The following is a 220898-nucleotide window of genomic DNA, read 5'->3' on the forward strand; positions in this document are numbered from 1 at the left end:
GGTGATTAAAAATTTTGCAACGCTTTGAAATACTGATAGCACGAACAAAGAGTTCGTTTCGGTAGAGGTATTCATAAAATTACCTAATTAATCCATTTCCGTTTGCCCGTCTGCCCATTAGTACATCATAACTTAAAAACCTTATGAGATATCAAGCTGAAATTTATAGCATGCTCAAGATGTAAAAAATGATTTTGAGTTCGTAAATGAGTATTATAGATCAATAGGTTCTTGGGTCCGTGGGGCTCATTTTTAAACCATTAGAGATAGAACAAAAGTATAAATGTAAAAAATGTATTAAGAATATATTAAAAGCATAAATAACTTTTGTTTCAAACATTTTTCATAAACGTTATTGTTTACTCGTTAGAATGCAAATTAGGACAAAACTTTGGTATCCATTTTCTCTAAAGCTACAAATATAGGAAGTTACTTCACAGTTATCGACAGTACTTTGGATTTTTTACAAAATTTGAAATTTTAAATAATTTATTTCCTAGCACCAAATTAGTGATGGTAGGGAACACAACTATTTTATATACATATATTGCTCCCTTTTATAAAAATGCCACTAGCGACTGAGAAAAAAAAATGTGGAAACGGGGAGGTATATAATATATGTGTGTATATATTATGCATATGCGTATTTTATGAGTAAAACACAAAAAAAATGTATAAGGAACGTAACAGAGGCAAGGCAGGTGTTGACTGTTGCGATACATTTTTGTTTATACAATGTCACCACCAGAGAGCCAAATACTAATTTTGTAGAAAATTCAAATAAAGTTTGTTGTTTGTTACATCTACATAGTTTAATTAAAGTTAATTTTTTTATATTATCGCCCATATACCAATTCGTTTTCGTGATTATAAGCTATTGCAAACTCCTGGATTTTGAAAAGTCTGATGTTTACAGCGCATATTATTCCTTGCTCGCGTATAGCTTGTGAAATGATATTTTTATTGATATGAAACTCAAATATTTTTGGGTATAACATACGAGAAAGAACAAATCAGAGAAAGGCAAGCAGATAGAAGAACCCTAAATTTTAACATTCTACGACTTACAGCTTTTGAATTATAATAACGGCAGCTAGGGGATTTTGGTGGCCGAATGACATCCACTAGAACGAGTAAGCCTTTTCGATGTATTTTGCCCTACAAAATCCGAATCTTAAATTGATTTTTTCGGTAAATTGTTTAAGAAATTTTAGTACGATTCAAACGTTTATAACGCTATAAAAACAGTGGGGATGTGTTTGAACATATTAACTGAACGAGTTAATAAGGGGGCATTTATTAATTACGTAAGCATTTGGGAGGAGTAGGTTAAAAAAATCTCTTCGTGTGCTTATGTGGGGGGAGGGGCAGGTTAAACCCACTCTTACGTAAGATTTTATGAGTTGAAATTTAATGTTGGATGTAATGTGTGTACATCGCGAACTATAGACTCTGTGTTAAAAAATAAAAATGTTTAAAATTACGTCAAACTGTGAGTTTTAGTGTAACTAATCCTTTTCTAACAACGTTTTATTATTGGGCAAAACGAGATTGAATATTAAGTAAGAAGGGGGAGGGGGCTAGAGAAATCTTATGTATGCTTGTGTAGGGGGAGTGAGGGTGTAAAAAATCATCAAAATTATGCTTACGTAATTAATGAATGATCCCTAACTAGACTTATCAGAAATGTTCTCAAACAAGAATTTTAGAAAATATTGATTTAAGACTGAGGTATTGCAAATTTGAATTTTGCAAGGCCCGTTCTCTTCAAGCCCCAGGCCCCACCAAACTTAATCCAGGGCTGGTTTTTAAGGTTTTAAGGTGCGTATTATTTGCATGGGCTAGTTAAAACATAAATATAAATAATGAATTTGTAATGTGGTGATTAAAATAATTATTGTTTACTTTTGGTCACTTTTTGCTGTGATTACACATTTTGGCATGTATTATTTTTTCTGCACTCGCAGACTATGCAGCTTCACGTATAAGATAAAACTGATGTTGAACATACAGTAATATACCCACAATAAATGTAGGTTTTGGAACTTTCAAAAGCGGATCAAATTAATAACCAATGTAAATATTCTGTGAGGGCTTGTTCCCATATATAACTTTGATATGAAAGTATCAAAACAAAAACTGTGTTTGAAATTTTACTCGGCAATCGATATAATATAATTATATATAAATAACAGGTGTTATTTATATATGTTGATACGGAAACATATATTACATTACCTAACAGTTACAATTCAAACGGTTCATTTCAGAGATTTTGTTAATGATAGACTTTCCAGGAAAAGTTACTTAACTTATCCGAACTTCGCTAGGCATTACAGCCAGTAAATACAAAAAGAAAAAAAAATATTGACAAAATAAATATACAATTTAATTTCTCTAACGAAATACCTATGTCTCTTATTCATAAATCATTATTTTAATCTTGACACTAAAATCGGTTAAAAACAAATGAATTTAAATTATAGATACCTACATAATAATAATACGCTAACATAGATAGAGCTGGTTAAGTTAACTAGGTACATGTTAGAAATTAAAGAAACATATTTATTACATTAAAAATAAATCGAATTTATACTTATCGATAAAGTAGATTATAAACAAATTTATTCATACTCAAACATTAAAACAGGTTTTTTTTTACGTATAAACAATCCTACATGTGCAATTATTATTAGACTTTCCTACACCAACCATATGTTCCATAAGTCCAAATTCCTTTCCTATGGTGGATAAGATGGATTCTGTTTCCACAATCAATTTTCTCTCTACTTGTACAAATTTTAGATTTTGACTTTGTTTTCAAGATATGACTGTTTTTTTAAATGATAGGTTAGGTTAGGTTAGGTTAGAGTGGCTTTCCAGGGGGGGGGCACACTTAGACCATAGGGTCCGTTGTGAGCTGTTTAAGAACAGCAGGAGAGCTTTAACGTCGACGGACTTTAGGTCTGAGAGGTCGTCAAAAAGACCCTGGCTCAAGAAAATCCATCTCCTCATGAATAGAGCTAGGCAGTGACAGAGAAGATGAGATATTGTCTCCCCCTCCTCACCACTGTGACAGCTCCTGCAGTAGTCGTGATACACTGCCACGTCCAAGCGTTCAGCATGCCTGCCGCCCAACCAGTGTCCTGTAATAGCCGCAACAACTTTGCGAACAGAGGCCCTTGGAAGTGATATAAGATCTTTGGAACGCCTGTGATTGAACTCAGACCATATCCATCTTGTAGTACCACAAGCACGTTCCTCCCTCCACCTAAGATTGGCCCTTTTTAAGATATCCTCTTTGAGGAGCAACTTACAGTTCGCAAATGGAACTCCCGGATATTTATTGATGCTTGTGTCCGACAGCATTGTGCCATTTCTGGCAAGCTCGTCGCAATTTCCTGGAATGTCCTTTTTTTAAATGATGCTTGCATAATATTTTTAAAAAATTTCACGGTCGTAAAACATAGAAAAACAGTACCTACGCGTTTTTTTTAGGTTCCTGTTAAACAATTTTAATAAAATAAAATATGTCAAAGAGTTTTGGTAAATATTTGCAATCAAAATTTTACTGAACAGAAAACAAAAAGTACGTTGGTCGAATAACGAACGTGTTTTAACTGACTATAGTATAGCTAAGGTAGGATTAATGCATAAGTGGTGACATCTCATTAATAACTATAGTACAATTTGTATAGCGATACTTAACGTTACTAAACGGTATAAAAATATACGTCAATGTATCTTACATTGCCAAGAAACCAGCTGTGAAAAACAACTACCTATGAGTAACTTGGATAATTTTTTTTATTTAATTGGGATCACTTATTATTATATACCAAAACTAGGGCTACTTTAACTTAGTGTTATTCTAGTTTTTCATTTTAATTGGAGCAACAGATATTTTGGATACAAGTGAAGCAGCAATACAGGACAAATAGTACTTCAATTTTTTTATTTATTTTGGTGTGTAAGTAGCCCCAACTGTGAGATTTAGTTAGTAAGAAATTGTAGTTTTTTTATTTATTTATTATTATTATTATTATTATTTTTTTTTTTTGGAAAATGACAAACATCTTAGTTATAATTTTTTATGTTACTTTGTGAGCGTATCCTTAAAAACAGACAGTTTTATGTAATAATACTACTACAATAGAGTTTCAGTAATCCGAAGACTGCTTGTAATTCTGGTTTTTAGTCCGGATTATCTAGACTCTACTGTATATTCCATGACTAATATCTTTTTTTACGAATATTATCTACTTTCATGTAGAATTTTGTTGAATTTTCATTAAAGCTATGAGTTTCTTGTATTTAAGGTATTTCCTGCATGAAAGCACTTGTCGATAGATTTGACCTATTTTTTTCTCAGGCTCAAAATAATATTAGCTGCGAGATCCCGGAGTTGCAGAATTTTTGGTCGTTTAGATCACGAGATAATCAGCTGTCCTCCCAGCTATTTTTTTATGATATTAAAAAACTCTCTCAACAGAATTGAAAAAAAGAAGGAGAGTTGAAAGTAATGTTTTTAGAATACAAAAAATTAGTACCACGTCGTTTTGTTTTCGAGCTATTAATTTTAACGTAGATTGTCAAAATTGAAAACTTAGGCATAAATTAGGCGATCAAAATTTCTGAAACTTTGGGATTTAACAATAAGCCCTACTCTTAGCCTGTGAAAAAAAAATTCGCTAAAATCTGTCGAAAAGTGGATTTTACCATAGTTTTAGCATAGGAACTGCAAATACCATATTTTCGTTTATAAGTAACAGTGACAACCCTTAAAAGATGTCGGAATGCAAATGTGGAGTCCATTCGGTTTAACTACTTTGGCAATAATGATTTGATCGTGAGTACCTACTACATATAGGAAAGTTAAAATTTCAATCAACAACAATAGGGTAGTATCGTTAGTCAAAAATAAATCATGAAATTTGAAAAAAGTTAAAATTTATGTAAAAATATACTTAAATATTTTGATTTCGAGTCATAAAAGCACATTTTTCTTTTAAAATATTAAAATTAAAAATCGTAATTTTTAAACTGTATATCACGTGACCTAAAACGCGGGTAAGCCCTGCCGTGATGTCATAGCGGTATGAGTCACAGACCATCAGTTAGTTCAGTGTAGACTGCTGGGTATAATATATACATAGAAAATAAGTATTTATATTTATTATAATGTCTATGAATATATCTGTCAAACTTATTTGTGTTATTTCGTATAGTGATACCCATATTACGTCATCAAATTGGATGCCCGTGTTTTTGACAGTTTAAAAAAGGTTAAATTTTTGGCAAGAAAGCGTGTGTGTTTTTCCGAAATAAATTTTGGTGGCTTTTTATTAGCAAAGTCAACATTTTGAAGTACTTTTTCAAATATAGTAGAATACCCTATTAAACACTAGTTAAAGGCAACACTAAAACTCATTCATATATTAATCCAGAAAATAATTATTTCTTGGATTAAAGGAAATGGTTGAGTATTTAAAAATAATTTTACACAAAAACTAATCAATAACAAATTAATTAACTAGATAAGTAATAATGGTAAGTTGTTATATAACAGCTATACAAAATGAACCGATAGCATCCTCTATCATCATCCATCATAAACATTTACAGCTCCAGCAAGAACAACAACAACAACAACAACAACAACAAAACTATTTTTCCAGAAGTTGTCAGTTAATTTCTTGATTATTCTCTCTGACTATGCCTATAAAACTTTTTTTGTAACTTGTTTTTAAAACAGCAACTTTAAAAAAACTTATACAATTATTACATTTTTAGACTAAAACCTTTAATGTAATTACAACAAATAAATAAAATAAAAATAATATACTCCGTTATTTTTATTTTATTTTTTTGAATTCAAGTTAAAGAGTAGCTACACACATACATAGTCTATCTATATTACTAAAAAATATGGTATCAAGTACTCTTAAGACTTCTATATACAATATCAACGAAAAATGTCTAAAATTACTTGAATTTTAAACTGTCAAAAACGCGGGCATCCAATTTGATGACGTAATATGGGTATCACTATACGAAATAACACAAATAATTTTGACAGATATATTCATAGACATCTGATTATAATATAAATATAAATACTTATCTATGTATATAATATACCCAACTGTCTACACTGAACTAATGAACTAATGAACTGATGGTCTATGACTCATACCGCTATGACATCACAGCAGGGCTTACCCGCGTTTTAGGTCACGTGATATACAGTTTAAAAATTGCGATTTTTAATTTTAGTATTTTAAAAGAAAAACGTGCTTTTATGACCCAAAATCAGAATATTTAAGTATATTTTTACATAAATTTTAACTTTTTTCAAATTTCATGATTTATTTTTGACTAACGATAATACCCTATTGCCAGAAGAACTGTTAAAACATTTTACACAAATTATTTGAAGCACTACCGTGAAAGTTTTCACACTACTTTTTTGGGTGAATACAAAATCAGAGACTCTAGCTTAAAGATAATGGAACCAACGTTAATTTAATTTTTCAAAATAAGCCTTTAAGACATCGACATTTAATTACGGCCGTTTCACTGAATAATTTATAAACAAATATTAACGTTGCTTTCTAGATCCCTTCTTAACCCTCTTCACTTACACTCCCAAAAAGCTGACACCGTTACTTCGGTTATCGATTGTTAGATTTTATTTATAGGTGGTGAAGGTAGGCAAATATACTTATATGTATGATTAATACAGGCGGTCTCTTTAAATTAATAGTAGCCGTTAATTGATGTAGTTCTTGGAGTTATCTGGAATGCTTACCAAAATTGTCGTAGATATGTTCAGGAATTTCACACTAAAATGTGACCCAACATTTTCATACTTATAAATCAATTTGATATTAAGCTACATACCAAGGCATTCAAAATTCGTGAACTTTAGTTAATGAAACTGTCGGCGCCATGAATTGTCAAAACAACTCAACAATCGAGTACTTTGTTATAATTGATTTAATGGTAAAATCGATTTAATAAAATGTAATTTTAGTAAAACTTCACGTGGGGGAATTGTACAGTGGGGTGAAATGCTGTAAGTAATTTCCTTTCTGTTTTCGTCTATTACGACAATTTTCACCACGGAAAACTTCGTTCTCTTTTGGGTTATGGCCACAAGGATGAGATACTGGTTACTTGTACTGAAATCTTAAAATAAGTAATTCACTCATCAATTTCTATAATACCCAAATAATAAGAGAAACCTTTCAACAAATCACTGCCGAGATATCTATGAGTGTATTTAAACAATTTTGTAAATGAACAATTACATGAGTAGAACACGAAGGTGGATTAAGTATATTTGGACCACTTCAAGTAGTGGTAACTAGTTTGAAACATTTATAACAAAATAATTAATACAGAAGATGTATTTTTCAAATATTACGTTTCAATAAGTACCTTCGCGTTCAATGCATGTAATTGTTCTTTTACAAACCATTTCCGTTCTTGGACCATTTCCCATATTATCTGTTCTAAATGATCTACATTTCAAAAAAAGATCAATAACATTCCTATCGAACTATTTCAATTTGTGTCAACCTGTACATTCGATGTTAAAAGTGAATAGCTGAATGTAAATATTTTCAAAAGCAGAGATTTTTATAAAGAATAATTTTTTTTGAAAACCTTATAGTAAAAAAGTTTTTCATATGTAGAAAACTTAAGTAGAGATCCTCTATATTGTAGACTACAATAATAGTCCTAGAATTTTTGTTGTAATGCTGGAAATCAAGGATAATATTAACATCAAATATGGATTATTTTTAGAATTATGAGTAAAATTTTGGTGTTTATGGAAGATACATCGAATGACACCTTAATGTACCTAAAATGATACCCACTAATCCTAAGTAATCATTACAGTTCACTCAGAGAGAATATTATTATAAAAAATATGTGATTGATTCATTGAAAACTATACACGTTTCTTTTATAGATATCCACTGCTTTGAGAATCCAACTTTGAGTGGTCAACTTAACTACTTAAGTTGTAAACCACCCTGTACATGGTGGTTCCATTGTACTCTACAATATATATGGTGGTTCGCAAAAAAAACCTTAAATATGTATTTGTTAAGTATCACATATACATGTGAAAGAAAAATACAAGCGAAAGGGAGCTATTTGGATGTATGTACACGTTCATTTTATATCTCTTTTTTTTTTCTTTTTTTTTTTAAATATATTTTTCACTGATAATACATACACACAGAACTTAAAACCATCCTTGTCTTTCGTTGTTTTGTACGGTTACTGACCTTCCTCAACATCGTCTGTGGTACACTAACTATATATACACATATTTATATATATATGCTTATATGAGTACTTATATATATGTATATAATTTCACCTGTCATTATTTTAAAAATCTATCATGAATCATTTGAAACATTAACAAAAATTATGTGTACGTATTTGTGCATACTTCATCTATATACTCTATGTAATGAGGAAGTTGTACATAATAACATGAAGGCTACGTATTGGGGCAAAATTCTTAAATAATGAATTTTACAAAAGGACGCTTGACCCTGCGGCCTTGTTTTTGAATCGACATATACATTATTAAATTAGGTTGACAAACTCTAGGCTTTGGTTTTTTAATATATTTTAATCTATATAAAAACAAGTGAAAACAAACAATTGACTGAGTTAATTGTTGAATTACCATTTATAGACAGTGTTGATTATAATGTCACATTACATATACCTACATGTCACACATACATAACTGATATTCCCATATAATATATGCTACACAATTTGCGCTGACGGGTGAACACCGATATTTACAAAAAAAGGTCAAACAAAAATTGTTTATTTTTTATAAGAAATAAAAATTTATATCTCTAACGGTTTACAAGATGGGTCCTACGGACCGAAGAGCCAATTGACCTGAGCACGCTGTATAAATTTCAGCTTGACATCATTTTTTGTTTTTGAGTTATCGTGTTGACAGTAAAAGAAAATGGACTAGTTAGGTGATTTTTACACACCTATATCAAAATTTTGTTCGTAGCATCAATATTCTTAAGCGGTAAGGACTGAACTTAATATACTATGTATATTTCATATATACATGGTATAATAAAGCTTGAGCAGATCCTGGTCAATGAGAAAAATTTATAAGACTTAAACTGGAATGTATATGTACTTTATATTCTCATATATCTTTCAACCAGACGAAACTTTATGACACACATCGTATGAAGAACTGGATCTTCTGTTAATTTCTGCTAAATCAACTGGCCACGAGATCATCGCTAATAGACTCATAAGACACTTCATAAACTATCAATGTTATCAATAACAACTTGCTCGATTACAATTGAGTCATTTAAATTTAAGCTTCTCTAATAGGTTCCACTCAACGAAGCCGCGGTACAATTACCCGTGAGGGCGAATTAGGACAAAATTTTGGCGAAATGGGCGCAAATTAGGATAAAACAAATGGTGGTAAAGACCACCATAATTGTTTGCTTTTCTAAGCTTTTAGAATAAAGCAAGCACTGACAATAAACATTTTCTACCCAGGGTATTTCCAAAAATTAACTCAGTCAATGGTTTTTTTTTCACTTGTAATTTTTTTTTTTTTTTAATTTTTTGTACAATTAGCAAGAAACGAGAAAATTACACAGAAACCGGGACTCGAGCCTGGATACTCTAAATAATCGGTCTAGGACGTAACCAACCCCATCACTCCTGTTCTATGTAAGTGACACCAATTATATGTAATGTCTTCGTGTCTTTATTCTATTTGTATGTTTTTGTATACAGAAAATGCAAACTTTTTGAAACAAAGTTCACCTGCCCGTCTATTCAAATAAGTACAAATATTTGGCCATGGCTAAAGCTAATTAAATGGCTAAATTCGGTCCCTTTTAAGATCATATTGCCAAACTCTGAGACCACCGACCCAATTTAAGAAATCTGAATAAACTCCACTTACTTCCTTTTAGAATCTTCACTAAAATCTAATGAGAATTACTATCTGCAAAAATATTTATGTAAGATACTTTCGAAAATGAAATCCATCAATTTATTGTATAAACACTCAAATACTTGAAAAATGGTACTAATTAACATAAAATAATAGAAATAAACAACATTTTAAGTACTGTTAGGGACTTTCAAAAAAATATCATGAGTTTAAATAAAACTGAACGCTAATCGCAGATAATTAATGTTCATTGCAAAAAACACAAATGATTTTTGTAATAGTGTATGTATGTATGTATCCATGCTAATTTGAAACTATAATCATAAAAATTGTTCATATTAAAATCATAGTACTTAAATATAGTATATTATTGCACTTTAAATCGGGTCATGGTACAACTCAAATCGTTTTAGTTGTTGCATGGCTGCAAAACTGCATTCACTAAATAAATATTTAAAAAAAACTTGTCCTAATCTTTTTTAACTACAAGAGACGAACTTACCAATAAACCGGTCCGTACATTCATCATTCTTTTTTAATAGTTTTTCTTTTATACAATTTATTATATATCGTTCTTTGTTTATTAGTACAGCACATTTGGGCGCATCCGTTCGGAAAAAATGTAGTGTTTGATTTCTTTGCATATAGTCACGTATGAAAGAGCGTCCTTGATAGGGATCATAAGTTTGTCAGACATAAATCTAGTCCCATGATCTTTAAACGAATTTTCATTTAAACGGATGTTAAGATAGTACGAGCACCTAACTTTTATACCATGTATATATGAAATATACATAGTATATTAAGTTTCGTCCCAAGTTTGTAACGCTTAAAAATATTGATGCTACGAACAAAATTTTGGTATAGATGTTCATAGAATCACCTAATTAATCCATTTCCGGTTGTCCGTCCGTCTGTGGACACGATAACTCAAAAACGAAAAAAGATATCGATCTGAAATTTTTACAGCGTACTCAGGACGTAAAAAGTCAGGTCAAGTTCGTAAATGAGCATCATAGGTCAATTGGGTCTTGGGTCCGTAGGACCCATCTTGTAAACCGTTAGAGATAGAACAAAAGTTTAAATGTAAAAAATGTTGCTTATAAAAAAATAAAAAACTTTTGTTTGAAACATTTTTTTGTAAACATCACTGTTTACCCACGAGAGCGTTAATTAGGTGCAAATTTTATAGTATGTATTAATATAGGAATATCAAAGTGAATATTTTTTGTTATTTACGTGACGTCAAAAAAACAAACGATTGCGCATCAACACTTGCGCATTATATGAGAATATCAGTTTAATATGTCAGATATGTATGTATGTGAAATGTGACAGAGTTATCAACACTGCCTATACATGGTATTTCAACAATTAACTCAGTCAATTGTTTGTTTTCACTTGTTAGATTTAGGGCTGAAGTTATTCTTATTTTCAACTTTGATTATGATTTTTGTTATAACTTCATGAAGGAAAACGAAAAACAGAAATACAATTTTTCGATATCTGCCTTGGTTTTCGAAATATCGAAAGTTAAATAATTAAACAAATTTTTCAACTATCGATATTTTGAAAATTACTTCAGATATCGAAAAAATTTATTCTTACTTTTCACCTTATATTGTTAAAATCATAATTCATCATCAAAATTAAAAAATTTATTTTTTAAAGTCGTATCCCCACCACCGTGCTCCTGGCACGACGGGTTTTTTTTTTCAATATTTTATTAAGGTTTTAGCTTTAATTTAAATAGTTTTTTTTTTTTAATTTCTACCGACTAATTTCGGAGAAATCTATGAAAATATATCATCCATCTACCGTTTTACCAGAAAACCAATGTTAAATATGCCTACTTATGAGGTCATTTATTTATTTAAATGATTTGGCAACCCCCCCCTTAAATTTTCAGAATTTATTTAGACTTGTCCAACTTCATATTTTAAAAAATCAAGCATTTTATATGAAATTTCCTTGGTGCTCGTACATCCTTAAAGGTCATGTTTCTGAACTAAATTAAGTTATTTTAGATTTCCTTAGTTATTTTACAAGAAGATGTGTATTATAATTTTTTGATATTTCAAATATTATTATGGAAAGAAATCTAATCCGAATTATTATCACGGGGAGTGAGCCCGTCCCGTATCTGCTACACTATATATATTTTTTGTTTGTTTTTGAATTCCGCGAGCTGAATTTATCTCGTTTTTGTAATACCAGCTCTGACATCTGCAGTCCAAAAATTGTAAGTAGTTTGATGTAAGTACAGATATCTAACACAGTTAGATACAGGCAGTGATATTATTGACTAACACTGACATATACACTTTAACGGCGGGATTTATAAAATGTTGATGCAAATTAATTAAATATATTTTATTGAACATTTTTACATATTTCATTTATATAAAACTAAACACGGAAATTTTAAATTATTTTTAATGTTTCCTTTGTCATGAAACTATTTTATAAATCTTTAATATGATGATTTACAAATTTTTCTCAAAAATATGTAACAGTTTTAAATTTTTTATTTACGAAATGTTAAAATTTTTGTACGATGAATATTTTTAGAGAATTATTTTATAAAATTTTTGATGAATTTATTACATAAAAATTGAAATAATTTTAAATCTTTTGTTGGAAAAAACTAAATAATAATGAACCCATTTTGGAAGTTAGTAGTTTTGATTGGAGTGTTTACAGCATTTACTGCTTTTGGCGCACTCTAATACCAAGCCAGTTTACTATATGCTGTCGCCTTGAATTCAATCGTTCAACAGTATAGTTCAGTATCAGACAGTTTCTCAAAATGGCAGATATCAGTAAAGATGAGCTTCGTAAAGAAATTACCGGTAAGTACTGTTTTTTCATTAATACTTTATTGTAGAATATTGAAATATAGAAAATTGATATTATTTTTACATTCTGTGCAATTTTTCTATATAGTTTTTTCACGGTTAATAATGGAAATATGGCATTTTACTCTTGTAATTTGTGTCTATACATTGTCTTATTCGTATACAAACAATGGCTAAATGACGCCATGTACATATATGAACGATTATGTTCGATGAAATTTTTTTAAATATCTCTGTAAATACGCATACATTTTGAAAATGCCAAAGACAAATATTGTTCAAAATTTTTTTATCTATTTTTCTAGTTATTTATCTCCCTAATTTTTTGCGTTGTTTTCAATTTATTTTAATTTTTTAATAAGTAATGAATGCCATGTTTATGAAAGAATACTTATGTCACTACATATTGATATTTTTTAATATGTTTTTCTTTGATATAAAGCATCGACATTAAAAAATTTGTTATAAGAAAATCAAGTTAATTAATCATAGAAAATAATTTTTATAGTGGCTACTTCGAAATATTCTGTTTTATGTACAAACTTTCATGTATTTTATGATGGTCTTTAAGTACATTGTATGTAGCGTCCATTTTTGTTACCAAGCCAAGCCATATTAATACGTATATCTTGATTAATTCTCCTATTGTATATTTAATGAAAATCAAAATATTTATATTTTCCTAAATGAAACTTAATTTTATTTCGATATATTTAACCAAAGTAATTTTTTGGGATTTTTTTTTTTAATATAAATTTTTTAATTTTCCTTTAGCTATCCTTAAGGATGCGGACTTAACTGCAACATCGTCAAAAAAAGTTCGTCAAGAACTTGAAGAAAAATTAGACTGTGATTTAATATCACGAAAAAAGGAAATTGATGACTTAGTTATGGAGTACGTTCATTCTAAAGATAAGAAAAATAAGAAAAAGCCACAACAGGATAGTGAAGAAGAAGAAGAGGAGGAAGAAGATGAAGAGGAAGAAGAAGAGTCAGAAGAAGAAAAAAAACCAGCTAAGCGTGGTGCTGCCGCAAGTAAAAAAACTCCCGCCAAAAAAGCAAAGAAAGCATCTTCTGATGACTCTGCCAGTGAAGGATCAGAAGCTGAGTCTGATGAAGAATATTCACCTAAAAAAGCCAAGCCACCAAAGGGCCGTAAACTTCCCCCCAAAAAGAAGAAGGGGTCAGATAGTGATTCTGATGAAGATTGGGGTAAATCAGCTAAAAAAAGCGGCGGTGGCGGCAAGAAGGTCAGTTCAAATTACTTTTAAAACAAACGTTCAATTCTAAATTTTTTTTCTTTCCTCTGTACTTTAGGCTGGTGGTGCCAAACGCGGGGGTGGTGGTGGATACACAAAAGCTCACAATCTATCACCTGAACTTGCTTCATTAATGGGACAAGATGTAATGGCCCGCCATGAAGTAGTTAAGAAAATTTGGCAAATAATCAAAGAACGTGATTTATATGATCCTAAAAACAAACAGTTTGCCATTTGCGATGATGATTTATTCAAAGTTATGGGTGTTAAGCGATTCCGAACATTCGGAATGATGAAATATTTGAAAACCCATTTCGTTGATTAAATTTTTCATTACTTTGTAAAAAGTTATTACTTTTTACTAATTACAAAAATTTCACTATTTTATCAGAAAATAACTGTCATTCAATTTGTATTTTATAAGACTTTAATTTAAAAAAAAAATTACAAAAAAAATTTACATTAATCATTATTTGTCATTTGTCGTAGTAATTCTCAACGTATTTGGTATAGTAGTGATACATAGTAAATTATCCCGTTCTCAAAAAGAAATTTTTGACCTTGTACAACCAACACAAAACATTTTTAATAATCTATAGTTTGAATTTTTTTGAAATTTTCATTTAGTTAATAAGTTAAATGTTTATCTATAATTATAAAAAAATAACTAAACAGTGACTAAGTTTTCATTTTAAATAAAAAAACTCTTTATTTGTACCGAAAAAAAAATAAAAATTATAAAAATGTCCGTTTTTTCGATTCTATTCTATGTAATTCCAAACCTATTTCTGTTTTGCAAGGTAAAATTTTCACTATGCAATTTATAATGGGTGTGTACATGTTGTGTGTTTTCGCATGAAAACACGAAGTTTTTCAAAAATGTTTGTCTCACAAATCTGTTCAAAATATATATATATCTAAACAAGAAAAAAAAAAAATGACGAATTTCTCACAATTAATTAATGTGCTTTAATTTCGAAATTCATTTTTCAAGACAGATTGAATTTATTTAAGAATAAATTTTGAATTGTTCTTTATAGTAGTTTTAAAACAATCTCTTTAAGAATTCACTACTGTACATAATGTTCAGTGTAAAAATATACGTTTTTTTTTTTAAAAATATATTTTGATTTTGTGTACCCCTTCGTTCATTATTCATGCAGGATGTATTGTGAAACAGAGGAATTGTGTTAATTATTTAGCCCAACACAAAAAGGGTAGTAGGTAGTTGATGTTTATAACGGTTAAACTACTTTACAAAATTTATAATACCTGCTACGTTAGTCGTTAACTAAAGTGCAAAGTTTAAGTACCTTCCGTTGACCTGTTGAATACCTAGTGTTTATTTGGAATCGAATAAGCTCTGAAGATATTGTGTAAACTTTGAGATAAATTCATTGTTCTGGTCATTTCTCAAAATAAACCAAGTTGTAAAATATTCCAAAATTTAATGGAACAGTTTTAAAATCTTAAGAACCAATGTAACCTAAGCTTCATTTCTATGTTATTCAATACCATTGTAATTAGTATGTAACGTACCTACCTAACATTTATTGTATCATTTTATTTGAGAACTATCATGAATGTTAGATAGTCTTAGAAAAAGAAACCTGTAATTTTTACATATAACAAGTGAAAAAAAACGATTGACTGAGTTAATTGTTTAAATACCATGTGTAGATTGTGTTGATTACTCTGTCACATATAATACATACTATACAATTTGCGCCCTCACGGGTAAACAGTGATATTTACGAATAAATAATTCAAACAAAAGTAGTTTATTTTTTTATAAGGAACATTATTTATGTTTCTTATAAAAATGTTCATAGCATCAACATTTTTAAGCGTTACAAACTTGGGACTAAACTTATTATACTATATAAATATTATCGAAGATAATAAATGAGAAGTCTAGGATATATCGAAATAAATTTCGATTTTTGCCCCAATTACCTAGATCAGTTTTTTGTATTTTTAAAATACGTATTTTCGACTACCAAGTAGTCATCATCAGTAAGAATTAGCTAGTGAATGTTACTCTTTGCTAATTTGGTGGCGGACTGCACCGAATTAGCAAAGAGTAGCTCCGCTCTTTGACTATACACAAATAATATTTACCAGGTACATCTTGAATTTCATGTTGACAAAAACTATAACTTAATTTTTGAAAGGCCTACCAAGTTGACAAAATAATAAAAATCAATTTGTGAATAAGTAAAAAAAAAAAATTTTATTTAATGAAACATACATGATGACAACTATAAATTATTCATATTCAAAATGAAATCATTTAATTTTAATAAATTGGCAAATTTTCATTCATCGACTGGACGTGTTAGTTCAATAACATGTTGATCATTAGTTTTCCTCCCACGCAACCCAAAAATATAATTTTGTAATGTCGGTACATTCGTATACGCATCTTCCATAGATTGGGTAGATTGATCCTTTGGTACATTTGCTTGGACGGACATTGGAGCGCGATAGTTTGATTTATATGTTTGGACTGATTTCGTAAGGCTATTTTTCAAATTTGACTGAAAAGAATAATCAACAATGAGTACTTATTTGTCGTACAATTATTATAATTTAATTTCTGCGAGTATTTATGTAAGAAGTAAAAGTGGGATGAGATGATGCAATGTTTTCTGAAGATTTTTTATGGCCGAGTGCGAATCTGTAATCTTTTTTTCGATAAAGTAATAAAAATAAAAGTTATTAATAATAATTTAATTGTTAAAATTGGTGAATTTTAATTTTTTGGGGTGCGGAATTAAGAGGAACCGACTCCCAGGCTAGATGTGATCGAAGAGCCGGTAATTCACAAATTAAACTATATAGTTACGGCTACCACAAAAAAACGTGAGACGCGAGCAAATTAGTTAATCAGAATCAAATTTTTTATCTTCCATCCTTTTTTTCCAACATCCTGTATCTCGAAAAATATTCGGCTTTAAGTGTATTGTCGAGAAGAAGTCATTATTTTAACATTGCATGTACTCTTTTGTAATGTCTGAATACAGTAATTACAAACTTTATACCCATACAAACAAAATTTTTCAGAGTCGACTTACAAATAAAATCGCTTGACGCTTCAAATCCCAGACATTCCATTTGTAATCGGGAACAATTGCTCCTTCTGGATATGGATGTGTTTCGGTTTGAATTCCGATACCATACTTTATTACAACGGGTATTGATTTGACATAAATTCTAAAAATTAATAAAATGGCAATTAGTTGCGATTTTTTGTAAATCATTTTCACTATATACATACTTACTTTCCAACAGTCCGTAACGACCATAATTGATCATACAATTGTAGCAAGAATATTAATTCTAAGTTATTTCTGGCTAATTCTAAGCATTTTTCATAAATACTAAAAATTTTCTAGAATAAATTTATATTTAAAGAAATCGGAAATAAAGTGATAGGATAAAGTCAGCACAAACTTTTATGTTTAAGTATACAGTAGCACGCATCATGAAAATATAGAAACAGTTTATCAAGTGAATGGTATATTTAACAAGACTAAAAATTTTCAAACTGATTTGTCTTTAGAGAAACACGGACACTAATTTGAAATTAGTTGACTCCTTTAGGTAAGTACACACGTTTTTGTTACTGACTCTATCCTGAAATATTATTCAAGTCGTACATGTCAGGATGATGTTGAAATATGATTGACCTTTCAACAGAGCTACATGCAAAATACATATTTTTCCATACAATAACGCCATTAGTTGGATTTCCTGGAAACAATCCTCCTTTTAATTCCACAAGCTGTACTGGACAAAATCCTAAAAACTGAAATAAATATCAATTTTAAATTATTGGAAATTTTGCCAATACATTGTTAAATTAACTAAAAAAAAAAAATGCAAGGCAATATTTTGATGGATGAAATTAACACCATTTTTTGATGGATTTTTATTTTTAACCTCCGAACTAAAAAAAAGTGTGCTATAAGTTTGACCGCTATGTGTGTGTGTGTGTGTGTCTGTCTGTGTCATCGTAGCGCCTAAACGGATGAACCAATTTTAATTTTTTTGGTTTCATTTGAAAATTAATTTAGCGGAGAGTGTTCTTAGCTATGTTTCAAGTGCGAGTTTAGAGTTCCGTATTCGGGAAAAAAAAATTGGCGACGATCTTCAAAATGCTTTAAGGAAAAAATTAATTTAATGGAAAGTGTTCTTATATATGTTTCAGGTATGAGTTTAGGGTTCCGTATCCGAAAAATTTGCCGGAGGTTTTTTAAATTTTGTAAATTTCAATTGTTAAAAAGAGAAAAGTTTCTTTTTCATAAGTAAATATGCTAAAAAATTGTGTAGGTACGAAAAACATGATTTCTGCAGCTGAAAAAACTTTTGATTTGTGAAAAATGTTTTAAAAACAATATAATTGTAGGTAATTTTTTGAAGGGTAACTTGTATAATTTTTTCTTATAAAGTTTTTTTAATGAAATTTACACCTAGATTTAGAGGAGAGTTGTCTTATTTGGCATTTGATTGCTACTTAACTTTAATGACATTTTTAAACCGATAATATGTATATCTACACTAATGCACTCTTACCTGAATGGGTAATTTGCGGAAGTTATCAAGATTTGTAGGCATAATTATTTCACATGATTCATGAAGTTTTGGGACTTGAAGCATGTTGTCTATGGGCTGAAGCCGTTGAGCATCTGTGATAATTTTACGACCATTCAATATTTGTTGACCAATGACGTTATCATAACTTGCATCTCTGGTTAATGAATGTAATTTTTCTGCAATGGTCTTAACATTATGTAATACAATTACTTCGTCTTGAAGTAGAAACCATGTCTCCGCTATTTTCATAAATATTGGCTGTAAAAAATTAAAAGAAATGCATTCGAATAGAGTAACAATACCACTATAAAACCAATAACTAAGATACCACCCACAAACCAAAAATTTCTTATCACTTAAAGCCACAAGTGATAGATTTCCGTAGCTTATACAGTGGCGGATTTACCAGCAGGCTGAGTAGGCTGGAGCCTAGGGCGGCAAATTTAGTTCATAAATTTTTTATTTCGATTGACAAAATTTAGAAAAAATTATAATACACACACAAAATACGAATTTCAAAAATTATAGAGGAATTCAAATATTCAACAAAAATCGAAATATAGTCCTACGCTTTTGATTATAATGTAATGATCATGAATTTTTAGAATATCGCAATAGCGATTCCATATTATAGTCGAAATTTAGTTATTTTTACATATTTTCTTCACTGATAATTACTATAATTTTTTCTCCGTGTACCTAATAATTATGAGATCTCCTTACACAATTCAATCTTGATACAATATCGATGGTCTAATCATGATTGCTGCAGCAAGTTTGCAAATTGTCAAATTCTATTCCAGAAAGTTATTTCTTTATGCGTAAAAAATACTGACTAATTTTTATTAAATAAAAAACTAGTTCGATATCTTATAGAGATTCAGAATAAGTATAGTCTTTTTGTTTAAATAAATCGAATAACTGATATTTGAACGATTGCAACATGACAATAAAAAAATTCCCTCTACTAAATATGAAGTTAGACAATTTGCGGATTAGAAAATGGATACATTTTATCAGTTAATTATTTTATTTGTAGTAAGAAAAAGTTTGGAAAATCCAAATGATCATGCCTTAAGCGCTTATGTCGTACACGAATTATTTAAATTGAATGTTTACATTTGTTAACTTTTTCACAAAGCCAACTTTTTTAGAAAATACAAATAATTTTTATGAGCTCAGCGATTATTTTTCTTTTTGATAAGTTGCTTTTTAAATAATATACATGTACATCGTATTTGTTAGACACGGTTTAATGTGAGAAAACATCGGATTTAGATTTTTAGGCAAGAGTCGAGCATACCTACGCGCTTCGCGCCTAAGGCATTGTGAACTAAGATATCAAAATTTAGAGGCGGCAAAAATTGAATAGCCTACGGGCGGCAAATCTCTAAATCCGCCACTGAGCTTATAATAGCTGATAAAGTCTCACTTAACAAAATATCCATCTATTCCGTTACTTTATAGGTAGAATGTTGCATTCGATTTCTGCCTTAACTAATCGTCTAACAAAGAAATGTTCCGGATAAAATATCTTGTATACAAATCGACGATAAAAAAAATTTGAAGCTGTTATAGTTTTAAGCTCTCCACCGGTATTAGGTTTTGGTACGAAATACAGTTAGTAGGTATATTGTTTATCATACTTACGAATACTTCTGATGTGGGAATTGCTGTACGAAATTTGACAACTGCATGTAATTTTTCTAACTTCTTTTGTAGATTATTTATTAATTGTATGGCATGCTGTTGAACTTCTTCTGTTTCTAATTTAAGCCGCCTGTAGTGATACAAATGATAGTGATCAATGAATTCGACATAAATTATCTTGAAGTTTATTTCCATGATACACTCTTTTAAGCTTCGTAGAAGTAAAATTTGTTACCTTATATAGACTTCATACTGTCGGTACAAAATGAGGCAGCTTTTAACAAGTTCGATGTAACTGTTTCTAGAAGAACCCTGGTATGAAACTTCATTCCCATCAGAATCTTGAATTTTTGTTTTCATCACGTTTTTATGTCCACTTTCTAAAATTAAATATACAAAGAAAAATTGCTTGAATTGTAATTAAAACCACCACAAAAGTTTATATCCTTATCATTAACGTTCGATTCGAGCTCCAAATAATTTTGAATTAAAAAAAAATACATTGCAAAAAAGAGCCTATTATTCTCATTTTACATGTTTTGGAACGAATTTTCCTCAACAAATTGATATCTACACGCTTCTAAACTAATTTTTACATATCAAATTAAAATATACTTAAATTGTGACATCCACAATTGAGCGACCGTGCAAAAATTTGTCTATCTTTAAAATTAAAATGTTTTCTTTTAGCTCGATTACAATAGCTTTTTCTATTATAATTTTTTACAAAAATGAGAAATAAATTTGGATTTAAACTTTGTTCCACAAATACTCATACGAAGATTTTGAGCTGTGTTCCATAAAAAATCATATTGTTCTTTAGAGTTGCAACCTTAAATGCTTCATTTTCGACAGTACCTGTCTTCTTACCTCCTGTATGAATATCACTATCCGTGTCAGCATCTGCGTAGTCCAGTACTGTCGTCAAAAAAAATACATGTTCCATAATCTGTTTCAATTTTAAACTTAAAATATCCATGACGTATTCAATTGATTCTGTTAAATGTTTTGGTACTATAAAAATGAACTGATATTGATTTGATATGAAAAGATATAATTATATAATTTTTTTAAGAGAATTCCATACAACACGATTTTGCGTATTATTTGAACCCGGCATTATTCTCTTGGAAATACCGAAAATACCTATAAAAAGTACTTCTTATATATACAGCACTTTGGGAAGCTTATTGGCTAATTAACTGACTCATAGCAAATGCATAACACATTATCCCCTCACCCTGAAAATGAACGAATTCTCAGCTCTACTCATCTTAGAAAGATGCGGTTATATTAACAAGATAATTCGATAAAATTGTATATTTACATCGCACCACATGGTTTAGTCCCCCTCCCCCGAAAATGGGCCAACCCCTCGTCAATACTACCATTTTTACTTAAAAACATGCTAGAAATTTTTTTCATTCGACGTGAAATCCCTTGAAACTTATGGCAAAAATCGGAAGGCAACATTTCGCCACGGAGAAGAGCTCCTCTTGAGAGCAAAGTGAGTATTAATTTTATACAACTTAATTCTAATAACTTCTTTTAAATTGAAAGCTAAAGTCAATAAGCAAAACAACGAAGCTTTGATAGTTTCTGATTAGTATATCAAAAACCTAAGAGGGCACAAAGCAGGCCGGTAGCATGAACGGGCATGTACGAGCGACGACATGTGACCAAAGTGCATAAAAAGAGTAAAACTTTGAAGAAATTTCAATGGATATCTGCGCGGTGACTTACCCCAAATATTTCAAAAACCCAAAGCATTAAGACATCTTTTACAATTTTTTATATACATATCAAAGACTACTTGATTCCATGAGTTGGAGACCCTTTAAACTTTTTTTTGTAGAAAACTGCGTAAAATCAAAATAGATTCCTAATCTCGATTACAGGACTTTATCAAGTCCTGTAATCGAGATTCTCATTTGTGCTTTTATACATATTCTAGTTTAGATACATTTATTTCTAGTCCTTTTTATATTAACCGACTTTAGGAAACAAGGTAATTTCCAGGAACCGTGTTGTAGGAGAAAGTTGTCTTTAATCGTAAACAAATACCATCATCAATTTCTTCTCCACCAGTTCCGCAATCACGATTAAATAATCGAATACCAGCCACTATATATGTTAATTCTTCTAAATTTTTTATTTTATCCTTTATTGACAATTTTGCAAAGTAGCGTAGCTCTGATTTTGGGAATACTGAATGTAATGCTAGAAACACTTCTTTTTGTACCTATTAAAAAAAATTAATATGTTCGCAAACAATTCTTTGCCATGATACAGAATGGAAACAAATCTTTGATAAGTATACAGGGGGTTCTCATATTGATAGCAGAAAATCATACCAGTAAATTAAGCTTATCAAGACAAATGGAAAAGGTCTTTACCAAATTTCGATTTGAGGCTTAATTCGGGAGATGTGACTATGGGAAAAATAGAAGGATTTATGCATTCACAGAACAATCAAACTCATTAAACGTAATAGGTGTCACTTTAGAATATAAAGAGGACTATCATAAAACATTAATGTAATTGTAAATTGATCTGCTTGGGTAGGCAATACTAAAAAACTATTTCGTTATAAATAAAGACAACAACAAAATATTACATATTTATTAAATTATTTTCCAATACAGAGACCCTTAGATGTAGGAGGTATCAAACTATACACACGGTGGGGATTAAATTGTGTATTAATATTAGTACAATACACTGCAGATAAGTAATAAAAGTAAAAAATAAAAGTAATAAGTAATAAAAGCTAATAAGAATTTGGTCAAAATCTATCTATTCAACAAAAATTTCGAGAAGGGAGATTTTAAAAAATATTCCGAATATATCTATATATAGTTATACACTTTATCTTACCGCTTGAATCATAGGATTACCAAGTCCTGCTTTTAATGTAATATAACAAATAATTTTATTGTATAGATTTGTGAGTTTCACATCATCTGTATCATACAATGCAAATTTTAAGTCTTCCTCGAGGGGTCCCAAATGATGTTCTTGTCTATCGCGAGTTTGACGTATAATTATTTTACGTCCATTAAATGTTGTGTTAAAATATAATTGAATTTTTAAACATATAATTGACAAACATTTCAAATCACTTAATTTTTCACCACAATATTGAACAAAACGTGTCACTTCAACACGTGACATACTTCGTTCTGGGGCAAGACCCCATTTTGGATCTAAAGATGCCAATTTTACCTAAAATATAATTTTAACTTTTTAATAGTTTAAGCGGTGTAAGAGATAAAATATACCGATTGTAAGCTATATCGTTAGCCATATAAAATATATGAAGTAAGAAGAGTTTTTATGGACGTTCTTATGTATAAAACAAAGAGAGAATGTGTACTGTGTGTTATGGTTATGTGTTACTGTGTGTGAATGGTATTGTATGTGTACAACTTCAAGTGATGAGTCTGACCGGCTGGGTTCATGTATACACATATACAATCCCTCTTTCTGGAAAACGTCTCATACCTGGACATTCTTATAGGAAAACGAAATTTGAAGTCTATTTGGGATGGGACTTGTTCATCAACTTGATTTTTTTTTCAAAAATTATATGAAAAATTAAATTTTTTGTTTAATTTATTTTTCGGAAAAAGTATCTTAATTTTATAAATAAATAAAACAATTAAATGTTAAATTTATTTTTCGGAAAAAGCCAGTATCTTAATTATATAAATAAATAATTTTCCTCTTGGCTAAGTTTCTCAAAAATTCATACATCTAAGAAATGTGTTTCAAAAGTGCATCGAACTAAGTGCATGATAATACCTAATATGTGTGTCCTGTTCATATTTATACACTTACAAAATAAGTAACAAAATTTTCCGATAAATGAACATTTTTGACTCCATGCCCATATTCACGAATTATTTCAAGTATGATATTTTTTGTTACATTATCGACTTCTTTAATTTTTGTGAAAAAGTTGTCCACTTCTTGCTTGTCATCTTCATTAATTGTGAGTGTAATTTGTGTCGACGTAGACATTTTATTTTGTATAATCGATAAAATTAGTAAAAGTGTTTATATATAAATGTCAAAATACAAAAATCAATTGTTTTGTTTGGTAAAATTTATTGACAATAATATTATAACAGGTTGCAGGCGTTATGCGGTTACATGCACAGATTATAATTTTTTTAAATTAAAAACTATAATCTGTGGTTCCATGATAATCGTGTATAATTTCTTTTATGAGTCCTCTAGATCGGCTTACATATGCATACCTACATAAAAGCCGAGTACCTAATCGTTTTAAGCAAGACCTTTTTTTCCTTTGCAAAGTTTATTCCTGTACATACTGTTGGTTTTATTACAAAAACCCATCGGCTAAAGAATAGTAGCAACAGACAAGTTCCACTGTAGTCTCAAACCAATTTAGCCCTAACGTCACCATTTAAATGTGGCTTTTTATACCATGCATAGATGAAATACGTCATGGTATACTAAGTTTAGTCCCAATTTTGTAACGCTTAAAAATATTGATGCTACGAGCAAAATTTTGGTATAGGTGATCATAAAATCTATTCCCAGTTGCCTGCTTGAATGTCTGTCCGTTCGTCCGACAACACAATAACTCAAAAACGACAAAAAATGTCAAGCTGAAATTTTTATAGCGCACTCAAAACGTAAAAGTGTGGTTTAGTTCGTAAATGAGCAGCATAGGTCAAGGTCTTGGGTCTGTAGGACCCATCTTGTAAACAGTTAGAAGTAGAACACAAGTTTAAATATAAAAAATGTTCCATATAAAATAATGAACAACTTTTGTTTCAAAATTTTTTTCATAAACATCACATGTTTACCCGTGAAGGTAATGTGTGTGTGATATGTATGCATATCTTGTTATCTAAGAATGGATATCTTTCTTAACTTATATACATAACGTAAAAAAACAAATGATTGCGTAATCAACATTGTCTATACATGGTATTTCAACAATTAACTTAGTCCATTGTTAGTTTTCATTTTTTTATTCATTTGTTATTTATGTCTCCAGTTTTTTTTATGATCCTGGAAAAATTTTGATATTATTTTGTAGCCAAAAAGGCAAGCCCAAGCATATTTAGTTGTTGTGTTTTTACATTTTCAATTACCATTAGAAAGGAATGCAATTCCATTTAACTATCCAAGCCTCATCTCAAAATCAAATTATCAGTTCGTGAGGACTCTTTGTAGGATTTTTAAGAATATAATTAAAAGGCAAATAAAAATTAATAACAAATAAAAAAAGTTTATTAAAAATAAAGAACAAAATATAAACTTTTAATTATCTTAAAATCTGGTCATAACTTATTTACACTGTGTTTCTAAACTAAGTAAATTCGAAAAAAATTCAGGATTTTGGCGACTTGTACGTAATTTCTTTGATATTTCACGCAAATAAAGTCAACAGGCAGTAACTAATTGTCGGCTCGATCTAAGTATAATCCTGCGGCCAGACACAAAGGCGAATTTGGTCGCTTCATTAAATATAAATGAGTTTAGTACTCGTTATATACTTATATGAATAACGTATACTTTTTAATAGTTAGAATGAAATGTGAGTGTGTTAATGGAAAAGCCAAATTTACAGAAAGGCCACGGACATGTACGTTTTTAGACAGCTCATTTTATGCGTTAATATTTTAAAAAGGTAAATTACTATATCTACGATAGGAAGACGGATTTTTTCAAATTCAACCTTTTGATGTTCTCAAATAAATCTTGAAACAATTTATTAAAATATTGCGTTAGTTTTATACGTATTTAAATGCATATATACAGGATGTTCTATTCTTGACTGCAGAACTATTGACTCCTGAAAAAGTTGAGAAAAAAAAAAAAACACATCCTCTGTTTTAGTAGTGTTTTATTGGATGAATTTGATTTTGAGGAATGTATTTTTTTACTAATCTATCATAATAAGAGTAGGATAATTATCTCGTAAATTAGGCCTCAGATCCAAATTTGGTAAAGAACATTTTCTTCTTTTTTTCTCAGCGTTTTCAGGAGGTAATAGTTCTACAGTCAATAATAGAACACCTTGTATATGTATATGGTTCAAAAATTAGATTAAGAACACGCAAACCATCATGAAATCACCCAATTTCCCTGAATTTTTATTGCATTTATTTAGAAACGACAACTCTAAAATCGTAAATCTAAAATTATAAAAGTCAAACGTAAAGATGCGGCCAGCCTGAACAGTGAATATCACACAACAACGAACAATAGAGGAAACATAAGAAAAATGAATACAATCCATTCATTCATACAGTGTGTAGCATTTAAGATGAAGACACCCTCATATTTTCGTTATTTATACGAATATCGATTTGAAATTTTGCACAATTATGGGTCCTATTTTTTAAGATTCTTAACCGAAATCGGCAATTTAAACTCAGCCTACTATAAATTGACAAATAGGGCCAATTCTTAATATTTTGCTTAGCGTTAGAGATGGTTAGAGATATCGAAAAAAAATTATGAGAAAAAGTTGCTTAGAATATTTTTACCCACCACCCTGTATGACAAAATTTTAAATCAATATTCCCATAAAACAAAATTATGAGGGTGTCTTCATCTTAAATGCGACACACTGTATAATACGTCTGTTTGATACCTGCCTACATTCGTCGTTGTGTGATGTTCACTATTGAGTCTGCCCGTAGCTTAATATACAGAATGTGTTCTAAAATTAATTCAACGTGTTGACAGAATGGGAATGCTGAACTTCAATTGTTTAACATTCATGGTACCTTAAGCTTGTCAGCGTGCTGGATTGCATTTTAGAACACACACTTATAATACTATTTACAAAAGTGTACCCACTCAATCGAATTTGTACCAATTCTACACAATATTTGACGTGATTCTATAAGAAAAACTAATCAAATTTGCATGTTAAGTTACATGGTAGAGTGGAAATATTTTCCCCGCGAAAATAACTAATTTCTAATGAAAAGAAGCACTGGAATGGTTGGAAAATATTATGAAAATAAGAAAATTATTTGAAACAGAAATTAAACATGAGTCGAGATACACGGATGAAATAGGGAAAGAGGGAAAAATGGTTTTTCGCTTTTTCTGGTCAAAATCATAACAAGCGAGTACTTGACCAATTTGACCGTCATTTATATCAACAGAATACTGAAAGTAACTGATTTTAAAAGAAATCAGAAAACTTATCTACTGTGTAATAGCCTATCTCACCTCTAAATATATAAAAATGCAAACGTCATTTATCAGTTTTTGTTTGAGTCTTGTATTCTTTATCATTTGTACAGACGGCAATCAAATTCAATTTACATAAATAAGGATTATCTGAGTAGGATAAAAATGTGTTTTAAAGGAATCCCAAATGACGTGATTAGAGTCTCGATATCGATCTACTTTTCGACCAATCTATTAAATTTCATCCTAATTGTACCTATCTAAATTTTAAATTTCTTATTGGACGTTCAAATTCATTTAGTTTTAGCGATGGTCACACTTCTGGCAAACCAGCAAATTGTGTAACCAGGCTAGGATACTAGTCGACTTTGCCAGCACTGTTGTCGATAATATTTAATTTCCGTTCAATAAACGAATTTTCTTCAATGTTACGGCTTTTTTTACATGTGAAAAATGAAATGAAAAACTCTCTAACATGAGACTTAACATATATCGTAGGAAATAAAATTTTTTCAAGTAATGTTGTGTGAAAAAATAATAATTTAAATAAAATTATTAACATATTTTTTTATTTAGTTCCACAGTTAATGTTTCAAAAAATTCACCATGTTTGTCAACTACTTCAGTTTCTAAACCGCAGAATTGCCAACTAAATAAAAAACAACAAACAAACCATAATAATTCAATTTAAAATTATAATTATTTCAAAATATTTATAAACAAAGTAATTATTTTGGGTAGACACTTACCTATTGCCAAACATATCTCTCACTTGAATTTTATCTAAAAATAATTTTGGGCTAATTGTAACATTGTGCGGTGATTGGAATGCTAAACTTTGATACGATAAATTTGCAATCATCTTTGTTATATTTGTATTCAATGAATTATATTCCGCTGCTGATAAACCATGCATGTTATGGCCAACGGGTATTATATCCAAAAGTCTAAAAAAATTTCTTAATATTATCAAAGATTTAATAGAATTTAACTAATTTATAATTAGACTGAATTTATTTTGAAATGAATTTTATTAAAATTTTCCTCAAATATATAAATATACTAAATCAAAGTATTAATTATTTTACAACAAATTTAAAACCACTCGAAAGTTTGGGTTTTTGAGTTTTTTGGACCAAGATATTCGCTTTTCAAACAAAATTGACACTTTTGAATTTAAAATCCTTATCATTTGAAATAATCATCCCACTGAAATTTTTCTGATATCATTCGAAAACAGAAACTGCCTTCTTGTAAGCCTTTGCATATTTTAGGTGTTTTATCACCTGGCCCTCATTTTATAAGAATGAAATTATCTAAAGTCTTACCATGTTTATTAAAAAACTTGTACTTTCTAGTTGTGGAATCTATTACTCAAGGAGGGTTGAAAGCGAACATTTCTCATCATTTCCACCCTCCGTGCAAAGCGTAAAAACTAGAAAATACAAGTTTTCAAACGAGCTATAAGTAGTTGTTCCAAATTCGATGATTTTTCGCAGAGATAAGTTTGAAATTTTGGTAAAATTGTGTGTTAAAAAAATTTTTCTTTAATACTTTGGCTCAGTATATTTTAATCCAAAAAGAGTAGTAATGAGGTATTGTTTCAAAATAAATTCCTTGCTCCTCTGAAGTACTGTATTCTTGTTTCCAAAGAAATAATCAATTGCAATGTACTTGTACGCTAGGTTATACACGAAATTCACTAAAATTTAGTCCTTGTATTCTCAAACTAGGTGGTTGTGTATATAAATAGATTGCTCTGAGAACAAACTGGTACAATCGTGGTAAGTACACATCTGAATTCGCAGCACTAACTGCCACTACTAGACTATCAAACTAATCCGCCAATTTTTTTGTAAGAGATAGAATAACACTTTAAATTAGAAAGTTGATCCTCATAAAAAACTAACCATTTTTGTTTAAACTTCTTTTTCGAAAATCGTTAGCTTTCGGAGGAAATGCGACTTAAAAATATGTCACTATTGCATTTAATCGAAAGAAAATACGCTTAAAGTTTATAATAGTAGGTCAAAGTAATGGGCAGAGGAGAATGTCCTATATTGCCCTTGACAACTTTTGACTAAAGCATTTTTCCATAATTAGAGTGTTTTCCTTCGATTAAGTGCAATAATGACATATTTTTAAATTGCATTTCCTCCGAAATGTTTTTCGAAAAAATGTTTAAAACAAAAATTTTTAGTGTTTACGAGAATCAACTTTGTAATTTAAAGTTTTATTTTATCTCTTACCTTTTAAGACCTTAATTAGCTATTAAAGAAACTCGGAGAACTAGGCCCAATCTGATGTCAGAACATGATGTCCTCCATCAAACTCTGCAACTTTTATTTAAGTAATTTTTTAATTGGTTAACTACAAAACGATATATCTAAGTGTATATAGATTAAAATATGTATATGACCCACCCTGTATATCCAAGCTAAAATTTTCAAACTTTGCCAACTGAATATGATAACAATGATTAAGCTATTATCCACATATCCATTATTAATATACACTTTAATGTTTTGATAATGTACTTCAACTACCGAGAAATTTTGACCTCGAAAATTAGGCAATTTAATTACTTACTCGCATTTAATTTGGAAATTAGTTGTTTGATTATTATCATATTTAATTTGCAATTGTAATATACCACGTGTTTGTTGTGTTTTCTGTGACACACGGATCACAGCTTGTAATTGTGTACCACAAAATGGTTTATGATTTTGTGTCACTAAATACATTGGTCCATAGCCTTTAACATCTTCACCCAAATAACCAAAATCACTACGATAATTACTATCTAAAACTAATGTTCTATTATTATTGTTGAATAAATTCACTGGAAAACATCGACCATATGTAAATCCAACTAAACCAGTTGCGCATGGATATGCAATAAATTTACATCCATTTTCTGGATTATATGCTTTTGTTAGCAAACTTTCTAAATAATATTGCCATGCACGTATGTGACTGCATGCGAGATCACGGTTTAATGGTTCTGTAACAAAACATACTTATTAGTTTAGAAAATAAAAAGAAAACTTACTTTACTAGAAAAATTTTCTGAAAAATTCGTTAAAAAGATGACACAGTCTTGAAATCTATCTCTTTCTATCTATGCTATATCGAGTGTAAAAAAGTGTATGCAAAAAGGACATCATACATGACTCGTACGAGTTTCTGACATAATTCCGTGCACATAATCTGCACTGAAAATAAATCTGAATCGACAATCGCCATTGCTCGAGTATTGCTTGCTAAATATGTCACTGCACGAGTGCAGAAAATTAAACTAATATATATAAAAATTTTATTTGTAGTGTAAAGCTTATTCAACAACATCCCGCAAAAATTTTGATCTAACTGTATTTAAAGTTCTTGATTGTTAATTATTAAGAGAGCGCGCAAAAGCCGAAAAATAACGACTTTCTGTTCTATACATGCAAGAAAGATAGGATTTTCACTAATCGACTCGAAATAAAATTAAGTTAACAGAAAAGTTCGAAAAATTTCATTTAACGGATTTAATATATACACACATGTCGTAAGAAATAATCAAGCTATGATATTCTATGTTAGTTCATCATTTGAATGTGTGCAGAAAATTCGGCCGTTTCACTTGATCGCGATCGCTCTCTGGCCACAGAAAAGTATGCAGAGTGTTAATTTACATTATTACTAAAGATCCCCTATATAGGTCTAGTGTTAGTTTTAAAATTGTGACATAATCTTTGAATAAAATAATGTTCAGATTATTATTCTCTTACCAAACTGTGCCACAACAACAGATCCACGCCCATCATTACATCCGGACTGTTCTCGGCCACCATTTGGAAAGAAGTCAACATGACCTATAGGCTCCAACAAACCAAAACCATCAGTCCAAATTGGACTACCATCGGTGTGAATTACATCCACAAATCTTGCATCAGTAATGTCCAATTTTTTCGATTGGTCTCGAAGTAAATGATGCTTAAATAATGGACTTGCTGGATCCAAAGCTATTTCAAAGATATAATTTAGTTAATCATCGAACACGGAAATATCACACAACATAATGATGTGACTATGATATCAGCAAAACTGAGAACCAATTTCAGAGAATTATCGTAAATAAACTTACCTGTAATACGTCCAATTAAACTCCCTTTCAATTTTAAAACTTCAGACGCTACTCCTGCAATATGAGCACCTAACGAAAATCCTAACAAATGTATGCGGTTAGGATCAGCACCCAATTTTAACATACTTAATAGAAGTACACCAACTTGTCGTCCAACAACTTCTGTATTTGCTGCAGCTGTCCGATAATTTGGTCCTTTTGCACCGTTTGCCCAATCTACCAATACTACGTTATAATCATCCTATGAAAATAAATTTTTCATTCAAACTTAAGCAAGTCTTCCATAATTGCTTTCATTTATCTTACAATTTTTAAATATGCTTTTACAGCTGTTAAAGCGCCAACTTCATCCCATGTACTCATGTAGCCGTGAATTAAAAATTTAATTGTCCTATTTGGATTGAATTTGGATTCGATCACAGTTGAAATATTTTCATAGTCTAATAATTCTGGAGTAGAAAAGTTTATATCACGTCGAAATAAATAAAATTTTGTATTTAATGTTAATGGACTTTCTGGTGCTTTCATTATTGGTAAATGTTTTCGTGGTAAATCAAAGCATCCAACCGTTTCTGTAAAGAAAAAAACGCACATAACTATTTTTAATTTGCCAATTTGATAAAAGATCCCAAAATATTTTGTATTTTATGAAATTATAGTAGCAATTTCTCAAAGCTAATATCAGTTTTTCAAACCAAATTTTACTTGGAGTCTACTAATCGATCGACTTTTTTGTTATACCATGTATATATGAAATATATCAAGGTATACTAATAAGTTAAGCCCCAAGTTTGTAACGCTTAAAAAAATTGATGCTACTAACAAAATATTGGTATAGGTGTTCATAAAATCACCTGATTATCCATTTTCGTCTGGCTGTCTGTCTGTCTGTCGTCTGTCCGTCTGTCATCACGATAACTCAGAAACGAAAAGAGATATCAAGCTTAAATTTCTATAGCGTGCTCAGGACATAAAAGGTGAGGTCCAGTTCGTAATTGGGCAACATAGTAGTTTTGTTAGAAAAATTTTTTCGTAAATATCACTGTTTACCCGTGAGAGTGCAAATTAGTCGCAGAATGAAACAGCCTGATAAACTCCAATTTGAATAATTGCGTGCATCTCTTTTTTATCAAATCCGTTTTTCAAAATGGTCCGGTTTATCAAATTGATTAATCCATTACGGGTCGATTAAGATTTTTGGATCTTTATTTGATCTGGATATTTACTAGATACTTAATGAATTATTATAGGCAGTTGACAGTTACAGAAATGGTAAAAACATTGCGCCTATGGTATACATTTTAAAACTCTTTTAAAATAATTATATTTTAATTGTTAATTAATGGAGTAGTTAAACTTTTAGTTTTAACATACAAAGAACGGCCTTGAAGAGATGCATTTAATAGAAAACCAACATTTAAGTATGAAAGACATGCACATTACCATAATTTTATACCAACGTTATAATTGTATGTTAAAAATGGACTAAATGACCTTCTAACTTGTATATTTTGAAATATTATCGACAAATTTTGAAATCAGTGCTAATTTACAAGTGTTTATAACGAAATTGATAATATTCAGGACATGGTCAAAGATAATATAAAAAACACTTTTAATAGGCGAGGAGCCAGCAATCCTGAAAGCTCCGTGATCACGGATTTTAATATTTTTATTAAAAAATAAAAGTAATTGTTCAGACGAACAAGATTGCTTGGTCAGCGTGGATTTAATTAGCCGGAAATATTTAAAAAAAAACATTTATTATTAAATTTCCGGAAATTTTTTCCGTCATCACGGATTTTGATCAATCTTATAGAATTTTGTGCGAAATATTATAGTCAACAAGAAAAAACCCGGCCGACCAAAGATTTTTAGCCGGAAAGGTCCCGCATACTTATTTGAATGGTATGATAAGGGGTAAAATTTATCCATTATCACGGAAACCTTTTTTTTTTTTTTTTAATTGAAGCGTTTCAATGTTACATTTATTAATTTCTTGGTATGCGGGCTTACAAACGGCCGGAAGTATCGCGCATACCAAATTTTAACGTGTAAATGAGGATTATACTATTGAAGATTTTACTTACTTAAGGACAACTCTTTTAAGATCTTTTTTTTATCTCTGATTTCTTCCTTGGCTGATTTATTTTTTATATTTAATCAAGCAAATTATGCACGATGGATATTGATGTATCACAAAAATTTAATCGATATGAGAGATAACAATAGTCCACTCTTTCAACACTTTTTACGAGGCGCTTTTGGAGTAAAACGAACAAATAAGAATATGGCAAGAGCTCCTGTTGATCTCACTTTAGAGCAAACCATCAATGCTGATGCTGCAAATACTCTAACCGGAATATCGCATTTTACAAACTCAATCTCGGCCAGACAGCGATGGGCTCTAAGTCACAGTATCAGAACAAAAATAATTACTCAATTATTAGAATCTATACATTACACACAACCAGATGACATCACTCATGAATTAGAAGCAAATAGAATCGTGAAAGATCGCAAGGCATTTAATGATTTTTCTGATGCTGTAGGGAAATCTATGAATCCCTTTAGCCCACAAATAGATCCAGAAAGTTGATTTAATATTGCAACTGGGAAAGCTGTTTCTGATCAAACAAGTGAGTTTTTATTAAACGTCCAAGAAAAAGGTAGAGAACAAAAACGTACATTTATTGAAGAATGTGCAGTTGATGAGAGTAGATTTGAAAGAACCATAAAAAAAAATAAAATATTGAATTTTGCAAGCGAATCGTTGAAAAAATCGCATAATTCAAACGATGGCAAACGTACCACAATTAGAATGGAGCGCGATATTTTCGGTCGATTATTGGGAATATCGCTTCGAAAAAAAATTGATATGGAGACATGTTTCAAATATCCATTATCACCATTTCCACCGGCATTAACGTACCCTACAGGAGAATTATTTAAAACCAATAAATCAGCATTAGCTAAAAAAATAATATCTTCAACAGAAACTTCAGTTCCAAGGGACATAGACATCGAATTAATCGACGGTTTTCATTTGTTACACAATTTAGGACCAGCTGTGCCTCAGGCTTTCGGCAAGATCGCAGAATTTATTTTGAAAAAAATATGTAACACCACTGCTCCAGAAGTTCACTTAATTTTTGATAGATATCTATCACCATCCATCAAAGATTCAGAAAGATCAACTCGTAAAGAAGACGAGATACCATTTGCTATTACCGGGTCGTTACAAAGCAGACCTACAGATTTTAATAAAAGTTTGAATAATCCAAAATTCAAAGACGCCATCGTTACCTTTTTACATAATCATTGGACGGATAATACATGTAGCTCAATTATTAAGGACAAAAAAGTTTTTTTAACAGTAGAAGACAAGTGTTTTGTATATACTCACAGTGATGGGGTGATAACTAGAATACTAGATGAAAATTACATGTGTCACCATGAAGAAGCTGATACGAGAATATTTTTCCACTTAAACAAATGTTTGCCTCAACAAAAAATACTTATAAAATCATTAGATACCGACGTGTTAATTATTTGTCTTGGAAACATACATAAATTCAAAGAGCAAGAGATATGGATTACAACCAAAATTAATAACGAAATCAATTATGTTAACTGTACACAACTCGCAGAGAAGCTAGGTCCATCGGTCTGTCGAGCTTTACCGGGTTTCCACGCTTTTACAGGTTGTGTTTATACGGCAGCTTTTGTCCGTAAAGGAAAAATTAAAGCCTACAACCTACTGTTAGAAAATGAAGAATATCAGAACATGTTCGAGCATTTGACGAATCCGGAAGACATAAATAATAAAGAAAAGACAGATTTAGTACAGCGATTCACAAATGAAATATATAACTTAAAAAATAATGATGTAAACGGTGCAAGATTTGAGTTATTTTTAAGATTTTTCGCCAGTACAAACGACAAAGAAGCATTTTACAAAGGTATGATAAATTTTAATTCAAGTAATATTCCACCATGTTGGAAATCTTTAATGCAAAAAATATTACGCACCATTTTTGTCAAGGCAATGTGGCAAAATGCTACTGAACCTACTTGTATATTATACGATCCAACAGAATGTGGGTGGCAAGTTAATGAATCTGGTAAACTTGAACCATTGTGGTACGTTGGCCCATCAGCACCGTTAAAAGTTGAAGAAATATTAAGTTGCCAACAGAATGAGGAAGAAAGTGATGAATCAGAAGAAGAAAGAAATGATAACTTCGATGATAACGATGTAGATGATTATTGATCAATAAACTAGTATAAAATATATTCTTCGTCCGAACCTTCATTTATTATATGATCAAGTTGAATAAAAATCCTCCTCATTTTTCTCTTATTTGAGTTAATTAATAGAATAAATAGTTAAAAATTTAAGGAAGAAATCAGAGATAAAAAAAAGATCTTAAAAGAGTTGTCCTTAAGTAAGTAAAATCTTCAATAGTATAATCCTCATTTACACGTTAAAATTTGGTATGCGCGATACTTCCGGCCGTTTGTAAGCCCGCATACCAAGAAATTAATAAATGTAACATTGAAACGCTTCAATTAAAAAAAAAAAAAAAAGGTTTCCGTGATAATGGATAAATTTTACCCCTTATCATACCATTCAAATAAGTATGCGGGACCTTTCCGGCTAAAAATCTTTGGTCGGCCGGGTTTTTTCTTGTTGACTATAATATTTCGCACAAAATTCTATAAGATTGATCAAAATCCGTGATGACGGAAAAAATTTCCGGAAATTTAATAATAAATGTTTTTTTTTAAATATTTCCGGCTAATTAAATCCACGCTGACCAAGCAAATCTTGTTCGTCTGAACAATTACTTTTATTTTTTAATAAAAATATTAAAATCCGTGATCACGGAGCTTTCAGGATTGCTGGCTCCTGGACTATAAGTGATGCATGAGTTTATAGAGTAATTGAATGAAGTCATTGAATGAAAGTTTGTTTTATTATTATATGTTTAATGTGGGTGGTTTTATTAAAATAGGAAGTTGCAGGATATTTAATTCTAATAATATACTTTCTTCTAATTCATAGATTTAATCTATATCAAGCAATTTGTGTGATTGTTAAGCATAAAATTAGAGCGATGTTACATTTAACAAATATTAATAAATTTATTTTAATTATAATTTTTGAAAGTTAACCTCCTCTATATTGAAACAAATTTTAATTGGTTGCAGAACGAAAGGACGAAATTTACCAACTTTACTTTATAAAAAATAATTCGCATTTATTAGTAGAGTATAGATAAAATCAGAAAACTTTTCGTTCGCCTGCCCTCTTTTAACCACTCAAAATTGATATTGTTTACCAGGTCCGTAACTATGGCGTGGCAAAGGAAAAAACAAAACGTATGTTTTATACGTACAACAAAAAGTTAGAGAAGAATCATGTAAAAGGCGCTCATTAATTTACATAAAGTCATAAAGTTAAAAAATTCAATTTTTTTGATAACACAAGCAAATTTGCTCCGATTTTATTGTAATTTTTTTTGAAATCCATTAATTTTGGGTTATTTTTATCAGCTGTGAATGAATCTCGAGACCAAGACTACACATTCAGGAAACCTATTAGAGCTAAGTTAATTTTGATAACAAGTTTGAAAAGTATGATCCAAATTTAGTAGGATAACATACTTGTTTTATCAAAATTGAATAAAATTTGGATAGAGCAAAATTAAATTTTTTGGATTCTGATGACGTCATGAAGTAAAAAAATTCGACTTTTTGATAATACAGGCAAACTTGATCCAATCTAAATTTTTTTTGAAACTCAGTAATTTTGAGTCATTCTTTTCAGCTGGGATGCCAGTTTTTCGCTAATTATCACTTACGGGCTCAATTACGTAACCAGGATTACACATTCAGGAAACCTATTAGAGCTAAGTTAATTTTGATCACAAATTTGAAAAGTATGGCCCAAATGTAGTAGAATTACATACTTGGTTTATCAAAATTGGATAAAATTTCGATGTGATAGAGCAAAATTAAATTTTTTGGATTCTGGTGAAGTCATAAAGTTAAAAAATCCGATTTTATTGATAACGCAGGCAAACTTGATGCAATCTAAATGGAATATTTTTTGAAACCCAGTAATTTTGGGTCATTCTTCTCAGCTGTGATGCCAGTTTTTCGGTAGTTATCACTGATATTCTGAATTGTGGACCAGGATTCCACATTCTAGAAACCCATTAGAGCTAGGTTAGTGTCGGTCACAAATTTTAAAAGTATGACCCAAATTGAATAGGTTTACATACTTGGTTTATCAAAATTGAATAAAATTTGGATGTGATACAGCAAAAATAAATTTTTTGGATTCTGGTGACGTCATAAAGTTAAAAAATTCGGGTTATATTTATCAACTGTGATATCTGTTTTTCCCTAGTTTTCATTTATGTGCTTAATCCCGGGACCTAGACTCCATTTTCTTGAAACCAATTAGAGCAAGGTTAATTTTTTTTTCTGTAGAGTCGGAAGGGCCACATTGGATTAACCGTAATATTTTCCTGTAAATATACAAATGTAAGATACAAATATTATGCTAATTCTACTATGCCTGACCTCTCCCTTATTTTTACAGAATTGTTAGTAAAATGTTCCTCTAATTAGTTATAGATAGGTATTAGAAATCATTTTAACAAGTATAAAAATAAACTTGCCTGTTAAGCGAAAATTTCAAATCAATAAATAATTTGGAACGAGATATAGATATATAGAAATATAATTATTTTGTGTATAGACGTTATATGTGTGTTTCACACCACATTTTTTTTTGTTATATAATGTAAATATGAAGTAATAAATTTTATAATCTACTAATATGGTAATGAAAAAGAAAATACATTAAACAGCATTTGTTGAAGTCGGGGAATTATTCACCGATGTCAATGATCGAACATTTCTTTACTCAATTCAAATAAGCATCCAAGTTTACATCGAACATAGTTATATCGAACAAAACCATTTATACAGAGAGCTATATACAAAGGAATGGTCAAAACTATAATTATTTTAAAATTAAAATTTGATCATTAAAATCCCCTTTTTCAACGCGTTAAAGTTTTTTCACTTTTCAAAAAATCAATAACGCGCAATTTTTTTTTATTTTTAGATTATTTAACATATAGAATATTGATCGAACTGCGGAAGTTAAAAAAAATAAATTTAATATAATAAAAATTATATTTATTATTATAATTGCATGCTAATTTATAAATAAAATAACGTTTTGTAAAACTATAAAGTAATAACTATTCAATGATTCAATGAGTCCTACTATTAAAGTTCATAAGTAGTTACATGAAGTAGTAGGCACTTGAAAATATTGAAAGTTAGTGTTTATTTTATAGATTTATATAAATTAAATAATTTTTTTAATTACAGAGTATCCTGATTTCATCAATTTTTTGGTTTAAATAATTGAAATTTTTTCCATTGTATATATGCACTGTTGATATTGAAGGTCAACTTGTGCTTTTGACAGCCATGGACATGGATAAATAAAGGATCGCCGTTATGCAAAGTTTTTGGAGACATTATCAAATAACAAAATAAGAAAAACTTTTTCATATGTTTATTTTATAAAATGACGGTCATTTAACTAAAGGATGGAAACTGTTGTTTTTGGCATATTTTAAGAACGAAAATTGTTAGAAGAATAGAAATAATCAATTATCAATTTTTTGCATTTGTATACGATTCTCAAAAGTAAAGAACCCACCTTTATTAGCAAATTGCCGAAGGAAATGGAGCAATTGCTTTTGAAAAAACTTTTGTATCTAAAAGAGTTTTGGTATTTGAAAGGTTTTGATTTTTTATCTAATCGTTTAGTTTTCGAAATAAATATTCTTGGAAAACTCTAAAAAAGCAATATTCGATTTTAAGAAACATGTGTTATTTTTTTCTATCTCTGAGGGAATTCGCTTAGCTAACGCAGCTCTTACGATACAAATTTTTTTTAAATTGAATACTACGGTCATATAATCAATATTAACCATTTAGAATGAAAAAACAGATTTTGGCGTATTTTTACTAACTCTTCTCTGTATCAGCATTGATAATTTATCCCTACAGATCGACATTTAACCTAGGATACACTGACAAATTTTGTGTAGTATCAATTTGTCTATACGTCTACATTTAATCTAGAAGAGTTAGTTACAATTTTGGTTTTTCATGATAGATGCATAATATTGGTAATCCGACCGTAGTTTTCAATTAAAACCAACTTTTCATAGTTAAGATTTTCGATCTTGTAAAAAATCAAGGTACTTCACTCCTGAGCAAATTTTACATTTTTCAACAAACTTCGTATCCGAAAGCAAAAAATTTTTGATATTGTACCGACTTTATTAGGATATAATGTACACCGATATATCCGATTTTGACGGTAGTCTTAATTCAGAATATTCTAAAACATTAATTACTTAAAAAAATGATATAAGCTCCAAACTGCATTTCAGGTATCTATATATATATATATATATATATATATATATATATATATATATATATATACTAAAATTAATTGCATAAAAAAGTCAAAAAAATAATTATATAATATATCAATCAATATAGGTAGGTAATATTTAAATAATACAATCGTGCAGATTTATTGCATGAATAAATTTTATAATAAAAATAATAAATTAATTAATTGAAATGTAATTATTATTACGCATTCTATATTCTAAATTAATTTTTATATAATCATTTTTTTTATACTTATTATTTTAGTAGATATGATAATATAAAGAGTTTTTTAATAAATGAATTGTTATATTTATAACAATTATATACGCATGATTAATAAATAACTTTATAAAATTTTGCCAAAGGTACAATTTAAATATCTAATCAAAATATGACTAATATGTGAACTAATCAAAATAGATCTCAATAGATTCTTAGAGAGATTCTGAAACATCAATGGATTCCTCTTTTTAAACACCGAACTGAAAAGGAAGTGTTATAAGTTTGACTGCTATGTGTGTGTGTGTCTTTCTGTCTTTCTGTGGCATCGAAGCTCCTAAACGGATGAACCGATTTGTATTTTTTTTGTTTCTTTTGAAAGGTGATTCAATGGAGAGTGTTCTTAGCTACCAAGTGCGAGTTTAGGGTTCCTTACCCCAAACAACTGCGATGATTTTCAAAATGGGTTCAGGCTTTAAGGGAAAAACTAATTTAATAGAGAGTTAAAAAATTTGTCGGCGGTTTTTAAAATTTTGTAAATTTTACTTGCCAATTGCCGTTTTAGAAAATAGAAAACGTTAGTTAGAACACATTTTTAGTTTAAAGTTTTAGATCTTTAATTCAAAATTTGATAGTTTTACGGATTTTAGGAGCAAAAGTTCATAGTTTGAGAAAGTTGTTTTCGTTTGTAAGATTAAGGAAAAAATTTCCAAATTAACATTGATTTTCGTAGTAGTTTCAAAAACATTAAAGAAAACGGAGGCGTTGCCACCTTGGAAACCACATGAAATTTGCTTATACGGTCTAAATTTATAGTATAATTACGAAGTAGTATAGTATAATTAAAATTTACGAAGGATTTTTCCTTCGTTGTTGTACTCATGACAGTCGTTATTGTTGGCTAAAACATCTAACAATTGATCGCTATCGCCTATATATCAGTTAATAAGGTCCAAAATAAAGTTAACAAAGCTCAAACTCAAGTTTAAATTTATTGTTTAGTGTTCAAAATAGTATGACGATGCTGTTTTAGTTTAACTGGAAAAGTATGTACATGTAAGAAAAGTATATTTGTTCATGCGTTGGTCGTATATTGGTCGCTGTAACCGATATGTCGTAATAACCGATATTGTTATAGCTGATACATTCATATATGTGTTTGTATAGGAATTCAGTTGGGACTTTTCAACTTCGTCGTTATAACTGATTCACCCTATATACAGGCTTTTGTTTGAAATAATACTAAATAAATAAACATTGACGTTTTTATAAACAAACTGAAATTGATCTAATATAGCTCGACCTACATTTAACCGGTCTTTTATTTTTTTATATGAATTATGATTAAAAACGCACAAATTCTAGAATATCAGTCAAATAATAAGCAATCGTTTTTGCAAGTGGTTTATTTACAATCGTTTTACCGCCAAAATGCAAAAAAAAATTATTGACTTCAGGCATCCAAAAATATCTATTTTTCGTTTTAGACGAACCTAAATTGTTTCTGTATTTTTTATCACGATCAAGTGATTACGATTTTTTTTAAGGCAGAAACTCCATGCGAGAGGTCGTTTAATTGTTATAAACAACTTATTCCTTTCAATAAAAAAAAAAAAAAATTGTAAAACTTAAAAAACCAGTAAAAAGTTAATCTAACTTAAAAATCTCAAAAATTCGGATTTAAAATTTTTTTTCCTCGATAACTAAGGACTATTAAAAACCCAAGAGTTGATTAAATCTAATCTTTCTTTTTCCAAAAATCGATTGTTGAATTTTATTTTAAATTTCCAAAATTGGCCAACAAATGAAAAAACCATTTCTAAGGTAGGGTCAATGAATCGCAAGGCGTGATCCTACTTACATTTAAAAACAGGAATTAGTTAAGTGAAAATAAAAACAAATATCTTTAAAATTTCACCTCTCAAAGATCTTATGTAGGTACCTACACTTTTTATATTTACAGGAAATAAATAATTTAAAAACAAGGCCTGATTTCGAAAACATCCGCAATAATGAACAATTTTATTAAAAAAATGCGTATTAATTAAGACTTACCATAACATATTTCCTTACGACCCGGTTGCAATATATGTTTATTAATCATTCGCATCATGCGATTTCGCTTCAAACTCTCACGAATCCCGCGAAGCATTGTTGTACGAAATTCATCCTGTGTTAAAGTTCGTACCGTAGTCGTTGTTTGTGGCTGATCTTTTACCGATAATCTACGAGATCGTATTAAATTTTCACTATTACTGAGGTTCGATTGTAAATTCAAACATGCCGTAAACAGGCATAAATTAAACATTCGATTAAATATCATTGTTAGAAAAAAAAACTGTATATATTTCTTAAAATTTTTTAATTTTGGTATTAAAATCACATTTTTTATTAAATCACTTTATTTTATTAATTCAAGTTTAAATCGTATTATGGAATGTGAAAGAAATTCTCTTGTAATTAAATTAATAAAAAACAAATTCCACTTTCTTCCACTTTTACAATTAATCGTTGTTCAGGCTCAGACAACAACAAAAATGTTTTGCATAGTACTCAACACGGACGGTTAGCTAGCTTAGACCGCTTCTTTGTATAAATTTAATAAAGTAAATAATGTTAATCTCATTCATTTGACTGCTAAATTAATATTTTAACTTAGAGGTGTACTGGTATGGTTAATGTTTGTAGTATTCGCTTGGTGTAGTATGGATTATTTGGTGTGTGTTGTTTTATTAAACTTTCACTGGTAAAATGGTATTATAATACGGTAATATACGGTACACGAAAATGAAGAAATCTATTATTATTGATACTTTTTTAGCATTCAGTAACGTGATTAAAACAAATTACAATCAATAAAAAATATTCGCCTTCTAAACCGATGATTGAGTTTTCGATATGCATTATTTTTAGTAATCATCTAGTTTATACTCTATACATATAAAATGCTTTGTTCTGAATGACTGATTGGCGGATCAACACACAGTCTAAACCGATGATCGTAGAGACCTGAAACTTGGAGGAAACGTTAACACTAAGGGGGTGTAAAACGGGGACAAAAGTCGAAAGGAGAAAGCAAGGGAGGTGAAGGCTATAACGCGGTGGTCTTTACTTTTAAGCACAACAATGCGGGTGGGTATCAAGCAAGTATCTAATATAAAAGCAATTAAAACCCCTACAAAAACATTTCTCAATACATAAAACCGGATATCAATAATATCCTCTTATTACTTACATCAATTATATCTTCAATGTTAAATATCAAATATCCATTTGGCTTATTTAGCTAAAAAACAATAGCTTGTATTTCATCGAATAAAATTTGAAACTTTCGAATTATGGAGTACTTTAAAATGGGTATGGGAATAGTCTATGTTGAATTGCAACCACGGAGTTGAGTAAAGAAACATGGCGATAAATAAACAGGGAAGGCTAGGAGCTGCAAAAGACCGTGTGAACATTATAGCTTCAACACTAAATACGATTATATAATTTTAAACTTAACATGGCGAAAATCAGAACAGCAGTGGAAGATATAACAGAGCTAAATTTAATACAACATGAGTCAACCAGGACTTGTTTCAAAAAATCAGTTCAAGCGAATTCAGTAACATGAAAGGAACTGAGTCTGGAGTTACAGGCAATTACTGTCAGCTTCATAGATATACAGTATATACAGGATGATTATTAAATAGTATGCCATCTTAATGTTTCGAAAACGAAATAGAAAATCAAAAACGAAAAATTCATATCTGCTCATTTTTAGGGAGATTGAAAAAAATATCCTATTTAGTTTGTTTTTACAGGGACACATATGGCCAAACAGGGGTCAAATTTGTTTGTTTTTTTTAAAGCACTCTGTACATATTTTTTTAGTAAATTCTTATCCTTCATTGCAAAAAAAGTAACTTTTATTTAAAAAATAATCAACTTTTGCTTAAATTCTATTACATAAGTAGCTTAAAGCACGCTGTTTTAATATCTACTTCAACGCTCGGCTTATGAATGTCAACGCTATGGACGATATAAAATAAATAATTTCAATCGTACCCAGTCTACCCTATTTGATTTATGAATATTGAATTGTTCCAAGTCGAGCAATAACAATAATATTTTATACGCTCGCGACAGGAAATATGATAAAACTTAGCGTTTTTCCTTGTAAAGTTTTTCAAAAATTTATGTGAAGGTTAAGGATTATACACTCAAAATAGTGTGCATAATATCGTTTCAGACCTTCAATATTAATCTTACAATACTAGCCCTTGATAAAGTCACACTCATCGCTTAATCGATTAATATTTGTTTTTTTCTATTATTTAAAAATGAATAAATAAAATCTTTAAAATTATAAACAAAACTTAGTTAATTGTTAAAATAATTATTTGTCATTTTAACTATAAAAATGTCTTTTTGTTGTAGTAATACAAGTATTGTGTAAATTTTATATTTAATTTTATTAAGTAAATTTACCTACAAATTTGTTATTACATCGATCACGTAATCAAGCGATCACGTACAAAACGAATTTTAAAGAAATTTCCAAAATTAATTTTCATTCTTTGTGAGTGAAATAAATTATTTATATATCCTCCAAATATGTAATAAAAATTTTAATATTTTCATTAAAAATGACAAAAATATTACTCCAAAATAAAATACAGTAGAATCTCGATAAGTTAAAGTCCAAGGGAAACACAAAATATTTTAAGTTATAGAGGTTTTAAGTTATCAAGTGTCTATGTTAGGTAAAGGTTAATATAGAGGTATGTACATGTTTCTATGTACCCTAGTTAATATAGAGGTATGTACATGTTTCTATGTAGTTACTGAGGGCCTATACAGAGATTATTTATTTAAGTTATAGAGGTTGCGTCTTTTAAGTTATAGAGGTTTTGGGCTCTGATGGGAAGGGAACATAGTATTTTTTGAAGTAACAGAGGTTTTTATGTTACCGAGGTTTAAGTTATCGAGATTCTACTGTACTTTATAGTAGGTAAATAATATATTCTAAATATTTAGTCGCGGAAATGAAGCACTTAAATGCGAAAATTGGAACTTTAAGACGGATTGGAATACGGTTTTCTGTTTTCCATTCGTTAGATCGTCAAGAAATTTGCGACCTAAATTGATTTATAAGAAATAAAAAACAAATAATATGCATTTTAAATTAACCGTAAATACACTCAATTCACAATTCGGTTAATAGTGATGAAAATGATTGCAAACACGAATATCGCGACAGACTTTGTTTCCGAGGTACCTAGTGCTCAGGGTGAACGGTATCCTCATTCGCGAAAGTTATAAATTCGTTATATAATCAGTCCAAACTCGTTATCGGGGGATTTGAGGGTCACTGTACACGAATATTGCAACAATTTTATATTTGAACTATCTCTAACAGTTTATAAGATGGGTCCGTAGGAGCTATAAAACGGTCAGTTGACCCATGTTGCTCATTTACGAACTCGTCCTCAATTTTTACGTCCTGAGCACGCTATAAAAATTTCAGCTTGATATCTCTTTTTGTTTTTGAGTTATAATGTTGACGGGCGGACAGGCAACCGCAAATTGGCTAATAAGGTGATTTTTTAAACACCTACCTATACCAAAATTTTTATTCGTAGCACCAATATTTATGCGTTACAAACTAGAGACTAAACTAATTAGTATACCTTGATATATTTCATATACACGTGGTATAATACACTAATAATCAGTAGATAATTTGCTTGCACTAGAGTTGAAAATAAAAAAAGTTTATTAATCATAATTAAAGTTAAGGTAGTTGTCGTGGTACAATGTGCAACGTTTCCACGAGTACAGGCTTGCTTAAATATTATGGATCACTTAGCTACAAGTTATTATACTTTTAAAGCGCGCATATTCCATAATATATAATATATTGCGGAATATGCGCGCTGTAAAAGTATAAGAACTTGTAGCTAAGTGATCCATAATATTTAAGCAAGCCTGTACTCGTGGAAACGTTGCACATACAATATTCATGTGTACGTATACAACACCAATCCTAACACTCTTCTGCCTGACTCGCTACTATGTATACTTGCTTATAAATTGTTGAACTTGAACCATTTTTTAAAAATAACTAGACGGTCAAAAAAATTTTTTATTTTATTTTTTTTTAGAATCGAAACAAATCAATTAATAGACTGTTAGTTTTTGGAAAATATCTGACATTTAGTTTATTTGTTTATAAATTAATAACTATTAAAAGTATAAAGAGTGTATACCACACATGTTAAATATCGAACTTTTAATTAAATTTATCTCGGATTCTAGACGGTCAATCAGATTCAATTTTAAGGGTAATTGTATAATCATGTCTTTAGTAAGTACACAAAAATTTAGAATTTTCTGACGCTACTCAAATATCGCGACAACAACCTTAATCAAGTACTTACCTATGTAAAAAAAAATGATCACTTTAATGGGACACTTTGTATTGAAAAAATTAAATTTTATGAATTAAATGGTTATTATAACAAAACATTTTTTTTATTAAAAGTTTATTATTATAGAAATTAATTGATAGAAATTTCTATTAAATTCGATGTACCTATCTCCTAAATATTAGATAACCAAAATGTTGAATAAAGAATTGTTAAATTGGACAAGCTATGTACCTAAATACCACACAAATCCGTTATATAATAAATATATACATTATAGTAGTCTATTCATTGTAATTTATTTAATTAAAAAAATATCAGATTAATTCTTTTAATTAATTTCTTTCTTTATGTTTTTAGTAGGTAAATCTGACATACAAAATTATGGGTTATTTTTTTTGTGACATAATACATAAATAATATCTTCGTCTTTATTATTTTTTTATTGATAAATTAAGAAATCCTATGCTTGCCAAATTTGGTTGAAATGTAGGAAAGTGACATTCATGAACGAATCGTATATTTTCCTCTGTAATAATTTTCTGGATAGATCAAATCTATCGAAGTTATTCGCAATTAGCTTTAACATAAACTTTTATTAAACTAGTTTGTTTGTTTGAATCAATAATTTCTTTTATTCTACAGAGTTGAAATTTGACAATGAATTTTTATGGTAGACATCACTTGATTCTTTCCATTTTCCTCGCTTCCACCATATTTGATGTATTCAATTAAAAAAACTTTCTCTTTTTCCAACGGAATTTTCGACATGTTGCTTCATTTCCGATGATAATGCATTTTTAATGGTAAGTAGAGAGAGTTTTGTTTTTACATAAAAAGGTATCATTAAACCTTTAAAAATATTACCCTAAGATTCCAGAAAAGAAAAAAACAATGTTTTTGAGGATATGTATAGTAAATCATCGGGTTTTTTTTAATGCGTTTTTTTCAGTTTCACTTTTTTCATAATTTTTCATAAATTTGGCACTAATATTTTTAAGCGTTACAAACTTGGGACTAAACTTAGTATACTTTGCATATTACATACATGCATGATATAATATGTGTCATCTGGTTATTAAATGTAGGTCGACCTTGATCTTATACCGTCTCCTGTAGGTACTCATAGTCAAAAGCGTTGGAATTGAAGTCCGTGTAGTTAAATATACAGCCCGTATAAATTATCTACGCAGCTGGTATGAGGAACTAAACTGCAAATAAAAACATCACAAAACTGCACAATAAATTTTAAAAATCAAATAATGGTGTTCTAATTATTGGCGAGAGAAAAACAAAACCCAAAGTAATTTGTTATTTATATATATTGAATTTTTATAATCAGAAGTTACTATTGTTGAATAATGAATTATTATATTATTTACATAAAAATTAAATACAAGGCAGTATCAAATTAAAAACTAAAAATATATATATAAATGTTTTTATAATATTGGATTATATATGAATAATATATATAATTAATATATTTAACAGAAAATTTATCTCATTTATAAATGCCTTCTTAAATGAATTTTAAAAACTGAATAAAAAAAATGTTTTTGCAATAATTATAATTTCTTAAAGAAGTTTTCTTCGGTGACTAAAACTTCATTATAAATATTTACAACTTTTTAAATAAAATAAGATATTGTACAACAATTTAGGCAGAGTTTTTTTTAAATAAATTTTTATTTTTAAAATATTATACTTTTAAAAACTTCTCTTAAATATTTATACAATAATTAAATAATATTCATGTAATTTGCAATTATTGGCACAGTTAAATATTTTAATAAATATATAATCTGGGAGTTGACAATTAAAATTATAAAATTATTGAATATAAATGCAAACCAATAAAATGATTTAATTAAATTATTATTAAAAATGAAATGATTTATTTTCAAAATGCTTGACGTCATTGTGTAGGAAATTGATATTGGACTAATGTAATGTAAAATAAAACGTTGGCTACAAATATTTTAAAAGGAAATCAAAGATGTATTTTTATAGATCATAAGGGTTGAACTTTTACCACTTTTTATTCACATACGAGATAAGACAGATACTTGAAAAATTATCCAAAAAATTAAAAAATAGTGCAAATATAATTTAATTTCTCTTTATTTCCAGTTAACTGCTTAATTTTTTTAGCCACAATTATTATTTTTTTGATAAATCTTTTTATGACATTAGATAAAAAAAAATTCTAAACAAAAATAAATTAACAAAAAATATTTGGATTAATAGTTTCAAAAACTGCGGATATCATGATGCCGATAATATAATATTGAGAACTGAAGTTTACAAAATTTTAATAGCCCCCGACAAATGTGGATTTTTATTTGTAACTTTCTCCAACCTGAACCGATTTTCTTTATACATAGCTAAGAACACTCTCCATTAACTTCACAGATACTCACATAGCAGTGATAAACTTATAACATCCCTTTTTTTCGTCGGGGATAAAAATAATAATTAATGTAAACTTTTTTTTTACCCAACGACGAAACACATACCCAAAATACAGCAATTTTTTTGGTTAAATAATAATAAATTCAAATAAAAAAGAATGTTTTAATATTCCAGAATAAATTTCATAAATTATTTAAAATTATATTACAAAAAAAAATTTTTTTTAACATTTATTAAAGATTTTGTCAACTCCTTAATTGGGATATCTTATTTTAAAGTTAGTGTAAATTTGATTGAGTAAGTATTTAATACCTACTTTACGATTTTTGTTCATAGTTTCATCAAATATTTAGCTTATTTTTTGTTACAACAATCTTCTAATCGCACTACAGATGTAAAAATAACACTCATACGTGAAATGTTTCAAAATCGAATTTACTCCAGCTCTAAAATAATTATTTTTAAAGTCTTTTATTCTTTTTCAACATATTTAAATGACTTTTTTTGCATTTCAACGTCGTTTTATCTTATCGATGCAATTTTTTAAGATATTTTATTGTCTCGATCATTTATAAAAAATAATGGAAAAATGGAGCTTTAATGTACAAAGAATGACCTAATAATAACTATTTCTTAAGAGAATTTTTGACTAGGAATGTTTATTTTATCAAAATGCGTTTCATATTTCATTTTGCTTACTGTCAAAATTTGGCCTTGGTAGCCTTTAGAATTATTAGGCCATTATGTACAAAAATTTAAAACATTCCTTGAATAATATGGTTGTTGCGACACTATAGAAAAACAAAACATCATTTTTATACTTACCCAAAATGTTTATGGCATTATTGTGATAATTTCATCCATAAAAAATTACGAAAAAATAAGCAAGCATTATCGCATTTTCTATTTTTTGTTTAATAATATATTATTTAATCATTGCATCATATTTTTAATGAATAACAATAAATTTTATATACTCTTCGAATTTCGAAAGAAAATCTAAATGTTTTTTTATTTTATTATTATTTTTTTTTAAATCAAAATTTTATATGTGAGATCAAAATTAATGCAAAGAAAATAGTTACATAAAAGGTGGCGTTTCAAAATTAGTGATGTGTTTATTTGTTTTTAAAAAAGGAATTTCTGAATTACGTTTTACATCGAAACTGAAATTCCTAAACGAATCTAAAATATCTAAAACGAGTTTATAAAAAAAATTCCCCAAATCTTCAATATAAAATTTGTATCATTTTGAGTTTTTCGGACGTGTATATTTTAACAATTTTATAGAATTTTTTGGGAAACTTTAACTAAAATCTACTTTTCTCAATAAGTACAAAAATAAATTAAATATGTAAAAAACGATTAAAAAAAATTGGAAAATTAAAATTTTCCAGCATGGTTTGATTTTTTTCCACAAATAAAGACTAGATTTAGAAGGTAAAATATTATTTTTTTTCTTGTTTGGTTAAATGAAGTCCTTTTCCATCTTTGTGTTCTTTCCTGAAATTCTTGTTTGTACAATTCCTGTACATACAAGCCATAAAAACTGAAAACAAGTCAATATATGGTCAAAATAGCTGCCTCACTTAATTTGGTTAATATTGATAGAAAATATTATCTCAAAAAAATGTATGCACGTATTTCAAAAATTATCGCGGTTTGGTCGATCGCTTAGCCTTACGTCACACGTGTTATATACATTATCCAAGATAAAAGCATTTAAGATGATTATTTGGTATTGACAAGAAGTAGTGAGCCGATTCTATTTTTCATTCCATGTATTATTTGTCCAAATTCATATTACAGAATGAATAAGCAAAGTAAATAAAATTATCCCCCATGTTCATCGTGAGCTGCCGTTCGAAGCAGGTATAATCCGCGTTCTTATGAAAGAAAATATAAATTTGAAAATTTAAGTAAAGGATAATCAACTTCAAATTCCTTAAAACAAAACAAATCTGATAATTTTTACAAAGGAATCTGTTTAATTTTAATTTCCTTCTGAATATTGTATTTTAGCTATACATATTTTCATAGTTAATCGACTCACAGATCCCATATTGTATACACATTGTCATTTTCGTTTCAGAGAGCTTATACACCGTCCGCATTTCCATCTAGAACTTCATGTAACAACCAATAATATGCCATTATTTTTTTTTTAACTACCAAAAATCATAACCTTTTTAAATAATAATATAATAATTTACTATAAAATATATGGATTATAATTGTTTTAAAAATTAGCATTGTGATGTGTGGCTAAACTGAACAAATTCGAGTAACTAAAATCAAATTCGGAAAAACCTATAACTTTTGTTTATTTGTTTTTTTTTATTTTGCCTTATTTTAAGTATTATTAAAAATATGTGTGGTGTGTATTCATTTATTTTTCTCAAAAATTTATTTATTTAATTTTTTTTAAATATACGATGTTTTACTTTTTAAAATTTTCATTATTGTAGTTTGGTTGACCTCTTAATAATTAACACGAACATGGAATGCTTTTTCTAAAATTTTGTACATAAGTTCATAATTTTTGAGGATACACAGTAAATATTAAAAAACTGCTGCCATCTAATGGAAATTATTATTATTAGTTTATGTTTACACGTTTTCATGACTTTAATAAAGGTAAAAACCCATTGGGGGTTTTAACAGCAACAGTAGTATGTTAGCGCCGCGCTCATTATTATATTATTAATATGAGTTTTCATTATTATATTATTAATATGAGTTTTCAAACAATTATTTCATAATTTATATAAAAATATTGCGTATATTTTTTAATAAATAACATTATTATATAAAAATATAGGCAATATCATTATGAACTCATCGTGTAAAAACTCATATTAATAATATAATGAAAAGATTTAGAACTGATAAATATTTCCACACACGGCCCTAAATTTTTACTTATGCACGCAACGAATACTTTGCTTTTTAATTAAACCAAAATTTCAAAAAAGATTATAACTTTCTTTAAAAATGCTTAGGTACAAAAAAATTTCACGAAATATAACGTAAAATTTTTACATGAACTTTGACGTTAAATAAAATTTAAGTTACCAAAATACACCAAAAATGTTATTGTTGTTTCTTTTCTTATGGCGATTCTTTACCGAGATACAAATACAATAAAAAAAGAAAAAAAGGCAAAAACTATATTATTACAAGTCAATCATACAAGTTAAAAAATTAATATAAAAGCATTACAAAATGGCGCAGCAAAATGGGATGGAAAGCGAATGAACTTTTTTAAGTACAAAACCACACACACTTCCGAGACATACAATTAACAAACTGTAAATAGAAAGTCTAGTAAAATTGCAAAAGGAATAATAGAAGGTGAGCCATTTAGTGCCTTTAAGATTCAAATTGATTTAAGGGATGAACAAAATGTTAGCATAGATTTTTGAAAATAATTTGACAAATTTAAGAATCGCACAAATAGTTTTCCAATTTAACATAAGCATAAACACATCTACTGCAAATAACCACGATATCCGAATCAAGACTCCGGGCAAGATTCATAGACTTTGCTTGAAAAATTACTATAAGCAAAAGTATTATAAGCAAACTAATGTTGATAAGAATAAATAAAGAACAAGGTGCAACTTAAAACGTATTGAATTGACAGCTGAATAAGATGATTATAATATTCGTTTGAATATTACTCTATTTAATCTATGTTTAACCACTCCTTTTTCGATATTCATTCCTATTCCCTTCACATCAGTAAAATTTTTGTTTTTTGATACCGCAAAGAATTATTATGAATACTGCTCTTATTTCCATGTCCGCCGTAACTTAAAAATACTATTCAGTATTCATAATCCATTCCACATAAAGGTAATGTAAGCTACTGTGCAACTCAAGTGTCTTTGCTTTTCATGAAGCTAAATAATAATGGTTGTGCAACTTGAATAGTGAGGTAATAAATATGATGATGAATTTTAATATACTAAGTTGGCACTACATTTTTGTTAACTAAAATCTATATTTACAAAATGGTAATGAACATGGAAAAGTTAAAAGTATCATTAAATTAAATTTGTTCATCCCTTAGATTTTTGGGGAGTAATAATAGTGTAGAGCAAATACCTTCAAAGTAAAAAAGAAATTGCACAAAATAAAATTTCTTTAAATGAGGGCCTAGGGCCTAATTTGTGATATTTCCTCATTTTTAGGTAAATTAACGAATATTTCTCCAATTTGAAGGTCGGTATACAAAGATAGCGTATAATATTCGTTGAGATTTTTCTAATTTTTTTGTTGATAAGCTGTTAAAAACAGAAGACATATGTAGTTTTTAAACTTTATTACTTAATCTAAACTTTTTTGTTATCATTTCAGCCCTGTTAAAAGCTAAAATTACTATCTTCATTCTATAAAATTAAAAGCAAGGTATCCTATTTCTAATGCCTGTTTTATAATCCAATAAAAATTTGATTGTCAGATCTTTTATTAAATTTGAGGAAGTTCACAAGATATAGTGGCATTTGCTTTACAAAGAGTTTTTACATTTTTTTTTACAAAGAGTTTCAAATTCAAGGGACCTTTGAGTTTGCCACTCATATATATATGTATCTACCATGAAACATTCTTATAATTTTTTTTTTTAATTTACGTTTTCGGGTATTCATTTCCCATTTTCTAAAATTCACATGACAAAATTTTATATTTTTCCTATAAAATGTAAACCAAAAAATTATCCTCTATGTAATTACTTCTTCATCAAAGCATTTTTTTTAAATTCAGATGTTTTCACTTATCATTTGAGAACTTAATGGAAACGACAGTTTTATGAGTATTTTTTATTCCTAATATATAATTGGAGAAAGAGGAAAAAGATTCGCATAAAAAACAATGGCTTAATAAAGAAAAATGATTGATAAATAAATTGTGTGAAATAAGCAAATATCTAAGATCTAAAGAATAAAAATCAGTCTGAGAATATATATTTAATTAATAAATGGCTCCATAGATTATCATACGACATGGGAAAATATCATCGACCATTTTCTAAAAAATACAAAAATATCTACTTTCCTTTAAAGGCTTTTTGGTATGGTATGCCGCGAAGGTAACACACGTTAGTATAAAATAGAAAACTTTTCTAAAGACTCATGACAATGACGCCATTTTTAGCCATACTGTTTTAAAACTATTTTTTACTTTAAATTAAACGCTATATTTGTTATGTCAAACAAAGAACATTGATGTAAAACAGTTATAAGAAAATTTTAGAGTACAGTTAATTATTTCTCTTTACCTTAAAACTAACTTTAGCTACTTAAATGAGTTGTGATATCGTATACATATTGTGTTCCATGTTTGACAAAATGAAAATGCGTGTAATTTGAAAGAAAAGTATTTTCTCTCATACTGGTGACTTCGAAATTGCTTTATATTAAATGTTTAAACAAAAATTCTGGTCAAATATGCTTCGCTATTGTTTGCTACATATGTAATTACTAATTTGAACCATCTTGACTTTTTTTACCCGATCTTCTGCACCATTATTTTTAAAGTTCTCTTACTAGCATTATTAGGAAAGCGAAGAGTCTGATAAAATCTGTTTAAGCACATAATAAAAGGCAAATTTAGAATCATCGTATGGATGCAAAATAAGGCAAAAATTCGAACATATTGTCTTGACTCTAAACTAAAGGAGACCCCTTGATACAGTTAACGAAAACTACTTTGTAATAAAAAAAAATGTGAGCCTTAGAAATATCGGGAAATGGACAAAGGTTTACTGTAGTAGACACTCTGTACTCAAAATCTCTCTCAGAAACAAAAAAAAAAAAAAAAAGAAAAAAAGAGAAATAAAAATTAATTAGCACCTCTTGCGTATACAAGACCGAAAAACGCACACACATTTACACATTCACTCGCATAACTTCAAACATAACCTGTTCTTGTTCATTTGATCAATCGACCAAGATTAATATTTTATATACAACCATCTGGATGTTGGCTTTGTCCTTTACGTCCCATTTTACCTTTACCCTGTTCGCTATTCATTTTTGGCATATCGACACTACTTCGCCGTGGATTACCCAGCGTTACTAGTGCACTTGCTACCGCCAAACCAGCAGATTGTCCAATTGGTGTATATAGCTCCCCACCAGTAGGTAAACGTACTAGTAAGGATAGCACAGCGGCACGATTTCCAGCGCACGGTTCTAACGCTATAGGTGATGGAGAATCTTTTTTATTACGTTTTGTGTTTAAGTTACTGTTGTTACGTGTTGATTGAATAATATTTTGTTGATCAGTCCCAGTAGTTGTTTGATACAGTGTGTTATCGTGTGGTTCGATTTCTACAAGAACCTGTGAGAATGGTCGGGAAGCCATTTGCTCCATTTCAACAATAATACGTTGACGACGTCGATACATATCATATTTTTGTTTAATTTTCCACATTATGGCTGCTACTAAAAGTAATGCCAAGAAACATCTAGAAAGAAAAACAAAATTGATCAATGTAGGTTGATTAGATGACAACTGATAATTTTAACTCAACGATTAAAACCGTATGAATTGCATCCACTTTTTGTCGTCTGAATTTCACTTATGTTCTTAATACTGGCTATGTAAGTATGTTAGTTAGTTACTATCTTTATTTAACCAAGCCGTGGCCACGTTGTGGAAAAAACATAAGAGAAGGCTGGCATGATCTGTAGTTATATAACAGTAGTCATGATACTGGTTCCTATTAACTTCTCATTTATCACAATTGATAAGAAAAAAAATTATAATAAAGCAGATAATTTGAATTCTTGGATAACAATTAAAAAAGAACTACATTCGTTTGTCATGCAAGCCAGTTTAGTAAAAAGCAAATAATCAAACTTATTGCATACCTTTATGAGTGAAAATTTCCCGTAATAATAGGGTTAATTTGCTAAAAGATGCTATTTTTAGTATTCGAGTACTGTGAGCAAATAAAATTATTATAAATTTGCTGCCGCAACAGAGTTTGAACAAGCAATTTAATGATGATTTAACTGCCAATTTATAGGTAAGAAGGCAATAACCAGTTATGTACGTAAAGGTTTTAGGCAGTTTGATCTTTCAAATTACAGGTAAATGTTGTCAAAATTTTTATAAAAAAAAATGGAAAATTTTTCTAGATTCCTATGTGTATTTAACTCCCTTTCTTCGATTCCAAGAATAATGCTTAGAGATTATAGAAATTAAATAAATAAACTTAATGAGTCTAATAAATAGAGTTAATTGATAAAATCCCATTATTATTATTAGGAAATATGTAGTAAAAATTAAAAATTATACTTACGATGAAAACGTGATAAAAAATTGTTGTAAATTTAATTTTGGATATTGCGAGAATGAGATTGTAATCCATAATGGCGGTTGGAAATCATATACATATACATAAAAAACAGTTTGTGTGACATTATCTTCTAAACCAAAATTAAAATCAGATTTTGAGAATTTTGTTCGAAAATTTGTGCAGTTATGTGCTGATAATACAGCCTTTTCAACATTATTCGCTGATTTCACCGTTATATTCATTTTAGCTAATACAGAACATGTTATGGTAAAATCGGCATCAATATCTGGTTTTATCGGTGAATTACGAAAATTAATTTGTGTATAATGGCGATCCTCTTTTTTAGATAGATTAAATGTAAATTGATAATCAATTGTTAATTCATCTGAAACAGATAATTGTAAATTAGAAATTTCTAATTGTGAAGAATTTATTTTTAAAATTCTCAGAAAACCAAACTGAAATTTTATAAGTTAACTAAACTTAATTTTAAATTTATAAGGCGTTCTCTAAAGACTAGATGTATAAAATTCACACCGCTTCGCGCATTTTTTACGTATCAAAGTTACTACGCGTAAAATTAGAAAAAAAATCATATAACGGGGATAGAAAGCGGTATAATTTTTGAAGATACATAATAATTTAAAATGCAGGTTGCTTCAGTGTAGTATTTCAGTGAATTTTTTTCTTGCTGATCTACTTACAATAACACGATCCTTTGTTTACTGATGGATCTCCCGTATAATGATTAGGTGCATCACATTTTTCACAATGATCACCAGTAAGACCTTTAGTTGTACAATAACATTTACCCGTCTCATGATTACATTTCGTAGCTTGTCCATTACATTGACATGGTTGACATCGTCCACCATTTACAGGATTACCCCAATAACCATCACGACATTTTTCACAATGTGCTCCAATTGAGTCATTACGGCATGGCATTATGCATCGTTCAAATGTATCACATGTTGAATGGCCATTACATTGACATTTTGGACAATTTGTAAAATGCCATCGTTCAGAAGGACATGTACTTGATGGCAATGAATGGTCATGTAAATTGGGACCTTGATATCCACCTGCCATGCAAGTACCTAGCCCTGTGCGGGATCCATCATCGCACCATCCACACGCTGGATCATCTCTACATTGCGCGCACGATGTATAATACGCACACTGGGAGACTGCACCACCTGGATTTCCACTACGGCAACGAGTATTAACTGTCGTCCATTCACGGCATTGTCCGTAAGGGAATGATATTATGTACGCATTTTTATCAACACAACGCCCTTCATTTTGACACCAAATACATTCTTCCTGCGTACAATTTGTACATGATGTTAAATCCGAGCAAACCGTTGGACACGAAATCGGTTCTGGTTGTTGAACGTGATGTTGTTGTTCAGAAATATTACGCGATGCACTACAATGTGATTCATAATCCCAATGACATGGATGGTTTGCTGAACATGCTGTACAAGTGTGAAGAGTTCGGCAAATCGGATTTGGATCTGCCGGGCAGAGTGATAAATTCGTAATCGGGGCTGAAACACCGGTTGTATTACGACAACGTTCTTTTGAACAATAACTTCCGCACCATTTACATCCCCAAGTGGTTTGGACACAGCTAAAACAATCTGGTAAGGCAGAACAGCGTTCAGTATTTAAGAAAATTGTATGAGCAATTGATGTACGATTCTCTTCTGGACATCGCATGTAATCTTCACGATCTTTTGATAACAATGCTGGAGGAACTTCAGCAATTGAAAAACACTTTGCACCACGTCGTTCCCATACACATTTTACGCCAGGCTTGTTATTTAAACAATCAGATTGCGTTTTAAAATAGGAGCAATTTCCCGGAGTATATTTTAGAATATCTGATAGCATTTGCCCATCAAAACCACCATAAATGTACATAGAACCTTCAAAAGTTACAGCGGAATGTCCAAATCGAGCTAAATCCGCTTGTATTTCAACTGGTGTTGATAACATTGTCCACGAATCACATAAAACATCGTATGCCAAAAACTCACTACTGTAACATTTTGCCCCATAACTTTGAGACGTATCGTTATGAGTATATCCGCCAAAAACCATCATTAAACCACGATTTATGAACAATGCAGTGTGTAAATATCGGGCCGAAGGTGCATTCGTTAGCATTGTCCATACTTTCGAGTGTGGCTCATATGAGTATAATTTCGGATTTAATACTTGAGTCGATTCACTTTCCGAGACAATTCCACCATAAACATAAATTTTCTGGCTAAATGGATCATATGCACTGCTATGGCCATAACCACCTTTAACAGGAAACCCTTTTGTTTCGACAATTGTCCACTCTCTGGTACCAAAATAGTATTCTTGTACCGTATTCAAGTACCCAAATTGTGGTGAATGTCCAAAAATAACAATCATCCGATCTGATTTCTTGTTACCACTCGTAAACACGGTTGCAGTATGACCCGAAGATTTTAGAGGGCCACATAACGAGTAGGAGGAATTACATGGTAAAGCTTTTACTGTAATATTTTCCCATATTTTGGCACTGACATCAAATGCCCATAATTCTTTAGTAGCACCACGATTCCCCCAAACACCGCCGTATACAAAAACTTTATCACCATATAAGACACTTGAATGTCCATAACGATGTCCAGGGCCAACACCTTCGACTTGTGGAGTTTCCCAAACATTACCATTAAAATCGTATGTGAAAATAACAGCTGATGAAGGTGTACCAAAACTTTGTCCAGATACTACGTATAATGTATCACGCCATACAATAGCGCCAGCGCTTGCAAATCCTGGTGGTGTATAATCTACCGGCGTAATAGACACCCAGTAACCTTTTTCAACACGTTGACTACAATCAGCACCAGTCCAAACACCTTTACATTCGCAACGATGGTGTTCCCATGAACATTCACCATGCCCCTAAAATTCAAAAAGGGAATACATTATTTTAAATTTTAACTAAGCTAATTGTAAACGTGTATGAAGATGCCAACATTTAAAATATATATGGGGAGGAGATGTGATGTCCATACAAAAAAAATGACTAAACCTAACGAATGGGAAAAAGAAGAAACGGAAAGATAGTTTACATCCAGCGTTTCAAATCACACATGTTCGCGATTGTTTTTCAGCAAGTATTTTTGTAGTTAATGCAGTTAAGTAAAGTTACATTAGTTAGAACTTGTTTTTCCTTGTATATATATATCAAATATATCAAATTTAGTCCCATATTTGTAATGCTTGAATTTGAAAATTTGAATATTGATGGTACTAAAAAAATTTTGGTATGAGTGTTCATAAAATAACCTAATTAATCCATTTTCGTTTATACAATCGTCCGCCTGCCTGTACGTCAACACGGTAACTCAAATCACAAAGAGATTCTGATCTGAAATTTTTATAGCGTACTCAGGGTGTTTAAGTTCATAAATGATCAACATAGCTCTATCTATCTCTTATATTATTCTCGGTTTACAAGAATAATTTAAGAGACCTACGGACCAGTGACCCTATTAGCCTATGTTGATCATTTATGAACTTAAACACCCTGAGTACGCTATACAAATTTCAGATCAGAATCTCTTTGTGATTTGAGTTACCGTGTTGACGTACAGGCAGGCGGACGATTGTATAAACGAAAATGGATTAATTAGGTCCGTAGGATCTATCTATCTCTTATATTATTCTTGTAAACCGAGAATAATATAAGAGATAGAACAAAAGTTTAAAGAGTGCTTAAAATTAACTTTAGAATATCTTCAAATTTTGATTAATTCTGTGAGTGATAAAAATGGTCTTTTGCCCGACAAAGTTGGAAAAATCTGGAACAAAGTATTTTATGCAGAATTTCCTCGGCAATTCGAGATAATAGTTTTGCTTCGATCAAACATCGGTTCCATTTGCTTTTTTTTAACAATTTAAAAAAAATGAACATTTTTATTCAGACTTTCGCTTATATAGATCGATTGTAGAGTACTCAAAATTAACCTTAGAATATAATTTTGATTAATTCTGTTAGTGATAAAAATGATCTTTTGAATTAAAATTACATTAATTTAAATTTTGAAAACAAAATTTGAATGATACTATACTTTGGTCTAAGCGCCGTTTAAATTATAAGTATTGTCAATATAAGTTCTGAAATTGATATTTACCTTTTACGGCTTATAATACAAAAAAAAATTAGTTATTACAAAAATTCATCGAGAAGTTATTGTTGAGGAAAAATTTCTCTGCAAACAAAATTAAAATATAGCTTAATTTTTGCAGCATCAATAGTAAAAGGTAAAAAAACAAATTCCTCGTGCAATTTGGATTGGTTCATGAGCAAAAGCGAATCTTATAAAGATTTCGAGTATAGATTTTGAGAACATTAGAATTATGAATGAGTAAATCTAAATATCTCGTTATTTTATAAATTGTTATAGGATCGAAATGGGAAGAAGTAATAATAGTTAAACTCGTGAGCTAAATAGAAGTTTTAGTCTTTGAATATAAGTGAATTAATTTTTTATTTTTTTATTTACTTTAATAAGGAGAAGTCTTAGAACAAAATAAAACGGTAAACAGAATTGCTAGGCGGGTAGGGCCACGATACACATCTAGTTCAATAACAAGAAATTATTAATGGCAATTGATGCTACACAGTTATAATATAAACATAATACATATGTTCTCATATTTTTATATATGTGTACTACTAGTGTGTCATATTCAAAAAGAACCGGATATCGATGACACCCAACCAAACAATATGGTAGTGTAGCAAAACAGAAGCAGCAGCTGGTTTATTAAATACATATTCACACATATTCTCTCTATCTTTTGATATTTATGATGTTATTAAACATAAAAAATAAAAATAAAGCATCTGTCTTCGCGTCTCATTTGTTACATTATGATATAATATTTATCATAGCTGAGCGGTATACCAATATTAGATTACTAGCGTAAATGACACAGAAGTTGGAATTGATGGGACATTATCCGAGAATTTAATGGTCCAATTCCTTAACTTCTTATCCACAGGAAATCATCACCCTGTAGCGACTAGCTAGCTTAATAGTAACGAATTCAAAAATTATTTTGAGTTTTAAACAATTGAAAACAACGTGTTTTTCAAATGAAATAGTTATTGAAATGCCCTGTTATACCGCTTTCTTTTCTTAACACGTTCTATCTTTTCATATTAAATTCAAAATAATCGAAGAAATAAAACAGAAAAACAAGGACTGGTCTTACCAAGGAATTGACTGCTCGTCAGTTGATTTTTATGGAAGCCGGTGGAAAATGTTACTGAGTGTACTCAATAAACATACATACAGTGGGGCAGAATTATCCTACTTCCGAATACCACATTCTCTTTATTTAACATTTAAAAAAAATATAATAAAATTGGATTTCATATTTTAGACAATTCTCAGTATTTTTTGACTTTTGACATTTTTTACCTTACCACACCGATTTCGAGATTTAAGCTTTTGAAAAATAAAAATGCGGATATTCGCCAAAATATAATATCTAATGACATTCAAATTAAAATTTTAACCGAAACCACGAAATAATCTTTATTTGAATAAATAACGAGTTTTCTGAGAAAATTCACATTTTTTCAAATGCTTATATCACGAAAACGGTGAGGTAAGGTAAAAATGTTAGGGTTCAAAAAATGCTGAGAATTGTCCAAAATATAAAATCCAATACTTTTTTAAATGTTCAATAAAGAGAATGTGTTGTACAGAAGTAGGGTAATTCTGTCCCACTGTATGGGCATAAATTGAAAAGGCAACAGTTCGCATGTTTATTGAGTATACTCAGTATTTTCTACCGGCTCCCGCCTGTCGCACCGTATGGGCGTAAATAGAAAAAGCAAAAGTACACATGTATATTACTCTAATCATCTTAGGGTTTCACCTCGAAATCCAACGGAATAAGCTGAATTTTTGTAAAAACCTTTATTTTGATAGTACAAATGTTGTCTCAAAAGTCAAATATGGTCAGGTGTGAGCGTTCTTAGATATTCAAGGTCAAAGATCGCAAAAATCAGTTTTTTTTATAACATCTCGTTTCCTTTGTGTTCAATCGTATTTATATTTATTATAAAAGTTGTAGAAGATAAAATTCTCTACAAATTTTTCCTAATACTTTTTTTAGGACTTATCACTGTATCAATAATACCCTTTGTATGTATTCTGTCTGTTGCCTCTTCATAAAGTTTCATGAAAGTTTAAATCCGAATAAAAATTAAAATGCAGAGGAGATTAAATGCAACCCTATCTAGCTTCGCTCACTATATCTCGCTGTGGATATTTTACACCTTGATAATCGCTGTTTGATATATAATCCCATTTATTAAATTGACGATTTATTTATTATACTTACATCTTTTAAAAAGTAATAAATATTTTCTCGGAATCACTGCCCAGTTTTATTTTAATATTACATTTATGCTATTATCCTGATGATTATGATATTAGAAACATGCCGAGAAAGAAATAACAATAAATAAAAATATAATATACATTATATTATAATATGTATCATGTATAGAAAAACTAGAGGAATTTTTATTCAGTAATTCAATCAAGCGCATATTATGGTTATATACAATACAATAAGTTGCAAACTAAAGATTGAAACTTAATATCAAATAACCAATATTATTTTATTTATGTTTTGTGTTTAACTACTGTTCGTGAATAAATATTTAAGTTAAATATAAAAAAAAATTTATATTGATTTTAACTTGATTTTACAATAAAATATGTATATTTTAAGGAAAAACATTAGTTTAATATTAAATTCTAAATCTATTTATAGTTTCTACTTTAAACAAGGTTTCTAATTGTTTATGTTATTTATTAGAGTACCGTAGCTTTGATTAAATCCTAAAGGTACTAGAACAGATGATCCCAGCAAAAATAACTCATGAAGTTCATGACAGACCCGTGTGTAAGAATCATCCAAGAGAGAGTTCAAACTTTGGTTTATCATGTTAGGTCATAAAGTCAATAAAAACGGGAAACTCTTTTTCCGTGACAACACTTTATTATGTCAAAATGTGATATCCAGTAACTATTTTTCAGTAAGATAATTCTGCGAGGTACACAAATTAAATTTTCTAAAAGTCTGTGCGCATCGACCCTTACGAGGATTAACTGTTTAGCCGATTTACCGACATTGATTATTTAAAGTATGCTTTGAGACAACGCAAAGTTGAAAATGGGGGTTAATTCATGCTGTTGCCACAAGTAAAACTGCCAAAACGCGAAGCATTTGGAAGACAATTGGAAACGCATCTTCATTGCAAATATCGAGTGCTTCGATTGAATTTTTGACGTTCAGTCCGGCAAGGCGTTTTCATTCAAGTTTAACTTCGGTGATCCAGATGTCACGGAAATCATCGCGCAAAATTAAAGAGTATGGTTCAAAAATTTGAGTGCAATTAAATTACATTCACTCACGTCCTATTGATAAAAGCGACGAATATTCATGATCAACAGTCTCAAGATTTATATATTTATGTCACAAAAAATAAATATCAGCAAATATCGAAACAGATTGAATAGTTTACTAGTTTATGTGGAGAGATTCTCAATGGGGGTGAAGAATTATCTCCAAAAGCCCGCTCGGACCTGGGTGATAACAAAAATAGTCTAGTTAAAAATATTCCAACCAAGTCATGGTGATCGTCTTCAGTAAACTAATAAATTTTTAATTAATATAAGTATTTCATTCCTTTGTAAATTATAATAAACTCTTTTTTATACTTTTCTTATGATAAATATTTTTATTTTACTTATACTAGCTGAGATATTTCCAATTTCGATTTTTAAAATGTTGGTTTATGATACATAAAAAATCATTAAAATTTAAATATTTTAATTTATAACCCGCAAAGAGATCTTTTCTTTCAATAAAATTAAAATGGAATGAGGTAATTTTTATTTTTTCATTTATTTCAACTTTGTTGGGCTTTTCAGCTTACTCTGGAAACTTCTCAGAATCTGTTGTTGACAATAACAGGTGGTTTGACTTAAATGACATTTTATTAACATACAGATTCTGAGAAAATTATAATTTGGCAACAAAAATAGCTATTACTAGATTATAAATGAAATAATTTCGATAAAATTAAAACCTTTCTGACAAGCAGCACATTCTCAGAAAATTGCATGCGCAATTATTACTCAGTTGCAAGATCAAAGCTTAGCTTAGAGAATACTGTGATTATTTATTGATTTAATAAATTTCGGTGCATTTGTTGACTGGTCGAATAGTTTTTGAGATACGGACTAAAATCGATACAAATATTGTGATATCTCAGAAACTCTGCATCCAATCATTAAATTAACCAGATTTTTATACTTTTTGGATCAAAATTACCCCATTCACCGAATTTCATCAAATTCCAAAACAAAATTTTTTTTGCAATTTTCTCGATTTTTTCAAAGGGTACTTAATTAACCCTTAAAAAAATTGCAAAAAATCGATATATTTTTTTTATCTCCAATTTCGAAAAAACTCATTATATAAGGTAATTTTGACCCAAAAAGTACAAAAATCGGATGCATTTGTTGACTTTGCGAATAGTTTTTGAGACACGGACTAAAATCGATCCAAATATTGTGATATCTCAGAAACTCTGCATCCAATCATTAAATTAACCTGATTTGTATATAAATGACCTCCAAAATAAAATTGGTTTGTTTAGATAAAATCTTGGAGGTCTTCAATGTTATAATCGATCCACCTTGAATTTGTTCTGTATTTAATATTAATTTTAATTTATTATTATTATTCTTCTTATCAAAAGTATCAAGTATAATTTTATTACAAATATTTATTGGAATTAAATTGATGATCATAATAAATATTAAATATCACATTACAATAAATTACCACTGTACTCAATTTTTAATTACTTTTAATAGTTTTTACTTGATTCTTTCTTTAATTCTTATTGAGTTAAACCAAAAAAACCATTACTTATTAATAAATTAAATATTAAATGCTGCAGTCTTGTTCATTCACACTACAACACATTATCGCATTTAGTAATTATTTACATGTTAATATTATCAAGGAGATGGAACTGTATACACAGAGTGAACATTAATTTTGGAAGCTACTGATTATGTTCTACTACTATTACAATTGTGAAAGTTTGTGAGGATGTTTGTTACGTTTCTACGTAAAAACTATTGGATGGATTTTGATGAAACTCACAGTAGTGAGTTCCGATCCATCATTAAAGATCAATCTATTCTCCGCGACTATTATTTAAAACTGTTTTTTTCTAATGTCCATACTTTTCGAGCTATAGAACGTTTAATGTTTGACTATCAGGTGCAAGGTCTAAAATTAAGAAAAAATATCCCTATTGTTGATGTATTAAACAATCAAAAGATCATTTCCTTATCTGCAATAGTAACGAAATTTTTTTCTTTTATTTTATTATATTTCGTACACTTAAAAAATATTTAGTGCTTTGATTTGATCCTGGATTATTGAAAGAAAAGGAAAGGAGAATATTTATCATAAATTTACTGTCAAAAAAAAAACATAATACAAAAGAAAGTTAAAAATTGTATCAAATTTTCGAGTGCAAATAAATTAACTCCGAGGAGTCGGAAGATGTTGACAATTTTGACCACGAGAATGGACAGTGAATTAAGACCTTACAGTCTTCTTAGTATTCCTCCACAGAGGGTAAGGAAGATTAAGGGGGACCATCGGATATAATCGAATTTTCACCGCCTCTAAAACGCCCTGTAGCTCGAAAAGTATGGACGTTAGAAAAAAAGTTTCAAATATCATTAAATGAACCATAAATCGTAAGCGGTATGTTTTACAAAAATTTTATGGGAAACAAAAGATGCAAAATTTTATTCTCTACAATAATGGTCTCTATGACTTTTGCTTTTAAGCGTATAGTCTCCGATATATCGGCCAAAAACGTTTTTTCAAGGTTGCGCCTCAAGTGCCTCTGGAATCTGTCAGCATTTTGTGATTTTATATTTAGTGCAAAATTAGTGCATAATTTAGTGCAAAGTTGACAAAAAAACATGAATTATTACTGGCGTATAAGCAATAAAGGCCATTTACGCATTTCAATGCACGAACGACAATTTCAGTTCAGCCTCGTGAAAAAAAAACGGAAATAAAAATAACTAATAATAATAAACTAGTAATTAACTAAGTACAAAATCAAGTGAATAAATGTAACACATGGAGGATGAATTTAACACATGAATGAAAAAATTTTCTGGAAGTAATTGAATAAAATGATCTCCATGAAATCAATGTGTAAGGAATTTTTGAGAAATATTTTTAGGAGTTTTCGTGCAAATAGACATTTTATAAATTAAAATAATGTAGGTTTATGTAACCTAATTAATTATTATTTAGTAAAAAAATATTTAAGAGAGAAATTATTATCATTAAATATTTCAAATTTTAATTATAATATTTTTTTTTGTAAAATTACTTCAAGAATTTGTATTATTAATGGTATGAAGTATTTTTTATGAAGGCGGCTAAAAAATATTTAATGAAAATGAAGGATATTTTCATTTTTACGATTTAAAGAAAAATAAAATAATCAAGCTAAACAATAACTATATGATTGAGGATAATTTATTATCTTCTTTTATACAGGGCCGACTTTAGCTTCCAGTGGTCTACAGACGAAATAACGATTTAAACATTAATGTAGTGTTTCGATTGGCACAATGGAGTTTTATTTATACTGAGCGGATACTTGTATACCCTGTATATATGAAACAGATCAGGATTATATAAAAATTAGTTCCAAAATTGTAACGCTTTGAAATATTGATGATTCTAATAAAATTTTAGTATGGGTTTTGTTCATAAAATTACCTAGTTAATCTATTCCCGTCACCCGTCCGTACTCCATCATGATTAATCAAAAATGAAAAGACATATCGAGCTGAAAGTGACATCAATGTTGAGCATCGTCATAGAAATTACATATAAAAGTCTATTTTGCAGGAAAGAGGCGGGCAAGAATCTTTGAATGATTATAACTTCTTCGTTCTTTAATCAATTTCAATTTAACCTTCAAATTTTGTAATGGTATCAAATCAATTTTATATTTTTATGGTAGCCTAATAGAATTAGAATTTAATAATAGCCATTTTACTTCGGAAATTGTTGGGGGGGGGGGGCCACTGTTGCGTCATCCGTCAATTTGAATTTGAGAGTGAATTTATGTTTATTGAATAACTCGTTTATTTTTAATTTTACAAGAAAAATGGTAATTACCGAAGTTGCTTGAAATTAAACTTCTTAAAATTTGGTCATCATCAATTTTTTATTGGGATCGATATTTTTCTATTTTGACCCAAAAAGAAACGGGTGTAAACCCAAATATTCGACTATGTTGTTTATTATTAACTTTTTTCGTATAAACTAATCTGTTGAAATATTGATATTGCAATAACTTTGATGCTGATTTTTTTTTTTGTAAGGTTCATATTTTTGTTACGGTAAAGGGAAAGAGGGCTGTAAATGAAATAACCTTTAGAATAAAAAAAAATGAAAATGTATTTATGTATAACATTTTTGAAAAACTTTCAAAATTCAAATTATAAAAAAAAATTCACGGCCATCTCTTTTCGGGTCTAAATCGAAAAATATCGATCCTAGAAAAAAATTTTATAAGGATCAACATTCTAGGAAATTTAATTCCATAAAATTGAAAATAAATTTTTTCTTCAATAAACAAAAATTCAGCCTTAAATTCAAGATGGCGGATGACGCAACAGGATTGGATTCCCGAAATCTGAAATGTAGACTGCCGGTGAGCTCCCAACCCCAACGATTTCTGAAGATAAATTGCTATTATAAATTTTCCCTATGTCAGTCCTTCTATTGATCTAATACAACTTGCGTATGAATAATGTGGTAAATTCAATATCATTAATCTACCCAATTTCGGGACTCTTTAAAGGGCTTTAAGAGACATTCTGTATAATAGAAGCAAAATCATTTTCGAATTAAATATATAATTTTGTAACTTTTAAACCAAAAAATTTAATTAAATCCAAAACAATTCACCAAATTCAAACAAAAACACATATCATATGGCATTGTTGTTTTGTTATATACATTTTGCTAAATCAAATTTCCTGTATGAAAAGGGGTTGATGATATAATAATATCCTACAAATATGTGCACATAGTGTTCAGTATTTTAATCAGCTTACTAGCAACACAACATTCGATAACTTTTATGAAATGTTTCATGACATGCAATCATACGTACACAGTGTTTGTGTAATATGGTTTCACATAAATAAAATATGTCTGTTATTATTATTATTATTGGTGACCATCGCAACACTAAGTTCTTCATATAGATAGTGAAGTCAAAATATAGAAATTGGGAATGGGGGGGAGGGTAGTTGTTGCGCCATAAAATGAAATAGGAAACTCAGCGACTACTTTCATATTTTATTAGAGCTTTCCGTCTTTTATCTCGATCGAATGTTGTTAAATTTTATTTACTTTTGAAACTTAGGTCAAGGACAATTTCGCTAATCGTAATTACTCTTATTATGTATGTTACTCGTTGCAAATTTGGGAACAGTCTGTACACTGCTGGTTTACAGACTTTTCCAAGTATCTAACAAATTATTACATAGGCCAATCAGCTTCGGTCAGATTATTATTAGTGTTTGGCCAATGAGCGTAATCCTCTTATAGGCCAATGATATTCGATTATTTTATCGCTTAAATAAATATTAAAACAAGTGAAAAAAATTAATTGTTGCATACTCTGTATTGAAAGTGGCCTTTCAGCCTCAATTAAGAAAAATTATAAAAATTTTGAGAATTTTCGAAAGTGTTCTCGAATTTTTTTCGTTTTTCGGGAATGTTTCACAAGACCACTAGTTGAAGCTAGCTGAAAATTTTCGACTCCCTATCTTTTATATTTTTGGAGAAAATGAAGTTATGTCCTAATTTGCGCCCCCATGGATAAACAGTGACGTTTACGAAAAAATGTTTCAAACAAAAGTTGTTTATTATACCATGTATATATGAAATAGACATAGTATATTAAATTTTTATACCATGTTTATATGAAATATACATAGTATATTAAGTTTAGTCCCAAGTTTCTAACGGTTGAAAATAGTGATGCTACGAAAAAAATTTTGGTATAGGTGTTCATAGAATCATCTAATTAGTCATTTCCGGTTGTCTGTCTCTCTGTCTGTCGTCTGTCCGTCTGTCATCACGATTACTCAAAAACGAAAAAAGATATCAACCTGAAATTTTTATAGCTTGCTGAGGACGTAAAAAGTGAGGTCAAGTTCGTAAATGAGCAACATAGGTCAATCGGGTCTTGGGTCCGTAGGTCCCATCTTGTAAACCGTTAGAGATAGAAAAAAAGTTTAAAGGTAAAAATTAAACAACTTTTGTTTGAAACTTTTTTTCGTAAACATCACTGTTTATGCGTGAGAACGCAAATTATGCGCAAATTGTATAGTATGTGTTATGGCTATATCAGTTATATATGTGTGACATTATGTATGTGTAACGTGACAGAGTAATCAACACAGTCTATACATGGTATTTCAACAATTAACTTAGTCAATTGTTTGTTTTCACTTGATTTCTCTTATATTTTATAACGTCTCCATGAATCGTTATGAGCAAATACTATATATTATGTGTTGGATATATTACCCTCTTGTAATTTTAATCTATTTGCACACAATATATTGTTGACGAGGGTAATTTTTTTCAAATTAACTTTAAATTAAATTATAATTTTATTTTTAACGTAATGAAAAACTAATTCATTTCTAACTTCTAAGTAATTAACTATAACAGAATTGCTCTTCATACTTTTTATATATTCTTTGAACAGATACGAAGACTTGAATATTCGAGCTCTTAATAAATTCAGATCAGAAATCTAAAGCATTTACTTAATAGGTTGGCTGATAAGTCCCCGGTCTGACACATAGATGGCGTCGCTAGTATTAAATGCATATTATTTTTATATAGTACCAACCTTCAAATGATTCGTGTCAAAATTTGACGTCTGTAAGTCAATTAGTTTGTGAGATAGAGCGTCTTTTGTGAAGCAACTTTTGTTATTGTGAAAAAAAATGGAAAAAAAGGAATTTCGTGTTTTGATAAAATACTGTTTTCTGAAGGGAAAAAATACAGTGGAAGCAAAAACTTGGCTTGATAATGAGTTTCCGGACTCTGTATTTTTTCCCTTCAGAAAACAGTATTTTATCAAAACACGAAATTCCATTTTTTTCACAATAACAAAAGTTGCTTCACAAAAGACGCTCTATCTCACAAACTAATTGACTTACAGACGTCAAATTTTGACACGAATCATTTGAAGGTTGGTACTATATAAAAATAATATGCATTTAATACTAGCGACGCCATCTATGTGTCAGACCGGGGACTTATCAGCCAACCTGTTATGAATCAACATCCATCGCAATTAGCGGATCTATCATTGCTGTCTCTTACGCCTCTGGTTATGAAATAAATAATGGTAGCGAGGAAATTGTCTAGTAAGAAAGACTGTGAAAACGGGTTTTTGGCAGATACGACTGAAATTATATGGAAACTAGCGGCCCCGACGGACGTTGTCCCGTAAAAACGTAACTCCAATTCATGAATACCTATACTACGTTTAGCCTGTCCGCTAAACCCATCCCGCTAAACCCCAATTTAACTCCTATTTATTGGAGTGGAATGACCTTCGACCTTTGGCCTGACCTTTGATAGAAGAGCTCGCTGCGCTTGCATATGGCTCTAATAAATGCCTATTGACAATACCTGAATACTATTAAAAATACATAGTACACATAGTATACATAATGTGATATGATTTATATGCGCTCCCACCATTTAATGAAATTTCATTTTTTTGGTACGGAGCCCTCAAAAACAGTTGTACTGGACCAAATTGTAAATCTAAACCATTCTCGAATCTCCACGAACACACACAAAAAATTTCATCAAAATCGGTCCAGCCGTCTAGGAGGAGTTCAATTACATACACACGCACACAAGAAATATATATATTAAGATAATCAGAAAAATGCAAACAAAACGTTGGGGAAGTAAAAAAGTTCTCAACCTCCGGGAAGGACATGAACAAAATTAAAAGCTACCTCGAAATACGATTTTTAGGTTATACTTTGAAATAAAAGTTGTAGAGCATAAAATTTTAGGCCTAACACTATCAGACCAATTCTCCTTTAAAATGCACTCTTTCACCCCTAGAACGCTCAGAGTACTAAAATAAAAATTCAATAAAAAATATAAAAATTGGACTTTTAAATTATTTATTTTTTTTAATTTCTTACAAAAATTTCAAGTAACAATCGTAGAGAAAAATATTTTTTTTTCACCCTTTCTACAAAAAATGAAACTGACTAACTTACTGAATAAGGTATACTAACTCTGGCACACTTCTAGACATTAAAGAAACATGCGATTTGCATTCGACGCGAAATTGTTTGAAGTGCATTATAGACAGGAGTAACGAGCTTCTATATTAACTATAGTATACCGCGTTCTACGGTAGCTGTGAATAATCCTAACATTCCTTTGATATCATCTTTTTAACTTTGAATTATTTTAAACTGTTATACACATTTTTAATTTGTTAATTAAAATCTATCGATCGATTGCTAGTAAATGCTTCCTACAAGGTTATATTCTTACCAAATATGATGAAGAAAAAATCTTGATAATTTTTCATTCAACGCTACACGTTTTTCCTCTGATAAAATTCATTGCTTCAACGTTATATTCTTCGGAGAAGACAAATACATCGTTTTTTTATAATTAAAATCTTTGTATTTGTGCTGTAAGGAGATTTAATTTAGTATATCTCATTGGTACAGTTTATGAGCATTACCAAGTAGAACAAGTATTGCTCAATTAATTAAGCCTCAAACCAAAAGGTTAATTTTCGTCAGATTTATATCTCTAACGAAGGCTGTCCATGCGGAGCTGAATTCCCTTATCACTTGTTTTGTTTTACTTACTGTTTTACTACAATATGTAATACCTTTGCATTACTTATTCATCAATTAAATAATACTGTATCAGTTTTCACAATTTTGCATTTTTCGCCTTGAAATATATAAATTAGAATATTTCACTTTATTTCAAATAATTTATTAGTTTTTTAATTATTTCACAATTAAAACATTACAAATTAACAAATAAAATAATAGGCTAGCAGCCCAGTCACTTTTCGTAGCCAATAGATCCATTACCGCACTTTAATTTTTTTGTTTTTTTATGCCCTGAATTCATTTTGTGAAGGTGCATGGCTCCAAAGTAATGCCAAAAATTGTTAAAAACAAATAAGAAAATTGAATTTCTTGAGTGGAAAAATTATTTTTTCGAACTATTTGACTCATTTATCGATGCACAAAAGCTTCCTTCTGAATTTTTCGTTAAGGTCATCGTTTTCGAGTTATATACTGTTTAATGTTAAGAAAAAGTCAAAGGAAATTTTTTTTTAATTAATCCAGGGATAAGTCAACTTTGAATACCCGAATTGAAGAGGGATTCTTAACAGTCGAAAAAAAAAGGAGAATTAGGTGAAAGTAGTCGTTTTGAGGGGTGAATAAGATTTCCTGAATGTTTTAAATAACGTTTATTGTTTAAACAATGTTTTCAGAAATTTTCAAAATAGTAAAAGTACAGTTTAGCAAAGTTTGATTGTATTGCATGAAATTTCTCTTTTGCATTAATTTAAACCAGCATATGTCTTTAAAAAATATATTAAAAAATTTATTTCTTTCATTAATTTATAATTAATTTATGCTAAAAAATTTTCCGACCAACCACATGCTGTTAAGAAAATTTTATGCTCTTAAATGTTTGGCTCTGCACTAAATCTTTCTCCAACACATACAGGGTGGGTCATTTTAATCTATGCATTTCAGAGACTATATATAATAGGTTGCTATTAATAAATTTGACATCAGATTTGTCCTATTTCTTTCTTACCTTTTGTGTATTAATAAATGAGCAAAAAGTCTAATAAAATCATTTTCCTACCCAAAAATTCAATTTTATTATTTGTTTCTAAAATTGTTAATAACATTTTTTATCCTACTTTAGAGTCAAGTATATTTCAAAATTGAATTCAATCGGCTACGGAATGTGTAGTATGGCTCCTAGAGTAAAAAATTATATACCTATGCAAATTACCAACACGGCGACACTTATCAGAAATTTTTTAAAGTAAAATATTATAATTATTTAAAAGGTAAAACTTTTACATAATTATGTGTTCGTATAGTCACATTTACAAAAAGGTAGAGGCAAATCATTCGTCAAATCCTCAAATCGACAAATCATCGTACGTACTACAAAGCAAGATTCATGAATCGATTAGGAAGGTCAGAACTTCATAAAGTCCTTTTGTTTCATTAAAATTGACAAATCATAGTCATTTTTGTTTTGTAAATATTATTTATCGGCTGAAAAATAAAGTCAATAGTAATCAGTTAACTGTCATAAAAATTATCAAAATTTGTTTGAGAACAATTTATTTATTTATTTTTGTTTGTCCGTTTAGTGGAAAACCACCACAAAGCTGCAATCCTATGCCAGAGCAACTTTATAACACAGTATATTTAGCTAAATTGGCTTATTTTGGATATATCTCTGGCTATTAGTGTTGTACAGGAGATTTTCTTATCGAATGTCTCGCTTTCGACAAAATAAGAAAACAACACCTCATTATCATAAATATGTGAATAACTGTTAAATCCCAATTCTAAAGCCTCCTCCACATTCGCGCAAAGTACCACAAAATCGGGTTGTCGGATTTTGATGAAAAAAACGGTTTTTTGTACTCGAGTCAGGCGAGTATCATCTTCACATTCTCGTTATTACTTGTGTAGTTCCATAGCTATTGCACGTTATATACAACATTGCTGTTCAAATTTTTTGTTATATATTTTATCACAGAGAGCTACCGCAACAGCAGCTATTGCCACCTCGATGTCAGCCATAGTATTGAGATACTTGCAAAGTAAGACGAGAGGTGTGGCGGGGATTCTTCGGCTAACTTTGGCAATTCTACTCTTCGTGGATTCCCCGCAAAAGTGAAAACCAATTTTAATAGTTACTATACTTAGTTCCAACTTTTGCGAAGTAAGACGAGAATGTGGTGAGTATACTTCGGTATACTAACTTTGGCGAGTATACTCATCGAGGATACCCCGCGAGAGTGAAAACCAGTTTTAAAAGTACCATACTTAGTTCCAACTTTTTGTCACTACACTCTTCTATTGAACTTCTTTTGCGTAAACATAATCAAACGTTTAGAAAAATGAACCATTTTGTTGCTTGCCGTCGCCACCAACGACGCTACTGACAGTGTGTGGGTTTCAGCGCCAGGTGGCAGAAAGTGGAACTAAATTAAAATGACTAGGATAGGTAAGCAGTTAAAGGTTATCGATTCAAATCATTAGCCTAGCTGTTTGATTGTATGGATGAATATCGCTCAGGCCACAAATTGAACATCGCCGTTTAGTAAAAAGGATTTTTCAAAATCGTTAGCATTCGCAGGAAACGTGCTACTTAAAAAATATCATTATTGCATTTAACCGAAATATATATACATGTATATTGCCAAAATTTAAATTCTAAATAATATTATATTTGCAAACATTACTTTCGACCATTTTCTGAATTTTTTTAAGCTAATAAGTCATACTTTTTCAAATGCAGAAATATTAATTAGATATTTCTTTAATTATTTATCTTTTGGCAATGTCTTGTGTCATTTCTTAATATATTATTTAAAAAATCTTTTTTGTTTTAGCAGTAGATGAAATATCCAAAAAAAAAATTTGACCGTTTGTTATGGAATTATGAACAGATTTTCATTGGTTATATTACAAGAAGTCATGGTAAAACATCATTAATGACGATGACAATGACGTAATGAACATAAGTATTCAGTATTGTTAACATTCACAGTTCATATAAATAAAATAAGTATATTATTATATTATATATAGAAATATCCTACATTGGCCCACTTGTTTATTCTACTGTGCAACTAAAAACCATCACCCATCAACACACAGCCAGCCACCAACCAGTCATCAACATTTAAATGATGCAATTTTATTTAAATATAGCTTCTTTTTTAAATTGGTAGGTGTTAAATAAATTCTGTTTTGATTAGTTTCTTAATCAAATTTTATATGCAACATTGCATTACTGAAGACTGAAAATGTTTATAGGTTACTTTCTTGGTTTAAAAACATTGCAGCTAAAATGCCACAAATTAGACTAAAGTATTTATTTTAATTTTGTGATTTTCAAAATATATTTTTCTAAACCTACTAGTAACACAGAGAATAAGGACATTCACTTTGGAAAAATTTCTGGAAAGTTGTATTTTTGCATGAACCTTCTATTTGTGGCTTCCAACAAAATTCCAAAAGTCCACATCGATCCGAATGCCGCTACAAAAGTTATCCGAGGTCGAAGGCCACAAAATATAATTTTTCGTTAATTATCGAAAAAATAGTAGTTATCAAATTTGTATATTAGGAAATTTCCTACAAATAACATACAATTACTTGTTTTCGCGAGACTAACTTTTTGAAATATGAACCAGCTTCATTTCCATTTTTGCCCTTCAATAGGGCTTTTCATTTTAAAATCACGATTCACATTTGTTTCGTACTAAATGATTTATAACCAATGTAATAAAATGAATAACAAATATCTTCTATCTTAGTCCTACTTATTGCTGTCAGTACGAAAAAATAAACTCTGCACTTGCGCTTATGACATGATGAAAAGACCTATTAGAATAGAACGCGTAAAAATGCAGATACCGTTAAAAGGTATACTGCAAGTTACAACTTTTAAAATCCAATTTTCTTAAAAACCGTTAGTCTTACGAAAAAATTAATTTGATGTTTTTTGTAGGAAATTTGTTAATATACAAATTCGATGACCACTATTTTTCAATAACAGTGAACGTTAGTGAAATAATCACAAAAAATCGTATTTCGTGATATTTGACCCTGGATAACTTTTGAAACCGGCATACGGATCGATGAGGACTTTTGGTATTTTGTTTAGAACTACAAATAGAAGTTCATGCAAAAACCCAACTTTCCGGGAATTATTCCGAAGTTTGATCTTTATTTGTTTATTCCGTGGATTATAGGCGCATTTTTTTTTTATACTGAGCCTGGATCTAGCTAAGATCGAATCTACGTTACAGGTATAGTTAAGTCACTATTCTATCAGTTTCTTAATTCATTATCATTATGATTGAAGGCCACTAAAACCAGTTTCGACATCGACAAGAAAAATTTCATCATACAATATCCTGAGGAATTTATAGTCTGTGACATTTTGGCATGAAATAATTGATTAATCAAACTTTTTAGGTTTAAATTTCAACAAACTCTTATGCTCGCCTAGCTACAATTTTAGCGCTACCAATTTTGTTGAAAAATTCATAGTGTGAAATCGTTTAATAAATCATGCTTAAGGGAATATAGCTAGGGCATCGAGAGTAAGGTATGGAGCTTTAAAATTTTTGTTTGTCATAATGGTTTAGAAATCAAACCTTTTTTTTCTTATTTCACAAAGCTAAAAAGCATTTTTTGTGACAAATAAAAAACATCTGTTTAATATTTACCTCAGAACTATAGCAATCATTCGGGCATATTGGTAAGTGACAACCATTTCCCAACCAACCAGCATCACAATTACATACACCATCGACGCACACACCATTGCCCGAACAATTTACGTTTGATTTAATACTTGGGCATGCATTAATTTTATATGTCATGTTAAATCCAGTCATATTGTATGCATCATCACTAAAAAAATGTAACAGTGCTGCACCTGAAGTGGCCACAACTTCTGGTACACGTCTTATGTGATAATTTTCACGATACATAAGACCACTATACACCGCCAATAATGGTGAATTCACACTATCGCCATCAAACACATATAAATTATCCCATCCACATTCTGTGGCGAATTCTTCTAAATGTAATGTTATAGTTGAATTTGGAGCATCTATTAACCAACTACATTTTACTGCTATGGAATAATTTCCGATGCCATCGTGAATTGTACCGTATGGGCCAGCCAATCTATAAATAAAAAGAAAATGGTTAAAAATTATTTACTAAAAAATTTCAATGAAAAATCAAAATGTATAATATTTTCTTTAGGCTGTTCTATACACAATTTTTATTGGTATGAAACTTTATAATTTTTTTAAGAAACCTCTTAAATAATCATTTGTGGAAAAAATATTTATAAAGAAAAGCGGTTTTCCAGATAAGAATGGTTAAAGTTACCTCTTAAATTAGAGGTTAAGAAACCTCTTAAATAATCATTGGTGGAAAAAATATTTATAAAGAAAAGCGGTTTTCCAGATAAGAATGGTTAAAGTTACAATTGAATTTCAAGATTTCAAGCACTGCGATTATACCCTTTACTCTATCGATTTGAAATTTGGATATCAATGGACAACTAGCAATCCAATAAAGGCACCAATGTCAAAAAAGGCGCCAGAGCAGATTTCATATGGAAACCCGGTGAAACCCTTTCAGTTTCATTTGGTATTGATATTCCAGAGATTAATTAAATTAAATTGAAATGATAGAGAATAACCTTATTTCAGGAAGATGTATTTCTAAAAAACCTTTCATATTAACCATAAAATAAAATAATATAAATATGAAACCCTTCACCTTTTAAAGAGTACTGTTGACTCTTACCGGCGTTCTTTTTGGAGAGAGAACATTATTTTCGGAAGATCTTAGGGACTGGAACACAAAACTAAGGTTTTTTAAATTACTTTCAAAATCCGAATAATAGCTGATGTACAAAGGTAGATCCTATAGTCTTAGACCTCGATCGATTCCAAAAAGTGGCATGGCGCCTAGATTATATAATTAAAACCTTGGCTCATTCAAAAAATAAACATTAGCAATTATTTTCAAATCACAAAACCTATTTTATTGATAAAAAAAGCTACGATTTATTTTATACATTATTAGTGAAAGTTAATTTTTTCTTCATTAAACGAGATTTAATTTTTATTATTTTTTGTGTTAGAATAAGAGAAACTTTGAAAGTACTATTTAAGTATTTAAGTATTTACATTAACAAAAATTTATAATAATTTTTCTCTCAATATAATATTCAAGTGCATTGTATTTTGTACAATGTGTTATAAATAAAACTGGCATATAAAATTCTGACATAATAGAACTATTGTCATAATAATAAAAATAAATTAAAAACCCGAATGCGTTAAATGAAATCAGAAATGTAAAATTAAGTGCAGTAGTTTACATAATTTACACTTTAACAGTCGGGACCCATTATTGGGAAGATTTGAGCTGGTCTAGATTTTAATGAGCCCCGGCTGTTAAAGTCGCTATGCAAATTACTGGACTTCTATCTTTTCAGTTTTTATTTAACGCAGTCGGGTATTTTATTAAATAATTTATATTATCTTGCACTTTTTAGTGCCCCCTTTTAATTTCCTTTATTTAGATACCCTACTCGATAGGTTTTGTTAATTTTTTTGCTATTTTGCCTTTTTTCTAAGCCGCGAACGACGTATATACAAATAACATAATATATTGTTGTGAACAGATTAAGTAGTTGAAACATTGAAGACTTGATAAGTGTCATTTTATAAATCTTCTGATAAACTAGAAGATCACGTTAACGCGTTCGCGAACATATTAAAGGACTATGTAACCCTATCCCAAAAATCTTGCAAGTCAAAATTTGATCCACTTTCCGGTTTCCGATTGAGCTGAAATTTTGCATGCACATTTAGTTTGGATGACAATGCATGATAAGGCGTCTTGATTTTCCCATCGCTTCCACCATATTTGATATATATATACATTTTTTTAGTCCTAAATTAAAAATTTTAATAACAATACTTTTTAAGGGACAAGCTTTTATTGTACTAAAAAGTAGAAAATAATTTTATCTATGAGTCACTCATACCCGACTATTGTAAAAGCTTGAGGCGCTTAATATCAAGAATGAATCGAAAAATAATTAGGCATGTGGAGTAAATGAGGCGTTTCGATTCATTTTCGATATTTTAAATTGAGCGCCTCAAGCTTTTACAAATAGTCGGATATGATATAAAATTATTTTCTACTTTTTAGTACAATAAAAGCTTGCCCCTTAAAAAAGTATTTTTTTTTAATTATTTTATTCATTAAGTATAACATAATATTTAATATAATACGTGAAATCAATTGTTATTTATCATTTAAACCGGTAAAACTTTTGGTTTTATCACCGATTTTAACTTTGTTTAGAACCAAACTTGCCATAACTTTTGAAAGGAAATTTTTTTAGAGCATTCGCACTTGTGGAAATGAATATTCCATAAAATTTATATTGAAATTCAAAATTTTGAAAATAGCTACCATATACCTGCTATTAATACTTTATTAAAACAATGGGAAATATTGTGTAATAACAAACATTTTTTACTGTATATTATGTTATCAAATGTGTTTCAAGCCACCTTAAACTTGGCACACGCAGTACTTTTCAATTAGTTTTACACCGACTAGACTATATCACTAATAGCTTGAAAATTGGTTTACACAGTATTTTAAAAAAAACTCGGATTTATTGTAGTGTTGTTAAAAATTAAATCTTTATTAAACCAATTGGCAAATAAAAATTGTAGTTCCGGATTCAACTGCTTTAACAAACTAGTTACATATTCTAACTATTTAATAAAAAAAATTACAAATATAAATTACACAAAATATATACGTCTGAATTTTCAAGATATTTACTAAAATACAAATAAAAATTAATTTCCATACGTCAAGGTGAGAATGAAAGCATATCCTTTAAAACAGCTTTAAAAACTTACGATTCAACCGTCTGGCAGTTATAAAAAGCCTCGTGAAGACGAGATTGTTAACTTTCGGAAAGAAAGCTATTGTTATTCGATCGTTACGTAACCTACCAAACTGGAATAAAGAATAAGATTGGTTTTTAGAAATCTATTTAACATTATTAAATTCTAAATATATTAAATTCGAATAAATACCAAATTTGTAAATCAAAATCGCCCTATCCTTTAAGATGATTGAGGTGCCATGAAATTAGAGTCAAAAATTCACCTACACCAAGCTACATAAACATTTATCTTTAATAAATACGGAAAAAAGGTAGCTGGAAGTGTTTTTTTTTCTTTTTAAGAAAAAATATTTAAAATTTTTCATAAATGATAAGATCTAAAATAGCACAAATATCACCAAAGAGGCTCTAAACTTATTTTTATACCTATTACACGGCCCGGTGAACTTCGTTTCACCTACAATTTATTTAATTACTAGTTTGATACCCGCCCGCTTCACTGGGCTTATAAGTAACAACCATCGCTTTATAGCCTCCAGCTCACTTGACCTCACTTATCCCCCTTCCATAACACTTGAAGGTGTTTTTTTTATACAGCCAAAATATACGCACAGTTTTCAATTTTTTTAAGTGTAAAAAAGCCATAATTCATTGAGTATATTAGAAAAGATGGCCATGAATTTATTTAAATTCATTTATTATTTTAAATTTTTACAGAAATCTTTAAGTTATGGTTCAAAATGATGATCATAGATTGAGCAGTAAAATGTCACATAATTTCAAAAATTTATATAAATCTATCTATTTTATGTATACCTGCTCGTTGTGTGCAGAATAGAGCGCCAATGGTAGCAAATTTATAAACTTTATATTATAAAAAATAATTCTCATTCACTCAAAAATATAGGCATTATTATTACATAGGTAATACAATCATTGTGTAGAAACTCATTCATATTCATTCAGCTTATCTAACTAATTCTAGAGAATTACAGAATACAGCTTGTGCAAGTGTAATTTGCACTAGTGTTACCGGATTGTTAAATTAAACACTTTTATTCCCTAGTTTAAAACAGTAAAAATTAAATTCAAATAATACATTAAAAAAGTTTTTAAACAATATAATGACATTTTTGAATCACTCTGTAGTTTTTCATTTTACATTTTTATAATATTCCCAATAAGCCTTCAACAATTAACGAACCTTTTGTAAATAAATCATTTTCATATTAAAATTATTTTTTACACGTGTGTGTGGGAAAGTAAAAAACTGAAACAAATGTTTAACAAATAAATTTAATTAATTCTTTTAAAACAAAAACCCACCCGCGAGGTTATTCACATTTAAAAAAAAAATAAAATAAAATCCAGTCTTTTTCTACTGATTTGCGATAAAATAACGGTACACCTTGTAAAACCGGGTTTTCAGCCCACTATTTACCATATTTTTGCAATCAAGAATAATTTTAAATATAGATTTTGTTTAAAAATAAATCTATTTAGCACAATGACTCCTTGAGCAGCTATTATGAAGAGCACTAAATTTTCTATTTTTGAAGGAATTAATTCATAATTAAGCAATAAAGAAATAAAGGCGGAAAAAATTGGATCCAAACTTAAGCGCCATCAAACATCTTTAATAATAAAAATCTTGATTCTTAATCTTTTTCTTTGTATGTCCTTTCTCTCTTAGAAGGTGCAAATGTAATCCTTTACACCCTCTCTCCTAGGTGCCAATATCTGGCGCTTGATTAAGATTAACACTCCATTACACGCTCTGTATCTGACACACACATGGCTGAACGTTTTTCATGACAAGTTAACAGCACAGGGTCCTTTCCTATTCTATAAGAATAGAGGAAGATAAAATCAGAAACTCAATCGAGACCAACAGGGAAGCCTTTGGCAGTGTAAACATTTGAAATTTTACTAGAAATGTACCTAGGTAATTTCCTATGCTCTTTGACTCATAGAATCGATTTTTGATGGTTTCAGGCTCATTTACTCGAGCAGTCCATATTTTTGATAAATAAATTTGGTTATATTGATAAAACCAAAAAATTCAATCTAAACCAGTTTTAGGAGTTTATACATAACATTGAAGATTGAACATTCAAATTTTACTCAAGTTTTAGGTCATTGCCTATGCTTTTTAATCCATAGAATCGATTTTTGATGATTTTAGTCTCATCCAAGCACTTGGTCAGTTTTCCGTAACCATATCAGACTAGACTTTTGTTAAATTGATTTTTTTAAATACGTTTCTTTTTACAAAAAACCTTCGCTAAATATTTCATGATTAGTACTGCCTTTTTTTTCTTGATTTGCGACTATTAATTATTATGAATTTCTTTTCCAAGTTTATACTTAGAAGGCGCAATTTTTTACAGAATTTGTGCTCATTAAATATGAACGCGGGTCTTCTATTTTTTTAGTATTTTTTGAAACGCTACCAGATAGTTTATATTAACATAAAAAACTTTGGAAACTGTTACATATGGTATAAAGACTTCTTAACATATGAGATTTTCTTATACTTGATCATTATTTATGGGGCAAAAGGCATTTTTTCCAGAAAAAAATCAACAAACCTGACTTTTCCACCACAATGTTGACAAAAGGTACCTTGCCAACCATCATTGCAAATACATGTTTCATTTCGACAAATTCCATTATTACTGCAACTAGACGAGTCCACACATTTCTCTTTACCATTGTTGATGGCATTTACAACAAAACCACCATAAACAAATAAAACACATAAAACACACACAACTGTTGAAAAATTATTCACAAAATTATCACATTTTCTTCGATATTTCGATTTGAACAAAAATAAAAACATTTGTTGAGATTCTAACATAATTTCTGAACAATAACCATTTTTATATGTTCCGAACAAGGAGAAAAATTTACAGTATATTTTTAACACAAGAAAAGAAAATTTTTAATTTAACATATTGTGTTTTATAAATTTTTTTGTTGGTCTTTTTAGATTTTATTATTTTACATTAAGAAAAATTTTACGGTATCTACTATATGACGTCATTCATAACACAATTTATTTGAAAATACACATTTGGATTGAATTTTTTATTTATTTATATAAAACTCATTATTTTTTTGTTATCGAAATCAATGCTGCACAATAAAAATATTATTAATAACCGACTTTTAGTAATTTGCAATATCTCGTATTTGTAATCTGTCTGTGTGTATGTGCACTTTACATTTTGTAAATGCTGTCACAACAGAAAGTGTCACTTTGCAACTTAAAGTTATCAACCAGTAACACCAACTGCATCAACCATCAAGTAAATGAACTTTTGAAATTTATTTTTATCATGTATGTGCCGCTAAATTTGAAAAATTATTCTACCATAACGTAATTATTTTAATTTATTCATTTTTTTTATTAAATTGTATAATAAGTTCATAACAGGATTTAGCATTTTTTAATTAAATTGAGTTAAGTTTATTAAATTAAGTTCACAGAATTATTTATTGTTTGTTTATTGTGGCTTGGGAATTTCTTACCGTTTACTGAATATTCTTTACTCATGGGCATAGTCAAATAGGACTTACTTAAACGGGTAAAGAATTGTACTAAGTTCTAGTTTCTATGAATACAATAAAAAATATATATTTAGTATAGATTATTTAATTGTGTTAATTCTAAGAACTTTATCCTATTTCCTTAGAAAACCCTTAAAAGCGTAAAGAAAATTGTATAGAAAACAGTTCATATGTATTGTACATTAATTTTGATTATGTTTACTATAATGATTCGTGGTGGCATAAGCCGCAAAACCAACGAAATGGTAGAGTATCAAATTTGCGACTTACTGTATATTACTAGTGTTATGCATCTCTGTGTCAAAAAACCCACGGTCTAAGGCTAATGCAACAGGTCACACATTTCAAATAGTTGGGAATCTTTCAATCATAATTAAATTGATTAGTCGTATTTCCTTTGTAGTCAATATTTCAGTTACGCTTTAAATATCAGTAATCTTATTTACATAAATTTGTTAAATAGCTTCATTTAAATAATTACTCAATCTGTACGCGAATAAGTTATTTTCCAAATAAATTTTAAAAATATTATTCTGGCATTATAAAGATTACAGTAGAATAATAATTTATTTTGTAAACAATTATAAGGATAAAATGCACACATAAAAAATGTGTTTCTGAAGCTAATGATATTGGAAATTAAACGCAGAAGGGTATATTCAATTAATATTTTGTCAATCTATAAGTAAGATTTAATCTATCTTTTCAGATAGTTATGAGCGAACGAGAGAACTACCAGAAGTTAACTATTAAATAGCACTATTAATTGTTAAAATTATTTACTTGACTGGTGTAATAAATTGGGGACCATTCTTTCTAACCAAAACAAAAAGCGAAATTATTAATAATTAACTGACATTTATTTTTAATAAAATACAAAAATATAAAATTAATTACGCCTTATTTTTATGATAATAATCAACTTATGTTCCAACATCATAGCCCCATGGATCTTTTTTCTGTTCCATTAATGCTAAGGAACTTTCACCTAGTTTTGTTAAAACTTCCCCTAAAACAGGTTTGTTAAATACTTTATACAGTTGTTTAGTTTCATCGGCAAGTAAATCAGCCAATTGGATACATTCTTTATATTCGCCCATTTCATGCATTACTGTGTGTAGAAGTAAAACAATCTGAAATATGAAAAAAAATTGGTGGTGAATAATTAAAATTAATAACTAATACGATTATAAATATTCTGTAAATATCTAATCAACGTCGTTTTCTGGATGTGGAAAAAATTATCGAAAATAAATATTTTGAATTAGATAATAATAAACAAATTACAACGCCAAAAAAGGAACAATTATTTGCAAATGTCTTTATAAATATTTTCAGTTTGCTTGTTTGCCCTACTTCCATTCCAAGACATAATTTTTGCAAATAGTTAGCTGGACAAAGTACTTTTAATTCTGAATAAATATCTCATTCCTACAGGTTTTAAATCATTAAATATTAAAAAAATTATACAATATTTAATGCCAGTTTTTATTTGTATATTTCCCCTTCTTTCAAGCCAAAAAGAAAGTGAACATGATTCAGATCTATCTATATCTACTCAACGACAGGCGACACTATTAATCTGACAATAACTATAAATTATTGTTACCCACTAAAATGCCTAAAAATCATCACACAAAATTTTAAATTTTTAATCAGTTTCCGAATAAAGTCTCCGGTTGCACAGTTACTAAATATAATAAATAAATAATATAAGATATGAAAAATTCATTAACTACACCAAGATCATAATTCATTAGGCATTGTTTAGTAATTATGGTACTCGTCACAAGGTAAACAAAATACCCGATGTTGGATTTTGACGATTCATAAAATAAATTAACACTGAGGTTGAATTCTGATAGCACAAAAACAAAATACTGGACCGATTAATGTTTATTTCAGAAATAACTTACTTTTGGAATGCACGTAACTCGCAAATCATTCAAAACCACGGCTCTAGCTTCATCCGTGTCATATGTATCAACTAACCATCCACCGTCAGGGAACAGAAGAATATTATATAATAAAGTTTTAGTATTCTTTGTACGGTGAGCCATTGTTAATTTCCAACGATCTAATTCTGCGTTATATTGTGAAACCCGATGTTCATGTGCAACACGTTCGGTGAAACCTGCATTTTCTGCCAATGGCGCTGGTGGTTTTGGACGCCCATGATGAAAATGATGAAACCAATCCGAAAAAGTTTCATTACCATCTAAATAGGCCTTGTAACAGAGATACTCCTTTAAGATACTTTGAACATTTTTTGGCACATCGTTCTCGTTATAATTTGATAAAATTAAATTCACAGTATCACCAGGATTTTTATTGAACGCTTGTCGGGCTGCATCTAATTTTCCACTTGCTAGGAAATATCTGATAATTGCATTTGTTTGATACACAGCTTCTAAACGTTGGGTATCGTAGAATATTAACCAATCTAATGCTGATATTTTTGCAAGATCACTCTCCGTAAGGTCATTCTGGAATATGAAAGAAATTATTGGTTGCGAGCTTTAGTTTGACAAGAAGAGGTGCTGAGATTAACTGTAAAGATGCCCTTTTACAACGGATTCTATTGACTTTCTCAATACTCTCACCTAATCTCACCGATTGTTACAAGGGATCAGACGATACAGTTAAGTGATTTGACTATATGCATTATACAGTCATGTAATTTAAAAACATATGTTCAAAACTTATTTAAAACAAAAAGCATAAATAAATATGGTATTATTAAATTGGTTAAACCTATTAGTTGAGCTATGGTTACGATCGAGTTAAAATTTGGAAGAATAGGAAACAAGAACTGTCTGTGCAGTTTATCATTCCCACAAAAGAAATAAAGAAAGTAACTAACTTACAGTTAATTCAGACATCGTAGCAACAATATCTTTACGACGTATATTTTCAACAACTTGTTTAGTAATTGCTTCAACATGTAGACCAGCATCTTCCGCGTTTGATAACATGGCACGGCGTTCATCATTTTCAGTGATTGGTTCCAAAAATTTTGAATACATTGTGATTTGATTCGGTTGAGGTAGTGTAGCGGTATAAAATGCGATTAAGTCTTTTCGATCTGTATCGATTAAGCATTGCACGTATCTGGAAGGTAAAGTAATTATTTATCAGTAATTTAATCATGAAGAATCCCAAGATCTAAAACCATTAAATTCAATAATTTTGGAATTGTCTAAAATATAAAAATGAGCTATTCATGAAGTTTTGTTTTAAATATGCTTTAAAAAAACAAAAAAATTTATTTATAACTTTAATGTTAAAATGATTTTTGATTGACAGGTCGAATATAATGTAATATGTCTGATAAAACTTCAGGGTTCAAGCGATATTAGAATTTAACTTAATCATGATATATTTTTTATGGCTAAGCAATCAATTATTGAAATTTTCTAACAAAGGTGTTGCATAAGCATATAGCAAAGTTGCAGCTTTTTGAAGTAAAAAGCTTCATATGCTATCCCAATTTGTAGGGTTAGCTTTGAATAAAAAAAAAGAGGTAACAAACTAAGCGAAGATACAAATTAAAAAATTTAGCACTTCTAACTTACAGAGATGATTGAACATTAAAAATTTATTATAGAGATTATTACAAAAATTGAAAGCCAAGAGCTAAATTATAAAAATAATTGTTTCGAATATATCCTTTTATTAATTAATCATAATCCCATAAATATTTCTCTATCCCATAAAAATCTCATAAAATTTTGCTACACCCAAGGGTGCAAGTTTTTCTCTCTGCATTTACTTAAGAGCTTTGGTAAATCAACTTCTTACATCTTACTCAATCTGCCCACAAAGTACCAAATCAATTTTTTGGTGTTGAAAATTAACATGGAATGACTTACTGTTCTAATACACCATCACCAGCAATTTCATTACCAGTGATACCAAATTCACGAAATACTAGGACAATATGCGCTAATAAACGTAGAAACTGAGGAGAATTTGAAAGTAATTTTTTCTGAGGTGACGTTATTGTACTTAGTTGATCTTCAGAAATCGTAACCCAATGTTTCATTAATTTTAATAACTCAATTGGTTGATCCATAATAATGAATCGTAAAATATGATAATACTTTTCCGTTTCTGAATGTGTATTAATTTGATCCGTTAATTTATTAAAAATTTCATCTAATGAGAATCGATTTTTCCAATATTCGGCGGGCATTTCTTGATATGATTTTAAAATTGTATCACGTATTTCAGATTCTACGCGAATATCAATCATTACACGTAAATATGCCCATAATATATCTTCCCAGTTACGACATACAAGTAATACAGGACGTAAGTTTCCACATAATATACCAAGCGTACCACGCCAATATTTATCCAGGCGTTCATCCTCACAGATCTTCCATGCCATATATTTCCATAAATCACGATGCATATTTCCTTCGCATGGTTCTTTTAGTTCTCGATTTTCTGTTTTACTGTAATTTGGATCATGAAATAAACGCCAACCTGAAAAATAAATATTTTATTTTTAAATTAAAATTCGTAAAAAGAAGTTTAGACTCACTGTCAGATTTTTTCTGATCGTTTTAATTTCACCCAAAAGCATTTTTTAGTCTTATAATAGAAAAGTTACATGTTAGTTTATTTTATTTTTTTCGAACGTTTATTGAAATTACTAAGAAAAATTAAAATTTTTTCTTTTTAAATTGATTTTTCATGTAATTTTACAATGGAAAATGGTTTTTCTAAAATACAAATTCAAACGGCAGTGACGCCAACACATCGCTTTCGTAACGACAACGCACGCAGAAATGATAAAATAACATGAATAATGATAAATGATTTGTCTCTCAACTGGCCTTCACCATATTTTAACGCAATTTTCCATACAAACAAGACAAAAAATGTGAATTTATCGTGATTTCGATTATCTCATTGCTTCAACGAATGTAAATACGTCACTACCGTTTTTTTTTTTTTTTCATTCAAAAATATAACTATTTTTATTAATAATTAATAAAAAAAAATTAAATATACTTTGGATGAATTATTATTTCATTTATATATGAATTTGTGGCCACAAAAAATTAATGCAACTTCTGTATTATACACAAAATCTCTCAATAGAGTCTTTTGATAAAAGAATTCAACAACTAAATCCTGAAAAAAAGCTATGCGAAATACTCTGGCAATATTAAATTTTCTAGGCCTTTCGCGAGCCAAACTAAATGATTAGTTTTCAAAATTGACAAAATATTTAACTCACCTTCAAGAATAGCTGCCCTCCAAGCATGTCCACAATGAACGCATAAAGCTTGAGCTTCATTTAATCGCCCGCAACGAATTTCATAAAAAATTTCCTTACATAATCGTGCTTCATCATCTAAATCTAAATCGTGTAATGATGCTTTTTCCCTAAGCGGGGCATCAGGATCTAATTTTGTTACAAGTGCGCGCGTTGAAGGGAATACAGTCAAATCCGCATCATCTAATTGATGTAAAGTATTTTCCCATCCAACTGTTTTATCAGTAAAATGTTCCATTCTGGGTATATCTGCAGTTTGGTCAGCCGCTTTTCTTTCCAACCAATCCACAACTAATTGACATTCTCGTAACAATGAATCAGTTTTATATAAATTTTCCACGCACTGTTTCTCAGTTATGGTATTTGGTGGAATTGGTTCAATTTCCGGATTTTTATCGGATGTTAAACGATCTTGATATATACAATAAATTAATCGCCATAAATTTCGTTCATTTTCTAACCACAAATTATCCTAAAATATACATTTTTACTTAAAAGTTGGTATTGAAGTCTGAATAAGACAAATAATCAGCTAAGCGTACATAAAATTTAACGACGCGGTAAATAATTTATAGGTATGAAGAATTGTAAGAAGAAAAAAGTGACTTTTCGGTTTTCCCTAAATATTTATACGTTTAAAATTTAGAACCTATTGTAGGATTAAAATTGGCCAAATTATGGGAAAAATTTAATGCGTTTGCAATATCAGTTATTTTCATCATTGATATCTTTCTAATACCCGACAGGCATTTCTTGTTATGATTCTCAAATTGTATCACGTATTTCGGATTCTACACGAATATCAATCATTAAACGAAAATATGCCAATAATATATCTTCCCAATTACGGTATAGAAGTAATTCGGGACATTATTAGACGGGATGGTACCTCGGGAATTTATTATGTATTTTTCCAGCTAAATTATAAGTGATTGGCATGATTTTTTGACTGATAAGAGCATGAAGGTTATAAAGAAGGAGAACGATCGCAATAGAAAATATTGCCCCCCAATATTTTGAAAAAATAAGTGAGGCGCTGGGATCGCTAAGTTGTATCATTAAATGCGGGCTGTTGTGCGCTAATATACTACTTACCAACGACAGCGCGGCTGGTGGCTGAAAATGAACTATAAATTCTACAAATTTTCAGGGACAGGTGCGCTAATGCTTTAGTACACAGCGATCGTTCTCCTTCTTTATAACCTTCATGGATAAGAGTAAATAACTTGTTAACTGTTAATTGTATATTAAAATATTGAAGAATAAATAACAAGATGCCTGTGCTCAACTGTCACCTAATATATGAATGAATCAAGATGAAATCAAGTACGATTGAACGATTGGTTTCTTCCATTCACGTATCAACCATTATTCAATTAACGTATTATCTATTGTACTATTTACATCTTAACAATGTAAAAATATTTTAATGAATATATTAATTATGATGTTAATCCATCGTCATATATATATACCAAATTTTTAAAGATATAACATGTATTATTTTAAGAATCCATAATCAAATTTATCGCTTGGTTAACAGTAATCTAATATTCATTCTATTCGTTATGTGCGTAGTCATGGCAGGGACAATAAAATCGATGCCAGCGCTTCCAGTGAAAAATTTTGGCGATAAAGGAGGCAGCTATGACTAATTTGCAATTCTTTACATGTTACTGATATAGAAAATGTCAAATTAAAATTATTGACAAACAGTAATTAATTAAACTTAATGCATTAAAAACTGTGAAAATAAGAAATGAAATTGCATCAAATATTATTTTTCAAATGTAAATGATCATCATTATTTATTTAAATTTGTAATACAATAATATTAAATTTTCAATGTAAGTCACTTTGAGAACAGTTCTTAAAATTTACTTTCATACTGAAATGACTGGTCCTAGATGTATAAGATTATTAGTCAATTTAAAGTTTTAAACCAAGAATAAATCTTGGGTAAAACTTTTTGCACCATGAAGCATGCTTTATAAAACAAATATTACAAATTTTAACTTACGTATGCAGCACTTTTACGAGTTTCACCCAAACTTTTCGATTGTATATCGATGATTAAGTCCAAATTATCTGAGCACGATTGTATATAGTCGGCGATTGTTTGAAATATTTGTGTTGCACTTTCATGCATTTGTGTAATCTCAAAAAAGTCTGTAAATAATTTATCCAAAATTTCTGCACTTTTTTGTGTTGTTTTCAAAATATTCCCATTTAATAAAGATTCGCTAAATGTTAAGTTTGGATCTCTAATCAATTTACTATGACCCATAATTTCACGAAATTCGTGTGGAGCAGCTGTAACGGATGCATCAAAATTTGGATGATTTAATGTTAAGTTTGTATTTGATTCTTCCAAATCGGTTGGACGCAATAACGATTGTCTGGATGATTTGGCAACATATTTCGATGTTCGTAACATACTTTTGCCTGGTGTAGATAACACATTTTCTAATATTTTTATTGAGTTATTTAAATCAGTCATTTTTTGTACTGTGTAAGCGAGAGTGTATGCGGTAACCTCGAAATTAAATTAAGTAATTTTCATTAAAATTTCACAATTATCTTAGGAGCAAATGTTACGCAATTTAAAATTATTTCAATTTCAATCAAATTTCCGAAACAAATTGTTTTATTTCATACAAAAAATATCTTTATAAACTTAATATATCTTAAAATATCTTTATATTTAAACAAATTTAAAATTAATTGACATCTAATCACGTTTCTCATTAGTAGCGATATCTACCGATATAATTGTGAACTATTTTTTAAATAATAATCATTTCTTATCAGCAGTCTGTAGGATAAGTTCAAAAGTTGTAATAGATACTGAAATAGGTATTTTACAAGTGCATGCCTCATTTATATTCTAATGTTTCATAATTTTAGAGTACAGTATTCGCAATTACAAAATATTGAGTTGGTCTCTACTCCCTCTACCTTCCATAATCTCTATTCTCTACTGAATTAAATTTGAAATGGACAAGAGGGTGTAAACATTATCTTAGAAAATCTATTCAAATAACATGAAAAGAGTATGTCTACTAATAGACCTTTACACTTCAATTACGATTCATTATCGTTTCGGACAGAGAGTAATAAGTTGGACAAACATACACAAGATTTTGGTTATTCATTTAACACAGTTTTTTGACATACTGTCCGAAACAAAAAGTAATCACTGTTTAAAATGAAAAGGTCTTTGAATAGACCTTTTCATCGATTTGCTTTTGTTTCGGACAGTTGCCGAAAAATTATTCAACCTAAGAACGTTAAATATATTTTATCTTTTTCAAGCAGTGCTGTTTGACAAGGGTTGATGGAAAACAGTCCGAAACAAAAAAAGAATCATTTTATAAATGAAAAGGTCTATATATTACTAAGTTCTGTTGTTTTTTGTTTGTTTATACTATGGATGTCATTGCAGTGTCAATTCATGGAGCCGCGAATAATTAGTGAAATTTTTTCCTCTCCAATTTTGGCAAGCATATAGACCCACTAAATATGAAAACCTTGTAAATTTTGTTTTGGTTATACAGTGCAACCTTAATATAACGAACCTCAATATAACGATTTCCTCGATTTAACGAATTTTTCGTAATCCCCTTGAATTGTCCATAAGAGTCAATATAAAATATACCTCTACATTACGAATATTCTTTGCGTACAACCTCTATATAACGAATTTATTATCTACCTAATTGTTTTTAAATACATAGCAAATACATATACATATGTAGTAATTTGATAAAAATGTGTTATCATTTATTAGTATAAGTACGTAATACATATTGAGGTGAATAAAACTATTCTTTTACCTCTTTATAACGAATTTTAGACCAATCTAACCTCAACATAACGAACCTCAGTTCAACGAATTACTTGATATAACGAATATTTACTGGTTCCCTTCAGATTCGTTATATCGAGGTTGCACTGTATTTTCAATATAGTTGGATTGTGTTTTTAATTGTTAATAACAAAACTATAAGAGCGCTTGATTAAATTTAAATTAAATTTATAATTATTCAAGTTTTTGTTTATTATTATTATATTGCGCCGCCAAATTTTTTTGCTATATCTTACCCCTCCTTATCCAGACATAAACCAATTATCTATAGTTAGCTGGGAATATATTCTCCATCCATGATATCTACTGGTATCAAACGTTTATGTTAATAAAGTTGTGTAGAATAAGAGTTTCAAAATTTAGTTTCTTAATTTCTTCCATAATTCTTGTTTTGAAAGTGGGGCATATTACGTGTCTTAATACAAGTTGGATGTATTCCTGTGAAATTATTCCCTACCCAAAAATATGTTCTATATTTATAATTAATTTTAATTTTATTTTTTAATATATTTTTTGCGAAAAAATGTATTTCTAATCGGGAATTTTAAATCCAATGGCATACGTACTGAATGAAACTCAAGTATAGGCAGCTGGCAGAAATGTATGATTTGAGCCTCATGGACAATATCGCATTGCTTGTATTTTTATATAAATAAATACGAATTTATTACATATTCTTGACTTAATTAATTTATCACCAACACAGAAATTTAAATACGATGCATTATGGTGTATATTACTATGCGTGAGATAAGGAAAATTATAAAGAATGTCGCTATTGCAATTCGAAATTATTCAAATTTTTTAATAAATTTCAACGACCTTGCAAATTTTTAAAATGCAAATACGAAATATTCTACCACTAACCGTTTAATGGGACACTAATTGACTTTTTATGACCAATTTCTTACCTTTCAAAGGATGTAATTTATTTTTCAAAACTTTATACGTGGAGTGATAGCACTTTTCAATGATTTTGAAAAATTAAAAAGGTAATAAACAACTTTCCTATCGCGCACTAGCCAATTAACGAGATAAAATGACTTTTGTGGCAAATTTCTGAACGTTAAAATGGTATAATTTATTTTTTAGAATTCCATATAATATATGAGATGCCAATAGCCCATGCCCGGTGTACTATAGTAGTCGCATTAAATAATACGTAAAAGAGGCAATCTTCCAAAATCTCCAAGAAAGTTTCGATTTATTGATTCTTTTTAAAAAAAATTTATTTTTTTATATTAATTAAAATCAAAAACCTTTCAATGTCTCGACTGATATATATCAACGCCCAGTCTAAATCACTAATAATAGAAGTTTGAATTAAGAAAGGATTTTTTGAAATTCATCCCCTAAAGGAGTGAAATGGGGGATCTACAACCGAAATATTATTTTAAATAAAAAATTATGATAGATATATTTCGATATAAATTCGAAAATGAAAACTTTGTACAAATTTTTTTCGCGCATATAATCAAACAATTAATACTGTGTATTAAGTCTAAATAATTAGCGTATTAGCCATTATACTTAATTTAACTTTATAATTTAAAATATTGAACACGATGTAATCCGATGTTATATGCTTCGCAATATTAAATACATTCGTCTTTCTGTTTATAAAATAGAAACACATTTCTCTCGGCTTTCACATTGTGTTGAACGTTGAATTATGTTCAGCTCGTAGTAACAGATACAATATCTTTTTGTTTGTAGTAAATTATATATTGACGTATTCCTAGTGTCAGCACATGTTTTAAAATTATTGTTTACAAGTGTTTTCACATCAATACAAAAAATTGTTAAATTTTTTTTAATTTTTAATTTAAATTACAAAAAAAAAAATGAGTGAAAAATTTTATGTTGGTGGAATTGAAGGGTAAGAAACTTGTTTGATTGTTGATATTTAAAAAAAATATAAATAAATAAATAACAAATAATTTAGTTCACCGTATTGCATTACTTGTTTTTGCCTTATATTATGTCATGCCGGTTTTTTAATTAAGTAATTAATTTGAATATTTAAATTTTAAAACCATTTCTACTTTAAAACTATTTTATTTTAGAGGGTATATTGTTTATAGAGACGTGTGAATTTTTGTCTAACAATCTAACCTCTAATTGAATAATCACTACCATGATTTATAGATATAATCATAGACGTAGAATATATATGCGACTGTTGATTAGATAGAAAACCGTCGGGTTAGGAGGGTTTTATTATTATTTATATAGGGTTTATTCACACATAAATTAAAAATTATGGGATCGATTTAATAACAATCCTTTAAATCTTGTATTTGTTCATAATGAAGTTTCTATTAAATTTTTTGCTATTAAAAAGTAAATTTTGTTTTAAATATTCTAAATAAAATTGTATTATTTTCTATTCTAAAGGTTTGAGGCAGAAAAAGCTTTATTGAAATTATACAAATAATTTAATACCTCCGTTAAGCCCCTCCCCTTCCAACTTCAATTTTTCGACACTTTCCTTTATAATTGTTTGAGAATCGTTAGAGAGTGTTTGAGAGTTAATAATTTCCCCGGAAAAACGATTTTTATTTTAAGGTGAAGTTGTCCGCAATTTTGTTTATTTCCAGAAAAAATAGACTTTGTTTTTTCTCTCCTCTGGGCAGAAAGTGTTAATTTTCGTCCCGCTGTGCTAAACGAAGCCGCCACTTTCCGCCTCCGTCGAGCAAAAAAGTATACACACCACGGGAGCAAGTAAAGAATGTCTCAGGTCTCATGTTTGTCACCTTTTGCTTCGCCTCGGGCGGCAATGAACATCCGAAACATTCTTTACTTTTGCTCATTAGGGCCTAGTTGTGTAATATACTATTAATTAAAAAAAATAATATTCTAAATTTACTTATTTCTTAAAAACTTCGTTTTTTTGGAAATCATTGGTGAATCGTTTAGAGAGTTAATATTTTTTTTTTTTTTTGTGTGTAAAATTTGTTAGAAGTTGGTACAAGTGTTTTTCAAATAAAATGAAATCCCCGGTACGTTTCGGACATATCATACGTATGTACATACTGCATGCATAGTCCCCGCTGAAACTGGTCAAAACAGGTTCAGGGATGTTCTGGGCAGGATTTAAGCGGGTGGGATTTTAGTGAGCGACACTGTGAAAAATGGCACCTCATTACTGTAATTTTACATAAAACGAATTAAGTTGCGATAATCAATTTTGAAATTAATAAAATTTTTGTATCATCACAAAATATAATATGAATTTTGCCATTGTCAAAATGGATGTTACCATTAAAAATTCGATTTGAAAAATAACATTGAAAATTGTAAAATAACATTCTGAGTAAAAAAATAGGATTATATAAACAAAAATATTAATTAACATTGAATAGATAGCAGACACACTTTACTCGATTTTCTATTGTTTATTTAAATTATACAAATTTTTGCTTACATCATTTTAAGTACGCATAAATAACATAACAATACTCCAGGAGAATTGTTATTTCAGGAGAGAAATATGTACCAAGAAAAGTTTTATATTGAAAAGCTATTTTAAGATGTAGGAGTTAATCGTTAATCATGAAATTTTGACGACAAAATTATGCGACAGTTTAAATTATAGGACAAAAAGTCATTTTTGATAAAAACCCTTGCTTGTCGACAAAGAGATATTTCCTTACATTAAACTTTGATCAGGCTACAAGGTTAACTAAAAATTTTGAGACTACTAAGTTTCAAATTAGTAGTTGAGGTACTTAGCGCTTGTACTACGGTAACAGATTTCTTCTGGAAATATTTTCTGTAAAATAATTAATTACTGATCCATCATGATCTGTCTGATCAAAGTTTGATGAATAGCAATATTATTCATCAAAACGGGGATTTTTATACATATTTATTCATTTGGAGTAAAATTAAAAAACGTTAATATAGCCTCTTGGAAAGAACACTCCGCTCCAAAAGGCTAGAACATAAGTTTCCATTTTGCCCAAAACTATACAAGATAAAAGGTTTACAATTTGTAGGTTGCCTTAAATATTTAGTCTATTAATTCTAATTTCATGCCAAACCTGTCGGATAATATAAAGGGGCCCGATAGAAAATTTTTTCGAAATTTCGAATGGGCGGCCAGAAGATCACCATTTTATTTGACATAAATGTTTTAAATAAACATAAACTTATCTAATTTATAAAACAATACAAGGTCTGATATTCGATACTGTTTATAGGATATTTAAACAGTTAACTCACTTAATTGTTTGTTTTCACTTGTTTTAATACGTATTTTTGTTTTTGTGTAATACTAGATTTTTTTAGAATTATTCCCCTGGAATAAAACTTAAAATAAAAATTTTCAATGTACGATAAAACTTTTATCTATTTATAATTATACTTACCTATCTTGTCAAAATTGTTTTTTAAAATAAGTAATCCTTTGATATTGGTTTATTTTATTTAAATCTTACCTTTGCATTAAGGTAGTACGAGCGCCAAGGCAATTTTAGTCTTGTGGGTTGAAATTATTTACCTTATTTTCAACCTTGACGATGACCTTTCGTTTAACTTCATGAATGTAGACGAAAAATAAGAATTAAAATTTTCGTTGTCTTCCTTGGTTTTTGAAATTTCGAAAGCAAAATAATTATACAAAATTTTCAATTAACGATATTTAGAAAATTAATCCAAATATCGAAAAATTTTATTCGAACTTTTCGTCTTATATTGCCAAGTTATACCATAATTCACCATCAAAATTGAAAAAAAATATATTTTTTGATTTCTGTCCCCATTACGTTGCTCATACATCCTTAATCAGTTGGGCCGGGCACAACGGATTATTCTTGTTTTCAATAATTTTTTAAGGTTTTAACTTTTATTTAAATAGCTCCTTTTTTTTTATATATTCCACCGACTAGTTTTGGAGAAATTTATGAAAACAATCAATGTTAAATATGTCTACTTTTGAAGTCATTTATTTATTTAAATAATAGGGAAACTTCCCTTAAAATTTTCGGAATTGATTTAGACTTAGTCCAACTACATATAAAAAAAATTAAGCCTTTTATCCAAAATTGCCCTGGCGCTCGCACATCGTTAAATATGGTAGATATGATTCTTAGAATATAGAAAACTTTTTGAAGAAAGAAATTTTTATGATTTGCATTTGTAAAGTATGTATTTATTACTCTTGTAAGGTTGATTTTTTTACTAACTATACTTTAACTCTAAAGGAATTTTTTTAAGTTTTTAATAAATCATTATTCATAAATTTTATTAATAATATCCGGTAATTTATGTCTTCAATTTATTCCATCAATAAGAACTACATAGAAGATTCAGTGCAACAATTTCAAGCGCACTTTGATATATGAATCGCATTATTTAAAAAAATGCATAACATAAATCATAATACAGTGTGTTTTAGTAACATTTTACTACTAATAGGTTTTCGATTATTTTTACATACTGATGCATGTATGTTCATCAAATATAGCCAAAAATTTGTACAAACATACAAACATGTACATAAATAATTTATAATTTTTTTTTTATTAAAAACAAACAACTTAAGCTCAATAGATTTTTTTTTTTAATTTACACAGTTATAAGATATATTACACTATATGAACATGAATTTATAATTTATTTAGTAATTTTGTATTACATTATGATTAGTATTACAGAAACGAAACACTAAAAGCGGTTTAAATTCGAAAAATTAGAACAGTAAATCGTATTTGAATGCAGTTTTCGGTATTCGATTTGTTGGAGCTTGAAGAAATTTTGTGAGCTAAATTGATTTATAATAAATTAAAAATACGCAATTTGCATGAATACTATGAATTTTATAATTGCATTTTAAATTTATAATTTCAAAAAAAGTGTTTCTCGAAAATTGCCCCTTTTGACTCGCTTATTATTACCTGATAGGTTGTGTATGAAATTAGATTAAACAGACTCAATATTTGAAACTACGTCCAAATTTTAAACCTTCTACTTTGCACAATTTTGGAGAAAATGGAAAGCACCTTTGTGGGAAAACTATGATTTTTACGAAAAAATGTTTCAAACAAAAGTTTTTTATTTTTTTTATGAGAAACATGTTTTGTATTTAAAGTTTTTGTTTTGTTTTTTATTTTTTAAAAGGTGGGTCCTACAGACCTATGATCCAATTAACCTATGTTGCTCGTTTACGAACTCAAAGTTAAGTTTTACTGAATATACTGTACAAATTTCAGCTCGATATGTCTTTTCGTTTTTATCGTGTTGACGGAGACCTATATTTATGAACACCTAATTTTATTTTACATTACAAAAATTTATTTTTTTTCATTAACATTTTTAAGCGATACAAAATAAATTTGATATACTCTGATATATATCATATATACAAAATACATTAAAATGTCTTTGTCTTTTTTATTAAGTTGTTAAAAAAAAAAAAAAAAACCTTAAAAATTTTTAAAAATAATGTACGATTTATGCTAGCAATTAATTTTAAATTGTTAAGTATTTCTACAATTTTTTTCTAACAGTAAAAAATGTGTGAACGCCATAAAACCTCCATATAAGTATAATGGTACGTATGGTATAAGTATAACAAGATATAGATGCTTAAGGTTTAAGTAAGACAGGATAGTATTTTATAATGTATTATCATAGACATAAAAGGGCTTTAAAGGTTTTATTTATTTTTTGTTTTGTTTTTTTTTTTTTTTTAATTTTTTTTTAATTGAAAAAATCAATAAATCTAAACCAGCTGAAATCTTTCCAATAATGTGTCCCGACTGTTAAAGTCGCTATATAAACTGATGGACTTGTTTTTATACCCTGTTATATATAGTTTGTCGCATTTAAGATGAAGATACTCTCATATTTTCGATATTTCGGAATATCGATTTGAAATTTTGTTTTAAACTCAGCCTACTAAAAATTGACAAATAGCGACGATTCTTAATATTTAGTTTAGCATCAGAGATGGTTAAAGATATCGAAAAAAAAATTATTAGAAAAAGTTGCTTAGAATATTTTTTTATACCCACATACCGATTTTCATGATAAAATTCGCATTTTTAATTTTTCATTATTTTGATCCACACTCCTAATTATTACAAGTTTATTGAAATATTTGAATACATAACACTATTAAATTATCATTTTTTCCGGTTTCTACATTCCATATCACACTAGTTAAAAATGTGTTAAGGAAAGTAAAAACTGCACAAATTGATAACTTAATAGTGTTATGTATTCAAATATTTCAAAAAACTTGTAATAATTATAAGTGTGATCTAAAATAATGAACAAATTAAAAATGCGAATTTTTCATGAAAATCGGTATGTGGGTATAAAAAAATATTCTAAGCAACTTTTTTTTCTAATAATTTTGCTATACCTTGTGTTGGGACTAGGGACCCTTATTTTACCACATAGTCCGTATATAGAGGTAAAAAATGTATCTTGATTGAAATGACTTTTAATCAAATAATCTAACGGAATATATTTTTTACATTATTTTATTGTTCAATTCATACAAATTTTATATTTTGCTTGGCTAAACACATTTTGCAATCTAACGTTTTACAATCAGAATACATACATAATTTGATTTTTGTGTGTTTAAGGCAGTCCAGATAATTATAGGCCTTTGCCCTGATGTTGATTTCAATACATCCTTTATTAAAATTTGGGAATGTGCGAGAATAGATGACAAGATCTTGAATCAAAAATGCAATTTCTGCTGGAAAATAGACTTATTTTACATTCCTTATAATCTCCTTCACCATTTCCAATTGTTAAACTGTTGTTAACAATTTATTTTTCAACAAGTGAAAACAAACAATTGATGAGTTAATTGTGGAAATAGCATGTATAGGCAGTGTTGATTACTCTGTCACATTACACATACATACATGTCACACATACATAACTGATATACCCACATAATACATACTATACAATATTCGTATAATTTGCGCTCTCACGGGAAAACAATGATGTTTATGAAAAAATGCTTCAAACAAAAGTTGTTTATTTTTTGATAAGAAACATTTTTTACATTTAAACTTTTGTTCTATCTCTAACGGTTTACAAAAGTGTCCTACGGGCCCAAGATCCAATAGACCTATATACTCATTAACAAACTCGATCTCAATTTTTACGTCCTCAGTACGCTATAAAAATTTGATATCTCTTTTTGTTTTTGAGTTATCGTGATGACAGATGGACAGACGACAGACAGACACCCGGAAATGGACTAATTAGGTGATTTTATGAACACCTTTACCAAAATTTTGTTCATAGCATCAATATTTTCAAGCGTTACAAACTTGGGACTATACTTAGTATACCTTGGTATATTTTTCATATACATGTTATAAAAATGTTAATACGTCTGCACTAATTAGTATAGCGACCGAGGTTGCGCTCCATATTCATTGTGCCTTCTTCCGCTCAAGCGTTTTCTTAGTACTTTGATCTGTTGATTCCGAATTTGGAATGAAAGACTTTCAAAAATCGTACCATCAATTATTTATTTTATAACATTGTTTTTTATAAAAAAATGCAATTTTTTTACCTTTCCGATTTTGCTACCATAATTTTGTATCAAAATATGGATAGATATAACATTTTGGAACCAAAAGTAAAATTTCCAAAAATCTTGATTCAATCCAAAGTTATTGCAAAATAAAAAGCATGGCACTTGCCCCACTACGCCCACGATGTAAACGATGCGATGATATGATAAGGATAGCAGGGTTTAAGTCAGATATTTTGCCCATCACATACCGATAATTTATTACATTCTGTAAGTAATAGCAAATCATAATCGTTATCAATTTGGAGGATTATCGATATCGATAATCGGTATAGAGCTGAATCCGGTACTGTTTTAGTGAATCAATTTTTAATGAATGTACGACACACCTACTACTTCAATTTTAAAAACGATGTTTATATGTTTGTACGTACGAAAGTAAATATATTATTTTTTTAATTAATTGTTTTATTCTAATCATCATGTACTGAACAAGTTCATGAGTAGGTATTTTTGATTACATCTCAGTTATTAATTAAACTCAATTATTTATTTCACATAGTATTTGAAAAAATATTATACGTACAGAGATGCTTTTAAATAAAATGGTCAATAATCAAGAAGAGAAGGAGGTCATGTGATTGGGAACGCCATTGGGTTTTCGAAAAAATGTTTCGATTAAAGGTGTTGGTTATTTTTATGATAAACTTTTTTGACTGGGGAACCGATTTTGATGATTCTTTATCTATTTGAAAGCTGGTGCTTCCCGTGTGGTCACATTTAATTTTGGTCCAGTTCTGACAACGGCATCCATGAGAAAACCATAAAAGTCAAAAATTTGCAGCAAGTATGCACGACAAGAGGACAAGTAACTCAATATCACGCCAACCGATTTCGATTATTCTTTTTTTAGTGACAAATTAGTTAGTGTACTTCAGATTCACTAAAAATCACAAGATAAAAAAAACTTTTAACAAAAAGAAAACCGACTTCAAAAGAAAAACTTTTCCAAAATAAATTAATATGCACTAAAAAATAAAAAACTGACGATAATATAATGTAGTTAAAATTATTGTTATTTTTGGAGTCGGTGTCAGCCAAGCTAATGTAGCAAACTGTTCTGTCAGAGTTGTTTCCTTGGCTGACATCGACTCCAAAAATAACAATAATTTTAACTACATTATATTATCGTAATTTTTTTACTTTTTAGTGCATATTAATTTATTTTGGAAAAGTTTTCTTTTGAAGTCGGTTTTCTTTTTGTTAAAAGTTTTTTTATTTACTTTGTAAGTTTCATTAAATATTTCGAAAAATTTGATTTACTCTCTCTTTATCTCTAACAACTTAGTGAAAGAATACAAGTTGTCACTTAATGCACGGTTTTCCAACATTTTTTTGATGTCTTTAAATTTATATTTTTAAATCTACATCGAGCAATAAAATCCCAGACATTTTTATTATTTTATTTTTCTTTTTAAATATAGATCAGGTCAATAACTTGAAGTATTATGATGTTTATAATTATTCATTATCATTTTTTCCTTAAGATCACTAGGTCAATTAGTATGTTGTAATTCATGTTATTGACCCATTTTGTTCATTCCAAAAGATATAAACAAAAAATTGTATGATTCAATTGAAAAATTAAATAAACATTTGAAATTTTTTGCCCTGCAAGATTGTATAGTGTATATTTCATCGAATTATTCTAGTAAGAAACGTTAGTACAGTGAAACCTGGCGAAGCGTGACATCAAGGGACCTGCAAATTTGTATCACTTATAGAGGTATTCTACTTACCCAGTGTCTAATATATGGGTTTCATTAACAGAGGTCGGAATACCGGTTATTTCGGTTATAGAGGTGCGATTATTAAATAAACTAACGTATTATCAATATCATTGCTGCTACAAGAATTATGAATCACGCGAAATCTTGTGCCTTTTCTTTAATCATCGGTCCACTTACCGGAACGTTTTTGTTACGAAGTTGCTTGATCTATGTTAGCAAACAATGTTCAAGTTCAGGATATTCTGATAAACATACACGTCTTAATTTTCCTTGTCCTTCAGAATATTGTCATTGAATCTTGTCTTTATTCTGAATTATTCTACAGAGAGTAGATTTTGGTACATCAAATTCGACACAAACTTCATGGCGTATCTTCCCACTTTCATAAACGGATATTAACTCTAGTTTTTCATGTACTGAAATCGATTTTAGCCTTCGTTTCGCATTTTTCAAATAAAATTACGTATAATAGTAAAGCATAACTAAAACTGAAAGGCTCATTGAGGCTCAAAATTAGTTAGGGGAGGAATTTGCGGGTAGAATAAGAATACGTGAGTAAACAAACAAAACGATGTTATCTCAGTTTTCAGTTATAGAGGTTAATGTGTATAAAATTCACTCGCTGTCTCAGTTATATGGTCGAGGTAACTATAGTCGATTTAACCGAAAGAACGAATTCTAGATATAGAGGTTTGCTTCGTCCCACTAACAGAGATAATTCAGTGCCAAAGTGTAGGGACCTCATCATGAGTTCCAGTTATGGAGGTTTCTCATTTATCCAGGTCCCACTTAACCAAGTTCCACCGTAGTATATACGTCGCAGATGGGTTGCCGAATCAGCTGTTTTATATAATCGAATAAGCTGTTGTGAATTTTACACAATAACTGAACTTCTGTGGGACACGTAAGTGGGATTGCGTCATATTTGAGTTATCGTTTCGAAAAAACGCAGCAGGGAATTTCTCGGACACTATCACCGCTTGATAACATTAATAATTATTAAGCAATTCATCAAAAGTGAACCATGTCAAAAACAGGCTCATCGGCGCAGTATTTTTGTCGGACAAAATATTTTATTGTTTAATTATATTAATGTTATCAAGTGGTCATAGTGTCCAAAAGCTTTTTCGAAAAAAATCGTAGAGGAAAGTTTTGTAGACTCGTCAAAAGGAAGCCACTCACGAAGTTTTAAGTATGTATTTATCATACAAAAAACTCGTGATGTCTACAAAGAAAATTGGATAAATGTTGTGCATTTATCAATGCAGATGGTCAACGATTTAAAAGTTATGTAAAACATTGAAAATGATATGTGGCTAGATTAGAGGTTATGTAAAACAACGTGAAAAGATAAAATTTTTTCAAGAAAGATAAAATTTTGTCAAAATCAAAAATAATCGTGATTATTAAATAATTAAAATTTAAACACCGTAATAATAAAATACTAAAAGCATGTTGTTTTATGAAAGAAAAGAATACTTAAAGCTGAAAAATTACTTTTAAAGAATATAAATGTTTGTTTGAAAGCGTGCATGTTCGTTCATAAACTGGCGATTGAAGATCGTTATTCGTTAGATTATAAATTGTCAGTTAGCCATAGTCAGTGTTAAACATACGAAATTTATAGAGATTACTTACTAGATTTATTATAAACTAACGATTCTTAAAAAAAATAATAAAACTTGATAAGCTAATTTTTCGGGTGAAATGACTCATCAGAAGTCATGTTGAAGAAGATGCTCCTATATGCACAGTATAGATGAGAACCGGTGAGAATATGAATGTCACACCCCTTGGTGTCTCATCCCTGCACCACCAAAAATGTACGGCGTTGCTGGATACTAACTCTGCATAAGTATTCGAAGCGAATTACATAAATGTCGTACAAAAATAAATTATTCTCAAATTTTTCCTGCCTCGACTAAAGACAAATTTCTCCAGTAGCTTCAATCTCCAAAATAGTCTTTTTTTATAGAATTTGTGTTTTATCCATTTTAAAGCATATTCTTTTCGATATCGAGAGTTTGTAAAAATCTTAAAGGTCGGCTAAGTGCTATTTTGTCCTGTTTCCTAAAGAAAAAGATAAAAGACCCTTTACCACTCACTGCCTTAGCTTAAATAGTTGGTAGGTATTTCCGGTTTTATCGAGGTGTACTTACTGGACTGATAAGTAAATTGTTAAATACCAAATATTTCTTAAAGTGATGAGTTTTGGAAAAAAATTAATTAATTTGAATAATAAAGACTTACAATAAATTTGAATAATGAAGACTTACAAACATTTAATTAATCCAATTACAATAATTTTCATTATCAAATTTTTGGCGTAAGGTTAAATTAAAATCACTTGATTAAAGATAATGTCAATTTAAAAAAAGATAACAAAAATATTTAAAGACTAAATCGTCACATTAATTAGATTAAAAAAAAAAAAAAAAAAACTTCATGATTTTGCATGCGAAAAGATAAGACGTACCTATACATTCTTACAAATATTTTTTAGTACCATTAATATTTTTTATGCCATGTCTAAAAGCAAATAAATAAAAAAAAAGTTTACATAAGGTGATACTGAGTCAAACTTAGGTAAAATAGACACAAAAAAAAAAATTCTGTTATGGTGTCCCATTTTTGAACGCAAGGGCTAAAAACATAAGAATTCAACCAACTCCTCTATAGTTTGCAAACTCAATCCAATCAATTTCTCTATAGTCGACAAACTCAACCCAACCAACTCGTAATTACAACAATACTCCGGATCAATAAAATTTTCGGTCTTTTTTTCCGAGTCTGTTTTCCGATTTGAGACAAATATTATATACCCAATGTAAGAAGATTGTCTCTAACGAGAACAGTAATTTTGATTGATATTGGATCTCCTGTGAAATCACACTGAAGTCACTAGCCCACTAGTCCGAAAAGGCAAGCATTCTTAAATATGAGCTATTTTAGCATCCACGATAGCATCTCCATTATGAAAACTGAAAAGATTTAAGAATTGTTTCACACTTCTACCCTTTCTTATATTTTCTTGTTTTCATACTTTTTAGAGCGTGATTTTGTAGTTGTTGGGATTTTACTTTTTGAACTTTATTTTATTAATACTAAAAAAACTATTCAAGATCTACATAAAACTCTTATGTATTCTTATCGCTATAGTTGAAACGATAATGATAACAGTATAGCAGTATTCTATTTAATACATAAACAATGAAGATGTTATCAACAAAATTGTAGACGCAGTCATTATTTTTGTACTTAAAAAGCTTTACAGGATTTAACTTAAAATAATCAATATAAATTAGCTACAACGATTGAATGACCTTAGTTGTTCAAGTCCTTGAAAATATATCAGTTTTAGTATTTGATAATATTTATTATATTATGTATTTTATTTTTATTTGTAAAAATTTTCAATTAACAAAATTAGTTTTGCACATAATGTTTCAAAATTGTTAAGATCGATCGTCAAAATTACCTTAAATACTCAGTTTTATCGAAATTGGAGATAAAAAAATTTCTCGATTTTTTTACAATTTTTTAAAGGGGTTCCCCCTTAATAAAATTGGGAAAATCGCAAAAAAAATTTTGTTTTGGAATTTGATGAAACACGGGTAGGGTAATTTTGATCCAAAAAGTATAAAAATCGTGTTAATTTAATGATTGAATGCAGAGTTTCTGAGATATCGCAATATCTCAGAAACTATTTTGATCGATTTTAGTCTGTATCTCAAAAACTATTCGACCAGTCGTCAAATTCACTCGATTTTTGTACTTTTTGGGTCAAAATTACCTTATATACTGAGTTTTATCGAAATTGGAAATAACAAAATTTCTCGATTTTTTTGCAATTTTTGTAAAGGGCACCCCTTTGATAAAATCGATAAAATCGCAAAAAACAATTTTGTTTTGGAATGTGATAAAACTCGGTGGATGGAGTAATTTTGATCCAAAAAGTATAAAAATCAGTTTTTAAAGGACTTGCAATTAAACTTTTATTCTATCTCTAACGGTTTACAAAATGCATCCTACGGACTCAAGACCCAATTGACCCATGTTGCTCATTTACAAACTTGACCTCTCTTTTTTACGTCCTGAGCACGCTATTAAAATTTCAGCTTGATATTTCTTTTCGTTTTTGAGTTTTCGTGTTGGCAGACGGACAGACAGATAGACAGACGAACAAATAGACGGGCAGACAGACGGACAGATAACCAGAAATGGACTAATTTCTGTTAATTTTATGAACACCTATACCAAAATTTTGTTCGTAGCATCAATATTTTTAAGCGTTACAAACTTGGGACTAAACTTAGTATACTTTGATATACATTACATGCATACATATTATAAAAATGACAATGATGAAAAATCGATTAATTAAAAAACTATAATTGCCGTTGGCTATTTACGGTATGTCTTATTTACGAATGTAGTGTATATGTATGTGTGTAAGTAATTGTTTTAAAATTTTTGTAAATTTAAAACCGCCCTTTCACTTTCAATATTTAATTATAGGTATCTATAATATTAATATAGGTATATTACGCATTCTATTAATATTAATATTGCACCATGTTTATTTAATCGTTAGCGTGATATAATTTTTCGTAGTTATAACAAAACTCATAAAAGTTTATAACCTGACATCTGATGTATGAGCTATATTGTTGTACAGTTTCATTCAAATCCATTCGCTAGTTTTTGCGTGAAAGCGTAACAAACAAACAAATAAACATACAAACATACATCCTTACTGTGCGAATTATAGTTAAAAATCTCATCGATGCCGCTATCTTTAAAAATAACTCAATTTCCGATTACTAAAAATTGGTTTATTTTTAATGTGCCATTCATCTCATCTAACAAATTTTTTTTAGCTATATCTTTTTTTCAATTGTTGTTTACTGAACAAGTTAATTATCACGCTAACCTGTGACTAGACCCAAAGTTTATTGTAATAAATCGGTCATTGAAAAATATTTTATTTTAAAATTAATTTTTTGCTGTTGTTCAATGTTTATAAACACTATTATTTATAGGTAGATCATAATCAGATCATTTTCCACTGTGAAAATTCGTTTGTCATTATTTCTCGTGACTTATACTGTTTGTTATAGTCTAAGAACTTAAAACAAATTTATTACATTTGAAAATTCGAAATTATTAGTGAGTATCAAAATTATTACTCTAATAAATTAATAAGTAAACACCTTACAAAATTAGTGGAGTTTTGGGTTTCACTTTATGGTAGTATTTACTAGTATAGTATTATGGTAATAGAACGAATACCTATTGGATTTTCTACATTCGCGAATACGAATCTTAATGGGAATAAATATCATCGATATTCGTGAATAGAGTTCTATCAAACCAAATAGAGCAACGGATATCTGTATGTGCACTCATATCCACACTTGCTCTTGCTCAGTGCCACTTTTTGGTTTTATAGAACTATACGGAGGTTTCTCACCAATATTCTCGAATATGAATATCGATACCTCAGAATACTAGCCTGTGTTGAACGAAGTAAACAGTTTTTTGTCTTTTAAGGTAGTCCAGCTGTTTGAGGAAGTACGATTAATGTTCATTTTATTTTGCGATAGATGATAGTTCTGGGACCTCTTGCGAGACAAAAATTTGAATTATTCATTTGAAAATTGTGATTTTTAACACTGTACCTTATGGAAGAACTCACAATAATGTTAATTGTACAAAAATTAATCGGTGATTGAGCTTCAAAAAAGTTAAGTTTTCATCATGAAGAAAACTTATCACAGATTCTGTTTATGTAAAATAAACTTTACCTTACGGAGCTTTCCAAAAATAAAATATAAAAAAACTTTGGTTTTTGACTAGTAACGTGACGACCGGACTACTTTAATGGATTCACAATAATTAATTTTTTACTAAAAATCAAGGATCAAAGTAAAATCAGGACTTTAAACGAACATTAATATACTGGGACTCATAATGTGGGATTTTGAAGGTCTTATGCAATCTTGATCGCAAGGTATATGCATTTTTGAAAAATATTTAAAAAAAATTGTATGTTGCAGTTTCTATGTATATGGTAGTTACTATTTAGTATTTATTGATCGACTTACCTGTTGTTGCTTATATTTTTATTATTCATAATTAAAAATATTTAATTTTAGCCAGCTGTTTTTATAACATCCTGTACGATAACCAATACGATAACTGTTTACAATATAATAATTAGAACTTGATTAATTAGAATTTTCTTCTATCAGATTCTTTAAATGAATTTTTTTTCAAATTCTTTGGATATTTTTTCTGTATTGATTGTGTCTTTTGTTCCTTTAAGGGGCGCTACTCATTCAACAATCGCAATACTCGATCAAAATGGAAAACAAGTTAGCAGTGTTAAATCGGAGGGTACAAATCACTGGATTATTGGTATGGATGAGTGTCAAAATCGAATTGTTGATTTAGTGAATCGTGCTAAAAGTGCTGCAGGTATACCATTGGATGAACCATTAGCTGGATTGGTTAGTATTTTTATTTTTAAAGGTGAAACTTGTGATCGGAATTCGATCAAATGTGTTTGGAAATGAGTTTATTTGTATTTAAAATCTTCAGGACTCCACAAATTATCAAACATTTGCATCAAACAAATTGTTTATTAAAATTTATCAAAAGCTTGATAAACATTTTCAGTAAAAATTTTGTTTTTTTCAACGGTGTTTATCAACTTTGTAGCTATTAAAAGCTTTACTACCAGAGTTGCTAACAGCCCAATTTCAATTGCTATAAAAAAATACACGATATACAAACATTTTTCTAAATGTTACACACAATTAACTTCTTTTAACTTAAGCGAACCCCTCACCCGCTTTCGAAATTTCCATAGAAATCTTATTTTCAGATAAATATAGTTTTTTTTGGGAAACTCTAGTGTATAAATCAATTAATTTTGTTTCGCCTACCTTAATACAAAAATATACTACTTTTCGTATGGTTAAAGTTCCTGCATAAATACTAAACAGGGGTGTATTTATCGAAGAAAAATGATTTTGCAGCATTTTCCGATATATATTTTTACTGTATGATTAGTTAGAAAAGTAATCTATCACAGCATACATAATTATTTGACTGAAATTAACGAATGTTCTAGTTGTGTTAAGCCAATCTTCATAGTCGTAATAGTAGAAGAATTTTTTGAAAAATTTCTCTTGCATACAAAAATCTTCAAAATCATGCTTACTTAATTAATGAATGGCCCCTTAGCCTTTTCTACATGGTCATTTGCTACATATTAAAATTTTATATTCACAATTCAATGCATTATATATGCCATATATTTTATTTATATGAAATAATAGTTGCCTATCTATAAAAAAAAACAAAATTTTTTATCATATCGATTTAGAATCCATCATTATTTATTATTTTTATTTTTCGCTTGTTAACTATAATGACGTCATTTCATCTATCATTATAAAAAAATAACATTTTATCATATATTTTATCTGCGAAAAATCTCATTTGATAAATTCAAGTTGATAAATATAGACGAAAAATTGGAAAAGTTTTGAACATTTCTTGTAACTATTGTGATTGTGTTATTTTATTCGGGGACTAAAGCGAACATTTATTTTATTTGGGCGTTGTCTGAGTTACATAAACACATAAAACGTGTAAATCGATGGCCAATAAAATTGATTAAATAATAAATATCTTTGTTATCATATATTATTTTGCAGTTTAATAATAATTGATAAAATTAATTAGTAAATACCGCCGCGCTGTTCATGTTTCTAAGTAAATGATGTTAAAATATAAATTAATAATCATGTTTCATAAACATTTCATGTAAATCCCCTTAAGTAATCGAATAAAATTAATTTTTATGTTATAAGTGTGTCAACCTTGTATAATCGGTGGTTATGTAGTAATAATAACCACTTCAGCACTTCTGATATGGTACATACTTCAGAGCCCAAAATGAAATATTAGTTTTACAACTGTTCAGGCTAGAAACAAATATATAAGAACATAGTTTTGTGCTGGCTTTCAGTTTTAATGAATCCTTTCAAATAATTAAGCCAGTACTACATTATATTTTGTGCGTAGTCATGGCAATCAAATCGACGCCGGCGCTTCCTGTGTATAATTTTGGCGTTAAAGCATGCTGTTATGACTAATTTTCAATTCTTTACTTGTAAATTCTTGGAATGTCGGTTTTGATGATCACAGGATAATTGAAATAACACAAGTAATAATTAATGATTTGTAATTAAAGTAAAAATAAACTGAAAATGTACAACTCTGTTACATTATGTATATTGACAACTAAAAAAATATAAGGCGGCTTTTTTACACTAGTGCCAACTTAATAATAACACATATTTTTATTAATAGAATGTGTACAAAATAATTTTCTCATTCCAACACTCCCACTAGAAAATTATTTTTCTAGCTCTTCTTTAAACCCCGTTACTCCCATGCCACTAACACATTTGACATGTTTTGTCTGAACTAACCCTTTCGTTAAGACGTCCGCTAACATACTATTAGTGTCTGTTGGCACCAATTTTATATCCTCAGATATAATTCTTTCGCGTATATAATGATGTCGAATATCAATATGTTTGGTTCGACTATGATGAGCATTAGAATGCGCTAAATCAATTGCACTTCGGTTATCACAGAAAATAACCGTCGGAGAGCACGGACCTAGCTTAAACTCTTTGCTAAAATTTTTAAGCCACATGGCTTCTTGTGTGGCTGCCGCTAAGGCCATGTATTCAGCTTCGGCTGTCGATAAAGCGACAGTGATTTGCTTTTTAGTTGACCAAGTTATGGGACCACCTTGGAATTTAAAAACGTATCCCGTAACTGACCTTCTTTCATCTACATCACTCGCCCAATCGGCATCGCAATAGCCAACTAGATCGTCAGTTTCATCTTTACAAAATTCTAATTTATAGTTCGCAGTCCCTTTCAAATATTTAAAAATTCTTTTCACTGCATTCCAGTGAGGTTTTCCTGGGTTATTATTGAACCTCGAAACTACACTAACCGCGAACGCAATATCTGGCCGAGTGCCATGTGCAGCATATAAGAGGCTTCCAACAGCTTGTTGATATGGAATGTTCAACATTTCTTTCGCTTCATCAGGCGTTTTCGGAGACATATTTTTGGAAAGTTTTTGATTCGTATCTAATGGCGTACTTATTGGATTGCAATCCGACATATTGAATTTATTTAAAATGTCTTCAATATATTTTTTCTGACCAATCCATAGTTTTCCTTTGGAACGATCCCGAGAAATTTCGAAACCTAGACAATGTTTCGCTTCACCAACATCTTTCATTTTAAATCTAGAGCTCAATTGGAGTTTTAAATGACTTTTGAAAGTAGAATCATTAGAAAAAATCAGTAAGTCGTCTACATATACGGCCACAAATGTCAGTTTTTTTTCTTTGATTTTGTAATATACGCATGAATCGGTCCTACTCCTCGTGAGTCCCGCTTGAAGGAGACAATCATTCAATTTATTGTTCCACTCCCTGCTAGATTGTTTTAAACCGTAAATAGTTTTTCGGAGTCGGCAAGCTTTGTCATTGACTTCAAACATTTCGGGTTGTGACATATATATTTCTTCAGATAAATCGCCTTGCAAAAAGGCACTGACAGCATCCATCTGATCTATGCATAAGTCATATCGCACAGCCAGAGCCATAAGGTATCGAATTGAGCTATATCTTACTACAGGTGAGTAAGTTTCATCGTAATCGATCCCTGGTTTCTGGGCGCAACCTTTCACAACCAGTCTAGCTTTGTACTGAACTTTCCCTGTCCCTGAACGTTTAGTTTTGAAAACCCACTTTGATTTAATGACGTTTTTATTAATCGGAACGTCAATCAAATCCCAAGTGTGGTTTGCTATTAACGAGTCGTACTCGTCTTTCATAGCTAACTTCCACTCATTTGCATCGGGCCTGGTTAGAGCTTCTTCCACGGATATTGGATCAAAGTTAGTTGATTTTGTCATGTATAACAGAAAATCATCCAATACTTTTGGTTTTTTAGGTCGCTCAGATCGGCGTAGATCTGTAGAAGTGCTATCTGCGGAATGTATTGCTTCCTGTGGAAATTCGAAGGTCGGGTCTTCCAAAGAATTTTCAGAGAAATATGTACTTGAGTCATCACTTTCTGCAACAAAGTCACTTTCTCCCACTTCAAGTACATCTTCATTAAAATTATTGTCTATGTCCAGAGGACTACCTCCCACTAAATCTAAATTTACAGTATCAACATCGGTTTTCTTAGAAATATTATCATTTTCCAAAAAAACTACATCTCGAGAGATGTGGGTACGTCTCGATTTGGGTTCATATAAACGATATCCTTTACAGTTTGAGCTGTATCCTACAAAAACACATTCTTTGGATTTTTGATCAAGTTTCCTGCGGTTTTGTTTGGGTATGTGCATGATTGCCTTGCAACCAAAAATTTTTAAGTGATCTAGTTTCACTTTAGTACCTGACCAAACTTCCTCAGGGATGCCATTAGATAAAGATTTTGTGGGTGACCTATTAATTAAATAAACGGCTGTGGAAACCGCTTCTGCCCAAAATTCTTTCCCTAAACCTGAATCTAATAACATGCACCGGACCTTTTCTACAATTGTTCTATTCATACGCTCAGCTAGCCCATTTTGCTGCGGAGTATGCGGTGTAGACAATTGGTGCTGTATTCCTGATTGTTGTAAGAAACGAGTAAAATCATTCGAGCAATATTCTCCCCCATTGTCTGTACGCAAAATTTTAATTTTATAACCGGATTGATTTTCAACAAATGCTTTGAAATTTTTAAAATGTTCAAATACTTCACTTTTATTTTTAAGAGTGAAAACAAAAACTTTATGAGTAAAATCATCAATGAATGTTAAAAAATATCGTGCACCACCTAACGAAACACTCTCCATTGGACCGCACAAATCCGAATGCACTAACTCTAAAATATTTTTAGCACGGGTTCCTGCATTTTTGAACGGTTTCAGTGTTTGTTTACCTTTTACACATATTACGCACTTATCGCAATTATATTCGGAGGAATTTACGTTTGAAACATTTTCAATACATTTAAGTTTTTTCATATATTCATAGTTGAGATGTCCTAGTCGACGGTGCCATAAATCCATTATATTTGACTTGGTAAGTAACGATTGGTTAATACTAGGTTCACAATCAAGTTTATAAATATTGTCTATTAAACTAGCACTAGCTATTTGAAAACCATCACTGTCAAGAATACGACAACCTTTATTATCAAAAATCACAGTGTTTCCTTGTTTAACAGTTTGACTGACAGATAGTAAATTAGCTGATAAATCCGGAACATAAAGCACATCCTTGATGTTGACGGAAACATTATTTAAGTTTACTTCTGTACTTCCAATCCCTTTTACATTAATTCGATGACTATTTGCTACCATAATGTCAGCAACACTTGCAGATTTTAAATTTTGAACTTTGGTGTGCGACATGTGAGCTGAAGCGCCGGAATCAACGAACCAGCTGTTATTTTTTGAGTTGGATGTATTGAAACATGATAATAAAGTCGTCTGCTTATTTTTTACGTAATTTGAATTGTTTACTTTCTTACGTGAACAGTGTTTTGAAATATGCCCATATCCATTACAATTAAAACATCTCGGACCCTTGGTTTGTTGATTTGTGTTTCTATATTGATGCTTATTGTAATTTTGCTGTTTGTTGTATAATGCCACGGAGTTTGTAGGTTTATTGTTTTTCACTTCTTGTAGTAGCTTTGTTTTAACAGAATCAGCCGTCAGTGGGATTCCAGAACTTTCAATGGCCATGATCATAGGTTTATATTCATCCGGTAAACCAGCCAATAAAAATGTTCCCAACCATTCATCAGTTATTTCAAAATTTATGTCGTTTAATTTTTGAGCGGTTGACATAATTTTTCCTACATAGTCTTCTACGGATTCGCAACTTTCAAGATTTGTGGTTATTAAAGTTCGAATAAGACTGACTTTGCGTGCAAGTCCAGAATCATGAAACGTTATTTTAAGTTTATCCCAAACTGCTTTCGCAGTATTTGCATTTTGAATGTGCACATAATTGATGGGATCAATACACAGAATAATTTTTGATTTGGCTTTAACATCGCGCCTGATCTTTTTTTCTTCATCAGCGGTAGAATCGGTACCGAGAACACATGTCCAAAGATCTTCTAATTCCAAAAAAGTTCGAATGGAAAATTGCCACGTGTTATAATTTTCCCTACCTTTAAGTTTTTCAATAACCGGTAAGTTGTTTCCAGACATTTTCACGTGTATAAAAACGGATACACTTCACTAATTACTTCGCTAACGGATACACTACTTGAGGTTAAATTTTCAGTGTCACCAAAAAATATCCAATTTAAAGGCCCATAACCTCTTGGAATGTCGGTTTTGATGATCACAGGATAATTGAAATAACACAAGTAATAATTAATGATTTGTAATTAAAGTAAAAATAAACTGAAAATGTACAACTCTGTTACATTATGTATATTGACAACTAAAAAAATATAAGGCGGCTTTTTTACACTAGTGCCAACTTAATAATAACACATATTTTTATTAATAGAATGTGTACAAAATAATTTTCTCATTCCAACATAAATGATATAGTAAATGTCAAAATAAAATTATTGAAATTTACTCGTATTCTGCAACTATTGTACTTGCATTCTGCAACTGACGATATCGTTAGCGATAGAGGCTTAGTTTAGACGATTATAATCATATAAGATGTTGCTGTCATGACATCAATTATTACAATAAACGTCACCATCTGAATCAATTTTGATGTCGTTAGCTAAGCTTATCATAACGATCGTTGTTGTTAAGGAGTTATAGAATCCAGGTTGTTGTTGTTAAGGAGTTATAGAATCCTGTTTTTCTACAATTAATAATTAATGATTGTTTTTTCAACTCTGTAACGACTTTTATTGATTTCTACAAAGCTAATTTAGTTTTTCGGTCACTTATTACCAAACCTGATTTTTAATTAGGTTTAACAGAATGCTGATCCAAGAATACAACAGATGTATATCGCACCTAGAAATCAAATACCTACTGTAATAATTATCATTATAGGTCAAGAGTTGTACTTCAAATAATGTCCACGAACTTTCAAACTTGCGAAAATAAAGCAGGTTTAAATCTAGTAGCTTTTAAACTAGCAATAAGTAATAATTTTTAAGATGTTTGATTATTTCTACAGAATCCTAAAAAATATTAGTAAATGAAATTGAATTTTTATCAATTGAGGATTAAAAACATATAATCACTTGTTTTTAACACAGGATATCCTAGATTGTTATAAATTCTCTTTGAAATTGATTTATTATTCATAAATATGTTCTGTATCTAATTTATTTGTACGCTTCTTTTAGGGATTGAGTTTAAGTGGATGTGAAGGCGAAGACAGTAATGCAATTTTAGAGAATAAAATTAAAACAGCGCATCCAAATTTGTCGAAATCATATGTGGTATGTAGTGATTCAGTTGGAGCGTTATCAACAGCTGAACCTGATGGTGGTGTTGTATTAATATCTGGAACTGGATCAAATGCTTTACTTATTAATCCAGATCAAACAAAATTTGGTTGTGGCGGTCGTGGACATATGTTGGGCGACGAAGGAAGTGGTAAATATTCTACAGTTTTATTATATGTTTTTTGGACTCATTTAATGCGATGTTCGGTTGTGGTTCTTTAGAAAAAAAATCTATGCCTTCGCTGAAAATAGCAAAACTAAAACTCTTTTTGAAAGGGAATTTAGAATAATATCATTATAAATAAATTTAATAATTGGAAACGTAAGCCCTTTGATGATGCTGGCTGGTTTTAGTCATGGACGACATTAGCAAATTTTATTGAGAAATACCAACTCCAACATCTTAAAATCCAAGACAGCTGACGACATCTCCTGGGTTTGATTTGTAATAATTTTCTAATGAACCATATACAATGATCCATTAGCATATATCAGGTAGGCGGTATATGCAGAGTGTCCTATGACTCGATTGCCATAACTTAAGAGCATATTTTTTGGGACAATTTTAAGTCAAAATTGCCTTATATACTTTTATCTAAAACCCAATAGCTAAAGGGTTATGTTGCACTATTTAATTTAACCAATAAAATAAAAACATTGCTGAGTATTGCCAACATTAATGTAATTAAAGTTTTGTTTCAAAATATCCTCCCGCTGTCTCACAACATATTATTTCTCTCCTAATAATTGAAGACGTAGCTCTCTGAAGAGTATCTGGTTTTTCTCGTATGGATGTAGTTGCAGGCATAATATTTTGAATTAGCTTATCTCTGTAAAGTTATGGCTGCTGCAGCCGCATCAACATGGGATGATCAAGATACTTTTCAGAGAGCTACGTACACAATTTCTTAGGTATCATGGCTGTTTAAAATAATGTGATTAATGGTATGTTGAAGAGTCAAGAAGTTCTTGAAACATTTGAATTCCTTAAAACGAATAAATTTTACAACCACCGTTTGCGATCTAAAGTTTTGCGTTTGTACTTATCTACGTGATACCGCTTGTTTTATTCTTATATATTAATCCAAGTCTACTCCCACGATTTGGCAGTAATGGCTTCTAGTATACCAGTAATATCTAATTTTCGTTTATAACAAATATTGATTTTCTCTTATGTATTTGATAATATGTTCCTAAATGATTTTTTTTATATTTCCAGCCTGGTGGATTGCACATCGTGCTGTAAAAATTGTTTTAGACGATCAAGATAAGCTAGCACCAGCACCATATCCAACTGACACACTTTGGACTGAAATAAAAAACCATTTTAATGTGGAAACACAAACCGAATTATTTGTCCATTACTATAATAACTTTAATAAATCATTTATTGCAAGTTTATGTTTACGTTTATCAAAATTAGCAAAACAAGGTGATCCATTAGCATTACATATATTTACGGAAGCTGGTAAATATTTGGCTCGAGCAATACAAGCATTATATCCAAACGCTGATGAAATTTTATTGTCACGTGAGGGTGGTTTACATGTGGTTTGTGTTGGTTCCGTGTGGTTAAGTTTTAATTTATTACAAGAAGGTTTTGTTAAACAATTGCAAACTACACCACAAATTAAAGAAATATCATTATTACATTTAAATGTATCGGGAGCGGTTGGTGCTGCTTATTTAGCTAGTGATCATGCTAATTTAAATATACCAAAAAATTATAAAGAAAATTATTCAGTATTTTATAATTATAAAGCGAATTAATATTAAATACAATTTTATTTTTCGTTATTTTTATTTTTATTTTTTTTAATTTTTATAGGATATTTTTAATAGAAATGGTGGTTAATGGCGCTGGTGCATTGAAAACTATTTTTCTCGTTAAATTGTGCATTGAATTTTGTCATTGAGCTTTTTGCATTATGTTGTTCATTCATACATTAATGCAAGTAGTACAATAAATTCGAAGATTCAGTCATGGGCGGATAAATTCGTAAAACTAGATAGCCTAGCGTTGAGCGTCGAATATACTGACTGTGTTCATTCGAATAAAAAATATTTATATCTGTGTAACAGATGAATGATATGATAATGCAATTGTGATGTCGAAACAATTGAGTTAGGAAAAAAGAATCGTCTTTTAATATCTCATTTGCTAAGTGGCTAAAACTTTAATGAAGAACTGGAATACACGCCTCTAGAAAAAAATGTTTCCTTATCCAAAGATATATAGTAACATGACTTTAACGATTCTTGATTTCACAAAGTACTTCTAAAATACAAATACCTAATATTAGAAGAGGAGATTGTAATTCAAATAATATTTTCCTTACTTTTCGAAGCTCCTGGAGTTTTCAATATTTTAGCGCCATTTAACATAGAAATAGGATTATTTTTTGCGAAAGGATGAATTATGGAGAAACGAAAAATAATCACACCTAGAAAATATATTTTTCTACTTAAAAAAATTTGTAATTAGATAAATAAATTTGGATTAGTTTCTAATAAAAAAATTTAGATATGTATTAAAATGTTGAAAATATATAAAATATTTTTTTTACTGTGTTGTGTTTTAATTGGAAAATTCAAATATGAGAAGAATACAAATTATAAATACAGGGTAGTAGTGAAAGTTATATCAATTAATTTAGTTAATTAATGGTTGTGATGGGCTGGTTTAATGGAAGGTATGTGTATGGAGGAGGTGTACTGCATCTCTCAAAATACTTGAGGAGTTGAAATTATCATTTTGGAAATTTTGATAAACCAAATATATAATCCTACTTCGGAATTAAGCACATAAGTGCTAGATAGCAAAAAACTGATATCGAAGCTGAAAAGGATGACCCAAAATTAGTAGGTTTCAAAAAAATTCCAATAAGATCGGATCCAATTTGCCTGTGTTATCAAGAAAATAGAATTTTTTAACTTTGTGACGTTATCAGAATTCAAAAAATTTACTTTTGCTCTATCACATCCAAATTTTATACAATTTTGATAAACCGAGTATGTAATCCCACTAAACTTGGGTCATAATTTTAAAATCTCTGGTCAAAATTAACCTAGGTCTAACAGGTTTCAAGAATGTGGATTCCTAGTCTTGGAATAAAGCACATAAGTGATAGCTATCGAAAAATTGCCATCACAGCTGAAAAGAATGACCCAAAATTAGTGGGTTTCAAAAAAAATTCCAATAAGATCGGATCAAATTTGCCTGTGTTATCAAAAAAATAGAATTTTTTAATTTTATGACGTCATCAGAATCCAAAAAATTTAATTTTGCTCTATCACATCCAAATTTTATCCAATTGTGATAAACCGAGTATGTAATTCTACTAAACTTGGGCCATACTTTTCAAATTTGTGATGAAAATTGACCGAGCTCTAGTAGGTTTCAAGAATATGGAGTCCTGGTCCCGGTATTAGGCACATAAGTGATAGCTAGCGAAAAACTGACATCGCAGTTGAAAATAATGACCCAAAATTAGTAGGTTTCAAAAAAAATTCCAAAAAAATCCGATCAAATTTGCCTGTGTTATCAGAAAAATCGAATTTATTAACTTTATGACTTTATGTAAGTAATGACCGCCTTTTACATGATTCTTTACAAACTTTTTGTATAAAACATACGTTTAGTTTTGCGCCTCTATTTCTCGGGTGCCTCCTCTGCCACGTCCTAGTTACGGACCTAGTGGACCTTAGACAGACAAGTCTAGAGATTTACCTTTACCTACTTGGATTGAATCACTTCATTCTATTTGGTATTTGATATCATGTAAAATGTTTTGCCCTGAACATAGATTGACTGCCTGACAGGCCAACTGACAGCCTAATCTGCTGATCGTATAGATCTGTAACTTGGAGGGTATGTTCTTTGCATGACGTAAGCCTCCGATAAGGAAATTTTATCCCTAAGGGGGTGAAAAACGGGGACAAAGTTTGTACGGGACAACTTCATTCCTCGGTCTAATCTACTTCAAATTTCTTTTGGGGGTGATTTGCATCGAAGTTGATATTCGTAATTTTTGAATTAAATGTAATTAGGATTTCACATCAAAAAATGAAAAGTCAAACAATTTTGAATAAAAGGGAGGATAAGTGGGGTCAAGGAAAGTGAAGGCTATAACAAAGTAGTCTTTGCTTTTAAAGTTGAAATTGCCTAGCAAAGCGGGTGGGTATATGCTAGTTTGATATATAATCTATAAGAATAGATGGTATTTAGTTCAAAAAAAATAATGCCTATTACCATTATAAAATGAAAAATTTCAACAATTGATATCAGAGACGCCTAGATCTAAATTAATACTATTTCGGAATAGATACATGCCTTTAATCTTACCTTATCCTGGTGAAATTTTTTTGTCATATGTTCATGATCTTATCACGCTGAAACTTTCAAGGTAAAAAATAATAAAAAAAATATTAAAAATCCAAATTAAATATAAAAATAAAAGTTATTTAATACAAAAATAATAATAATAAATTCAATCCACACAGATTTTGTATGTTTTGTTCGTGACAAATAAGGACAAAAATATTGTCTTTTATTTTGATTGTTTCTAAAATGAGTCGTAACAGTTTGGCCAAAAACTTATTGTCGATATATAATACAAAAACAAATAGACAAAAAAAAAATTTGATATTCACAATAGCAACCAACAATCTTGCAACAATTTGATATATATGTTTTGTAGATATATTTTGCAAATATTTGATTTGAAATACCATTATCCTTTTTTTGTACTAAATTGTTATAAACGCGCATCCTTATGCCAGAAAAATATCCGTAATCACATTTTTCGTCAAACGAAAACTTAAGAAAAATAAATTAATATCAGGTTTGTGCTTAAATTAAATAAACTAAATATTTCACAGTTATTTGTCAGCAAAGTTACAGTTAATTTACTATGATAACCATCGAGTGCTTCGGCCACCATCAAGGCAAAAAAACACACTATATTGGGTAGCCATAAAAAAACGTGTTAAAACAAAATTTAAAAAGGTATTTTCAAAGTAAAGTTGATAATGTGAACACCTTAACAATCTTAAAATGGCTTAAAATTTTGTTTGCCACCTGCATATCATGCCCAAACAAATTTATTATAACCCTCAATTAAAAGTATGATATAATGACGTCATTGTTTTCGAATGACTTCAACAACAATTACTTCCTTAAAATGGAATGTAACGAGATAATATTCCTTAAAAAATTGTAGAATAAAAAGATTTTCCAAAAAATGTGACGTGGTCCTCAATTCATGATTTTTTTCCCTCGTTATAGTCTTTATTATACTTCTGATTTCGCTGGTTTACCAATAACCACAAACAACGTTTGAAGCCAACGAGTAATACCTCCTGTAACCATAAAATTTAATTAATCCCATACATTTGGAATAAATACAATATTGGTTTATACCGACTTGTAACATTCAAAAAACATTTGGGCTTTGCTTGCCATTGTACAAATACATAGTACACGGGTACACTGGAGAATATCATCAGTAAACCAATCACTGTTTCATATGGTGTGACAGCCATCGGAACACCCGTTACAAATACCGTACAAATTAAATATAATATTGGCCAAATTAAGTGTACTTTAATTGGCCGTACTAAATCTGGTTGTTTCCATCGTAGCCATGGTACACAGAGTACTGATGCACCAATGCTGAGCTAAAAAATTAATAATGGTTAAGAAATGTGGGACTAAAAGGACATCACGACAGGTTAATCAAGGATCCAGAAGCGAACATCGCGGAAAAATATCTCTCTCCCCCTCACCTTTTAAACACTTCCAAGTAATTGAAAATTAAATTCAAGTAACGAGTAATTAAGTTGAAAAAGCTCCAGTAAATAAGAAAAAAAATATAAAAATTATTAATGGTTCAAATAAACAACAATGCTATAGTTCATACAATCCCCTTCTTTTAAATTGTTCTGGATCCTTACGTATAGTTTGAAACACTTACCCAAGTTGCAAAACCAACATAATTAATTAATGCATAAATATCAGAGACTGTGAGGTAAAGCATTGATAAAAGTGCCTGAAATAAAAAAAAACATTAAATTTTTAATGAAGAAAACAAAATAAAATTTAGAAAACGTCAATTTCTGTGATTCGAAATTTTTATTTTGGCACTATGTTCCTTATCGCACGTTATTCATCTGATTTGTTTGCTGGTTGGAAGGAAAAACGAAAAAAAGTGCAACAAATAAAAGCTAAAACTTTTTTAAGCGATTTAGCTTGCTATGAATTTGGGATTATTTAAAAATTTGTCAATTCATTTTTTTTATCAAAATTTTATGTTTTTTAATTTAAAGAAATGTGGAAGTGAGTTATCAGTGGAAGTGAGCTATCAGAAGTTAAAGATAATAGAGATAATTTAAAATAAGTAGATGGAATTTTTATGTTTTGTCATAATAAATATCCTGATCAAACCTAATGTTGGGACGCACATATTAGGTTGACTTCTAAATCAGAAGTAGATCTTTTTTAAACTAATATTACAATTAATTGATACAGTAACAAGTAAAAGTGGCTAAAATTAAATTCTTGTGCTGAGTTTTAGACGTTTGAGAGACATTAAAGAATAACTTATATCCTAAGGAGGCAAATTTTATTTTGAGGTATGACGATTTTATAAATAAAGAAACAAAAATGATATACCATAGCCAAAACTGCTGGAGCGGGTGTCATACGTTGCGCTTGAATCATTGTTAATATGACTGGCATTTGACCTTCACATGCTCCAGCATAAAATAAACGTGATGATGTCAATAAAATTCCATTCACTGCACCAAATGTAGATAATGCTACAAATACCGGGATTGTCCATGCAACGGGTCCCAATGCACGATCAGCAAATGAAACAGCAACAGCTTCAGACATTAAAACTTCTGCTGGTGATAAGATTGTATAAAATGCTACATTTGCTAACACATACACAACCGTCACTAACGTGCAAGATATTGCAATAGCTCTTGGTAAGTTTCTACAAGAAAAAAAAAGGAGTATTAGTAGGTATGTAATGTGTAAAGTTTCGTTATCAAGGTTGGTATATCTCAATCAGAGAATACATTTTGTAAACAAAATGAACTAGAAGATCCATGTCAATTTTAAATGAAATATATTATCGCAAGCTTTTATTTAACTTGCAATGTATGTATGAAGGTATGTTTGTCCGGGTGGAATCTTGCAACTTAAATTTTACTTGCACGCTTAGTTTCGATGACAATGTATGGTAAGTGGCGGTCTGGTTTTCCCATCGCTTCCACCATATTTGATATACATGCGGTTTTTTTCCTTAAATTAAAAATTTAAATAAAAAGTATTTTTTCGATCACTCTTGTGATCATTGTACTAAAAAGTAGAAAATAATTTTTTCAATGAGTTACTCATACATGACTATGCCTAAAAGCTTGAGGCGCTCAATATAAAATATCCACAATGTTTCGGAACACCTAAATGCATCTATGTAACTATGTTTGTTCGGGTGGAATGGTGGAATCTTGTAACTTAGATTTATATTGAGCACCTCAAGCTTTTACGAATAGTCATGTCTGAGTGATTCATAGGAAAATTTTTTTCTACTTTCTAGTACAATAAAAGCTTGTGCTCTAAAAGCTTTTTCCCTTTTACATAACATATTGAATCGTAGAGTAGACGTAACATAATGAATCGTAGAAATTATTGGATGCCAACTCTTACTCTTACTTAGGTTCTTAAAATGCATGTATCTGCCATTAAAGTGGTAACATCTTTTTTTGGTATTATGATATTGATCAACCCTGTACATATAAATATGAATACTAATTTTCTTTGACCTAAGGGGAATCAGCTTTATTTAAATCAAATGTAAAGATCAGCACGACGATTTTAGTAATTAAATAGGGAAGGCCTACTTTTTTGGCTTTATAGCTGCGAAGTAGGTAGTTGTAGTATACTTTTATACCGTTATTTAATAGAGTGAAAGCATTCTCGCATAATTATTCTAAATGTTTATCTTATTAAAGAAATTGTTAAAATTCGCTCCCATTTGTGGCGAGATAGTTCTAAAGGTGGTTCTCTTTAAATCAGAATACCTATGCAGATATTATTACTTATTCACACCAGTCCACAGTTTCTTATCCTTTAGGATAAGACAGTATGAGTAAATGATGATATAACAACTTTCGTCTTGGTTGCATTATTCACATTGCTATTGAATTCTGTTGGTTGTTGGTATGAATCAGCTACAAAAATTGGTTTTTTTATAAAGTCGTTTCCCTATAAGGCTTTTCTATAAAACTCTCTAGAAAGGTTGAATAATAAACAAAAATATAATATATTAACCTGATTGGATCCTTTAATTCTTCAATGATGAAATTTAAATAATTCCTGTAAATAAGTGAATTATTAAACGTGAAATTAATAATAATTGATAACAAAACCGATATTACATTCAGTAAGTAATTTTTTTCAATATATTACCATCCATTATATGCGAATAAACCCGAATAAAATGATAATGCAATTGATGTAACTTCGTATTTTGTTCCATCAAATGAAAAATGTTCTCTATGTCCTGTAATAAAAAAAGAGAAAAAATTACAGTTGTTATACACAGATAACGAAAAGATAAAAAATACAAAAGAGAACCTCATGCTAAGCGAGTGAGTAACGATTATGTAGGGATCTATTACATTTTTATAATTGATTCCTTCTTACGTCCTTTGTCTTTTCCTATTATTTTGCCCATAGAGTCATAGTAAGAATATATTGTATGTGAAAAACAAGTTCTTAACAAAAATAACTATTCCAATTTCGTGAAAGTGCCAAGGTTAGGTTAGGTTATGCTACTATATTGGCTGTCCACGAGAGACACACTCAGCCCATATATGAGCCATTGTGATACCATATATGTGTTTTACCATCTTTCCGCAGATAATTTCATTAGCAGCCCCTCAATTATTTCTAGAGGCTTAGTGCGCCTCCTTCATGCACTACACCAGCCCATCACAAAAATTAATTAAATTAATTTTATTTTGTAACGGCGGGAATCGAACTCGGTACCATAGGCACACCCGAAATGGAATTGGTTACGCTTTAACCAACTGAGCTACTAGGGTCGATCAAGTTAAATGGCCAAAGTAATTCCAAATAATATTTTGAATTACTTTTGGAACCACAAATTTAAAGGATGTATCACATTGCAAACTTTTAAGTTAGATTCCTTGCACAAAATGGTGCATATCAACACATGGTCGAAGATTTCTCGTTTGCAAGATATACGAAGATGCTGTTTACTGTTTAGTAAGAAGTATCAAAGAAACCTCACATTAAATTAAAAAAAGTTAATTCACCATTTTTTTCTAAAATTTATCATCGTGTTTATCATCGAATGTTGAAAGTCTTCAAACTGGAAAATTTCTATTGGCATCAAGTATGTTAATATCAAGTTCACATGCAAATAATAAACGAATTAATAAAATTTGACGCGTGCAGTACTTCTAAATAAAAATAGAAACTAAATGACCAACGGCTACATATCACACAATTCAATAGGATAATTATTATTATTATTATTGTATACTTGTAGAATGATCTTAATAGAATTATCTCAACAATTTTCTACTTAAAATACGGATGTAGACGATTATCCATTGTCTGATGAGACAATATGTATATTTGACTTATACAGTAAGATGTTCTTTAATTTCAAATAACGCGAAAGCAAATGGTCATTTCTGTAGCTTAAACAATATTTTTTACTTACTACATTTTCCTATTCTCCTATTCGGAGCTTGAACCTTGACCTTGACTTTTAAGGTCATTTAAAAGTCAAATTAAATTTATAATTGATGAAAGAACACTTTAAAATATTATAGAAGGATTATTAAACCATAAAAAAGGACTTTAGTTTGCAATAAATTAATTTTTTTTTTATATCCATAATTTTTCTTACCTGTAAAAAACAAATACAGTCCAACAGCAATAATTACAAATAAGGCGAATAATTTTGCATATGTAAATATGTCTTGTACGCGTGTGGCCCATTTCACATCCCAACAGTTGATAAATGCTAATACCACTGAAATAAAAAAAAATTTCATTAATAAATCAAAAAAATCAAATATTATTTAAAAGTGGGTTGGAAACAAAATTAATGATTTTCATGTTTCATATACCTTTTATGTAAATTAAATAGTTTTATCGTTTATTAATATTACTCTTGAGATATGAGAAAAATTGATGTTATTTTTCTTGTTTTTATTGAAATAATAAATTATTATAAAATATTGTTCGTTTTTAACCTGTTGAAATATTAATTTATTCGGTATATGCATGTAGGCAATTTATTCTGTATATGCAACGGGTATCATAAGCTACGGCTAATCTGTGTAGAATGAATTTTTCAAGTCAAAAGGTTCTTAGAAGCTTGCAGATGGCTTCGCTGATTATAGTTTTAAATTTTTAAAATTCATCGAATGATTTTAAAAAAATTGTTTGTAATAAGCAAAGCATTTAATATTTACAGAACCATTTATGTTCATAGTTTTAAAACACACAATTTGAAATAAAACTGCTTTTCAACAATTTTACTCCTTTCAAAAATTTTGTTCTTCCTAATATAGATCAAGAAATTTTCAAAATTATAAACGATAATTCACGAAATCCTATTTTGTTAATGGTGCACGATTATAGGCAGACTTTTACTCAAAGAATATGTGGTTAAAATTTCAGTATAGATATCCGTGCAAATTTTTAAGAAAAAAGTCATGGAAAATCGAAATAAAATACATTGGCTCGTATGGAGGAATCTCAAAAAACGATATTTTGAAAGTTTTTGATAATTTTCACTTGGAATGAATGAAAAAAAATTTAAAAAAAAAAAAACTTTTTAATAGAAAGTAAACATATAAGCAATGGCATAGAAAAGAAAAAAACAAAGTGTCTCCGTCCACATATGAAATTTAGGGTTGAAATTATTTTTATCTTATTTTCAACTTTGACGATAAATTATGTTATAACTTCATGAATGTAAACGAAAAACAAGAATAATCTTATTCGATATGTGCTTTGGTTTTCGAAATATCGAAAGCTGAATAATTAAACAAAATTTTCAATTTTCGATATTTTGAAAATTACGCCAGATATCGGAAAATTTTAATCTTACTTTTGTCTTATATCGTCAAGTTATAATATAATAATCATCATCAAAATTGAAAATATAATTTTTAAATATGTGCACTCACTACCGTGTTCATACGAAGTTTTTACAACTTAATAAAAATCTGTGGAAAATTTGAGATATTTAGTTTCAATGCTATTATATTATTTTTACTTTTTTGGAAAGTAAGAAGTTTCAAAAGGCATCAGCACATTTTATAATGAAAATGTTTTAGTACAGCCTCAACAAGTTGCACTTGATATATTTTGTTTTAATTATTTTTGATTTCATAAATTTTCGTTTAATTAATACAACACGAGCACTTTTCACAATAGAATTTTTCTTATAATCATGGGAAAAAAATTTGTATTCTGATTTATTGATATAAATAATATTTTAGCATTGAACAAATTATTATTATGACAAGTAGGTATAACTTATTCGTAAAAGCGTATAGAGCTTTCAGTATAAATTTATACAGATGAAAGCTTTTGTATGTTAGAAGTCCATCTACTTTTTATTATACATATTTGCTGTTAAAAACAGACATAAATATAAAATTGTGTAATAAACTGGTCAGGTGTGTAGTGTCAGTAAGTTTGAGATTCCGTAGTTTTACTTATTTATAGTGGTCTAAGCGTGACCTAAATTCAAAATAAACTTATATATATTTCTTAAGTTAAATCTATTTTTACCTTATGATGTTTTATGGTACGCGAATTGATTACCTGATGAGATTTTAACGGGAAAATCTATTTTAAGTATACTAGAATCGATTGTTTTGTTACCTTTGGTATACTAGATAGTCTTTTGGCGACGGGGCTTTCGTTTTTTCCGGAGAAGAGAATAAATAAACTTCTAGTGACGTTTCTCTCAGAAGGAAATTATTTGCTTATAACAGGAGTTAAAATGTACATATCGCTTATAACAACTAGCAAAAATAACTGATTTTGGCTATATTTCAAAAAAAAAATTTCTTTATAACTAGGCGGTTGCACAGACTCCAACAAAATTCTGTAGGTAGTTAGATTATCTTTTCTGGAAGCAGAAGTGTGCAAGCATTTTTTGAATGTTAGAAACAAGCATTCGAAAACTAGAAACAAGTTTAAGGTTTGTACTTATTGTGAATTATACAGAATATATTTATAATAATAATAATCTATTAATAGTGTTGTTCGAATAAGAATGTAAAGAGGGTAATGAAGAAGGATAAACGTACAATTACGAAAATATATACGGGATAGATAAATAAATGGATCAACCAATAGTTTTCATTCTTTTTGTTCCTTTTCTACATAAGGATAAAGACGTAGCTTTCAAAAGCATTTCCTTTTATCGTTCCTGTTCACAGAGTGGAAATGAAAGAATTTAAAATAAATTTTGTTCACATAATTTTCAAAGTATTATTTTAAGTGAAATCGTTTACTTGTTCTTTTGTTCTAAATGTTTTAATGTAAAATGAGTAGTCCAATCGGTATGGCGATTATATTTAAGAAAAAAAAAATTCAAATCGTTATATTTCAAAGTAAACTGAATGAAAATTAATTGGGCTTGAAAAGTTGATCGCCAGATCGCTAGGACCAGATTTCCGGTACATTTATCTACCTTAATACCGGTTTATTTTCTTTATTCTATAGGATAAAATAGACAAGGTCCTATTTCTTAAATATTTAAGATTTCTAAATTTTTGGGATGTCAAAAAGACCTTCAAAGATGGAACTTTACATGGAAGTAATTTTTTTGTTATTAAATCGATTTTTCCAAATTCGCTTTGCCGTCAATTTTTATCTTCTTTCTTACAAATATGCCTTTTCTTTCTTACAAAAATGCTTTTTAAATTATCACAAATGAAACATGAAATAACCACTTTATCAGCAGAAATCTTAAACTGTACTCTATAAATGTTACAAAACTTTTAAGTTTTATTTGAAAAGATAGTCATGATTTTTACTATAAAAATAAAATTAAATAACGTACTGAAAAAAATCGGGATGCTAAACAGGTAAACAAATTCAAATATATTATATATTTTGGTAACGTTATAACTTGACGATATAAGACGAAAAGTAAGAATAAAATTATTCGATTTCAAAATATTGAAAATTTTCTTTAATTATGCAGCATTTTATTCTTATTTTCCGTCTACATTCATGAAGTTATAATAATTATATGTTATTAAAAGGTTTTTTTAAATTTGCTTTCATTCGTTTCGAGTGAAAATTTTCAAAAATTTTCAAAATATGTCATTTTTAACATACAATTTTTTGTTTGTTTTTTGCATGGGATACCTAAGCTGAATTTTTAACTACATATTCTTTGGGTTAAAGTCTACCAATCACAAAATTTTGAGCCTTTAAATAAAAAATTGTTATCATCATCATACATCCTTAAATCAATAGATTTTCAGAATTTTTGATCATAAGAAGAATTCTACATTTAACAGAATGTTTAACATTTAACTACACGTAGTTATGGGATATATTTTTGTTAAACACTTTTTAGAGTTGTTATAAATTATTCATACTTCTTTTATCCTTCTTTTAAACTTCTCTCTGGAGAGTAAAAATGTACCGCTTGATCTTAAGACTAATATTCTGTGTCTCGAAAAAGTGAATGAAATGACAAGTGAAAACTAGTTTTTACCATTTCTTTGAAAGGAGATTCGATTTAATTTATGAACCACCTTGTATATATATAATATGTTCATTCGAAATAAATGAGGATGACTTCGAACTGATTCTTGATAAGTTTTTCAATAACTTCATATGCGAACTCGACAGTTGTATATGTTGAAAATATGAAATGTATGCTATATAGAAAATACATTGGCGTCGTCACTTGAAAATAATTGAATTCCGAAGTGCGTCTAAGAAATAATTTGTTATCGCTATTCTCTCGGCTATTCGTTTTCTGAAGACAGACTGCATGTTACATACCACAAATTTTATTTATTCAAAAATATTTCACAATTTCTATCTGGAATGCTAATTTGTCAATTTGTTGTAGCAAAAATAATAAAACTACTTGGTTCTCAATTTTTTATATCCAAATATTGAGATTGTTCCAAGAAAATAATTTAATTATTATAAAATTTAGTCTTGATAATTTCACTAAAAGTAGTCTTGACCACATTTTTTTAGGCAACCCATTGCAGGGGCATTTAACATTTTATATTTCATTTAAAATAACTTTCATTCGGTAAACACATGGGTGAAGGTCGATCCTAAATGGGATCTTAGACTATAAAAGAAATTTCAAGGCTTGAGACTTAAGACATCTGATTGGGTAATTTTCTTACGTCTTACGTTTTATTTATGTGTGATAGCCATAGACTGGAAATTAATTTTATTTTCACAAGTTCTCATCATTAATGTAGATAGGAAATTGTTTCGCATTTTAATAATTGATGGTATGTTAAATAATTTGACAAAACATTAAATCGACCCAAAACCATACGGGATAATGCGATTTCTCGATTTGCTTCGTAATGTGAGTATGCAAGCCGCCAGTAAATCATAAAAAAAATTTACAAAGTTCCCCACAAGACCCTGTTCTGACTATCTAAAACACAACTCATGACTTTTGCTACCCAACTGTTCAGTTTCCCATTTCTATTCACGTGCTTTATGTGAATAAACTGTTAGAGACAAAATTGGACGAAAATGAAGTATATGTTTGGAAAATTAAACATTTTTCACTCAATTTCAATAGATAGGTTGAGTTTATTATAGGTAATGAAAATCACGAATCGGAATTATTTTTACGATATGCTTGAATAGAAAGATATGTCTACGACATAAAGTTGATTGGCTTGTTTTTAATTGTTTTAAACAGTCTCCTGATAATGTGCATCAAGTTAGCTAAGCACCTGTCACGCCTCCATAGAATGATCTTAGGATATTCGTAGAAGAATGGGAAAAGAACAAGAATTTGCCGCTAATTAGTTGGGAAGGAATTATTTAAAAAATCAATTTTTTTTCGTTTTTTTTTTTTTTTTTTTGGGTGCTTTGCGCTAACTTGATATAAAGTTAGCGAAGCACGTCTCCATGAAATGATTTAAGGGTTTTCAAAATAAACGGTATTTTCACAACTAATTCACGAATAATTTGCGGCAAATTATCTACTTATACTCTCGATTCGATTCGTGACTAGGTACTAAGAGAATTTTATTTTATGTTTTTGTGATCTGATCTTCTTTCATACTTGATCGAATTTGTTGATCATTATTTTTATTTTGCTATATTCTGGAACAATATTCACAGTTTAGTGTACAGTGAAGTCATTTATTTTCGCAGTCAGATGATTAATTAAATAGAATGACATAGCGTAACTAGCGTAAGTATATATGACATTCTTATATAACGTCAACATTTTAATTAAGCTTTTCTTTTTAAGAGGATTTGTCCATTGAGTAAAACTCTAGTATAACTTTAATACGTATGGGGGAATATAATACCACAATAATTGTATTAAAATCGATTTCTAAGTTAGTTTTTAGCGAAATTTGAAATTATTTGATTTTTAATCTATTTAAAAAGTTCTGCTTTCTTCGTATGTCGGTATTAGGTTAGGTATGTATGTTTTTAGATCATATATGGAGTATTACTTACATGTTTTAGATACACACCAAAAGTGAGTCAGAAGATAGCACTTAATTTATTTTCTACTCTTTAATCCCTTCAAATAATGTGCTTAAGAAACTTTTTACATTACTTTAAAATTTGTGTTTCGTGTTTCAATCTTAAATTGAACTTAATCTTGATTTAACTTTAATTTAATCTTGATTGGGAAAATTTGAGTAAGAAAAGTTAAACGACTTTTTTTTTCACTATAATTACAATAACATTAAATATTTGACGTTTTTTTGAAAAAAGTAGATTATACTCTTTTTAAACTACTATAAAAACTTAATTATTTTTCGAATTATTTAACGATAAACACAATTTTTTTGTTTTTTTTCGAAAATTTCAAGATGTAAGTACCTAAATAAAGTAAACTGGAAAGTGGCAAGCATTAATTTTAGTTCCCGTGGTATATTCATGAGATTTTGTACTGAATAAAGCTTAAAAAAATGGTACGAGAAAATTTCTTTCATTATATTTCAAAAAACGTCAAATTTTTCAGTTACCTATTTAACGTTAAATACTTCGAATTTCAATTTCCAAAAACTCGGTCAAAGTTTTGATTTTTCGAAACATACTTGAATAACACTTTGTGCTTAAATTTCATTTCATCTCTTCTCAACTTTTGATCTAGAGGGTGAACAAAGTTTAATCCAAAATTTCCAGGTCAATCGGAGATATAGGAAAGAATTTAGATGTTTTAGCCTCGTTTACTGGAGTATAAACCATTGAATAATACTTTAATTTAGAATTACATATTTTAATAATGCGATCTCAAATATGTATTTAATATTCATAAATTTTTACATTAAAGTCACAAAAAAAAGTAGTTAAAGAAATTGAATTTAAAATAATATTTACGAAGTTGGTTGCCGAAAGTTATGGATTAAATAATGATCTTAATGGTAAAATTTCCGTTAAGTTTGTCTAATTATAGCTTGCTTGTGTTACCGGAAATTCCACACCCACGTTTTATAAGGTGCTACACTTCATAATTTAATTTTCATAAAAAATTTATTGTTAAAGTTCAAAGGGATTATAATTAATAATTTGTGCTCACTATTGCAGTTCGTTGTTAATAATATATCTTCAAAAATTTTAAACGTAAAAAATTAGGTGATATGATTAGAAGAAAAGGGGAAATCTAGTAATAAAACAAGTGAAAACAAACAAATTGATTGAGTTATTTGTTGAAATATCATGCATAGACAGCGTTGATTACTCTATCACATTACACATGCACACTTGTCGCACATACATAAGTGATATTCCCATATAATACATACTATACAATTTACGCGTAATTTGTGCTCTCACGGGTAAACAGTGATATTTACGGAAAAAATGTTTCAAACAAAGGTTGGTTATTTTTTTATGAGGAATATTTTTTACATTTAAACTTTTGTTCTATCTCTAACGGTTTACAAGATGGGTTCTACGGACCGAAGACCCAATTGACCTATGTTGCTCAGTTACGAACTCGACCTCACTTTTTACGGACACACAAGCGACAATGGACTAATTAGGTGATTTTATAAACACCTATACCAAAATTTTGTTCATAGCATCAATATTTTTAAGCGTTACAAACTTGGGACTAAACTTAGTATACCTTGCATATTACAAATATGCATGGTATAATAATACTTGTTTTTCCTACAATCATTAGAATATGATCTCCAATTATAATATTTATATAGTTCCCAAAAACTTTCTCAAGACTTCACGTGTGAATGTACAAAATATTTAACTCCCAACTTGAATGTTATTCAATGACAAAATCCGTTTGACCAGTCAAATAATAAAAAAAAATTTGATGACTATACAAAAGACCAATTTCAATTCATTGAATAAAGAAAGCTAACTTACTTACCTATTTTTATTTTGTGAATAAAAAAGTACTATTTATTATTAATAAAAAGGATAATTTAAAATTATTTATTTGATAGTTTTTTTACGGATGTGACCTTAACTCAATTAAATTATAGATATAAATTTATTTATAATTTCTTAATTGACCTGTGACCGGTAATAATTTTTATTTCCGTGTGTTTGACTTATATATAATTGTTATCAATGGTTTAAAATTTCATTCAAATATTTATTTTATTTTTTCTAATCTAAGCAATGAGGCTATAGATACTCCAATCATCTTAGAGTTTCAATAAAATATGAATCATGTCTTCAGCCAATTATGTTGTCTCATACAAAATTTGTCCTCTTTTTCACCCCTTTAGGGGTAGAATTTCGAAAAATCTTTTCTTATCGGATGCCTACGTCATGCAAATAATACACCCTCCAAGTTTCATTTCTCTACGATCAGCGGTTTAGGCTGTGCGTAGATTCGGTAGTCAGACTGTCATTCAGGACAAAGCATTTTATATGTATAGATAGATGTTCGTGCTTGGCAATGCAATGGTTTGAATTTGTAAGGCTGTCGAAAGTCATACTGGGGTTATTTAATGCCGTTGATTTTGAATTTTACCGGTTTATTTCTATCATTGCTCTATCAAATTGTTTGGACAAGCAGCCATTGTTTGAATTTATGGAGTATAGAAGTTTTACAAGTGCGTTCTTCCGATATGGTTCAATTTTAATGATGGAAATGCTTCGATGTTTCAAAAATATTAATTTTGGCTGACTCTAAAACAATTCCTTAACTATTTTAAACTATCTACAAAGTTAGCATCGAATGACATGTTTATTTTTGTACTTAATAAAAAGCAACTACATTGACTTAGAAAATTATGGTCGTTCTCTTCAATTTAAAATCAATTTAGTTCATATAGACATTATTTTCCAATAAGATTGTCACAATATTGTTCAATTTAAAAACTCTAAATAAAACCTATTTTATTATATTGAACGTTTTATTTTTATTATTAGAATACTGACAGAATTTTATTCATTTCATCCGGAAAATCGAAATAAAAAAAATTTTGATGTATTTACGTTTTGAAAATGATTTCTATACCACATGGCATCTTTGCATTCTTAATTTGTCAAAATTCGAGGATAGTCAAAATAAATATTTTATTAACCCCCAAACTAAAAAAGGGGTGATATAAGTTGACCGCTATGTGAGTGTGCTTGTGTGTGTGTCTGTTTGTGGCATTTTTTGGTTTCGTTTGAAAGGTAATTTAACGGGGAGTGTTCTTAGCTCAAGTGCGAGTTTCTGGTTCCGTACCCGAAAAAAACTAAAAAATTGATGACTATCTTCAAAATGCTTTAAGGAAAAACGTAATTTAATGGAGAGAGTGTTCTTATATATGTTTAAAGTGCAAGTTTAGGCTTCCGTACCCGAAAAATTTTTCGGGAGATTTAAAATTTCAATTTTAATTCACTTGTTTAAATCTAAAAATCGAAAATATTTAAAATCACTGCGCGCAAGACATAGTTTATAATGGAAGGATGCACAACTAGATTTGCAAACAGCCGTAAATGCAACATTTCAAGACTCTTTGACCAACGGTGTTTAAGTTATACCAGGTATCGAAATGGTTTTTTGAATTTTTCCGAATACCTTAATAGATACCTACATGCGTGCGTACGTACAGATGACAAGCCGAAACTATTCAAAATAGATTCGGAGATGTTCAAAAAGAAAAGATAATTTCGTTGAAACCTTGAAATCGAATTTCTCATTAACTATATATAGTACTTGCAAAATCGCTACTGCTATGGCCATGAAGTTTAAGAAAGTTTTTTAAATTTTAATTGAATAAGAAAGTAGGCCTGGTCGCCGGAAAATTCATATCCACTACATTTTTATTTTTTTATTCAGATATATATGAAGCAAATGTGCTTTTTTTATTTATGTTAGTAAGAATGAAAATTTAAATAAAAATTTATATTGTTTAGAAAAGATATCTACTGGAATTTACTTTAACATTTGTACATAGATTGAACAATTTCTGATTGATATTAAATGTTAAAGCTTTAAAAACATCAATTCTTAAATCGATACGCAATATTTTTTCTCTTTTTTAGGCTGCCTAAAAATTTGAATTTTCTTTAATTTAATTATAATGGAAGTGCTAAGAAATTATAAAAACTTCTAAGACAAAATTAGAAAAAAATTTTAATTCTCGATACTTCCGCAATTAATGTATTAAAAATATCTAAAACAATCTATATTATTTAAGCAAATGAAATTGATTTTTAACTCCATCCATATGTTTTAAGGGATGTGTGAGTGCTAGGGCAATTTTGGATAAAAGACTTGATTTTTTTATGTGGAATTTTACTAAGTCTAAATCATTTCAAAAAATTTTGGGGGGGTTGCCCGATTAATTAAATAAATAAATGATTTAGAAAGTAGGAATATTTAACATTGATTTTATGGAAAAATGGTAGATGGATGATATGTTTTCATAAATTTCTCCAAAACTAGTCGGTGGGTTTTTAATAAATTATTGAAAACAAAAAAAACCGCTGTGCCCTACTAATTAAGGTTGTATGAGCACGCTCAATACACAAATTAAAAAATATATAAATTATAACTTGACAATGTAAGCCGAAAAGTAAAAATAAAATTTTCCGATATATATTCCGAGTTTATTATATTCCGAGTAATTTTCAAAATATTGAAATTTGAAAATTTTGATAAATTATTTACCTTTCGATATTTAGAAAACCAAGGCAGATATCGAAAAATTGTATTCCAATTATTTCTAATACTGCGTTAATTTCTTCTAATACTGTTTTGGTTTAAAGTTAAAGACATTTTTTAGTTTATAAATTTTTGTCAGCAATATTTCAATGTCAATTTTATTAATGAGCAAATCGATATTTATAAGGTTTCATCTAAATATTTATTTCTATACTTTTATTAGTGATGTGACGAATATTCGTATTAATTAATATTTTAAGGATTGTGTTTAAAAAAATTTTGCTTTTAACTTTCTGTAAATTGTTTATGAAAAATTCTTCGCCATTCATAAAATTGGTTTAAATTGCGAATTTCAAAACTGAAACCAAATTGATTATTTTTCTTATATGTTACTTTTGTCGTAGTTTATTCTCGTTTGGGTAATTGTTATCCTCGAGATTATTTCATAGGTTATTCTTGCTTGATGGTTTTGGCCGACTGATTTTTGACATTGTTTATTGTTGTTTTAAAGAAACCGTACTAACGTTTGTTACAGTTGGCCTAGGCCTAAATTCTCATCCTGTACGTCGTGTCCATTGAGATAATATAGGATTAGTGCGTTGTGCCAGGGCCCGATCTAGCTATTTAGCCGCTCCGGAAAAAATAATATTTTCCGCCCTATACATAACATATACGGTGTGTTTTAAATGGACATATGCTTGAAAATCGATAAATAAATTTAATCGAGGAAAGTTCTCAAACGAAAAATATTAGTTTCAAAAGAGCACATCTTATGGCGGCATCGAAGTTTTGAGGATAAATTAAAACCTTACTCTGATTCATTCAACTGACAAACATCAGATGCACACTTTCAATTAGGAAGTTGTTCTTTACAAATACGCAAACATTTTGTGTTTGAAACATTTTTTTGTAGACCGAATAATTTAAACAGTAATTGATAGCAAAAATCTAGCTTTTTGTGCGATTTGTTCATTTAATTTGAACTATAATGGTATTTATAGAAAAACGCACCACTTTTATTGGATTTATTTGAAAGAGTGCCTAGACTTCGCAGAAACAACTATTCAAAATAACAACTTGGATACGAAAAAACAACTTAGGGTTATATTTTTTGTTTTAAGCTTTTTTATCGATAAAACTTATTTTTTGAGTTTCAAGCATATATCAACTTAAAAAAGACACCCTGTATATAGGGTATATGTATTATATGTCTCTCTTACTTAGATTTCAATGCACAGATTATTATTTTATATTCTTCCAATGGTGTTTTTTCAGTGTTTTATTTTATTTATAAATTATAATTAATTTTTCCAAACAATCCCAGCTTTCGGAATAGGCCTGGTCTTATTGAGTCCCGTTTATCGAGATTAGTATTTATCATATTTTCAGGATTTGCCGCCCCTCATTGTTACCGCTCCGGGCGATTGCCCGGTTTGACCCCCCCCCCTGGATCGGTCTGTGCGTTGTGCAAATCCTCTCTTATTGTTTCAATAATTTTTTATTTATTTATTATTATTTTAACTCAATTAGTGTTGTATATTAACCAACACATCATCATCTCTGTATAATTTTCTATATATTAAGGAAAAATTATCAAAGGAAAATTTATGCATACAAAGAAAGATAATTATTAATAAATGGATACAGGCAGAAAATGAAAAAGGCGATTTAAAACAATAGGTACTTAAAGCTGAAGTGATATTTCATTTTAAATATGTTGGTATATATATACTTACATATACAACAGCATGCTAAAAGCCTGGCAGCGTCATTGGGTGGTTGACATTCAGGGAAGAATGGTTTTAAAACATATACGCTAAATGTTAATGCAACAATTGCTTGTGAACAGGGCCGTACAATCATACATTCAATCCATAAGCGTATAAATGCTGCAAATGATCCAAATGTTTCCATTATATAAGCGTAATCCGCACCACTTTTTGTAATCATTGTTCCTAATTCTGCATAACAATATGCTCCAACCTTAAACAAATAAAAACAAAAATTTCCTAAGATGATCGAATAATTGTAGAAATACAGTCGGCGGTACAGTCAAGGGTGTAATAAAATAAGGAAATTGAAATGAACCGCTCACTTTTTGCTAATACCAGGTGGAATGTGTTTCTTAGATGCCAAATATCTTTCGTAAACCATGAGTTAGTTGCAGAAATGTTTTTATTAGCTAATAACCAATAAATTGTTAATTAAATGAAATGGTCTATGATAACGATGGCATCCTAACAAAAAAGGCAGACATCAGGAATGTTTAAATCAGCACGTTTGCTCCAATCAAAATCTTGTTGTTAAAATGTATGTTGGGAAATTTTCTTATGATGTCAACCAGTTAAAATGGCTGTCAAACAAACAGCCTTAAAGCTTTAAAAAAACAAAAGTGATCTATGGAAAGCCTAGACCATTAAAAGAGTGGGCTATTTTCTTTTAGAAAGTTTATTTATATATTCGAACAGTAATGTTGTAAACTATACTATGGTTAATTTATTATACATCTATTGATTCAACTACCGCTAAAATAAATGAATTGTAGTTTAATTAATAAGGACTAAATTGTTAAACTCAATCAATTTTTAGCGAATTTCCAAAGGCAATTCTATATATTTGGTTGGCTATTTATTTGGTTTTACTAGTAAAATTTTTTTCATTTTTAAGGTTTTTTTATAGTAGTTTAAACAGTGTTATGATATACTTTATTATAAAAATGACAAACGAGAGGGGGGACTTTATTCAAAAAAGTACTCATGCACTTAGTTTTCAACATAAAATTCTTGAAAAACTGAAAACTTAATAGTATTCGATTCTAAGGAAAAAGTGTTATTTTTTTCAAGCTCGGCCATTCGCTTAGCTAACACAGCTCCTGCGCTACGAATTATTGTATATTCAGGTGATAAATATTCATTTAATAAAAAAAGTTTTCAATTTTCTAAAATACGTAAAACTTCTTCTTCTTTTTAAGCGTTAACCTTAGATAAATGATTTAATACGGTTTTTGGTTTATATTTATGTTATTATTGAAAATTACAAATTACAGAAGTTGCATGTATTCAGCTATAAAAATTTATGCGTTTGATAAATTCAAATAGAAATACGAAATTTGATTTTTGGTTACTTTACTCCGTAATGAATGGTTTAAGAGGGTTCCACTCATTTGAACTTTTGATAAAGATGATAATATTGTCCTGCAAATACAATGTTCAATTTGCGGAATATTAGACAGTTTTATCATTGATATTTTAAATTTAATTTTAAAGGCAAAGACTTTTTAATTAGTTATTTAAATGTGACACCACCTTTAAAAAGTAGGATGCAGACTAAAAAATTTTTTTAATTAATGTGCCATTGTGGTTAAATAGTTTTTAAGATTTACCTTACTATTAATGCATGATTAATAGTAAGCAAAATTGATTGCCTAATCAATCAAATAATCTCTATCTATCTATAATAATATATCATCACGTACATCAAAAACCAACCACATTTTTACCACATCCAATTTATTGTTACATAGAATAACGTGGTGTACCCTTGTATCAATTACCGGCTTTTATAACTATTTTGTTTTTGGCAGAGTGACCTACTGAGCTCCCTTGAAATTAATTACAATATATTATAGCTTATAACTAAAATATTTTATACCAGAACTTTTATCCCCATAAGTCTTAAAATTGCATATCTGTTCCTCCCCAAGGCCAAAAGCTGGGTATGCTTATGCTAATTTTAACGAATTAAATTCAAACGAAAACAGCGGATTTTAAGCAAAAGAGTTAAAAACCTGTTGATATTGATATGCATAATACTATTATGTTATTATAATGAATGGGTCTGTCAGTTTGTTCTCAAATTGTCTGTCTGCCAGTCTGCCTAAGTGCCTGTCAACATAATAACTCTAAAAAGATAAGAGATATTAAGCTTAAATTTGTATATCGTGCTCAGTACGTTAAATGTGAGTTTATTGTAATTTTTTTTTGTCAAGAAGCTCTGTTGTGTTGAAAGATATCCTCTTCTCTTTATATATCAAACACATTTGAATCTCTTTTAAAGATGAATGTGGATGTTGACTTAATTTTGTTTATCAGATGAAAAGTTCTTACTTCAAGAATAGAAAAGTGAAGTTTTTGAAAATCTTAAGAATACGCAAAATATGTATTTTTAAAACTACTAATTAAACAAAGAGCAAAATATCGATCAGTGAAGTCCTTGCACGGTATGGCCATAGAGATTATATATAAAACTTTGTTTTTCAAAAAAGGAGACAGATAACAATCTTTGAATGTTTAATAACTTCTTCATTTTTTAATCAATTTTAATTTAACCACAATAACTAAACTTAAAATTTTTTGGGTAATGTACTAAATTCGATAGATAATTACCCAATTCCGTCAACGCATGGATCCATGCATAAATTGATTGATTTTTTTAGTTAACGAACTCAGAGTTACTTTTTAACCCCCGAACTAAAAAAAGGTTATAAGTTTGTGTGTCTGTCTGTGGCATCGTAGCGCCTTAACGGATGAACCGATTTTAATTTTTTTGGGTTCGTTTGAAAGGTAATTTAACGGAGAGAGTTGTTTGAAGTGTGAGTTTAGGGTTCCTTATCCCAAAAATTTGTCAGGGGTTTTTCAAATTTTGTAAATTTCACTTTTTAGGTATACAAGTTTAAAGGTAATTTTATGAACACTTGTATCAAAATTTTGTTTCTTCTCTTAATATTGTGAGTAAACTTTCGTTTAAATTTATTATACTTCTTATATATTACAACAGTGGCTACATACATTTAGCACCAACACATCTTTTTAAGGGCTTGAATACAATTATGTATTTTCATTTGAAAACATTTATAATTGTCACTCTATTTTTGAACATGTGTGTACATAAACAAATATTACTCAACAAATTAAAAGTCCTTTCCAGTAAATTTATCAAAATTTTTGTTTATTTAAATCACTTACCATAGAAAATATTCCCGATGCAGTCCATACTAATAACGATGCATTTACTGAACCAGTATACATTAGCACACCAGTTGGTGAAACAAATATACCAGAACCAATAATACTACCAACAATTACCGTAATACCATTAAGTAAGCTCATTTTTGGTTTAAGTGCAAATTCATCATCATCCACATTTCCTTGCCCATGCGGCGATTCTTCACCGATATTATTTTCATTGATTTTGACTGGTGTAATTTTTTTCGATTTACATGGACTAACCAGCGGCGTACCTTCATTTTCCGGTGCTAATTTTTGTTTTCTATGATGTTTTGTAGAAGATGATGTACTTGGATTTGGTATTTCCTCATGCTCGTCTTGTTGTGGCATGTTTTATGGAATTGTTTTGTTATGGATGAAATGTGTTATAAAATGCCGCGCGTTATGCGATCTTAATTTGCAAGGTGGGTAATATATATATTTTTTAAACGCACGACATATAATCTTCTTAACACTCGCGGCACGACACAGTAAATATATAGACAGATCTTACACGACGTGATAACATGAAATAAGAGCAATTTAGACAAAAAACGGAATATAGTTTTGTGTGTTGTATAGTATAACGCGCGGTGTACATCGGCCAATTCGTATACATTCGGTATTATACATTATAGCATATACAGTATAGTAAAAATACAATAGAGCTTTTTAATAGCACAATGAAGGATGTATTTAGAATGCGCGCGCGAATATTTTCATACATTGAGGAATATGTGATAATATTTTGTAAGGAATTTCATCATGGTCTTTTGATGAAGGGTGTATGAAAAATGGTTTAGAGTTTACCACGTGGTTTAGTATTTTTAGGTTAACTTTAGTAGGATATGAGAAATATTTTAAGCGTTACATATTTCACATTATCGTTAAAAACACCAAAGAAAAATTAGTCGGGTAGTAATAAAAATTGTACGATTTTAACAAACTACTAAAATTTATTAAAAATTGAAATGCAAACTACTTGCAATAATCATTAGCTTTAAGAATTTAGCACTCCAGTTAAAAATCTTCTTTGACCTTTCTTCTATAATAGTTGTTTTTCCAGACAAATTAGTTATTTTGGCCAATTATTTACTTTTTGCCAACTTCTCCCTATTATAGACCACAGGACATCACGGGTTTTTTAACATACTTGAAACTTTGTGAGTGGCTTCCTTTTGACGAGTCTACCAAAGTTTCCTTTACGATGACCACTTGATAGCTTGAATAATTATTAAACAATTCAGTAATAGTGAACTATGTATATATGTATTGAAAAACAAAAATACTGAAGTACGGCATGTTCGAAGTGGTAGACATTAAGCCTATTAGTGCGGTATTTTGGTCGAAATAAATATTTTATCGTTTAATAATTACTAATGTTATCAAGTGGTCAAAGTGTCCAACAAATTTCCTGCTGCGTTTTTCCAGATCAATAAGTCAAATATGACGTCATCATGCTCATTGGAAACGCAGTACTTTTGAAAGAAATCGTAGAAGAAAGTTTGGTAGACTCGTAAATTTATCATTTGTTCAAAAACTTTTGTTGTTCTTGATTTTATTTTATAACACTCTATGCTACATTTGATAAAAGAAACTAATTGAGAAAAAAATACGTAAAAAGTGTCAGGAAGCAGAAATGTCAGAGAAAATGCAATCATCGGAAAGATTGAAAAATATTGCTTATTATTGTTTTTTAAGCCAGCGACTTTTTTTTAACATATATGCGACATAATAAAAAAGTCGAAATATGAATATTGAAGCAAGAAAATTATAAAGCTCGATAAATAGATTCTAGATAAATAGACTAGGTATCGAGTTAAAACGTTGGAAAATTGGTATTTTGAAATAATATCTTTACAAAGCTGTTCATCTTACTCAGAATGGCTTTATATTGTCTTTTTCTAAAATAATTGACTGTATAATTGTCTCTCTTAAAATGGTGGAAGCACAAATAAATATAGGTAATTGATTAATGCTAATGGTTTAAATACTTGAAGCAAAATAAAATACATCTTGACTTTTTGACTTTGAAGCGTAAAGCTTAGAAGAACAAGTTTAAGCATTCAAGTTTAAGAAAATTTGTATAATAGAAATATTGTTTATATGGAATTGCTTCTCCACCATTTTAATCAAAAATAATTGTTTGGTGATACTGATTAACTTTTAGTAAGCTTACTGATAAAATTTTCATTATACCTTCACACCCTGTTTTAGTAGTTTCGTTACAAGAGTGGAAATTTTGATCTTCATTAACAGGGATTGAATAATCATAATTTTCTTATTATTTTGAAAGCCTTTAGAGTCCGTTCAAAATATTTCAATGAAAATATAACACCTGATTTTGGAAATTGAATCAAAATTATTCATTTTTCTAAAATAAATTATTCCTGATAGTAAAATAAATAAATTATTACTTATTTTACCATGTTTGTATGAAATATATCAATTACGTATACAAAGTTTAGTACCAAGTTTGTAACCCTTAAAAATATTAATATCATGAACTAAATTGTGTAATAAGTGTTCACAAAATACCTAAGTAGTTATCTGGCTGTCTATCCGTCTTCCTGCCTGTCTGTCCGTAATCACGAGAACTCAAAAATGAAAAGACGTATCAAGCTGAATAATCACTATCCCTACTGTATCTACGATTTAGTATTTATAAGTAAATTTTTTTCTAACAGAACACCCTGTAAAAAATCAAAGTTGACTAAGATTTGACTTTAGAAACAAGCTGCCAGGACTATTTAATTCCTTATAACACTTATTATTGACTGAAACTTTTTTACTACCGTGTTTAGCTCTCGAAATAGAACTGGGAAAATTAAAATGGGAAACATTCTATATTATATTGCCTTTATAAAAATATCTTATTTTCATATTTTTGAGATTTCTACAAATTTTAAGCGGGTAAACGGAAATACAATTGAAAGCAAACCCAAAAATTTCAGCCTCCCATTACCAAATGATTAATAATATAAATTGACAAAACTATATTCCTGTTAGTCATATTCTCTCATGTGCGTGGTCCATATTGTAATGTATAATGCATATAGCAAACATGTCTAGTAAATATGTATGGGATGCTGAGAAGGATAATGAAACCGATCAATATCTACCATACATTCACTATATTCATATGAAGGATAATAGCGACAGCAGTTTCATAAAAGTGCGGTAATATTTAAAAAAGGCTTATTTTTTTTTGTTAATTTCAATATTTCTGTACTTTTTTTAAGAAGAAAGTGTCTTTCTTAAGGAAGTACGAGCCCCAGGGCAATTTTGGATAAAAGCTTGATTTTTTTATATGAAGTTGGGTTCAGTCTAAATTACTTCTGAAATTCTTAGGGGGGGGTGTGCCCGACTATTTAAGTAAATAAATGACTTCAAAAATAGGCATATTTAACATTGGGCTTATGGTAAAACGGTAGATTTATGATATGTTTTCATAAAAAAAAACTATTTAAATTAAATTTAAAACCTTAATAAATGATTGAAAAAAAAAACCGTTGTACCCGTCTAATTAAGGGTGTATGAGCACGGTAGTGTGGAAACATGTTAAAAAAATATATATATTTTCAATTTTGATGGTGAATTATGTAATAAATTGACAATATAAGATGAAAAGTAAGAATAAAATTTTTCGATATCTGAAGTAATTTTCAAAATATCGAAAATTGAAAATTTGTTTAATTATTTAGCTTTCGATATTTTGAAAACCAAGGCAGGTATCGAAAAATTTTATTATTATTTGTCGTCTAAATTAATGAAGTTATAGCAAAATCCATCATCAAAGTTGAAAATAAGGAACAAATAATTTCAACCACATTTCTAAACTTGCCTTCGCGCTCATACTACCTTAATCAATTTTGCTATTGAAATTTTTATTTCATTACCTTTGGGAAGTAAGAGTACCTACGAGTAAACAGTTCAAAAGAAATTTGAACTCAATCCAAGCCACTTCGATCACATAAATATTTCTACATCGTTTGAACAAAAAGCTAGGTCTTAGGTTTTAAAAACGCAAATCTTATATCGATGAAAACTCAATTTTTAAGATCAAAAAATTTGATTTGCGGTTTTACTCAGTCATGGTAATTTGAATACAATAATTACCTAATGAATGTAGTAATCAGTGGAGGATTTAACTTTTTGGGTAGGCTTATGGTCTGAAGAATAATGAAACAAAAGTACAAGAAACCTCAAACATTGTATAAAAATTTAAAAGTAATAAGCCAGGATAGAATCCCATTTTTATAATTATATAATTTTATTATCAAAAAATTATGGTTTTACAATATATTTATTTGATTTCTATTTGCTCGTCTGCCTGTTTGTTCGATGTATCTATTTATTCGGTGTACTATCTACGTGCGCGTGTATTTTTTAGATATATTATGAAAAAACCAAATAAGCTTAGAAAATAACTCCTTGTAAAAACATTTGCATGGAATTTATTCCTTTTTTGACGAGTACCTAGATACTAATTAAAATTTTGTGCATAGAGGACGTCATGTCTTAAATGTAAATGCGAGTAAAGAATGGATATACAATAAACGTATATCCAGATGTACAGCAAAATATCCATAGGGGAACTTAAATAATCCAAAAAAGTAATATTAAAAAAAAAATTACACATTCAAAAACCTCTTTTTAACGATTAAATTGAATAGAAAGATTTTAAATAAAAAGTAGGGATAACATGTTTAAGCAAAGGTTTTTGTGTACTTTTGAATGCAAAATATTATAAAGAATGACGACGAAGACATTAATTGTGTAATTCTTATGGAGAATGTCTAATGTAAATATAAATAAAAATCTTAGGTATTATACAATTAAAAATCCTTCAAGTTAAAACTATGGCCTATTCTGATGTCATACCTAAACCTTCCAACTCACAGATATGATTCATGAACTTAAATCGCACTGTGTGTATTTTTTCAAGAAATCAATAGAAGGAGTCGATTGTCCTATGCCTTACCGAAAGCTTTTCAGTGTCTTCTAGTACTGTCCAGTGTCTTATTCTAGAGGGAAACCCGCTTTTTTGACAATTTTAAAGGTTTGTACGCTTCTGCAGTTGCTCCAAGTCGAGTTAGTATAAAGAAAGCCCCTTTTGAAATTGCCACCTTCCCGATCTCTTTCCCCTATTTTATGTTGAAGTATTATGTTTTTTCGATGGCGGGGCGCTAGGTTGACATATGGGTCTAACATATACTTTTGAGAGTTATTTCTTACATAAATGTCAATAACTTTTATTCAAAACACTTTTAACTTATTGTTTTGATAATATTTTGAAAAATAATCAAATTACATCACCGATGCATTCTTTTGTTTTGATAAAGCTGTTATATTATTTAATGTTAATTGTTGTTTATAAAGTAATTTACAGTTAAACTTGTACATATAGTACAAGAGGACGGTATAAGGTCGATTTTCACTCATCTGATTACCAGACATATTTTTTTTTATAAAATTTTATTGATTTTTAAACACTCCAATCGCATATATAATTATAGTTTTTCTATCGAAAAGTGTTCATGCCTATTTTTAATTAAATTATATTTAATCAATTTTTTCCATGAACACTGTTTTCAGGCAAGCCAATACCATTATTTTCGTAATATAGTATCTTTTTTCTGATACCTGTTTTGATTGGTTAACAAATCGGTGTAGATCTGTTCATACGATATTAACAGGCAAGTAAATATAGGTAACCACACCGATTATTTAACCAAACAAAATTACCAGAAGATAGATTATTAAATTATGAAAATAAGGGTATTGGCCTCGCCTGAAAAAAAAAACCGTTTATGGAAAAAATTGATTAAAATTAAATTGAATTGAACGACAAAAACTGAAAAAAGGCCGAATATTTTACAGTTTTTCACATTTTACAGATGTAGTTTCACACTCCCCTAAGGGGTCCAAATAAGATACCAAAAAGCAGCTTTACATTTTAATGTAGAATATGACTGGCGTATTATATTAGGCTCGGAGTATTTTTAACAGCCAAAAGATCGTTTTTAACTGGTTCCTTTAAGGTGATTTGGTAATTCGCGTCCATCAATCTGAAAAGGGCGTCATCATTTAGCGAAGTGAGCTAGTTATAATGGCTAGATATTAAATAAAAATGTTCTACTTCTTCTTCTCTTTTTTTAGGTAGATTCGTACAGAGGACAACGAAGAAGGTTCTTAGTATTTGATTTTATCACATTTATATCTGTGATTTTTGAAGTTGAAGTTTTTGATTTGTAAAGCTCCACTCTGGATTTTTAAGATAGTAACAGTGTCGAAATCTGGAACCAACAAATTAATTTTTAAGAAAAATTGTGACAAGACATAAAGAAAACAAAGAAAAATTTTGATATATATATACTTATTATAGTTGAGGTTTCATTGTAAATTTTATCTAATCCATATTTTAGAGTGGGTACTTGTCTTTAAAATTGTCAAGATTTTCCACGAACAAAAACTATATAAATCAAAAGAAATGGATAAACTTTACATTAGTAACTAAGTTTGATTAAAATGTTAAAATTATTTTACATATTAATATGTTATTTCATAACACACTCTCATGGACTGGATAATGGATTAGCTCTTACACCACCGATGGGCTGGTTATCTTGGGAACGTTATCGTTGTACAATTGATTGTAAAAATTATCCAACAGAATGTATTAGGTGAGATTTTTGTTTTTGAATAAAATGAACGTATCCAAGAGAAAATATTAACAAATTTCTATATTTTAAATTTTTATATTTCTGCGGGCTTCTTTTGTCACCTGTAGTATGAACCTTTAAGCCGGATATCATGAGACCAAATGCACTCAATATTTAAAAAAACCCATTACCTGGGTGGACCTTTAACTTAAATTTTTTTAAATAATAAAACATAAAATATAAATTGAAAGATTTTAGATTTTCTCAAAATTCATGGTAGCCTGAATCGATTGGAAAAGTTTTAGTTTCCTAGGTAAACTAGATGTCAGTTTTTGGTGCCTGTTGCAGTTTTTTTTATTTTAATTTCCAACCAGCAAACAAATATTGTGCGATAAAGAAGATAGTTCCAAAAAATTTTATCGCCTCGGCAATTTTGGTGCCGAATGCCGCCATATTGGTTATTTTGTATCGTCAACTGTTCTATATATCCAGGACTGGCATTGCGATTTTAACAATAGTTATAGTTTGATAGTTTATACAGTGTGAGCCATTTTAATCTATAATAGTTAACCAAGCAAAAAATAACGTACACAAAAGTTGCAGAGTTTGATGAGGGACATCATATTTTCCTAGTACTTTGCGTTACTTTCACAGCTAATTTAGCTTCTAAGCATTCAGAGATAAAATAACACTTTAAATTCAAAAGTTGATCCTCATAAAAAACAAAAATTGTTCATTTTAGCATTTTTTCGAAAATCGTCAGCTTTTGGAAGAAATGTCCCTTAAAAATGTCATTATTGTATTCAATCGAAAGAAAACAATCTAACAACAGAAAAATGTTTAAGCCAAAAGTTTTTAAGGACATTTGCCTGTGTCCAAGACTTTGACCAACAATTATTGATAAACTTTAAGCGTAATTGCTTTCAATCTAATGCAATAATGGCATATTTTTAAGTCGCATTTCTTAAGAAAGCTTACGTTTTGGTTTTTTTGAAGTGTGATTCTAAAGGTGTCCACCATCAAACTCAATTCAATTTTTGTTGAAGTTATTTTGATTATTTCATTAAGCATCGTACTATTAGCCATTATAGATTAAAATAACTCACCTTGTATATAAATATTATTGCAAAGGATATGAGTAATAGATGGTTTAACCCACAAACATTTGAAAGTAATTAATTAACAGTTTTTGGAAAAAGTAAATAATAATGATATTAATCGCGAAATAAAAAACCCACTCAATTCAAAACTTAGGATTTTGAAAATTTTTCTGGAAAAAAATAATACTTTTGTGGCTATGAGTTCTGGAATATACATGAAATAAATTTTCACGTTATACATCAAACAAGAAATAATAATATTATGAAATGGATTAAAGTACATGGTATCTCAAATTTTTTTAAATTTTATTAATTTATTCCCTTTAAAATTTGGTTGGGAGATCAAAGGAATATTTTAGAAAAATATAATAATAAGCATTTGTGACATAATTTTATTTTTATGTGTCATCAATTATACTATAGGTAATAGAGAAGCCCATTAATCTTATTCTTAATGCACTAAATTACTGGAGTTATTTTTTTTAAAAAGGTTCAACATCACATACTGAATGTGAATGCATAAAAAATTGATTATATGTATTTGTAAATTTTTAGTGAAGATTTATTTAAACGAGCAGCAGATTTAATGGTTTCTGAAGGATTTTTGGATGCCGGTTACGAGTACGTTATTATTGATGATTGTTGGTTAGCAAATGAACGTGACGAGAATGGACGTTTACAACCAGATCCAGAACGATTTCCCAGTGGTATTAAAGCTTTAGCAGATTATGTTCATAAAAAAGGATTAAAATTTGGTATATATGAGGACTATGGTACAAAAACTTGTGCTGGTTATCCTGGTATATTAGGTCATTTAGAAATTGACGCAAAAACTTTTGCTGATTGGGAAGTCGATTATGTAAAAATTGACGGGTGTAATGCGAATATTAGTACATTTGCAGAGGGATATACAGCATTTGGAAAATATTTAAATGAAACGGGCCGCCCAATTGTGTATCAATGCCAATGGTCAACATACGAAGAAATTAATGGTATTCACGTAAGATTCAGTTTTAGATTTTATTAATATTTCTTTGAAACATTGAAGAAACTTACTGAATTAACTTTAGTATATCAGTCAAATTATCATTTATCATATATCAGTAAAATCATCATTATTTAAAGCAAATGTTTAATCAAAGTGAATGTAAATGTAGAAGTGAACATAGCTTCTGCACTAGGATGCAGTGACAGCTTTAAATAACGTAGAAACTTCCCAATATCTATCTAGTGAGAGACTATCATACTATGTTTGTGAAGTTGGTATTCCCATGGTCATACGAGTTTTTGATCAAGACGATCTGAAGAAAATTTTGGTGGCAGTTTGAAAAAGTTTCACGGAAAGTCATTTTTTTTCTAATCGTGCGAGGTTCATTTTCCGATACATGTTATGAGCGAATTAAAAATACTTCTACGCCTACCTTAGTATATTAGCGTAACATCTTCAAATTCACCTCGTTAGCCTTAAAGCCCTGGTAGGATCCAAACGGCAGCACTTTTAATGCTTATCGAACATTTTACTTTTTTCTCGATTGTCTCAACTCGGCTTATGAAGTAGTTTTGACGAAAATAAGAATTGCACGATAAAATGCAGGTTAAAAACCTTTTCTTGGAATTACTACAGATCTTTTTTCTTTTTTTTTAAATATGTATCTATAGATCTTTTTTATAAATATTTTTTATTGCTGAATAAAAAGTTTCTTTTAAATCGGGTGAACCACAAAAAGTTTTTCGGCCCCATAGTTCGCGTACCACTAGTATAAAATGCATTGCCTTTTAAGTACAATGAACAATGTACAGTACCAGACCATTACAGATGTGTAATTTAACTTACCAAAATGATTATTTTAGAGTGATTATGCTGCGATTTCGAAAACATGCAACCTTTGGAGAAACTATGGGGATATTCAAGATAGTTGGGATTCATTATTAGATGTATTAGACTTTTTTGGAAAGCATCAAGATCGTTTTATTCCATACGCTGGTCCAGGACATTGGAACGATCCAGATATGGTATTTACCTCGATATAACTTATAATAATAAAAAATTTATTTGATAATAATTTTAGATAATAATTGGAAATTATGGGCTCACGTACGATCAAAGTCGTGCACAAATGGCATTATGGACAATCCTGTCGGCTCCATTATTGTTATCAACAGATTTAACTTCAATTCGTCCTGCACATAAAGAAATATTACTAAACAAAGATATAATTGCAATTAATAAAGATCCATTGGCGATACAAGGACGTCGTGTTTATAAAGAGAAAAAAATAGAAGTATGGACACGTCCAATTTCGCCAATAATTGATGGATATTATTCCTATGCTATTTGCATATTGAACCGAAATCGGAATGAAATGCCAACAAAAGTTAACTTTACTTTAAGCGACTTAGGTCTGAATGCTACGAATTACAATTTACAAGTAAGCATGAAATTTAAGGATTTAATTTAAGGGTAACGTTGTGCATTTGGGACACCCATTGAAACTTACTTTAAATGGCTTGACATAATGGAGAATATTTGCCATACCTAAAATATTTATTATATTCAAATATGGCCGTTGGTATCTTCAGTTCGTTTTTGCCGAAACGTAGCTACCTTTGTGTTCGATAAATTTATTCGTAGGTATACAAAATTCTTTAAATACACTCCTACATATCTTGGGAGTGATTTCTTGAACTGTTTCCCTTATTATCTGTCCAAATGGTCTTCATTTCTAAACGACCATTAACATTCTTATTGAACTTTTTACATGTGTGGACACCATGTAAATTCGATGTCAAAAGTGAAAAGCTGAATCCTTGTATTTTCGAGAGCAGAGATTTTTGTAAAGTTTTCCATATGGAGCTTATTTAAGTAGACACGCTGTATATCCATAAAAGAGTTGGGACTAAAATCCTGACGCACTTCACATAAATTGTTGGACCTACAAAACACCTTTCTAGCTTACTTCCATAGGTTTCGTTCATATTTAGTTTAGAAAACAATACCGATCCTTTCAGCGGTATAAATTATAGTTTTAAATGTAAAAATTTAATTTCAAATCACTTAAAATAAAACATTGAACGTTATTACCTACATCGCATGTTAATGTGAGATACTAACTCACTGCCGCGTGGTAAATAAGCTCGATGTGGAGTCGATGTGAAGCATTTTTTCTGATAGGAAATATATAAGGAAAAATGGCCATTTTCGAGTTAGAGGAGAGAGGGTGGAGAATAAAATGAGTACCATGTTAAACTGTTGTAATTATTGTAATCTCTTACAATATTGTAAGAGAGATATTAAGACAAATCAATTAACTGATCACAATTTTCTGTGACAATTAATTGGTTAGGTACACAAATATTATAGCCTGTATTATAAAAATTAATTTTTACAAAAACTATCATTGGAATTAATATATTTAATTCCAATGATAAACGGTTCATTGGAATTAAATATATTAATACATTGTCTATTTGTTTTTTTAGGATTTATTCGATCCAGATAAAGATCCAATTAATCCGGTATCAGTGATTCAAATATCTGTAAATCCATCGGGAGTGAAGTTTTACAAAGCATATCCTTTTGAAATAAATAAATTATTGTAAAATTATTATATTTTGAAATAAAATAGTATTTTTCTAATTATTTTTTTGTGTCACCGCTGATTCAGTACAGCTATAGAAGATAAAAAGTTCTCCTCGGATTCTTATTTCTAGGGTTTCTGACACCACGTAAGAGTTTGGATGAAAGAATGTGTTGCTTGAAGTATTTATAAGAGTGTTCAGCGAACGTTTGAACTTGAAAACTATAAGTTAAATAAACACATACCCAAAATAAAAAGTCATATAGTTTTCACATCACATTTTTACCAAAACCATAAAATAATTTTTATTTTCGTCAATAACAAATTTTCGGAAAAATATGTACTTTATTTACTTTAAACGCTTACATATCGAAAACCGTCAAGTTTGGTGAAAAAACACACGAGTCAAAATATATTTATAATTGTCCAAATTTAATAGTTAATGGCTGAAAATGGAACGAAAGAATAATTTTTATTTTTTAAATGCTAAACGGTGAGGCTAGGTAAAAAATGCTGGGAAATGTCTATAATAAAAGTTTTTTAAATTTAAAATATAGAGAATGTATGGTGTCCAAAAGTTCTGTGCCATCCTATGGGCATAGATGAAAATCACAAGCTCGAATGAATATGACTTTGTTCAGACAAACATTTTCTACGAAATTCCACAAAAATCAACTGACGACGAATCCATTCCTTGGTTAGACTGTTTTTCTGGTTTATTTCTACGTTTAATAATAATGGACTGAAACAAAAAAAGTTTACAAAAATAATAATTTTACTGCAACCAATGAGTATACCAGTAGTGTTTCCCTAATCAATGTTTTCATTTTATATGTGTTAAAAAACCACAAAAAAAATCTTATCGTTTTGAAAAACCACTACTGAGTAATTTCCCGTCGCATCATTTGAATTTTTGTTTTATTTATAAGGTTTATTCAAGTTTTATTAACATGTAATTTTGATAAATGTGTAGTGCTGAAATTTTTTTATTTAAATTCATGTGAGAATAATCGAAAAAAATTAACGATGTGCTCCAGAAAATCATTTGAAGAGCAAATATCATCTGCTTTGAATGAAATTTCTCATTGGGATACACAAAAACTTTGTGCATTTTTAGAAAAGGTGAGTTTTCACTTTTTGAATTTATATAATCTAATGCCGAAATAAATATGTGAAACTGTAAAATTAAATTTCAACTAAGTTGAAACTGGAGTAGATTAGGATATAATGATTATAAAAAAAATGACCACCACTCAAAGCCGTGATACATACACATTCATTAGAAAGTCGATCCTCATAAAAAAAGCTAACATTTGTCATCTGATCATTTTTTCGAAAATCGTCAGCTTTCGGGGGAAATGCGACTTAAAAATTTGTCCTTATGGCATTTAATCAAATGAAAATACGCTAAATACGGATAAATGCTTTAGCCAAAAGTTGGCAAGGGCAATAGCTAGGGCAAGAGTATTTTCTTTTGATTAAGTGCGATAATGACATATTTTTAAGTCGCATTTCTTCCGAAAGACGTTTGTCGAAAAAAATGTTATGAACAAAAATTGTTAGTTTTGAGGATTGATTTTTAATTTAAAGTATTATTCTATCTCATACCATTTAGAATTTAAATTGGCTATTAAAGCAACCCGAAGAACTAGGTCCAATCAGGATGACAGAAGACGATGTCCCCCATCAAACTCTCCAATTTTTGGTTGAGATATTTTTTGATTGGTTAACTACAAAAAAAGCTATTAGCCATTATATATGTACTATTTAAACATTAATGTACTATTTTCCGTGTTTTTGGTGGTTTCTAATTTTTTATAAAAACTGTGCATTTTAAGGAAAAAATTGTTTGAATAAAAGTTGTTAAGCATAAAATTTCCAACCGATTAGTATCTTTTTATTATTTCCCTTCTATCACACCTTCGGAAAAACCGATATTTAAATATATATGAGGCTAACATACTTATGTTTATTTGCCGCCCTATAGTGAAAATTAAAGCCGAAGAAAACTACATATGCATAGCGATTCAAAATTTTACGTTCTACAATTTCGGAACGGTGTACTTTTTTCCCTTAAATGCATTGTTTTCTTAAAAATTCTTAAATAGTGTGGAAAAACACGGAAAATTTTACTTATAAATCGGTTTTTCAAAAATGAGAGAGATTGAGAACAATCAAAATATACAGATCTGATGGAACTTGTATGCTTGACAACTTTTTAAAAATTATTTTTTCCCTAAAATGCACTGTTTTAAAGAAAAACAAAAAAAAACATCAAAAACACGGAAAATTGATGTAGACTTTTCAGCAAATATGAAATATAAGGAAAAGTTTATATATACATGTCGATTGGAAATTTTACGCACGATAACTTTGGGCTGGATTATTTTTTCTCTAAAATGCATAGTTTTCCAGTAAATTGCGAAAAATTGTGAAAAACATGAAAAATAGTTGATTTTTCCAAAATCACACTTTTTTTCTGCGCTTATGAATATTTTTATTATACAGATAAAAAGCTTAAAATTGGCATAGATAGCATTTCTGCACAAAAAAATTCAGTATACCATATGAAATTTCATCTAATTTGACTAAATAAACTCGAAAATAGGGTGGCAATGTAAGCGTTACGTCGCAGCGATCTGGTACAATAGAAGAAATAAAAAAAAATGCATTACGAAGCATGTACATCTGTAAAAAAAAAAAAAATTAAAAACTTTTATAAAGTAATTAAATGAATTTTCTTATTTTTAGTACGAATTTAATGATGCTCGACTTGTAGCTGAAAGTACAAATAAGAATGGTTACGATTTTTTGGTAAGTTCTAAATTCAACATTGTAATTTTTTTTTTTCACCTCCATGCAAAAAGTGTCAGCTTTTGTCCTGTTGTACATAACAAAGTTGTCCCTTTCTGCCTTCGTCGGAGAGACAAATAGTATACACACCACGGGAGTAAGTAAAGAATGTCTCAGAGCTCATGTTTGTGCCAATGAGCATGAGGTCTGAGACATTCTTTACTTTTTCTCCTTAGATGTATGACATACTATTCTACAATAAAAATAAAATGACTAAGTATTTTTATTTATTTAGAATGCTGCGGATAAGGTTCATACGTGGCGATTATCGAAAACTCGTTTAAAAAAATTTCTTGAATTTGTCCAAACTGTACGTGAAAATGCATTATATTATGTGCCAATTGAGGCAGAAGCAGAAACCACAAGATATGAAAATACTAATGGTAATATTCAATATCCATTAGCAAAAAAATTAAAAGAAAAATTAAAGATATTTACGACAAAACAATCATTCGAAATGAACCATGTTTTGGAAGAAGAACCCGAAGATGAAAAATACCATACTGTGACTCAAGACTCGTCATTTGATGAATCCGAATACGATGATACAATTTATGATACCGATTATGAAACAGTTTCACATAATGAAAATACATTTGAAAATGATGAAGTAGAAGAGGATATTTATGCAGACGTTGACGTAGTTACTGTTCCACATTATCGTAGTAAATCTCCATCAAAACGACGTCCACGACGTCCAGATGTCCATAAGCCACTTTTAATTAAAAATAACAGTAATATTGACGTAAATGAATTGTTAGAGACTTCTTCGCGATTTAAATCTATCAAAGAATCTGGTAAAAATACCAAATTCAATAAACCTAGTGGGGCTCGAGACAAAATCCCAGCAATACCTCATGATCCAAAAAGAAAAGAAAAAAAACCAAAAACATCAAGTTGGCAAACACCATTGCAACCACAGCCTGTGCCATCTCCACCGAAAAAAAGTCAAGTACCATATGGATCACCAATAAAAAGTAAACCAATGGGTGTTGTTACACCAATGTTTGCCCAAAGGCAAAATACTGAGAAACAAGTGAATATGAGAAGTACCGAGAAACCGGTGAAAATGTTACCAACACGTGAGTTATCTTCGCCATGTAAATCAAAATATACAAAAAGCAATTGTCATAGCGCAGAATCAAGTGACGAAGATGATGGATATTTGAAACCAGGAGAACTTGAAAAGGGTAAGTTATTATTAGTTTTCGAAATTGTGGATATAATAAAAGTCAAGTACCTAAATACAGTTGTATAAGAGACTTGCTTTTTTAGCCTTTAGATAGAGATACAGATACACCGTCCAAAATGTATCTAGATACAGATTTGTACTTACCGTTACCCGATCCGACTTACTGCTCACAAAATCGACAGTTGACCCGTTTTAGTGGTTTATATCTTTGTTTATATTAGCCTATTGCTTTTATTTAGAGTAATGTAATGTACGAGATCGTATATTTGCAGGCTTATCAAGTTTTAATATAAAATAATACATTTGTTTTTTTATTTCCTGCGTTTTTACAGTGTGATCAAGAATCTAAAGTGCAAATATATTATAAAACGTTGTTTTTGGCGTATAACTTACAATTTGTAGCTTTCGTTTCGTTTCCTTCATTGTTTCAATAAAATCTATAATCGTTACCATAAAAGTAATGAAATTCGAAAACTCATAAGTTACTTTTTCTTTTTTTGTACAAAACAAATTTTTAAAATAAATATACCGACTTAATTTACTTGTCTATATGTTTTTAATATGTGATCCAGGCGTAGTAATGTCTGAAGTGTCTGATGTTGCTTACTCTAACAACAGAACATATCTCCATAGAAAATTCGTAGATGTGAGATCAGACCATCTGTTAAATTTTGGTGGTTTATGTTCATGTATGGTGAAATGGCAAAACAAAGTGAGCATAAATCATCTACTAGACTCTCACTAGAATGTTTCCTGGTAACACCAATTTAAAAAAATACCGTTAAAAGACATCTCTATTATGCAATTAATGTCATACGAGTTAAGGAAAAAGCTTTCCCTTAATTTTCATGTATATAAGTAGAACAAGAAACAAAGGCAAAAATTAATCGATTTTTTTGATTTGATTGAAGAATTTGATGGAGGCGAACACTATTTAATTTTTCTTGAATTAATTTTCGGCGATATTTGGAGAAAGTTTCTAGTGATAAGCACCAAGACCCAAACAAGAATTATTTGACTGTCTTTATGAACTTTTCTCTTTGTCTAACACATTAGTCTTGATTCATTTATAATTAATTGCTTCTGTATAGCAAATTTGTTGTAGTGATTTGAGCTTGCCCTTACACATGTGCAAGAACAAATAAAACTGCAAGACCAAGACCAATGAGTAAGACAAAAATGCTAAAACTGAGTTCGTTAAATAAACATAATGAAATACAGTCTTGGTTTTTTATTTTTCTCGAATTGTAATTCCGAAAAATAAAGCAAAAAAATATAAACCAAATGAACCAAAAAAAGAGGGGTGTTATGAGTTTGACCGCTATTTGTGTCTGTCTCTGTGTCTGTGACATAGTAGTTCCAAAACGGATAAAAAGTTTTTTATTTTTAATTTAACGGAGAGAGTTCTTAGCTATGTTTCAAATACGAGAGAAGGGTTCCGTATCCGAAACATTAGGGGAAATCAGCATGTATTTCATAGAATTTCAGATTTGCCCACAGCCACCTTGACTTCATTTTTTTATTGCTTAATTAATTGACTTACCTTTTTCGTTCTAATCGACTTGTAATATGTAAAAAAAAAAAAATTCATAAAAATTGTTACCTTTAAAACACATAGTTATTAAACAATGATATGTATAAATGCAGTAGATGCTATATACTCCACAATTCTATTACATCCGATACTTAAATACTACAATAATGCACATCATCTGGATTCAAAAACAACAACAAAAAAACTAAAAAACAAAACATATGACTTTTTTTCGCCCCAAATGGAATTATGTGAACTGCATTAACGCCTTTTATTTGTTTCTCTTACACAAACAAACGAATGACATTTTTATCGTTGAAGTCAAAAGTTGTATAGAAAAATAAATTATTATTTCTCACGTGTTTTATTATCAAATTAAATCGATATTTTCGCATCACATGGAACAATTATTTTATTATCAGTGACGTGAAATTTTTTGTGTGTGTTTTATTGAATGTCAAAATGAAAATTACACGAAAATTTTCCAATACCAAGCATATGATTTTAATCATTTAATGATAACCTTCCGATCAGAAGAGTTGGAAATTTTTTTTTTGTAATGAAAGAAAATGAATTGTTGTTGGTGCATAAAAATTTCACGATTAATATTACATAATCTCTTTTCTCGATTATATAATCACGTAATTGATTGCTTTTGTCGTTTAGTGTTGAAGAAAAAACGTGATCCAGGATCAACGATGCAAGCACCGACTGAAGCATCAAAACCAAGTAAACCTTCAAATAATTTTGGGGGGACCCTATCACGCCCATTACCTGCTCCACCGAAGAGAAATTTAAAGAATCCTGAACCATCACAAAATCCATTCATATTAAATGTGTCTCGTCAAAGAAGTGAAGAAATTTTAGATGGTAAAGAAGATGGCTGTTTTCTATTTCGCCCAACAAAAGTGTCCAATTGTTTGTGTACTTTAGTGGTGATGTTTAACCAATGTGCTTATCATATCAATGTTCGTGAAAATGTGGATGGTACATTATCATTGGGAACAGTAGAAAAAGACAATGAACCTAGTTTTGATAATATAACTGAAATTATTAAATATTTTCAAAAAAATCAATTAAAATTAATCTCAGGTGATTGTGTACATGGACAAGTATGGCTTACGGATTGTTACTCTTATGATGACAATATATATTAAAACAATTATGGGTGTATGTATGTATTCTTGTAAAATTGGATCCAGCATTCCTGTATTTGATTTATCGAAATCTATTTGACAGTTTTAATGTATTGAGTATGTATAGAAATAGATTCGGGATAAATTTCGCATGAGTAGATAAAATGCACTGTTTCAATAAAATTTGCTCTGTGTTTTAAGCTTTACAATGCAGTTCAGTTTGTTACATGCGAATAGTGTTTATAGACAGTAAATTTTTATATCAAAAACTTATAAGTATGTAATCTTATAGAATCAAGTCGATTCACCATGGCCTTAATTTGGATAAAATAATGTTTATTGGGTCAGAATGTAAATTAAAATATGATAGATCTTTGCCAAAACATAGGCAAAGAGGGCTCTTTTACCCAATTTCAATATTTCTGTTCAAATAGATAAAAGCTAATTTTTTTCTTTATATAATAATTTTATTAGCCGTTTTTTAAGAAAATTAAATAGGATTTCATGATGTCGCTTACTATTTACAGAAAACAGAGATAATTTACATATCATCCCTGTTTATATATGAATTGAGCTTGTAAAAACAAATTTATTTTCTAATAAGAACTAAGAATGTAATAAAATAATAAATAAGAATATAGGACAAAAAACATAAAAAAAACACGCTTGTTGCTTGTTCTAAGTATATATGTATAGTATGGTTATCGGTAGTATAATAAATGTATATAACTGATGATGTCCTATGCATGGGTATGATATTAGAGAGTTATATACAAACATACATACATACTTATAGGTGAAGCTAATATAAGCGTGTAAAAATAAGGAAAAAGCTATACGATTGGTAGTAATTAAAGAAACAATTAAATAGAATATCTCTACATAAATACGACTTACAGCTTGCTATTTTGTTTTAGAATATTATAGTGATTTTAGAGTACCTATTTAAAAGAATAATTTAAATCATTCTAAACTTTAGCATGCATTGTTTTTAGTGTACGTTGAAAATGTTGTAAAAAACTTTTATGAGATTAACGTTTCAAAAGTAGTATGATTATCATATCTTAAGCCAATTGTTATTTCCACAACTACAAAACTTCTTTTACATGTAGACATTAAGAATTACAGTAATGTAATATTACGTCAATTTTTTTATCAACATTATAATTATTATTTCATGTATAAAAAAATATTTAATGGCAAAATATTATTAACCTAGTATTATTCTGCCAAAATCGCTGATAGCTAGGAATTAGTTGGTTAGCTATTAAACCCATAGAAAACATAAAAAATCGAGGGAAATTAATTTCATTCCTAGAATCTCAACCGTTTTTTAGGCATATGTTTAGTATTTTTATAAAATTTGTTACGAATAAAGTTATTATTTCTTATCTGAATCAATATTTAAATTTAGGAGATTGATTGACTGTATATGATTTCTTTTTAATTTTATAATTAGACCACGGTATTTTTATTTAAAAATTAATTTTGGTATAGGATATTGATATTCTATACCGTTTAGATTTTATTCCAATGAAAAAGTGTTTTTATTATATAATACCTTTTATTTTCGAAATTAAAATACATTCTTTAATGCTAGACAATTTAAACTATGTAAAATTATTATAAGAAATTAAGCAGACAATATATATAATAAATAAATAAAAAATATATCTCAATAAATGAAATGTTAACAAATACTTTGATCCTAAATATATTTTATTATCAACGATGTTCGTATTAAGCTGGGGATTACACTGTGCGAATCTACCAACTACTAATTATTCAAAAGCTATTCCAGTTTTAAGGTAGTACCAGCATGAAATCACTTTTCGACAGATTTGGCCGAATTTTTTTTCTCGGGTTTATAATAGCTTTATTTATGAATTCCTAAAATTTCATAATTTTTGACCGTTTAGATCGCAAGATATTTAAAGACAAAGTTCGCGATTTTGAGGGTCATGTCCCATTTAAAGCATGTAAAATGTCCGGTCTCTCCAACTATTTTTTATGATATTATTATATATTGAAGAAAAAGTAGAAAAAAATGTTTATACAATAAAATTCTAAAAAAAAAATTTACAAATTAATTTTCACTTTCGAGATATTAATTTTGACGTAAATTGATCGAAATTGGGACGTTGGCATAATTATTTCCCATTTTAAACGGTCAAAATTTCTGAAACTTTGGGAATTAATAGTAAGCATTATAAAATTCTTAAATTTAATTTTTCGTTAAATTCTGTCGAAAAAAAAATTGTACCATTGCTTTAACATAGAAACTGCAAATACCATGCTGGAAATACCTTAATACTAAAAATCGATTATGTTACATATACTGATTTTAATTGATGAATAAATAAAGTAAATTATTAAATGTTATTGTTTATTTTAATGTGGAAACTTTTATTGCCACTACAACATTTCTTTAAACACGCGAAAACCCTTTTTTCGATTCCTTGTTTTAGAAAATACAAAATCTACCTCTTTCCTGTTCGAAATTAGAAGAGTTTTACCAAAACATCGTAAAATAGAAGTTTTTCGGTTTGCAATTTATTGTATAAGGAAATTAACCTAATTGTGTTGGTTTCTCTAATTTATTATAAATAATCCAAGCACTTCAACAAGGATTATTATAAATAATTCAAGAAATTCAACACTTTCTACACAGGATATTTCAACAATTAACTCAGTTAATTGTTTGTTTTCACTGTATGTTTAGATATGAATTAGAAAACTTCAACAATTTCTTTGTCTCATAATAGGTCTCCTTAAACAAAATCAACAGTTTCTTTAATATAAGTAGTAATTAACATGACTACTTTAAAACGATGATAAGTGTTGTTTTGAACATGCGCTTTAAGTAAACGAAGGAAGTACCTTATATAAAAAAAGATGAAAAGTTTACATTTCCACACATGTAATATCTATATAACAATATGACCAAGATTATTAAGGAAACATTTGTCACATCTATTCTATCCACACACTTGTGTACAAAAAATTGGTTTTTTTTGACTAGGAGGCATTTGACTAGGCGCAAAATTTGAACAGCAAGACGGATTTGAATGCGGTTTTCTGCATTCGATACGTTAGAGCGTCAGAAAATTTTGTGAACTTAATTGATAAGAAATTATAAATATTCAATTTTCTTAAATGATATGCATTTTAAATTAACCGTAAATACTAAATTCACAATTCCGTTAATAGTGATGATATTCATGCTCAGCGACCACAAAAACCCTTGAGTGATTATATAACGAATTTCGAGAGGCGACGAGAATACCGTTCACTTTGGGCACCAGGTACCTCGGAGACCAATTCTGTCGCGATATTCGTGTTTGGAATCACTTGCATCACTATTAACCGAATTGTGAATTTACGGTCAATTTTTTTTTTCTTTTTAATTATACTGTATTTGCTACAACTTGGTCATTTATACAGTAATTATTTATAATTATTAAATTATTAATAAGTATATATAAAAATCACTCTATATAGTTATTTGCATTGTTAATTTGCTATAGGTTGTTCACTAGTTTTGTTTGGTGAAGACAAGTAAGTAGATTTTGAATTTTCTTGTGATCGTAAGAAAGAAAATCTTCGATAGTATTTGTTAATTTGACCTCATTATTTATTTCTTTTTGATTTATTTAACAGGTGAGTAAATTGTGCTCTACGGTGATGGGTTGATTGCAGGTTTGACATATTGGTTGTTGTGTCTCTTTCATTATGTATAAAATGTACGGTTAATTTAAAATGCAATAGGGTATTCCACTCTTTTTTGGAAAAGTACTTCAAAATGTTGATTTTGCTAATAAAAAGCCACCAAAAATTTTTTTCGGAAAAATACACACGCTTTCTTGCCAAAAAATTAAATTAAATTTTAAACCTTTTTTAAACTGTCAAAAACGCGGGCATCCAATTTGATGACGTAATATGGATATCACTGGTATCACTATACGAAATAACACAAATAAATTTGACAGATATATTCATAGACATCTGATTATAATAAATCTAAATACTTATTATCTATGTATATATTATACCCAACTGTCTACACTGAACTAACTGATGGTCTATGACTCATACCGCTATGACATCACAGCAGGGCTTACCCGCGTTTTAGGTCACGTGATATACAGTTTAAAAATTACGCATTAGTTTAAGAAAAACGTGCTTTTATGACCCTAAATCAGAATATTTAAGTATATTTTTACATAAATTTTAGCTTTTTTCAAATTTCATGATTTATTTTTGACTAATGATAATACCCTATTATAAAATGCATATTATTTATGCAAATTGCATATTTTTAATTTCTTATAAATCAATTTAAGTCACAAAGTTTCCTAAAGCTCTAACGAATCGAATGCAGAATAAAATAAAGCTTGTAAACTGAAAAGAAATAATTTTTTTTAATAATTGCAATAAAATCTTAATTTGGATTTATTTATTACCTATTTCAATATCAGTGCAGTTTTTGTTTGAAACATTTTGAGTTACTGATACTTAAAAGCATTCTGGCAGTTTAGATATGATACTACCAATATGAAAATTTGGTATAAAGGTATACACGTATAGATAAAACTAGGCTACTCTAAAAAATCAACCCAAGTTTTTTGTCCGTAAGTTTATCATATTTTAATAAATATGTTAATGAAAAACTAAACATATACGTTTTTCATAGATAGGCACATAGGTACGCCGGGTTACTCAAAATTATGTATTTATTACAACGAAATTATTTAGGAGGTACTAAAGCTTTCCATTTTTATCCAGTTTTCAAATAATTCGAGGAATATTGGGTATCCACTCGTACTCCGAAAATTTCCACTTTCTATATAAGGTATTTCAACAATTAAATCAGTCAATTGTTTGTTTTCAATTGTTTTAAACTTTAGAGAAAATTGACTCCCACTTTATTTAGGTTCTGAAGTGTCGTAATTTTCCTAATTTGATACGCTTCAAGGACTTTGGTTAAATTTGGAACATATTAGAAAGTTATACAAAGAAAGTAAATTTTGTGAAACTTTATTACCCGAAACATTTAACCCTACATTATTTTTAACTAAATTTCAACGGTTAATTTTTTGTCTATCAAGAAACATACCCATTAAAAAAAGCACTCCAAAATGTTACCATGTATCCCAGGCTCTGAAAATTAAATCGCATTGTTTACTTGATCTTTTAAAAATAATTTTGTAAGCTTTTGAATTAAATTATATCAGTTTGTGCGAAATATAGTACGTCTTGTTTTTTTGCGTACTTTAAAGTTTTTTGCCTAGATGTGTTATTATAAACATTATAAACGGTTTAGTTTACGTGTGCGTATAATTTTCACTATTCTTGTACTTACAGTGTGGAACATTTTTTTTGGAAAGCCTTCTACGCATGCGTAATGTATATATACCATTCGACCATCAAGTAATAGAGTCAGTAGTGGTTGGAAAATACATACATATTTGAAAATGTATTGATTGTTTTTTGTTTTCATCATAGAAAATATTATTATAGAAATAAAATTTTTCGAGGCTAGGAAAATCCAAGTGTTAAGCTTTTTTGTGATTAACCAAAGTTTTCATTTATTTCAAGCGCACAGAATGTAAAACATTCTTAAATTTTTAATACCGAAATCAAATCGAAATTTCGAACAACAAAAACAATTAAATAAAATTGTCTAAAAATAAAAAGAGAAAATAAAATAAAATAAAATAAAATGTTTAAAAAATTTAATAAAAATCAAAATAATTGTTTTTTAGTGTTAACAATAATTCTATTATCGAATTGTTCGATAAATTGTGAAATAATTTTTTGGAGTCATAATCATTTAGAAAATATTGCACCAAGTCCTTTAACAATTTTTAATAATGATTATTTTCATTTTATGTTAGATATTCTAAAACCAGAAAAGGTTATTGCATTTGTTGATAATACTTCCAATCATTCAACAATTGCAAAATTAAATTTACCAAAGTTTCGACAACTTGTTGAAAGTCGTATATCTGTTTATATACCAGAAAATTTACCAATACAATTGGATAGTTTTTCAACAGGTAAGTTTAAATTTAATTTTAATTGTAAATAAAAAATGCATGGCTAAAAAAGTTGTCACCATAACATTGTTTAATAATATCGAATATTAATAATTTTCCACCCTTTTTTTTAATTAGATTAATTATACTAATGAATTTATCAATAAATTATGTTTATTATTATACATGCAAGAAAAAAACGTGGGATGTATCAGGACGACCCTACAGGATATGTTAGGTAAATCCCATCGCAGACAATGTCATAATGTTACTTTATTTTAACTGTCTATGATAGAACAGAAATATAAAGCTCGGATACAACCAGCCTTTTTTTTATGAATATATTTGAAATTATTGTTGAGGTTACAAAACAATGCTCAGTACAATACAGACTGGCACTTGATGGCTTAATGAGAAGGTCGGACTGTTACTGTCTGGAATTTTGAGGTATTTCTTGAACCAAAATAGATAAATTAATAAAATGAAGTAAAGACAACAAGAAAATTAAATGAAGAAAGTGATAAGGACATATGCGATTTTTATAAATTCAACATATAATAATATATCACATAAACATTTTCATAGCCAACTAAATCAACGGTAGATCCAAGTCCTGGGGAAGTTTATCAGCCCTTACCAACCTTCCCTTCAAAATTTGAAACGTCCCAATATTTTCAAGCAATCATTTTTTTGGGAACGTCCTTAATGTGGCTCGCTTATATTCATCGTTGTGTAGCGTGATTTTTGATGTATTATATGGCCGTGACAATACCTCATACGCTATTTCTCTTCAAAAACTATTAATAAGTACTTCTTTTAAAGATCTTTAATTCGACCTTGTAAATGCCCTACGTATTACAGAGATATTTGAGTGGTATAATTTCTTTATAACTAGATTTATTTATTTATAAGAAAAGAAATGCACATTAATCCTGAAGCACACAGTTTATAAAACCGCCTACTATTATTCTTGTTAAAATATGATAATATATATAGGCAACTTTTATGGCATGGTAGATATAAAATTGCGTATAACGATCTAGACAATGTAAACATTGCAGTTATTTTATATTATATTTTATAATTTGTGTAGCTTTTTATAAGCATGATGTCGGTATTCTAGTATATGATGTATTGGACGTCGCTGTGTGTAATTATGTAATTATATTTAAAATATTAAAACGAAAGAGTGTGGTCGTGGGATCCCCGTTGGAAACGAATTTCCTTACGAAACCTGTACTAAAACAAATATAAATGTTAAATAAATACTTATATACAATTTTGTTAACTTATCTTTCTAAATCTGTATTATGCATGCAATCTGTTATTGATTGCTCAAATAAATAAAGCTGTAAAATAATTAATTATAATTATTTAGTGAATTTGGTTTAGATTGCTGAATAGTGAATTTGTTTGAGATTACGTGACGATTTGTACTAGTTTGTCACCAAGACAAACCGCGTTAAGGAACTTCGTTTCAAAAATTTAGGCAACCACCTAATAACATAATTTATTGCGAAAAACATTTTTCCACAATAGAATATTTTTTTAAAAATCGTGGGAGAGCAGTGTACCTGAATGAGCTTAATTTTAGGTAAGACTGTTCAAACTCTATTGATGGAAAATTTTCAATTGGTATTCTGCACAAAGATACTCTCAAATCATTTGGCCATTTTCAAAATAAGCACTCCAGGGGTATATAAGATATTCATATCAAAGAACCACAGGCTATACGCCGTCAGTTATTTTAAATTTACTTATTTGAGCTTTAGTTGGCGTTAAACAATATTACGACTACAAAACGTAGGTGGTCGTTTTAGAGTGAAAATTATTCAACCACCTACAATGATTCGATTGTAATTTAAATATCAATGAAACTGAGTAAACACGACATATTAATAATATTCATTTAAAAATCTAGCAGAAAACACTCAAGTGACATCAGTATATTATAGTTATTTACTTGGATCATATATTAGTAACCAAAGGTTAGTTACGATACTAGTGAAATTCGCAAAAAAAAAAAACGTTAATAATGCGTTATAATCCTACGCCTTTTAATTGTGAAGTCTTAGTCTCTCTTTTCCCACGCATACTGACAGAAAAGTGTTTCTTTCCTCACGGGCGTAGGTAAAATATTATAACCAGTACCTGGATGACCGAGCTTAACTCGGTATTTTTTTAATTAAAAAGGCACAAACACTAATATAATAACCATATAAATTGTCTCCACACAATTACCAATTTGAATGTCCCGGTAATGTACTTAATTTCGTCGCCAATAGATGTCAGGAAGTCATATTTTGCAGTGAAAGTTTCAGTTTTTCCTGAACAACGGAACCAAAAACCCCCTGTTTACTAATTTTCATGAATATCGTTGCAGCCGTTATACGTATATATACAAGAATTGCTCGTTTAACTTTAAAAGATAAATTTTAAATTGATTATTTTTGAAACATTTTTTGAATTAAGTTTGTGCGATACATGAGCGTTATTAAAATTCTAATCTGTTTTCGGTTTATACACAAGCAAGTAGGATAAAGTAGGTTATAATATACTGGATTCATAAAAACGCTTACAAAATCCTTAAAAATTTGAAGTGCTTCCATTTTGAGAAAAACCGTTTCGATCTATATCTCCTTAACCGTGTACTTTAGACTTAAAACTGAAATAGTTATTATTGTAGATCATTAAAAAACTCCTGTAATTTAGTGCATTATGGGCAAGTGTTTAACGGGCTTCACTATTAACTGTATTATTACCAGGTATTTTGTATAGAGGTAAAACCTATGAATACATTATTTATATAGGCAACTTTAATGACGTTTTAGTTATTATTTAGCATAAAATAAAGTTAGAACATGTATAGAATTTATGGAAATATGGAAGTTTCTTATTATAATGAACATTCAGAGAGAAAGGCTTTCATCTCGTTTAAAGAGCAACTAAAACAGCGATGATATGCCAGTTCAGTTTCTAAGTTATTCGAGAAGCAGAGTAAAAAACTTCAATGAGCCGACTTATATAAGATAGCCGAAAAATTTTAATTTTCGCACTTAAAGAATGGGCTTACCCAGACAATTTTACCCACATGCTTGAATAAGCAAAACAAATAGAGTATGTTTTCGTGTTTGAATGGTTCATTTAATCCATTTTTGTGTGTTTTTTGTTTATTATTAAATTTTGTACTTGTAAAAGCATTAATGTAATAAAGTAATGTACAACACATTTATATTATTATTCTAATCTAATTTAAAACTAGAATAATACTTTTGAGTTTATATATTAACAATAGACAGCAGCTTTAACCTCATTTCCGATTTAGTAATGGATAAATTGTACATATTCATGCTAACTAGGAAACGGATTTTTATGTTTTACATGTTTCCATTCCTTTAATAATGAGCACAAACCTTTGGTATACTTTAAAGTTTCATGATTTCAATTATTTTGAAATTCATTAGTGATTGAAACGAAGTTCATAGATTCGTAGAATTGAGAAGAAGCTTGAAATTCCGAAAAAGTCAAAATATGAGCTTGACAATTTTCTATTGACGTACAATAAGAATAATTCAATACTCTGTTAAGAGACCTTCGAACGACTGTGATCGTTGGTGAAATATTTGATTAGATAATTTTACCATTGTTCGATTTTTCACAGTTATAAATGTATTTTATAGATTTTTCCGATTTATATTTTTTTGGCTGTTCGAAAAGATCGATATAAATCATCACAAAATCATTGTGTTGATAAATTAATAATGTTTATCTAATAATGTTTACATATTTATTTTTCTTCACCCCATTTCCATACTTTATGGTAACGAACTTATTCACTGGCCTCGAAGCATTAGATTTGGAAAGAGCTGAGTTTCAATACTATATCAGCCTTCAATTGTATTAGATGTGTTGCAAGCACACTTAAAATTCTCGTTGGGAGCTTTTAATAAACTTTTAAAATATCTTCACAAATGATATATTTCGTTAACAATTCGTCCGCATATATATATTATTTTTAAAGACCCGTGCAGCTATATGCAGCTTCATAATTATCGCAAAACGTATTCGTTGGCATACTGAAAGCATTCTTATTTAGCCATTTGAGAAAAAAATTTTAAAAGTGGTATTTCATATTTTTTACGTAGAATTTCACAAGTTACGAAATTTTGATCGCTATTCTGAGAAATGCGAAAAGTGTATTGAGGAGTACTACTATACTTGAGGGGTAAAAATGGAAATCGCCATTTACATAGTACTGAAGCAAAAAATTATTCATGACTTATTATATTATAGTATCAAAGATGACAGGTCTTTCATTTATAATTTCTTTCATTTTAAAGTTAACTCTCTTCAAGTCGACTGAACTTGATTAGAATTCATTTATTTAAATTTTAATTCAATTTCTGAGGAAACATTTATTTTAATTTAAAGTTGTCCATCAAATTAACAGACTTTTTCTGAATGATATCCTATGTCGTATTTTATTCGCTAAAATCAACAAGTACAAATTGTTATCACACCAAAACAGTAGTTTTCATAGGCTAATGATATCGAGATTCTTTGACACAGAATAAGTAGGTATAATATATTTCAAAATCACGATAGACACCACCAAAAAAAACTTTTCCATATAATTTGTGTCGGGATATGTGGTGTGATACCCTATTATGACTATGACGGAGACATAATGTTTAAACTAAAATTTCATGTGTGATAATTTAATTATCTGTTCAAAATATCAAGTTTCTAGACACACAATGAATATAACACGATATATACCTTTCTATGTACAGCTAGTTTAAATTTTCTATTTAGCATGAGATTTTTTTTTGTACTAAAAACTCGGTCAAGTGATGAAATAAAAAAATGGTTTTTAGAAAAACGAGTGTCATGTATTATCAGTTGAAACTCTCTGGAGATTGTCATTTATGTACACAATTGTACAGTGTTAGAAAATAAATGAAGCTTTTTATTTGTTTCAAAATGGAAAAGTCTCTCTAGAGAGTTTTCTAAAATAAATAAACTACGGTTTTATTTCAAGTTATAAAATAATAGTTTTTTAAATTGAATTGAAATCATGTAACTAATGCCACGTCAATATTTATAGACACAATGAGTATGAGTTTTGTATTAATTATATTTAGTGATTGTTATAGATCAAATCAATAAACAAATACCATGGCCACACAATATAGGGGAAAAATTCTGAAATTTTGCAAAATTGTAATGGATTGAAAATCATTTCCATTTTCCTTAAAATTTTGCATAATTTTTCAATCCTTTAGAGAAATTCCAGAAATTTTCGTTGATGTATTATGTTGTCGATTACTTTCGGCATTTCCTCATTTATGTAACAATGCTATTAAATAAATAATTTCATATTTAACAAGTGAAAACAAACAATTGACTGAATTAATTGAAGAGTTTAGTGGATGAAGATGTTATGAGACAATTAAGTGGAATCGAGATAATCAGCTGTAAAGTTTTTAACTTGCATAACAAGTTATATGCAAGACATAACAACTTCATCCACTGAAAATAGCTTTATTTGAAAGCTTAGCGAAAACGGGAAACATGCTGTGTTTAAAGGAGAGCATAACATGTTCATCCACATGAAAATCTCGATTTCCTCAAAAATGTCACTTAACATGTTCATCCACTAAGCTCTTCAATTGTTAAAATACGATGTACAGAGTTGATTACTTTATCACATTACACATACATATTAAATGCCACACATACATAACTGATATTCCCATATAATACATACTATACAATTTGCGCTAATTTGCGTCCTCATGGGCAAACGTTTTTACGAAAAAATATTTCAAACAAAAGTTGTTTATTTTTTGATAAGGAACATTTTCTACATTTAAACTTTGTTTTCTATTTCTAACGGTTTACAAGATGAGTCCTACGGACCCAAGACTTAATTAACCGATTATTAATTTTTAAGCAAGACAAACTTGGAACTAAACTTAGTAAACCTTGATATATTCCATATACATAGTATTTGCCGACCATATGAAAAGAATAGCTTTGAATTATTTGATATTTTATATGATATACTAGCAGATACCCGTACGCTTTGCTGGACAATATCAACTTTAAAAAAAATTGCCTTGGATTGCCCAATGTTTTTGAAAATAAAATTAAGCGCATGATACTCGCTGAATGTTTATGAAAAATTTGAAGTAGGTTGGACCAAGAAATCAGGTTGTGTCATACTAACTTTGCCTCCCTTTTTTCACTTCCTTATGGGTAGAACCTCTGAATCGGCAAACCATTTAGCCAAGAGGATTTTGTTAGACTTGATCGAGGCTTAGGAAACGATTGAAATAACAACTTCGATGACTCAACTTTGATGCTTTCGTGAAGCTTTCCATTTCCTACTTGAGATTGTAGCTCAATCAAATTAATTTATTTCTTAGTCGTTATGACATTTTCAAGTTGAAATGAAATTTACGTTCTTTGTCTTTTTTCAGTTTATGTGGATGGTACAGACGCAGAAAAAGATCATCAAATTGCTGATAAATATTTAAAATTATTAAATGAATACAATGCTGACAATATCTTGGCAATATTAATAAAAAATAATTATGCCTTAGAAAAACACAATATTGTACGACGTGCAGTACGTAATAACAAATTACCCGATTATGGACCAGGAATTTATTATGCAAAAGAAAAAGCAATGCTTTATAGTAGTTTATATCCGGTATTACGTTTAAGTGAAAATGATACCGAAAATGTATATACTTTAAAAAAGGCTGCGTTAGTTACAGCGGATAAACGAGATCAAATAACTCGTTTAATAATTACCTTCTCATTAGAAGAAGCCGAAAAAGTTGTTTTGAGATTTCGTTTTCTTACCACAAGTAATGGTTATTGGTCATTACAAATTGTGGAACTACAAGATACTAACCATAAAGATTGGACATTAAGTACTACACAAGATATATCAGCTGCACGTGGATTTTCATTTCATTGTAGTGGTTTAACAGTGTTTCGAAATGGGACTACTACATTAACTTTAACAAATATTCAAGTACAACCGGCTCCAATAGCGAAACAACGTTTTAATGATGCGTATGATTGTGTGAACTTTACAACAATTCCAATATGGTCTGGATTATTGGTAACAGCTATATTAGGTGTGGCATTATCCTTTGCTATTATTGCAATATCAAATATACGAACAATGGATCGATTTGACGATCCCAAAGGGAAACCGTTAACGATAAGTGTTGATTAAGAAAAAGTATATGTTTTTTATTAACGCAACAAATTTTAAATTAGCTCGATTATTTGTGTTGTTTTTTGTTTTCAGTGAATTCGATTCTCTTAAAAAATAATTGTAAGCCATCATTCTTTTACATTGGGCTAGTCAATCGGAGTATTAATAATAATTACAATGATAATAATAATAATAATGGGGTCTAACCTCCCTTTTTTAGACATATATACGTCTGTAAAAGTGGTCACCCACATCATTATTTTTAATCTACATTTGTTTTAAATTGCATTGGAATTTATACAAATAATTAAATTTATGACGTGGGCTTAGTTCTTATACAAGCGACGACTTTGTGATTAATTTACCGCCCCATTAATTATAATTGATTGGACTGCCGGATTCCAAACTGCAACCTTCCAGCCACTGAGCCAATTAGAACATTAGATTCTTACTCTATTTCCATTGTACCTTTAAGGAAAGGAAGTTTGGCATTCATAGACAAGCGGCCGTGCTCTATCTGGTTTTGATTTTAAATCTGCTTTCGAAAAATTAAGATTGATAAAAGAAAGTGATTTTGAATGAAAACTATTTGTTTTGTATTATTTAAATTACTACAAAATAAAAGGTCTTTCTCGAAAAAGTGAGTAAAAAATACGAACCCATATTCGTAGGTACGGGTATTTAGCCAATTTGCCACTTACGTACCTACGTTAGCACGACTTCTGTTTTCAATGACTTTTTTAAAACACAAAAACAATCGGTCATGGTAAGCCTTCAATTTTCTTTATTATTGAATTTCTCTTCAACAATGACAAAAGTTTTCTCCTTTTATTATTTGGGCTTAGTTTGGAATCGGTATTTACAAATGATCAATTCTCAAGGCTGTTGTTTTTATCTAATTCTAGAATAACTATTTTCATTCATCCGAAACATGTATTAAATTATCGTTTAGTTATTACAAAATCATCACAATTAACTAATTCAATGTAAAAATGGCTGAATTATTATAAGTAATTGGATAGATTCAAAAAGAATATTAAAAAAATTGTATATTTTCAAAAAAGACAGAAAGGCTAATATTATTCGATGTAAATTCGATTTGAATCTTTTCGATAAAATGAAAATATCGTTCTGATTAAAGCAATATTTATATACTTAATGTTAGTGTTAAAAAATATCAACTAATTAAAAAAAAAATTAAAAGGAAATTAAAAAAAAAAGTTTAAAAAACCGTTAAAAGCTTAAAAATCATTTTTAAAAAATTTACTAAGAACATTTAATAAATATTTTTTAATTATTTGGATATCAAATAAAAGCTCATTTTCTATCGAAAATTAACATTTTGCAAAACATATAATTTTCGTTGGGAAATTAGAAAGGTTTAATAAAAATTAAAGTTATATTTGCTAAATAGATTTTACTTTTGATATTAATAGTTCAGTAGTATTGTTTCTTTTACAATGCAAAAAGTGCTATGATTATTATTTCAAGATACATTCCAACTGCTCAACTCGAACTTCGACACACCTGCGCTTAATTACAATGTTGGTAAAAGTACTTCAATAATTAAAATTTGAAAAGTTGTATTCCTGCTACACAACTTTTATAAACAGTGACTGTCAAAAATTAGAGTCAAATTACGCGGAAAATAACTTCTCTTTTATCATGCTATGCAATATTTTTTGTATCGAATATTTTTTCATTTAAAGCCAAAAATAGTCAAGTGTCCAATGTGCTATTGCCTTTCTAAATTACCTTTCATGTTTTTTCAACGCACTCAATATATTCGTTTACTTAGCATTAGTTACAAAATCCATGAAAATCAAATTTAAATCATTGATTTTTAATCAACTTTAAACAAAAGGCTTTTAATAAGTTTAACAATTTCCCTACGCCAACATTAACATTAATAATTATTTTTACAAGCTACACAAGAAAATTGTTTATGTCGATAACACAAAGAGTCTTTACTAGTGCAAAACTAAAAATAAACAAGTAAACTAACAGCTTCTATACAAGGAGTCGAAAAATTTTGCATTAGTTTTCTACTCTATTTTTTGAAAAGTTTTCTAATCGGAAGCGGGCATCTCACAAAGACCTCTTTTAACTTAAATTTCAGGATTTTTGAAAATTTGAATGTCCGTAAACGATAAGAGATAGAGAAATGTTAAAATTCGAAAGTTATTATTTCTTAATTAACAATCAACTTTTAAAGGAAATATTTTTTCGTAAATTTTATAATATCGGTGTATATCAAATTCTAAAATCTATAGGTATTTATTTTTTCTTTTGATTTCCATCGATTCGAACTCGAACATTTTTCTAATGAAAGATGTTGATCTTTTTAAAAAATAAACTTTGTTATATAAAATTTTCTTCTATTTCTCATTATTACCAAAAATTAAATGTACCTATCACACCTATTTTCATCTAAATATAAGTAGACAGATTTTTGCTTTCCATTTCTGCCAAATTAATTAGTTTAAGGAAAAAAATTTGTCTTCAATAAAAGTTTGTTGTTTTATAAAGAATAACTTTCTAATTTAAACATTTACAGGTGTAGATAATTTTTAACGAGCTGTGAGTTGCCAAACGGAACGCAAGGGAAGCTAAATAAAAACAAGCAAAATTTTTTTGTTTTTAAAATAAAGACAGCCTTGTAGTCCAATATCGTATACTTAGAATTTCCCATCAAAGAGTTGATCTTCCAACATACTTGCCTGAAAACTAAAATTAATTTGTTCGAACATTATAGATTCGACTTTCGAAACATCTACATATTATTAATTTTTAAGTGGGAAAACCAAACTACAGCTTTAAAGGGCTAGCCAATTAAATCCATTTCCATAAATTTGAGACTTGAAACAGTATAAATAAAATGATTTCGCTTTTTGCAATATGTTTACTTTAATTGTAATAATTCTACTGGATTAGATTTTAAATAGATTTTACTTTGAATTCTTATTTTCAATTAAAAAAAAAAAAGAAAGAAATATTTATGTTGTTTTACATTTTGAGACATTGATTTACAAAACAAAGGAATTTTTCACAATTTGTTTTTACGCACAATCTAAAAAAATCAAATTTTTCCATTTTATTTTTGTTACTATAATGAATGAAAAGAAAGTGTTTTGTGCATTTTTGTTAATTATATATTGTATTATATTATATTTATTCATAATAGAATGCTGGTATTCAATTAAAATATTCGGTCAAGCGTGATACATTCTTTAAACAGAGTGAGGTGTCATAAATCTTTTTAAGAATAAATGTAAAACAGGCTATTATTTGCATAAATAAATGTATTAATAAGAAAAAAGGTTTTAATTTAGTGAAAATTAAAATGTTCAAATTGATTTTACATTTACAAAGATTCCCATCTATACAATAAAGAGTCCGTGTTGTTAAATTTAAGTTTAAGTTTCAAATGTATTTTTTTAAATCTTTTCACAAAAAAACTAATAGTCATACCCGTAGATCAGAAATCCAAATTTAAAAACCATTGCGATTATTTCCATTGCGATGTGTTCTTTATGCCTTGTTGGGAACGTCTTCGATAGTGGAGCATTCTTCTTCGGGGTATAATCGCAAAATTGATGGATATGCGTTTTTTTAAATATTTTACCAGGCAGATAACAAATCAATTTGTCGGACATGAAACGGGATATTTGTTATCAGATAACTTGAAAATTGTAATTGTAACTTGAAAATTGAGTGTCAAGATCTGAAGAGATAAGAGAACACCTAGTAAAAGAGAAATTTATTTTGTAAGACGTACCCAATAGCTAACAAAGAACAAGTATACGAACACATATTTTCTAATACTATTCTAATACTAGTTGTTCTTATAAAAAAAGTAGAAACACCATCGAAGTTGCCAACATTTATCTACAACATCCCAAAAAAGTATAAATGCCTGGAAAAATAATTTTTTTTTTATTTAAAAACTATTGTTTTTTCAATTAAAATAGAATAAATATAGAACAAAGGATCGTTCGTTATTTCTGATAAACTAAATAATTTACTCGGTGTCTCAAAAGTGTGTTTTATTCATTAAGCAAACATGCACAAAAAATCTTTACATTTATTTAAAAAAATATTCTAAATGAAAATGGACATGTATTTTGAAAAATAATTCTAAAAATATATGTTATATTAAAAAATTATATTTAAAAAATATATATATATATATATAAATAAATTTATTTAGAAAAACTTGTGAGGCAATATTTAAATGATAAAACATGCGCAGTGCACATAATCACCTATACTAAATATTATACTCACACGTGGAAATTTTTATTAATAAAATTCTTACAAAGTGTATCTGAATATGGCAAATAAATTGAATAAATTAGATCCAGAAAAATTGATATGGAAAAAATAGATCTGGAAAAAATAGACCCGAAAAAATAGACCAAAAATATATCCAAATTGTTTTTCATAAACATATAAAGAAAATAGATCCGGAAAAATATGTGTGTGTCTGTGTGTTTTTCTGTCAGTGTCATCGTAGCGCCTAAACGGATAAACCGATTTTAATTAAAATCAATTCAGTTTGGAAAAAGCATGGAATATAATTTTAACATATAAATAATTACTATTGAAATGAATGGTCAAATAAACTTGGCTTAATTCATTTCGAAAAGTGAAATAGTAAAATAATTAGGTAATTCAAAACAATAATTCAAAAAAAACGAGGTCAACTCAAATATTTCAATTTCAAATAAAATATTTCCAAAAATTTGTCCCAAATAATGATAGCTCTCTAAGTATCTTTTCATCTCATTTGATGTCCTTGACCATTACTTTGATTTTGATTTAAGAAGGAGTGTTATAAATTTAAAGTGTCTATCTGTGCGTCTGTGTGTTTCTCAGTGGCATCGTTTTCTAAGTTTCCAAAAATCGGTTTACAAGAATTAAATCGCATTTGTCGAGGGTTTTTTAAATTTTGTAAATTTCACTTGCTTAGCTTTATTTATGATCATATAATAAGATACATTTTGTAAGAGAAGTTAATCAAACAATGAATCCTTATCCTTGTAAATATTTTCACAAAATTGTATAAAAAAAATTAAATAATATTTCTTATATTAGAATTTAATATTCCTAAAATTTTCCTGGAATTGCTGCATGATTTATTCTCTATTTCATATGCCAAAAAAGTAACAAAAAAAAAGTTTTAAACGCTTACCATACTCAGTATCCCATATTATATAAATATTATTCGAATTAAAAGATAATGTTAAGGATATTTATAAAATTACAAAGGGAGCAAAGCTCAAAAATTATATCATTTTTTAAATATATTAAAAACATTGCTATTTTTTGAGCTTATACTGTAAAAAAACATATCATTATATAATTTTTTAAGAAAAAACCATGTACCTACCTACATTTATTAAAATATATATGAAAATCCTTCTTAAAGACTTTTTTCAGTAGTAAAGAAAATTAAACTTTAGCCAAAAAATATTACATATCATAAAATTTACAATTTGTAGACAATTTAACATATTTTTTACTCAATATTTTGGCCAGTAAACAAAAGAAAATAAACTTAATTTTATTCATTAAAGTTTATGAATCTTAAAATCTGTGATGACGGGAATTAAACCTTAAAATTTCCTAAGATTCGCAAGAGTCGGCAATTTAAACAGTCGATTTTTTTAAATGATTTTGTAAAAACTTTCTAGAATGTCTAATTCTCAAATATTAGTAAAATTGTTACATGAGTAACCAGTAAAATAAATAATTGTCGACTCTTCATCCATAGATAAATATTTAGTTAATATATTTTTATAAAAAAAATATTTTTATTTATTATACCAAGTGTATGAGTTTAAATGTTCAATAATCTAGACGGTGATAAGGTACGCCAAAACAAGCGAATTTCGAGGAACGTGTCGAATTTGGGCTAACTCTGTTAGGATTACGAACAAAATATTCCGATGAAAAATTTTTGGTTTTTTTATGAGAAACATTTTTCTATTTATATATTTATAATTTATTAGTAAGGTTTTGCTCTATCTCTAACAGCTTCTTACATTTAGTGATTTAGAGACAGTTTTGCTCTTCCTTCAACAGTTCTTTAACCATTTTGTTGTATTTCTTATAGCCTGTTAAAGTTAGTCCAAAGTTTTAAATACGAAAAAAGTTTTTCGTAAGAATATCAAAAACTTGGAATAAAAAAAGAATAAGAATATTTCGATTTTAGCTTCGAAAGAGAGCGTTGGTTGTGGTTTTGGTGTATCTTATCATCTTCTAGATTATTGGCCATTTATTCTGATGCCTCCTTATAATATAGCCAGCCAAATCGTAACACTCAATAACTGTAATAGCTTACGATTAACAGAAACGATTCGTTATTTGTATATTAGCCTGAATATTAGGAATCCTAGTATTCCTCTTCTTTTAAATATGGGTACGAAAACCTAGAAAGCGTAAAGTTTTTAATTAAAAATGACTATATTAAATTATGGGGCTTTTTTTTGGTATATCCACGCTTTTCTCGTTCTACCTATGTAAAATTTTAAGGACGTTACTTTTATGGACGTTACACATGAAAGTTGTCATTTTTAAAGAGTTTTTCTGAGAGATGAAAATTTTTACTTTCTTTTTAAGTTTTCAAACTTTGTTTTAAATCATACAAAAATATCCATTTCTGGTAATTTTTTATGTCTCAAGTACCAAGTTGTATCCATATGGATGTCTAATCTAAAAAAAAGAATTATTTTAAAGTTTTTGTGTCAATCGTAAGATAAACAAGTTATTGAATATTTCCAATTTTTTAGGACAAAGTATTTAAAATACACTGCAATTTAATAAAAACTCAATTTTAATTTGCAATTTGGATCATGTAAGGAAGAGGCTATTATAATCATTCTCTGGGAACATAACTTTAGTTGTGGCACAACTTTTGTTCACTAAAATATTGTCAAAATATTAAAATCTCTATTTAAAAAAAAAAAAACACTACTTAAATTCTAATATAAAAACTTCGAAGGTATAATATGAAATATTCATATTTATAAAATTCTGGTAAAGAATGATCCAATTTATACAAAGATCATTTTCGTCTCATTTCAAAGAAAAAGTTTTATAAGCTCATTTATAATAAAAAGCTTCCGTTTGGTTTTGTATTACTGTATAACATAATTTAACAGCTCGAATTTATATTCAAAATAGGATAGTTACTCCACTAGAGAAAACAAAATTCAATCATATTTTATTTTTCGTATTTTGATACAGTTTTATTAAAAGTTCCTTTTTTTTTATTCAAAAATTCAATTTTAGGGTTCCGCCATCAAAGATGAAAAGACAGAACCCTTATAATTACGTTATGTCTGTCTGTGGTATTATCTCAAATCTTTACCATTTCTAGTTCAATATTAATAAATTGCATACCGGATAAAAGAGAGAATAAAGAAGAATAAAAGTTTTCTATTCTGCTCAAATGAACACAGCGCTGAATACGGAGACCCAAAACTTCAAAAAATTGTGCTTTTCTCTAACTTTCCAGCCATTATATAGATAACTGAAAAATTGTCAATAGTAGTTCTAAGTAAATACTTTCAACAAAATTATTTCGAATGTATTTCGTTAAATGGAGGCGGAAGGTGGCTTAGATAAAGATTTTGCGTCGCCATATAGGTATTATTTCAAATATTTGGAATTATATGTTATGGATTTAACACAAGAAACAGTAATACATACGGGTGCTGGTGTTGAAATAAAAAATGAAAATGTTTCCTAGATGGCAATTTTAATGCTATTATTTTAAAAATAAAATTACAGATAACTATTACTAACGTACGCCTGCGAAACTTGCACAACAAGTGCGTAGCACGAGTTGGACGACCGGTGAAGTACGTTAATAATGCATTACCACACGTATATCGTACAAAACTTTATCTACGCCTCTAAAATTTGAAAATAAACGATAAATATTATTTAAAATTTGTCATGGCTTATTGAGAAAAAGAGAAAATGAGACAAGTTATTATGGTAACTGAATTCAATACCGCCCTAGTGCGGGAATATATGAATTATCGCACTGGGACGGTAATGAACTATTTTGCCCACGCACTATGAGTGCGAAACGTACTTCTTTTCTCACGGGTGGAGATAAACCATATTTTTCCAATTGAAATATAAGAGATTGGTATTGGGATTGGCTTAGTTTCTAGTATTCTATTTTAAAACGTACCGAGATCTTGCCTTTACAAAGATTGAACCTCAGACAGACAACTCTTATGCATGTACTAGACTCACTTGATCCATTTCTTTTCCATTATCGTTCATTTTTGTATTTTATAAAATTTATAATTATCACTTTTTCCAACATTTTTATTTTACATCATAAGAGCCATATAGTGAAACTTTTTGTTTGAAAAGTTATTGTGGAAAGAAAAATTCTACATAAATATTTGTAAATATTTAAAAAAAAAAAAACAAAAGAAAAATGACTGCGATATTTTAAATTAACCTGTTGTATTATTAATTTATTATTATTATATTAACAACAATGATGTTCTCTTTGCTAAAAAATAAATAAATTATTTATATTACTTACTATAAAAATCAAAAGAAATGTATCAAAGCATTGCATTTAAAAAATATTTTGTTACAAAAATAGAAAATTCAAAAATTTTTACAAAAATACCACAAAATTCAAGCAACATAAAACCTTTAAAAATGTTGAAATTACAAAATAATAGATTTTTTTAATTTAGAAGAAAAGACTATACAATGGCTTGCTTAATCATATAAAAAAAATTTTTTTTTTCAATAATTGAGAAGTGACGTTATCTGCTTTTTCTAATATCAGCAAAAAATGGTAATAGATTGGAAATTGAATAAAGAAATATTATGAATCGTCCCTGTGTTTAGATAAAATGAAGAACCTTAAAATTATTTGTTCTTAATCGTCTTTTGTACAATCTTCTTTGATTTCCGGACTTCCGGCTTTTCGAAGCCAACTGCAAATTGTCTTTACCTTCAACTAACTTTCCAGATTTTTTCTTGTTGTAAAATAGTATTGGTTGACTTTTTTTATTAGTTGTTAATTGGATCCTTGCCTTAATTTTATCGCTCTGTAAATTATCTGAATTATCGGTCTATTTTTTAGAAACTCATAGCTCCAATATTTGAATTTCAATAATTTTGTTTTACGGTATTTAGAAATAATACCGCGTATCTTCCTGGCACACATACCATAGTAATTGTTTCTCGGAAAACGTATGAAGTATGAGTATGATCATCTTCAAATTTTATAGGCGGATATTCAGATATTTTGCGTATAGGAAGTTTTAAAAAAGTGGAATAAAGTGTATGAAATATGGCAATTAAATGGTCTTCAGTTTTGTCGAGATAAAAAATGACCTGCAGTTAAGAATGTACTATAAAATACTCGATTTTAAACAGGTCAGGCAAAATTACGGAAAATGTTCATTTTCCGATTTTTGAGGTGTAAGGAAGTGAGAAAATGAAATAAACGAAATTTTTTTGTGGGTCCTGAAGGGGATATATTTTAACAAATTGCATAATTGAAGACATTTTAAAGTATTTTTGACTGGAATATTTTTATTTATATAAGATGAACTTTAGTGCCCAGGTGGAAATCCAAATGGAAATTTGATAATACACCACAATTAACGTTATTTCAGGGAGCTATAAAGTGGCCCTCTTAAAATTACCTTTTTTGTAGAACTACCCATATCGATAAAACCAAACTACAATTGAAATCAATAAACTAATACTTTTTATAACTGTGTATTCACTTACGGTCTACTCTGTAAGTACTAGATGTATTACCAACATTTTATAAATCCAATTTAATCAAACAGTTTTTTATTTTTTGTTAATTTTTCAAGGAATACAAATTTTTGAATTTTCTAAAAATCAGTCATATTAAAATACAGTTTATATTCATATATACACCTAAAAAATTCGGTAACAAAGTTTCAAGTATGCAGTTTGAGTATACGATTCACTGTATTTTATTTATTATAAAAAATAGTACCTATAAACATATCATCAACTTTAAACAACCTTTGAACTTAATATTTAAAAATTGTATTTAATTACCGAAAAAAATTATATATTTAAAACAAAAAATATAAAATAAAAATTTACGCTTTTAAAAAGTAACTTTATTTTTATTATCAATAAGTTCCTTGTTTCTTTAAGAATAAGTTACCCACTCCAATTTTTAAAACCATAACTATGCTCATTTCAAGTCGTATTTGATTCGATTACAAAAAGAAGTTTTGTGTATTCTGCTCCAAAATCAGAAGAATAATTTTACATTTGCTGGCGAAAAATTTTACATTTGTATTTTATTTTTCTGGCGTTTTAAAATAATACTATGTGACTGAGGTAGTTCCGTTACAAACCGTTAAATTCAGATTGTTTTCCAAGTAAAAGTTAAAAGTAACGATCTGCAAAAAATTTGATTTAACTTATGTAAAAAACAATATGATTTAACTAAGAAACAAATATAATTAATATAAAACCCTTTATGAAGCTCTCTTACTGACTAAATGTATAAATTTGAATCTACATAAATTCTACCAAGTTTCTAGATATGATAGAAAGATGTATTTGACTCCAACGTGAAGTTCTTTAAAACGGGCATAGTTGGAAAAAATTTTTTTCAATTTTTTCAATGCAGACTCCTGAAAAATGAAAAAATGCCCCCCAAAATTACTTTCTTCATGTCTATATAAATGCTTGAAAGATGAGGCTCTTTACATTCGACGCGAAATAAAGTCAAAATAACAGAATACTTATGAAATTTTTATAACAACCCCCACCCCCTCTCCATAATAAGAAAAAACAACACCAAAACTGTTTTTCTTCTATACCCAATTGCATTCGATGTTAAATTCTTTAAAACTTATGGCAAGACAGAAAACTTAAAAATTTTCATTGTAATTACCCCTCCAAAAATCATTCCCTCAAAATCCTTTAATAAGTAGCCCCTAGCATATACCTAATTGTAGGGCTTGCGTACCCCTCATGCAAGGTTTGGTTTGAGTATTTACCCATCATATCCACCTTCTAAGACAATTCGTTGCTGCAGTGTACGTACAATGTACATCCAGTTAGCATGCCAGTGCGGAAAAGAATGTAAATTTTACAGAGATTAAAATAATGTTAAAATTTGCAATTAAATATCGAGTAATGTAAGAAAATTAATTAATATATTCAAAACTGGATTAAAATACCCGTCATTTTAAATTCTATTCAAAAAAAATATTTTTTGTACAAATATTTGCGTGTTCTTATTCACGAAAATAAAAGTTTCACTGAGATTTCTTTAAATTAAAGTATACTTAGAAATCAATAATCATAGTTGACCTGTATGTTATTAAATGTGATTACATAAAAATGAAATTTTGGAAGATCAACAACTAAGATATCATCTGATTGGACAATTATCAAATAATCAAAAATATGTCTGCAAGTGATGTGTAATAAATTATATATAATTATAAATTTGATTATCAAAATTGGAATCGAAAGTTCTTTTTAAAAAAGATCAAATATTTATTTTTATTCCACTTATATAAAAACATGTTGAAACTCGTTGAAAACTCCTTTGAACTTGATTCCGATGATTCTTTTTTTCGAAATCGGTTGGCGTGATATTGAGTTATTCGTCCTCTTGTCGTGCATAAGTACTTAATGCAAATTTTTAAGACTTTTATGGTTTTCTCATGGACGCCGTTGTCAGAACTGCACCAAAATCAAATGGGACCACACGAGAAGCACAAGCTTTGAAATAAAAAAATCATCAAAATCGGTTCACCCAGTCGAAAATTCTGAGGTAACACACATTTAAAAAAATAGAGTATAATTGATAATCTCCTCCTTTTTGGTTTGCTTTCTGTAATGACTATAATGAACACTGCGCTTTGTACTTTGTTTGATCCGACCGAACCCCAAATTATTGCTACTGCAGAAAAATTAATTTGTATGGACATCTGCCAATATTCAATGGACATGAAAGGTATGCATATTAGACGTCAGCTAGTTTTTTATTTACAAAAATAATAATTATATGCCTATTTATATTTGATTTATTTTAATTTCAATTAAATTTCTAATTGTAACACGTTTTTTGTTTCAATTTCTTTTGATAAATATGTTTTAATGTTTGTATAAGGGAGAGTAATTTATTGTTTTTTAAGATGAATCGAATTTATTAATACCAAATGTGTATAAAAAAGAAACTTCCATAGTCGCCCGTGAATGCATTGTTTTTCCTATTAAAAACACAAACTACTATTCGCACCGTGCGCGAGCTTTGTTTTCATGACAACGATGCACTACTTTAATTATAGAATTGTATGGATGCATATATAATTGTATGGATTGCAGTTATGACTTACATTGAAAATTTAAAATTATTGTCTCACAAATTTAAATAAATAATTATGATAATTTATATTTGAAAAATAATTTTAATTTGACATTTTCTATAACATTAACATGTAAAGGACTGCAAATTAGTCATAACAGCGTCCTTTATCGCCCAAATTTTTCACTGGAAGCGCTGGAATCGATTTTATTGTCCCTACCATGACTACGCTCACAACGAATTGATTGACAATGAAATTTTGTAAGTAATTATTTTTATTAATTAAAGAAAAAATGTGCATTTTTCTCAATTTCCACAAACGAATTCGTAATTTGTAAAAAAGGATTTAATTTAGTTTTTTCCCTGTCGTTCTAGAATCATTTTTAAGAAAAGTAGCTAGACTGTAATTTTACCAGATTGAAATTATTGAATCGATATAATATCGAGTTGTTCCATATCCTAATAAGCCGATCTTTGCAATCCCAAAAAAGTGGCCGATTCTCATATGCTAATGCAAATCACATCAATTGTAGGGATTCCTTTTAAACACATTTACAGCGTACTCCAAATTTTAGTCTGTCACCAACGGTAAAGAATACAAACCTGAAAAGAAATATATAAATGGCGTCAGGACATATTATTTTATAATAATTTTGAGCATGACGGAGTATTAAACAAAAGTCTTTGTAGGTAAGATTTCCGACTTCGTTGAAACTTCGTTTAAAGTGACATAGGACATTTATCAAGCATTTCAGCTTAGTATTTATTATGGTCGTGAAAGATGGAAAAAATTTAATTGTTTTATTTCGAGGACAAGGAAAATGAAAACTTTCAGCCAAATAACTCGAAATTATCAATAGCGAAGAAAATTTATAAATATACCAAAAATTCAGCTTATGTCTTTTTCTTTCATTATAACCGTCTTATCCTTAAACCAGAAATACAATTTCTGAGTTTATAATCCATTGATATAATCCAATTAAAACATCATGCCCTTTTTGGCATGCTTTTTTTGTATTGAGAGCATTATGACCTTTTTAATTAGGGATTCGCGTAATTTTTAATTTCACCATGAGCTTATAACTGATGAATATGCTTTTGTTTGGTATTATAAAATCTGCGTTGTATCGAAGAACAAGAAGAAGAAAAAGATAGATAGAATAAAATACAGAATAAATCGAGGAATTATAGTAAATAGATTATTAAAAAATTAATTATTAAATTATACAATATACAAAAAATTTTAGCACCATTAAAAATTGTCAAAAATAATTATTAAATTAGAAATAAATTGTGAAGCATTTTAAGCAGGTTATATTTTTTTTTTTACACAAATTAATTATACGCATATTTATTTTTATTTGTTTTAAATATATTTTTATTTATTAACTTATATTTATTTTTGAGATAATTAAATGCATGCATCAGAAAAATAGCACTTATTGATTTAAAAGTAAGTAAGTGAAAGTAATACAATATTTTGTGCCTCTGTATACAGACAAATATTATAAAGTAGAACTTTGACGACAACTTCTTCAATTCCTGGACTTTCCCTTGTAAAAGTAAAATTAAATTTAGAGCCATCCAAGGTAAAATTTAGTCTAGGTGTTTATCTTTTTGACACTAACATCAAAATGTTTTAGTAGGATGATAAACACTTGTCGAAATATGCATAATTCTCAAACGTGACAAAAATTTAATCTACATACCTACGCTAGTAATGTTTATATTTTTTAGTAGTGATGGTAGTAAACCATAACGTAGAAGTTTTATGAGAAATCATTACAACCCAATTTGAGTTTAAGAAACAAATTACAAATTATAAAGTGTAAAAAAGAAAATTTGTTTTCTGGTTCTTTGATCGACTTATAATCGCTTTTGCGTGAAATTAAATATGAAAAAAAGAAATATATCAATTTTGTTATCATCCATTAATAAACATTTCAATGATCTGAAATTTTCAGGTGTCATGAGAACCGATGAGAATACCCCATCCCGTATTATCTACATTATATTGTAATGGAATTCGAAAATAGGATAGTGACCATTCAAAATATACGTTATGCAAAATTTGGTTAATTTGAACGGTTTTTTCCTCGTCACATTGCGTCAAATTTTCTGCGACTGCTCTACAAATGTAAAGCCACAATTCTAAGATACATCTTTAAATAATCAAACATTTATACAAAAACCAAACAATTAGCTAAGATAAAATTTGGAATGAAATTGACAACAAATTTTTAACAAATTTTATTAAGTCATAATAAGTCCAATATGACATTGGGTACTAGGGTATTCCTACACACAGCTACGTGACATTTTTAAGTTTAATCTGTGCATAGATGTTGTGTGATGTTTACACCAATTTTTTAATACAAATTTTATTTACTTATTAAAAGAATTTGCAAATAAAATTTTTTACAAATAAATTATTATTTATTGTCATTAAAAATAATTTATATTTATTATTATTTATATTAAATTAGTTTTGAAAGTTGTTGATGAGTTTCTGTGTGAGACATTTGAAATCATAAGTGATTATGATTAAAGAGTTGATTAATTATATGAATAATTATTAATGTATTATAATTAGAGGATGTACATTTGTCACTTTTACTTTATTTTCATCCGTTTTATTATTAAATTATCATTATTATTTTACTTGTTGAATGAGATGAAAAATTATTGCTAGAATCAAATTATAGGGAATGATAGACAATAATTATCGTGTAGGTATACCTATATGGGACTATAATCATGCCTTTAAATTATTATTTTTGACTCGTCAACACTAAACAATTATAGCGAGGATGATGCCGGTGTGACTTTTGTTAGTACACAGATAAAAGCGGACAAACTGAAAAAAAACTTTGTTCTCAATTAAAGCTACTTATAAGAAGTGATAGCAAGATTGCAACTCTTTTAAAGGGGGCTATAAGTTTCTTCCGGAAAAAACTTGTAAATCACACGTTTAATTAAGAAAGTTACAAACAGAAATTACAGCTGTACATATTCTTGGACGATATATCTTCGAGCTCTATATTAGGCTTCGTCTGATCGAAAGGTGCCTGGTAGTTGGGAACGACAAATTCCAGAAGATTATGATCTTGATCTCGCCTGGGGCATATGGTTAAGCTGGCGTAGGGTTTACATCATATTTGTGTCGTATCAAATCACGCTTAATAAGTTTTTATTCATAATCAAACACTATATAATTCTAAGAATTATTATTTATAAATATTTCTTATAATAAATCATTAAACCGCATTGCTAAATAAAAAATAAAAAAATAATAATCATATCAATACCGTTTAAGTCAATCGTAACATATGCTTGCATTGAAATCGCTTAGACAAAAAAAAAGAAAAAACATACTAAATCAATAATTCATAGGTAATTGCAAAAGCAAAATGGTTAGTTTTAATTTCTCTAGCTGAATACAAGCTCTAGATTTCTATACTTTGTGTGCATCCTAATAAGAAAAAAAATTCCCTCAATAACTATGAGAAAACTCCTCTCAGCGCAATCCTTAAAATTTGCGACATACCTGCGCTGTAAAATGTTTTTTGTGTTTTAAATTTTTTTTTTATATTCAAATTTGGTAAATCTGCTAAATGCAAAACTTGGCTACTAAGATTTAACGTAGCTTTAACCTTTTATTTGATGTAATAGAGATATTCAAATCAGAATAACGTGGCTTCTGTTTTAAACTGTATTCAAATAGAGGATTCTCATAACCAATTAGAGTTAGACAAATATTTTAGATAAGCGAAATTTATTGTGAAAAAGTCAAAAATGCATTATATTAATGAATTATAAAAGTTCTTAATAGTCCTTATAGTTTTTTAACAGTTTTAAGGTTTTGCGAGCGTCAAGGCATGTTTAGACTTGTGGTTGAAATTATTTGTACCTTAGCTTTGATGATGAATTTTGTTATAACTTCATGAATGAAGATGAAAAACAAGTGAAAACAAACAATTGACTGAGTTAATTGTTAAAATACCATGCATAAATAGTGTTGATTACTCTATCACATTGCACATATATATACAACTTTATTTAATACATACTATACAATTTACGCCTAATTTACGCCCTCACGGGTAAATAGTGATGTTTACAAAAATGTTTCAAACAAAAGTTGTTTATTTTTTGATAAGGAACATTTTTTTACATTTAAACTTTTGTTCTATCTCTAGCGGTTTACAAGATGGGTCCTACGGATCCATAGATCAAGATCCAATTAACCTATGTTGCTCATTAACGAACTCGACCTCACTTTTAACGTCTTGAGTTCGCTGTAAAAATTTCAGCTTGATATCCTTTTTCGTTTTTGAGTTATCGTGCCCACAGACGGACGGACGGACAGCCGGAAATGGACTAATTAGGTGATATTATGAACACCTATACCAAAATTTTGTTGGTAGCATCCATATTTTTAAGCGTTACAAACTTGGGACTAAACTTATTATACCTGGCATATTACATATATGCATGGTATAAGAAGAATACAATTTTTCGATATCTTCCTAGTTAAACAAAATTTTCAATTTTCGATATTTTGGAAATTACTCCAGGTATTGAAAAATTGTATTCCTACTTTTCGTCTTATATTGCCAAGTTATAACATTATTCACCATCAAAATTGAAAATTTGAAGATTTTAACTTTAATATAAATAATTTTTTTTATTTTGTACCGACTAGTTATGGAGAAATCTATGAAAACATATCATAAATTTACCGTTTTCCCATAATACCAATGTTAAATACGCCTACTTTTGAAGTCATTTATTTATTTAAATAATTGGGTAACCCCCCTCAAATTTTCAGAATTGATTTAGACTTAGTCTTACTTCAATAAAAAAAATCAGGCCTAATCCAAAATTGTTCTAGCGCTCGTACATCCTTGAAGGTAAAGTTATTTACGTTCTCATCTAGAAATAATGAAATTTAGCTTGTAAAAAATTATCGAAAAAGTTAAAGAAACTATTGAAAGTTTCGTAATTATACACGTTATAAAAACTTAGTATACTCTCTCCCTCTTTTAAATCGAATTTTTTTGCATCTTATAAATTTTTTTAGTGATGAAATTTGTGCCTGCTTTAACATAAAAACATAAATTGCTTTTATATGTCATTAATTAAAATTAAGGGACAGTGAAGAAAAGTTAAATTGTACTAAAAATTACAGTTAAATACAATTAAAAATTATTAAATTATTGCTATAAAAAAAATATCTGTGCTCATATAGGATTTTTTTTGGATGATTTTACATTTGAATCTGTCAGATTCAGTTATTTTTATTTCAATTGTAAATAAATAATAATAAATTTTAAACGCGCCATATGTTTGTACTTTGCTGAGAGCTGACTGTGTAAGTACACACTTTGATTTTTTATTATTATTGTAAATGATTGGCATATGTTGTTAGAGTTATAATGTTAAAATTCATAAAACGAATATAATAGTAATAAATGTTAAACCGCAGAGAAATTTATGGACAGTTTTTGTAAAAATATTATTAAATAGTACAAAGTCACAAAGTCGTTATCATCTGAGGGCAGTCCTCTCCAGATTGGGTTTTATTTCATATTCAGTATTTGGTGCTCGGAGTAATCATGTAGTTGTATACTTTTAACCCCCGAACCAAAAAAGGGGTGTTATAAATTTGACTGCTATCTTTGCCTGTCTGTCTGTGGCATCGTAGCGCCTAAGCGAATGAACCGATCTGGATTTTTTTGTTTTGTTTGAAAGGTAATTTAATGGGGAAGTGTTCTTAGCCATGTTTCAAGTGCGATTGAAGAAGATAATTTAATGGAGAGTGTTTTTAGATACGTTTTAAGTGCGTATTTAGGGTTCCGTAACCGAAAAATTTCTTGGGAATTTTTAAGGTTTTGTAAATTTCACTTGTAGTAGTCTCTGCTTTTTGTGATTTGATTTTTCTTAGTGATGTCAAATAACATTGTTTTAATTGGGCATCAATTGAAAAACAAGTCGTGTCACTGCCATGTGATCCTGTCACTGCCATATGGCCAGAGCTGGGCAGTGACAGAGAATATGAGACATTGACTCTTCTTCCCCACCTATGTGATAGCTCCTGCAGTAGTCGTGATTCACTGTCAGGCCCATGTGTTCAGCGTGCCTGCCACCTAGCAAGTGTCCTGATGTAGCCGCAACAACCTAGCTAACAAAGGCCCTTGAAAGTGATATCAGATCCCCGGAACGCCTACGATTGTACTCAGACCATATCTGTCTTGTAGTACCACAAGCACGTTCCCCCTCCATCTAAGATTGATCTTCTTTAAGATATCCTCTTTGAGAAGCAACTTGCAGTAAATGGAACTCAAAGGGGTTTTAGTTTTTGAACTTTATTTTATTGACAACCTGATGGTTAATAGAAAATATTCTTGAAAATTATTGGCTTTCTAATCTAAGATAAACGTGTTTTCTGTTAATTTTTGCGTATAAAGTATAATTAATTTCAATATGGAAAATAGTGCTTTTTACTTGGTACTTACAGCTTAGCCATTTAGCAAGAGAAGCAAATACTACATGCCCTGCGCTTTAGGAAGTCCTGTGCATTCTTCAGTGAGTGATAAACCGAAAAAAATTTTTATCTGTTTGTATTTGGATAGAAATTTGGATAAAAGGCACCTTTGGTGCAGGTCTCAAATAGAATAACGAAAAAAAGAAGCAAAAATGGACAAATAGGAGAATAGTGAAAGTCCCGCTACTGAATTTACTTCAGGCAACGCGCTAGGCTTAATCGTGCACTGAGTAAATATGAAATTATATTTTTATTAATGCTGTATACTTTTTATTATTACTGTAGCTTTATCTATCAATAATTCAATAAACAATAACATTTATTGATTGCAGTCATTCGTATATGGTATTTTATTGAACAGGTTTGCTTTCCATTTTTTCATAAGTACTGTCCACATTTTGTTTTTAATTTTCAAAAGATTTCTTGAAATAAACAATCAAAACATAATTATTCTGCCTTACACAGACAGTTAACTTATATCACTTACACAGACAGTTAAGCAATACCACGTATAATTTCTACAAAATAATAAAACTAAAACTAAAAAATAGACGAAAAAACTGTCAAAATTTGGAAATAAATAAGTGTGGGCCTATCTGCTGGACATACTAAAAGTGTCTTCAAATTGAAGCTAACAGACCACGGCTGTTGTTTTGGACATTAGTGGTCAAGAATATGGTCGTAATTTAAACTTAAATATTGAGAATAAAGTTCAGAATAAAACTTGTAGGAAATAATAAAGTAGAGAACTGTCACAATATAAATTTTTCTACAAAAACGATGGTTTTCGATTCAGTACCAATATAAGACTATCAATTTAAACAACTTTTTTATTCTAATTATTTAGAATTTTGTGTTATAATTATTTAGCTTTATTCTATACACTAATCTTTATAATTCTTTTTTTTTAAATCATAGGTAACTGTAGGATATTTTGCAGATAGTACAGTGTATCCAAATACACGGAGCCAATATCACTTGAGAAAGAATAGATAAAAAAGAATTTAACAAAAATAAGTTTCAAACAGTTATTGTAGTGCTAAAAAAAAGTTGTACTGACTCGTTGCACTATGTGGTTTACTTAGACTTATCAGGTATTTTAAAAGTACACCCTTGCTAATTACTAATAAGAAACGCTGATTTGTAAAGTTATTTCAATCTAAATCTCTGAGGTAACCGACTACCTGACATGAATTGCTTATTGTTATTTGCACAGCTCTTGAAGGGAAAACTCGAAATAATGAATCTTATGGCTTACTTTTTCGTTTATTTTAATACGAAAGAAAGTATTTATCTACAAAATGTTTAGATCAAACCTACAAGGCGTAAACAAATTTTATTTAATTGCAATTATAAAATTCCATCAAATTAATGTTATAAAAAATAATAATAATTGTCAATATAATATATAATCAATAACTTAATAGTTTATCAAATATAATTTATATTCAAATTCATGTTCTAAATATTATTTTTAACAAATTAAATATATTTTTAAAACAAATTTGTGAGCAGCAGAGCTACATCACTAAGGTGATGTTTTCCCTTGATTAGATACTTCTTATTATTTTATTGAGTGAGATTTTTGGAACTATGTTCCTTATCGCTCGACATTTGTTTGCTGATTGGGATTCGGGAACCAAAATACCTGCAACAGACACAAAAAACCGATATTTAGGCTATCTTGGAAACTAAAACTTTTTCAATCGATTCAGATGGCCATGAATTTTGAGAAAATGCAAAAACCTTTTTATAACTGCCATTTTTATCATTTAAAAAAATTGAGTTGTGAAAGTTATCAGAATTTAATGAAAACAGAGATAATTTAAAGTAAGTACAATGCAATTTTTGTATAATGTCATAATAAATTCCCTAATCAAACCAAAATTAATGTACTCACATATTGGGTTGGCTACTAAATCAGAAGTATTTTTTAAACTAAAACTACAATTATTTCATACAATAGGTAAAAACTAAAAGTAGCTATAAAATTAAATTCTTTAAATCAAATCAAATAAGTATATGAATTCTAAAATTAAAGTTAAAATTAATAGGTACCATAAATTTTCAGAGAAATATCTTGTAAATAAAAAAAGTAAGCGCTACATTTATAATCTACCAAGATACGAAAAGAATAAAGTTCAGTTTTGTCAGACAGTAAAGGTGTAGAAAGTCCTTAAAAGCTGTTGTGTCCGACAATCAAGTCAAAAACCAAGGTAGATATCGAAAAATCATATTCGTATTTTTCATCTACATTCAAGTTATAACAAAACTCACCATCAAAGTTGAAAATGAAGTACAAATAATTTCAATCCAAAGTCGAAAATTGCCTTGGCACTCGTACTACCTTAAATGTTTTGGCATAAAAAAATGGGAAGGGGAATAGTTCAAATTAGTTAATATTCGCTATATATTGGAGATCGTGCCTTCATAGCCCCTTCAAATTGAATCCAAGGTTTATTCAGAAGTTACATTCAGGTAGTTCAGATCAGAGCGCCTTCCCAAAGCCCCATAAAGCATGTTCTTGACTCTACACTTACTGGATTTTATAGCAAACCCACGTTCTTCTTTTGATGCAGTGCATAAGTCTATATTTTTGTGGAAAATATGAATAAAAATTTATTATAGTAGGTTAATTTGATCGCTGTTTGCTTGGCTTAATGATTGATAATCTGTAGGTATTGCTATTATATTATATTATACTTGAACAATTAATATTTAAATGAATCGAAACAAAAATTAACATAATGCATTTCCGAAGCAAACTACAAAAAAAAAACCAATAATTCATTCATTGTCTGTAACAAGTTGTCGAATTCGAATGGAATTTACATGTGTGTGTGTGTGTGTGTGCATGTATTTAATATATGAGAAATTAAACAAGATAAAATTCGGCAAGTGATTTTTTTAGGTGTATACTGGTCGGTTAAGAAAACGATCGTTTATGGTATTTGTTCAAGTTTTATTTTATAAATAGTGCCGTGAATTTAGACTGCATCATTTATTATTCTCTAGTTTTTGTAGAACGCTTTTTGAATTTCTATTCTCGCTTTGAAAAAAAATTCTGTCTACCGTATAGAGTACACCTTAAAAAAGTCTCTCTCTGAAACTATAAGAAATATAAAGTTGAAAATTGTTATGCAGGTTTGGGTTGCTGTTCTGTAGGCCTTAATTTACCATAGGTTAGGTTAGAGTGGCTGTCTTGGGTTCGTCGTGATACCGAAAAGAGGTTGGTCCATCCGCAGCCACTAGTCCATGAACCATTTGGACATTTGGAGCTGTTTAGGAACTGTAGGAGGACTTTGACGTCAACAGACTTCAAATCGGAGAGATCGAGAGATCAAAGAAAGGCTGGCTCACTCACTGTGACAGCTCCTGCAGTAGTCATGATACACTGTCAGGACCAGGCGCTCAGCGTGCCTGCCACCTAGCCAATGTCCTGATGTATCCGCAACAATTTTGCTAAAAGAGGCCCTTGGAAGTGATATAAGATCTTCAGATCGCCTAAGATTGTTCTCAGTGCATATGTGTCTTGTAGTACCACAAGTATGTACGTTCGTCATTCCATCTAAGATTGGCCTTTTTTAAGCTGTCCTCTTTGAGGAGCAACTTGCAATTCGCAAATGGAACTCCCGGATGTCTATCAATACTCGTGTCCAGCAGCATTGTGATATTCCCCTGTGTCCAGGCACCCATACCAGGTTTGCATTCATATATTCCGCCCGCTCGTTTAAGGACATTCGGAAGTCCAGTGCTACCTTTGAATTAATTCACAATAGTATATGTAAACTCGATTTTATAATAGTAAGCGGTTGAAAAAGGTAAAATTTGATTTCTGGCAATAAAATTAATCCCCTTTGATCCCTCTAATATTATCAAAGGGGTGGGCATAAAATTAAGCATAATAAACCAATAACTTGAACATCATTATCAAATAGAAACCTCCTATCTCTTATAATTTCGGATAAAAGCCCTAGAAACAAAAAATAATGTATTTGTATTCTATTCCATCTATGCTATCTATTTTTGTTCAAAACCGAAATTGGACCGAAAATATTTTAAATTCGAAATTTGACATATGCATGTTTTAATCGGAAAAAATATTCGCACATGAATTTTCACTTATATAAGTTATCGATCGAAGATGCTGGTATGTATATTTTCGATCGTCAAATTTACGAAATAGTAATTAACACACAAGTTTAGTCGCTCTCTGCTCAGTTTTTAGCTTGATGCCATTAAGAGTAATAAATTTTAACACGGTTTTGTCTCATATTATATGTCGCTCAGGATATATATTTTTATAATGAACAATGAAGTGAGATAAAGAATCATTATTATATTGACTTGTTTTATTTAATACCATTTTACTTCTTGATATAATAGAAAGTGGAACACCTAATGCTTCCGGCTACATTGAATTCCCTCAAAGCATCTTTTTTTTCTTACTCAGTCCACATTTGTATAAACATCAATAGTAGATACTTATAAAGTAGTTAAAGATTGCCGCAGCAGCATAGCCATCCATGGTCAATGTCTGTTTTTGGGTATAAAATAAGTGAAACTAAAGTACGGAGGATTTATTTTAATTTCTACCCGCAGCTTATCAATACATTACAATGTGAAAATCTACTACCATCCACAAAATTTCTTGAATTACAGAAAACTAGAGACTAAAAAATAAACAAAATTCGTCGGATGGCCCAATTAAGTAACATTTTTTCCTATTTATAACAATGAGAAAAATAAAAATGAGAAAAAAGTTAAAGTTCTAAAACAAAATATATTTACAATATGTTACTATGTTTTCACTAAGAACTCCTTTAACTCCTTAATCTTTAGTCACCTCATTGCAAAAAGGAGTAACCTATATTGCGAAAAAAATTTGGTGAACAGTTAATTTCGCGCTTCAGAACGGTGATCGCCTTGATCCTGAGAAGTCACCCTCCTAAACTTTTTCTTTTGAGGCTATGTAAAGTCCAAAGTCTATATAGATAGGCCGCTTACGATTGATCTACTTGGAGCTGGAATTACGCACAACAGCATTTGAAAGGAAAAATTTAAAAAAATAAATGTCAAGAATGGTTCTTTCATATGATAATAAAGATAACTCTAGAAATTTTTTTTTTATTATGTTTTTTATTTTGCAAAAAGTATCTCCAAATGAATCCATCATTACCAGACTTCCTTTACCCATTAGTACCAGACCAATTTCATTTTAAATAGAAGCAATTTAAACGAAGTGTATGTGACAAATTCTACTTGTGGTGCTTTTGTTCATAGTTCTAAAGACTGAAGTAATTTTGCTGATTTATTTTTTACAGTGGAAATTATTAAAGAAATATTATGTTTTTCAATAATAATTAGAAAAATTCTACTACTGTAGTTTTATTTTAATTTATTTAAAATCTCAGTTCAAAAAAAAAAAATAATTTCATTTTTTAAAATTATCTAATATCCAAATCTCCACATGTCAAAAGAATAGAATATGCGATAATATTTTTGATTAAAAATATTCTTTTTTTTAAGAATTATGTGATATTTTAATTGAATTATTAAAAGTGAAATTATGTTTTTTTTTTTTTTTCATTATTTAAGAAAAAATTACTTTTTCTTTATTTAACAAAAAAAAAAAAAGATTAAATTTTAATTAAATATTTTCTATTAAATTTTTTCTATTATTGCGTGTGACTTGAGGCTAAAAATTTTGTTATAAAATCAATACTTTTTTTTAGGTTTAAATAAAAACAAATCGATTTTAAGTGTTTAAAAATAATATCATACCTAATAATTCGTTAAATGACTCGAACCCTCTGGCAAGCGTTTGTGATAAACTTCTCTATTGAAGCACGAATGTATCTACTGTATAAACTTATAAAAGTTATTTCTTCAAACATAGCATAGTAACTTCTACAGCATAGTTGGTGTCTTTTCAAAGGCATTATTTAATGTCTGTAAGTATTAAAAAGTATTCTTGACAAAAGCTATGAATCTTTGCTTTAGAAAGCGCTTGGTACTTGGTAAAATTGTTGCATTTTGTTGAATTTAATCTTCTTTAAAAATAAATACTAGAGTTTTTGATCGGCAAAAACAGAAATAAGGTCAAAATTTTCGAGATGTATTTCTTATTTTTCGGCATGATCCGGTCGTTTTCTGGAGTCCAAGTCGAAAACTTAGATTTAACATTACCTTTACATTAAAAAACAATTCAAAAAAAAAAAAAAATGACTGGTTTGATGATAGGTCCAATGTTTAATTTGATTGAATCGTAAATCCTAGGTAAAATATGTTACCTATATATAATACTTAATGATCACTAGTCGATTACTGATTAATTTGTTTACAGAATATATTCCATCTCATGTTATGCATTAATAAGACGTTACAAGTGATTCAAAATAAGAAAGTTTTTTTGAAGCTGCTGAAACAAATATCGTTTAAACTATAAAATAAGATTATTATACTATTCTTTAAAACATTTTCCTGCTTCTCCTGAAGCATAAGATTCTAGCACACACTTCACACGCTTTCGAATCGTTTATTGATTTTTTAAAAAATTATTTAAAGCCTCAATTGAAGTCCTCAATTTTGTTAAAAGTGTTATAAATGAAATTACTTCTACGAAGAATATTGAGAATGAACGTGGTTTTTTTTCCACCAACTGCGTATTCATTTTAAATCTCCTTAACAGACTGACTTAAGTATGTAAGCAATATATAAAATAATATTGCTTTTAATACAGCGCATTGCTTAGTACGTCGTTCATCTTTTCTACAATAATGTGGCTTAGTGGGTGAACAAGAACTTCGTATATGTGTATGCATCTATACATTGGAATGAATCGACAATTAACGCTTCCGGCTAACGACGTGGTTTCATAATTTTTTTAGTTTTAAATAAATTATAATTATTGAATATTGCTTGCTTGTATCTGTTGGGGATTTATTATTTATTCATAAGCAAAAATAAAAAGAGAAGTTTCTCTTTTCTGATTGATTTAACCGCATATTTTGATTTAATTATGATAAACATTTATTGATTTATGTTTTGAGAATAATTTCGAAAATTTTTTTGCAGTTGATATTGAATTACTGTCCGTGAATTTCCACGAAATTATACACGAAATAATTGAAAAAACATGTCGAAATGAATAAAATTTATTTCGAAATATTGTATTATATTTTTTAACCACTTCGATATGTACTAATATCCTGCACTTTCTTTGTAATATGCTGTCAGTGATTTCTTTTTTTAACGATAGGCAAGAAAAGCATTGTCAAAATATTAAAGCCGAAACGTGACATTCGAAAAACTGTATTTCTATAAAGTAGACGATGTTCATGTTCAGCGATCCCAAAAATTCGCGAGTGACTAGTTTAGAATCATTTTTATCACTATTAACCGAATTGTGAATTTAGTATATTTACGGTCAATTTAAAATGAAACAAGTGAAAATAAACAATTGACTGAGTTAATTGTTGAAATACCATTCATAGACATAGCTGATTAGTCTGTCACACATACATAATTGATATTCCCATATAGTACATACTATACAATTTACGCCTAATTTGCGCCCTCACAGATACACAGTGATGTTTACGAAAAAATGTTTCAGACAAAAGTTGTTTAGTTTAAATGTAAAACAACAACAACAAAAGTTAAAATGTAAAAAATGTTCCTTATCAAACATTTTTTACATTTAAACTTTTGTTGTATCTCTAACAGTTTACAAGATGGGTCCTACGGACCCAAGACCCAATTAACCTATGTAGATCATTTACGTACTCGGCCTCACTTTTTACGTCCTGAGTACGTGTTGACAGACGGGCGGGTGGACGGACGGACGGACAACCGGAAAAATACTAATCATGTAATTATATGAACACCTAAACAAAAAATTTGTGCGTAGCATCAATATTTTTAAGCGTTACAAACTTGGGACTAAACTTAGTATACCTTTCAAATTACATATATGCATGGTGTAGTTATAATAAAATGCATATTAATTAGGCAAATTGAATATTTTTAATTTCTTATAAATCCATTTAGGTCACTAAAGTTCCTGACGCTCTAACAAATCGAATGCAGATAACCGTATTCAAATCCGCCTTGCTGTTCAAATTTCCGAACTTCAGTGCATCGTTTCCGCGACTAATAGCCAGTAAAATGTTGCTCAATTATTTGTGATGTAAACTTAGTTTTGTGTAGTGTTTGTCCTTCGAAAAGATAGATGCATTTACGATTTTTAAGAACTTCATATTTTCAAAATGACAATTTAATCGTATGCATATTCAATTTTGATGTTTAGGTATCAACTAAAATGTTCGCAAAATGATATTCACTGGCATACTTCACTCCTGAGATACTATATCTATTCTAACATACTCTGTTCGGCGAAAAAACTTGTTATTTTGCATACCTTTGTAGAAATTAACAAGTATATTCTGCTAATTGTAATAGCAATCTTGAAAGATAAAAACGCTATATTGGCTGTACACGAAGGACACCCTTAGGCTATAGAGCCTATAATTTCAGAGGCTGAGTGCACCACCTTCATACCATGCACTACACTAGCCCATCACAACTATTAATTAAATTAATTTCGTTGCGACGGCTGGAATCGAACCCGCTACCCTAAGCTTACCGCAAACGGAATTGGTTACGCCTTAACCAACTGAGCTAATAGGGCAACTTTTTCATTGTGTTATAAATAATGCAATCAATAAAAATACTAACTAGAATATAAAAAGTTAATTGTGTATGTAAATGAATTGTTTACTGTTCTTTAATATTATGCCATTATATGCAAATATATTGTAATTTGTAAATATATTATTATACAGGGCCTACTACGAGTATCGGATTCCTGTTGTCGGAAACTAATTAAAGAAAAACTTTGAAAGAATAAAGTTGTTCTTCATGAAGAATTTTTATTGGCTTTATGTCGACTGACAAAATAATTATATTTTTAAATTCTGCCAAATCTATTTTCGAACTAAAATTTCGAAATATGTCAATGATTTACTTATAAAGATGGTAGCCACACTTGGAGTTCTTCGAATATTAGGATTAATTACTGTATTCAATCCGTTGAAATATCGGCGTCAGGTTTAGATATTTTTATCGTATTGAAAAATATAACAATATGTTTTCTTAGTTATAAAAATTGTTTTTAAAGATAAAAGAGTGGGTGGGGTGGTTAAACTTTACGGTTAAAAAAATTTTCTATTTAAAAAGTTAATAAATTTTTTTGAGGAAATCGAAATGTCTTGGGTGAGTATTTTCACAAAAAGTTTGTTTATTAACCGACTTCAAACAAAAAAGCAGGAGGTTATCGATTCTACTGTGTTATCTCAGAACTTTTGACTGGGTGGACCGATTTTGATGACTCTTTATCTATTTGAAAGCTGGTGCTTCCCGTGTGGTCCCATTATATTTTGGTCTAGTTCTGACAACGGCATCCAAGAGAAAAATATAAAAGTCTTAACTTAAGTATGCACGATAAGAGGGCGAATAACTCAATATCACGCCAACCGATTTCGATGATTCTTTTTTTAGTGACAAATTAGTTAGTGTACTTCAGATTCTCTAAAAATCTCAAAATAAAAAAAACTTTTACCAAAAAAAAAAACCGAGTTCAAAAGAAAAACTTTTTCGAAACAAATTAATATGCACTAAAAAGTAAAACAATTACGGTAATATAATGTAGTTAAAATTATTGTTATTTTTGGAGTCGGTGTCATCTTAGCTAATGTAGCAAACTATTCTGTCAGAGTTGTTTCCTTGGCTGACTCCGACTCCAAAAATGACAATAATTTTAAATACATTATATTATCGTTATTTGTTTACTTTTTAGTTGTTTGTTTTTTTTTTTGCTAAAATTTTTTTTTAAATTGCACAAATTTTTTTTGTAGAAAATCTTAATTTATTTTTAATGAAATATTTCAAATAATAATCCAAAAATTTCCGTTTCACGCACTATATTTTTGTAACACCCTTTAGAAATAACTATATTACAGTATAGGCTATAGTTAACATATTATAATCTATTTTATGTATCATATATTTTAATTTCATCAGTGTTGTGTTGAATCAAAAAGACCGGATGCTTTATAAAGAAAAAAGTTTAAGAAATACATATGTAAATTCTGAGATAATACGAAAGAATTCGAATTAAAAAGAAATAAAATTATAATTAAAAACATAATTAATAATAATAGTATTTTAAATTATTTACCTAATGAAATGCATGTGCAATTAATGTGAACAGATTAAAGGATAAAAAATATAGTTATAAAGGCACAAGTGAATATTACAAATGATCAATATTTATTTCATTAATACTAAAACAGTTTATGCTTAAGAAAATAAGAATTAAAATTAAAATTCGAAAATACTGAACTTAAAGAAACGTGATAAGAAAGTAAATTAAGATAAGTAAATGTTTTTCCTGTAACTTCACTTACAATACATATTTCTATTTTACAAGTATTAACGCTTTTGAAATCGAGTTGATGTTTTCCAAATGTAAATGAACCTCTCCTTCTCTTAAGATTGTCATTTCTAATCTTCAATTTCATTGCAAATCCAATCCAGTAAAACAATGAAATAAAATAAGTAAATAACTCATAACGTCAAGATATCAAACAACATTGGTAACGATTTTCGATTTTAAAAATAGCCAATTGGATATTTCCATCGCTTTCGCCTTTGATAGTTCACCCCCTCCGGATAAACAAGACCAGACCAAGACACTAAGAGACTAATTTTTTCCCTTAAGAAAAGCTTAGAAATTTTTCACGTCTGGATTAAGGTATCGAAGCTACTTTTGCTTCATTTCTTATTAAACATGAGATAACAAACAATTGACGGACTTAATTATTGCTGAATGTCAATACTTGCATTATTTTTTTATAAATTAGAAGAGTTTAAAAAAACTAACACAAAATTTCGGGTTTTCGAAAATTTTTGTAAGAATTTTGTATAATTTCCTTCTGTTTTTTTTCACAAAAACACTATTTGAAGCTGCCTACAAATCTTTGGAGAAAATGGACACCAAAGATTTGTCATATTTTGTCTATCTCTAACTGTTTACAAGACTCAATTGACTATATGTTGCTCATTTACGAACTCGACCTCACTTTGTATGTCCTTAATTCGCTATAAAAATTTCAAACTTGATCTCTTTTCGTTTTTGAGTTATCATGTTAACAGACGGACGGACAGAAAAACAACCGAAAATAGACTCTTTGGGTGATTTTATGAACACCTATACCAAAATTTTGTTCGAAAGATTAATATTTTTTAAAACAAATTATATTACATCGTTATATGTATAGTACATTTGCCACATGGATCACGTTAAGCTTATCTGTATGAGCCTTGGGCATGAAACATAGTCCTAATAGCTATTATTATTATTTACGAATCCTGCTTTAGAACTTCTTCGACATATAGATAGCTAGATATTGTCAGCTTTTTATAAACAATTATCATGACAATTATGTTAATAGATATACAAAAATATAATTATTCGTTCGAAACTCACTCATTTAATTTTTTGGAAGTATTTCGTTTAAAAAAAGTTATTTATTATAAATAAATGCAATAAAAATTTAGAACTTCCTAAACATGCGTACCTATTTATAAAAATTATTTCGTGATAATTTGTTCGATAATTAAAAGTTGACTGCTTGCTACCCACATAATTTTTTGAAAAGTAAGACTTTCCCAACGATTTATTAATTCATATAATTATTTTTATGTTATGTGTTATACAAATTTATGTAAATAATAGCTCTAACCTAGTGAAGTATATGTTTTTTAGAAGATGATGTTTTTAGATATTTGTAATATGTGGCGCAATGACATATTCTCTATTTACATTGTGGACACCGAATGGTACTAAATAGTATTGCTTGTTTAATTTTACGTTGGAACAAGGGAAAACAAACAATTGACTAAGTTAATTGTTGAAATACTATGTATTACGTTATTGTTTGTTTTTTTTACTTCATGTAAGTATAGCCACTCTTATATAGTCGTGTATATTATATAACATGAGTGTGGTGCAACATACATAAATGATATTTCTATATGATACCTACATACTGTATAATGATCTAAACTAATTTGGGCCTTCACGGGTAAACAGTGATGTTTACGAAAAAATGTTTCAAGCAAATATTTTTACATTTAAAATTTTGTTCTATCTCTAACGTTTTACAAGATGGGTCCTACAGACCTAAGACCTAATTGGCCTATGTTGTTCATTAACGAACTCGACCACGCTTTTTACGTCCTAAACACGCTATAAAAATTTCAGCTTGATATTTCTTTTCTCGACGGACAGACAGACAGGCAACCGGAAATGGGCTAATTAGGTGATTTTATGAACACTATAGCAAAATTTTTTTGGTAGCATCAATATTTTTAAGCGTTACAAACTTGGGACTAAACTTAGTTTACCTTGATATATTTCATATATACAAGGTATAAAAATGCATATGCATGTCTCAGTCTATGTGACACTTAATTCATTCTACAATTTCCCTGGACTAAAACCACAACAAGGCACGAAGGCGAGCTAATAATACCAACCAAGTCGAGCAAGCAATAAACAGTATACCGAGTGTTTATTTTAAACAATTCAGATGAAATTTTTTTTAACGAAGGGCTATATAATAAAAACCCAAAAAAAAAGTTATAACATTTGAAGGGGGCATATGATAGGTCTACATTTTAACCTAAACTTGCATTTTGTAGGTATTTTGAAATCAGCTCTAGTTCATAGCCGATAAGAGGAAAACTTTAAACTAAAAAGCCCTTTCCTTTGTAAAAAATCAAACTAGTTTTGTTGGAAACACTTTGTCATTAACGTAACATTTAACGATCGTAGTTTTCCAATTAGATTTTTATGATATCATAATCAACATGTAAAAAATGTTTTCAACAAAATTCATTGGTTTTTTTTATAAAAACAAATTCATTTATTTGTTTTTCTTTATAACTTACTATTTCCAAAAATTGAAAAACTCACACACACTTTAATACGATTATAGACTAATATTTGCTAACAGTTTCCGCTGTATGTAATAGGTTTATAAATAAATGTTGTTAATAATTAGAAAAAAATATCAAATTAAAAAAAATCTGTTAAAAATATAACGATATATTTGATTTTTATGGAAAAGCTCATAACGAAAAGCTAATATTATTTTTTACATTTACTCGCTCATTATAAAATATGGGAAAAGCGGTGTTATTAAACCGACTTCAAACAAAAAAAGGGGAATGTTATCCATTCGACTGATATTTTTTTTAATTTTATGTTTGTTACTTCAGAATTTTTGACTGGGTGAACCGATTTTGATAATTCTTTATCTATTTAAAATTTTTAAATTTAAAATATTTTTTATCTATTCAATTATGAAAACGTCATCCATGAGAAAACCATAAAAGTCTTAAATTTGCATTAAGTACGCACGGCAAGAGGACGAATAACTTACGCCAATCGATTTCGATCATTCTGTTTTTAGTGACAAATTAGATAGTGTACTTCAGATTCACTAAAAATCACAAAATAAAAAAAAACTTTTCTTTTTATTAAACGTTTTTTTTATTAATCAATTGTTATTATTTATTTACAAGCCTAGCCCCTGGACAGTACATCCATATAGTTTAAGAGCTAAATCCCAAAAAACAAAGAATCTATAGTCCTCTAGTCAAAAAGTGGTCGAACTCCCACCGGTTTACCCTTTAAGTTTGATTTCAAAATGTATATGTATTTAAAAAACGAAACTAATGAAGGGCATTTAAAAATAATTTAGGTGCCCTTCTCGAGAAATTTCGAAAAACAAAATTGCTATATCCACGACATTTTTTTATCATTAAATAAACTACGATCAGAGTTAACTTCAAGCGGTCACGACTTTTAGAACCATTCAGTTAAACAAATTATTAATCTTTTAAGTAATTATATTACATCTTACATGGTAAGATGTATGTAATGTTAGCTTATAATATTTAAAACACCTAGTAAAACAAGTTAAAATTTTCACCTGTAAACTTGATAAAATACTCAAATTGAATAGAGATTCAGATAACATTATTATATATGCATTTTATAATAAGATTTTTGTATAGTCTGTATGGCTAGCTGATTGGTTATAAAGTATAGCCTGAACTGGCTGCTTTTTTGGTTGAATCGTTAATAAATATAAATGAAAAGAGAGATTTGTCACATATATTTTAAAATACTTAACCTTAAATTTAATATATAATAATTGAAATAATTATATACAAGTCCATAAATATATAATTTGTTATAATAAAAAAATTTATATATTTTATAACATACATATTTTAAATTAAATACTTTACAAAATTCAATCGACTTCAAAACAAGTATGGAATTCCAATTGGGCAGTTCTCAAATTTTGTGAAAAACTGTTAAATGAAAAATGATATTAGGTGATTTTCCAAATCGGCAACATTAAACCGTAATTTATTTTGGAAAATAAATTAATTTGAAAATGAATAGTTTATTCACTTTACGGACAAAGAAAATCGTTTTCAAAAATCATTCAATTTAACTTAATATTATTTCAAAAAAAAAATCCTTTGATAATCAAAATTTTTATTTTGCAAGATTAGCCAAAACATATATTTATAAAATAACAAAAAATTATTATTTTCTTTCTTTTAAACATTTTTATCTCTTAAAATCGGTCTGAAATTTTTAAAGATGCTTTGTATGAGCTTCCTGCGCTTCCCGCATTTGAAATAACGACAAAACATTGCACGCGGTTAGCAATATATGATTTTTCTCTTAAGTTATAGACATTGGATCATGGCATTTTTTATTTAAAAATGATTTCATGTAAATGAAATATATTTAGAAGTAACAGCAAAGCTAATTGCTTTTGCAAAAAATATGGTCCACTTACATTTCCATTCCATAAAACCACATTTAACTGTTATTTTTGTGGATGTAAACATGATTAATGAACAGTATACTGTACTCAAGCAGAAATTTAGCTCATTCCAAACCCCACGATAAATCTGTCTACCTCTCTGCAATAAACTCACATGTTCATTAATTGAGTTAATATCCATAAAAATTAACAGTTTGCTGTGTGTTGTTTATTATTACAAGCTTTTATTTAGTTTCACCTGTCCCGTTGTCTGTCTGTAATCAACTCTTGCGCGTCAAATTTGACCCACTTCCCGGTTTCCGATTGAGCTGAAATTTTGCATGCACATTTAATTTAGATGACAATGCATGGTAAGGTTGTGGCGTCCTGATTTTCCCATCGCTTCCACCATATTTGATATATACATTTTTTTTAGACTTAAATTAAAAATTTTAATAAAAAATACTTTTAAAGGGACAAGCTTTTATTGTACTAAAAAGTACAAAATAGTTTTATCGATGGGTACTCATACCCGACTTTTTGTAAAAGCTTGAGGCGCTTAATGTCAAGAATGATTCGAAAAATAATTAGGAATGTGGAGTAGATGAGGCGTTCCGATTCATTTTTTATATTTTAAATTGAGCACCTTAAGATTTTACAAATAGTCGAGTATGAGTGACTCAAAGATAAAAGTATTTTCTACTTTTTTGTACAATAAATGCTTGTCCCTTAAAAAGTATTTTTTATTAAAATATTTTTTTATAGAAGTGTCATTGGATCGTATATTTGAAAATGAAAATAGCTTTATACTTGCATAAAAATTTGAGTTCAAGAAGTTTCAATGGAGATTTAGCTATTTGATACAAGAAGCATTGAATAATTAAGTTTTTGTCGCACAAAGGGCAAGTGCAATGAGAGTACTTTTTGCTCTTGATATACAAATATTATTTTGAATATTGTAATTATTCAATATTACAGACAGTGTACATTTTTTTATGAGTATGAGTGCAATGTAATAAATATCTTGTTAAAAGTCTTATGAATGATTTGTATGTTTTTTTTTTTCTTTTATATATTGAAGATCAAGTTTATTGATAAATTATAAGTTAAAATTTCACTTGTTTTTAGCTCCAGAGGTAATCACATTATTGGAGAATTTAGGTCATTTTAAATAGTATTCTTTTTTGGATTTTTTTTTTTTACTTTTAACTGTCTGTATAATACAAACATTTCTCACACTATTTTTTTCGATCGATTTTTTTTTTTTTGACTTGAGGATCTTTTACTATACATTTTCTATTTTACCAAAAAAACATACCCACTGAAAATTAAATGCCAAAAACAATTAACAAGTGAAATTTACAAAATTTAATAAATCCGACAAATGCGATTTATTCCTTGTAAACCGATTTTTGGAAACTTAGCTATAAAATATTCTCGATCAAGTCGATTCGACCGTTTAGGGGCTACGATGCCACTGAGAAACACACAGACGCACAGATAGACACTTTAAACTCATAACACTCCTTCGTAAATCAAAATCAAAGTAATGGTCAAGGACATCAAATGAGATGAAAAAGATACTTAGAGACCTATCATTATTTGGGACAAATTTTTGGAAATATTTTATTTGAAATTGAAATATTTTAGTTGACCTTGTTCTTTTGAATTATTGTTTTGAATTACCTAATTATTTTACCATTTCATTTTTCGAATTGAATTGAGCCAGGTTTATTTTATCATTCAATTCCATTGTAATTATTATTTATATGTTAAAATTACATGTCATAATCGCCAATTTTTTAGTTGTTTCAGGTTCGAGCCTCTAAACTCGCACTTGAAATCTAGCTAAGAACACTCTCCATTATATTACTTTTCAAATAAAATAAAAAATCAAAATAATTTCTTCATTTCTTATTAAATTGAGGGTCAAACTAGACATTTATATTCTGTAGACCTAAAAGCTCAAAATCACTTCCTTTGTAGTCAAAATTTTACAGTCGGAAACATAACTGAGTAAACAATATCAAATGGTAGGTATCTATTATAAATCAAATGGTATTATTTTATTATTTCCAGTATATCTTTCCAAAGTAAGATTATTTTTTAAATATATCGTTTAAAATTCTACATGACCCACGAAATCGGGTGTCCAGTCAATTTCTTTGTGCTATAAGCAGTAGTGGATTAGCGAATTAACCATATAGGACAAGTAGCAAATGCTACACTCTTCGCGCAATTGGCAGACCCGCGTAGCAAGCGTAAGATAAGTTTTTGATGAGGTCGACGATAAATGAAGCAGATGGTGACTTATCGAAGATGAAAACATAGTGATGAAATACTTGATTTTAAAAAAAATTTGCTGAAGTGGACAAATATTCTGTCAAGGGGCTTTGCTCTGGCTTAATCTGGCACTAGTTTTAGGTATATCTCAGTTTAAAATTTGATACTTTTTTTATCAAATACAAAACATTAGGATCTCCTTAAATCTTAAATTATTGACAACTGAGCTTGATAACTGCGATTTGAAAGATATCGTAACAATGCAATTGTTAACTCTGTTTTAACTTTCTATTCGATATTAAATATAATTTAAAAAAGTATTAAAAACAAAACCTGTTTCATTATTTAATTCGTATGGTGTGTGTGGCCCACAAATATAAAAAAAAATGATATTTAATAAATTATTATCATCAAACAAAAAATTATAAATGAAAAAGAGATTCTTATTATCAGATATCAGAGATCTTTGTTTCATTTTTACTATAAATATATGTATCTTTTTTTTTTTTTTTTTTTTGATAGGTACTCTTGTAAACACATTTAATCTTTAATTCTCATCTCAAAATAAAAAAATCATTAGTCAAGTCATTATGAAGTTTATAAACTATAATGATACTACAGTAGAAGCTAATTTGTTAGACAGGAAAAACTGGTCCAGTGTAATCTATCACCTTTTATTGGATGGAACACACTCGTATTTTTGTACAACGCAGTGGCGGATTTAGGAATGGATAAATTTGCATAAAAGAGTTTGACAGGAGGCCACGAAGTTGATTTCCGAAGATTAAAACAAAAACCTATTAATAGAAACAACTGGTACAGTGAAATAATTATCGACCACTGTTCATTGATTGGCAGTGGTTACTCAACGCTTTGCTAGGTAGTTACAGAGAGAAGATAAGACTTTCAATAGACTAGATCATGCATACAGAACGTAGTAATAGTTAGATATTCAGAAAGATTTATTCTTTGATTTTATATCTATATCTAGCTGAACAACAGATATTGCTAAAAACTTGCAAAAAAAAGTTCGTTTTTGAGCTATGGTGTTTACGGACTGAAATGGAATAATTAGGGGATTTTATGAACACATATACCAAAATTTTGTTGGTAGCATCAATATTTTAAAGTGTGACAAACTTGGTATACCTTGATATATTTTTATTTTTATTTCAATTTGCTGATTATTTTTATTTATTTATTTACTTATTTTATTATTATTATTATTATTATTATTATAATTAGTTTTTTTTTTTGTAAATATCTAGAAACTTTTCCAAAAACTTAAAAATGTGTGGTAAATTTTGAATTTTGCCTTTCATTTATTCGATGCACATTTTCTATGAACAGAAATAAAAACATACCAACTGTTTCATGTTTTACTGTAATTCATATACAATTTGAAATAATGACTAGACAATAAAATAATTAAAACAGAAATTTACACTTTATAAGGCTTAAAAATTCATAATCTAGTACCTAAATATGATGTGATAAGTAGTAATTGGAATAATTTATCATGATTTCAAATGCATAATAGGTTCGTTACTCAGTGCTAATCTATAGAGTTTATTTGAATATTTTATTTTTATTAAAAAAAATTATTATTTAGTACTTATATATAACTGCTTTATAAGAAACTCATACTGTCCTTTAGCCCATATACGGACTTTCAGACAAGCCCACCACCCGACTGATGTAATTTCGTTGGTGACTTCATTAAGGTATTTCCAGCATAGTTTTGAAAGCTAAAGCTATGATAAAAAAATTTTTTCGGCAGAATTTAGCGAGATATTAAAAAGAGCTTACTTTGACCCTCTAATTACGGGAATATTAGTTATATATGTGTGACATGTATGTATGTGTAATGTGATAGAGTCATCAACACTATCTATGCATGATATTTCAACAATTAACTCAGGCAATTGTTTGTTTTCACTTGTTTAATTTTGAATTTAATGAAGATCAAATTTGTTATGCTTCGTGTTCCGTAGGCGGTGCATTTCGCATTTTAAGAATTGAGAATCAAAAGTTGAATCCAAGTCTCTATGCGTGTGTACTTATGTTGGGAGGTGAGTATGTCTGACGGCTACCAATGCTCTCTCTTATATAAAGAGTTCCAACTATAGATGAAAATATATGAAAATCAAGGTAATGAATCGTAGCCTTGGAACATGGAAAGTACAGCCAAGCTCAAATTACTGCACTTGTTGCTTTGCACTTTTCGAAAATATAAAGCAGTTAAAAGCCTTGGGCACACGTATACGATGTCTTAGTGGTTTAAATTGGCCCTTAAATTTGTAAAACAAATTAAAAAAAGAGCCGATTTAAGTCTTTAAAATTTTCCTTTCACATATTCCCATTGATTAGCACACAAATTTTAATTTTATTATATTCTTGACTTGACTTGATACATTTCTACCATCATGTTAAAACGATGCAGAAATAGAAGATTAGCAATATTGATCATAATCGTTTACAATCAATGTAGTTTAAATATCAAAATATTTCAACAAGTGAAATTTACAAAATTTAAAACGCCGGCTCGACAAATTTTTCAGCTACCAAAACCCTAAGCTAGCATTTGACGTATCAAAAAACACTCTCCATTAAATTGCCTTTCAAACACAGACAGACATACACACAGACATAGCGGGGTTAAAAATAACAACTGCAGAAATATTTGACTCTAGAAAAATGAAATTTGGCACTGGTAGAAGCTGGAAAACGCCCCCGAAACGACCGATTGAGATGAGCAATATTGTTCACCTATTATCTCTAATATGACGCTTTAATCAAGTCGTTAACCCAAGTTACAGCTGTTGTTGAAGTTCGTCAACAAATGTTTAATTTTAGTCTTCTCCTACACCCAATGATTTTTAATTGGCACTTATTCAGTCATAAAATATTCTTGAACAAAAAAGGCTCATTAAAATAGTTAACAAAATGTATAATATGCCTGTAAACATAAAGTAACAAATTGAAACACATTTCAAAAATTTGCTTTTTGTAACTTCCGCTAACACCTCTGTTAAAAACACCTGTATACATTGATTAGCCCACAATCATAACTGGACTTCTCACGTATGTAAATAATTTTTAAGTACATCACACACACAAATATTTTTATTGGATTAAAACGTGAAAGTTATAGACCAAAAAAAAAATTATGTTTATAACCACAATTTAATAAAATACTTACTAATTTTATTATCTATCTATATAGAGTCAATTTGAATGTTTTTAAAAATCAAAATTTGACCTGAAATTTTAGTAGAAAAAGAGATAGTGTTGTTCTACTTTAATAAAATCACTATTAATTTATTATTTTGCTATTATTAGTATTCAATTAAATTCACCTCCGGAGTCTCTCTATAATTATCCTAATGTGTTATTGCATATTTATTTCAGTGTACCTACTTGTCATCTATCATCAACACTGTATCACAATTTGTCAAAAATTTTAAAGAGACTAGGTTAGGTTAGGTTATTTTAGAGTGGCTGTCCTGGGGCGGGACACACTTAGACCATAGGGTCCGTTGTAATACCGTAAAAGGGCTGGCCCTCCTGCTGTTTAGCTGTTTAAACAGCTAAAAAAAGCTTTGACGTCGACTGACTTTAGGTCGGAGAGGTCGTCAAAGAGAGGCTGGCTCAAGTAAGTCCATCTTCTCATGACAAGATCTGGGCAGTGACAGAGAAGATGATACATTGTCTCCTCCTCTTCACCACTGTGACAGCTCCTGCAGTAGTCGTGATACACTGCCAGGCCTAAGCGTTCAGCATGCTTGCCGCCCAGCCAGTGTCCTGTGATAGCTGCAACAACTTTGCGAACAGAGGCCCTTGGAAGTGATATGTGAACTTCGGAACGCCTACGATTGTACTCAAACCATATCTGTCTAGTAGTACCACAAGTACGTTCTTCCCTCCATCTAAGATTGGCCTTTTTCAAGATATCCTCTTTCAGAAACAACTTGCAGCTCGCAATTAGAACTCCCAGGTATTTATTGATTTAAAGAGACTATATCAATACGAAAAATTATAATTTTAGAACCGAATTAATTAAAAGATACTTTTTAAAGATAAGGATTTATTTATCAGGAAAATAAAAACAGGGATTGTTCTACAAATTAAGGATGAAACTGAATCTGATTTCGGCACGACGTTTTTTTTAAGATTCAAGTAGTGAAATTCAGACTATTATCAAAAATAAAACGTCTTTTACCCTATGTTTAGTGGAACAATAAAGAAATTAAAATGTTTTAGGTTCAGGCCATTGAAGTAAGTCAATCGGAATTAAACACACACACACAAATTTTATGTGAATATGAACTTCTTAGAATCCTGAGTAGTTTTCTAACGAATTCTGAGTAATGTTATATAAGTTTGACCCCTATGTGTGGTTGTTTGTCTGTGTGTCTATGGCATCGTAGCGCTAAAACAGATGAACCGATTTATCGTTTTGTTTCGTTTGAAAGATAATTTAATGGAGAGGAACAAAACAAAAAATTGACGGTGATCTTCAAAATCGGTTCAGTTTGGAAAACGATTTGAGCATAATGATAATTTAATGAAGAGTGTTCATAGCTATGTTAGAAGTACTAGTTTAGGGTTCCGTATCCAAAAAATTAGTCGTGGATTTTTTAAATTTTGTAAATTTCACTTGTTGTATACTGTGTCTAGTGTCTTGAGACTAGGATTCAGAGAATTTTTAAATAATAATAAAAATATTTGGTCAAGTTATACAAGTCTCTGCAAAACGTCTTCAACTTTCTGCATGTTCGTCTATCCAGCAAGATTCTTCTCCCCAAAGAGGTAGAAGATTGAATATTTCTACACTAGGAAAAATCAGGTTGAAGCATATACTACGCCGAAAATTTCACTAGCCGGCGTATTTATAATTTAGATTACATTTTGCCATAAGAAGACTCACCTTAAAAGGTGGAAAAAACATTTTTGTTAAAATTTTTTAACAAATATGTATAATCAATTTAACTAAGAAACCATTATATATAGGTACAAGGAATGAGTTAGTTAACGCTAACTTTCTTTTTTACAGACCTCTTTGCTTTTTGAGCGTTATTGAGTTAAGTGTATAGGTAGGTATAAGTCGTTTGAATATAATAAGATGGTACATATTTAAAACCAGTTTGGGGTATATATTGTTATGTTCCACTAACACACTTGATTCTTATTTTTCAAGGCATTTTGATATCAAATATGTATAAAGTCAATGTTTATTTGTCGACAATACTAACGATTTCTAAAACGAGATTTAATTGTTCTCCAAAAACTGATCACTAAACAGAAAGAAATATCTCTACGAATTTTGAATCATTAAACCATCATGATATCTCATTTTTTGAAATTATTAATGTTACAGTGAAAAATTAAATTAAAATTGATTAATTAATTATTTGAAGTGATTTATAGAAATTTGTTATTGAAAAAGAATTTCGTATTGACATAGTATTGATATTTAAATTAATAAGCACTAAAAAGTAAAAAAATAACGATAATATAATGTAGGTAAAATTATTATTATATTATTTATTCTTTTGAAGTCATTTTTCTTTTTGTTAAAAGTTTTCTAAGGTTTTTCTAAAAAGTCTCTAGGTTCATAGTTATTTTTACTTTTAACAGCGTGATACCTATTTAATTCAATCATCTTACGACAATGTCTAGGAACATTTTCATTATTGCTCCAACTGCTCCAAGGTCTTGACTGAAATTTCCAAATCATAACTTTCATAGTGTAGTTCTAATATCCTTAAAGCTTTAAGCTTCACAGGTAATTTTTGAAAGGCAATAGTTCCAGCGCTCATCATCCCAGCATTGAGCATCTGATTACCGAATATCATTCATTATATCTGCCAAACTACTGGAAAGACAGATTTATTTAAATTTTCAGTGGTATAGCGAATTTGAAAAATTACAAAAATTAACCTGTTCTATTCCAAGCTTCAAGACCAAAGGGGTAAGTATGACATTTCAATTACAGCAAATTTTAGTCAATCGGCTACAGAAAGAATTATGTGTAAAAAGTGGTATGAAAACTAAATTTTTAAATTTTTTGTTTTGTTCCAGCTGATGTTTCGGTGATACACTCCTTGGTAATAAGGCCCAATGTGATATCATTTTTTGCTTATTATTTCGGCATTTATTTTGAGAGGCTAAGTGCATATTTTTCATACAACCCACAATCAACTGAGCGATCTGGGTTAACTGGTCGCTGAAAAACAAAATGTTTTCTTAAAATGTATTTTTGTCAATGACCAAAGCCCGTTTTAAGGCTTTTATCACAATACCAAGAACAATTGGACATTTTCACGATTATTTTTTAATACTTTGTGCGTTATTTTTATACTGTGTGTTCAAAAAGTGACAAAAACCCATAAAATATACATTTACCAATACAAATTATATAACATAAAGATATTATTGAAAAAATGAAATACCAGTAGTTAAGTAAAAAAAAAATGTAATAACTAATTTTCACCGTTAAACGATTATCGTAACTGTGAAATTTTTATAAAATATTTAAATATGAAATATGTTTACCAATAATAACAACAAATATACGGTTTTTTTAAATAAATATTTTTCATATAATATAATATTTATATATTTTTCATAATTTATTCCAGTTGAATTGTTCAACTAATGAGTTGTATGAAGAAAATAAAACAGTTTTAGGTATTTAGTGAGTAAGTATTATATTTCTTTTTATTGATTGTTCGACTCCAGTAGTAGTAACAGTCGTCAACATAAACATAACACATAATATTTAATAAATAAATAATGTTGTTTTCGCATAAAATAAATATGAATATACTTCATTTGACTTTCATCTGTAATATATTCGACACAAAGACTTCAAATAAACAAAATTCTCTGTAAATTGTAGAGAATCCAGATTAATACTAATGTATGAAAGGAATGAAATATAACATAATAAAGTGAAAATAAGAAAAGATTATTTTTACCACTCTTTCCAAGGTTTGGCAAAAATTGAAATAAAACATTAGAATTTCAAATGTACTTTTCAATCATCGTTTCATTTTCTGTACATGCACAAAATGTATCGTAGCCACGCTAGAATCGAAAAGTCGAAATTTCTAGAAAGCGAAAATAAGAAAAGGTATTCTTTTTACCAGTATTTCCAAGGTTTGACAAAAATTGAAAAATAAAAATGGAATTTCAAATGTGCTTTTTCAATTATCGTTTCATTTTGTGTACCTACACAAAATATATTGTAGCCACGCTAAAATAAAAAATCGAAATTTTTTCGAATTTCAGAATTTATCCAGTTTTTAGTTATTAACGCTTAGAAAGTTAAAGCATAAAATTAGTTATTAACGCATTAGAGTTAGAGATTGGTACAAATGAAATGCATACAATTCATTCAAAAGTATAAAGAAGAAAGTCGGCTCAGCGTCTACCTGTTTATTCGCTGATTTTTCCGCTGAATCGTAAGGTTTGCAACATCATGTAGATAATTTTTCCGGAAAGTTAGTAGCTAGTATCGTATAATATGCTTCAGAGTTCTTAAAACAAATTAAGTCTCCCAGTTATAAGCGTTTTGTCAGATATAAGCAGAAAGCCAATATTGCAACATGAATATTCTTTAAAATGCTTGATATCCTTTTAAATTTCGATGCAACGGCCCAAAAAAAATCAATAAAGTAGGTACTCAAAGAAGGGATAACTAAGCTTCTATGCTGCTTCTCTTTCAATATTATCCTTCTGCAGCTTATATACTTTACTTACTCGTTTGCCTGAATTTGATTGGCAACGAATAAACATGAAAAGTCGTTAAATGTGTCTTTCACTTTTTTAAGTAACCGGTTTATGAACTTGGGAATGAAAATGAATAATCATCATTCAATGTCAGATCTAAACTTGAAAAACCTTGAGCTTATTTCATGTTTGAAATGTCACAAATATATGTCACATTAAGTGTCATATATTTGAAAGTGTCGGGAACATAAGTATTTGTAATCGTTTAATCTAAAAACGAACGTAGGCGATTTTATGAATTTAAAAATTATTTGTTGAAATATAAAAAAAAACTTTGAAAACAAAACTTTGTATAAAAACATATTAAAAATTGTGGTTGAACATCCTGTTTCTAGTACTCCAACTCTTGAGTATCTCCCTTTTATAAAAATTCAATTTGAAATTTATTTAGTCCATCCGGTCCATCGAAAATCTCAAAAATATCATAGATAAAAGCAATTCTGATAATAATTGTAAAAATTTTCCCTTAAAAAAATTTACGAAAACTTTAAGTAGTTTCTCTTTCTGGCTTCTTCTTTGAGCGTCTGTAGTAAAAGTTTCTCAATTGGTATTTATATTGAGCCGGAGTAAATAAGAGTTCATTCTGTCCACTACTATTTCTCTAATCTAGTGCGTTTATAATATGATGTATTCTTAGTATAGTAGTATATTTGGTACTGTGAAAAACTTAAATATGTTATTTCTACCTAACTGAAAAACATATGCACGTAGATAATCATCCTCCACGTTGCTTCCTTTCTCTATCTGTCGAGAAACTAGAGAATTAATTACTTATTTGCTCACATAATTTAAAATATTGAGAAGGTAAAATTTCAAAATATGAATCGTGCTGTGCCTAGAATATATAGTAACTAGCGTACCCGACAGACTTTTTATTGTGAAAACGTAACTTCAATTCATTAATACTTATACTTTGCTTAGCCTGCCCGCAAAACCCAAATTTTACTCCTATCTATTGGGCAGGCCACGGTCTGACCTTCGGCCTAGCTGAAGCCTTCGACAGTGTAGCTCGTCCGCTCGCATATAGCTCTAATAAATACCGAATCACAAAACCAAAATAATAATGTATAATACCTCAATACTATCACGTAGAATATAGTATGTTGTAATATAACGTAATATATGATTTATATGCGCTCCCACCATTTAATGAAATTTAATTTTTTTGGTGCGAAACCCTCAAAAACAGTTGGATCGATTGGAAATTATCATTGGATCCAACTGAACACACACACAAAATTTCTTCAAAATCGGTCCGTCCGTTTCGGAGGAGTACAGTCACTAACATCTACACACTCGAAATATAAAATTACGATACGCATAGGTACGCATTAAATTTTATAATTATTTTCTGCTCATTCTCCTCAATAGAATAGAGTCAATATAAATAGCAGTTGAAAAACTTTTACTAGGTGTTCAGATAAGAGACTGTTGCTAAGACAAACTTCTCAAAGTTTTCAATGTTTTCATCCCTGTATACATTCTTTAGAGAAATCTGTAAAGATTACATGTTGAATAGAAAATTCAGGTTTAATAGAGGGGTGGGGGGATGACTCTAGGTACGTTGGCGTTGTAATGCGGCGTTAAAGGTTAAAAAAACGCTAAAAACGTTAAAAAATTTGAATACGACCGTAAAAATATTGGATAATTTTTATTTATTTTTATTTTTTATTAAATAGAAATATTATGTATATTTTTTAAAGAATATTCACAGCAATTACAACTGATTTTATGAATTTATAAATATGCTTACTTAATTTTCCATGTGTTATTATTAGACGTTATTTATTATGTATACAATAAAAAATTTAATTCGTCAATTAAATTTAATTCAATAAATTATCGTATTAAATTTATTACAATTTATGAAAACGGTTTCTTATTCGACATTACGGCACAAAATGTATTAAATGAATCTTTTACTAATATTTAATAGAAAATATTATTCAAGCAATCAAAATTTCTAGATTGAAAAAATTCGGAATTTGGTTCGTTAAATTCTGAAAAACAGTTTTTTAAAAGTATTAATTTTTTAAAAATATTCCCTAATGATTTATTTAATTTTCCAAGTGCAGTGATAGTCAGCCCAATCCTTTTTAAAAATTTAAAGCCTACAACTGTACTTTAAAAAAAATGCTTTTTCAGAATTTAACAAAACAAATTTCAAATTTTGCCGGTCTATAAAATGAGGATTCTATGTAGTTTAAACAGATGTATTTATTTTCGGATGTCGATATACGAAAATTCAAACTGAAATCTTAAAAAATAATCCCTTCATTGTTTTTGCAAATATTTCGAAATTCCAAACAATTGTACCTTCGAGAAAAATGTTGTAGTCGGGATCATTTAAAACTCTTTCGAAGACTCGTACATGGTATCATTGCCTGTTGCTGGTTGAAATAAAACAACAAAAACTTAAGTTTTCAAGATATTAAATTATTCATTCTAAATTAAGAAAAAAATTACTTTGAGCTTTGCCGAATTAACTTGAGAAAATTTGTAAAATAAAGTAATGTCTTAGTTAAGCATTTTTATCAATTATTTGACCTCTCTTATAGTAATAAAGATCTAATCTAAATAAATAAATCTTTAAAAAATAATATACAAAAAAATTTATTATAAAAAAATTGGAGATCATTAAAATTTCTAAAGAGTCATATTCAACTAATTTACACGTTTCACAAATATATGCAAAAGTGATGTTTAAATATATCCCACAAAACTATAATTAACTAACCAAAAAAGAACTACATAATTCATCAGACTGTTTGAAAATTTTATGGAAGAAGTAAAAAAAAATATGAATATAGTTAGTAGATATTGGCTGCCTGGCTGGCTGACTTAATGGCTGGCAGCTTGGTTTATTAGTCAAGATCAAGGAACCATAAAACCAATGATGTGAATAAAAACTAAACAAAACTCGATCAAGTATTTATATGTCTACACAAGCTTATATCCACAGGTTCGATAGTAACTTCGACAGTAAAATAAATATTTCATTGATTTATTTTTAGGTTAAAAAAGTTAGGTTAAATTAGGCTGCAGTGGTTGTAGGACATTAGGCCCGTTGTCAGTTCCGTCACTAGGACGTGGAGAAGTAAAAGTCATGCAAAGTAAAATCATGTAAAAGGCGCTCATTAATTAACAATATTATAAATATCATAATTTGGTGAC

The 220898-nt window shown here is 29.1% G+C and overlaps 9 protein-coding genes across 9 annotated transcripts; 5 read left to right on the forward strand and 4 right to left on the reverse strand.

Moving 5' to 3' along the window:
- Positions 1 to 12692: 12692 nt before the first annotated feature.
- Positions 12693 to 14448, forward strand: LOC123305708 (upstream activation factor subunit spp27). The gene is made up of 3 exons (XM_044887502.1): positions 12693 to 12843; positions 13624 to 14099; positions 14167 to 14448. Exons 1-3 carry the CDS (start codon positions 12801 to 12803, stop codon positions 14431 to 14433), a joined length of 786 nt encoding a protein of 261 aa, XP_044743437.1. The 5' UTR covers positions 12693 to 12800; the 3' UTR covers positions 14434 to 14448.
- Positions 14449 to 16426: 1978 nt separating this feature from the next.
- Positions 16427 to 42721, reverse strand: LOC123291359 (cilia- and flagella-associated protein 206-like). The gene is made up of 17 exons (XM_044871623.1): positions 42454 to 42721; positions 31981 to 32246; positions 31675 to 31915; positions 31319 to 31552; positions 30135 to 30549; positions 28295 to 28492; positions 28128 to 28194; positions 23235 to 23582; positions 22422 to 22599; positions 21228 to 21371; positions 20593 to 20737; positions 20358 to 20487; positions 18687 to 18965; positions 17771 to 17919; positions 17393 to 17491; positions 17186 to 17324; positions 16427 to 16648 (listed from the first exon to the last, which is right to left on the reverse strand). The coding sequence occupies exons 1-17, from the start codon at positions 42719 to 42721 to the stop codon at positions 16427 to 16429; spliced, it is 3522 nt and encodes a 1173-aa protein (XP_044727558.1).
- An 11423-nt stretch (positions 42722 to 54144) lies between these two features.
- On the reverse strand, positions 54145 to 83295 carry LOC123305685 (attractin-like protein 1). Its single transcript, XM_044887473.1, has 5 exons — positions 83109 to 83295; positions 77279 to 77747; positions 57240 to 59484; positions 56539 to 56920; positions 54145 to 55698 (listed from the first exon to the last, which is right to left on the reverse strand). Exons 2-5 carry the CDS (start codon positions 77543 to 77545, stop codon positions 55191 to 55193), a joined length of 3402 nt encoding a protein of 1133 aa, XP_044743408.1. The 5' UTR covers positions 77546 to 77747; positions 83109 to 83295; the 3' UTR covers positions 54145 to 55190.
- A 1699-nt stretch (positions 83296 to 84994) lies between these two features.
- On the reverse strand, positions 84995 to 92012 carry LOC123305686 (nuclear pore complex protein Nup107). The gene is made up of 6 exons (XM_044887474.1): positions 91404 to 92012; positions 89345 to 89855; positions 87966 to 88584; positions 86961 to 87204; positions 86010 to 86579; positions 84995 to 85226 (listed from the first exon to the last, which is right to left on the reverse strand). The coding sequence occupies exons 1-6, from the start codon at positions 91881 to 91883 to the stop codon at positions 85017 to 85019; spliced, it is 2634 nt and encodes an 877-aa protein (XP_044743409.1). The 5' UTR covers positions 91884 to 92012; the 3' UTR covers positions 84995 to 85016.
- Positions 92013 to 95070: 3058 nt separating this feature from the next.
- LOC123291377 (N-acetyl-D-glucosamine kinase) lies at positions 95071 to 118959 on the forward strand. Its single transcript, XM_044871647.1, has 5 exons — positions 95071 to 95130; positions 109885 to 110068; positions 117003 to 117255; positions 118324 to 118862; positions 118933 to 118959. The coding sequence occupies exons 1-5, from the start codon at positions 95096 to 95098 to the stop codon at positions 118957 to 118959; spliced, it is 1038 nt and encodes a 345-aa protein (XP_044727582.1). The 5' UTR covers positions 95071 to 95095.
- Positions 118960 to 122380: 3421 nt separating this feature from the next.
- Positions 122381 to 143034, reverse strand: LOC123305695 (Y+L amino acid transporter 2). The gene is made up of 9 exons (XM_044887484.1): positions 142459 to 143034; positions 139231 to 139477; positions 127055 to 127180; positions 125581 to 125674; positions 125443 to 125487; positions 123778 to 124102; positions 123080 to 123154; positions 122531 to 122783; positions 122381 to 122465 (listed from the first exon to the last, which is right to left on the reverse strand). The coding sequence occupies exons 1-9, from the start codon at positions 142828 to 142830 to the stop codon at positions 122398 to 122400; spliced, it is 1605 nt and encodes a 534-aa protein (XP_044743419.1). The 5' UTR covers positions 142831 to 143034; the 3' UTR covers positions 122381 to 122397.
- Positions 143035 to 149005: 5971 nt separating this feature from the next.
- On the forward strand, positions 149006 to 153844 carry LOC123291385 (alpha-N-acetylgalactosaminidase-like). The gene is made up of 5 exons (XM_044871660.1): positions 149006 to 149165; positions 150800 to 151244; positions 152096 to 152257; positions 152314 to 152673; positions 153725 to 153844. The coding sequence occupies exons 1-5, from the start codon at positions 149011 to 149013 to the stop codon at positions 153842 to 153844; spliced, it is 1242 nt and encodes a 413-aa protein (XP_044727595.1). The 5' UTR covers positions 149006 to 149010.
- Positions 153845 to 154848: 1004 nt separating this feature from the next.
- Positions 154849 to 160676, forward strand: LOC123291395. Its single transcript, XM_044871672.1, has 4 exons — positions 154849 to 154944; positions 156574 to 156636; positions 156911 to 157865; positions 160068 to 160676. The coding sequence occupies exons 1-4, from the start codon at positions 154849 to 154851 to the stop codon at positions 160556 to 160558; spliced, it is 1605 nt and encodes a 534-aa protein (XP_044727607.1). The 3' UTR covers positions 160559 to 160676.
- Positions 160677 to 165264: 4588 nt separating this feature from the next.
- LOC123291406 lies at positions 165265 to 174634 on the forward strand. Its single transcript, XM_044871683.1, has 3 exons — positions 165265 to 165295; positions 166303 to 166596; positions 173061 to 174634. Exons 1-3 carry the CDS (start codon positions 165265 to 165267, stop codon positions 173828 to 173830), a joined length of 1095 nt encoding a protein of 364 aa, XP_044727618.1. The 3' UTR covers positions 173831 to 174634.
- The last annotated feature ends 46264 nt before the right edge of the window (positions 174635 to 220898 follow it).

Source organism: Chrysoperla carnea, chromosome 1 (genome assembly GCF_905475395.1).
Source record: "Chrysoperla carnea chromosome 1, inChrCarn1.1, whole genome shotgun sequence".
Lineage (NCBI taxonomy): Eukaryota > Metazoa > Arthropoda > Insecta > Neuroptera > Chrysopidae > Chrysoperla > Chrysoperla carnea.

Bases quoted from the DNA above. Each gene is read 5' to 3' on its own strand.
- LOC123305695 (XM_044887484.1), bottom strand. From the start codon at position 142,830: ATGCCACAACAAGACGAGCATGAGGAAATACCAAATCCAAGTACATCA. The intron at 139,478-142,458 runs GTAAGTGATTTA...TATTTGTTTAAG, and splicing joins CATCGGGAATATTTTCTATG to GTTGGAGCATATTGTTATGC. The intron at 123,155-123,777 runs GTATATCATTTT...TTTTTATTTCAG, and splicing joins CTCCAGCAGTTTTGGCTATG to GCACTTTTATCAATGCTTTA.
- LOC123305686 (XM_044887474.1), bottom strand. From the start codon at position 91,883: ATGACTGATTTAAATAACTCAATAAAAATATTAGAAAATGTGTTATCT. The intron at 88,585-89,344 runs GTGAGTTAAATA...TTTATTTTTCAG, and splicing joins GAGGGCAGCTATTCTTGAAG to GTTGGCGTTTATTTCATGAT. The intron at 87,205-87,965 runs GTAAGTCATTCC...TTTACCTTCCAG, and splicing joins GGTGATGGTGTATTAGAACA to ATACGTGCAATGCTTAATCG.
- LOC123291395 (XM_044871672.1), top strand. From the start codon at position 154,849: ATGTGCTCCAGAAAATCATTTGAAGAGCAAATATCATCTGCTTTGAAT. The intron at 154,945-156,573 runs GTGAGTTTTCAC...TCTTATTTTTAG, and splicing joins TTTGTGCATTTTTAGAAAAG to TACGAATTTAATGATGCTCG. The intron at 156,637-156,910 runs GTAAGTTCTAAA...TTATTTATTTAG, and splicing joins AGAATGGTTACGATTTTTTG to AATGCTGCGGATAAGGTTCA.
- LOC123305685 (XM_044887473.1), bottom strand. From the start codon at position 77,545: ATGTATCGTGAAAATTATCACATAAGACGTGTACCAGAAGTTGTGGCC. The intron at 59,485-77,278 runs GTAAATATTAAA...TTTGAATTTTAG, and splicing joins ATGATTGCTATAGTTCTGAG to GGGCATGGTGAATGTTCATG. The intron at 56,921-57,239 runs GTAAGTAGATCA...TATCTGTTTCAG, and splicing joins AAACAAAGGATCGTGTTATT to ATGAATTAACAATTGATTAT.
- LOC123291385 (XM_044871660.1), top strand. From the start codon at position 149,011: ATGTTAAAATTATTTTACATATTAATATGTTATTTCATAACACACTCT. The intron at 152,258-152,313 runs GTATTTACCTCG...TAATAATTTTAG, and splicing joins ATTGGAACGATCCAGATATG to ATAATAATTGGAAATTATGG. The intron at 152,674-153,724 runs GTAAGCATGAAA...TTGTTTTTTTAG, and splicing joins CTACGAATTACAATTTACAA to GATTTATTCGATCCAGATAA.
- LOC123291406 (XM_044871683.1), top strand. From the start codon at position 165,265: ATGTATTTATTACAACGAAATTATTTAGGAG. The intron at 165,296-166,302 runs GTACTAAAGCTT...ATTGTTTTTTAG, and splicing joins ACAACGAAATTATTTAGGAG to TGTTAACAATAATTCTATTA. The intron at 166,597-173,060 runs GTAAGTTTAAAT...GTCTTTTTTCAG, and splicing joins ATTGGATAGTTTTTCAACAG to TTTATGTGGATGGTACAGAC.
- LOC123291377 (XM_044871647.1), top strand. From the start codon at position 95,096: ATGAGTGAAAAATTTTATGTTGGTGGAATTGAAGG. The intron at 117,256-118,323 runs GTAAATATTCTA...TTATATTTCCAG, and splicing joins GTTGGGCGACGAAGGAAGTG to CCTGGTGGATTGCACATCGT. The intron at 118,863-118,932 runs AAAGCGAATTAA...TAATTTTTATAG, and splicing joins ATTCAGTATTTTATAATTAT to GATATTTTTAATAGAAATGG.
- LOC123291359 (XM_044871623.1), bottom strand. From the start codon at position 42,721: ATGATATTTAATCGAATGTTTAATTTATGCCTGTTTACGGCATGTTTG. The intron at 31,553-31,674 runs GTAAGTTTATTT...TCTTTGAAATAG, and splicing joins TTTAATTGGACGTATTACAG to CTTTGGATCCAGCAAGTCCA. The intron at 20,488-20,592 runs GTAACAAATTTT...GTATCACTACAG, and splicing joins CAGTATGAAGTCTATATAAG to GCGGCTTAAATTAGAAACAG.
- LOC123305708 (XM_044887502.1), top strand. From the start codon at position 12,801: ATGGCAGATATCAGTAAAGATGAGCTTCGTAAAGAAATTACCG. The intron at 12,844-13,623 runs GTAAGTACTGTT...ATTTTCCTTTAG, and splicing joins GCTTCGTAAAGAAATTACCG to CTATCCTTAAGGATGCGGAC. The intron at 14,100-14,166 runs GTCAGTTCAAAT...TCTGTACTTTAG, and splicing joins GCGGCGGTGGCGGCAAGAAG to GCTGGTGGTGCCAAACGCGG.